This window comes from Agelaius phoeniceus, chromosome 3, assembly GCF_051311805.1.
Source record: "Agelaius phoeniceus isolate bAgePho1 chromosome 3, bAgePho1.hap1, whole genome shotgun sequence".
Classification (NCBI taxonomy): Eukaryota; Metazoa; Chordata; class Aves; order Passeriformes; family Icteridae; genus Agelaius; species Agelaius phoeniceus.
The window spans coordinates 6725355-6967580 of NC_135267.1; the positions used below are offsets into that span (position 1 = coordinate 6725355).

The 242226-nt window shown below is 42.8% G+C and overlaps 14 protein-coding genes and 2 long non-coding RNA genes across 36 annotated transcripts; 6 read left to right on the top strand and 10 right to left on the bottom strand.

The window, feature by feature from the left end:
* Nucleotides 1-6556: 6556 nt before the first annotated feature.
* Nucleotides 6557-9786, bottom strand: LOC129117812 (uncharacterized). The gene is made up of 3 exons (XR_008533914.2): nucleotides 9702-9786; nucleotides 9412-9505; nucleotides 6557-7376 (listed from the first exon to the last, which is right to left on the bottom strand). It is a non-coding gene; the product is annotated as an uncharacterized LOC129117812 (long non-coding RNA).
* Nucleotides 9787-13562: 3776 nt separating this feature from the next.
* ENPP4 (ectonucleotide pyrophosphatase/phosphodiesterase 4) lies at nucleotides 13563-21499 on the top strand. Of its 4 annotated transcripts, none has more exons than XM_054628671.2 (4): nucleotides 13563-13913; nucleotides 15434-16298; nucleotides 17235-17405; nucleotides 19656-21499. In XM_054628671.2, exons 2-4 carry the CDS (start codon nucleotides 15476-15478, stop codon nucleotides 20018-20020), a joined length of 1359 nt encoding a protein of 452 aa, XP_054484646.1. In that variant the 5' UTR covers nucleotides 13563-13913; nucleotides 15434-15475; the 3' UTR covers nucleotides 20021-21499. The 4 variants fall into 4 exon arrangements, with proteins under 4 accessions (XP_054484646.1, XP_054484647.1, XP_054484648.1 ...); XM_054628672.2 differs by having other exon boundaries at nucleotides 13563-13901; XM_054628673.2 differs by having other exon boundaries at nucleotides 13563-13772.
* A 2645-nt stretch (nucleotides 21500-24144) lies between these two features.
* ENPP5 (ectonucleotide pyrophosphatase/phosphodiesterase family member 5) lies at nucleotides 24145-38768 on the bottom strand. 2 transcript variants are annotated; one of them, XM_054628668.2, is made up of 5 exons: nucleotides 38618-38710; nucleotides 37998-38035; nucleotides 35885-36754; nucleotides 29012-29188; nucleotides 24145-27701 (listed from the first exon to the last, which is right to left on the bottom strand). In XM_054628668.2, exons 3-5 carry the CDS (start codon nucleotides 36747-36749, stop codon nucleotides 27331-27333), a joined length of 1413 nt encoding a protein of 470 aa, XP_054484643.1. In that variant the 5' UTR covers nucleotides 36750-36754; nucleotides 37998-38035; nucleotides 38618-38710; the 3' UTR covers nucleotides 24145-27330. The 2 variants fall into 2 exon arrangements, with proteins under 2 accessions (XP_054484643.1, XP_054484642.1); XM_054628667.2 differs by lacking the exon at nucleotides 37998-38035 and having other exon boundaries at nucleotides 38618-38768.
* Nucleotides 38769-40646: 1878 nt separating this feature from the next.
* RCAN2 (regulator of calcineurin 2) lies at nucleotides 40647-125661 on the bottom strand. Of its 2 annotated transcripts, XM_077176507.1 has the most exons (5): nucleotides 125538-125661; nucleotides 117656-117882; nucleotides 56746-56919; nucleotides 53977-54148; nucleotides 40647-47054 (listed from the first exon to the last, which is right to left on the bottom strand). In XM_077176507.1, exons 2-5 carry the CDS (start codon nucleotides 117878-117880, stop codon nucleotides 46894-46896), a joined length of 732 nt encoding a protein of 243 aa, XP_077032622.1. In that variant the 5' UTR covers nucleotides 117881-117882; nucleotides 125538-125661; the 3' UTR covers nucleotides 40647-46893. The 2 variants fall into 2 exon arrangements, with proteins under 2 accessions (XP_077032622.1, XP_054486326.1); XM_054630351.2 differs by lacking the exons at nucleotides 117656-117882; nucleotides 125538-125661 and adding an exon at nucleotides 82970-83398.
* Nucleotides 125662-125829: 168 nt separating this feature from the next.
* LOC143693676 (uncharacterized) lies at nucleotides 125830-132512 on the top strand. The gene is made up of 4 exons (XR_013181610.1): nucleotides 125830-125921; nucleotides 126463-126568; nucleotides 131620-131686; nucleotides 132422-132512. It is a non-coding gene; the product is annotated as an uncharacterized LOC143693676 (long non-coding RNA).
* Nucleotides 132513-139262: 6750 nt separating this feature from the next.
* CYP39A1 (cytochrome P450 family 39 subfamily A member 1) lies at nucleotides 139263-165904 on the bottom strand. Of its 8 annotated transcripts, none has more exons than XM_077176515.1 (14): nucleotides 165535-165904; nucleotides 163755-163807; nucleotides 162889-162979; nucleotides 154546-154681; nucleotides 153607-153781; nucleotides 151876-152025; nucleotides 150963-151056; nucleotides 149397-149495; nucleotides 147442-147532; nucleotides 146418-146551; nucleotides 145485-145580; nucleotides 143555-143643; nucleotides 140830-140917; nucleotides 139263-140118 (listed from the first exon to the last, which is right to left on the bottom strand). In XM_077176515.1, exons 5-14 carry the CDS (start codon nucleotides 153729-153731, stop codon nucleotides 140047-140049), a joined length of 1038 nt encoding a protein of 345 aa, XP_077032630.1. In that variant the 5' UTR covers nucleotides 153732-153781; nucleotides 154546-154681; nucleotides 162889-162979; nucleotides 163755-163807; nucleotides 165535-165904; the 3' UTR covers nucleotides 139263-140046. The 8 variants fall into 8 exon arrangements, with proteins under 8 accessions (XP_077032630.1, XP_077032629.1, XP_077032627.1 ...); XM_077176514.1 differs by having other exon boundaries at nucleotides 162889-162983; XM_077176512.1 differs by lacking the exon at nucleotides 165535-165904 and adding an exon at nucleotides 165104-165241.
* SLC25A27 (solute carrier family 25 member 27) lies at nucleotides 165344-171870 on the top strand. The gene is made up of 9 exons (XM_054629407.2): nucleotides 165344-165483; nucleotides 165900-166070; nucleotides 166884-166968; nucleotides 167599-167721; nucleotides 168360-168472; nucleotides 169082-169166; nucleotides 169755-169847; nucleotides 170182-170284; nucleotides 170745-171870. The coding sequence occupies exons 1-9, from the start codon at nucleotides 165381-165383 to the stop codon at nucleotides 170814-170816; spliced, it is 948 nt and encodes a 315-aa protein (XP_054485382.2). The 5' UTR covers nucleotides 165344-165380; the 3' UTR covers nucleotides 170817-171870.
* A 2206-nt stretch (nucleotides 171871-174076) lies between these two features.
* TDRD6 (tudor domain containing 6) lies at nucleotides 174077-183372 on the top strand. Its single transcript, XM_054629282.2, has 4 exons — nucleotides 174077-180903; nucleotides 181320-181438; nucleotides 182521-182610; nucleotides 183026-183372. Exons 1-4 carry the CDS (start codon nucleotides 174291-174293, stop codon nucleotides 183128-183130), a joined length of 6927 nt encoding a protein of 2308 aa, XP_054485257.2. The 5' UTR covers nucleotides 174077-174290; the 3' UTR covers nucleotides 183131-183372.
* A 2276-nt stretch (nucleotides 183373-185648) lies between these two features.
* PLA2G7 (phospholipase A2 group VII) lies at nucleotides 185649-202252 on the bottom strand. 3 transcript variants are annotated; one of them, XM_054629280.2, is made up of 11 exons: nucleotides 201892-202252; nucleotides 195214-195341; nucleotides 193004-193154; nucleotides 192309-192402; nucleotides 191606-191674; nucleotides 190985-191132; nucleotides 189465-189578; nucleotides 189099-189190; nucleotides 188503-188676; nucleotides 187361-187509; nucleotides 185649-187021 (listed from the first exon to the last, which is right to left on the bottom strand). In XM_054629280.2, the coding sequence occupies exons 1-11, from the start codon at nucleotides 202235-202237 to the stop codon at nucleotides 186918-186920; spliced, it is 1569 nt and encodes a 522-aa protein (XP_054485255.1). In that variant the 5' UTR covers nucleotides 202238-202252; the 3' UTR covers nucleotides 185649-186917. The 3 variants fall into 3 exon arrangements, with proteins under 3 accessions (XP_054485255.1, XP_077032631.1, XP_054485254.2); XM_077176516.1 differs by lacking the exon at nucleotides 201892-202252 and adding an exon at nucleotides 195840-195975; XM_054629279.2 differs by lacking the exon at nucleotides 201892-202252 and adding an exon at nucleotides 195513-195906.
* IMP3 (IMP U3 small nucleolar ribonucleoprotein 3) lies at nucleotides 196102-198853 on the top strand. Its single transcript, XM_054629281.2, has one exon. It carries the CDS (start codon nucleotides 196102-196104, stop codon nucleotides 196657-196659), a length of 558 nt encoding a protein of 185 aa, XP_054485256.1. The 3' UTR covers nucleotides 196660-198853.
* ANKRD66 (ankyrin repeat domain 66) lies at nucleotides 202235-210487 on the top strand. Of its 7 annotated transcripts, none has more exons than XM_077176517.1 (4): nucleotides 202235-202366; nucleotides 203771-203924; nucleotides 205254-205482; nucleotides 209869-210487. In XM_077176517.1, the coding sequence occupies exons 1-4, from the start codon at nucleotides 202322-202324 to the stop codon at nucleotides 210047-210049; spliced, it is 609 nt and encodes a 202-aa protein (XP_077032632.1). In that variant the 5' UTR covers nucleotides 202235-202321; the 3' UTR covers nucleotides 210050-210487. The 7 variants fall into 7 exon arrangements, with proteins under 7 accessions (XP_077032632.1, XP_077032637.1, XP_077032636.1 ...); XM_077176522.1 differs by having other exon boundaries at nucleotides 209874-210487; XM_077176521.1 differs by lacking the exon at nucleotides 209869-210487 and adding an exon at nucleotides 206124-209859.
* A 2056-nt stretch (nucleotides 210488-212543) lies between these two features.
* LOC129118762 (taste receptor type 2 member 2-like) lies at nucleotides 212544-213503 on the bottom strand. The gene has a single exon (XM_054630328.2). It carries the CDS (start codon nucleotides 213501-213503, stop codon nucleotides 212544-212546), a length of 960 nt encoding a protein of 319 aa, XP_054486303.2.
* A 2097-nt stretch (nucleotides 213504-215600) lies between these two features.
* Nucleotides 215601-216551, bottom strand: LOC129118353 (taste receptor type 2 member 9-like). The gene has a single exon (XM_054629683.2). It carries the CDS (start codon nucleotides 216549-216551, stop codon nucleotides 215601-215603), a length of 951 nt encoding a protein of 316 aa, XP_054485658.2.
* An 8733-nt stretch (nucleotides 216552-225284) lies between these two features.
* LOC129118794 (taste receptor type 2 member 2-like) lies at nucleotides 225285-226238 on the bottom strand. The gene has a single exon (XM_054630376.2). The coding sequence runs from the start codon at nucleotides 226236-226238 to the stop codon at nucleotides 225285-225287; it is 954 nt and encodes a 317-aa protein (XP_054486351.2).
* A 3668-nt stretch (nucleotides 226239-229906) lies between these two features.
* On the bottom strand, nucleotides 229907-230898 carry LOC129118861 (taste receptor type 2 member 9-like). The gene has a single exon (XM_054630456.2). It carries the CDS (start codon nucleotides 230861-230863, stop codon nucleotides 229907-229909), a length of 957 nt encoding a protein of 318 aa, XP_054486431.2. The 5' UTR covers nucleotides 230864-230898.
* A 3675-nt stretch (nucleotides 230899-234573) lies between these two features.
* MTRES1 (mitochondrial transcription rescue factor 1) lies at nucleotides 234574-239003 on the bottom strand. The gene is made up of 4 exons (XM_054629524.2): nucleotides 238848-239003; nucleotides 236889-237321; nucleotides 236010-236082; nucleotides 234574-235026 (listed from the first exon to the last, which is right to left on the bottom strand). The coding sequence occupies exons 2-4, from the start codon at nucleotides 237311-237313 to the stop codon at nucleotides 234850-234852; spliced, it is 675 nt and encodes a 224-aa protein (XP_054485499.2). The 5' UTR covers nucleotides 237314-237321; nucleotides 238848-239003; the 3' UTR covers nucleotides 234574-234849.
* Between the last annotated feature and the right edge of the window lie 3223 nt (nucleotides 239004-242226).

The following is a 242226-nucleotide window of genomic DNA, read 5'->3' on the forward strand; positions in this document are numbered from 1 at the left end:
ACAATGAGTCTCACTGTCCCCATGAGGAACATGGTCTGTCATTCTCAACAGTTCAGCTCAACCTGGGGAGTCAGTAGGGAAAAGCACAGAGTTAGTTGAGCCACCAAGTTGGAGTCCTCAGGTAATCCTGGCTTAGAAATCAAAGAACCACAGAATCATAGAATTGGTAAGGTTTGAAATAACATCAAGTCCAACTGTCAACCAGCACCACCACCATGTTCAGCATTAAACCAAGTCCTCAAGTACCACATCCACATGTTTTTGAATGCCCAGGGATGGTGACTCCACTTCCCTGAGTGGCCTGTTCCAGTGCCTGACAACCCTCTCCATGAAAAAAAAAAAAAAAATCCAAATATCCAACCTAAACCTCCGCTGGCACAACTTGAGGAATTTTCTCTCATCTTGTCACTTGTTATGTGGGAGCAGAACCTGACCCCCACTGGCTCTGCGCTCCTTTCAGAGAGTTTGGAAAGCAAGAGCTCCCAGCTCCCTCAGCTGCTCCTCATCAGACCTGTGCTCCAGCCCCTTCCTCAGCTCCATTCCCTTCTCTGGACATGCTCCAGGCCCTCAATTTCTTTTTTGCCTTGAGGGGCCCAGAACTGAACCCAGGATTTGAGGTGTGGCCTCAGCAGTGCCCAGCACAGGGGACAGTCACTGCCCTGGTCCTGTTCCCACACCATGGCTGGTACAGCCCAGGGGCCTTTGGCCTCCTTGCCCACCTGGGCACACCTGGCTCATGCTCAGCTGCTGTCACCAGCACCCCCAGGTCCTTTTCCAGCTTTCCAGCCACTCTTCTCACAGCCTGCAGCACTGCAGGTGTTGTTGTGACCCAAGTGCAGGACTCAGCACTTCAAATGAGGGAGTGGGAAACAACTTGTTGGAAAAACAAAAATGTCCTTTATTTTCCAGCTCCTGACTTAATTAAATTTTACAGAAGGATACCATAATTCCAAAGAGCTAAATATGTAGGTTCTGATTCTTAAATATAAGCATTGGTATCTACTAAAAGGACAGGAGGCAACAAGCACAAATTTAGATACACAAAATTCCATTTAAAACAGTTTTCCCATGATGGTAGGACATTAGAATGGTTTCACAGAGAAGTTGTGGTTTCTTCATCTTTGGAAACATTGAAAACCAAACATGACCCTCAGCAAGCTGTTGTAGGTGATCCTGCTCTGAGCAAGGATTGGACAAGGTGATCTCCAGAGATGCTCTCCAGCATCCATAACTCTGTTACTCCAGTGCAGTGATCCAACAGCTGCAGGCTGATGATGCTAAACCACAGTACAGCATTGGTATTTTTGCCTAACACAAGGTGTTTCTAGCTTAGGGTAAAGAATTGCCTCTCTTCTTTTGGGAACTGTATTCCTATGGCACAAATGAGTACAGAGAGGCTATAATCTGCAGTCAGTCTCAGGTCATCAAAAAAACAGAAAGGCAATAATTTTCTTCTGAAAGAAAATTGGAGGACTGCTTTTTAAATAACAACTTAAGCTTCAGGAAAACAAAAAAGTTAAAATTTTCAAAGAAACCCAAATCTTCAGAACAAACATCATGCTCAATAGGAAACTACAGTGTACAGGGGAGAAGGCTGGACCTTGGAGCTATGATTGGGTCAGGCTCTCCTGTGCACTCACTAACACAGCCTGTGTGCCAGTCATATTTCTGTTCAAATTGCAAAGGCTTTTGTTTGAATAAATTACAGAGTTATTGAAAAGGCATTAAGGTGGCTGTGACAAGCCTGGACGTGCTGGAGTCACACAAACAGATTCATGTTGTTACATGCTGCATTCTGCTGTTAAAGGCACAGGGAATTCCTTTTTTACCTTGTGGCACATTCTGAAATAGCCCACTGACATGACACAGTTACCAAGCACTGATAATCAGTGAAAAATGAGTTAAAGTGATGTAAACATTTTCTTGGTGTCTAATGAATGCACTACTGTAAACATTATCCATCCAGCTGCACTGTGAGTTAGATACCATTTAATCTTCCCACTGTTTCTGGTTTTCAGTCCTCTGACACTCACGTTTCCAGTCATTCACAGAGATTTATTAGGTCTACAAGCAAAGGGAGGAATAAATAAGGGCAGAATTGTCATGATCACTGCTGTCCTACAGCACCAGGTCCTGCTGTCACTGTTAGTGTCTGCAGAAAAGTGCAAACCCAGATGAACCCAATTTCAGAGCAACACTGGCCTCAGGTGGACTAGAGACCATGTGAGAAGGGAACCATCTATGAGTAATATTTATTGACACAACTGAGATATTAGCCCCATGTGCAAGATGCCACAGGCCTCAGGGATTTCACTACTCTTGTTATAAATTATTCTGTGACCTTCCATTTTACAGGCTGACTTTTGCTATCTAGATAATTAAAGAGAGCAAAGCTGGATGTATACTCCATGGAGTTACTGCTTTATTACCTTGACACCAGAAAGATAAAAAACCAAAAAGCCAAAAACTAAACATCAGCAGGTTCTCAAGGAGTAAAACACTGTAACAGGAGCTCAGTTCAGTCACCTACCCAGCAGTACCCAGTGCCCTGCCCGCTGGGCACAGCATGGAGAGCCTCATGTCTCAGCCTTTCAGCCAGGTAGGGATCTCTTGGGGTTCAAGGACATCTCAAAGACACCAGGCCGTCACGTTTCCAAAGTGAAGAGAGCACAGTTTGCCTTTCTCTCTGGAGTAGCTGATAAGGACCTTTATGGGATAATCAACTACTCTGCACAACAAAAGCAAGGAAAAGGACTTCCTCAGACCTTGTCCCTGACAGTTTTATTCAAAATGCCTCTCTTCTCACTTTTTCAAATTAACCCAAACTACTCTGCTTGAATGGGAACATCTGCACACATTTCTTATTTCATCCATAGAAAAATAAGACATTGTTATTTTGAAATAAGAGCAATGTAAAAGAATAAGAAAAATAAAGAGATGATTTTAAAGCCCAAATACAAGTTGCTAACACCATGTAGTTGCTAACCAACAAAATGTACTCAATTGCTGCAACTTTAAACACATACACAGGACTACATGCAGAAATATAAAATAGAACTAATGTCAAAGCTCTTACTTTGACCATATAACCAATATATTTTAGTAATGACCATGATCCAGTAACAGAAATAGGACAGGTGCTGTTTCAAGGAGTCATTTAACCAAATAATGACTGCTGAAAATACTTCTCATTATGTGTTGTGAAAAAATCTCTTCTCCAGCTTCCAAAACACCCATGGAACTGAGAAACAGATTTTGATAATATTATTTATGTTGAAAAGTGACAAACTTCATGAGGCTTCTCTTGAAATAACAGAATATTATAATCATGGTGTATTGTTCTATTCAAGGTACACAAGATCTTGAATGTTTTTATATAGTTAAAAAGAAGGAATTGTCAGGCCTGTGTTTCAGCCCAATAAACGTTGAGAAAGATTAAATACAAGTGTGTTTCTGAAGGGAATCATAGTGTTTATTCAAGAACACAGGTGTTTACAGTTTTGAGACCTAAGTAATCCTTTATAAGGTGAGAGAAGGTGTGAAAGCCCTCTCAGTAATTTATACCTCACTGGAAATTAATGAAAATACATGTTGAAATTGTTACAGAAATACCTACATCTAAATATTGAAAGAAAGGAAAGAAAAACTTCTTTCAGGGATGAGCATTATTAAAACTATATATTCAGTTTTCTTCATAGCATTCACAGTTATTAATTTTGAGCTCTCAGTTACTAGATACTGAAGTGCAGGGATAGCTGAACTAACTCAACTAAGTAGTAGCAGCCTAGCTGTAACAGCAGAGAGATTTCCCAGAATAAATGAATTGCAGCAACAATCAGAATACCTGCACCATACTGCCATTTGAATGAAGAAATCCCAGGCATTTCCACACAACACAAATCACCTCTTTCTCTGCTTACAGATGCAAGAGGTAAGTGAAGAGATTGGCTCCCTGCAGCAGAGTTGAGAACAAAGCAGTGGGTAGCTGTATTTCACTGATTTGGAGGACACACATATTGATTTGGGGTTTAAAAGTAGAGTATGCTTAGGAGCACCCGGGTTCTTACCTTTACAAAAACAGAAATCTCAAAATCTTCCTGAAAGTTATTCGTTTCTCCAGAGTTATTGTTAAGGGGAAACTTGAGGGAAGTTGAAGAGTTGGTAAAAGTGCTCTGTCTCTGACGAAACTGGAAATCCGGAGGAAAATGCAGGTTGCTCTCAAACGCTGAGCCCTCTTCATCTTTATCTTCCAGAATTGGGCTCATCAGATCCATCTGCTGCTGTGGGTAGTCTTCTTCAGCACCATGGTGAGATGAAGAATCATCTTCTCCATCACTTCCATGCTGAGAGGCCACAGAATTATTACAGCTATCTTCTGAGTTCTCCTTACTACCATCCATGTTTTCTGGGGTATTAGTGATGGAAAAAGGGGATGCTGAATCTTCATGGACATGATCAAAAAGATCAGCCCCTTTATTTTCCTCAGAATCTGAAACCTCAGAGACACTGCTGTTGTTAGCATTTTCATTGATTTCAGTGAAGACTGGATCTTCCATGGCTGCTGGCTGGTGAGCTTTGCCTGCCTGCTGGTACCTTACAGACTACAATTAAAGTGAGATGTTGACAGACAAGGCTCCTCAGGAGGAAACAGAGTCTGTGGTGTACTTTCTGAATGCTCAGCTACACATGGCAGATCTCCAACAATCATTTACTGAGAGCCTTGAATCAACAACTGCACTTCCACCAAGTAAAAGGCTGTCTCACTTTTAACCCCTTTGTCGATCTGACTCCTGGAAACTGTATCTCAAGAGCTGTAATCAGCTGTTCCTCCAGATGTTGCCTGGATAAGTATAGCAAAAACCAGCTAAAGAACCTATCAATACTAGAAAGCTACAGTTAAAAAAATAAGTATTCTTACATAGGAAGTTGAAAATAGTTCTACTGGAAATCTTATTTATGTAAAGAGGTATAAATGCAGACTTCACCCACTCACTCATATTTTCACAAAATAGGAGTGAGTTTTTTCACAAAAACTTCAAGGAAAAGCAAGGCAAAACTGCCTCAATAATACAAGCAATCATCTACGACATTTTAGTGGTTACTTACAAAATCATCAACAACTGAAGAATATTTATGAAAAAACTACCCAAAAAAATTGTAAAGAGATAAATTTTATCTCTTTCCAACATTGCCACTCATTCACTTTGGGGGCCACACATTTCACATTTGGCATTGTCTTCCTCTGAACTATAAACTAGGGCCAAAAACTGTAAAAGCTCTCATGAGCTACCCTGGGAATATAGGAAAAGAAAGCAATGAAGTATTAATCATGATTACATATACATAATGCATCAATTATAATCACGTTTTGGTTATGTATCTCATGTTGTAAAACATACACTGTAGAAATCTTGTTTGCCACCTTGTGTATACAGTACCTTCTCTCTAATGAATGGAGAGACACACCAAACTGCACAGAACCTAAAGTGGTGAATACTGCCAGCTTTAGCAAAGAATTAACTGCCCTTATAGAGACAGATACACATTCCAGAGCAACTGAATTCAACAGACCTGAAACTTCTGGAATATCCAAACCTGCAGTTATCAGATTATTATAAAGTTACCAATCTATTAAAGTCATGAGAACTTCAAGCCTTATTGACTAAAGCCTTTTGATCTCCATGTTTACTGCATCTGGATTAGATAGATTATTACATGAATTCTTATAAACGAATATTTAATCTTTTGGAGTTGAGTCAAAAGGAAAATGAAGGTGTACTCCTGGCCCAGCCTTGTAACTTCCTGAGTGGTAACTGCCACAGCCAGGTTAGATTTCTTAAAGAAATAAAGAAAAGAAGTGAAAGAGAAAGATGGTAATTCAAGCCATTCCAGGCAGAACAAGAAGGGAACACAAGATGTTTCACAGTGTAGGACAGCAGGTGCAGCCTGCCTGGGATTTATGACTGTAGTTAACTGCCATTACCCTTATATTAAGAAGTTTAGAGTAATAATAATAGTTAAATATCAAAAGCAAAGCAATATTTCATCATATTTAAACATAGGGCTCCTAGATAAGCAGAAAAGTGCCAAGATCATGGTCACAAACAAGTTTAATCACTGTGATTGTGCAGTACAAATATGCAGGTAAGTATCAGAGATCAATGAGATCTCTCAGTTCTCGAGGGCCTTTCTGGCCCGCTGCAACTCAAGGACTGCAAGGATACATTACTCATTACCAAGGCCAAATTTCAACTCTTACTACCCCCTCATTCCTGCCTGGCACAAGTGGTCCATCACCAAACAGGACAAAGCACATCTCTTTAAATTAGCTGTATGTAACTCAGCCACAATTCCTCACTAAATCCTGGAAATCCTAACTCAGAGATTCTGAAATGGGTGCTGTGTAATCTGTCTTGCAAACTTCTAACACTCAAGACCAAGGCTAATGATAAGACCGATTTAAAATCATGAACTTAAATTACTGAAGTTCCAGAAACTTCACAAAAGCAATAAAACAGCAGGTAAGTTTTATAAATTCAACTTCTTTTAGGACTACTTTTCACTTCTAAGAAAACACTTGGATTTCTTCATATTTTGTAGAAAGACAAATGTATTTCTGCCTGGGTCTGTTCAGCTTGCTCTCAGCATGACTTTGATCAGCAACTCCCACTGATCTTCAACCCCTTCTTACAGAGTGCTTGCAGGATTAAACTCCTGGGATCATAAAAACTCTCTCCTTAATAACTCACCTTTGAGTTATTAAGGAGAGTTTAAGGGGAAAAAAAGAACACAGAAATATGCACGACACAAAACAAAGAACAAAGTCCAGTTGTAGTCCAGTCCGTGACATTTTTTTTTTCCCTCCACGAAGACATTTGCAGGATGCAGCAGCACCTGCTGGAGGGTTTAAAATATCAGAAGTAAAACAAGGAGTAAGAGCATAAGGTGAGTATTATTTAAAAATAAATACAGTTCATGTGGGTTTCTTTATTGTGAGTTATCCAAGTTCTTCTTTCCTCTGCCACCCTCCAAGAGCAACGAAAGTGATCATTAAGTGTCCAGTGAAATGGGAATTCTCTCCTGCACAGAAGTGAGAGGGAAGAGGTTGTATGAGGCAGGAGAGCAAAAAAAAAGTCTCAGCACAACTAAAGCCCTCTGAGTAACAGTCCCACCCTAAAGCCATGAGAATGCAAGATTACAAAACAGAGATCACCAATCTGATCCATTCCCTAAATTCCTCTGCTCCCAAATCTAGAAGGTGTTGAGTTAATGTGGAAGTTAGTAACACAATACTTTCTGCTGCTAATTCTGTAATCCAGGTTGTGTCACTGATCATCTTGACCCACGTGAGCCACTGGTAATCCTGGTCACCAGCTCTGCAGAAACACAAAAACCACAAGCAGTAAAGTTCATAAAAGGACAAAGAACATGAGCAATAGAACTCCTCACTTTCAAGAGAAGCTTGGTTTTTACTTTATGACTGAATTTCTGATTTCACTTCAACTTTATTCTTTTTAAAGGAAGACATACCAGAATCAACAAGTCCAGTTAGCATACTTAGACACAAGTTAAAATTTTGTTAGTGTTCAGCACCTGGAATAAGCAAATCACTGATTCTTTCTACAGTCCAGTGGACACCAATGAGCACCTCAAAGTACATCATAGAAAATGATGGAAATAATTACATCAAAAGGAGATGAAGATGGTCTTTAATACAGTCCAGTTATCAGAGCTCCCCAAAATAGATTTGTCTGTTTAGACAGCAAGGCTGATATTTAACTATATTTAGAAGCCCACAAATGGACATCAAAACTGAGCCTAGGAACCCAGATCACTGCCTGGTTCACTCTGCAGAGACACATTGAGCTCAGTTCAGCAGCCCAAACACACAGAGACATTTACTGGTATTTAAGTTGTTTGCTTAGAGCAACTTGATTTATCTGAAGGATAAGGGCAATGACACACTCTGACTGCTGAAGCTACTACTGAAACTTCAGCAGTTTACCCTGAAACCCCAACAGAAATCAGCTCCTCCACCTTGCACTTATTTTAAAAATGACAAGCAGAAGACTGACTGACTTGTAAAGAAATTCCTGCATTGCTAGAGTCAGTTATCCCTCTCCTCCAGAGTAGAAGAGAAGGGTGGAAAGAACAAAGAGTGACAAGAATATCAGATCCCTAAAGAGAGCACCTCACATATTCTCAGAGATTAAGAATCAGAGGCAAAACCTCACATTACACTATTTAGTACAGATTCTGAAGACTTCTACCTGGGTACACCTTTATTGAAGCAATAAATTGCACATATTCTAGACATTCCATAATATTGTAAACTTCAACTCATCCATCAGTGCCACAAGTAGCTTCAGTGGTTCCCTGTCTAGAAATAGCAACCTGCTTTTACAGGAATTTCTCTGGTCATTTCCAGTTGGATATTCCTCTAGTTTTAATGGTTTAATAAAAGAGTCCTTCAGTTTCATTTTTCTCAATGAAGATACTTGCACAATTTAAGCAAAGAGCCTGTAAATCATTCCTCATAACCTGAAGAAATTAAGGCCCTTCAGTTGCTTGCTCTAAAGTATCTTTTTCCAGACAAAGACATGCAAAAAAAATCTTGAACGGTTAAAACACTCAGAGTTCTTGGAAACAGCTGAACTTGAAACTGAATGATGGTAAACAAAGTTTACTGTCCCTCAGTTTCTGAGGGATCTTAGCATCCCAGAGGATCAGACCCTTCATTTGCACTTAAGCGCACTCAATGCAAAATCATGAAGGTTCCTGGCCATTCAGGATGTTGGTTTTACAAAAAACAAAAAACAAAAAAATCCAAACCCTCACAAAAAAAAAAAAAAAAAAACCAACCAAAAAAAACCAACCAACAACAACGAAAATAAAACCAAAAAACCAAGTTTTTTCCTTCATAAATATTCAAAATTTTCAAAGCTTTGCGACATGTAGTTCAAGGACATCATCAACACTACACTGTGGGCTCTAGGAGACAGACTGGTCATGGCTTACAGACATACTACAAGGGACTTGCAATAAATTCATACACTTTGTTTTTGTTTTCACTCCTGGCTGCACTCAATACCTGGAGGAAATCAACCACAAACTCCTGCACCATTTCCAGCCTCAGCTTTTGGCAGCACCTCATCTCTACACAGTTCATCAACAGTAATCCTCTATCCACTGCCAATCTTGCACTAAACAGCACGAGGACAAGATTTTATCCCACTATTTGTTCCTTTATCTGTACTCTATTTGTACTGCAGTAAGAAAAACAAACACACCAAAGAATTATTTCAGAAGACAGTGGTTTGGAAAATGTTCAGGATGACACATTTTACACAGGAGTCAGCACATCCTTGAAGCAGGCATCCAGAAATCCATCTGTTGTTCTGCTGAACTGACCTGGATTCTGCAGTCTTGAGGGGCTGGTTCAGGAATCCAGGACCCCACTGTAGTAATGGTCATTCACATTCACCCAGATTTCCTTGCCTGCTGGCTGCATAAAAGGCATATTTAAAGCCAACACACCCATAAATTTCACTCTGCATATGACAGACATTTCTCCACTTGGAACCAGACAAACAATAGAAAATCACTTTGCACAGGACACTTAATTCTCATGTTATCAACAGCTTTTAGTTGTTAAAAATACCAGGAGTCATTGTCAACATACATTTGAAAAACTGCTTTACCTGCTGCAGCACCTAATTGTTCCCAATTTTGATGTTTCAAAGCCCTTTATTTTTGGTATTCTACAGTTCATTTTGTAAAACTTTACTTGATTTGGTCTTTAAGTCCATGTTTAGAAATTGCATTGGAATACCTAAGAGCCTAAGAAATACCAACATTTTATCTGCCTAACTGCTCCAAGAAAAACATTTTTGTTTGCCTTTAAAATCTGGCATAATTTCAACAGCCTTGTTTATCTCTGAAACTAAGCACCCTTGAAAAGCTCAGCAACCCAGCTTCACGCCTGTTTGCAGGGGAGGCTCTGGTAACTGAAATAAAGAAGGCAGAGACACTACAGTCCTCTGTATCACCCTGTCATACAGCCTTAGGGATCTCCTTCCACAAATTTTGAGAAACAGAAAGGTTAAGAGCCCTTTTTCTTTATAGCCTCCATACACAAGCAATACTTTGGATTAAATGGGCACTAAAAGCTTAAGGTCTAATAAAGTTTAACAGCTGTTACTTACCCAGCTCTTTTTATGGTTTCATGAAACGTCTGGTTTTTTTTCATCTCAATTTTATAAAGATGCATCAAAACACAGTAAATTACAAGTTAAATGACAGATTAAAAAAACTACTGAGCAAAAATGGAAAAATGGTGACAGAGGTCTCCATCACATGGATAAAATTGAGAATAAAACTGGAAATACAGGAAATAGTTCTTGTTCAGGAAAATATGCAATACAGGGCAGGGACATTTTCCACTATGCCCATGTTGCTCCAAGCCCCTTCTAACCTGACCTTGAACACTTCCAGGGATGGGGCACCCCCAGCTTCTCTGGACAACCTGTGCCAGGGCCTCACCACCATCACAGGGAAGACTTTTTTTCCTGATATCCAATCTAAACTTGCTCTCTTTCAGTTTGAAGCCATTTCCCCTTGTCTTGTCACTCCACGGTCTTGTAAAAAGTCCCTCTCCATCTTTCTTGTAGGCACCCTTCAGGTGATAGAAGCCAGAGTTAGGTCACCCCTAAGCCTTCTCTTCTCCAGGTTAAACAATCCAAATTAAATTAGTCCAAGTTTAACCCCAAATTTAATTAATCCATATAAATTCAGTTGCCTCACCTCTACAATACTGCCAACTAGAGGGCATGGTTTCTCATCTAAGCGTTGTACTAAACCTAGCAAACCCTGAGAATATTTTGAGGTTGCCTGCTCTTTTCTTCTGGCATTGACCAGAAGAAAAGACCATTTTTTGAGCTGCAAATGCTCAATTGTACTCCAGCACTAAATCTGGACAGCTCTGGCAGCATCCAGTGCTTAGAACTGCAGCCTCTAAAGGCAAACATGGGCTAAAATACAACAGAGAAATCAAGGCGAAGAAAGGCAAACATCTCAGTAGTGCTCAGTTTTACTCCTCTTAATGTCAGTATACATGTAACTCAGCCATTTCTTGTAGGCAAACACTGTAAATGGAACCAAGAGCTGAATTAAACACATTAGACAGATATTGGCCAGACCAGCTCAGAGTTCAGAGCTGCTGTGGTGTGCTGCCTGTATGATGTGTCAAACTGGGCACAACACATTAGGCTGGGCTTCTGAATAAGTGAACACTGCAAATGGTTTTCAAAGCATGTGGGCAAGGGTAAACAAGAGATTACTCACACCTTTCAGGGCTGAATAGCTGAGTGAGTATGCTACAAAAGTAGTCTGGCAAAAGAGCCTCGGTGCTTAAAAGTTGCCTGCATCTGCACATAAAGTTTTTAACAAGAACTCAATTGTAACTTAATGAAATTGGTCAAAATATTGTACCTTGTCTGTTATACATTCCCTGGAGCTCTAGTTCACTCTGTGTAAAAAATATTTTTAAGGCAATACAACAAAGTCATTTATAAAGGACGTATCCCTCCTCCACATGATCAGCTGCCATGTGCATATTCACAAAGCTGAATTTGTGTAATCAAAAAGAGACTCAGAGGAAAAAAACCCCAGAAGGACCTTGACTTGAACTTGACACATAACCCCTGAGTAGCTGGAGATGTTTTTTTCCCCTCTTTTACAGGCCTGTGTTTTGCCATGCCTGCTACATTCCATAAATCAAGGTGAATCAGGGGTGTGTCACTTTATTCAGCCTATTGTACCACATTTTAGAGCCACTCCACAGCTGGCACACACAGGTAGCAAAACCTGCTTAACTCATACATATGTGAAAGCCATTAGGAAGAAACAAGCTGAAATCTACACTGCAGAATAAACATCTAGCAGGGTATACAGAATGAAATTCAGATCCACTTCAATCAGTTATGAAGCTATAAGCATGTCTTTTTATCAGTTTTTAGGATGAAATTTTAAATAGTGATGATTTGTGCTCTGTGCTAGCAAAGGATGCTTCATTCCTCTACCTAGAGCTGGTCTCATTGTTTGTCAGCCCCAGTAACTTAACAGGTTTTGCAGAATTACTAATCCCTTCTCATAATAAAAAGGAAAACCATGGGAATGTAAACTATTTGCCTTAATTTATGTAGCAAACTTACACCAGGACCCAAAACAAATCTCAACTCATTGTAGTACACTCTGCTGCAGTAGCACTCAGAGTACATTCAGCAACATCTGACTATTTCCTGCCTGTATTCTGAGTTTTAGGGTAAACAATTTTTTTTTTCCCCCACAAGAGACCACAAAAGGCAATGTGCGTGAAAGAATATGAACATCCAATTTACAGAGCTGTGTGACCAAAAGGGAGACGGAGTCATGGAGGAGTCATGGTGACAAGCAGCACGGCCTCGAAAAGGTGACAGCCTGGGGCTGCCGGGCACCTGCAAAGGAGGCAGGAGGCAAATTATGGGCGTGCTGGGAAAACACCGGGACACTCCCAAGGACGTGTCCCATCGCAGCCTCACCTCACGGTGCCCTTCTACAGCAATGGGAAGCGCAGCAAACAGCCCCAAAGTGAGCTGCATCCCGCGCCAGGGGTACAACACATCCCTGACAAACCCCTGAGCTCCCTGGAAACACCACGTTGCTCTGCTTGGGAGGGTTCACGCCACAGCCCCCATGGCTCCCCTCAGCTCTGCCCCTTCATCCCGGTGGGTGGCAGCAGGAGCAGGGCAGTGACTGTCCCCTGTGCTGGGCACTGCCGAGGTCACCTCCAGGGCTGTGCCCAGCTCTGGGCCCCTCAATTCAGGACATTGAGGGGCTGGAGCGTGTGCAGGGAAGGGAACGGAGCTGGGGAAGGCTCTGGAACACAGGCCTGAGGAGGAGCAGCTGAGGGAGCTGGGAAAGGGGCTCAGCCTGGAGAAAAGGAGGCTCAGGGGGGATATTCTGGCTCTGCAAAACTCCCTGACAGGAGGGGGCAGCCAGGTGGGGGTCAGGCTCTGCTCCAAGGGAACAGGGACAGGACGGTCATAGTCTCAAGCTGCACCACGGGAGGTTTTTAGTTGGACCTTAAGAATAATTTAGAATAATTTCTTCACAAAAAGGGTACTCCAACAGTTAGACATTAGAATGGGCTGCCGGGGCAAGCGGTGGAGTCACTGTCCCTGGAGGTGTTCAAGGAAAGACTGGACGCGGCACTGAGAGACATGGTCTAGTTGACAAAGTGGTCGTCGGCCATAGTTTGAGGTCGACAATCTCAGAGCTCTTTTCCATCTAATTGACTCTGTGACACTTCAGTCACAGAAATTCCCCACTGCTCCCCTAGCGCGCGTGCTTCCCCCCCACAGCCCTCACAACCCCTCTCACTTCCCGCTCCCCCCCCCCGCCGTTCATCCCAGCGCCACGCCCCCCACGCCGCAGCCAATCGGATCTCCCGCCAGCGGGCCCTCAGCCAATCACAGCGGGCGGAGGCCGCGCTCACCGACGGGCTCCCGCGCCCCCCCTCAAGGCCCGTCAGTTGCCGGTTGGGGCTGCGCGGGCGGCGGGTGCGCAGGCGCTGAACCCCCGTCCCCGCTGCCCCCGGTCACCTCCGGTGCCGCCCGCGCGTCCCGGCCCGAGCAGAGCCGGAGCTCTGCGGGACCTCACGGCGGGGCCCCGGCGGGGACCGGGGTGTCCCGCGGCGGGAGGCTCTGGGGACGGTGAGCCCGGTCCGAGTGCGGGTGAGGGACAGGCGCGGGGGAAACCGACCCGGAGCGCCCGGTTGGTCGGCGGTGCCGCGTGTGCGCGCTTTGCAGGCGGAATAACCTCCGTTCTGACCCAGCCGAGCTACTCCAAAACCTGGTCGGGAGGTCTGGGAGCAGGTGGACTGGTGTTGGTGGTATTTCACAGCTAGCTTGCTTTGCTGGGTTTGCCTGGGGCAGAGTTAATTTTTGGTTAGAACGTGCCACTCGTGTATAAAAACAGCAGTGCTGAGCAACTGCGGAGCATTTCCAAGGGAACGCCGCGGGTTTGCCTCTTACTGCGCTGTGGAAAACTCTGGTTCTGCTTTCTAAAGCACCTGACAACATCGAAGGGGTGATCTCGCCGCTGCGTTGCGCTTCCCATTTCTTTTCTCCTTTTTCTTCTTTAAAAGGCGTGTGTCCTCCAAGTCCTCGGTGCTAAGAGCTGCCTTAGTGCTGTTTTTTGACAATCCTTGTAACTTTTGTATCTTCTGCAGACAATTTAACTGTTGGAGACCGGGGCAGGGGGTGGCTTCCCGTGCTTGGAATTCCCGTCACTGCTAAAGCTACAGCTAACATTAAAGCTCCTTACGCCTTTAAAATAACCCTGCTGTTTTAAGGAGCTTGCGGGAAGGATTGATGTTAAAAAGGTTGGGAAAGCAGCTGCTGTGCCTCCTAGAATCACAGTTTGTCTGCACATAAAGGAAGATAAAGGATAAAAGAAATAGAAAGGGGAAAATTGCTGGAATGGGGCTCTTCTTGAGAAGCAAATAAGCTGCCTAACAACATTGCAGAAGGTTTTGTGAAACCTGGAGCTTCGTTTCCTCTTTTAAAGACAGAGCATCGTTCTGTAGCTTCCTAAACAAAGTGCTTAAGTCACACACAATACATTAAGAGAGGGTCAAAGCTTACAGATTGTACCTGGCACTCATAACCATTAATTCCTTGCTGAGAAATACTTACCTCATAGATAAAGCTATTAATTTGGGGTTTTTTTATAGAGAGAAAAGTGTGGTGTAAGAAGGACAGGTTTAAATGCTGTTATGGTAGATGTAGAGCAGCTTAGAAGGAAAGGAGAAGTTACTCCTGACAGTTCTGTGTATGGAATGAGCAACGAGTAAATGTGACTGTTGAAAGGCTGAAAAGTCTTCCAGCAACTCTAGAGGGTGGAAACTGTAAGGAAAAGTGAGATGAAAAAGGAAAACTACAATTATAGTAGAAAAAGGCTTCTGACATTAAAAGTGATGTGTAATAAGAATTTAGGGCTGCAGAGGACTCTTAAATGTGGGTCTGGAGCTGTTCAAGTCCTTGTGCCTGTGCTTGAACATGAGGAAAAATACTGATTTTCTGTCTTGGAATGTAGAATTGGAATAGGACACACACAACAATGGAGTAACTGATCAAAAGAAAACAATTCTTCCTTTCATTTAGTCTTCAGTGGAAAAAAATCTCGCTGCACATTTATTTTAATATATGAAAAACTGATAATTTGTGAGAAACCTCCGAAGTCAGTAGGGAAATCCACTGTTGACTCGAGTGGTTGTTTAGACTGAGTGTTTTGAAATTACCCTCTGGAAGGAAGATGTCTATAATGTATAGCTAGCTAAACTGGTCACAGTAGAATTGTTTTGGTTACATCCTTGTCTGTTTAAATTTTTCAGGTGCATCTGATTACCTGCTGGAAGCACTTCAAAGTCTCCACAATGAGCTCGATGTTGATGTTGTTTTTTGCTGGAATCCTCCTCTGTTGTGCTCGCTCAGCTGGTGACTCGGTACCCAAGTTGCTCCTCGTGTCCTTTGATGGCTTCAGGGCTGACTACTTGGAAACCTACAAACTTCCTCACCTCCAGGAATTCATTGAGGATGGTGTGCTTGTAAAAGAAGTCAAGAATACTTTCATCACCAAGACCTTCCCAAACCATTACACCATAGTGACAGGTTTATATGAGGAAAGCCACGGCATTGTGGCTAATGACATGTACGATGCTGATGCCAAGAAATATTTTTCACAGTTCAACGATTCAGATCCCTTCTGGTGGAATGATGCAGTTCCAATTTGGGTAACAAACCAACAGCAGGGAAAGGGAGCAAGTGCTGCTGCAATGTGGCCCGGTAGCGATGTAAAAATCAACAACACAACCCCTCATTTCTTTATGAAGTACAACTTCTCTGTGAAGTTTGAGGAGCGAGTGGAGAGAATTGTGGAGTGGCTGAACAGCTCTGACCCAGTGGTCAATTTTGCTGTGCTCTACTGGGAAGAACCAGATGCGAGCGGGCACAAGTACGGCCCAAGCGACACCCAGAACATGCACAGAGTGTTGGAAGAAGTGGATAAACACGTTGGTTTCCTTATGAGCAAGCTGAAGGCATCGGGCCTGTGGGACACTGTAAATGTCATAATAACAAGTGACCATGGAATGGCCTCCTGCTCTGCAGAGAGGCTGATTGTCCTGGACAAATGCCTCGGGCGCAATAACTACACCCTGATAGACAGGACTCCTGTTGCTGCAGTGCTGCCAAGGCAGAGTATGTTTGGGTTTGGTTGTTTTTTAAGGCATATACTGAGAATTAAGTCTTGTTGATCTTGCCTCTAAAAAGTACACAGTATGCTAGGCTGTTCTCATCTTTTGCAAAACCTATGGAGTTCATGTTGCAAAACTTTTGCATAAGGAGTAAGCTAAAGAATGATGGCTTATTTTTATTTGGAAGTTTGTTTTGACAATCAGTGGGACAAGGAGAGTTTTTTGTCAAATTGCTGTGGCTGATAAGGATAACCCTGGTACAGGTGGTTGAGAAAGTAGGTAGGTACTTAGTTTGCCTGCTCTGTTGATGCTCACTTAAGTCTGTGCAGCTGTGATTCACAGTGAGCATGAAATAAACCCATGTGTTTATTCAGAATAAAAAACATCATTGTGTAAGTTTCCAAGTAAAAATCTAGTCCCCCAACTTTGATCATTTTACCACTTCTGTTTTTGGGAGTGAAACCTAAGATTTTGTACCATGAATTCCATTTTTGTGTCTTGGAGTTGTCCCCAGCAGGCATGTCTGAAATCATGACATTGCTGGCCTCTCTGTGGCCAGACTAATGAACAAAGTGATTCCTACAGTAAAAACAAAACAAAAAAAAATTACTGCATTGGGTAAAATATTGTCTACTTGAGGGGGTGGTTGCTTTCTCTTGATTTCTCTGCTTGAATTTTGCCCTTCAAGCCCAGATTGTAAGTTGAGTTGTAGGTCCAAACCCACATCTGGGAGGAGTCTGATTTAAAATGAAAGCAAATTTTGAAATTCACCTCAACCGTTGCAGCATTTCGTAAGGGACACCAAAAAATTGCTTTTCTATGTGTTTTTTAAAAATTATTAATTATTTTGAAGTAATGGACCTTAGGTTTAATGACAGATTAATTGTACTAAACAGGAGTTAATTTCCCTCTGTTTCACACGCAATATTTTCCTTGGCAGACAAAGAAGATGTGTATAACTTACTCAAAAATTGCAACAGTCACATGAAGGTTTACCTGAAAGAAGAAATTCCAGACAGATTCCATTATCGCCATCACAAGAGAATCCAGCCCATAATCCTGGTCGCAGATGAAGGCTGGACAATCGTACAGAACGAGTCCCTTTCCAAGTGTAAGTGTGTGTTCCTCTGTGGTTTGTGTGGGTAAACTGCCTTGTTTTACTCCAGCCAGCTGCAGGGTGGTTCTCATTTAGTGAGGGGAGTCCTGACACTGTGCAAGTTTAGGAATAATGCAGCATTTTCTAGAATGTTCTCAGCCTGAGCCTGGAGTGTTTAACAGATGAGGAGGAGATGGGGCAATATTCTGTTGGCTGAAACACTTTGACATGTTCAACTTAATAGTCTGAGTTATCTTAGGCAGGTTAGCAGTCTGACTCAAGCTTTCCCTGGAGTGTGGTTTGACTTTTTATTGTAATAAAATACATATGTAGGGGTGCACAAATCAAAGCATGCAACACACAACATTTAATATTACAGTACATGTTCTAGGGAATGAAAATAAATGGCAGGAAATACTAAAAATAGTAGGAACCCAGCAGCATGTTTGAAAGACAAAACTCAACAGGTGTCAGTTCTCAGTGTCTTGCTATGCTGTGCACTTTCTTCCTGCTAGAATGTCAAATTACACACACATATATATATTTTTTTATGTGTGTGTATATGTAGGTGTATATATTTCCAGGTGTTCCATATGCAGGGGTTTTTTTGGCAGACAACAGGCATGGATAATTTATAGAAAAAAATGCAACAGTCACATGAAAGTGTATCTCAAAGAAGAAATTCCAGATAGATTTCCTTCTTTTAATAGTATGAAAATTCAACCTGTAATTCTGGTTGCAGATGAAGGCTCAGAGTGTGTGTGTGTGTATATGTGTGTTCAGAAAGTGATTAGACAGATTCTTGGTAGGAAAATCCATTAATAGAAATTAAATACAAAAGTACCAACTTCTGGGAAGTTTCTGAGCAGCCAACAGCTCAGCCTGGTTCGTAGGGTCAGGGATATCCCTCCTGGATACTTCCCTGTATGACTGCTGTTAGGCACAGGATGTGGAGTGGTGTGAAATCCTGGTTGCACCCAGTTTAGCTGATTTTACTGTCTGCCCATTGCAGAATTAAGTTCAGGTTTTTTCAGTATTTGTACAGTACTACTGTTTAATACAGGATGCGTTTATATTTTAATTTCCCCACGGATTTGCTACAATTATCTTCAATTTGGCAACATGTAGCACAGGTGTTCTCTGATCAGAGTTCTCTTTTTCTTGTTTCTGCTTAGATTCAATTTCATGTACTTAAAAATAGTTACTAAGTGAATATTTATAAGGAGCAGCATTGTATCAGTTGAAGTAAATCTCTTTTCAAATCAGTTTTATTTGTGAAGGCTTCCCAGAATCAGGCAGGGGAGGTTTTAGCCTAAAAGCCTATTTAAGGTTGTCTTCATGGACAAAGTGGCAGCCATGAGTCAAAACAAACAAGATGTGGTAACAAACAGAATGGTAGAAAAGATTAAAAAAGGCTAGAGAGGAAGCTCACTGAAGCGGTGAGTGTGACATAATCAGTTGGAATCTGGATGTTTTGCATCAGAAGCTTCAGGGATGCACCCAAGGAAACAGTTCTCAGGGATATCCCTCCACTGTTACTAAGAAATGGACTCAAATGCAGTCACTCAAATACTGTGCTGTGAGAGACTTCTGGCACCTTGGACAGGTTTTTCAGGAATGCTGTTAGGAAATTTGACAATGGCTGCTCTTCAGCTGTTTATAATCTTCAAAACCTACCAGATGTCCAAGTTCTCCTGACCTTATAGCCACAAAGGTTTTGCTGTGTGCCTGCCAGAGGCACAGTGATCCTTTGTCTTTTGATTTTGACTCTCTGGGTGTCCCTTGAGCTGAAGTACTTTATCTGATAAGCATGAATTGAGGGTATTTCATATGCTCAAACTGAGCACTATCAAGGGAAAGGTGCCTGATTTTTAATAAGTAATTAAAATGTCCACTCTGCAAGGAGAGATGACTTTCCAAAATCTGAGGAGTAAAAACTTTGCATTCTATCTACTGACTCATTGTGGAATGGCAACCTCCTTTTCAACTTTGGCATGAAGAATGGCAAGGGGAACACTGGAAGTGTTAAGCACTGAAAGGAAAAGAGATTAATAGGAGTGAGAACCACGGGGAAAGGCCAGTGTGGGAAAAGACTTGTGGGGTTTGGGAGAAGAGGGAAGAAACTCTGTCTTCCTTCTGCAGTTGATCCAACAGCTGCTTTTCTGTTGAGCATTAACCTTTGGTGAGCACGCGTGCTGTGGGGGTGGGGGAGATGGAGAGGGGAGCAGTGGCTGTGACAGTGACTGTGTGCTCTGCCCCCTGCAGTGGGGGACCACGGCTATGACAACGCCCTGCCCAGCATGCACCCGTTCCTGGCCGCGCGCGGTCCTGCCTTCCGGCGCGGCTCCAGCCACGGCAGCCTGGCCAACGTGGACATCTACCCCATGATGTGCCACGTGCTGGGGCTGGCCCCGCGGCCCCACAACGGCACCTTCGCCAACACCAAGTGCCTGCTGGCTGACCAGTGGTGCATCAGCGTGCCCGAGGCCATTGGGATCGTCATCGGGGTTTTCATGGTACTGAGCACTTTCACCTGCATCATCATCATCTCCAAGAACAGAGTGGCTCCCTCCCGGCCCTTTGCCCGGCTCCAGTTACAGAGCGATGACGACGATCCTTTGATTGGATAGCGCGGAGGGAGCCGAGCCTCGCTTCCTACCTTGGGATTTCAGGAGAACAGTTTCAATTTGCACTGGATGGCATTCTTTGTTTATGCACTTTATCTGTGTAAAATACTGTACAGCCAGACCCTGCTGATTTGTGTGACTAGTGTAATATAAAAATATTTTCACAACCAGATGGTGAACAGGTGGCTTTTTACTGGAAGAGATGCTTAACAAAATAAGGATGCTTAGTTTTTCATTCAAGTCTCCGAACACTTTCAGAAGGAGACTCCAGAGTGTGACTAGCCAGAATAGACAAAGTGAATTTTAATATTTGTAAATGATAATTGCTTTTTTGTATTAAATTAATATTTACTACTTTCAGTGTTCTTGCAGCTGTGTTAGAAAGAAAAACTTTATTGAGAGTTAGGAGTTAGTTTTGTTTAGAGAGTATATGCTGATGTGTCCTTAAATTTGGGGAAAGAGAAGATCTGAGACTTCTGTTTCTACCCTAAGTCAGCAGTGTAGTAAGAAATTTCTGAGAAAGAAAATAGAAGTAAGTGATTAAAGAACTGGTGCATATCTCTTGTATTTGAGCAATAAACTATGTGGTTCAGCACTTACAAGCCTGGACACATGGCTCTGGCATTCCTGGATATGTGTCTCTGGATGACTTAGATCCACAGGTCCAGCTGGGATGGCACCACTGCCTTATCTCAAGAAAAGTCAGTTTAACCTGGGAGTCAGATACATCAGCTGTAGTGTAAAATCACTGCTCCTGAACCCTATCAAAAATTTCTCAGGAGTAAATTCTGCTGAAGGTCGTCTTGAGATAAAGGTGGTTCTGCCCTGGGTACCAGCTCATAGTTGTCTCTTGAAGGCTGTTGTGCCAAAAAGCAACAACTGAAAGTTTGATGTGCATGTCATCAAGCAAGGATTTCAAACTTGTATTTTAAACCCAGGAAATTAAGAGGAGGAAGTTAGCAGATCTTAATTTAAAAATAAATTCTCTATAATGCTTGAGGTACATAGATGCAAATTCCTGCTGAAGACCAGAGCTAACTGTTCTCTTAATTGAAACTCTTGATTCTTTGCTAATGGTCATCTAGTAACTTGCTATTAAAAATAGTTTGATTGAGAAAGCCTTAAATGATACCTTATCTTTCATTGAGATAAAATTGTTATTGCTAACCCAAAAAGAGAACTGCAGTTATCAGGTCCTTGTCCTACAAGTCTGATGGCTTTAAAAAACAAAGTGACAGAGATACCTGGTAGCAATGGGGTTTCTCTTTCACAACTTCAGATTCATTGCAGTTTGGTGTTGGCCACAGCCTTTTAGTGATCCAACAGGGAGGGAGCAAGAACTTTGGAGGGAAGGAGTTACTTTGAACTGCCCACTGGAAAAAATAAACTTGAGTTTTACAAATGTGTGGAAGTTGTAGTAATGTGTGTCTTCCTCTCTAGGGATTCCATTGTACTTGATTAAAAACACAATCTAAAATCTAACCACTTCTGCCTTTTTTTTTTTTATATAACTACTAATTATTACTTATTAATGCTTTACTCTGAATTGATCTGAATTTGAAAGAGTTCGGCTGAATTGGAAAAGGCTCAGGCCCCTTGAAATATCTGTTACTGACAGGGTACTGGATTTTAGCCTGTTGGTATTCTAGAGCAGTAGCTGGACTGAACACAGAGTCACTTCCTCATCCTGCCATATTTAAATTAATTAATTACATGCACCAAGAGGTCAGGTTAATGAATAACTACAAAGGGAATGTGCTGCAGGGAATGTGTCTAAGCCTAGAACCTAGGCTTAGATATGCTGTAAAAGGGAGGATGCTTGAATTCCTGTGTTGGAGAGAGTTCTGTTATGTTCTGGTAATTCTGCTAATCCTAAGTGGGATCCTCAGAGGGTCAGTCAGAGAATTACTGGAGATGCTTTGCATTACCTGTGTTCGGAAAGGTTTGACTGACTTTACCTTTCTGGCAAACATCCTCTCCTCTACCTGTGAGTTTGGGGTTCTTTTCTAGAAGCTAAAACTGATTAGGACAGTATTTTCTCCACTGTGTTCCTTCCCCCCAGCAGCTGTCACACAGAGAGTGGCTGATGTGCTCTCAGTTCCTCTGTGCATCCCCTCCCAGGCAGGTGGCAAAGCTTTGGTGACCAGAGCTGTAAATGCTGACTGAAGGAGGATGGCAGAACTCTGACCTGAAATAGGAATGTTGCTGCAGCTGGGGAAATCAAGGTCTAAATGCATTTCTACTCCTGGCACTAAGGCAGCCCCTTCTGATGAGAACTGCTACAGGCACTGAGCTGCTGTGAAACCAGCGAGTGGCTGTGTCTAGTAGAAATCCTGATCACCCTCTGGTCCTCCTCCCTTTAGCAGGAAGATGAGACAGTGCTCCTGTGGAAAGGGTTTAAAGAGGAAGTTTCAGTGTTAAGTAAGATAAACTATATTCCAGTTGCACTGTTGATTATTTTCATTTTCAAAGATGTGGTGTGGTCTGTAAAGGTGCTGAGTGTTCTTCCTGGCACAAAGGGTTTCACAGTAGCTCTTGTACATCCAGTTTCATACAGATCATGAACAAATCTAGAAAAAGCATCTTTCTGTCTTTAAGACATGCAATTGATTTATTTAAGGATGATTATTTTTAACAACAGAGCCTTAAACATGACAAAACATTTCCACTGCCTCATTCTGGTTTGTGTGAAGTATTTCTCATGAAAGCCAGTGGCTGATTTCCTTCTGGGCAGCCATTCAGAGCAAGTACAGCAGAGCTGTGGCTTGTGCTTCCTCAAGGCTGTGATAAAGGGACAGTAGTGTGTGACAGCATTTCATGACTTGCTAAATGGACACAACTCAGCAATGGTCACATAGGGCAGGTTAATTCAAGGGAAGTTCCTAACCCTTAACTGGCTTTGCAGTTTAGAGGGGAATAGGGGATCTTTAGTGACACTTCCAGCACTGAAAGCAGATGTTTCATTACACTGCCTCCACACAGGGACACTCCACACTGGGTACAGCAGCCCTAAAACAAACCCCTCTGGGCTTCTGTGCTTTTTGGGCATTGGCATCACAGAAACAGTTCCAGAATTGAGCTGATTTCACCTGACTACAGCTCTGAAACACTGCTTTCAGTAACTTGCTGCCTACACACTGCCTGTGAAAAGAAACCAACTTTGTGTACCTCCAAGGACCAGACCACAGGGACAGATATTTGCTGTAACATGCATGGTAGCATCTTTTATTGCAAAAAAACAGTAATAGAGATTAGTTAATAGGATTCAGATTAGGATTTCATTATGGAAAGGCTGGTACCACTATTGTATTTATAATTTTCATGTGCTTGCAACAATTTTTGTAGTTTACTATCTAATAATGCTCTATCACCTTTACTGTAGAGCAAACATGCCATGAAAGGTTTAAACAGCAGCACAGATATGGCCAACACAGCATCCATGGCATTATTTAAGCAGGGAAGGAGACTGGGAAGTAAGTCTGTTGGATTTCCATTTTACAAAACAACAGGACCCAAGCACTGCACATTTGTCCTTCTCCCACATGCAGGTCAAGATTGTGCTGTTTACACTTCTGACAGAGGTCAGGGGAGCAGGGAGGTTGAAATGAGCTGATCTTTAAGGTCCCCTCCAACCAAACTATTCTATGATTGTGTGAAAAGTCAGTTTGTACAACATTTCTTACAGCAGACTTAGCAGTTCTGGGTTACTGGTTGGACTTTTCCAACCTAAGTGATTTAATGAATCTGATTCTTCTGTTTTTAATTTTTTTTTTTTATTTTGAGACTGCATTTCTTGTAGCAGTATTACTGCAGCTCTTGACCAAGAAAGTCTGGAAGTTTTGGGTTTTTTTTTGTAAAAGAAACTGGATTCCCACTATTTGTAAGCAATAGCTGTCTTTTCCATATATGGCAGCAAGGTGGGAAATAAGAAGTCTGTTACATAAGAACTGTGACCTAAAATTCCAAACTTCTATCACACTTCCAGTTATTTTTAACAAAGCCCTACACTCTGCAGAATCCAAGGAATATTTGGGATGCATACAAGTTGAAACCATTCTTCCCCAGTCATCTCTCCCCAGTTCAGTTTGTTTTCCAGAAGTGTTTTCAATGAAGCCAGCACTCCATGCTTGACAGCATTATAGCAAAGATGTATTTTAACTTCAGCATTTCCAAACAAGAAGAAACAAAGAAAACATTTGACATCTGTATGCTCCACAGGTCAGTAATGAAACACATCATGCATCATTCTTGGTTTCCAAGTTTTAAGTTACAAGCAGTACACAGTGTACTCAAATTCTCTTACCAATAAACTTGTTTATACATCATAGAAAGTATCATATACACAGAAACCAAATCCCACATCCCCCCCACCCAAAAAGGTGTCTGAAAAATGTCACATCAGAGAAAAAGACACAACTTTTCTCCAGTGGCATCATCTGTGCTTTCAATTTCATTGAGCTCACACCCAGTAACTTAAAACAGTTGGGCAAATGTCCTAACAAGGAACTACCCAAGAGGTACCTGCAAATACACATAAGACAAAAGGTATTGTTTGACCCTAATCTGAAATACCCAAATGCTACAAGATTCCCTTCATTTTTTACAAAGTTTTATTTTGCCCTCCTCAAAGAAGGGCCTCACAGTGCAATACAGAACAATGACATCAACAATTCTCACATTTGTGTCCCCAGCCTATTCTGGTATTCTTGTTACCAAACCCTTTGTTGGGGGAAACCTACTGCTCTGTCCTTGCTGCATATTTGGGCAGGTAAATCTAAGTCCCAAATGACTGATCAACACTGACAAACTTTGCCCCCTCCTTAAAATCAAGGCTTACTTTGGCTGATGATAGAACTACACTTGCCACAATTAAAAGTGGGGTTTAAGGAAAAGCTCTGAGATTACAACCCAGTTATTGTTACATCTGCCATGGTCACTGCTATGAAATTATTGCAATAAGAAGAATTTCTACTAAAGCAACATGTTCCACAGTGCAGAAGCAAGAGGTGAGGATTATGGCATTGTTATGACAATTGTCACTGTTATTGCCTTATCAAAGTCTGCAGATCTTCCTTTAAACACACAATACCATTGTGCTATTCATTTTTAAGCTGCAAATAAGCAAGAAAAGGTGGACTCAGTGCATCAGTTTGCTGTGTGCCATCCACTTTTTGGAAGGTGGGTAGGGAAGGGATTAGTAACAACTCAGAGGTTTGGGTTTTGTGCTCAGACTTCTCTGGTCTCTGAAAAACTGCTGTGATCATGTTACAGATAGTGTGGTTCAGCTGGAGCCCCTGCAGCACTCGTTTTACCTGTGCCAGCAAATTCAACTTCAGGCACAGCTAAGGGCCAGCTTCACTAAGAATCAGCCTTACAGACCTTTTCCTTCAGTGTTTTCTTAAGAAAATGGCAATGCAGGAAAACAAGGCAGTTCACAGCACACTAACAGCACTGAGTCAGCTGGAGTTCACAGGATTTCATGTACATCCCCCAAATCAAGGGCTGTCTTCTAACAGACCTGCATTTTTCCTGCCCTCCTAAAGTTACTATTACAGCTGAACTTTCAGCATAACCCTTAAGTTGGGCTATTTCATTGCCTTCCCTCTGAAGCATTCCCTGTACCAAATGTGGCCTCTGGAAATGTCCACATCTGTCTGCAGGACAGCTTGGTGCTAAGCAAGTGTCCCTGCCATCACAGAGGAACACAGCAGATCTTCAGTAAGTCTGGAATTTAGCCCAGCAAAAGGAGTTTTGTACCCCAGCCCTCCCCTTGCAGTACTGACTGTCAAGCCCTTGGTTTGGCAGAGCACACCCAAAGCTGAGGTGTTCCCATCCTTGCCCTCTGCTGGGGGCTGTGGATACAGACATGAACTGCATTTCAAAATACCCAGTCTGCTACTTCTGCACTAATTTTGAAAGTTTCTTTCTCCTTCAGGCATTGTACTCGGCAACAAAGTGCAGAGAAACACTCTCTCATCTCACAGGGAGAAGGAGTCTGACAAAAAGACAACTTTTCTCACTTCAGAATGTTTTTCATACAAAATTTAGTCAGCAGATTCTCACCATTTAACTGAGCTCACAAAAAACCTCACAGCTACACTAGCAAGAAGATTTATTGCCACACACAATGAGAATATGTACCTTTGATGACTCAGAATTAATATTTTTCCCTGACAGAGGTTTTCCTCTGGAAAATTAAACTCCAGTCTTACACCTTTTTTTTGATTATTATTAAAATGTGCTTTTTCAGATTTAAGAACATTTATGGCTTAAGATTTATACAGCTGCCCCTTAAACTGCATGTGTAATCCTGTTCATCCCATTCCAAGGCCTACCCAGACAGAGCAGATAAAACACAAGTCACAGGTCAAACTCAGAATCTCCAGTAGCAGACCAGGGACAAGCCTGACAACACTCTGAAACCAGCCTGAGCAACCTTGTTCCTTAACTTATTCACCTCCCTTAGTACCACAGAAATACAAAAGACTCCATTTGGATATACAGGTGTGGTGCTTGTACATGTCTTTATCCTGCCAGCTGCATGGAACTCCTAGAAAATTTAGTGCAGTGTACAGGAAATTAAAAAAAGTAAAGACCTACATTTATCTGAAATCATATCTAAAGTGGTAAAAACCTTTATTTACTTAAACAAATCTTTAAAACATTAAGCATCAAGCAGTTTAATGCTGATTGCTAAAGGCAATACCACTTAAGATTGTATTTTGGGGCTACAGTTAACACAGTAATTTGAAGAAATATATGTAACTCTAAACTTAGACATCTAGCACTGCATGACCTAGCTGAATAATAATGTTCTTTCCTGCAGGATTTAACCCACCAAGTTATCTGTAATGGTGATCCATGCAAAAGCTTCCTTGGGCAGGGAAGGAAAATACTAACAAAGACGTTTAGTACCATTCAGTGACTTGTTAAAATCAAAGAGACTCAAAAAAAGCCTCAAAGAATAAAACAAAAAAGAGGGTGAGAAATGAAATCACCTTTAATAGTCTGTGAGGTGCACCCCAGTTGATGTTATCTCCCTAAAAATAGCCATATAAGGTATTTGAGGTCTATTGTCACTACAGGTCTACATACACACAGAGCTCCCCAGGTTTACCTAGGATATCTTCAAACCCTGGAAGTTGAAGTGGCTGCAGTGTGAAACAGGAACATGCTCTCTCTCCATCCCTGGTTGCAAGGGATCAGCATCCATCTCCTTTCACTCCACGTATTCATGCTAATCCACCTCCACTGTTTATTTTCTTTGTATAGGCTTATTTTAAGCCCCAAACAGGAAATAATCCCGGCTGTTATTAATCTTGCAGCAGCGGCTGGGCAGCTTCAGTGTGTCGGATTTGCATGGAATTTGCTTGGGCAAGGACAAAATGCTTAACAAAAACTGCAGTAAAAACAAAAACAAGCAAGCTGCCTAGGAAGACTCCTACCACAGTGGAGTAGGAATCTGCACTACGAGCTCCAGGAACTTTCTCAGCAAGTATATCCTTCACAGCATTGAAGGAACCATTGTTGGGCAGTGGGCTGATGCCAAGCAGATGGCACAGTAAGGGGTACAAGTCCGTAGCATTCATGAATTGTTTGGTGGCATTCTTTCTGAAAGCAGGCCCAACTGCCAAAAAAATGGGATGCATTTCTGGTACAGTGTTGTCATATCCATGATTACCAACTAGAAATAAAAGATAGATAAAGGTCAATATTCCAGAGTTGCAAAACAAGCATTGAACATTTTCCTAAAATTAGTAGAATGCAGAAAAGGCACAGCATCCTTAGAGATGGTTGATTTGACAGCACAAATGTCTCCTAGCAAATACCAAGGCTCAGAACTACAAAAAGAAAATATCTAAAAACCCACAACAGAGAGCACTATTTAACAAAGAAGGGGGGGAAAAAGTGAGCTCATTGTCAATGGCACACTGTGTACACCCACACTTCCTTGATTTTCCTCAAGGAAAAATACCAACTTTGCAACTGGCCCAGATCTCTTAGAGAAAATTAAAAAAAACCAAACATGTAGAGTCAGACTGTCCATGTGACTCCAAGGAGACACTTTGAAATTTTGTCCAGTTTTGTGCACCATCAACTCCTCAACAAGGAAGAAGAACTCACTGGTGGATGTCCAGTGCCCACTCCTGACAGGGGCATTAGAAACTGGGAATGTGTCAAACACACAGGCACTAGAAGGTGCTTTCAGCAGCTACTGAAAATCTTGTTAAGTCTTGCTGATAACACACTTCAGGTTCACAACCAGCAGCAAAGTTCAAAAGATTCTCAATTAGAAATGCAAGAACTGACCATGTAACACCTGTATTTTAGGTTACCAAGAAGTTAGAGTTCACTGCCTCCATGCTACCTATAATAAATCTCAAAACTGGAAGGTGAGGAACTTCAAAGTGTTGGGGGTTTTATTCCTCCAATCACCTAGAATGCATTTTTTCCTCCAAGGCAAATGAAAATCACCGGTGTGCAGTAACACAATATCCAAAGACTCTTTGTAGCAATAGAATGAGGTTACTCCAAGTGTAGCATCCAGACAAGCTGAGAACTTTCAGAAAATGTTTTTGTATCTTCCAACCCAACCCTTCTCCAGTAAATAAGAAAAACATGATAAAACAATCCTATTCACTCTCTACTCAACGCATTCAGTTGCAACTTTCTTTTTTCATTTCTCAGGAAGTGCTTGTTGGTTTGCTACATCCTGAAAGACCTCAAGTATGGGGCCACTAAAACATGTGATTGATCTTATCTCAGCAAGTTTAATGTTTAAAGAAACAGTAAGTGCAGATCCTCCTCCCCTAACAGCAGGGTGCTTCCCATCCCATCAGGGGGAAAAATTATAAATTTTGCACACTTTAGTTTTCCTTCCCAGCCTTAAAAAAAAAAAAATGAACTTTGGTTGCTGATACTAGGAGATAAAGTACCACATAAGGTCCCTGCCTTGGAAGATACAGCAAAACACTATAAAGACAGAATACTTACGTAGAAAACCATCAGTCTTGTTCTGTACAATTTCCCATCCTTTATCAGCCACTGCTAAGATGGGCTGGATTTTACGGTTGTGTTTGTAGTGAAATCTATCTGGAATCTGCTCCTTTTTATACACAGTCATGTTGGGATGAGCGTTGGCCAGAGCTTCATATACTTCATCCAGTTTGCCTTCAAACAAACAAAAGAGACAAAAGACAAAAATTAAACATATCAGTGTGTTTGCTGAACTCATCAGTAGTTGAAATACAGCTGAAAGAAGAGGGCAAAATGTACTTTCCCACAAGTGAATTATAACTGTAAGAGACAACAGTGTGTGCACAGAAGTTCCTGTGAGAAACCCAGAGCCTCAGTCACAGTAAGATCCCCCTCAGCACCAGAATTCACAGCCTGTTCCCAAGCAATAACCGCCTTGCTAATTTTAGAAAAATCCCTAATTTCACAGTTATCAGAATGTAAACTTCTCACAGGAATGAGTTAGGAAGCATTCAGCTGACTCCTGGAAAAGGAACCAAAGCCTTCCAGCTTTGTGCAATGCCTGAAAGCAAGACGACACCTCCGAAACCTGTTTGTGAGGTAATGTGTAGAGAGCTTTTTGGAGAATTGGTTAGCTGAGAAAGGACATTCCGATGTGATACCAATGGATAAGGGTAAGAGAAACAGGCTGGGAACTGAGCAACCGATGCCCAATTACTGATGAAGGTCACAGTAACCTTCTCTAAAACGGGAAGACGGGGGAGAAAATTGCTTGCCAGAAAATGTAGTTATCCCAAGGTAGAGAAATTAGAAGAATGTACACATAGAAGCAAAATAATTGTTAAGAGATAGAAGTAGGTGTGTTTGATTATAGTGTGCTTTAACCAATAATGAGCTCAGATTTTGCAATATGCATAAGCTTCATTAACACTAATATAAATATGTGTAAGCTTTCAATAAACTTCGAGATTTGCTATTCATCGCATATGGTGTGTCGCATCTCTCCCGCCATTACGACAAATGGTGACCCCGACGTGTACCTTCGGGACTAGCCACGGTCGGAGGCGTAAAAGTCAAGTGCAGGTCCTTTCGCGGCTGGGGACGGCAAAAAACACCGCTGAAAAAGGAAGGTGTTCGGCCCCGGGCGACCTGATAGCAGGGCCCGGCTGCTACGTGCTGCCGGACCTGAATAGAGCCGCAAGAAGCGCGCAATCGTCGTTGAAATGGATAAAGACAGGCAAGCAGCATATGATTTATTTACTGACTTTTTAAGAGGGCGTCAGATTAGAGGGATAGATTTACAGAAAGAACTTCCTGGGTTGTTAGCTTATGGGTGTGCACAGGAGTTTTTTCGTAATCCGCATACAGTGCATGAGTTGTCGGAATGGCCTATGTTCGGAGATAAGCTGTGGCGTGCAATCATAGATGAGGATAAGACCGCGAAAGAGTTGGGAAATTTATGGCGAGTCGTGCATGCTGAATTCTTGGAATACCAGGCAGAGGAAAGAGCTGCCCAGCAGACTAGTGCAGCCCGTGAAAGCAACAGGAGTTGCAGAGACTGGTTTGGGTCCCCGCCGATACAGGCTCCTGCTCTAAACAGCAGCTCCCTGCAGCTATCGGCTTCTGCCGCGGGCAGTAGCCCCCCCGCGCGTATTCCAGCCGTGCCGTCCGCGCCGCCTGCCCCGGTGTTAAACCCTGCGCCGCCTCCGCCTCCTCCCGCTCCAGACCCGCACCCTCAGCCTCCCTGCCGCAGCGCACAGCCCGCAGCCGCCCCGCCGGAGAGGCTCGTGCCGGCCCCGGCCCTGGGCGACCCAGCAGCTGCAGCGCGGCCGCCTCCCGCTCCGCAGCCGCCAGCACCGCTCCGCAGCCGCCCCGTCCCCGAGCCGAAGGGGGGGCGGCAGGACGGGCCTTCCACCCCCCGTGGAGCAGCGGGCTCCGGTGAGTCCGCCCGCCCTGCGGCTGCCCGCAGCTATCACCACTTCGGCTAAACCTGCCTTCAGCCCGCAACCGCCGGGAGCCTCGGAGTAGACCTAGCAACAGCAGCAGACAGTGAATTTGGTAAATATTCACCCACAAAAGTCCCAACAGGAGTAAAGAGACCACTCATTATTGATGGATTATCTGTGAGAGTTTTGCTTTTAAGACATTTCTTGGCTACAGTGTTGGGATTGTTTGTTTTATCTAGAATAAGGGACGCTAGCTATGTAGGAGAGAGTTCGAGTATGCTGTATATTCTTTTTCCACCTATGCGAATCGAACACTGAACTGTTAGATGCACTTTGACCTTTGTTAAAGGGAACTGATCCAGCACAGCCTGTTCGTATAACCCCTGAACGGGCTGAAACACTGCAGCAGATATTAGACCGTGTTACACAAGGCAGTGTTCAGAGACGTGATTTTGATCTCCCTGTACAGCTGACAGTTTGGTGTGGACAAAAATTTTTACTGGGTGCACTTGCTTAGCATAACAGAAAAACGGGGGAGATACGGGCCTTGGAATGGATATCTCCTCCACTTCAACAACATAAAACTCTTTTTCAGAAAATTGACATTTTAACTGATTTGCTTAAAAAGGGTCGTGATAGGACAGTGGAGTTAGATTTAATGCCCAAAAAGATCACTAAAGTCCTTATCAGATGCTATAACTGCTTACACAGATGCAAAAAGAAAATCCAAACAACTGTTACTCATTGTATACATTTATATGTTTAGAAAACTGGACTGGATGTCATGTAACATTTAGAATTATAATTTAACCTGAATGTTAGTTTGCACAAAACCAACAAAACTTCCACTTAAAACAGATACTAAAATATATAATAGACTTCCAACCATAATATTAATATTATTATTATTATTATTGTGGACAATTTTGATAAATAATTACCAAAAAGAATATATTCATCCTTACTGTTTAAGCATCAATTGACTTTTAAAACATAAAGCATAAACACTGATGTTTGAAGCCTAGAGAACATTCATTCTATTGTTTGAATAATGATTTCAGTCTACAAGAAAACTGTTGCTTAGCTTTTCCTGTAACATCGAACAAAGAGTATTTTGTACTTAGTTGTTATCCTTTTTCTTTGTCCAAGTGAGAACACAATATGTCATTTAAAATATTCTCTCATTTAATTTACATTTTAATCTGAAAGAGAATATGAGTTTAAAAAATCATACCACAGCATTAACATCCCTTTGCACTCAGAAACATATTTCTTGTATCTGTTCAATTTAAAGCAAACCTGCAATACTCTAAGCACCTGACTCAACTTGTAACTTCTCCATCACTTCTTATATACTTTTTTCCCTCTGAAAATAACCAGTGTGAGCTGTAGCTTGTCTCACATGTGTTAAGTTCTTCACTGGCTTTGCATAAGGAGATTCACAAGCACATGAGTTATTCTACACTACTTATTTGTCTTAAATATCCGATCTAAAACACATCATCTGATTTGTATTTCTTAATATTTTATAGGTGAGTTAGTTCTGAGTTATTTTTCTCTGTTTCCTGTGTTTAACCAAAGATGCTGAAAAACTTTGTTGATACGTTAGACTTCACTGAAACAAAGGCTTCACACAGATCAGGCCTTGGTATTGATGGATGGCTCAAATCTTTAAACTTAGGATCATGGTTATGTTCGATTATTAAGGTTAGCATTGTAGTAGCTATTGTAGTTTTGTTGTTAGTATTAGTCTTGCCTTGTTTTTGTATATGCTTACAGAATATGGTGAGAAAGATGATAACTACTGCATTTAATCAAACCATGCTTGTTCAACAGAAAAACAGGGGAGATGTAGAGAGCTTTTTGGAGAATTGGTTAGCTGAGAAAGGACATTCCGATGTGATACCAATGGATAAGGGTAAGAGAAACAGGCTGGGAACTGAGCAACCGATGCCCAATTACTGATGAAGGTCACAGTAACCTTCTCTAAAACGGGAAGACGGGGGAGAAAATTGCTTGCCAGAAAATGTAGTTATCCCAAGGTAGAGAAATTAGAAGAATGTACACATAGAAGCAAAATAATTGTTAAGAGATAGAAGTAGGTGTGTTTGATTATAGTGTGCTTTAACCAATAATGAGCTCAGATTTTGCAATATGCATAAGCTTCATTAACACTAATATAAATATGTGTAAGCTTTCAATAAACTTCGAGATTTGCTATTCATCGCATATGGTGTGTCGCATCTCTCCCGCCGTTACGACAGTAATGGCTGCATTCAGGCCAAATTCTGTCACCTAGTGACAGCAAGTGACACTTTTCATCTATTTTAAAGCACTTTGTTGCTTTCCTTTATTATTCAGTAACAGCCAACAGCATGAGCTACTCCTCTGCATTCCTAGTGCCTGCTCCTTTCCCTTCCTAGTCACAGTGAGCACAAACCCTCAGGAGCTCTACTGACACTGAATAAATAGGCATTTTCCACCCCCAGTTCTTTATTTGCTTATTTCCAGTTTCTGAGCTTGCCTTTCCAGTAAAAGCCACTGAAGAGCCACAACCAGTTGTTCAAGCTGGCTGGAACACCAGTGCACAGAATGGAGGAACCAGAACAAACAGCCAGGAACACCAAAGCAAGTGCAGGAATTGACATCTGACCAAATTTCTTCATTCCCCACCTCCACTTAAGGCCAGATTCTTATTGAGAGCCGTGGAGTGCACACAGGAGACTCCTGTGACACAACAAATCCTCAGCTCTCTTGACTTAGGTAAGTATTTGTGTGACACATGCAGCTGAATGCACTGTGTGTCTGCAGGCCCCTTTGAGACTGCCATTTCCAGTATCCATGGAGTTTTGAATGGGTATCAGTGAAAAAAATCTGGGAGAAAGTAGCCAATGAAGCTAAAGAAACCATTTTCCTTTTCCCCCTCAGTTCCTAGAATCCAATATAGAAAATCTGAAGGAATAGACATTAATTTATACATTCTGAAGGAAACACATTATTGTTTCTTATGTCAAACTGGCACAAAAAAAATCACTAAATTAAGAAACAAAACAAAGGTCAAGATGAGACAGCAAAAGTGAAGGTATCAGAGATAGTTACAGCAACAAGAAGAGGGGCTCTAATGTAGCATTTCTAGGACTATATTAGTAATAAAGTGAATTTTGCTATGCCAGCTTTCTATATGGGCTAGCAGGGAGGAGAAGTCCCAGATATAGCAAATTTGGTTTTACCCTAATGATTTGAATGAATATATTTATATTAAATGCAAGAAAAAGGCCAGCATCACCAGCTGTGGTACAGGTACAGCTTCTTTGTGAACATCTAGTTCTCCACACACAGTAAAGCACCAGCATGGGTAAGTAATGGCTTTAATCATCTCTTGGGGAAGCAATAGATAGTCAAACAGTTAAAAGAAATTGCAGCGTTTTTAAGCATTCAAACTTTTCCTCAATCTCACAAAGTTTTACCATCCCTTTGGTTTAAGAAAGACAAATTGAATAGCAGGTGAAGAATCAGTGTTATGTACTTAATTAGCTTACTTATTAGCTCATACCTGAACTGACAGTGACACTCATTGTTTTATAATAAAAATCACATCTGGTACCACTGAAGGAAAGAATTTTAGCTGTGCTCAAAACTGATTCTTGTTTATTGGTAGTGTAATAAATACCTGAATCTCTGGGCAAAATCAAATCCAAGCTGTTCCTGAAATCCACTGAAATGGCTTTTTTATTGTTCTGTCATCTAATTGCAGCAGAGACACTGTTTCTTTTCAGCATTTAGCAGACAGGAGAATCAAGTTACACATCTTAAAGTTCTCCTTTACTGCATTAGGAAGGTGTCAGCACTGAAGTTTACTTTTACAGCTTCTTTATTTGTTAATGAGAACATCTTGGACAACCTCTGTGGGGGTGAAGCTTCCAAACTTGGCTCTTTTATCACCACAGAGAGAAACAGCACCCAGCTACAGGGCCTGACTGCTCAGGCAGCAGAGACCTCAGTTTGGACATACTCACATTTGAATCTGGAGTATTCTTCAAATTAAAAATGACAAGACACATTTGTTCAGGCTTTAATTAAGTGACTTACAGGTCACTTAATTCTGCAAGATACTCTCCTCGCTTAGGCATTAAATACAGAGTATATCTATCCACTACTCATCCAAATGTTACAGAATTCTTAAAAAACGCCTTTCCAGAAGGTCACCTTGAAATTCAACTTCCATATTAGCACTTTTTTTGTGGGCAGGGGTGTTATTTTCCAGGTTTACATTTTTGCACCAAGTAGTTTACAGTACTTGATCATCAAAATAAAAAGCAGATGCATTAGTGACACTAAACATACACCTGACACCTCAGCAACTCTCAGGTGACCGCAACCAGATTTCAGATTTTGATTCCAACATTGTTCTTGCCCACCTTTATCTAAATAAAAATGGTATAAATGTAACTGCCTGGCTGTTCAGCGGGACGGGGGAAAAAAACTCAGTGAACTACAATAGCTGGCAGCCAATCAAATAGCCAACACAGGCTTTCTTTTTATCAAAGATCCCCATCTGTTCTCAGTTTACTGTTTTGAGTTAGAAATATAATTCTTCCACTATGGCTTCAGCATCTTGATGAAAGGCAAGATATGTAACGTTCAGGTGTTATCTATCTAGAGCACCATTCAGCCTTGATAATGCCATTAGATTATCTTACTTCTCACAAGGACTAAAGGATCCTTGGCAATATTAGCACACAGCAAACAGATTTGCTCCCTTTTACTTTCTGAGAAAGCTCATCCAGGCTTTTGGCAGAGCCCACAAAAAGAACAAAGGGATCCTGCAAGTACTCCTTGTTCAAGGCTGATGTCCTACTGCCATCAGTGCTGCTACCATCAACTCAGTCTATGAAGTTTGGATACTCAAGTACCTCCTCAGGAACGTTACTGCTGCAGCTCCTACCTTCTTTTGGCAAAATGGCTACTGTAGGGGAGTGGTCGATGACTGTATAGAGCTCTCTGCTCACGTACTGATCAAGCTCAATGAGCCTTTCTGAGGACGACTGTGACATTCCGTGATCACTCGTGACTATGACATTTATCACATCCCACAGCTTCGCTTTCTTCAGTTCAGAAATGAGATACCCCAGTTTTCTGTCAATGTCACTGATTATCGCTCCCATAAGTGGGTTTTCTGGGCCCAGAAAGTGTCCAGACTCATCAGGCTGTTCCCAGTACAAGAGGCCAAAGTTGATGGGTTCTTCTGATGTAAACCACTCAATGAGCTTTGCTACCCTGTCTTCAAAGGGAACAGATTCATTGTAGGGCATGTAATGTGTAGGCAAGACTCCATGTATCTTCACATCTGTTCCAGGCCACATAGCAGCACCAGATTTATGTCCTTCCCTCTGGTTCGTCACCCATATTGGACTGGCCTCTTCCCAGAACTTGGAATTGTGGGTGTTCATTTTGTTCAGGGAGAAGGTTTCGTTCAGGACAGGGTCATACATCTCGTTAGCCACGATGCCATGGCTCTCAGCATAGAGCCCTGTCACCAGGGTGTAGTGGTTGGGGTAGGTCTTGGTGATGAACACGTTTGTCACCTGCCTGACGTGCACCCCGCTCTCCATGGCATAGTGGAAGTTGGGAGTGGACACCCTGTAGATGTAATCCCAGCGAAACCCATCAAATGACACCAGCAGCACCCCGGGCTGGGCTGCCTGGAGACACGGCGCACTTGGAAGAGAGAGTAAGAAAATTCCCAGGACTTTCCAGTAACTGCTCATGGCTATTCTGGAAGACATCTGTCCCCTCTTCTGAGGCAACATGGCATCTGTTGAGCAGAGGCAGAAGTTGTCAAAGTCATAACTTAAGTTTTAAGAATGAGTGGCTAAAATATTCCTTATGTATTTATATACTCTAAGATATATTTTACAAAAGCATGCAGTGACAGGACAAGGGGGAATGGCTTCAAACTGCCATCTAATCAAACCCAAGGCAGGGTTAGATTAGATATTAGGAAGAGATTATTTACTGTGAGGGGGGTGAGGCCCTGGAACAGGTCCAGAGAAGCTGTGGCTGCCCCATCCATGGAAGTGCTCAAGGCCAGGCTGGACAGAGCTCTGAGCAACCTGGTCTGGTGGAAGGTATCCCTGTCCATGCCAGGGGCTTGGGACAAGACGACATTTAAGGTCCCTTCCAACACAAACCATTCTGTGATTCAAATTCTGATCATAAGACTCAAGGATTTTGACTCCTCCTAGCTATGACAGGCATTCCTCATCTAACAGTCTTTATTATGTCCTTATCTGACAAAATATGACACATAATTTCCCTTTGCACTGGCTTGTGCTCCCCTGCCCCAGTTTCCTCCTGTTCTTCCCAAACAATTTCTTGTTTAAAACTCAGATAACTACTCAAAGCAAGATCCCTGTAAGAACCCTCACACAGAACTTCTCTGTCTGTAACTGACCTAAAATTTCATGCTAATATTCCTCACTTTTTGTTCAACAGGCATCATTTAACCACAGGACCAGATATTGCTCAATCCAATCCTGCATATGGGTGATACCAATATTCCTTACAGTTCCCTTTAGGTTCCCATTTTTCAGCAATCCTCTGGAACTAAATCACCACTGAAATTCAGCTGGAAAACAGTGAATTTGCAACCAATAAACCCATCTTAATACTCAGAGTACATAAATAACCTAGTGAATAAAAGAAGTTACAGTATGACAAGCATCTGAATACCACTGCAACAATGGAATCTGTGGCTGCCCCATCCCTGGAAGTGTCCAAGGCCAGGCTGGACAGCGCTTGGAACAAGCTGGGCTGGTGAAAGGTGTCCCTGTCTATGGCAGGGGGGTTGGAATGAGATGAGCTTTAAGGTCCCTTCCAACCCAAACCACTCTGTGATTATAGGATTCTGCGACTTGCAGGCAGTCAAACATTACACCAAACTTGTGTGTCTCCCAAAATTAAAATTCAGGCCTTGAATTCTGCTAAGAACAAACTGACATTCCAGAGATTTAATTCCCCTTTCAGCAAACAACACAGACCCAAAGGCTGTGGATTACCTCAGATCCACCTGATGGGGGATTTCTTCCAGCTGAACCTGAAGGACGAAGGGACAACACAATGTTGTGTTCATTGGAATCCCAGCTGCCAAATTAGACATAGCCCATAAATCCCCTTTCTGGGGAGGGACGAGTATGGATTGAATCCCTCTCAAGTGAAATCAAGTCTCTGCTTCTGAATTTTACACTACTAATGATCTCATAATGATCTATAATTCTTTTATTCTAATTCCTTAACTGCATGCTCTCAATAAATAATAAATGACGGCTGGTTTGGTTTTTTTCCAAGGCCTTCTCACACTGCTCTTCTGCGGATACAGCCTAAGCACATCTACTGACTCGGGTCTCTGCAGAACTCGGCCCCACAAAACTCTGGGGACCCGAGGGGCTCTGGGGGGACGAACCCACCGCACTGCCAAGGGCAGGAGCTGCCACACGGACACACAGACGGACAAGACAGACAGAGAAGCGCCCCGGGCCCCGCTCGGCGGCCGCCGGAGCCCAGCACACGCGGATGCCGAGCCCAGGCCGCCATTCCCCACACGCAGCGCCCACACCCCCACCAGCCCCGGGCCGGAGGAGGCCGAGCACCCCCCGAGCTCCGGAGCCGCCGCCGTTACCTGAGGGGCCGCAGAGCAGCGGGTCCGGCCCGGCCCCGCCCGGGAGCGGCCCCGGCGCCGTCACTCAGAGCGTGCGGGGCGGGACGGCGCGGGGCGGGCCCGGCGGGAGGGGGACACGGAATTAATTACGGAATTACGGAGGCACGGCGTCTTTTGGGTCGGGAGAGAGCCCTGAGAGCACAGATCCAGCCTGTGGCCGAGCACCACTGCGCCAGCTGAACCGCAGCCCTCAGTGCCATGTCCAGTCTTTCCTTGAACACCTCCAGGGACGGTGTCTCCACGGCCTTCCTCGGCAGCCTATTCCAGTGCCTCATCATCATTTCTGTGAAGACATTGTTCCCAATGTCCAGCCGAAACCTCCCCTGGCTCAGCTTGAGGCCATTTCCTCTTGTCCTGTCCCTGTTCCCTTGGAGCAGAGCCCGACCCCCACCTGGCTGCCCCTTCCTGTCAGGGAGTTGTGCAGAGCCAGAATATCCCCCTGACCCTCCTTTTCTCCAGGCTGAGCCCCTTTCCCAGCTCCCTCAGCTGCTCCTCCTCAGACCTGTGCTCCAGAGCCTTCCCCAGCTCCGTTCCCTTCCCTGCACACGCTCCAGCCCCTCAATGTCCTGAACTGAGGGGCCCAGAACTGGGCACAGCCCTGGAGGTGACCCCGGCAGTGCCCAGCACAGGGGACAGTCACTGCCCTGGCCCTGTGCCACACCATGGCTGCTACAGCCCAGGTGCCTTTGGTCTTCTTGCCCACCTGGGCACAGCTGGCTCATGTTCAGCTGCTGTCCCCAGCACCCCAGGTCACAGGTGAGGTGACCTTGGGTGGTGTTCCCCAGTACAGCCCTGGCACGGATGTCACAAGGGTTGTAAGGGCGTTGCTGCATGTCATAGAGCTTGGGCAGGGCTGGCTCAGCTGACTGTAAAACAAGGAGTAAAATTCATTCTCTGGATATCTGGAAGTGCTTCTTCGGTTAGAAATAATAATAATTTTAAAATTGCTGTTTTTCTATCAGCCTTTTTTCCTCTTCTTGTGTTCTGAGGCTCTAAATTTTCCATTTGTTTCCCAGAAGATGCTTTCCCCCCCTTTTCAGACCCACATCTGTGTCCTGGAATGAAAATAAATTTATCCTTCCCCATCTCACTAGAATCTAAACTGCTGAACTGGACAAAAATCCAAGCTAGGTTTCCCACCTTTCCTAGCTGAGGATCTGTGTTATGTATGAGTCCAAAGTCCGTGTCCTGTGTATGTACACAAACCCCACCCCAATTCATGGCAGTACAAAACTCTCTTCTTACTGGTGCATGGGAACACAGAATCATAGAGTTGTCAAGGCTGCACACAAGCACTGCCTGTTGACTGAATAAATAAATAATTATGTATATATTTATATTTCTAATTTTCTATTTTTATATGTATATCAATATACATATATGTGATACCTTTTTCCCTTTCACCATACCACCAGGGATTGTACAAGGGAACAAGGCTCTTCTAATTGTTTTCTTCATGTCTTTTTTCCCCCTCCTTCATTGCTGCTGTCCTGTTACAGGTGTGAGGCTGAGCTAGTCCAAGCCTGGAGAATCACATTGCTGCTGTGCCTGGTAGAACCTGTGTGGATGTCGCTGTTCTGCTCCTGTAGGACAAAGTCCATCATCTGATTCCTGGCTGAAAACCCCACTAGAAACTTTGGAGAAAGGGAAAAAGGGAAAAAGTTGTTATAAAACTGCACCTGTGTGTATTGAAATCTCTTACTGGGTGTCCCTCAACAGCAATGTGCTGTCCCACATTGTTACTCATTAGCTAGAAAAAACTGTGCTGACATTTACTGTTGGTTCAGGTTTGATTTCGGGCTCTCACTGGGATCCAGAAGTGTTGGGAGCGGCCTCTGCAGTGGCTGGGATCAGTCACTAGAGGGTACAGGTGCACCTGGATTTAAGGAACAACATGAGTAGCTGGAAATTATAATATTTGCCCTGGATGCCAGAAATGGCTCAGCTGCTTAACACTGATACAAAATGAAAGCAAAGCACGGACAAGGAGTTTGCTAATTCCACCAAAATGTTTAATACCATAATAGATTTTCATTGAAGTACAGCGCTAATGTGAATATTTGTACAAAATATGTGGTTAAAAATAGTATTGATTTATAATATATACAGATATGTCACATCCGTGTCAGAAATGCAGACACTCGAATGAAACCATGAGCAATGCTTTTAAATCTACAACAACATACACGAAATATTTCTGCAGCTACCCACAGTAGGACAACTTGCCAAACTGACACTTAAGGATCCACCAGTCCTTACAGATGGCATTTCTGTCAGAAGTTTCTGTACAAGAACTCTGCTCTAAAATGGATTCAAAACATTCACCTTCATTAACCCAACAGTGAAGAGAACACATCTGTGTGACACTAATGTAGACACAACTTTCTCGCACTAGATATATGATCAGTTACAATAATTTGTTAAAAGAAGGCTGATTTTCTGGTGAGAACAATAGAGAGCTTTAATCTTTCTTGCTGGGTACTCTTAATGTTGTGAGTGAGCCCCTGATTCAAATGGGCTCTTAATACAGCTCTCAGGTACATGACTGCATCCTGAAGTCCGTTTTAAGGTTCTGAATATCTTTATTTTTCATTAACTTCAAGGCTGCTCACACTTCACAGCTTTCCCAGCCTTACTCCAGCAAGAACCTCCCTAAAAATGTCCCTATTTAAGCTTTGTAGCTGCTGCATCAGGACACAATCCTATATTAAGATGATCTTGCTGCAGCCCCAGAATCTGTGTAGTTCTGAACAAACTGACAGAAGGGGAGAGAGAATTCAGCCTGTTTTTTTTAAGCTTTCTGAGCATCTCTGCAGTAGGGACTTTCAGGGTTCCTGCCATGCTATCCAGAGTGCTGCTGCTGTTCTGCCTCTAACAGTGCTGGCTTCTCTCCCCTCCAAGCCAAAGCAAATACACTCCACACTTCAAATAGACCTGTGGGAAAGAGCTTTTACAACACTTCCTCCCTTGTCCTTTTCCCCCTGAATGCTGCAGTCTACATGGATTCAAAAAAAGAGCACAGCTACTGTTATAAAAACATCTCTTTTTAAGAGGAGCCTAGAATATTGAAATCTGCTGTACTCCCCCAGAAGATGGGTTAAACCAGGAAAAGCAGTGTTTGGGGTTTTTGCTAGTGTAACTCACTAGTCAAGAGCATTGCATGATGCTGAGCATAAATGAGGGTCTGGCTAGGACTTTAATCCATAGCTGGTTTTGTTTTTTGATAAACCAGAATTAAAAGTGATCTCTTCAGCAAAAGGGAATCAAGGACATGCAAAAGTATTTCTTTCACACTAGTATGTGAGAGAAAGCCTGAAACTGCAAAAAGTTGAGTGCTGAGGTGTTTGCCACTAAAGAAGGACCAAAAATAAATTCAGTGAATATTTTTCAGAGGATCTGGAAGCGCTGTGACTGTGATCAGTCGGGTCCTCTGGGACACAGCTCTCTGCCATCCCCAGCTGAAGCCCTGAAGCTCATTTCCCAGTGCTGTGTCCAGTGCCAGGCACGGTGGAGGAGCCACAGCCAGCATGTCACAAACACAGCATTTCAGTCGGGTGGATGAAGAAACTCACAGTGGTGGGGGAAGCTCTTCTGGTGTTCAATAAAGAATAAATTAGGCTTCCTGCCTTTCACCTCTAAAAGAGGTGATAAGAACCCCAGAAGAAGTTCACTATTACTAGTTTTTCTGATTAAAACACAGAGGTTAAGGCCTGTCCTTTTCAAAGGAATTAAAGAGCTCAGAGTTTACTTCTCCAGTGAGGCTTCTTAAGTAGATCTAGTTTTCAGAATGATGAACAATCATCCTTTGAGAAATGAATATTTTGTGCCCGGAACACAGAAAAACGAATCATTTTTTTAAATCCAGATTTGAGCAATTCAATATCAGAATTTCACAGGACAGTTATCAGCAAACTCATCTCCCAGTTTCCAGTCTTTTGCAAGACCCAGCACAAACTGATGCAAGAGACAACAATTGGTTTCAATTTTTATAATAATGAATGCTAACAGACTCTTACCCCAGCCTGGCTGGCAGCTGGATGCCATGCTCCTTGTCCAAGCACTCATGGCCACAGCATCACCCATGATTATAAAAGCACAGTGAGAACCACATCAGGGGTCTGGGACATGCTGAGCTTTTGCTCATCAGGGACTGCACTGCAGCTTTTTTTTGTGCACACCAAGCCAAATCCACAGCAAGCCAGAGCAAGTTCACATGACTGTGAAACTGCAGCAGCTTAAAATGGAACATGGCATAGCCTGCCAACAAGAAGGCTCCTTTCCCCTTAATTTCTACTGAAACAGAGTTTGGCCTATGTCACACGTTTAAGCATTTTCAGTTCTAGCAGGGGTACTACTCAGTTTATTGATATAGTTTAACTCTTTAAATGTTGCTTTTCCAAACACCAGTGCAAGCAGAACACAAAAATACTGTTTGCCATATTTATTATTTTAAACTAAGCTCTGAATTATACAAGTGTAAAAGTGATTAATTAGCCAGTAGCTTTTTAATACTCCTATAAAATATGACTAAATGTAATATTTCAAAAGTTATGTACAATACAATGGAAAAGCTCATGGCATCTGTGACAGTGCTTAGACAAACCACTGGAATCAAATCCTTCCAGGAGTTCAGTCCATTCCTCAATACAAACAACAATCTGTATTTTTGCTGAAAGCTTTTACAGTGTTGCTGAATGGGAAAGAGCAGGGGAAAGACCAAAATAAAACCAACCCACCCTTCTCACCCAATTTAGGATCAAATTAGTGCTACAAAATTTATGCATGGGGAGAATTTTAATAACCTAAAACACTTTACAGTGGCTATGGCTGTGGTCTTGCTATATGGTTGAGGAAGGGATGCTCTTGCCATATTTTCTTGGCTGAAAACAAAGTTTACTGGAGTGTGTTTGTGTATGTTAGGAAGGGGGGAGTTTGCACACCTTGTCTTAATTACAAAAATCAAGGCCACAAAAATTACTTGTTTTGTTCCAAAAGAGCAGATTCTAAAACACTCTTTCTCCATGCACTGGAAATGTTTTCATGCTTTAAACTGTAGTGAGGAAGTCATTAAAATGTCAGTTTCATTTCTGAAGAGGTCAGAAAGGACAAGTAGGCAGCAGGCAACAGAAGCAGCAGCTGTACTCCCCTGACTTCCTTCTTTTAATTTCCAAAGAGCAGCAGGAGCCATGTCCACCCTTCAGAGGCCCCAGGGCATCACCTCCAGCCACTCCCTCCAGCTCCTGCGTTGGGGAGGAAATTAAAAGGATGTAGGCTGTGCCACTGTGCCTCAGGAGCCACAGTGTAAAATTGAGGCTCCATTCTTCCAGGGCTCCAGCAGGAGAGAACCCCTGACACCCTGTGAGAAGTGCAAATCAGAGTGGCTGACCTCAGAAAAGCAAATTCCCACTCAAATAAGGAGGAGGGCTCTGCCTGTAATTTACTGAATAAGACAATTCCCCTTCCAGATAGTCAGCATTTTTTGGAAGAAGCATTCTTTCCATGTCAGGCAAGAATCAGCCTTTAGTAAAACACTAGCTTTTCTCAAGAGTCACAAATGCTTATAGTTTGATGATAGGGACATTATTCCATAATACATGAAACATCTTTTTTTTTTTTTTTAATGATGATCATTATTTTATCACATACAGGTGATATATAGGCTTTGACCATAGAGGCTGCTTTGAATTTTCAGGTTTGTAATTGTGTTTCTATTTCAATGCTTCAAGCAATGAGCCATGTCCTGCTGCCTCCTGGGTAGTACCACACAGCTTTCCAAAGCACGGAGTAGTCACTGAATGGGGCCTTGTTTTAATACTGTTTGAAAATGCACTTGGAGGAAAGAACATTTAAGGTCCAGTGCTTTAATTTGCAGTGTAGTTTTACATCATTTGAGGCCAAAGTACTTAGTTCAGAACCACGTCTCTCCAAAGTTTGAGGACATGGATACAAGGACAAGATTTGGCCTCCTACAGCTTTGCCTGTAAAAAAATCCATTAGCAATGATATCTGATCATTCACGTGTTTAAATCTTACTGGGCTAAACTAAACCCTATGGACATCAGTGCTGGGTGTGTTCTCAAAAAAGCCAGTGGTGTTACTCCTGGAATATCCTTTGTGGCCTAAGATGGTGTTTTCAACAGGATACATTCCTAGGCCTGTGAGTGACAATTTGTTTCCTCAAATCAATTTTAAATGTATCACTGGGAAAATAATTGATGTGGCACCTCCAAGGAGTCACTTTAAGGAAACTTCACACCTGTATCATGAAGATACTAAAGCCCCATTTTCTCTTCAGTCTCTGCTGTATTTAATGAGCAGTATTCCATCAGTGTAACAGCACACAACAATGCCCATAATGCAGTAATAACAATTATCACATTATGGAAATATGCTGAGTGCTAAGCAAAGAACTGCATCTCATCAGGAATACCAGGGGGGGCTGTGGTGGTCAGAGGCTGAACTATGTGAGAATGACAAGTCCTCATTCCCAGATGTCCTCACCTTGCAAGCTGGGAGTGCCATCTCCTGTCCTCACTGACAGAGCAACACACCTGTTGTCCTGGAAGTGCTGCCAAGCCAACACCCCTGCAAGGGAGACTTGATTCTGCTGAAGCTTTGTAGCATTGCTGCTAATTAAGGGTGTGATGGAACCCTCCCTCAGAAACCAGATCATTAGGTTTTATAACAAAAATCTTGATTACAGAACCTAAGCTGACTTTTCAGATCCTAGAATAAGCTTCCAAGATGTATTTACTTATTTTAAGCTGTAAAGGATTTTAAACCATGGAGGCTCGCTGTGCCATTTTATAGTCACTTTGGGGAGTACAGCTGCAGCTAATTAGCTTTAAAATCCCACCATACCTTGCACATACGCTCAGTTTCTGCAGTATTAATTTCAGTGGAACTACTCATGTGCATAAATTAAGCGCATGCTTAAATATATGCAAAATCTGAGCTCAAATGTCTAGAAAATATGTTCTCCAAATGACAAGTATGCCTTAAAAAAATAAATCATCATGGAAGGTCTGCCAGACAGGGAATCCGGGACCTGTCTGCTGTCAGCCATGATGCAAACACAGAACAGTTTTTGTAACCCAGTATATATTGCAAGTGAAAGAAACATGCAGGATGGGGTGAAAAAAGGGGATTCAGTTGCATGCAGTCTAATTTCAAGTGTGTAATTATGGTCCTGTTTTCTTTGGCCTAAAAAAGAAAAAAAAAAAAATCAACTAACCTCTGCTCACCTCCACAAACCCAAACTGCATACAGCTCAAAAAGGGTTTTGAAGCACAGGACACGGGAAGGGAAAAGGGCTAAATATTAGAGATGTGCAAGTAATTACTGACAATTTCAGGGCTATTCACCACACCACTAGGAAAGCATTCAGCCTGTAATGTTACTGGAACGTTCAGCTATGACAGAGAGTAAGGAATCCCATCTTAAATGAGCAGTCAGTCAGCTCCTCTTCCTCAGACCCGAAGAGAAGCACCACTCATCCCTTGATAGAAGATGAATTGACAATCCCTATTGATATTCTGGCTCCCTTCTCTCCAGAGAGAAGAACTGACCAGACCCCCCAGCAGCTGCTGCCTCTCCCCTCAGCCCAGGGAGCTCCATCTCAGATCCCTGCCACCATTTCAGACCACCGTTCTCTACAGCTATTGCTGGAAGAGGGTTGTTTTCTGTTGTTTCTGAAAATGTTGCAAAGATAGTATTCCTTACAGAAAATTCCAGGGGGGTGCAGAGGCCACCAAGCTGTTAGTAAAGCAAAAACAACTCACCTACCCCCCTTAAAAAAATGGGAAAAGGGAAAAAGACTGTTGGGAGGTGAGGAGGGCAGAGGAGCAGGCTGCTTGATGAAGGGCAGTAGCAATCCTGGGAGTTTGAATATCAAGACTGATATTGGCCTAATTCCCACCCAAACGATCTCTGGTAGTAGTGTTTCAGTATGCAAATTACGGCTCTGAAAAGATCCTCAGACTGAAACCAACCCTTGTTTCCTCAGCCTTGTTTTGTCCTTTCCAGCTAGATCTATCAGTTGGTGTGTGATATGGTTACAGGTACAAAGATCTTTTTCCTAGCCCTTTTGTTACAGAGGCTTGATTACTGTGAAGGGGTTTCAATGACCTTAATGTCCCGGTGCTCAGAAGGCAAAGGCTGCCTTTCAACAGAACAAAGCAAACAAAAACCAAGAGCTGTGCTGGAGGAGAGAGAAGTGCTGCTTCTGCCGGAGAGGCTCAGTTAGATACAGGCGGCGGCACACCGGGGCGTCGAGTTTGAATGATTTTTGGCTTTGGAGAATTCTTTGGGTCCTCGTCTTCCTCCATGTCGCTGTCACAAACGTGCACTACCACACTGGGAGTGGACTCTGTTCCTGCGTGCAGCTCGTATTTCTCTCCTGGAAGCAGAGAAAAGCAATCACATCAAACGATGGCAATCTGAGTAGCAACACAGCCCGTGGCACTCCTGGACTGCAGAATACACCACACCTGGGTAGGGAGCTGAGTGTGTGCTGCTCCTAAATACAGGTGAGCACCAGCACGGCTGGACTCTGTCAGCTGCCACAACACATCCTGGGAATCCTGCCCCTGGAGGCAGCTTGATCCCAGGTCTGTAAGGCATCATAAAATACACACATCCTCATGTCTGTAATGGGTTTTGGTACTAATATTGGTGGCCAATGGCACTGAAACAAACCCCCAAAGTAGGCAGAGGAAGGAGAAAGAACACGGAAATTCATGGTTAAAAAGATGAGCTGGAACCCAGCCTATTCAACCTGTGGTCTGAAGTTATTTCACACCTCTTGGGTTGGGGTGATTCTTTATTTTTGCTGTGGCTTTCCTTCAGTTCCATTTAAAGCCCAGTTGTTGCTCTTAGACAGATTTCAACACTTAATCTAATTTCTCCAGAAATAAATTCCCCCATATCTCTGCTGCAGACAGATTTTGAGTTTCAAAGCTCTTTAGCTGGGGCTGTAACAAATTTTGTCTCTACAGATGAGATTACAGAGCAGTCTATAAATGCTCACTAGAGCAAGCTGAATGCCTAAACAGTACATATATTTTCTAACTATCTACGTTCCTTATTTAAGTCTCAACACAGTACTCCTCTGAGGAAGATGAACATGGCATTTTTTTTTTTTCACAGAAAATATTCTGAATTGGAAGGAACCCACAAGGATCATGGAGTCCAGCTATTAAGAGACTGGCCCAATGGGCTTGGGTGGTTACCTACAAAAGTCCATAGGCAAACAAAGGATCAGACATAGGGCTTTGAGTCCTGAATTCAGCCTGCTGGCACTACATGTATTCTGGATTTTACATGGGATACAAGTAGGTATTGGTAATTAAATTGCAAGAAATGAATTTAAGACTTAAAAAAAAAAACAACTTTGCCAGCAAAATCTCCTGAGATGAGGAAGGTGAGGCCCCAGCAAACCCAGCTGGCCTCTGTTTGTGGTACAGTGGCTCCTAAATGCTGCACCACTGGCAGAACCCAGCAGTGCCACATGTTGTACCATGGAAGCAAACAGCAGTCCCTGCCTCAAAGAACTTGTGGCTTGCTTGTGGTACTAATCTGGAGTTTTATTTATTTGCCACTTTGTGGCTGAGTAATTCATGTGAAGAAGGGGTTTTAGGTTTGGCCCTGCATTAGCACATGCAGTTCTGGGACTGTGCTCACATGCTGTTTGTGCTGACAAATTCCTGGTCCAAATAAGCCTGGGTGGTTTGAGACTAGAGGACACACTGTATTTTTGCCTAAAAACAAGAAGGCAACTAGTGAATAATAGATATAAGCCAGGCATCTTGCTGTGAGAAATATTTTACTGCTGTGATACCATTAATGTTGACATTTAACTGCTCTATTTTTGGCAACCTTTCCTCTGAATCCAAATCGAGCAAAGCATTACAGGTCTTGCTGATAGGCTAAAATATAAAAAGAGAAATAGCTTGGTTGTGCTGCATTGAGGAATTATATGGTTTTTCTTTGCCCATTTTCCCTGCGGGCCTCAGCTAATTTCTCAGCTCTGGGCTGACGTCAATGCCGGCAGGCAGCACCGAGGGCTGCATTGGTCACTGTCACCGCGGGCAGCTCCCTCCGCAGTGCTGTCCTCCTACAGCAGCACCGCCCAGGAAATCACACTCACTGCCCTCTTAAAAGGTAATAATGCCACTTCAAATGCCACATTCTTTTACTGCTCAAATCCCTCCCAGAAGGACTCTTTCTGCTGAAAAAGAACAGTGAAAAAAGTACAGATGCAAGGAAAAATATTCAGATGCCTCTGGCACAAGTAACTGCAGCAGCAATTAATGTCACTTTGCAAACCAAAATGTGATGCACTCATAAATTAGGTTTTTAAGGCATAGAGTTATTTCTGAGCATAAATGAGCTGCAGACTCTGTTCTTTACACAAACAGCACAAAACCTTTTAATGCCTGAGTTAGGAACAGGACAACAATAACTCTGGGACTTTTGTACAGCCATATCTTGTTCCAAAGTTCCACTGTTTGCAGAAAAACACTAAGGTGATAAGAACAAAATAATCCAATAGATACAGCCAGATTAGCCCTTCCCTTCTGCTGCTTCCCTGTTTCTATGTTTTTTTTCTTTTCTCTTAAACACAATTTCCAGCATAAGAAAAAAAATAATGAGCTAAGCCTGCAGCAGTTCAGCTACTGAAGCAATGGTTGAGGTCACTGGAGTGACAAGACCTAGGTTGTCCCAAGCTATGAGTAGCAAGTTGAATTAATATAGGTAAGATTCACCAATTTCTGTAATCCCACCCAAGCATTTGTCCAGTGACCTCATTCAGCTGTCTCTGACATGGCCTTCTCTGTGTTCCCAGGCCCTACACTGATCCATGCTCCTGCTTCTCCTGCTTGTCTGGAGAATTCCTACAGGCTAGCTAAGCCAAAGGATTCTTGGGGACGGGGGTTTTCTCCTCCAGCTGTCCTTGGCCTATCTCTATCCTGTAATAATAAATTTAAACCTTTACATAAGCTAACAGTGGCAACTCACATAAATTTACTCAGAAAATTATCATAAAATTTATCAAATATACTCTGCCCTTCAGGAAGAATTCAGCTGTGGCACGTCCACTATATCGATTTGTCAATAAAACTTTCTGATAAGCCCCTGAAAACAGCAGTGATGTTCCTCTCTATTTGCTTTGCATAAGAAAACCAGTAAGAATTTGAAGTCTTCTCCATTATCAATGAGCACATCTGCTTTTCTGTCACTGGGCCCAACTTTTTGTGACCACAAGAGCCAGGAGTAAACCCATAGCCTTGGGTGACGCGAGAAAGATGAGCACAGAAGCAACTTAGGATATTTCAGAATTAAAAATAATGGTATAGGCTTTTCTAGCCCTTTGTGAGTCAATACTGTGACCTTTCCTTGATGGTGCAGTTCCTGTCTAACAGGGCCTTTTTGTCCAGTAAAGATCAAGCTCGTATACATAAAGAATAATGTAAAAATGCTAATGATAATGTGTAGCTACTTCATCCCCAATTCAGACTTATGAGCAAAGGTTAATGAGTTCACAGCTGCCCATTTCATGTAAATGTGGCATTAGCATCATGAAAATACCTTCCACTTACAGTCCCTTCATCCAAGTGCTTTACAAATAACAGGATGCAAATAACAGGAGGTCCTTTGTATGGGTGCATGTTTGTGACAGAAGAGCTACAGCCCATGACACAAAACACCTCCATAAAACCCCTCTACAGCACGAATCTGCCATAGCAAAATGGAGGAGCTGCTCCCTGGAAGCCCATTACTGATGTTGCAGGAGCTGGGCACCCTCCTCTTCCAACCAGAGGTAAAGTTTTCTCCATGCAGCAGCTCTCCTGTACCCTGCCCCTGGTAAGAGAAGGGAAGGGCAAAAGCACCCACAGAACAGCAGGGAGAGGAAGGACAGAGATGAAAAGTTTTATCTACCACCATTTGTTTGCCCCTCCATCCCCTTTTAATCCTCCCTGGGAGTCATATGAAGTATTTAGTATTTCCTTTGACTCAGTGATGACAAACATGAGAGTTTGAAAACACTTGGGCACAGAAAATCTGCCTTGTGAGATGGTTTGAAATCCCTATGTATGGCATTTCCTGGGCAGGGTCCTGCTCTCACCTGTTTTCCCCTTCCCTAGGAAAGGGTGAGCCAAACCCAGGGCAGAGCAGGAGCTGAGGCTGGCAAGGGGAAGTGAGGGTGGCACCTGGGATCCTGGGGAAAGGCACTCTGGAGTGCAGAGTTAGAAATGAGGGGATACAGGGCAATCTGTTGTGAAGAATGAGGCAGTGGGGGAAGAAGAGCAGATATAGTCAGGTTGGGGAGTGGACAGGGAGAGGGAGGGACTGCTTTCCAGAAAAGAAAGAGCATATTCTAGTGCCAAGAGGACAGTTTGCAAATCACTGCACTAATAAATGGCAAACAGCTGCCTGTCCTTTGAGAGGAGCAGCTCTGCTGTAGACACAGGCTGGACCTGGAGACTCCCTCTCCCTCCACTTTGCAAAGGTTTCTTACATAAAATATGCTTGCAACGTGGGGTGCTTGTTTGATTGTCTGCCTGTCAGGTGCAGGTTGTATCCTCACCTGGCTTAACTTGGAGCTAGCTTTTTCCTACAGGAATGCTTGCAACCTGCCAGGCTGTTCTGTAGTCCAGGCCCTGATGTCTGCACATCTTCATCAGCATATCAAACTACTCAAAGTTGTCTTGACAGTAGGAGTGTTTTCCATCAAACTGGTTAACAATTGCACTCCTTTATTTGCAATATATTGAAAAGATTGTAGGCTGGTGGTCAGCACCAGGCACAGTCACGGTTCCTGGCTCTGACTGATCTACAGCACTCTGTTCATGCCTCATTTAAAGCCTAATTTCTGCATCTGTAGAAAGTGAAAATATACATCAATCATCCAGGAACTTAATTAAATATGCCACGATCTTCCCTAAGGAGTAAATGCACCCTCACCGATCTCAATTCCATGTGAGGGGACCAAAACCAGCTTCCTTTTGAGCACAGAAAGAAATCTGTTCCATTAGATCTCCAAGATGCCAGCCTGTCACTGCTCCAGCTAAAACACCTGTCCAAAACTGCTGGCACACAGCAAATCTGTTAACTCACTTCCAGCATATCCTTACACCCTGGAGGAAATTTCCCAACATTTTTCAACCAGGGGCAGTTTTGGTGTCTAATTTTATGGCTATGATGATTATGGCACCATACTGGATTCAGGGAATGGGAAAGGAGCATGGGTCTGTGTCCAGGTGGTACATCCTGCATTTCCAGTGAAGTAGGACAATAAAACTCATCTTATGCTGAGGGCATACAAAGACACTGTTCACTATTTAGAAGCACTAATGAGTTTTCCTAGTGCTCAGATGTTTATTATACCACATCATTGCATTTAATACAGCAAAGATTCCTCACAAGTTAAAGACATGGAAGTCAGATTCTAACATTCTCAGCTCTGTAAACAACTGTGCCAAGTGAGTATTTTTCGACAGCTGATAAGCCGTAGTTACATTTTTAAATTGTGTTTTTGAACAAAAAAAAATCTCTTCTCTGAGGCTACCAATGCTGTTTGATGTCCAGCAGTGTTTTACTGCTGCAATACTGAGAAACAAGTGTTAGTGGGATTTGTTTTTCAATGAAATTCTAAACATAGTAAATGCACAACTGAGAACAGCAACACTATTTTAAACCCGCCGCTGCAGTTAACTAAAATTGATCCCTCTAACAAGTGCTAAAAATAGAAAGAAGAGAGCACACAATGGCTTTTCATAGTGCTCCCTGCAGGCTCCTTAAATCCGGGTGAATTTGACCTTCACGCAAAGCTGTCCCAGAGTGTGGGACAATGAGTGATATTTCACATTCCACTGCTCCAGAACAGGAATTGATTTATTACCCAGCTAGCTCGGGAATTCGTTTACATGTTTCCATTTATAACACTGCTGCATCAAAGGGGGAAAAAAAAAAAGGAGGTTTTTGGTTTTTCTTTTATTCAGCATTTTAGAAGCAAAGTATCACTCCTGGAAATAATAATATGCAATACTGTATGAAGTCTTCCCCCGACTGCCTTTTTACTACTGCCTTTTTCCTGCTGAAGGGGAACAAACCATAGGAATCTCCTGATGTATATTTTCCTCTTGTGAGAGATCCCATCTGAAAAAGACAGGAGATAATCCTGCAAACCTTGTGAATTGTGAAACATCCCTCTGCACCCTCTGCACTCCAGCTCTGAGTTCCTTTGGTGCAGTTGCACAAAAGCCCCAATGATTAGATGTCTGCAATTGGAAGCTGCTCTCCGAGCGAGCAAGCAGCATTCCCAGTACAGCTGGGGAGAAAACAATTCTCTCATCCCACAAGAATTTCAAAAATAAACTGCTAAATTTTCATGAGCTCACCCCCACAATTGTTATTAGATTGGATCTGAAATGTTTTATTTCGGTATGAAGATAATTTAATAGGTTATTTTTTCCTTGTGGCTTATGAATGTAAATTAGATTAATTTGTAAATGATACTGCTTCGACCTGAAACTGGAACCTTTCTCATTTTGAAAATTCTAAAACAGGATGCTTTAACAGCTTTGAAAGGAAACTATTTGTAAAGATGACTTAATTAAATCAAAAGTTACCCTCTCCTATGTAAAGTTTTGGTTTTATCAGATGTGCATTTTCCAAGGGAAAGCATTGCTTAAAAATCACGGCTAGCTTCAACTCCTGGCATTAGCTGAAGATGGGAAGACAGAAGAAAGCCTGGATGCATTCTCCATTGACATTTATCTTGTGCTAAGGGAGGCTACAACTTATCCTATTCCTCCTGCATAGTTTTCAGCAGGAAATGAGCATTCCTAACAGAGCAATCCCACTGGGACTGGGGAACAGTAGTTCTCTCTCAATGAACAATGTGAGAGATTCTCCACTCCAGTGAATGTGCACTTTTTCAAGTGAGAAATCTGCACCTTGGAATGCAGAACTGAGCAGATGTCATGTACAGCAAAAACTCCTCACATCCACAGCCAAACATTTGTCCAGTCCCCACCTAAACTATCAGCTGTGTCACCTAGGCACAAACCTCAGCAGAATAAATGGTGTAAGCAAAGCTTTGATCAGCTCTCACAAGCTGCAGATAACACACAATTCTGTGCCTACACATGGCAAAACTCATTCTGAAGGAAAGAACCAGGTGACATCCATCAACTGAAATCCAAATTTTAATGCAACTTCCAGCTCTATGCCAACTCCCTCTACAGTTATTATCTACACTGGTATTTCTTGTCTGCTTTTCTTGCCACGTTTTCACCCAAGGACCACAAGCTTACCTGGTCCAAGCTTAGAAACTGCATAAAGGAGGTCGTAGTTGATGACAGGTGTTGCATCATCTATTGGTTGCCACCCTACAGGTGGGGAGGCTGGAGGCGAGATGAGAAACTGTTTTGCAGGCTGTGGTGGTGCCAAATGAAGCTTGTCTCCATCTGTCTCAGAGGTCTGAATCTTTAAAGCATAACAAAGACACTGTTTAGTACAGGAAAGAATCACACAACGGTTTGGGTTGGAAAGGACCTTTAAAGGTCATCTCCTCCAACCCTGCTGCCTTGCTCAGAGCCCCATCCAGCCTTGAATATTTCCATGGATGGGTCATCTGCAACCCCTCAGGGCAACCTGTGCCAGTGTTTCACACTCCTACTGTAAAAGATTTGTTCCTTATACCCAGCCTAAAACAACCTTCTTTTAGTTTAAACTATTTCCCCCTTGTCCTATTGCAACAGGGCCTGCTAAAAGGTCCATTCCCACCTTTCTTGTAAGCCCCCTTTGAGTACTGAAAAGCCACAGTGAGGTTCCCTGGAGCCTTCTCTTTTCCAGGCTGAACACCCCCAGTTCTCAGCCTGTCTCCACAGCAGAGGGGCTCCAGCCCTCTGAGCATCTTTGTGGCTTCCTCTGGCCTCACTCCAACAGGTCCATGCCTTTCCTGCATCTGGGACCCCAGTGCTGGACACAGGACTCCAGGTGGGATCTCACCAGATCAGAGGCACATCCCTCAGCCTGCTGGTCACACTGTGGGTGATGCAGCCTAGGATATTTGGGGTGCCAGGGCACATTGTCCAGCTTCTCATCCCCACAGGATGGCTAAATGGAATGACTGCTCAAATCATACCCTTCTCATCCCAAATGCCACCCAGGCAGGATTTCAGCATCAGTCTCAGAAGAGAAGGCCTGGGGCTGAATTTCACCTCAGCCTTACAGATGGTGCCTCTGCAGTAAATGCACAGTGTGGGGCTGTGACATCAGCAAAGCTACAATGTCTGTGCCTCTTGTGTACATTCCTTCAGGATAAATGCAGAGCTTTGGTAGCTCCAGCTGCTAGCTCAGAGATTTTTGAGGCTGTAAAGGTACTGTTGTGATCTAGTCTAAAGGCCTAAATAAAAAGTGAGATCACACAAGTAATTCCTGCACCAAGGCCTTGTAAGTAACTTCAGAAAGGTTTCTACAGATTTTATTTCTTTAGTTGAAGTGAAAAAGGAATCTACAATCTTCCTTAGTCATTTGCAAATGAGTGCCCTTATTTTATACCCATCTTGAATTATCTGCTTTAATTCCTGCTCTTTTCTAGTATGTTAAAGAAGCCTTGATATAAATTAATGGTAGTGCAGCCATACCTAAGCAAGGTTACAACCACCTCGAGCACAATAAACTCTATTTCCATTACAGAAAACATAGGGTTTGCAAAGAACCAGTCTGAATCTCCATGTTCCCCAGAACTTGTAGGTCTGGAAGTGGTTATTCAGCCTGGCTGAGGCCAGACACTGCTCCAGACACTGCTGCTTCCACATCTTCACTCCCTGAACATGGCTAATAAGCTCTTGTAAGACTCAGTGTACTGGAGAGCATAGTGCAAGTATCAAAATGGCTCTGCAGGAAATCAGCTTAGATAGGGAGACTAATCACTGTTGTGCACATTTTTCTTTTTGTTGTTATCCCAAGTTTTCAATTAGCCTCCTGAATGTACAGTTAGAATGAAACCATTCTCAGTTCTGCCTAACTGCAGGTTTTAAAACCTTTCAGAAAATTCAGAGCTAGATTTAGGAGATCAGGGCATAGAAAATAGGATTGAGGCAGATTCTTCATACCTAAATCCAGCTGTAAGATCTTCTGAGCTCATCTAACTCGTTAAGCACATTTTTTTTTTTCACAGCTGTAGCTTCCCATCTTCCTGTGGTTCTGCTCCTGCGTAGGCTCAAAACAGCTCCTATTCTGACCAGGATGAAGAAGCTCATAATTTAACACTGTGTGTTTGCTTGATACCTTGAAGTGAGCCAGCCCTTATCCTCAGACCTCTGAAGGGCCAAGCTGGCAGCTGAAAGCACGCCTACCTTGCTTATAAACACTACTGGTTATCTCACAAGCCACAGTGACAACATCAATTTATTAAACTGCATTCAGAAGAGGTGGTGGTTGGGTTCTCAACCTCCTTCAACTTTCTCTATCCTGGCTGGGGCCCAGCGTGCTGTGGGAGATCTATGCTCTTTCTCCCTTGGCCAAGGAGAACTAAACATCCACCTGACAGTTCCAATAGATGGATATAATCACCTACAGCCCCAGGCTGGGATTGTTTTTCTTCCCCTACCTTCTTCCTTTGACTTGGACTAAATAAATTCCTTTTAGAGAATTCAGTATTTGTAATTCATGTATTCAGTAAGGAAAAGCCAAAAAGGCAGGAGGAAGCCTGACTGTGGCTCAGGGTGACAGCCAAACATGTAATCCAGCCCCACCTTTTTTATTCACTTGGATTCTTTACATTAGCACTTTCTCGTGGTTAGTTAAGAGAGTTACCCACAGACAACACCCAGTGTCGTAAATCACCTCTGAGATACATAATTCTGTGTGTTGAATGAGCAACTTTAGTCCTAAGTGGTCCTTTAAATTTACTGCAGACCCTCAGGGCAGAAACAGCTCAGTCAACACAAGGTTGAAGTAATCTTCTATCAGAGAGATTGGGCAAGGGAGAAACCTTTATTACTTTTATTCAGTGTTAGTGCATAGCTTTTAAAGAAATATTGTGCAGTAACACAAAAGATTCCAGATTTCATTACCTGTGCAAAATACAACTTTAACTTCTTCCCTCTGAACTGTGTTTCATGCAGCTCTATTCTGGCACGAGCAGCTGATTTGGGACTGCTGAAATTTATCCGCACACGCCTGAAGCTTTTGAACAGCTGGAATGTCACGCAGTCATCATAGGCACGGAACAAACCTTCAAATTTCTCCTGCAAAGCAAAAAGAAATAATGCTGAAGATTCACTTTGTGCTCTGTCACATCAGTCTGAGTCAAACAACAATCTGAAATTTGACAGTTGTTTAAGCAGGAGGTTTCAACCTGTGGCCTCTGGGGACAGGTGTCCATAGACAAATAAAGGCTCTGTGAAAAGAAATTAAGGAAAGCAGTGGTTCTGGTAGTGCTGAACTCTGCAAAGGGTTTAGAGGAAGAGGTCTTCAAATTGAGAACCCAGCAGCTATTGAACTTCTCTTAAAAGTTGAGCAAACCTATGACAGTGACATGAAATGAAGCTGAAAGGGCACATGACTGAAAACACCAGACAACAGTGGGCTCATCTGCACAGAAGCAACCATTGTGCTGAATTACAGTGAAGTCAGCAGACAAAGGCTGCAGCTGAGGCTTACATCCACATCAGCACTACAGGGTCATTTTGTATTGCATGATAGGTTTTTCTGGATGTTTTGTCATTTAAAAACTTAAGAGAATACACACTTGTTTTCTGAGAGGTCCTACAGCATCTAGAAACAAATTGGACAACCGAAAACAGTGATCTGTCCAAAACAGAAACTTCAGGCTTCAAAATGTTTAGCTGTAGAAATGTGCTCAAAAGCTCATGACAAAAATAGGGATATTTTAGCATTGTAAAACCAAGGTCTGAAGTTTACCACACCCATGGACTTGGAAATGAACAGAAACTCAAGGCACTTTGGCAGCCCTGGAGGCTCAGACTCCATGATTTCTCTGCAAGCTGTGAGCACACAGAGGACTAAGTTCCACACCACCAAATAAACCCAAAGTCCTTAAATCAATTCTGACACTTGCACAGGTCTTTTCACTCACACAAGCACAGATTCATAAAATGCCAAAGCTGAAAGGGGAGAGTTATTATTTAGTCCAGCCTTCATATTTACTTAGATTTTAGACTGCTATCCAGTGAGTCACACATCAAATCTGAGCATTTCAGCTACTGCAATCAAGACTTGAAGTTTTGTAAGATAGAGAATCAGCCAGACAAAGCCCCTGCTTTTAGGAGTGCTTTATTCTGAAAAAAAAACCCCAAACCACTGGTAAGATGATTTGCCACACCATTTCATATACACTGAGGGCTGTTATGTCAGGGTTTATATAATTATAATAACCTAATGTATATTGACAATAACCTGATGTAGATGCCACATCCCTGGAATTGTTCAAGGCAAGGTTGGATGGGGCTTTGAGCAAACTGGTCTAGTGGAAGGTGTCCCTCCCCATGGAGGGGAATTGGAATGAGATTATCTTTAAGGTTCTTTCCCATTCAAACCATTTCAGGATTCTGTTTTCTTGCTATCTCTGCAAGTCTGCACATTCTTACATGTTTTAAAACACTTTTTTGCTTCTCATCCAGAAAAACCATTTCTTTTCCCTTACAGTAGATAACTGGTACAGACTACAGAAGACAAAGAAAATGCAATTTATGTAATCTCATCAATACTTCAGTTCTCATCTATTGAGCTTACCTGCAAAACAAAGAATTCAAAACTTCTCAGAAAAATTCATCCAGAAGCACAGTGCAGCTGCATCAGGGAGCACTAACAGCACTGTGGGAGTAACTCCTGTCAGAGTGGGACATTTATTAAGGAGTTAACAGGGAAGCAGCCCAGCTCCACAGCCAGGGCTGTGACACCACGGCGCATGCGCCCGATCTCCTTTCATTCACTGCCAGCTCTGTGGTCTTCCTCCCCATAACTGATATTCCATTGCTGGCACCCTTTCAAAGGAACCTCCCTATGGTCTATTAAGCTTTCATGATTTTCATTTCATTCTGCCTGACCTCACTCACCTCTTCCTCTCACTGCAGGAGATACTTTGGAGGAATGAAAAAAGAAAAAAGAAAAAAGGGAGGTGAGAGCTCTGTGTTTTGGCAGCGGCTGACTAAAGGCATGCAGCAATCCCCAAAACAGTTGAAGTGCATAGGTTTGTACAAGCAGGTCTAGTCTTACCACCCAATGTCCAAATTGTTACACCTCAGTTATGCTTTTTATCTGCTTTGCTTATATTTTTGAAAATTCCATTTTCCTGAGAAGAAGCCTACATCCAGTGGCATTTGTATAAAGGTCAGCCAAAAGCAGCAGTCATCTCAGTCCTATCCTGATTGGAATTTTGATGTTACAACCTTCACAATGACCAGGGAAAAAGGGCTGGGGGAAGGGAGAGAAAGGGACAGGGGCCCAGTGTCTGTGTAAAGTAGGACTCACACATCACTCAGAAACATAGCTAATTAAAGCTTATGTCTTCATGTTGTCTTTATTACCTACTTCAGACCTCTTCAGTACATTTTTAAAATGAAATAAATTTAAATACATATGAGTGAGGGACTTGGCAGTGCTGGGTTAACAGTTAATCCAAAAGGTCTTCAACCTAAACTATTCTATGATTCTGTGAGAGATAGAAAGGTATTTATATATATATATATATATATGTGTGTGTGTGTGTATGTATGTAGATATGTATAGAAAGATCAAGACATTATAACAGAAGTCTCATAAGCCAAAAATTAGAAGCAAGGTGAACATTTCCCAGTAGTAGCTCTTAGTTTCTCTACAAGTCAACAACAACATTCATCATATAAAAAAAAAGTTTCACCAAGAGTGGAACGAACCATGCACGGACTTGTGTGGACACTGGGAAGTATCTATTCCTCCTACCTGTTTATTAACAAAAAGATGCTCCCTGTCTGGATGCAGCAATCAGGGCTGTGTGCCTGCCCCCTCTGTAACACAAGCCAGAGCCCAGATCTTGGTGAGGGACCTAACACAACATTAGGGAAGACACAATTTCAAACGTGGGTCCAAGAACAGTGAGCACAAGGAATGTGCTGGGCACATTCCTGGGCTACACTGAGACTCACTCTGATTAGGCACTGAAAGGGATAGATGGAGAACTGCAAAAAAGCTGATTAAGTCCTGGATGCTGTTGCCACACTGGGATAACTTTAAAGCACTGTGGACTTTATTCTGCTTGCTTTTCAATTTTCTACTGGCACAGCTTTAGAGACCCAGCCTTGATTAACGCTCCTGAAAACGCTGTGGGGAGGAGGGAAATCAAGCTCTGTATTTGATATTATTAAAGGGCAGTCTATCCACAGTGGGGGCACTTCCATTGCACTGACTGAAACTGCAACTCCCATTAAAAAGATTCATACATCTGGATTTTTTTATGTTTTCAGCTGATAATAATAATGACCTCAGCAGAGGTCATTAATCATCAAGTGAAGTTAATGGCCCTCAGCTGCATTTTGAGCCATCCTCACTCCTCCGAGCTTGATATCAATTCCCAGGAAAAGCCTTATGCCTTAATTGCTATTGCCTGTGACTTCTAATATCTGCTGAATGCACTTATCTGGATAAAAGTCTTTCAGGGTCATTCCAATCTATAGGAAAATTTATCATATACATTATAAAGACCTAAGCAAATTCTTTCCCTTTCAAGTTTTGTGGATAAATTATTCAAGACTCATAATCCTCTCAATTCAAAACTTTTAAAGTGCTTTTAGGATTCAGTACTTTTAAATGCTTTTAGAAAGTAAGTCTTTGAACTTTCAGAGCACTTTGAAACTTGTGGGGAAAAATAGGAAACATCCAAAGTTAAGCAGCAGTGTTGCTATTCTTAAAAAGTCAAAATGTAGAAAGTCATGAGTTACGCATTTATTTCTGGGATTTTGGAGTGTCTTCATCCATCCCAAGTATGTCTCAATGAGGCCCAATTAATGCTCTGGAAGATGTGAGCAACCTTCACTTCCCAAGTTCCCACTTCTCCCTCCCGGGCCCTGTGCCCTCTCTTCATCTCATTATTCCTTTGCCCAACACTGGGCACCTTTCCCCAGTTCTTTCCTGTCACCTTCTGTCAGCTCCCATCACTCAGTGCCTCTAGCAGTTTCCAAAGTTCTTTTCTGTTTGTTTTCTAAATTAACGAAATTAGCACAAAGTAGGACCATACTAATTAAAGCTGCTGATTACTCCAGCTTGATGGTTATCATTTAGGACAGCCAATGCTGAGAACAAACAGAGCAGCATGCAAGGAAGAAATGAGCACTGGAGTGACAGACAGGAGCTAAAAGCCTCTGAGGACAAGGGCAAACCTATGCCCTCCTTGAATCAAAACTATTTCTAGCTCTAAATGGGAGCTCATCTGGGACCAAGACCCTGCAAGTCCCATGGTAACAGAGATCAGTGAAATGCAGCCATAGGGAGGGAAACAAGATGCTGGGTATATTTGGAAAAGTATTTCCAGTAAAGCAAGGAGAGTATTAACAGCATTGTATGGAGCACTATAGCAGCTCATTAAAAATGCAGCGTTTGTTGCCTGTATCCTAAGCAGATTAATGGGAATAGATCCAGATAAAGGTTACAGGGAGGTGCTGGAATGAGTCCAGAGAAGGACAACAGAGCTGGGAAAGGGTCTGGAGCACAGGTCTGAGGAGGAGCAGCTGAGGGAGCTGGGAAAGGGGCTCAGCCTGGAGAAAAGGAGGCTCAGGGGGATATTCTGGCTCTGCACAGCTCCTGACAGGAAGGGACAGCCAGGTGGGGGTCGGGCTCTGCTCCCAGGGAACAGGGACAGGACAAGAGGACATGGCTCAAGCTGAGCCAGGGGAGGTTTAGGCTGGACATTAGGAACAATTTCCTGACTGAAAGGGTTGACAGGCATTGGAACAGACTGCCCAGGCAATTGGTGGAATCACCATCCCCGGGAGTGCTCAAAAGGCAGGTGGATGTGGCACCTGGGGACATGGATTGGTGGTCATCACAGCAGTGCTGAGTAAATGGTTGAATTTGATGATCTTACAGGTCTTTTACATCTTTAACCATTCCATAATTCTATGAATTAACAACTTACTAAATAAGAAATTTAAATGCTTGGCTTATTTAGCAAAACAAAACAAAGCCTGAGAGGAGATAGGACAGTCATCAGTAATTTACCAGTACTGTTCAGAGCAAGGACAAATCACAATGTATGGTGTAAATCTAGAAGACCACATTGGCATAAAACAAGTGGAAATAATTGGCATAAATAGGTTTAGTCTAGAAGTTAAAGAAGGTTTCAAACATCAGAGTAATGATCCAGAAACAACGTTCCAATTACAGCAGTGGCAGCAAATTATTTTTTTAAGATTGAATTTGGTTAGTTCATGTGAGGGACTATGACAAAGTATCGACACAATGAGCATTGTAAAACATGACAGCCATAATTAGCAAGTGAATTGGGTTCTGACACAGCAAGTTCCTGTGATTTATTTCCAAACATTTCCTTCATGAATAGCTCCACTGGTATTGTGTTCATTCAGGACAAAAGCCAAGGCCTAATTCAAATCAATGGAAGCCTTTCCACAGACATCAGCAAGCTTTGGATTAGAGCCCTAGAACTCAGAACCCAAATTACATTTTATTATTCAGTGTGTTTACTCTCATTATCACCCTTGCTACCATTTGATTTAGGATATGGTTGTGATTTAGAACTTTAGCCAAATGCTTTTCCTAGAGTTTTGCAAGCAAATAAAGAAAGTATTTTTCCTATTTTAATTTTTCACATTCATTCATGTAAAAGATACTCCAAGGAACTAACCACAATAGGGAAAGGGATATAATTCACAATTATGAAATTAGTTTTTCCTGAAATTAATTCTGTAGTGGATATAAATATCCCTGTAAGACATAAACTCCTATCTCAGAGTTGAATGTATTCTGTTTCCAGACAAGCCATGCTGGTTGCAACCCTACACAGCTCTCATGAGGCACAAGAAAAAAGACAGAATCTGGTAAAACTGTGGAAGTTGTGCACTGAAGAGTCTTGCAGTAAAAAACAATCTAAGAACAGATTAATTCTCTGTTTATACCAAAGAGGATGGGCACACCAGTTACTTCTAGAGGGATAAAGGAGTCACTAAGGTGACACACATTTAACAAAAATAGTAAAACAGAAGCCTAGAAAATATGAGCTGAAGTGATTTCAGCATTGAGATATGTCAATGCCTCGTGAAGGGTATTGTAATGACCTAGCCTGGATATTGTGTGTGGCTCTCCTCATCCTCGATTAAGGAAGATGGAGGCAAGATGGAAGAGCAACAAAAGACTGCAAGGATGATCAGAGAAGTTGTGAACCTGTCACAGGAGGTGAAGGTGGATGATATCCATCCCTGGAAGTGTTCAAGGCCAGGCTGGACAGGGACCTGAGCAACCTGGTGTAGTGGAAGGAGTCCCTGCCCATGGCAGGGGCTGGAATGAGATGGTCCCTTCCAGGTCAAGCTGTCCTGGAATTCTGGGATCTTGCCTTGGGAAACAGAACCTGAAGTATGAGGGATTTCCTGCTGCATCTCTCTGTAAGGAAATCAATAAATAATGTAAAGGGAAAGAGATTAGCAGAATTAAAATAACCAACAGTGTTGGTATTAAACAAAGACTGCCTGTTAAAAGATTTAGACTTAAATTGAGGCAGTTATTTAGCACTAGACCTGTAACATATCAAAATGCCACTGGCCCAGAAATAGAAAAAAGCCTAATTGCTTTGATGAAAAGGGTAAGAAGGAAAGATTAGAGAAGAGCACTATGCATTTCTGTGGTTCTCAAAGAGCAAAGGAGAGGAAAGACTAGAGGAAAACAAAAAGGGATCTTGATTTGTCTAATGAAAACTTAAAATAACTGGGTTGATCTGAAGTACTTTTAACAATTATTTAATGATCCACACAAAAGAAGCAAGCAGCTTGATACAACTCACACGTGAAAATTCCTTAAAAGCAAGAACTCCCACAAGTAGCCAGTGTAAGCAACAGCCTCTTCAAATTCTCTGCTTCTAAAAAGATGAAACTCATTGGGAAATCCTGGTAGTGTATATGAAAAACCACTATTGATTCTCAGCTAAAATTCCAGGAGTGCTATAAATAGAGGAAATATTTTAAAGCAGTGATGATAAATAGAGAATTCCTATGGGCTTGTCCTGCTGCCTTTAAGTAATGGCAGGAGAATAAAGCACAAATTTACCATTTAGAGATCCCCTTAAGGCAAAGGTCTCCAGGTTGTAGCTTTTTATTTCACCTTTCACTGTAGGTAGCTGTAGCTGAGAGTGTGGGATCTTCCTATTCCCTCCTTACCAGTGGGGGAGGGTATTATTTGAATATTCACCTTGAGTATTACTATCTGAATGTTGGTTTGCAGAAAGTTTCTTCTGTTACCTAAGGAAATCTCTCAGCTGGCAACAGGAATGGAAAAATGTGTCTTTCCACCTGTCATTCACCAGGGTACATTTTAAAAGGACATTTCTTCATGTGAGACATTTTGAAAGGGGGGAAAACCAGGGAACAGTGGCTATTTTGTCAGATAATCAGAATCACAAAGTACTCTGCAATGACCTTCTGGTTACTGTATTGTGTAAAATGTGTTCCTTACCTTGGAACTCAGTGCACAGCCCTGTTCATTTCTTCAAAAAGTTGGATTAGAGCATTAAGATAGGGCTAGAAAGAGCTTGGGTTTATTTACATTAAACATGGTAGTAATTAGCATATCCCAAAATTGAACAATTCTCTCAGTACCTGAACAAACCAATCCAGTTTGCTACCCCAGTCCATTCAGTTTGTTGTTCTATGCTTGGCTTTCTCCTCTTTTCAAGAGGTGAAGGTCAGGTAAATTGTGAATCAGAGATGAAATAAAACAGTAAAGCCAAAAAAATTTTAAGGCTGGGCTTCAAGATGGAGGGCATTAAAAAAAGCATTAAATCTTGCTCTCTCCAGTAAAATGAAGGTTGATATGCCTGCATTACTGCAAACCTTTTAAAGGGGAGCCTAATACCTTTAAGCTTTACTATGTAAAGAATGCAGTTTGTATTTCAGAAGTGATGCTCTGTGACCTCCTTGCCCCACAATTTGCAGTGAACCAACCCTAAACAGGAGCACACTGGCAACAAAACACAGCCCTGGCCCATGGCTCACACATCCTGCTGCGTTATCCTTACACACTGGGGCTCTTCACAGGCATCTGCATAGAACCTTTAGATCCTAAAGGATGGTTCTGCCCTCCACATTGTGCCAAAATCATTCTGACAGCAGAAATATTTGATGTAATGTTTACTGTTTACAGATCCAGTGTCTTGGTCCAGAGAGGGACTCTGAGAAAGTCTAACAGACGTCACACAATGTTGTAGAGACATTTGTAACTCATCATCTCTCAAAGAGCCCTGATGGCAAAAGTAGGTCAGGAGCTGGAAGAAGTTTGCTGGTCCCACCTCATGCTGGCAGGAGGAGGCATCCATCCCTCACCAGCCCTCCTGCATCACATGCCCACCACGGCATGAGAGCACTGCAAACATCCTAGTGAACAGAACAACAGAGATGTTCCTCTTGAAAAATCAGCTGAACCAAATAAATTTTCCTTCCTCTTCCAGCTCATCAGCACAACAAAAGGTACAGAGATAATATCTGCCCCAAAGCTTAATGGGAATGCATTCACATTTCGGAAGAGGCTGACAAATGTCAGGGGCACAGAATTCTGCTGCGTTGCCTTTTCTGTTTTTAACCAGCTCACATCCCTGTTTACCTCAATGTGACGCACATTCCTCCTGCTTAGCTCCACTGATCTGGAAACCAAAGGCTCCTTCAAGATGAAATAAATTGTTCCTGTGGCAATGCCAAGGGGCTGATTTAATATAGTTTGGAGAGTTCTCAATTCAATTTCACACCCAACGATTGAGCTAAAAGAAAAATCCACACTTTACATTTCTTCTTTATAGGAACACTGTCATTTTACTGTATCATCAGCCACAGCTTTTCTGAGCACACCATATTTGAAGTACTCCAGTTCCAGATGCTGTATGAGCTCCCTGAAATGCTGGAAGTGCTCTTTCAAAGCAGCTGGCAAAGTGCACATTCTATGACCAGATCCATTAGTTTCAACCCCAGTGCTGGGCAGTGTTCTGTAGAGACATCATTCTTTGTTCCCTGAAAAGCTACATTTGACTCCAGTACTGGCTACCATCATTGTGCAACATCACATAATAGTTGCCTTTTATTTTTCTCTTTTGCATTGTGTTTGTCAGTGGGAAAAAAAAATTAAAGCCTGAACAGATTTGTGGAAGATTTATTGCATTTGTTTTCCAAATAGCAGCCTAACATTTTGGCTTGAGAATGGTAAAAATAATGCTAAGAACAAAGATGTGAAAAAAAATTCAGACTGTCCTGAAAAAACTGCCTATTTTTGTTTGCTTTAAGATTTCAAACAATAACTGAGTAGATAATGTATGTAGTGAACTCCAAGGGGCTCATCTGCATTGGATTTAAGAATGTTCATAGTACAATACCAGCTATTGCTTTTGTCTTGTTCCTGTTGTTAAGCCCAACAATTAATTGGTAGCAAAAGGAACAAATTACTGTGTATATGTTTCTAAAGTTCTTATTATCTTAATTTAGCACACAAAATAAGGAAGAAAAACAAGCTTAATTAGTTTTTACCAAAAGCTGCTACATTTATGTTAATAAGGAATGTTCCAGGAGCAGATCTCTGCAGCAAAACAGTTGGTGCTGACTTTCTGATCAGGTGCCACAGACTACATGCCCATTAGCAGTTGGAGCATATCAGGCACACTCCTAGAGTGCATCTTCTATATGAATTTCATCTGAAAGGCATCCAGTTCATGAACTGCTCTGTGATGTGAACAAAAAGCACAGTTAATGAAGAGCAACAGGAAAGTTGCCTCATGAGAATGCCCAGCTCAGACTCAAAATGCTAATGTAGACACAAGCCTGTATCTCTCATAAAAATAGTTAGCTGGCACTCTAGGAGAAGAATAAAATAACTCCCCAACCAAACTGAAGTGCTAGAGACAATAATAAATAAGGGACTGGTGGTCAAACCTGTGCACAAAACTAGGACTGAAATTATTTACTATGAGAAGCTGCGTGAAAATTATTCATATTCATAGAACTATAGAATGGTTTGGGTTGGAAAGGACCTTAAAGCTCACCTTAAAGTTCCAGACCCCTGCCATGGGCAGGGACACCTTCCACTTAACCAGGTTGCTCCAAGCCCTGTCCCACCTGGCATTTGACACTTCCAGGGATGGGGCAGCCACAGCTTATGAGGACAACCTCTGCCAGGGCCTCACAACCCTCACATCAAAGAATTTCTTCCTTTAAACTGTATAAACTTTGATACTGTAAGAAAAGCTACATAAATATCCATCTTATTATGACACTATTTTTCATTGATCTTTGGCAACTGCAATCTCATGTCCTCAGGCCTCCTGAGGCCACCCCACTGTCCTGTTCGTGTGGTGACACTGAGGAAAGGACAGACCCACAGCCACAGTGGGAAACCATGGGAGTAGAACCAGAGTTTTCCTAACTCATTCTACATCACTTTATTTTTACACAATCCCCAACTGGAGTATAGAAACCTCAGCCTCTTGAAAAACTGTTACTGAGGCTGTGGAAGTGTCAGGGGACACCTCTGTTGCTGTGATGCAGAATCAGGACGTCAGTGTGCAAAATGCTAAATGCAAGGATGAACTACAATAAAGGCAACACCAAGAGCTGAGAAACTGTGTCTTATTTATAGTCTTGGAGATGCAACGTTGTAAAACAACCATAAAATGCACACTACTTATTCCCTGACATTGTCAACCCAGTTAAACTAGAAAAATAAACAAGAACAAGCCATGGGACAGTTTAAACTAATAAAATGCTTGCATTGCCCATTCCTGATTTACTGTTTTGCCTACAGTGATCAACATTTATAGCATTTCAGCTGTTCTCATCAGTCATGGGGAATGCTTTCTCCCTCTCCTCTCCTCTAACACTGCAAACTGCATGAATAGGACTAAAAATACAGTTTCAACTTGTCTGGATTTGGAAAGGACACTGACAATTTTGAAAGTAACTATGAAGCAAAAAAAAAAAAACAACAAGTAGGGGAGCAGAATAGAATCTAATATCATGCAGCTCCATAAATGTTACTTAACTGATGAAAAAAGGTTCAAGGGGAACTCCTGACCCACCAATGCACATCCTCTCATCATCATCCTCTGCAGCCCACAGTCAGTGACCCCCCAGTCACAACCAGCAGCACTGTGCCCACTATCTAATGCTCTGCTTGTGCTGTTTGACTGTTCCTTGCTCTTCCCAGTCTGTCCCAACCATCTGTCATTCCCTGTCTTACACTTCATTTGCAAATTACTCGAGCAGGTCTGTTGTCTGTACTCTGAGCAGCTCCTAGGAGCTGCAGCCTCTGAGACTGGAGGCCTTTGTACAGTGAAGATAAACCAAGGATGGGAATACTTTGCCTCCAGTCAAGTGGCTGAGTGGAGTCTTTAGCAAACCTACATCAACTACAAGTAAATGGTGTTTCAGAATTAATGGCATAAACAGAAGCATCAGAGATAAACATGTAAGGAAGTGGTAAAAAGAAAACTAAAGAAAATACCATCAGTGGGCTGGAAGAGCAGGAAATGTCCTGTTTACAAATGTGCCAAACTGATAATATTGACATCACATTCATATATATCATCTATATATATCTATATCTTTGGCTGGACCAAAGACAAGGAGTGCAGGAGGTGAGGAAGGGGATTCTGCCCCTCTTCTGCATCCAGCATTGAGGACCCCACTGCAAAAAGGACATGGACCTGATGGAGCAGGTCCAGAGGAGGCCACGTGCTCAGAGGAATGGAGCACATCTCCTTCTGGAACTTGCCAGTGAAAATCCACGTTCATCAGCAATTCTTTATGCATATTTTCTTTTTAACCTAATTTGCTCCTTGTAGTCCTTCCTTCACTAACTGTTTATAAGAGAACAATTGTACTTGATGCATTTATTTGAACAGATTTTTTTTAAGCTATTACATATGATATAGACTTTTCCAAACAACAGGAATTGTGCTAAAATATAAAGACAGCAGTGTAAATAAATAAATATATATATATATATAAAATACATATATATATATGTATAAAATTTCAGTTCAGAAAAAGGAATAACTACAGAAAACAGTCTGTTCCTCTTAACTTCAAACAGCAGAACTTCCACAGACTAAAATGTTAATGTTCACACATTGCATTGAAAGAGTTATAAAAGACTGCGAGTTTCTCATTCTCCCACATCCACTGATTTGGTGCCCTCAGAGGAGGCTCAAATGAGCTGTAATCTGCTGGGTCTAATTCCTCTTAATGCTGTTACGAGTCTGAAAAGTTTAACTGTGAATTTGATTTTGCACATCATGGCAGAAAATGAATGGAAAGCATCTGCATAAACAGAGATGATACACTCTTCCCTCCATGCTGCTTCTAGATTGTCACTGGAACCCCCAGTTCAGCACTGACCCACAAAAAAACCGAACATGCCTTCCAGTTTGAATAAACTTCAGTGAGGGAAAAAAAAAAAAAGAAAAAGTGCTTGAAACATTTTTACACTTGTAGAGGCTGTTTTCTTCCCCATCAGAGGTCCCAGTTTTTAGAGGATCTCAGGATCTCAAGCTGCACAGATGCTGAAATACCAAAGGAATACCACACAATGGTTTACCTGCCTATTAAAAATATTTCAACAGCATATTTTAATTTCCAGTATGCACCACAATACTTAATTAGCCGCCAGAACTTTATAGTGTTACAGTACCTCATGACATCAAGAATTTAGCACACATCAGAAAACTGGGCTTGTGCAGGCCAGGAAAGAGGATTTGTGTGGACTTAGTAAGCAGATTCCAGCAGGCAAAAAGGCTGAGATGACAGATACAAGTTCTGTACTGGGTACAGAAGGGTAGAAAAATAAGCAGAGGTTTCCATCTGACTCAACAGCCACTAGTACCATCCACTTCCAGACAGCACAGGGAATTTCAGTCTTACAGTGATATAATTGTTTTATTAGGCAGACAGAAGGAACCCCAGGGTGAAAAAGCAAATATTCCTGACCAAACTGCTCCCATGTCATTTTTCAACCAACTGGAAAATTTCCAGTTGGCACGAATTCTGTTTAGAAACAAGAATTGGAAAGTAGACTAATCCTATCTTAGAGCTAAAACTGGCACTGCTCTTCATCAAAATCATTTTCATTTCCTGATGTGAAAAATATATCAGTAACAGCATGATATTAAAAAGATACTGGAGTGGGATTATGAAACTGAAGCTGCTGTCCACAGATCCAGAGCAATTGGTGAGAAGGAACGAGCCCTGTGACTGGCAAGCAGAGTGGTAACAAATGGAGTTTTTTTCTTTTTATGAACAAGTTTTTTACAAATAAGTAGGACACAAAAATAATCAGTGTCCCATAGTTTCTTGCCCTGTGGCACTGTTTCACACTGGCTCTGTGTTGCACTTGCCCTGCAAATGCCCTTGTGCCAGTCTGGAATGCTGGAGATAAACATGGAGAACCCAAGAACATCCAAAGCTGGAAGGGACCCACAAGGATGACCAAAGTCCAGCTCCTGGCCCTGCACAGGACACCTCAACAATCCCACCCTGTGCCTGAGAGTGTTTTTCAAACACTCCTTGAGCTCATTCCCTGGGGAGCCCACTCAGTGCCCAATCACCCTCTGGGGAATCCCACCTAAGCCTCCCATGACGCTGTGCAGACTCAAGGAGTCTGGATTTGAGGTCAAGGAGATTTTTTGGTGCAAATAGATCCTAAATGATAGGAGAAATGGGATGCCAAATCTGGTGGAAGCAGTTGTCCAAAATAAAGGGAAGCCACCTGTTCCCTATGGAGGTTACATCTTCAGAGTTCAGAGGGTGTCCCAGACCACTCAGCTCGATGCATGGACTGTGCCTGCATCCAGCTGCAATCACTGCACTGCAGAAGCAGCATCAGTTGTAGCCCCAAGAACAGAATTTACACTTTTGAATTGAAATTGGCATTGTGTATTTAATCAGTATGGGATATTAGTATTAAATTAAGAAGGGCAAATTATCAACTTATAAAAGTGAATACATTCATGCTCAGCATAGTCCAGACTTTCTCCAAGGGATACTCAAACCAGAAACACAATATAACTGGATTTGCTACATATAAACTTCAAATTTAATGGAAAACATTAGTGGGGAATAAACCAATGAGGGTACCTTCATATAAGTAAGTGGCCTCAACTGAAAGAGGTCAGGTTTAGATTGGGTATCAGGAAGAAATTCTTCCCTGTGAGGGTGGCAAGGCCCTGGCACAGGCTGCCCAGAGATGCTGTGGCTGCCCCTTCCCTGGAGCATTCAAGACCAGGTGGGACAGGGCTTGGAGGAACCAGGTCTCTGGAAGTGTCCCTGCCATGGCAGGAGGTGGGACTGGATAATCTTTAAGGTCTGTTGCAACCCAAACCAGGCTGTGATTTGGTAATTTTATGATTCTAAAATAGAGGAATTAAATAGGTACCAACCTGCAGCATTATCATCCACATCTCATTTTACACACAAGCGTACATTCCTATTATACCATCATTTTACCATTCTTATACCAACTACTTATTCCCAAAGTAAATTCCCCTTATCCAAGACCTTTTCTTTATAGAATTGTTACTCCTTTGCTCTGCTTCTATTTCACTATACAACACATCAATTATGAAACTGTATAAGGAGGAATTTTATACTGAGACAATGACATGAAAAAATATTCTTTACTGTATTGTAGGATACAACATGCATTGGGTAAACTCTTGTTTTGTGATTACTACTGTATGCCATCCAGTAGAATACTGTATGCACACTCCTTGCCAAAAAATATCACCACTTTGGGAGTTAGGATTGCAGGCAGCCTGCTTACATCACTACAGTTTTTCAACAGTGTCAGTCTAATAATTTGCTACAAAAGCATGAAGCAGATAGCTAAACATCTTTCCCCTTTATTCAGTTATTAAAAAAAAAAATCAGGCAAAACCACATCAGCTTCCAAGCCTCTAAAATTTTAAGTACACTAATAATTTACTTTTGTCTAACATAAGCAGCATGTTCATTTCTGCTATGGCCCAGCATTTGGCTTTGCTCCCAGCTGTCTTGATTAATAAGAATTTTTTTTTAGCTCAACAACTCTCCAATTGTGGTTCAAGGACTGGCAGCCGCCTGCAGAAAGCTGGCTGGTCACACAGCCTGCAGTTCCTCTCATGGAATCAGCTGTTTCTAAAGATAAAGGTACTACTTTTCACAGCTCAGTGGTTTTCTTCTTAGGCTCTGTAAACAAGGTAGCAACACAAAATCTCCTTTCTACACAAGAAAATGTGCATCTGAAAATTCTAACCAGTCTCACCAGAGACAAACAGCACAGCTGCAACAAACTTGGGCTGGAGCACCTCTCCTGTAAGGAAAGGCTGAGAGAGTTTGGGCTGGAGAAGAAAAGGCTTTAGGAGTTCTGGGGTTTATGGCAGCCTTGGGATACTTAAAATAAGATGGAGAAAGACTTATAAGAAAGACAGAGACAGACTTTTACCAGGGCCTGTAGTGACAGACAAGGAGCAATGGGTTTAAACTAAAGAGGGCAGGTTAAGATTGGACTTAGGGTAGAAATTCTTCCCCGGAAGTGTCCAAAGCCAGGCTGGATGGGGCTTGGAGAAACCTAGGATAGTTGAAAATGTCCCTGCCCACAGCAGGGGTGGAACAAGATGATATTTGAAGGTCTCTTCTAACCCAAACCATTCAGTAAATCCACATTTGTTTTGCTGACAGAAGTGTGATACTGCTGCTAATTATCCACTGCTGTTCACTAGAACTCAAGAGATTTGCATCACACAACTGTTTAGTCATGAGAATGTCTTTATACAGCTGTGACTGATTTATTTCTTCTTGCACTAAATTTCATCCTGTTGTTTAAGCAAGGGTTGTTCAGAATTTTGACCCTGCCCTACTAACACAGTGTCATTCACACTTTTTTTGAGGCTTTTCCCTTTTGACTACTGCCATTATTCTCAACCTGCTTTCAGGAAGGAACATGTGAGCTCATCCACTTAAATGGCTTCACCATTTGAGATGAACCAGTTCTGGTTTTGACATTCTGTAAACAACTATGCACCCAACCTTATGGAAATTATATTTTGAATGTAGATTACTTATGGAAATGACTTGAACAGTGTGAAAGCTTTAGTCAAAATATCTACACTCCACATCTCCTTTATCCCACTTATCCCATTGCCCTGTCAAACAAGGAAGGCACATTGATTTGACATGACTTGGTCTACACAATCCAGGCCTAGTTACTTCCAAAGTACTTCCAAACTTATTTCCAAAATCTGAGTCAGATAAAATCTGAGTCAGATAAAAATATCTGTAATTGTTCAGGTCTTTCTCCTCTCCCCCTTTTAAACACAAATGTCATTTTTTTAACCTCTCATCCTCAGCAGTCTCTTTGCAACCTATGAATTCTTAAAAGATCATTTCAAATAGTAAAGAATTATTTCAGCTGCATCCTTAAGCATACCCAGGTAGATTTTAACAGCTCCTGTACACTTAAATATTTGTCTTACCCCTGCATTTTTAGCAGTTTTTTCTCTGCTGTGGCCACTACTAGGGTTGCTTTCTCTATTAATTTCGGTAATTATCTATGTTATTATATAACATAAATGAAATCAGTTACACCATAACCCTCCCCACATTATGTATCTTGCTATTAATGGATTTACACATTGTTTTCCTCCTAATTTTTATATATCACAAGACTTCCCTTGCTCTTATTTAAAACCTGTGATAATGGAAACCTATTTGGTGATTTTGCACACTTGATTTTCATGTTATATTTAAATCCTTAAAGTGCTCTAAAGCAAAAGGAGTATCTGATGTAGCCCTAACAATCTCTCATTGTATGTCCCATCTGTCCTTTGCATCAGGATAGATAATCTCCATTATGCATTCAAAAGTGCCTCCTTAGCTGCTAATTCTCATGGTCTTCTTGGTCTCTCAGATAATCTTCTTAGGAGACACTATTTACCAGCTCCATAAGGTCACTGAAAATGACTTTTCAGAAAAATTATTTTCCTCTGACTTCAGACTTTATTTCAAAAGCTAACTTCATAATAATTTTCACCAACAGTACTTGCCATTATTAATTTCTTCAATTGCTAAAATCAAACCTGAAAACCAAATAAAATTACCTACCTCCATTTGCTAAAAAAACTGCACCCAGAACAGTCTCATAATCTGATATCTGTCTTACTGTTTCACCTACTGGTTGGTTATTTCCAACAGTTTAAAAATTACTGTTATTTGTTTCTAATATCATCTACCACACTGAACAAAAACAAGGGAAAACACAAAATTCCTTCTTGCATTCCAGAAGGATGAAGCAGAAAGACAGAGGAAATGGGAATAGAATATATAAAAAGAGAATTTTTTTTTAATAAGGTTTACAAATTATTTTCTGTCCCATACGTGCATATGTAGCTTAGTCATGTTCAATCATTTAATTCCTTGTGAGATATTTAACAGCAAAAAGTTTTGAGGAAGGAACTGAAAGCAGAGTGGCAGCAGCCCAGAGTACCCATTTACAAAGGGATTTTGTTACCTGGAGGTGGGATGGAAGCCTGTGGAAGATGCTTTCAGTAAAGCAGAAAGCTGTCAAAATTAATTTAACTAAGGTTTCAATGATGCTTAACACCTGCTTGATGAAAGCTTTGTCACAAAATCCTCATTTTTTAGATTATCAATGGGTCTTTCCAGCATCTTGTATCATCTTCTGCCCTTAAATCACTCCACTTACAGCACAAGAAGTCAAAGTCATCTGTTCTCATCTTGGTCTTCCATTATTGCTCTTGTTTGCATGGGCTCTCCTTCCATCCCAACTCCCCTGCTGCTGTTACCCCCAACAGACACCAGTCCTGCCACCACCTGCCACAACCTGCCCCAGCCTCCACAGGAGCTTTCCCCACTCTTGGTCCTTCCCAACAGAGGAACTTCATCAGAGTGATTTCCCTCCTCTCAATCCCCATGCTCCTCTTCCTCATTTTGGCCACATTTTGAATAACTACTGATTTCCTCCTCCTTCATCTCAGAACAGTTCCACCTATGATCTGCCCCTTAGAGATACTTGCTTCTCTTAAAAAAATGTTCTCTGGGGCAGAAAGACCATTTCTGCTGGTGGGTTGCTTTCGGTTTTGTTTTTCTATCAGTAGTAGGAAATAAAACAATAATCCCCCAAACAAAACAAAATATACTCCACCACGTCCCCACCACAACCAACATTTGTTTTGAGGTTAATGTGCACCTGTTCATGTGCTGACACTGAGGCCAGGACCAAATTTGTCAGTATAGACATAATTATTCAGACAATTCAAAAGATTTCTTTTTAGTGGTTTAGTTGTAGGTTTTCTCTAACAAATGTGGACAAGTAGCCAAAACTGAATGAACCTTGTCACCAGGCACAAAGATACACAGCAAAGGATGATGAAACTTGAGGATGGCAATGTTTGAGTAAAATTTGTACAGCAAATAAAACAATCATCTTCTTATCTTCTCCATATATGGAATTTCTTTTATTGAGAGGATTAGCAGGTTTTTTACCATTCTCTGTTCATCTGCCTCACACCAGCACATCTGGCCTACATGAATAAAAAAGTGGCTTCTCTCTGCCTGTGCAGCAGAAGTCCTGCTGCATGATTCAGCCCTCTGGATGCCTCCACCTTTTAACAGCAAACATATCCCTCAGTGCAACAGATGAAGCAGAGAGATTCTTCTGCAAGTGGCAAATTGAGCTGCAGAAATTCCTCTCCTGTTGCTACTGCTCAGAGCTCAATGGGTTCATTGGGTTTCTCAGCTCAGGGACTATTATTTCAACAGGTGGAACTACCTGGTGCTGCAAAACTGGAGGCTCTTCCATGCTCCTGATAAATATGAAGCCATCCTGTAAGATAAAGTCAGTCTTTCTGTCTGCCAGAATCAAATGCAGATTCTGAAAAGAAGCAAGTTTGGGCAAATTAAAAACAAGACAACAAACAAACACACACACCCCAACAAAAACAAACAACAAAAACCCCCACCAAAAACCAACCAAAATCAGCTACTAACTCAGCAAAGCTCCTTGGTCTCTGGAAAATGCCTAGAGCTCAACAACATTTGAGACTGAACATCTACAGAACATGATTAATAAAAGCAAGAATTATTAATTACACCAGCTTTGCATGCCAAATCCAGTTTCCTGATCAGAGAACTTACTTCCTGGTTCCTTAGTTTTCCATGTGCAAATGAGAACACTTGGAACTTTTTACCTATAACATCACTGAGGCTTTCCAGCAACTCAAGGTGTACAGAAGAGAAGGTGCCATGGAGATGCTGCTGCAGCATCCAGCTCTACAAGCACCCATCCAGCTGTTTTCCCACCCTGCAAGGACAGCAGAGCTCTTTGCTCCATCACAACTGCTACAACCAAAGGCTTCTCCTTGATTCAGCACCAAGAGACATTCCATGTGGGGACAGTTAAAGGCATCACAAGGACACTGATGTTTTGAGAAGGCAGTCTGTGCTTCCAGGAATGGACATGGACAAAGCAGAAATCAAACAGAATCCTCGATGGAAAACAGGCTGGAGCCAAACTCCATGGCTGCACTTGCTTTTTAGAGACGTTGCCAATAAGGAAAAGAAAGGGAAGAAGTCTCCCCTGGGGAAAATTTCGATTCTGTTGGCCTTTAGAAGGAAAATTTCAATTCTGTTGGCCTTGCTTATTGAAAATCATATTAGAGGGGGAGATCTTCAGGACAGGCTCATGCACACAATGCTGGTGCCACTGTAAAATGTGCATGGAAAACACAGTCTTCCAGCAAGTGGCCACTGACTGGAGCTTGGCTTGGCTGGTTTCTGGTCCTTGGCAGGCTGTGTGTTAGCCAAGTGTTTGACAAACTGTGGTACAATTTCCTCAGTGTCTTTTTGCCAAGGAAGAATTCTCTGCTCAAGACCACGCTGTCACGGTTGCTTGCACTCTAGCATATGATTAGGCAGCATCTTCCAAAGCAAACAGGCTGTTTAGCACTTGAATGATCAAAACTGAGTAGATTATTTAAGGCCTCTGGTAGAATCACCTGTAGAAAATATTAAAGGAAGACCTCTCCAACCACTAAGCATGTACATTAGTCTACGAGCAAAAACAAAAAATTGCTATAAATTACTAAAAAATTACTAAAGATACATAAAAGGTTGGTGCAGACCTCTGCCTCAGAACCTGCAACACTGCTCAGTATCAAATCTTAGTCATACTAAGCAGCAGCAAACAGCATCAGTAAAATTTGAGACAAAAGAGTGCACATCTACAGCACCTTCAGAGGAAAATGAGACTGGATCACTGCAGACCTGAAAATAATGTGTCCTTGATAATTATTTTTTTTTTTGAGGAGAAAGAACTTGGGTACTTTATCTCTCTTGGTTCTTCTGAGAATTTTAATTTTAATTTCCATTTTATGTTTGCTGTTAAAATTTAATATGTTTGCTGTAATAATTTAAGTAATTAATGAAAAATCAGTATCACACATGTATCCATATTACAAGTACATCAATCTACAGCTGCACTGATTAATTCTTCAAATCTGCTTAAGAAAATCACCATCTCTTCAGTGCTCCTCACACAGGCTGGGCCATTTGTCAGTAGAATTACAAGCTCCATCTTACCTTATTACCTGCCTTGGATTAATCCTGCACCTTCTACCAACACATTCTAGTTGTTATTTATTTTCATTTGACAAATTACTCATTGTCTAGCTATCCTTATGAAAGGGAAATATCTTCATGTGACTTCCAATAGAAAGGAGGATCAGAGAAAATACAAAGCCCCCCTGACTTGCTTTGCTGCTCCCTATTAGCATTAAAAGGGTGAAGAAGGAGATGCAGAAGCTCTGCCATATTCAGAGGTGTGTAAACACCTGCAGCTGCCACCAAAATCTGGTGAAATAGCAGCACCCCCCTTCTTCTGAGGTAGGGGAGAAGCGAGAACAAATAAGTGAAGATCAGAAATCATTTCTTTGGGAACTTCCCTAAAGAGCCCAGCTGCCTTCCCATAAGGGTGTTAGAAGGACAGAGACAAAGCCCAGCCTGTGACTGGAACTGGGAGCACCTCAGTGTGCAGCAGCAGTGGCTGCACAAGCCCCAGCTTTGCTGTCAGAGTCTCTCTGTGCTGACCCTGAAGCCAAGAGCAGGGTCAGTGTCCTGGAAACAGCACTACAGCATTTGGAAAGCTCCTCTCCATTACTTGCTCCAGATCAACACAAGACAGTAAGGAGAGATCAAAACACACACAAGTCTATTTCTCCAGAACTCTTGGATCATGCAGATTTCCCAGACTCAACCTTATTTGCAATTAGAAAGAACTACCAACTATGGAAAATACCAAGAGAAGGTACAGAGCAGGCCTTTCGAGCCATCAGGGTATTTTTGGCAGTCATGCTGTTGTTTGGTTCCCTCCTTAGAGCCCGTCTGTGAAGTCTTATGACTGTGCAACAGACTCTTCCCACGGATCAAGCTCACATGGCTAAGGAGAAGGATGCAAAGGCAGAAACCCAGAAACTCTCCCAGCAAGTCATGCTTCCTGCCACTGGACAGCTGGCACCATCCAGAGGGGCAGCAACATTTCTCCCCCTTTCTCCAGTTTTCTTCACTTGACTCCTGCCTTAGAGCACTTAAACTTTAAACCTCAGAACATCTTTGTGAATGAGCCACTTAGACAAGTGGAGAATTGAAGTGGAGAGCAAAAACCACAAGCATCTAGTGTGCTTTTGCCCTTTAGACCTCAGAAGTTTAGACTGCTAAACCTCTGATAGGCAACTGCAGGGCAGTGACTGAACCTCCCACCCATCCATCCCAAACAATTCCCATTAGCAGGGTGCTCACTGGAGCATCTGAACTGAGAAATGAGTTTACAGGTTGACAGAGATTCTGCTCCAATAGGGATCAATCCTCCAAAGCAGCAGTCCAAACAGTGAAACTATTCCTATTATTGCCCTTTGCTGCCTGGCTCATGTACACATTGGGTTTTATCCCTGTGTTAAGATAATGGTCCCATCCACATTACATTACTGTCTTCAGGATGTGATCCATCTGGATCATTAGTGTTTCTTCTCTCTTATAGGAATGCCAAGTCACCCCAGTCCTACCTTGCTTCTGAATGGAATGGTCTGTGAGAACAAAAATGAGAAGAGAATATGTAGAATTAATCATATAAAAAACACATTGCTTAGAGTAAGAAATACAAGTTTAAATTCTCTTCCACTGTTTCAGTGATGTCTGGGATTCCTCTATTAGAAATAAACAAGATATTCATTAACTAATTGCTTATGTAACAAAGATCATTACATGAAATTATCATCTAGAGGCACCGAAAGAATCTTAATTATCCAGGTGAACTTCAAAGCAGAACTGCACTTTGTGATTCCTCTGGTTGCCTTCTCTTCTCAACTCTTCTAGTTCCTGATCTACAGTCAGTGGCATGTTGATTAGCCTGACCCAATTTCTGGATTAGAAAAGCCAACTCAAAGCAGCAGCTGATCAGAAGTGAAGGGTTTGTTGGATGGGTTTGTGGTGTCAGTGCTGGGGCAAGTTGCCACTGCCAAGGTACCCACACAAGCCTCTGTTCAGAGAGGATGAGCAGCTCCAAATGCAGCAACCAAAAAGCCTTCAGTACTAAATAACTGCTCCCCTGCTCCAGAGGCCAAATGGAAACAGAGTGGTTCCAAGCCTGACTGCCAGATGCTAAGAGCATAATGGCTACAGAATAAGGTCTCCAGAGGTGGAAAAGCAGCATAAGCTGGAGAGCTCCCTCTGTTCCAAGTCCTGTGCCCAAAGCCAGCTTTGTATGAGAATTCTGCAGCTCTGAGGGACCGATGCTCTTGAGAAGTGGCAACTTCCAGGAGTCCCCATGGCCACCTGCTGTGGGAACTGCTGCTCCAAAGCCCCAACACTCCAAGCTCTGCTACTGCAGTCCTGGCAAGCTCCTCACACCCCTAGCCTGCAGCTGTGGCCAACACACGCTGCAAAGTGCAGAGCAACAGCTCCGTGTTGCCAGCATCCTCTTCCTAAACCTCCTGGGAGAACAATGGCTCAGTAACACCAGCATCCTTCTCCCAAACCTCCTGGGAGAACAATGGCTCAGTAACACCAGCATCCTCTTCCTAAACCTCCTGGGATAACAATGGCTCAGTAACACCAACATCCTTCTCCCTAAACCTCCTGGGAGAACAATGGCTCAGTAACACCAGCATCCTCTTCCTAAACCTCCTGGGAGAACAATGGCTCAGTAACACCAGCATCCTTCTCCCAAACCTCCTGGGAGAACAATGGCTCAGTAACACCAGCATCCTTCTCCCAAACCTCCTGGGAGAACAATGGCTCAGTAACACCAGCATCCTCTTCCTAAACCTCCTGGGAGAACAATGGCTCAGTAACACCAGCATCCTTCTCCCAAACCTCCTGGGAGAACAATGGCTCAGCAACACCAGCATCCTTCTCCCAAGCCTCATGTCAGTTCTAAACCTAAACTGAAAAATAAAAGTGAGATATGCTGTAAGCATATCCTAAATCCTGAACACAACCCTTACTGACATCAGAGAACTATTCTACAGGACTCAATTGCTCATTTTAGCAAATCTCACCGAGCACCACACATATTCTAAGATCTTCAGTATCTGTTCTACCACTGAGGGAACATCCCCTTCACACAGGGAGAAGATTCCCTGCAATAAAGAGGGTGACAATAGCCTGGACTTCAGTTGTCAATGCTACCTGTGCCTTCAGGCTGACCCACAAAAGGGCTGGGCAGAGGGGTACTCACAGGGTAGGTGGAGAAGACAGGAATTCTGCACTTGCTTTTGCTCTTCAACTTCCACACCCATCTCTTCTCAGCAACAGCCTCCTTCCTTTTTAACCCTAAATCTGTTCCTCATCCTATCAAAGTCAACATAAACTTTTCTATGCTGTGACCACACTGTCACCAAAAAAACCTCACTTTGAAGTGAACCCTTTTGCATTTAAAAAAAAACCCAAACAACAAAACAAACAAACAAAAAAAAAAAAAAAAAAAAAAAAAAAAAAAAAAAAAAACCAACCAAAACCACCCCCATACTGTTCTTTTCCCCGCAATTCTCCTGGATGTGAGCAAAGAGCAGTAGGTATCTCCAGCTTTAAATTATCAGCAGCAGTGAAACTTTCCCAAAGAGGATGCCCACACTGCAGGGTGCTGCATGGGGAGTCTGGGGATGAGCACAGAGCTGCCCACAGCCTCCAGAACAGAGTCTGGGGACAAACCCATTGGAAAGGAGCTGCAGTGAGCTGTGGGTCACGGAGCACACGCTGCTCACAGCCTCTAAGCCAGGCAACTTCCAAGTAGACTTTGCGTTTCTAAGCTGCAGTGCAGTCTGCAGTGCAGTCCCCACTGTAAATATACCCAAAGTCTTTGCAATCAACATTTTAATTCTAACATATGGTGGGGAAAAAGGCAAAACAGGGCAATTTCAGCCAAAGCAAACAAGGTACAGAAAGTCCAAGAAACACAAAAGGGTTACAATTCCTGTAATGTCTCTGTAACCCTTTTGTTCTCTTATCTTGTACTCCTGGCCCACACTTTATAGATGCTGCTATAAATCAGGCTAATCTAAATCTTACCCAAGTCACTGGAATGCTTTCTGCTGATTTATGTTAGTCAGAATTTTGATTTTGCACTGCTACTGGCATATGAGCAACATGAGGATATAAGAAGCTCACTACTACTTTAATTTCTTGCATGGTCTTACATCTAACATGGACCAGACACAAAAAGACCCAGAAACAAGATCATATCAATGCAGATGTAAATCCTACATGTTAAAAGAAAATGCTCTAAAATGAAAAAAAGAGAAAAAAAGAAAAGAAAAATGAATAAGCAGATAAACATTTAACTACTTCAAAATAATACAAGAAACATGTCCCAACGCAGGCAAGACTCCTCACCTGAATCATTCCTCTGAATTACTCACTTTTTCATCTCTAAATTCACTACTAAACTGTTAAGAAAAAGATTCTTAAATTAAGAAGAATCTCTTGATGCCAACACAAAAGCACCTGTATAAAGTATAAATGATCTCATACATTAACAGACTAACAGGGAAATAAAAATCATCAGAGCCTCTTGCAAATCAAAGTAGTTTTATTTCCAGTGGCTTTAATGTTTGACTCAGAACCAAACAGAGCAGAGGTTCAAAATTTGACCTCCAATTTGTAAATCCTTTTTACCCTGTTCCAGTCTTTCAATACTAAGTACCATCAGATTAGAAACTAATTTTGTCTGTACCTTTGTCCTTTATAAACTGCTGAATATCACTGTGAATATCACTGTATTACATCTATGAGCTCTTTCAGATGATCTGTGAAAAGCATACTTAGAATTCCTCTTTCAAACTTAATTTGCAGTGATTTTCTTGCAATAATATGAGAATAAATGAAAAAGATAATTGATTTCAACAGTAAGCAATTACACACAATGACTTTTCTACAGCAGTTGTTTAATTAAGAGACTATGAGCCCTGAATATCAAGCCTTAGATTTAAGCATTGTTTTTCAGGTATGCATATGATATGCAAGATGCATAACTTTTTGTGTTCTGTTACACTGCAGATGCACAAAGATACTTACTACAAACTTTTAGCCCTTCACAAAAAATTAATGTTTGCATATTTGATTTGAATGTGAAGGAAAGAAACAGCTACTGTTCGACTGAGTAAAGATATCTGAAGGTTATCAACATCAATAAATAACATTTATGGCAAGGCTGATCTAAAAAGTGACACTAGACTAAAAATAACTTGACAAAATTAACAATGAAAGATTTTTTTATGAATATGAAACATGCATATGCACAGATGTCAGTTATATAACCCATTTCTTACATCATTAAAGAGTAAACACCAGGCTATTCTTTCAGCTTATCAAAACACAGTAAAAAGCAGACACATTTCCTTTCCCATATTTCTCTCCCTTAATTAACGGATTTTTTAAACTGCGTTTCTTTTACCACCGCAGCAGAATCTCATCTGCCCCCTTATTGTCAATTGCTACATACAAATGCCTATTGCTCCCAAAGGCTTTTCTAAGAAGCAACAAAAGGATTGCAGGCGCATACCTTAACCTCTTGGCTGGCAAAAACCTCCACATCAACCCCACAGGCAACCAGAGTGGAAACATCACAGTCCATGCTACGGGCTGGCATCCCCCGCCTTTGTACACTGAGTTAGGCAAGCTCAGAGTCACAAACGATGCAAGAAAACAACAAAAGAATAAAAAAAAAAATCTTCAGTACTGCAATTGAACAGTCCAAGATTCAGTTTCAGCGCTGGCAATGCCTGCAAGCCTCCAACACGAGCTCTGTGCACTTAAAGTGAGTTGCTGGTTGCCTGTCCCCCGTACACCCACCAACTGAGCAGGCACAGCATAGTAACAGCGCTATTCCATCTCTCATGGCAATGACATCACCACAAAGACTGACATAAGCTAAATCTATTTTTTCAACCCTTTTATCTCTAGGCAGCACAGTGGATCAAATTGAACATGATTATGTGCTAAATCTGAACTCGGACTAAATCAATTCAAGCAGCGTTCACTGTCAACTGAGTCATAGCTGTTGTTTCAGCTGAGTGCTTATGGTGGCAAAAAAAAAAAAAAAAAAAGAAAAAAGAGAAAGAGATCGCCTGACACTGAAAGCTCCACTCTGTGTGTAAATTAACCCAGCATTTAAAGCCACTAATCTCAAGGTAACATTTGTGACTTTACTATACTTGAAAATCTACAGCAGAGCACTAATAAAAAACCCCTCAAATCACCAAAATCTCAGCCCTCTGGTTTTAATAGCTCTAAGTCCTCTTTTTTAATAAAGCACATTCTACAACCCCACACACAGGATTAGAGAACATCTTGTCCTGTCACCAGCAGTGATCAACACACTGCAAATTTGATGCCAGTGCTTCGCATCCACGTTGCACTGTGACTCATCCCCAGGAAGATCAGAGGCATGTCTGTGTGTGATTTGGAAGTCAATACCCCTTCAAAGAACAGAACATGAAAATTTCCTTGAAATTAGGACTTCACACTGGGCAAACTTTACACCATCCATCCTAAGGGTTAACCCTTCACAAATAAAACAGCATTCAACAAAAGAAACAAGTAGAAGTGAAGGTGCTTTACACCTGCTGACTCAGTGATCTGTTTATTCTTTGCAAGTTTTATAATTTTTTTAATGATAGAAATAAAATATCTACATATTTGCGACTTCTGAAGTGACCATTTCATTCTCTACCATTTCGTTCTCGTGATCCATAAATTACAATTAATTGTTGTAGGCCTAGAATTGGCATTTATGGATACATCAGATTAATAAGGAGAATTAAATATTTAACTACTGGTTATGAACACAGGAGCTGCTTATGGCTCAATGTAAGAGACTGCTCTGCTTACCTCCACTTCTCTCACAGATAAACTCCTAATTATACTAATATTAGGTGTTAGGAGCAAATTCTTTACTGTGAGAGGGCAGTGGCATTAGATGCTGAGACAGATGAGCCAATATCTCTTATCAGAGTATTCTTTTTCAAGTTCTATTAAACAATTTTCTCACTTTTCAACTTGCATTTATAGCAACCTCCCCAGCAGTAATCACAATCTAAGATCCACAGCCAGGACAAAATCCTATCCCAGCACTAAATATTTTACAAACCCAGACTATACAGACCAACAGAAATGGACAGGGAAGCAGAAAGCAGAAAATGAATCAATATTGTTTGTCACAATTATCAATTCCTTTGTGCACTGGCCACTTAATCATTGTCAAGATTTTTCATAAACCACAGGAAACCACTTTTTAGAAATATTTTGAAGTTAACATTTTTTGAGAGCGTTTATAGGACCTTTTATTCGTATATTTGAATATAATATGTATGTGCTAAAAGAGAAAAAAAGCCATAAAGGCCTGATTGAAGTTGTAGGCAGACAGCAAGGGAAAAATCATGGCATCAGAAAAGTGGGAAGCCAGAAGTGCTACCAAAGAGCTGGAAGGAAACACTGAAAGCAAAGGTGAGTCACGTGTCTGAGTCTTATGAAAGTTATAACAGTGATGGACCAACAGGATGAAAACAAAACAAGCATTGGGGATAGGAAAAGATCAAGAAGCAGATGATGATGGTCTCTAAGGTCCATAAAGGCATCCAGAGTGAGGGTGATGCCTGGCCTGAATGTGGTTCCACAGCAGTGATGGAAAAATGATCTTACATTACAGAGCTACACTGGATAGTTCTGGAATTATTTTCTTCCTTTCTTCTTCTTATGAAAACTGTCACCTATCAAATTCAATAGCCTTAATGTTCTTATGAAAACTGGCACCTGATGTGCAAACTGACCTGCTCCACTTCATGATTATTCCTGCACATCCACTGTTAATCTCCTTTCAAAAGAGAATCACTGCAATTTTTCCACTTCATCTGAATAAGGAAACCTTACTGAGATCACAATTACTTTCATTTCTTGCTTTTTCTTGCCTATTCCAAAGTATAACCTAATTTTTCCCCTTGAAAATCACTCTAGCTAACTAGGGTATTTTAGTGAGCTCTTTACAAAGATAACCTAGTTGGTTTTGCCTCTTGAAAACAAAGATTACCTAACAGAAGAACTCTATAAAGCTTTTGAGTACCCCAGCTAATATCTTTGAATATATGTCATATTCTATTTGCTACTGCTCACTTCTCATTTGAAATCAAGACATATTCCTGTGTGAATGGTTTTTGTTCAGGGCACTCCACAATTCCTTGTAGTCTCACCTAATGTTAATGAAAAATTTATTATTGAACACTTTAAAATTGGTTAATATTGACTTATTTCTCCAGTTCTGGAGACTTGCTTTTCATCCAAATTTAAAGAAAAGTATTTCAATTTCTTTCAAAAAATTTCTTAACTCTGTCTCTAGATGGTCTTCTTAATTGCAGTTCACCAAACTCACAAGAAAAAGGAAGCCATGTTTCATGAATATTTTAAAATATTATATTTAGTAAACAGAAATTGCTATAGATAGACCTGCACTTCAGCATTGTACTGATACTCACTCAGTAGGTTCTCCAGATCACAAACTGGTACCAGTATGTAACTCTACTGCCATCCCTCACCAATTTTATATGGGGTTTAAGACCATGACCATACATTCTGAGAGCTGAAAGTGGAGAGTTTTGAACAGTTATTCAAAAGCTTCTTAATTTGTTTTAATGTGTGTCCATAGCAGCAGTTTTGCATGAAATTCAAGGGGCACTACTCACCACTGTGAATATCTCAGGGGGGCTGAATTTGGAGCACCTGAGGCTCATTTGTACAATCAGGCTGAGCATGGAAATACCAAGTATTCACAGTTACATGCATAGACATCAGACATATTCTACAACTCAGAGCAATATTCCAGGTTATTGTTCCTTCACAAGCACCACAGTAACCCTATAGCATCACTAGATTCTGGTGATTAACACTTGATAATCAGATCTTGTATTTTCATCAGCTTTTATATTTTCATTTCCTCAACTAGAAGGAAAATTAAAGTCATGTCATTCCAGCCAGGAATCTACCATTCTGGATCTGTACAGTTCCTGGAACAGCACAGCCTTTACTCCTGTGTGTGGAGTTGTTTCCCTCCTGTAGTTCCAGCTGTGCCTCAGTTTAACACATATAAGCAGCACTACAGATTTAAGATTTTCCAGCTCAACTCTCAAGTCATTAAAACAACTGCTGCAAAATCTTGACCCTCCTTTTGCAAGCAAACTACCACTGATTTAGCCTTAGGGCAACTTCACTGGCTCTGGACCTCACAGTAACACCAGCCATGTGGTAACCAAACCCAGCAGCTAAATTCAGATCCTGACTTTTCTGCTCTATGGATGAAGCTTGTGCTTGTTATCACTGGTACTAGAGGGGTTAGTTCTGCAGCAGCTCTGCTTGCAGGTGCAAACCTTACTCGGTCAATGTACAAATCCAGAAAAATAAAAAGGAGGCCTCCATCAATGACCCATTGAGGGCTGAATGGAACACTGGGAATGGATTCACATTATGGCTGATTGAAGTGCTTTTAATGATGTGCATCTCTATTGATCTTGTGCAGCCTACTACACAAGTAAACAGCATTTAAACCATGCTCCTACATGTCAGTAGGAGCATACTTTTACAAATATAATCTCATTTTTAATGGTATTATAAAGCATAAATACTTTCAAAACCACATAAAATTTTAGAAATGTAAGAGACAGTCCTGAAAAAAATCCAGAAAAAGATAACTTAGTTGGTTTTGGCAACTAGGCAAAGAAGAAAAAGAAGACAGTTCTTCCAATTTCTTTGTCTACAGCAGAAGATAAAAAAGGCCAACCACAAACATTCTTCAGGAGCAAAGTTAGCTTCTTCAAAGAGGTGTTTCACAAGGACATAAGGAAAATAGAACACTGAAGACAGGGCAGGGTTCAGCTCACCCAGTGAAAGAATTTTTTTTTTTTTAAACACAGTGAGCATTGGTTTGTGCTAAGGTCAATTACCCCCAAAACAATGGAAGCACCAGACAAATCCAGCCAGAGGAACACACCAGCAAACTGAATAGTCATCAAACTGCTTGGAAGTGTATATTTTAAAGAGAATATTTAGCTATCATTTGCAGTGAATAAGGAACACTGAACGATCCAACAGCTACAAACCCACTGATTTTCCCACAATGAGTCTGACCCCCAAGCTATAGTTTCTACAAATCTTAAATTGGCATCAATTGTGGCAAAAAAAAGGACTCCAATTCACCACTTCTCATAATAAATAATCATTCCTATGAAGATTTTTAAAGACACGGAATCTTGACCAGACAATAAAAGTTCAATTAAATTTAGAATAATCCTAAATCAGTAAGTTCCTCTTACATGCAGACACTTTTGATTTTAGAAAATGCCTTGGCTGGCTTTGCTTTCATGATAGGCAGCTTTTCTGTATTTTAAGTGATATTTTGCTTTTCTGTAGGCAATAATTTTCTGTCAGTCATGCTTCTAGGTCTCGGAATCTGAGGGCATCCAAGAAAATAAAACAAATCATCAGCATTATGAAGGATTTCTCCCTCTTTAATAAAGATAATACCAAACAACTCAAAGGCCTGCACATGGTGGGAGAATACTTCAGTGACTGCATAAACAACTGTGTCAGTCAGGCAGCATCACTCTGCTGTCTCATTTAGCTACACACAAGCTGCAACTGTGAGTCAGAGCTGCTCAATTATTTTAACGTGGCTGTACCATTCATAGTTCTTCGCTTCCAAGTAAATTCAGGGAGGTGTGAGGGGGTGGAAATCTGTGCGTGTGTCTTCTGTCAACTCAGAATGGTTACAAATCCTTTTCTGTGCCAGATCCACACAGGAAAACAACTGTTATGGTCCCAAATTGCAATCCTCTCTCTCTCTCTGGTAAAATAAACTGCTGCAGTTCAGGAGTCAAGACATCCTTGATTCATCTGGTGAACCCACGACCACCTACAGAATACATAACACACACATGAATCCCTGGCAACAGAAGAATATCATAACCTTGCAGTGTTAGCTGAATTTATTTGCAGCCTAGCTACACAGGATCATTGATAAATTGCATAGGTTTCAAATTAAGAAAACTAAATAGAGATCCCCACATGCTGGTATACACATTGCCAGTATAAGCAACAGATTTGGGAATCAATTTCATGGCTCCAGCATGGATAGCTAATGCAATGGGAGATACCTAAGGGTATCCAAGACACACATACAGACTTGACAGACATGATCCAGGACCTCTGGAAATCACCCTCCTCTGAACCATCAGCCAGAGGCCCCAAGAGGTTCTTTAATATATTTAAATTAGCACTTATTATTTGGGCAGCTGTTCAACACAGTCCCTGTTCAATGTACTCCGTGGACTATTAGAGTGGGATTTTGCTGATCAATCACTTGCTGTGTAGTTTAGGACAGACTGAATTTCTCTCCAGCCTCTGACTGCTAATGAGATTTCCAGCAACTACAACAGAAAGATAAGCATCTAGCACATATGTACATATGTATAAACTGATGCTGTAATTTAAGTGCTAATCTATAACTGAATCCTACCCATAAAGTTATCACTGTTCCTCGATTTCTCCAACAGCAAGATAGGAATGGTGATACCTGCTCTGTCAATGCATCCAATATTAATGAGCACATGTAAAACAGATTTTTATGCTGTCTCTAATTTTATAAAAGTTATAATGACGAAGACTACAAAACAGGTGAAGTCCTCACATATGTTTATTCTTGCAGTACTTGAAAACCGAATTAAACCCAGGTCCCAGAAGGATTCTGTACAAGATTCACACACACAGAGGATGCCAGGCCAGTGCTCTGACAGCTGCAGGAAACTGAAATCCCAAGTATCTCCTTCGGTTCCCAGTGGGAAGATGGAAGTGCTCAGGGGCTGTCACAGGAATAAGACACTGAAGAAATGGATTCAATTCTTCACAAGAACTACCTTTGTAACCTTGGATGAAGAGCATGCAGGAACACACATTCAGAATAGCTCAGAGCTTTGTGTTTTATTTAGATTTTAAGTGTAATCTGGGCAGGACAAGGACTCTCCATTACTATTTGTTATTTAATGGATGATGCCAGTTGGAATTGGTCCGTAATGCTCCTGCCTAAAACTGTGATTTGCAGTTATCCACAAGCTCTGTTAACAGCTTCAAAATGTATTTTAAAATCATTTCCATTTACCTTTACTTGTCTCAGACTAGCAAGGGTATTTAACATGCCTGTATGTTTTCCTTGTCATTTCAGATGCTTCATCACAGCAAAATGCCCTTGAAAGAAGAGCCTGGAATACCAATGCTCACTGCTGTGAGAGAGACCAACCTTATCTCTCAACTGCAGCTCTGCACAGGACACGCAGGTGAGAGATTTAATGGCTGTGCTGAGAGAAAACAGCCTTTACTGCCAAGCCAGCAAAAGCAGCCCAGTTCAAAGGGGGAAAAAAAGGAGAGTGAGAAAAAAGCCCACTGTCAAACAGCATGCAGTCAGACAGCAAATAATGAAGGAATGAATAATAGATTTCTTACGTAATTGCTATTTTATCCTGATAGTATAGGGTTGGATTTATTTTACTGCAACACTTTAAAACAAATAGTCTCTTCTATTAGTCCACTGATTAAACTGCAGACAAAAAAAGGTGTTGATACTTAAGATTTGCCATATCCAAATATTACTTTTTGTTTTATTTACAGGTGACATTATTGTCTATTTTGATCAATTCTCTGCTATTATTGTTTTATTTATGTTCAAAAGACAGATGGAGATTAGATACAATAAGACCTAAAAGTCAGGTATGAAGATTCCAATGGCTCTAAAGTGAAATAAGAAAAGAAGAAAGAAACCTAAGTAATTCTAAGTTATTAGTGCACTTGTAATGTATTTATAAAATAGATTTATCCTAGTTTCTCCTTACAAGACTGATTTCATTGATTTCACAAACAGAAGAAAGAGACCATGATGGGCCATTTCACAGCCTGTATCTTATTTGAAGACAGATCAGATTTAGTTTCCCCCTTTTCCTCTCCCTAAAACCCAAACTTATTTTTCTAACCTGAACTCAAGAAACAGTCTTGCATTGACCCAGCCCAGGAAAGGACCAGAACCAGTTCTGTTTCTATGTTTTGAACTCTGTTTATTCAGCATCTCCATATTTTTATGAAGTGTGATACAGCTCTAAAGAGACATCCACAAAAATAAAACAATTTAAAAATTGAAGCAGAGCTAGTTTCTATATAGGCATTTCAAATATGAGATATCAGTGTGGTTTCAGAATGTATTTAAAACAGTTCCAAACCATTTAGTTATTCTATAATGTTACTCCACTCTCTAATATAAAAGAGCTTGACACGGCATCGTCAATATTAAACTGACAATAATTAAATAGCAAATACATTAAAGTACAAGTGAGTGACAGAAAATTGATCTTATTTCAAAGCAACTGATCTATATTTAAACAGACAGCTTCCTTCTGAAACATGGAGCTTCAAACAATGAACCCAGATGCCTGATATTCCCCAAACCAAAGCATCTTCCTGCAGCAGAACATTTCCATACAAAAATTCCAACTCACTCTACTTTTGATAGGAAAGTAGAAAAGGAAAAAAAGTTTAGGAAAGCCAAAGGCAGAAGGGGGAGAACCCAAATATTGGGTCCAACTAACCTACAGCAAGTTCAGCTGTTACCTTAGAATAGGGTTTATTTGTAAGTTGTTTGTTTGGTTGTTTTTTGGGGTTTTTTTGTTCATTTTACTTTAAGTACTTCAGTTTTAATCAGAAGCCCGTATCAAAACTGGAGAAATCAGGAATAACTCTTTCTGTGAAGTTTCTTGTTTTCTTGGAAAAAAGACTTTCTCATCCTCTACTTTTTTATTCTTTCATAGCTTCTTATAATCTTCTGGTCACTTCACACCTATGCAAACCCAGCTTATGAACTTGTTGAACTTTGGGAATATGTTGGTTAATTATCTGTAGATTTCACTTTAAGTGGCTACACACATTTGGGACCTAGCACTGATTCCTAAACCACACTTTCAGTTACTCCAGGTAAGTAAGTCTTCCAGGAATACTCTAAGCTTGGTTTTGACACCCAGTAGCATGCAACAGTCCCACATTTGTGCTGGTATTGTTGACCATGTTTATGATCTTTTAGTTCACTCCCAGCCACACTTTATCAATCAATACTTTCTAGAGCCTAATGGACCTGTCCAATCTTTTTTTTTTTCAACTGTATTAAAACATTCCAATTGCAAAGGTCAAAAACCCATATAATCACTGGATCTCAGAAACTGTAAAGTAAAACTTCTATCAAGTCATAACTTCAGTCCCACAGCAACTTGTGCATGTCCAGATACACAGATGCAGACCCAATAATCTGATGGGAGTTGTACTCTGTAGCCCAGTCCATCTATCACTTTGTTCAACATAGATTTAAACATCCAAATGAGGGAAGTCTTCAACAGAAATGGTAGTTAAAATTATCTGTTAGTACACAGTGACTTTACCTCCTACTCAGTTCTGCATTCCTATTCATGACCACTTGTGTCCTAGTTAATTCTGCTCTGACTTTTGCTCACAACCTTATCACAGCTGCCTTCACCTCAGCACCAAGCAATGCATATTTAGTTGTTTGTACTTCTTCACAAGTAAGCTCATTAAATTATCTGGGAATATTTATTGGTGATTTAACTTATATTTGTAAATTATTTTTGCATTCTGTTAACACAATTTCATAGTAATATTCTATTCTGGTCACACGAATCAATTCATGGAATTATGGATACAATTCCAATTAAAAGCTTATGACCTAGCTATAGACCACTTAATTTTCTCTTAATTCAATTAAATTAGAACAATGCAAATAAGCTATGAATGGAGAGTGAAGCACTGAGGCACTCAAAAATGTCAACCATGAAAGAGTTAATCCAATAGCCTCATTTTTATACAGTGCAGAGTATCTCAGTTAAAGGGGAAAAAGTGTCTGACTAAAAAACTCCAGTCCTCTCCACACCTTGTGCTCTTTGATGTGAGGTGTTCCATACTAATGTTTACCATAAAATATGAATTTGTTTCAACACTTTTTCCTTGCAGCAAGCAGAGCTTACTATAGAAAGCTGATTGCTTCCTCATTGTTGAAAAGACAAAAAAGATTCAAGTATTAATTTGCAATTTATTACGAATTTTTAAAGTAGTATCTGTGCATTTTAGTCACAAACTGAGATTTTATAGTCAGAACTTCATATTCATCCTTCAACTTGAGATAAACAGGCAAAATCCTACTTCAGTTCACTGGAGATCCCACCAACTATATTACAATTTTCTCAGGCCACAGAGATAAATTTAGGCTCAGATTTTACAACACACAGCAAGAGGCACCTTGGTTGTACCACCTGCTCTCTCAAAGGATCACTTGGAACTGCTTTGTTTCATTCCATGGCCCTGGTTTCATCAAGTCAAACAACAAGAAATTCATGCTCCAAAATGTGTGTAACACAGGAAGGTCACAACTCTTTATATTAGCACTAAAAGAGCGCTAAAGAGAGTTCTAACATTGGATGATATCCAGTGATAGCAACCCCTCCTCATGGCAAGGATAAGCCCTGCAGCTGATGCAGGAATTTAGACTAGGAAGGAATCCCAGTGTGTCTCAAGCATGTTTGTGTTTCTGGGACACATGGAGGCAACTGGAGACAGTCACAGACCAAGAAACATTCCTTGAAGGTAACTGAATCACAACTTGAACAAAGAAAATAGTGTCTTATCTTTTGGACAGAGCAACTGAAAGAGCTACTGATTTCTGTTATGTCAATGTCCTTGTAAATCTTAAAATGTGATGGCCATGTCTGGCTGCCATTTACATATTTTACAGTATTTTACATACAGTATTTTACATTTAGAGTATTTTACATACATCAACAATGCAGCCAAATTTCTGAAGGGACACGGACCAGGCCATATACAGTGATCAGATTTTAAAAATAACCGGTTTCCCAATAAAACAATTCCTTTAACCAAGCTGCAGATTGTCTCAGGACAGTCTGTTATGTTAGACTGTACTAAAAGAAGCCCACTGAAGCCTTCAAGGCATCACATTCACTGCAGTGATGGACATAATATATAAAATTTGCACACAAAAAGCCCCTTGCTAAGCACCAGAAGACTCCCATCAGTCTGTCAAGGCTACAGGCCAAGGGAGTGCAGTGGTCACAGACCAGGGGCACTGTGCAGCCACAGGGGCTTGCACAGAGCCCACCCTGGCAGCCACACAAACCCACAGGGACTGAAACCACACTCACTGATAAAGACACAAATCCTGGCATCCCTGAAGACAGTCCCAACTTGCTGCCTTGTTTCTGTAGAGGAAAGGTGGATAACAGACAGACAGGTTTCTATATTAACATCCACTTTCATGCAGAGTTAGTTACAAAGCTGTAAAATAAATGTTCAAAAGCTACTAAATATCACAGGATCATAGAAGGGACCTTTAAAGGTCATCTAGTCCAACCCCCCTGCAATGAGCAATCTGTCGAATCTGACCTTGGCTATTTCCAGGGATGGGGCATTTTGAAAGTACAGATTACAAAAGCTTTTCTGGAAGACAGAGTAGTTACCAATACAAAATCATGCCACAGAGAATCTTCAATGCACTGCTAGGATTTTTTAAACATCAATTTAAGTCTAGAAAAAAATTAGTTAAATTTTAATGGCCCGCATCTTTGACTTTTCCTCTAATGCCTTTGAGCCATTCCCCAGTTACAACTGCTGTATTTCAATTTGCTAATTAAATTCTTCCGTTTATCAGGATAAACGGAAAATAATTATTTTTGCTGGATTATTTACTACTATACAAATTTCTGAAGTAAAACATTTATGCAGGCTTAATGCTCAAAACCAACAGCAGTTCCTAAAATGTAGGCAGAATTACAGGTTAAGAACTATTTTAGCAGTACTTCTAGAGGAAAAGGTGATGAAAGGAATATTTTTTCAAAGCAAAATTTTAAAAGGCAGAAAAAGAACACAGAGGTATTTTTTCTATTGTTTAGAAGTCATTATTCTCAAACAGGGATTGTATAATCAATCAGGACAGCTGCGTGCTGCAACCAATAGAGTATTTTTTAATATGCAATAATTTTCTGTCCATAATTCTTTACGTGTAATAATGATGGAGAATTCAGTTGTACAGAATTTGCTTTGTCTGGAATTGAAGTATTACTTCCCTTGGTGAATGGGAAGCCAGAGTCACTGGTATTTACAACAAGAATTTGTTAAGTAACAGAAAACTGCAGAACTTACATAAATAAAAGTGGCCTGAAGTCCATGCAGTTTTAAATTCAAAGGAAAAGAACAAACAGATCCCAGACAGAGATTTCAGTCTTCAAAATGGCAGATAACAGACAAGCAAACCCAAGCTTCTTTCTTTCCAGTATCTCAGACCTCCATTTATCAATGTACAGAATCTGCTGCAATCTGGAAAACCAAAGTGGCTGAACTAGAAAAAGAGATTCCTGTGTTCCCTCTACATCCTGTTTTTGCAGAATAAAGTTTTAACCTTGTCTCCTAAATAATTTTGAGATCTCATTATTTGAGTGCTTTCTTGCTTTAGTGCATTGTTTACCAATTCTAATAAAAAACATCTGAAACTTGCACTTCAAATCAAAAGCAGGGCGTTAGGACAACCTTAAATTTCATCAACCTGGAATTGTGTCACCAACTCATAAAACCCCATGACTGGACAAACATAAACACAGCTTTCTTAAATACAGGCAGAAATGTGGTAGGTAAGCACAAGCCTGCACAAATTCAACAGACGTTTGGAAGGTGTTTGAAAGAGATCACTGCAATCCATACACCTGAATGCTAAAATAAAGCAGCAGAAGTTTAAAGTTCGACTCTTTTTGAAGAGAATTTTTAATAGATTTTTGTCTCGTATGGTTTATCTCAGATAAATGAATGGGGGATCACATATAATAAATAATTTCAAACAGAAAATTGCTAATGCAGAGAAGGCAGGACTGGTGCAGAACAAAGTGCAGAAGAGGAGAACACTCCCTTCAGTGCCAGCAGCAGAAGTACCAATCCATGGGAAGGTTGTGAATATCTCCTATTGAATTGTATTTTTAGCAGCAATTTTATCTGTCATATTCATGACAACCCACGTGTGACCCATGAGAACTCATGAACAGGTCAGCACTCACAAATCCGCCGATGGCTCTAAGTCTTCAAAGCATGAAAGATCAGGACTGGGACCAAAAGCTGACCAGGACCAACAACCCACATAAGATAACATAATTAGCATTTGGAAAAAGCCACTGCATTCCCAGGTTTCAGGAGCAGAATACTTCCAGGTAAAGAAAGAGAAGTGATTATGTCACTTCACAACACCTCAGCACAATTTAAAGAGAGAGAGAGAGAGAAAAGATGTTTGTGGCATAGGAAGTGAATAACTCCTGTGATTGAAGAACAAACTCCAAGATGTCTGTGGGAATGTTAACAGGACAGGATGATTGGCACTGCTGTGGGAAAGAAAAAGAGAGGAGTGATTTGAAGGATTTTTAAGTGTGGGAGGGAATAAATGCAGAGCAAAGAAGGCGATAAATTTGAAACGGAAATGTAAAACAGCAGCATGAATACGTAAGAGCAATTGCGTTGGAGAGGGGAAAAAAGAATCCTGAGCACATTCCTATCTCACACCATTTTACATCTTCCAATACATCAGAATCATGGGCACAATGATTCACAGGGAAGATGTTTAACAGCAATGCTGAATAATGAAATAGCTTGGGAGAAAGCGTGGGAGTCGTGATACCCAAGTGCATGGTCAGCTCAGCTCAGAGGCTCCGCTGGTCAAACACATTCCTGCAGCCACAGAATCAGGGAAAGAACAGTTCTTGAAGTTTGCTGAGCACAGATAAACTTAGATTGATTGTCTGGGCCTGCCACCTGGAACCACAGCAGAGGTGTTTGCAACACACTCAGCATAAAAGAACAAAAAAGGCATCAGAAAAGGAACAAGTGTTTGGTTGAAGTCACTCAAGTCCTTACACTGCCAGCAAAGCACACATAAATGAACACTAAACCAGGCCAACTGGATGTAAGCAGCCAGGTAAGAATTGGGAAGCTGAATCAACTCCAGCTTTTGTAGTGATGACTCAAATCAGGAGGAAAAAAGCAATGATCCAGGACAACTTAAAAAAGATTCCTACCAAAAGAGCCAATGAAGCACCAACAGTGGGTTGTGTCTATCATTAAACTGGGAATGCAGTCTCAAACCCAGATCTAACAGGAGCTTGTTATAACCTAAAGAACATGCTAGAAGCTATTTTACTTCCAGAGTGATTTTCATTTGGGTAAAAACTTCAACAAGCGCCAGTCAAAAAAGTGCCCAAATTTATGTAATAAAGTCTGTGATAAAATGATTCTAAGGGGTGCTAAATCAGTATGAGCAATTGATCATTTTAAGTTGTCTGCAATGTGAGGGCAAACAGGAACCAGGAGCAGTCTGATACCAATACATCAACACTCCTGAATGTACCAAGAAAACTCTGCTTTATAAAGAGCTTTTATAGGAATGTGTTGCATGAAGTTGTGACTTTTTTATTAGGGAAGAAAGATGAGTAAGAATCAGGGAATAGCTGCAGCTGAAGGGCAAGTCTGGAGATTATTTAGTCCAACACCCTGCTCTGTGCAGAGTCAAACCAGAGCAGGTTGCTCGGGGTCATGCCCAGTCAGGATTCAAATATTTCCAAAGACTGAGTTCACAGTCTGTCAAGGCAAACTGTGCTAACACTTGATCACCTTACCATATAAAGAAGGCTTTATTGTAATTTTTTTTTAATGTTTTAATTAATTTTCCATTTTTTCAGTTTGTGTCCACTGTATTTCTTTTCACTGAACACCACTGAGAAGAGTGTGGATTCAGCTTATTCACTCTTCTACAGGAGATGCTTACACTCAGCACTGGCCCTAGCAGCAGCCCTAGGGGTGCACCACCAATATCTGACCTCCAGCAGGACTTTGTGCTGCTGATCTCAACCCTTTTATCTCAGCAGCTGAGCCACTTTTCAATCGTCCTGTTGTGGTTTAACATAGTTTAGTTTTTAGTTAAGGAAAAAAATCCATGAGCTACAGAAGTGATTCCCTGTAAGGACCTTGGCAGCTTCCTTTGGACCTGACAGAACCAATCAGCTGGCAAGTTTTGAATCTTGACACCCTGTTAAACCACTTAAGAGAGCTGAATATGCCTTTGTAAGATCACATTTAAAGACAAACAAAGCCAGGAAAAACTCTCTTGCTTCCTGCATTTCTCTCGAGTGGGAGAAATGGAAAGGGTGAAGGCACATAGAGAAAACAACATGGAGACACCAAGGTCAGTGAAAAAGGAGTCAAATCCCAGATGGGAGAAGAATGAGGAGATGCCTTAGTCTTGGGCTGAGATTCTCTTGCAAGGCTATGGTGAAGACAGAATTGATCCATCAGACATTTTTTTCCCCTGTAACTCATGGAATGCACTGGGGGGATGTAGTGTTCCAACTACAGCCATGAGCAGAGGCACCAGTGTTGAAACAAGCAGATGCTGAAGTAGCTGAGATCCAATGAGAAGCTTGAACAGAGAGAGATGAGAAACCTTGCCCCAGGGATAGAAGAAGAAAACCTCTGTTCCCAGAGATAAAAGAAGGGAACTTTTGTTTCTATACTAGAGCAGTTCATCCTTAAAACTGCACCCCAATAAGCTGAAATGACCCATAGTGGTAGTTGTGGGAAGACACCAAAGCATGGGAGAGACTTCACGATTGCAGATTTGTGGGCAGCTGCTATTTGTGAAAATTAAAACCATGAGAGAACTGGTTCTTGTGGAAAAGACTCCATGGCATGGCAAGGGAGACTCCTCTCCCTAAGCGTACTTCAGAAAAATTATTTTAGAAGTGGTAAACTGACTGAAAATACCAAATTTTGTCTCTTTATGTTATCAGAGAGGGGGGAGGAGAAGTCTTCTGATGGTTTATTCTGATTTCTTATTATTTTTCTTTTAGTTCTGTTAATAAAGTTTTCTTTATACCTTTTAAAGTTTTGAGCCTGCTTTGCTCTCCTCCTAATCCTTATCTTGCAGCAGAAAATGAGTAAATAATTCTAGTGGGTGCACTGGCATTTGGCCAGCACTAGACCCACTACAGCTCATCACTGTGTACTCATCTAGTACCTCCTTCAGTAGCTTGTGCCTGGGGATGGTACAGGGGCAGTGCCAAGAGACCTAAAATCAGGATAAAGGGTATCTACTGCTCTGCCCTCATCCATTGAGGTCATCACTTCAGCACAGACTATCATCAGGTTCATCAGGCATGACTTTCCACATATTTAACATTTCACACTATAATTTAAGGAATGAACCAAACACTACATTTAACATTTTTTCCATTATTTGCCCCTCTGTTCTTCATTGTCTCTCTCCACATCTGAAATTCAGCTAAGCACACCCTAGTACAACCACAGATGGCTGTTCAGTAGCTTCACAACACAGACTTGTAAAGATCAGAGCACAATCCATGGTAATGTGGTCGTCACTCGTTATCAAAAATGTATTTTTCTTTTAAAATGTTTGAGAGAGTTTACATGACTAAGGCTCATGCTATATATACCCCAGGAATAAATTTTAAGTCTCCATAAGCAGGTAAGAAAAATCTCAACTACCATACATTTCACACACACAACAGTATTTTATGGGTGCAACTGTATTTGCATTTAGTTCAGACCAGGATTGTGCTTTTGAAGCAAACCTCCTGACAACCCTCACCTATCACACTTTGTTCCACACCACTGCTCAGGCTGAGTGTGCAAATTGGATTTCTTGGAAAAAAACTGAAGTGGAAGAGGCATTCCAGGCATGCTCACTCCAGAGAACACAAATTAGGTTAAAAAGTATTCTGAAATACCACATCCACACAGAAATACAACAGACTCACTCTGGCAAGATCTCAGCCCAGAGACAGCTTCCTTTAGCAGAGGTTGTCAGAAAGTAAGAACTTCAGCAGAGGGTATTTGGCCACTATGTGGAAAAAAATTAAATTTAAGCAATGCAAGAAAGATAATGTCGGTGTCAGAATGCTGATCTAATTTCCACTTCTTCCCAGTCATGCAGGAAGGAACACTAAGTATGAAAACTCCTGATTTGTAGTAACAACAATGCAGAGAAGGGCCAGGAATATGTCCAAATAAAAGTAGGATTTTAAGATGCTTGCAACCACCCACACTCCCATCTATGGCAGGTTACACACAAGGAAACTCTACATTTGCCAATCAGACATGAAAAAGGCTGACACCAGACTCAGTGAAATCAGTTTTCTTCAGTAGGTGTCAGTCCTCACATGGAAAGATTAAATGCTTTACAAAACCCTAAGAGAAACACAGCACAAAGAAATGACTGACTGCTGAATGACCTTCAAAAGTCAAAGAACAAAAAAACAGACATGTACCTAAACCCCCATTAATTTCCAGGATACTCCAATAAACTGCCACGTAAACATATGTGTTACAGGCCAGCAGAATAATCTACCTTGGAAGAGACCTCTGGAGGTCATCTGGTACCAGCTCTTACTCAAGGCACAGAGAGCTTCAAGATCAAATCAGATTGCTCAGGGCCCTGTTCAGTCAACTTCCAAGAAAATCTTCCAAGGATGGAGGTTCCTCAGCCTCCCTTAGCACCTTGATTCACTGCTTACCCATTGTGAAAACTGGTTTTTCCTTGTAAGTTTTGAGGTGGGAAATTCTGACAGGGTTTATTTGCTGCCTTCTCTCCTCTCATGGTGCACATGCAAGAAGAGTCTGGCTGTCTCTTCTCCACACTCACTTGGTGGCAGAGGACAATTAGGTCCCTCCAGAGTCTTTTTCTTCTCCTTTAGGCTGAACAAACCCAGCCCCACACACAGGCTGTCCTCATTATATGCTCCCCTTCAGAAGCCCTCTCCATCTTGTCTACACCTTTTATTTGTGGACAGAAGCCCAACACAGGACATGCTGTCCCAGATGTTGCTTCACCAGTAACTAAAATAAATCATCCCCTTCAGCTGCTGGCTCTGCTCCTGCTGAAGCAGCACACAAGGCAGTTACCTGGGACTGAAAACTGGAATCTTAACGTGTTAAAATACAAAAACCTCACGGTGAGAAAATAGAAATGAAACACAGCTGGAAGCAAATCTACCCCTGTCTGCTGCATCCTCAGAGATAGAAGGGCTTCCCTGTGGGGGGCTTTCCATCCAGCAATAAAGTGGCTTCCTGCACTGCAGGAAACTCAACATGTTCTCTGATACCCTGGGAAGTCCCTCTGCAGTTTGTGCTTCTGTCTTACCAAAACTGTTACACTGCAGGTCTCTTCCTCTTCACCTTTCTTCTCCCCAGCTACTTCCTGCTCTGAAAGCTTTTCCCAGGGCTCAGCTGCCTCCAAGGAAAAACTACATCTCTTTGTCCATTCAGCAGGTTTCAGGGTCCAGTAGCTCATAGAAGGCAAACTGAGCTCTGTAAATCACTCTCAGACATTTAAAAAAAAAAACCACCCAAAAATAAACCCCCAAAAAAAACCCCAAAACCAAACCACGGACAGAAGAAATAATACACTAATACTAAGCATTTAAATATTATGCAAATATCACCTGTTTCTTAAGCAATTTAAAGAGCTTTGACTAAGACCAACATCTAAATGCTGACCCAATGATCTCGTTTGCAAGCTGAGGAAGTATGGGCTGCATGAGCAGACTGTTAAAATTAGTTGAGAACTTGCTGAACTGACAGGCTGGAACACTAATTATCAAGTGCTCAACATCCATTTGACAAAAAATAACGGGTGAATATCACAAGGGTCAGTATCAGGGCACAGACTGCTCAGTATCTTCCTAAGCACTTTGGGCAACAAGACAAATTGCAAATGTGCTGAAAAAAAAATTCACTTGAAGGATAATACAGACGTCATCTCCCCAAAGAGGCTGTGGAGTTGCACAGAGTTTTCAAGAGCTGATGAAAAAACGTCAGAGTTGACCTCAACTAGTGTTGGCAACAGTCTTAAACTTGGAGGTAGAGGCTGGACCAGATGGCCTCCAGAGATCCCTTCTAACCCATGCCTCTGTGATCCTGTGAAGATGCAATGCAGGAACTTAATTGCTCAGGACAACAATAGTAATTTGGGGAACAAACACTCCCAGTGAGGAAAAAGCATATCTTAGTCTGACACATAGATGCACCAAATAAAACACTTCCCATTCTACTCAAAGACATGTTACCACTCTCAGATTCAAAAAGGAGTGTGTTGGTTTCAGACCTCCTCATTACAGGTTCTTAATTATAATGTACATAAGGAAAAGCAAGGAGATCTGCTACTTGCAGACTCAAAAAACCTCAAGTAGAGAGAGAAGTTAAATTCCAAGTCAAATAATACAATATACTTCGTATTGCCAAGAGCTTAGAGAAGAGTCTCTCTTCTGTCTGACAAATCTCTGTCAACTCCTTCTTGACTGCCACTTAAATATCACTTCAAGCACATTTTAAATACCTCACTACATTTACCCAAACTTTCAATTACAATATAATTCATCACAATGACTTCTGAGCATATAAAGCCATCCTTTACCTAGCTGGCCTATAGGATCTTCCACCATTGACAAGAGAAATAAGATGTATACAGGGTTGAATTGCAGTTTGAGAAAACTGTTTTGCAAATAAAACAGCAACTCTTACAGTGATGAGTTGTCTCTCTACCTAAAAAATTTCTTGTGCCCAGTCTGAGTTGCTTAAACTGCTCCAGAACACCTTTGTTTGAAATCTGGCAAGCAGACTTCCTACTGCTGTTCTTAAAATTACCTGGCTGTTCTACTAGTCCAAGAAAATCACAGTGAGCTTCCATATCAGAATTATTTTCCTGAAGGTTGTACACACACTATGTGCATATGCACATGCAACACAGAAAAACAAACAGCAAAATAAATTCATCTGGTAGGTAGGTTTAATATCTGCTCTTACATATTCAAAACACAGAAAAAAAGTAATAATCACACTCAGTTCATGCAAACATATTATGCTAATTTTTTTCCACACACAGCAGAAGCATTTTTTGTTATTACCTTAGAGCAGGAAGTTCTTAATTAAATGTTCTGGCTTAGGATTAATTGAAAAGTCCAAGTTGCATAAACGACATGATATCACCAAGATTACTTAGGGTATTAGAGGGACATGAGTCATATCTACCTAAAAAAAAACTGTTCCTGGCATCTCTAGTGTTACATTATTCATTTTGGTTGTGTTTATTCCTCTAGAGTCTAGGACATTATATTAGGTGCTGAACTAACAAGCATCACAGTCCTAACTCACTTAAGATAACCAATAACCACATCAAAGAGACCAGTCCTCATCGCAAGACTTGAATTTTTTTTTCTTTTTTTCCTTATGTTTTATGCATTTAAAACTACTGATGTATTCAAATATTTCAGGAAGCATTCTCTTCAGTCCATTCATTAACTACCTTTTCATATTAGACAGGGACTGTACCCATTAGGCACCAATTAGCTCTGCTAAGTATTTCTCTGCATATCTGGAGGACATTCTACCTCCCCCACAAAGATAAGAATACCAAAGACTTCTCCCCACCCCTTAGCAGTCAAGTGGAGAAGGCACAAGCGATATATTCTTAAATTAGAAGATTCAAAGTTAAAAGTAGAGCTTTTTATCAAGTTATTTTTGCCAAAAACAGTCTCCTTAGCAAGGCTGTGCTATGAAAAGCACAAGTACTCAATCTTCTCATTTAGCTCAAAAAACACTGTAAATGTATTTAAATAATTCACTACTACATATTTCAGCTGATCCCATTCATCTAAACTGGGATGAAACTTTATCCATCTTATGCATTACCTTGCTTTCAAATAATCCTATATACTTCAGTAGGGTTTTGCCAAATAAGACAATAAATATGCATAAACATGGATCAGATTTTAATCTTCTTAATGCAACAGTACTTCTCCTCCTTTACTTTCCCAAAAACTACAAAAAAATATGAGGGGCTTCCTGTAACAGCCAGGCTTAAGTGCCTTAAATCATTCCTGGGATACATTTGCTCTGTACAAGTGCCTGACAGGAGGCTGTATTCAGGTGGTCTCTTCTCCTGGGTAAGAAGCAAAAGGATGAATGAAAATGGCCTCAAGTTGCTCCAGAAAAGGTTTGGATTGGATATTAGGAAACATTTCTTCACTGGAAGGGTTGCCAGGCATTGGAACAGGCTGCCCAGGGAATTGGTGAAATCACCTTCTCTAGAAGTGCTCAAAAGGAAGGTGGATGTGGCATTTGGGGACATGGATTAGTGGTGCCCATGGTTGGACTCCATGATCCCAGAGATCTTTCCCAACATAAGGACTCTGTGACTGCATTTACCCCAACAACATCCAGCTACAGTGGGTGGAATTGTGATGGTGTCCTTGTCAGGAGAGAAAGATAAACCTGTACACAATTTGGGTCCCAAGCCCTAAACAGACCAATAATCATTTGGTTATGCCTCCTCTCCACAGCACAGAGAGCAAAGCTGCTCCATGACTGAGGATTAGCTGGAATCTCACATTATCATTATGCAGCCCTTGCCAGAACAGGATTTGATTTACAGCAGCCCATGACAACAGCATTACATATGCCATATTTATTAGGATTGAATTCCTTCTCAGTAGATGCTCACCAACATTCAGTTGAGTGACTCAAAGCAATAAATCTATTTTAGGTTTTAAAGAAAACCTATGACAAGCAAGACAAAAGAGAAGTTGCCTTTAAAACCAATTTAATCAGTGGGCTGTAAACTACTCTAGGATCTAGCTAAACTGTTCTCCTCCAGTTTGCCCCTTCTCTCAGCTTTGTTACTAAATCAGGTGTAATCACCTATTTACACCACTTTACCTGGTAGTGCTGCTGGTATAGTCACAAAGGACAACAGAACCTATTTTACCAGGTTTCCAAGCAAGCACAACACAGAAATTATTTCAGTCTGACTTCCTACCTATATACAGGATACCACAGATGGGAATAAATGCATAGAATAAGAAAAGACTTCAAAAATGTTGAAGATAAAATGCTAGAGGCTGAGTTCAGGTGCTGAGCCACAATACAATCAGGCAATTAAGATCTAGGTCCACCACAGGAAAAAACACTGCAAAAGAAATCTGATGGTAATAATAATTCCTCTGTAAAACTATTTTGCAGGGCTGAAATGAAACTGAAACACATTTAGGGGGGAACACTGTTGTCCTAACTCCACAAAACTAGCACAGATTAAAAAGTGCATTTTGTATTTAATATTCCATTGGTGGGGTATTTAAATCTACATTCCTTAGCATCTATTATCTTTCCCTCTTCCAACAGCAAGTGCTGTGTGGTGCAGGGACGAGTCAGCAGATGGCACCCACGAACCAGAGCACAAACACCCTGCTGGCCCTTAGCTCACACACATGGGCTGGGTTATTCACAAAAAACTGGGATTTCTTCCTGTACCAGCCAGGATTTTCCCTCATACCCTATAAATGGTCCAAGTGTGTATAAATCAAGTTCACCTTCACTACCTAGGTGACTTGCTGCATGATATTCAGATGCAAGGAGACATCAGAAAGAAGTGGAATGGTGCTTTTCACTTTCATAATTTTAATCTCAAACTCCACAGGACCAGTGTTTTTACCCCAGTTTACATCAGTTTCTGTGCAAGAATGCCAGTTGCAAATACTCCCTTTCACCTTGCCAAACACACACCTAAGATACAACCTCAAAAAATAAAAAAGAAAAAAAATCAACATATTGATGTTGATGCAATCGAATTAGGCAACTTAGGTCAAAAGCCAGAAGGCATTCAAAAGAACCTAAATTTCTCTCAAAAACCAGTATCACAATACTGACACAACTCATGTTTTTTAGGTCTGGGGTTAACAGCAGTCCTTATGCTACAAGAATGTGGATACAGGGTAGCTGAAGGTCCTCAATAACAAAATAAGGTAGGGAGGGCATTAACTGTCAATGTGGAAGAAAAAGCAAGACAGGTACTAAATATTTCAAGGAGACTGGACTACCCAGAAACTCTATACTGCATATTTGCAGTACATAAACCACATAAAATTCTAAAAATGTCACTGTATTCACATGATTTTCACCTTATAAAAAATTTTCTGAAATTCCAGTGCCTGTTATTGTTCTCATTCAAACTCCATCATCCCTTCTGCCTTTTAGTTATACCACAAGAAAGTAGCTGGTTTTTACACAAAACTAATTCTCATACCAAATGCAGATCTCTGCAACACTTTTTTTTCTTCTTCCTCCTGTTAGTTAGAGAAAGAACAGGCTGGAAAAATACAGGGTTGTGCTGAGAATGGAAGACATGGAAAAATCTCATCTTCACTCAAGCTACTGATAAGGTGTACATCCATCTTTTTCTGTTTCAAGACTGACAAATATCAGATAAGGATTTAATTCTTAGGCCTGAAGTAAACACATGGAATTCAGACACGTAGCTTGGACCAGCTATTTTAAGCAGCTGCTTGTGCTGTCGCCACACGGCATCAATCACATCATACATTTTAGATCAACAGAAAGACTGGGATGCAGCAGGGTTCTGAATAGATAATCAGAACTGTGCTTCACTACATGACAGCTCCACCAAAAAAAAATCTCAAAATCTAAATACATGCACAGGACAAACTGCATCTGCTATATATAGGTCAAAAACCAGCAGGGAGTCAGAAAAACTTCCATTCAGAACTGTAAGAGTGATTGATTAAGACAACAAAACAATTTCTTTGGGACATACTTATTAAAAGATACAAGCTTTTTCATTTAAATCATTTGAAATTGGAATATAAAAACAAGAAGGCAGATTATATTCCTAAGAAACACTTCTATACCATTTGGGCTGTGTGTCTCTTCTTCTTAACTGTGAGGGAAACAGGAGCAAATCACAGGAGCAGCTGCATCACAGAGCACACAGCAGGTAGAATGGACACCAGGTAAAGAAATACCTGAAAAGAAGATTTGTAGTTAAAGATGCAGAAGATAAAGGGATTTCCAGAAGGACACAAAAAGGAAGGACAACATAACATCATTCTGTGATATATTTCCACAGCTCCTGTTGGCAGCAGCAGACTTTAAAGGAATTTGGAAGTGTCTGTGACCAAATCCCTCAATCCGACAGTTTGAAGCAGCCCTACATGTTTATTCAGAGGAACAGGATCACCAGTATGTAAGAACTGAATGGGTCCATAAGTTGCTCATTTAAGCATCTAATATTATATATCCCAAACTGGGTCTCTGCTTGTTGAGGAAACATTCCTGGGAGTATCCACACAGAAGCTTTGCAAAGACAAAAAAGTGAAAGCAAGCAGTGCCAACTTGTTGACGTACATTAAAAATGTTTGATATCACACAGGAGGCAGCCTCTGGGCTATGTCAGTGCTCTCAGTCTGTACATGGCCCTGTCCCAGGAACTCAAAGAAAACCATGTAAAAAATAACTTCAGTCCCCAAACTGGCAGAAGGCTGATTCAGATGGCCCTGTGGCTCAATGCAACACAACCTCAGCCATGTGAAATACCCATTCCCTTCTCTTCAAGACTGCTGGTATTTCAGCCTGAATGAATTGACTTTGCTTTCAGTCAGGGACACCAGAAAATCCAGCTGCTCAACAATAAACAAAACAAAACCAAAAAAAGGAAAAAGAAAAAAAAAAAAAACTATCACCAAAAGCTTAGAAGAAGAAATAGAAAAACAATGAGTTTTTTCCAAAAGAGTAACAAAGAATAAAAATGAAAGAAACATGGGTTACATGGGTTTCTTGACTTTATCACGGCTTTTGGTACATGTCAGTCTGATATGGAGGCCTTCACACAGGGGACATCTCTCCACCCCCCCCAGCCAATTGAGGGCTGGTACCTCATTTACTCAGCATCTCCTGAAGTTCCCAGCTTGTTCTTCCCTTGTAAGGCAGCCACACACTGGAAACACAGGGATGAAACCATCCGATTTCTCCCCAGTGCTGGATCCAGTAAAATGAAATGGAACATTTCTGTATTCTGCATGCTGCAGTCTTACAATGTCTTTATGCTTTTTTAACTCACCACAAGGCCAGGTAAAGCCAACACACGGAGATGTGAGTCCACCCTGCTGCAGCACAAAAGTTGCTTTCATTACTCTCTTGCCAGAGATATTGTAATTTTTTTCCCCATTTTACTGTCATCTTAACTTCCAGCTCATCAGTCCCTATCACATGGAAGGTTTCTCTTATCCCTCTGAGACAAACACTTTACATCTATCATATCTGCAATGCCTCTGCTTCTGGATTAAGTTACAAAGCCCAGTACAAAAGTTATGTAACTTAAGCAGGGTAGAGCATCCAGAAAATGCAATCAAATTAGAAGAAAACAACCTAAAAGTAATCACATTAAACCAAGACAATTTTTAAAAGTACATACACAGTACACAGGAGACTGAGAATTCCAGCAAAATCCTCACTGGTGGAATGGTAACAGCAGATCTTGTTGAGCTGTTCTCAGGGATTGGACCTGAGAACAAAACCATGGAGAAATTTTTGCACTACTGCAGCAAATGCTAAAATTCCCATCAGCTGGAAAAGAATCAAGAATTCATCTGGCACAGAAGAAAACATGTTTTCAAATGCACAGAAGTAACTGATAATTTGTATCACCTTGATCAACTATGATCAGATTTGACCTTTGTGCTCAAATCTGTTGTGGATTCTTAATTAATGCCACAATCTTAAAGCCACCATCTCTCCCTTCCCCACCCTGTATTTTCTCACATCACCTCCCCATATCCCTCATTTTCTAAGATAATATTCCTCTCCAAGCAGTATTTTTTTATCCACCTCTATTAACCATTAGTTTATTAATTGCATTTAACTCTTGCACAGTGTTAACACATATTTTGTATTAAATATTTGAGAAATTCCCTTAAATAAGTAGAAATTACAGTTGTAAATTTACTGGTTTGAATGTGATTAAACTATAAGGTTGCTTCTGTAAATGCAGTGTCTTTGTGCACTGCTAATGAAGGCTGACCTTCATTTAGCAGCCTTTTCCTTGGGCCAGAAAACTGATATCAGAACTTGTGGTTGGATTAGGACCTCTGATGCTATTAAAATAAAGAACAGCTGCTGTCCTAACCACATTAGAATGGCTTTACTGCACTTTTTGATTACTATCAGCTAGAAAAACAGGATTTTTGTTGACTTCAGAGCGACAGTTTGCTGGAGGGAGAAGGGCAAAACTGTGTTTGATTATTAGCAGATATTTGCTGATAAGAACTTCTTAGTGGGACAAACCAAAGACTCTTCTATAAGTTACATAAAGGCAGCTTTTCCCTTTGGGAGCTGTAGCTCCTGCTCGTGTCAGCAGATACCAGAAGGGTTGACTTCTTCCTTTAATATGCAATGTGCCAGTTTCAATGAGGCCCAAGGAAGTTCCTGCAGAGTTCATGGCTGTGCTTTATTCCAAGTCTGACCTGCTATCTTATCATCTTGGCTTTTATTGCTTTATAAAAACATGCCATGACTTAGATTGCCAGACAAGAAAAAAAAAGGGAAAAAAAAACCCAAACAGGAGTAACACTGCTCAAGAATAGCAAGTATCACCAGTTACAATAAATCTTATCATCCCAGAAAACAGTATATCCTGCTATCATCCTGGAGAAGAAAGGCTCAATATTCTGTGCCCATGCAGTCAAACTCCAGTATTTTCAAGAAGGATAATCAGAAGGAAAACTCTACCAACACCAAAACTCAGGCAGCAGAAGTCCCTGGCTGAAGGCCTGTTCCAGCTAACCCTGGTAGAGTTCAGAGGAAAGCCACACCAGCCTCAGTGTTCCAGGCCAGATTCAACTTCCTCAAAGATCAAAAGGCATTTGAGTCCAGGAATTTAGTTCAACCTATTACAGGAGACAGACAACTGCCAAGTGGAATCTTAACCTAAATTTGTACAGTGTTTAGGAATATCTAAATCAGACCTACCCACAGTTAATCCTACAGTGACCATTGTGCTGCAGAAAGGAGTAATTAAGAGGATGATTTTTTACTGACTTACACACAAGACTTTGCAATTCCCTATGGCTCCCAGAGCCTGTTTACTCATGTCATAACTGAAGGCCCTCATAAACCTTAGCAGGGATTTACTAACACCTTTGGTAAAATGTCTAATTATTCAAAAGTCTGTATTTTAGTAGAACTGGTAAGAAAATCATATTCCTGAAAAAAAAAAAAAAAAAAAAAAAAAAAAAAAAAAAAGAAGGAAATACCCTGAATGGTCCTTTCCCAGGAAAGATTTCCCACCCATCCTGGTTTGAGATAACACATTCCCTCTAGACTGCAAAGTAGAACACAGCCACAGAAAGCCAACACTGGAAGAATTTTTCCATAGTTGCTCTTAAGGAAAAAAGTATGTTTCCAAATTTAAAAAGCAGACAGTAACTGCTGTCTTGTGTGTTCTGGAAAGAACATTAATCAGGTTATTTTTGTAATTTACAAACAACTAGTATAGTTAAATGCTTTGAAGCACTACTTCAGATTTCAGCTGCAAGGAATACAGGCCTACCTTTAACCCAGTTGGTTTTTTGCCAGGCACGTTCTCCCATCGAAACAGGGGCATTTGTGCTACCAAGAACACTGTGCATGGATGGGAAAATAACCTCAAGTACTGTAACAATTATTAGACAGCATCCACATGACAGACAGTGGCCTTTCAGACCCAGAAATACTTGTTACTAACTTGTTGGTTGGTTGAGGAGTTTTTTTTGTTTAAAAGGAAACAACACCAGCAGCACCACAAAAACACCAAACCACATTTTCAGAGCAGAATATTGATGCAATTGAGGAATATTCAGAGCTGGGTAATTCCTGCATGCTAACTGCATCATCTCCAGAACAACCCAAGAGAAGATGGAAGGAATGCCTAAACTACACTGACAAGTCCTTACAGCTTCTTTGGAAATTCTGCAGATCACCTCAGAGGAAATTACCATTAGACCCTATATACATACATAAATGCAAGTTGTCTTGTTAAGAGCTACAAGAACAGCCTTAAATCATCTCCTTATAAATATGCATTGACATTCTGAATATGCAAAACACACCAATCAAAATTAACTCATTTTCTGCCTCTGAACCACAATGAATACTCAACAGATCCCAAATGTCAGTGAAGGTGAACTTCCCTACTTCCCCTTCTCCAGTAAAACCTCAGCTCCTTATGGTTACTGTGGCTTGAGACCTAAGGAGTTCCAGATGCTGAGATGCTTTGTGGATCTTACTGCCAGTCATGGTTAGAGAGTTCACATGCTACAGGACATCCAACTTCATGAAGTTACTGCTTTTCTTATTGGAACTCCTCAACAGAACTCACACCTGACCTGTGAGCAAAGCACAGGAACAACAGCTACAGGGAGGAGCTGTGACACCACATCCCATTCCATGTGCCAACACAGAGCTGGATAACAAGGTCCAGCAGCTACACCATGGGGTAAAAGGGAGGTTTATGAATGACAAATGCAGAATAGTAGAATAGTTTGATTTGGAAGGGATCTAAAAAGATTATCTATTCCCAGTCCCTGCCATGGGCAGGGACACCTTCCACCAGACCAGGATGCTGCAAGCTCCAACCAAGCTGGCCTTGAACACTTCCAGGGATGGGGCATTCACATCTCTTGGAAACCTGTGCCAGGGCCTCATCACTCTTACAGTAAAGAATTTCTTCTTAATATCTAATGTCAACCTACCCCCCTTTGGTTTAAGGCCATTTTAAGGCTAAATATCAACAGCTTGTTTAAGTTGGAGAGAGAATGTGCATAATGAGGCTGAAAAAATCAGGCTTACCACTCCAGCAGTCAGATGGAATATCAGATTCAGAGCATGGAAGATCACAGGTGTTTTCAGACAAAACACTGTATTTCTCAGAGATGGTTCATAGGAAAAGTTTTTGAAATTAGTTACAGAAAAAAAGTGCAGTAGAAAATGAACTTCAGGGTGCATATTTCTTAACACAAGAACAGCCTCCTAAAGCTTTATTTTAGTGCTTCCAAAAGTGCATACAAAAAAAGCTGTGCCTGGCTGTCTGCAAACAAGCACCCAGGGAAAAGTGCAAAATAGGATTCCCAGGGGGCAGCTGTGATTCATGAAGGACACTGCTCCTGCAAGCCACTCTTTGCAAGCTCTCTGTATTTTCATTTTATTAGATGCACAGACAGAGCATAGTAAAGAAACACTTCCATTTTCACAGAATGATAGGGAATAACACTCATCCCATTTATAAAGCAGGACAAAGAAAAGTAGGTAGATACCACAGCATGAGGCACAGTCTGCTTCAAGCAGCTGCTTCTGATAATGTTATCATATCAACCAGCACCAACCTTAAAAGGTAGAAAAACTGAAAGTAAAACAAAGCAACAGCAAGTGTACCAGGAAGGCAAAGTGAAGCCTGCATTCCTTTCCAGCCTTGGAGCCTGACTTCATCTTTGCTAGGGTGACCTTCCACTGGGTCCAGGCTTGAATACTAATATTAGACTAAAAAGAAGTGTGCCACCCTCTAAATATAATGATGACTCAATACCTAGAGGCTTTGGTGACGTAATATGAACAAAGAGATTCTGACTTCACAATCTAGATGCTTAAAACTCAAGTCAAAAGGAACAGATTTTCCTTCCCCTGCAGACACACATCCTGCCTAGAGCCTCCCAGAGCATCATCTTGAATTAGCCTGTATGAAAAGGGAACTGAAGAAACATTTCACACATGGCAGCAGACACACTGGCTCCACTTTGTTTAAAAGGAGCACTGAACAGACACATTTCAATTATCTGCTTCAGCCAAAGCAGAAAGTTTCAGTTCCAGAATTAACATATAAAAGTTAAAGACAACACAGCACACCAGTGAGCAGTCCAGTATCTTTCACTGAACCTTAAAAATAAAAATAGCAGCATGAAAATGGACTTTGTTGAGAAATCTGAATGCAAGTACAAAGGGAAAAAAGCCTTTACAAGTAAGGCTACAAAGAGCTCTTAAAGCATCACCCTTGGACAAATATTTCAGCACTTACCTGAGGGAGCCTGAAATATTTTTCAGGATCCAAGTTCAATACATCTTAAAAAATAAAGTCAGAGGAAGTTTAACAGAGGCTTCTCCAGTAAGAGCAAGCAATCATCCAATATATGTAAATAAAGCTGTAATGTGAAAGAATCCCTCATGAAAATAGTAATTGTTTTCATAATAAAGTCCTTCTATTAAAATAGGATTATCTTTTCCATTGGCTTGTTAGTTTGACTTTTCTCCTTCCTGCCCCACCCCACCTCCATTAAGCTCACAATTCAGAAAATGCATTTTTAATCACCTTCACTCCCCAATCTTGCATTTCCCACACCGGCCCTCAGCATCAGAAGAATTAGAATACACTTCAAGAAGTGTTCACAGAATCACAGATTGGAGGAGGTTGGAAAGGACCTCTGAGGGTCAACCTTTCCAACACACCCCTGGCTCAAGCAGGGTCAGCTTGAGCTCAGTTACCCAGGACCATGTCCAGAGAGCTTCGAGTATCTCCATGGGGAGAGAGAGACTGCACCACCTCCCTTGGCACCCTGTGGTAGCACTGCCACAGTAAAAAATGTTTCCTGATGCTCAGAGGGAACCTCCTGCATTTCAGTTAATGCCTGTGGCCTCTGCTCCTGGCACCACTGAAAAGAGTCTGGTTCAGCCCTGTTTGCATCCTGCCTTCAGGGGTTCACACACACGGCTCAGATCCACCTGAGCCTTCTCCAGCTCAACAGGCATAGCTCCCTAGGCCTTTCTTCAGAGCAGACAGGCTCCCATCCTTTCATCTCTGTGACCTCCCTCCAGTATGTCTACATCTTCCTCATGCTGGAAATTCCAGAACTGAAAACATTTGATCAGTATTTTCTCATGCAGAAATAACAATATATCTCCTAAGTGCTTAGATTACATTGGCAAGAAAAAGCACTTGGTGGACTTTGGCTATCACTGCCTAGGCAGCTTCACCATAACTAAAATGCTCAGAAACTCATGAATCATTCTTTATCTGAAATAAAACCATCAGGTTTAACTGGTACTCCTTCCAATTTGAGCCAAAAGAATGGTAAAAAAAGGAGCATGCAGCTTCTAAAATGCTCGAGGAAACACATCCTTCCCTCATGAAAACATATTCTAATAATGAATATTATTAGAAGAAGAAGCTAATAATATTAGCTTTGTGTAAGTGTCTCCTGAGGCACTACAGCATCTGAAGAAACCATCCCAAGAGACAAAGATGCTTCACTTTGACAGTGTGTTTACCAGCCCCAGCCTGAAGGAAGTTGGAGTCACAGAACAGAAAGGTTGGTTTTACAAACAGTGATACATGCATAGCAAAAGCACAACAAAAGAGTTACCAGCCAGAGTTTAAAGGCTATGGGGAGCAATTAATTGCTGAAACACTCGAATGCCCACCCTCAGGAGTTATCAGAGTCATGGCCTTTGGCTCACCAACACACTTGCTTTATCAGGAAAGCTAAAAGGAGCAGCACCTCCCATTCAGTCACAGTACCAGCCAAAAATAAGTCTCAATTTTGCCATATCTTGCTCACACATAAATAGTCCCAGCAATGTGACAAAACCCAGGGTTAAGGCGTAATTTTTTTTTAATTTTTTTTTGCTTCTTTACAGTAAGACTTCCATGACCCAACCAAGTCAGTGCTGTAGACTCCAAAACACCAAATTAACCTGCCCCTACCATTAACAGCTGTATGCCAAAACAAATGATCAGAACACAGGACAGTGACAGGGGCACAACCGAATGTGCTCCCAGCTTAGCAACAGATTATTATCCTGTTGGATAATCTTCTCCACACCTTTGCTGCACTTTAGGAACTAAAAAGCTCTGTATTTTGAGCACACTGTAAAGAAGATACAATTTCATTTTCCATAGGAGGAAGGCTGTCCATGATGGGAGTGGAGATAAGCAAAGCCACCTCCCCTCAGCTACAGCAAGCTGCTATCCTTCTGAAGCTGCTAAAACATCCTGCACAAATCCTTAAATGCCCATAGTATGGACCCACTTATCTGGGGCATTCTCCTGATCCAAGCACACATTTCTTTCCAGGAACACAGCCTGGAAGGTAGGGAACTATCTTTTGACCAGATGCTCTGTTACTGAAGCAAGATCAGCTGTAGGGAGCGTTAATCTATATTCCCCTTTTCTTTCAGGAAAGTCAGTTCCAAGCAGCTTCCTTGAAGTCTGATGGGAAACTCATCTTCAGATCCCAGAGTCCACAACTCTTCAGGCTCAGCATAGTGAGACCTCAGGGTGCCAGCCAGGAGAAAACACAAGCTGTGTCTTTCCCTGCAAAGGACATGGCCTTCAGCTGCCAGAATTCCTCACCTTGAGAGAATGAACATCCCAACTCAGGCTCCCTGCAGGTGCCATCATTGCTTTTGACAGGAGACTGAATCCTTTCTAAGAGGGATTGTAGACACACAGCACTGGTGAAAGGGTATTTCTGACACAGGACTCAGAACAAACCAAATCAGCTTATCCCCAGCACAGGTGTATGTGCTGCCAGGAGCTGCTGCAAGTCCACATTCCAGCACAATCTGGAATTTATCCTGTATCTGATGCAAAAGAGTTAAATGCCTTCCAATTAAAACCTGTCTTTAGTGAGTGTATTGCTTAGATATTAGTGTGTTAGAAGTCTGAACTTGACATTTCAGCCCCTTGGACACCTCAGATAATGCAACTTCAGAACTGACAGGGTAACTTCTTTACTTTAATGCTGTTCCATGCTAAAGCCACTCAGAACTTTCCACACCAAGTCAAACCAGCCATTTACAATGAGGCCTTCTCTGGCTTCCTTTACTAGCTAACTTGTAACTTCCAATCATGCCTTCACTTTACTCCTAAAAGTGCAGGTCAAGAGTAAAAGTCAAAAATACATTACAAAAAGCTTTACTTTCTGCAGAATGAACACCACAACTAAACAATTTTAGATATAACCAGTACTATAGTATATATTTTTAGAAGCTTAGTGTACCATTACATATACTTTGGGTCAATATATAATTGAAGATATGATTGTTAGCACCATTTATGAACAGTGATCATGTGAGATTTTAAAATTTAGCTTAGCAACTTGACAATATTTTTATTTTGAATTCATGTGTGCTCTTATCTTGCAGCAACAGTTATTAATAGAAAGGATTATGGATATTAATCAACTGGAAACACAAGAACATGTTCTACAGGAATAATAAAAACCATCATCAACTCCCCAGGTTCTTGGACTTAATGAGAAATCTGAAGGTAATCCCATCTTGTTAAATAGAGACTTAGAGGAGTAAGCACTTACCTGCAAACAGAGCTTCAACCCACAGCAGGCACAGGGCGTTCACAGACCCACGTGGCACAGAACATCCACCTCCACAACCCAGCTGCTATTCTTAAGACACATCCTTAAGTCCTGCAAGTCTTTGGGGATTGCTATCCCACATACTTACATAATCACCCATTCCATTTTCTAACTAAGCCATCAGCTAAATACCAGAATGCAGCTCTCAAAAGGGAAAGCTCAGGAGCAAGTGGGGATAGAATCTCTGCAGGGTAAACAGAGAGATTCTCTACTTCCAGGTGGGCTTCTGCTTTCTCCCTTTAAAATTGGATTTCAGACCCCTTCAATTTTAGTCAAGCTCATTACCAGATGGTGATAAAATTCTGGAAAATGGCAGAATGTAAATGCAAGATGCTTATTAGCAAAAGGCCTGTTCAATAAAATAGGGAACTGGTTTTCAAAATTGCAATTTAGAGTGCAGAATTTGTAATACATAATTGCCCATTTTAAAGCTCATATTGCAGCACTAATCTATATTACTCAAACATACACGAGACATTATTACAGAAGACAAAAATGCCTAAAAAACTAAACCCAAATAATTCCACTTGTACAGCCTCACCAGACATCACTTTCAGTACCTTTAACAGGGAGCCTGTATCCTTAGAAATCTTGCTTTATTCCTCTTATATCTGGAAATCCCCCCACTAAAAAGTCTTTGTCCATTCTGGCCAGCTCTGGTCCCAGTGATTTTGTAGTTTTATCTGGGTACCTCAGACAGTTTCTGGCAAAACCCACTGTACCACTGCCAGCTTGTTTCTGAATCGAAAATTCTGAACAGGACACTCAAGTAGCTTGAGATGTGCCTATAACAATTAGCTCAGACTCATTTCATCAGACAATAAAGCCCCAAGCTAGCAGTTTTATATTCTTGAAGTCTCAGTCAGAAATAGTACTAGACTAAGAAACAGGAACTGAATGCTTCCTACAAGAGTTGATTTTTTGTTATTATTATTATCTTAAGACCATGTTGTTCTCAACATTGTTTTAGATTAATTGCAGAGTTCAAAATATTATCATGAAGTTTCTCATGTGTTTTTATCTAGAAAATCTGAAGTGAATGACAGTGAGAACACAGTATTACTGAAAATTTAAAACATGCCAGACCTTATCTCTCTTCTCTACAAGTACATGAAAGGAGGTTGGAGTGAGGCAGGTGGTGGTCTCTTATCCAAATCAGCAATCAGTAAGACATAAGGAAAAGGTCTCAAGGCATGCCAGGGGAGGTTTAGCTTGGATATTAGGAAAAAAATTATCCACCAAAAGGGTTGTCAAGCATTGGAACAGGCTGCCCAGAGAAGGGGTTGAGTCACCAGCCCTGGAGGGGTTTAAAAGATGTGTATGTGTGGCACTTGGGGACACAGTTTAGTGGTGGGCTTGGCAGTGCTGGGCTAATGGTTGGACTCAATCTTAAAGGTCTTTGCCAACCTAAGGATTCTCTAATTCTGTGAGAAAATACAGAAAGGCAGCCTCTCATCTCAGTGATCTGTGATCAGCAAGCAGGAGCAGCCATCAAATGCTTGACTTTGCTATTCCCACCATCCCTGCAGCCAAGGTTGCCATGAAGACACAAACATCCATTTCAGTATTCTGCAAGTCTCAACAAAAGAAAAACATTTTTGTTGACCTCAGCTGACAAAGAGGCTTTTAAGCTCTTGAAATAAATGTCAAAGCAGAATGCTGCTGTTACCTTAGAAAGAAGTCATACTTGTGATCAAGTTTCTTTGCATGAAACTGATGAAACTGTTTCACTGACAGCAATAAACAGATATAAAGCACAGGTTTCTCTTACAAGGAAAATCTGGAAACAGACACTGTACCTTACTGTCCTCATCCTCAAACACGGACTGGTGAACATTACAGGCGAAGAGAGAATTTGGGAGATCATTGAAATCAATTATTTCATGAAAATCTTCCTCTGCAAAACATCTCTTCAGGCCATTGTCTCCATTGATAGAGTAGAGCAGGAACTGTCCTCCATCCTCTGGGATGCAGCCATACTGGCCAAGGCCCCGCATTCCAAAGAAGTAAGAATCTCCCCTCATCCCTGGCAGCAGAGAAGATAACATCACACAGTTACACAATGTATTTAAATGTTCCACATCCACAAGGTAATCCTGAGATTCTTAAGTCTGGTGGCTCTGTTTGTACAAAGTAAATTTCACACAATTCCAAGGCAACAATTGGCCTCTGACACAGGGCACTGAGACCAGTCTGACCAAGGTTCAAACAGGGGCTTTAACTTCATTTATTAGCACAGAAAATGCTTAAACATACCAATGCAAGTTTCTGAACACAAACAGAAGAGACATTACTTAAGGGCCCCTTGCCCTATGAGAAAACACTGTGCTGTATTTGGGTTTAAAAGAACCATGTTTGTTACTGGGCAGGCTGCTGGTGCTTCTGAGTCTGCAGCCAACTCAGGAAGCATAATGCTCAGGGTAAGAAGAACTTTGAAAATAACCTTGAAATTTAAACCAGGCTTCAAGAAAAAAAAAAAAAAAAGACCCTTATGGAAAGGAGCATGAACACAGCATGATCAAAAACCAGTACAACCAAGACACATCTCTGCTACACAGAACACGGCCAATTTTTTCTACAGTTTAAGTACAGAACTTGGGCTGGTTTTCGAAGCCCATTAGCAATTTCTTTGCATCTTAATCACACTAGGTAGCAAATAAAGTTAAGGGAAGAGTGGATTCAAGATGACTTTCAGCACTTTCAGGAAAGTCCTGCTGATTTTGGAGCCTTTATCCCAAATGCATCAGTAGAGAAAGGTAATTTTAAGGCACACAAAATGATGGGCACACATAATGAGCCCATACATTAAAAGGTATCACTACTGCTGTTATGAGAGAAAGCTTCATGCCAGCCAAGGGGAGTAAGTAAAGGTCCAATTAATGATCAGTGTGTTAATTAGTATTTAATCAGGTATTTAGCAGTCCTTAGTAGACATCAACTTATTGCATCTAGAGAGCCCCAGTGAGTTAACTAGAAGTTTACTGGATAATAATCTGTTCCCTTTTATTTGTTTCTTTCAATAACAATATACAATCATTAGCTGCTTTTCCTCCTAGCACAAGCATTTAGAGAGTTACATAAACTCAGTGTGCTCATCTGTTCTGCTCTGTCCTTGCTCTCTTGCATACTTGCTATTCTCTATAAATAGCTGTAAATATTAGCTCAAACACACTATATAGAACTGCTGTCCAAAATTAAACCATATGGGTTTATTACACTTAATCTCAGTAAAGCTATATTATGGAGCTAATTTGCCATGGCTGTGCCTTTCATATAACCTCTGCTCTGAAATGAGATTTGGATGATGACAGAGCACATCATTCCATAACATAAGGTTATGGAAATATCAGTAATTGTTATTGCTGGAGTCTCAAGGCTAATGACAGAAGTTCTCAAGTACACAAGCTGAAGCCATGCTCAAAAGTACTGTGTTAACCTGAGGATGGGGTTTCAGGCTATCAAATACACACTTTGCTTTCAGCAGCTCAGCCCAGTAGTAGCACAACTACCTCCAACTAATTTCAGTTTAGAAATTAAATTCTGATTGGAAAGAGGAAGCCTGAACAAATGGCAGAAGAGATGGCTACAATTCAGGAGTACATGTTAGTGTAGGAGAGCTCACCCTCACAGCAACATTGCCTCTGGTATTTGAACCAACTCACTTAAGCTTTATGTTACTGCACATTTCAAGGTAAACACATCCAGGGAAATACTGGAAAGAAATCCTCATAGCAGCCAGAAACTTCACATCAGAATGCAGAATTTTCTCTAGAAAAAGCTTTAATAAATCATCTCCTCCAAAAACAATCATCCCTAAGCATGTTTGTCATCATGTCTAGCTTGTGTCATTAGGTTTATGGAAATGAACCTCAAGCCCAGTGTTACAAAACACAATTTACATGGCAGAGCAGACTTGTGCCAGGCTATGGGAAGAATTTCATTCACAACAGGAAAAAAATTTGCAGCCAGGGAAGACGCTGACCATCTGAGAGGTACACTGGACATGCTAAAGTTGTAGAAATCTGGATTATAATGTTAAAGTTAACAAGTTTCATACCTCCTTTCCCAAGGCATAGCAAGGCTAATTGTGCAGAGAAGCAAAGAATCTCAATTAAGAAAGAAGTCAGAAGTCTACAGGCTTCCTCACTAAGCAGTTGTTTATTTTTCTCTCCTGGGAGAGCCATATTATAAGTACTACATAGGAAAGCTTTTAAGTTAGGAATTCAGCAAAACCACTATGACAACAAAACAGAACAGGATTTTAAGTTATAACCATGAAGCTCAGGTTTTTAACCAATAACAAAATGAACATATGCTGCAGCAGCCAGTATTAGAAATTAATAAATATTTACATCCTGTGGCAGTAGTCTTGCTCTGCTAGAGCTCTTGGATAGAAAAAACTTGATTCTTTTTTTTTTTCCAGCCAATTATTGAGACATTTTTGCCCAGTGGGACTTGGGTATTGGCCAAGTCTTTTGAAGAAAGTCACTGTCTCACAGGCTTGTGGCCAGCTCTTATCCCAGACTTGCAGGTGTCTGTGCCTGACAGGCATCTTCTACTCTTAAGATACACCCAGAGCTCTGATTAGTGTTCCCTCCACTAGCAAATTAACTTAGACCTGATTCCTAAATCCTCTGCCCAATTTATGATGGCGTGGTTAAGAACACCTGCATGGAGTAACTGTTGTTTCACAGATTTTCCTTTGCCATGCATTGCACCATAGAAAGAACAGCACCACAGTTAAAACAGAAATCTCATTAAGAAAATGTTCCCCTCCATGTTCACATACATGTTCCCCAAGAGAAACAAACTGCCCATGAGCCTGAGCTGAACAATAATCAGAGGGGACAAACATACTTGAATCAACATTTGTTAGCAGGCTTCAATCAGAAGTTATCCTCAGGCATAAGATGGAAATCTCACATTTTTCCATATTATGAATAGTGTTACACATACAAACATTTACATATATATATATATATATGTAAAAAATCATAACTACATATCCTTTATTATGTCTGTCAAACCTGAAGGCTCAGTTATCATGTTGTTGGTAGTGTTTTCTGGCTTCTTTGAAATTATTTAGCCACTTCAGGCAGTCCTCTGACAAAAAAAAAATATTCTCTTTCCAATTATTCAACTAATTTAGAATAAAAGAATTTATATTCAAATCTCTTAAAACAATTAACTCAAGTCATGTATCATCCATGAACTGGATTTCCATATCAAATAAACCCAATTAAAAGTAATCTTTTATGTTACAATAATACAATCACTGGATCACATTCCCATTTATGTTAAAGCTCCTTTCCACAGCTTCTGACAAAATTAGTTAATTTCATCCCCTTAGGATCCTTTTTATATTAAAAAAAAACAACCAAAAATCCTCACATAACAGTAAACTGGACTTACGTTCCTCTTAAAATGCATTAATTCAAATCAAGTTATGCCTTTGCTTCTCCCCTCCCAAATCAGATTTTACAAATACTTGAGATACCAGAAATTGCCATACAGAATTTCAAAAAAAAGGGGCAATGCCATTAAAAAAACCAAATTATACACTAATATAGGCACTATCCAGAACCAATACTGATGCTAAATTATCCAAAATCTTACCTGGGATCATGACAGCAAACTCTGTCAGGATTGTTCCCCTGAAAAGTCTGTGGCACTGAGGCAGATTCAAACCTGAGCCAAACAACTTCATGGAACCTCCAGCTAAAGCTGAGCACTTGCCACATCCATTTATTCCCTTTATTTAAAGCCTACCTGAATGATATCTGTGGTATTTCTGAATTTGGTGTAAGGTTTGGACCCTCAACTTTAATACATCCCACAGAATGAGAACCTCAAGAGTGCTGCACTTTTAACCCTTGGAGAACCACAGCAGCCACTTCCCTCCCAGACCCTACACATCACTTCACTCTGACGTGGGTTACTTTAAACTTCCATGGTCCAGGTGTGCAAAGGTTTCTAATTTGGGAACTCTCCAAACACAAGGCAAACACCTTCCCACTGGCACAGGTCATGTCAGTGTTCAGCACCAGAGATGCTGTGACCAAAATCTCTGTAGAGATTCCAAGTGAGAGCTCTGTGTTCATTCTGTTACCTCACTATTTTTAGACACAGTACACCTCTAATTAAAATTAACAGAGGCCAGCAGAAAATTATATTCGCTGGAAAACAGCAGTAGCTCACTGAAGTTTCTCTTTGAAAAATTACACTTATTTAATATAAAACTGAAAGGGTAAAGATGCACATCTTATGAAGTCAGATCCCTGCAGAGCCAAAACCTTCAGCTGAAATTGCATTGAATTAAGACAGTTTGAGGACATGAAGTGTCTGAATGGACCAATGCCTTCTCTATCACTGAGCATTTATGGATGTATCCACTGTTTTTATGGAAACTAATAAGGCATTTCCTTGGTGAACATTTCCCTGTCTTTAGAGTTTTTAAAAAGAATCCCTGAGGGACATCAAGAAACAGGCACATATCTCTTGAAATCACTAGGAAACTTAACTTTTTTTATTAAACACTGCTTGCCATGACAAACAACATGACTAAAAATAGAATAAAGCAAACAAAACATTACAAATAGAGGCTTTAAATATAATCACTATAAACTAGAAGTATTATTAAGCTCTGAGTGCAAACCTGGAAACTGTAATCTGCAGGAATTTAAGAAAATTTGGAGGAAAAAACAAAGCAAGAAAAGTTGCAGTTGCTTTTGTAGAAGGGGTCCAGGAGAACTGTAGGGATTCCATCTTGGCTTCTACTGAAAAAAAAAAGCCCCAAAAAAGCAATTTTTACCATAATTCAAAGGCAGGGGAGAGGCAGGAGGGAGGAAATCAAACCCAGTGAATAAGATCTTACTGCAAGAATAATTTTTTACTTAAAATATTCACTGACTTTACAGTAGCAGAGCCACCAATTTCAGTGGTGCCAGCCTAGGGCTGCACCTCCTGCTGAATCCAACTGGCCCCACACGGAAGGCTCTGTCAGAAAGCACAAATGTATCAGGGAAGGTCACAGAGTAACTTACTGGAATTTCATTCCACTCTGCACAATGAACACTGGAGATGAGCATTACTTTTAATGGCGCTAATTCTTCACTGTGGAAAGCTCCTATGGACTTAAATAGAGGCTTTTTAGTTAATTAGAAAGAGCAGAACTGGACCTCACATGACAGGATTAATGAACCTTTGCAGCCTCAAAAGCAACAAGGACTACAGTGACCCCCTCCCACAGCCTTCACCCTGATCTCCCACCTGGGCAAATTCCCTTACAGGAATCAAAATTATCAGTACAGGGAAGTCCACTCACATTTGAGCTCCAGTTTGGTTAGCACCACACAAAAATAGTGCCAATCTCCACTTTTCCTCTTACAAAAGTGGCAGATATGAGGAAGAGGATTTTAATTTTTTTTTTCCTAAATGCTAACTGGTGCAAATCCCAAATGTTCTAATCCTTTCCATTGACATTCTAGCCGCATTAAATTTAGCTGAGACTTGGGAACTATTTCTGGAAGCTTTTAACATCCAAAGGGACTATTCAGTTTTATTCCTCTAAAGCAGGAGTGGTCAGCTCAAGCAGTCCAAGACATGCACATCACACTGCAGGTTCAGCTGTGCCTCCCACACCAGGGATGTATCCTGAGACCACAAAGGGACTCTGGCATTGCCTTGCTGATAATCTGCACCTCCAGCACTGGAGAAAACAACCCAGGAGGCACTGGTGAACCCAGCCAAGCCAAAATTCCAGTGCCACTGCACAAAAGGAAGGTAATACCTTGGAGCAGCCAGTGCCAGGTGTGAAGGAAGATTCCCTGTGCTGTTCTTAAAGTCAAGAAGCTGAGCTTCAATCAGTTGGGCACTACAGTAACCATGGCAACATTAAGGTATTCAAAGAACCAAAAAAAAAAAAAAAAAAACCAACAAAAAAAAACCCACAAAAAAAAAGACCCTCCCCAAACACAAAGAAAGCAGAACAAGCCTCCTGATCACCTTCACTTGGCCTCTATGCTAATCTATTTAAAGCAAGCCCGTTTCATAAGGGGCACACAGCATTAGAGCGTCACCGGCCTTCAGCCAGAGCTGTCACCTCACACAGGGGTCACTGGAACACTCGCTCAGCAGCCCTCCAGAAACTCAGAACTGTGCCCCAAATCCCACCCAGAACTACCTGCAGCGGGAGCCATTCACAGGGCTTCACTCCTCGAAAACACTCAGGGACACAATGATGACTTGGAATAACATTTCAAAGTTTCCTCCTCTAAAAGGATTTCCTGCTAGCAAAATCTAGTAATTTATAAATTATTTAATTAATTACTCCAATGCAAAGACAAATGTTTTCAACACAAACAATGACAAACCAAGCTACTGAATCTGAACACAAGCTACAATAGTTGGAAGGGGACAGACAAACTGAATCACACACCTGACAACTTCTCAGAAGTTTAAGGAGTATAGGACAGATCCTGCTGTGAAAGACAGTTAACAGAGATGATCATCTACAGAAAATCTTCTTCTGTCCTTGTTCACTGAGATGTGTTAGCAGTTTTCTGTAATGTTTGACATTCTCACAGTATTCAGACTTCCATCTGTATAAGCATGATGGGCAACCATATAATTTAGCTTTACTGCAAGATAAATGCAGCAGTTTCTCAACACCAGTCATGTATTTTCATAGAATAGGAGTTTTCCTTATCATCAGGGCAGCCACTCTAACTAGCTAAAAGACCAAACGATTTCCAAGAGCAAAATATGAAAGCTAAAGACAGAGGCTGGTGGTGTAAAGTATAACCCCTGATTAAACTACAATTCTCATTTATATGATTTCTTTCAGCTGTATAAACTTATCATACATTTGTTTTTAGGAACATTCATTAAAGTCCAAACTCAAGAAATAAATGAGCAGAATATTTTAAAGAGGTACAAAAGAATATAGGAGAGGTGAGGGGGAAAAAAACCTAAACCAGCAAGTTTGGAGAGCTATCTATTACATAAGCATTAAATGATATTGGCTTGGGATCACGGAATCACAGAATGGTTTGGGTTGGAAGGGATATTGAAAACCATCTCGTTCCAACCCCCTGCCATTGGCAGGAACACCTTCCACTATCCCAGGTTGCTCCAAGCCCCATGCAAGCTGGCCTTGGACTCTTCCAGGGATGGGGTACTCACATCTTCTCTGGGCAACCTCTGCCAGTGCCTCACCGGTCCCACAGTAAAGAACTTATTCCTAATATCTAATCTAAACCAATCTTCCTTCACTTCAAAGCCCCTTCATTCCCCCTCGGCGACAGCAGCCAAGTTTAAAGCATCCCGAGAAAAGCCTCTCTCTGAGGGCTCCCGGCGCAGCCTGCCCGAGCACCCGGTCCGGGTCTTCATCGACCCCGACCTGCTCCCAGCACGGCCGCAAACCCCCTTCCCACTTCCCCATCCCTCCTCGCAAGCTCCTCCGCATCCCACCGGGGGAGACACCGATCCCGGCCCCAATCCCTCCCGAGGGGCGGCCGCCGTCTCGCCGCGCATCCCCCGAGAGCGGCGGGTGGAAGGAGCCCCGAGGGCAGCGCGGCGCCACGGGGGGCAGGTCCGCGGGGCGGTTGCGTAACCCAGGTCTGCCGGACAGCTGCGGCCACGGCGGGGAAGGAGCCCCTGGGGAGGCGGCCGTGCCCTTACCTGCGGCTCGCTCGCCCTTCCCTTCCCTGCCCGCCCGGAGTCCGCCTCACTCCGCGCCCAACGCTCCCTCAGAGCACCCCGCGCCCGCCCGCGCCGCGCCCGCCAAGGTGGAGGACGGGGCGGCCCAATCAGCAACGCCCCCGCCTAAACAGGCAAGAGGCGCCGCCAATGAGAATGCGAGAAGCGCGCTGGTCCCGCCTCCCATACTCCAGGCCACGCCCCCAGCTCCCACGGCGACCCTACGGGAATCGGTGACCGGCGGGGCCCGTGAGGGGACAGGGGACAGAGGAGAGGGCACGGGGCATGCACGGGGACAGATGAGTGGTACCAGGCGAGCCGGGCAGGGATGTGTGGGGACAAGGGATGACCGACGACGAGTGGCAGGTGTGTAGGGACAGGCGGGAGGGACACAGGGCAGTGAGGGGACACAGATGAGCCAGGGCGGGAGCTCCTGACACCCGAGCACACAGGGAGCGGTAGGAACCAGGCCGTGTTTGTGTTCCCGTGGCAAAGCTGCTCTCCCTCAAAGTGTCCGTGCCCCTACCCTGAGGGTGAGGTGGGATTGGGTGAAGTCAGGTGGGGTGGGGTGGCTTAGGGTAGGAGAGAGGTGGGGTAAGAGGGGATTCGCTCGGGACATACAGGATGGGTTGGAATGGGAGTGAAGAGGGGTGCGATGGGTGGAGTAAGGTAAGGTAGGGAAGAGGTGCTGTGGGATGGAATGGGAAGGAGTGGAAAGGAATGAAATGGAATGGAAGTGAGGAAAGATGGGGTAGGAGAGAGGTGGGATGGGATAGAACAGGAGTGAGAAAGGGTGATGGAATAAGGTAGGGGACAGGTGGGGTGGGATGGACATCTTCACAGTGCCAGGGCACCTCGCCATGGTTTTAGTGACAGCTCCTCAGGCCCTCCTGTGGTGATGTTGCAGGGGTCTTAATTACTCTGAAGGATGAAGCTCCCAAGACTATGTTCCCCTCAAATTGTCCTTTGGAGTGAGCTCCCTCTGGGATGGAGGCAGATCTTCAGGCTAACAGGTGAATCAGGGGTATCTCCCCACTAGAGACCAGAAGAAGCATTTGTAGGGCTCTAAAGGAAAGTCACGTTTACAATAGAAAAAGGCTGATGCTGGTCATGATTTTAAAAAGAAGAGAAAGGCCTCAGATGCCCCCAAGGCATGTTTTATTAAAAGAAGGGCTATTTTCTCTCTTCCAGCTGCACATCTGAGACTAACACTGATTTTCTGTGGTCTCTTTTCTTTGGAATGTAATACAAAGGGATTTAATCAATAGGGTGCTACAGAAACGTAAATAGGTTTTTGTAAAGATGGCTTTGAAAATCTATAGAATGTAATGAAGAACTAGAAGACTCCCTTGTAATTATTAAATACCCTACAAAAATCTATGTAAGGAATAATTCTCCATTAGTTAAAAGATATATAAAAAGATGTGTGCCATTTATAGCAGCACTTTCCAATAATAGCAGAAAATAAATAGTGTGAAGAATGAAATCAATAGTGTATCCCACCTCATCTCTGCAGACAGCAAAGAGCAATGCACTGGAGATTGCTGTATTTGCAACAGAGGAGTTTCTTCCTGGTCCCTTAACTAAGGATTGACTTATGCCTTGATACCTTTCAGGGTTTCTGCTTCAGTTCTACTTTTATTTTTAAATGTGTAATAGGTAACTTATAATAGTAATTATTAATTTCATTGATTTGTCCTTGTGTCTAAAATATTGATTCCTGACCATGATCTTACTGCTTTAGGCATTATGCAGAACAGTAAGCAAGCTATGGAACCACAGATGTCACTATATAAACTAATCAGGTTTTAAATCAAATTATCTGCTTGTTGGTTTTTGTTTTGGGAATTAAACCTGGTAGGATATTTTCCTTTGTCTCCATTTATGTGTGTTCCCTTTGCATGATGTGTTATTTTAATATTCTGAGTAGGAAGAGCATCCACTGGGCTTTTTCTGTCCTGCGTTTTATGTTATACAATTTCCTTGTGTCTTCTTATCTCCATCCTCTTAACTGTATCTTGTGTCTCAATTTTTATTAATTTTCATATTGGGAAGGATGTTTCCATTGTGATGAAGCTGCCCTGGCATATGTTTTCCTTGTAAAATAGGAATCTCTGCAGTTTTGAAAGCAAGTTAACCAACCTATGCTCAGGAAAAATCAGGAAAGCCAAGGTCAGCACTTTGGGTTTATATGCATCCAGGCACTATTGCTAAGATGAAGGGGAAAAATCCCTAAATTCCACTGATTGCAGTGAAATGTTCTTCAAAGCAGATAATTGTCAGAATGGCAGCAATTGTAGGATTTTAATATCCCCCGTTATAAGCATTAACGATTTCTATTAGGAAAGGTCACACAACAATATATTATTTAGACATGTAAAAATGGTGTTGCAAAAATAATAGGATAAGAGCAACTGAGAGAAGGTTCTTTGTGGAGTCCCACCCTTCACCCCAGAGCTGTTCAGGCCATGCACCCTGTGCCTCTTAAAGGCTGTGGCCATCTTCCCACAGCCCAAGCAGTTGCAGAGTGCCAAAACCTGGAGGAAGCTGTAATTCTGGAAAGGATACCAAAGGAGGTGATAAAACAGCTGCTACTTGCAGGATCCACAAGCAGTGCTGTGAGCTCATCCCACAGAACTGAGTGGGAGTTTGTTACTGATATCCCAGAGCACAGGCTTAGCCCGTCTCCTCCAAATCCTGAGCTGCTCATTATCTTCAGTCTGCACCTGCTTCCCATCTCCAGATTTAATCTGTAAGCAAAAGTGGCCTCTCAAGTGTGCTGAAGCAGACACTGAGAGTTTTAACACAACTGAAGCACTGTAACCAAAAGATTTTGCCCCCTGACAATGTTACCTTGATTTCTGATCATCAAAATACAAACCCTGGCTAAGTCCTGCAGCCTTTGCAGATGTTCTGGTGACAAATTCCCCTTTTTTAGAAGAAACAAGTAAGTAATGCCTGAAAATCTGTAGATGCTCAAGAAGTCAATGCTTCATCTTTTACATTTCTGCTTACTGGGATAATCCCAAATTCTTTGGCCAGATATGGATTATGATTTCTTGCAAATGGCTGAGTCTGGAGATTAGAATGGATAAAGCAAGTAAAATTAATGTTGACTCTGTCAGCATTATAATCTTGATTGTTTCTGTTTCTTTTTTAGAACATAAAAAACACAGTTAGATCCATCTAGCTTTGTCTTTTGTCTCCAGCAGCCAAGACTGGCTGCTTAGTAAATCAGTGTAAAAATAGGTTCTATGTTCTCCTATTTACCTTATAATATTCCAGCAACTAGGGAGGTAGGGATTTCTGGAATTCAAGGTTGAATCTAAGTTACTCCACTTAGTAGCTACCAGTGGTCCTGTTCTCCAGGAGTTTTTGACTCTTTTTGAACCCATTTGTGGTTTTGCTTTCCACAATGTGCTGTGACAGGATAGTTCCTCACTGTGTAAAAACAATTTCAAGTCTTACCCCTGTTCAAGAGTTCCTTTGTTATAGAGGCAGTAAATTTATTGTTTATACCTTCTCACCATCATCTGAGGACAAGGTGGATTGACTTGAGATGAAGGAAGAGGGCAGGTTTAGATTAGATATTAGGAAGAAATTCTTCCCTGTGAAGCTGTAGAAGCCTTGGCACAGGTTGCTCAGAGAAGCTGTAGATTCTCCATCCCTGGAAGTGTTCAAAGCCAGACTGGAGCAACCTGATCTAGTGGAAGGTGTCCCTGCCCATGGCAGGGGTTGGAACAAGATGATCTTATAGGCTCCTTCCAAAGTATTCTGTGATTACTTTCTAGACTTTAACTGGATTTTTCTTCAGCTCTCCTTTTTAAATTTTATGTAGTTTTCTCTGTTTTCACTGGGAGACTTTATCACCATCCTCTCTAGCCTATCTAATTTTACAAAAAAACACTACTTTGAAACTTTGATTCTGCTAAAATGACTGTTGAATTTTGCTGGGTCTGGAATAGACAAGAGCTGTCTGGCCAAGGGACTTTGAATAACTCTGAGCATCTGGGCTAAAGAGTCCTATGACTCTGGAGATCTCCTCATCATCTAAGGGGGAAACTACTGATTTTTAACATTCAGTTTCCCTTTTTGACCAAGGGAAAAGCCCCACACTGACATTTTCAGAGGGCTCTCCACTTCAGTCTCCAGATGTCCTGCAGTGCTGGAACCAGTGTCTGTGTGTGTGTGGTTGGGGTTATTTTTCCCTTGTGCATTGCTTTGCACTTATCACTGCTGAACTTCATCTGCTGGTTTATCACCCAGTCACTCAGGGCAGTGAGACAACATTGCCTCGACACCTCTCCAGTGTCTGTGTGTGCTCAGCAACTGGAGAGCAGCTTAGCTGCAACATATTACAGAGAAAAGCAAAAATGTGCAAAGCAAACACTGTCTCTTCTTGCTTTTTATCTACAGAGAATTTTACACCATTCTGGGTACAGGAATAATAATTGCACAAATGAAAAATTCCTGCTGGAAAGCAGGCTATCCTCTACCTGCTGTAAAGTTTCAGTGCCTGTAGTGCCCTTGTGCACATTACTCCAGGAGCAGGTTGATCATGGAGCAGAGCTGTTGCCTTTGGGGGCTTGGATATTCAGGGAAGCACGTGCTCCAGCTGGGATGTCTGTTCTCTCCAAATCTGGTACGTGGGGGTCAGGCAAGTGTGGAGCCCTAGAGAGGGCTCCCAGCAGCTAAAGGGGCTACAAAAGAGCTGGAGAGGGGCTTTTATTAGGGGCATGGAGTGGTAGAACACGGAAAAGGACCTTAAGCCTAAGGAAGGCAGGGTTAAATTAAGTATTGGGAAGAAATTCTTCCCTATGAGGGTGGTGAGGCCCTGGCACAGGTTGCCCAGAGAAGCTGTGGATGCCCCATCCCTGGAAGTGCTCAGGTTTGGGTTGGATGGGGTTTGGAACAATGTTGTCTAGTGCAAGGTGTCCCTGCCCATGGCAGGAGATGGAATGGGATGATCCTTAAAGTCCCTTCCAACCCAAACCAGCCTGTGATTCCATAAGAACCTGTGGACTGCTCTGGAACCCCTCAGCTCCCACATTTGCAGTGGGACACCCCCTGCATTTTGGCTCTGTTGCTCCCTAAATCTCCTCTCAGGCATATCCCTGTTGTTTCTGAGCATCTTCAGGAGCAGACAGAGGTCAGACAAGGAGCTTGTGTCTTTTAAGGCAACCAGAACAGGAATAAAGAATCCTTCCATTTAACATCTACTTCAGAGAGTGAGAGCTGTTAGAAAAAAAATGAAGGGCTTTTTGATTTCACATTGCAAAAATTCCCTATCTAACATAAAGTCCCACAAAACAGAACTTTACTATCTTATAGCTAACCCTCTGCTTTAAAGACAACAAAAATGGCACGTCCCCATTTCTGTTGAAGGAATATTTTTAACCAAGAGATGTTTTTTCAGCCTAGATGCGTGATAGATCAAGGGGAAAAACAGGTTTCATTGACTTTTAAAACAACCTCCATTTCAAGAAAGAAAAACAAACCTTTTGTACTGTAATAAACAACATCCTTACAGTACAAGTGCAGCTCTCACATCTGAAATATTATGGCCAGATGCAAATTGTCACATTTGAATGAGGATGCTGAAATAGAAGGTTTTCATTTTGTTCCTTGTTTCTTTAAAATTTCTTTTAAAACTTCTTATGTCCTTTTCCAAGTGCTCTCAGCAGAGTCCTGGACCAATTATTGCATAATTGGTTCATAAGGTCAAGGCCTGTACAAGCTACTGTGCACATTCAAAAGCAATCTTGGAGGTGTAGCCACAATTCAAGAGCATGACTGATGATGTCAGCCCAAATTCCTCAAGAATAAACTGTGGTTTGCTGCCATGTGTTAACAAGCAGAAACACTTGGTTTCTAGGATTTACCCAGTCAAACTACAGGAAGCTGAAACATCTGGCTTGTCAAAATGGTCACAAGGTTACAGAGGCAATGACAAAGATGTCAGAAAATTCAGTCCAGGAAATGAGCACAGTTTAACCACAAGATAAGTTTAGTCTCTAAACACACTGTCTTACCTTGCTGATGCACTGATTTCTATCTTTTTTAGATTTTAATTCTCCATGAATGAAACTCCATGTATTTTCAGGAAGTGCTAAACATCATGATGGTTTTTAGTAAGTAATTCTTACTACCTCTCCTGCTATTTCTTACATCTGTGATAAGAATTATTAGAAGAGACTTGCCCATTGTGACCCAAATGGAAATAAAAAAATGCAATGAGCCATAGCTATGTGACCTCAAGCCAAACGCTTCCAACTCATGTACCTAAATATAGACACCTAAATAAATGGCCTGGTTTTCAGGAGCACTGTGTGACTCTCAGAGTTGTAGGTGCTCTTAAAAATCAAGATGCTCATTTAGGTATCTAAGTACAGACTGAGTTTATGAATGTATTATTTAATTTGTTTCAGAATGTAAACAACTAAGAAAAAAAACAAAAAAGCTACTAGAAGTTTTATTTTTATATGTGCTAATTAGAAGGCCACAGAGTGTAATTCACTGCAAGACACAATTTACTCCTCTAAAGCAAATATTGTGGTAATTAATGTTTATTAATTGTTGAGAAGTAGAATTTAGGAGCCCTATTTCTGAAGCAGTGCTAGACAGATTTGATGGAGAAGTCCACTGTATGAGATTTATTTCCCTTTTATTAATCTTTATCCTTAATTATGGAGATTGACACAGGAAAGCTTTCCAAAATGTCATTTTAAGGAGCTTTGTTTATATTGAGAGATCATTAAAAAAGCTCTGAATGTTTCAGTTTCCTTAAGTGTGATCCATAATCTTCAGGCTTCTCGTGTTTTTCTTTCTTCTCTGAAATTTTCATTCATTATTCTGGCACTTTTAAGTGACTACTGAAGGCATAATTGGAGTATCATGGGAAGCAGAAGGCTGTGTTATTAGTCAGCATGACACCACATACACATCCATTTAATGGAAAATAAGCAGGTAAGTAACAATTGAGACTCTATTTTTGAGCCTGAATTGTGCCTAGAAGTGAAAACTTAATTTTTCAACACTTCTACTAAGACATAATTTGGTTACAAACCTTTTCTTTGTGTGTGCTTGTATTTGTATCATTGTATTATATATTTTAGCACTGATTTTCTAGAGATCACATCAGTGACTGACAGTGATGATGCCAGTGCCCCTGTCCTGCCAGCCCTTGTGCAAGGGGAGCACTGGGGATGGCAAAATGGAAACAGTCTTGGTGACACAGATATTTTTGGGCAGTCACAGCTTCCACAGCACTGAGTCACTGTGGCAGAGCAACCTCTAAGGAGTGTCCTCCTTCCACATCAGCCAGAGGGAAGACTCTGCCCCCTGCTCCTGCTCTCCCAGCAGTGTGACACAGCTCCAGAAGGGATAGCCAGTCCATTCAGGAGTTATCTCCTACTAAGGCACTGATCTGCCAGGCTTACCCTTGCAGTGTTGCACTGCAACTTGAAGCTTTTCAGGCACTTGGCAGCCTGGATGTCTTAAAAAACCTGAAGGAAAATGTAAGCTGAGTTTACAGCTGAGCTGGGAAGGGAGGAAAAGAGCACCATTGAAGTTCCTAGGGAGGATGGAAACAGTAAATGGAAGATAAAAAGGAAAGATGAAACAGGGCCTCTAGTCTGATTGTGCCCTTTGCCTGCTCCAGGGCCACCTTGGGGAGCAGCCTGCTGTGCCATGAATGTCCTGTTCAGCCAGCCCACCAAGACATCCAGTGGCATGGCTCCTTCCCAAGCTGTGACATCCAGTGGCATGGCACCTTCCCAGGCTGTGACATCCAGTGGCATGGCACCTTCCCAAGGTGTGACACCCAGTGGCATGGCACCTTCCCTGGCTGTGACATCCAGTGGCATGGCACCTTCCCAAGGTGTGACACCCAGTGGCATGGCACCTTCCCAAGGTGTGACACCCAGTGGCATGGCACCTTCCCAAGCTGTGACACCCAGTGGCATGGCTCCTTCCCAAGGTGTCACATCCAGTGGCATGGCACCTTCCCAGGCTGTCACATCCAGTGGCATGGCACCTTCCCAAGCTGTGACATCCAGTGGCATGGCACTTTCCCAAGCTGTGACATCCAGTGGCATGGCACCTTCCCAAGCTGTGACATCCAGTGGCATGGCACCTTCCCAAGGTGTGACATCCAGTGGCATGGCAACTTCCCAAGCTGTGACATCCAGTGGCATGGCACCTTCCCAGGCTGTCACATCCAGTGGCATGGCACCTTCCCAAGGTGTCACATCCAGTGGCATGGCACCTTCCCAAGGTGTGACATCCAGTGGCATGGCACCTTCCCAGGCTGTGAGAGCTGAGAGCCCAGCAGGCAGGACAGCCCCAGCTTCCAGCTCCTTTGCCCAGCTTCCCCCTTTGACCCCTGTACAAAGATGCCAATGCTGAAAAGTCTCTGCGTGGAGGGATAAATGTTCCTTCCCATGGTGTCGCAGCTCAGGGCAGATGTGATGGCAACAAATCACCTGGATTTGTCCTGACTTCTGGATGTGTAGAGAACTCATTTCCTACAGACCCATATGACTGAATGTACAAACTGTGCATGTGCCCAAAATCTCTGAACCAGGCTGCAAGGCCAGAGTCTGCTGGAAAAATTTAGCTGGATATATTGATTTATACCCAAAGGACAGAATAAAACCATCTCCTGCTGATTCAGGCCTCTTTATTATTTTAAGGAACAACTAGATCATTGTGCTGAAACTGGCTTTTAACAAAGTGGTGCTTGATTTTACTTCATGGTAAGCAAAGACCAGTTGCCAGGATTTCAGATAGTAAAACATTCCTTGGTTTATTTTCTCAGAAAAAGGAACTCCAAACCTCAGCTTTAATGCCTGAAAACGCCCTAGTAATTATCCCCTTTTTATCTGCATATTATTTCAGCTCTATAAACAAGCTTAAAATAGTAAATTGTAATATTAAGATTTGGGCAAAAGAGCATCAAAGGCAGTATCTTCAGCTCTCGTGAATTTCTTAAAGAGCAGAACTCTTTGAGTATCTCAAGCTGCTTATCCATTTTAATCTGGGAATCACATTCAGGGGCCCATGGCCTGATACTGGAAATCACTTGATTTTCTTCTGGTGTCAAGCAAACAGGAAATGCTTTTCTGAGCATTGATGGTCTTCAGAATAGAGGTCAGATAAAAGGCCAGTGCCTTGAAACTACCTGTGCCTCTGTGTCAGCAGTTACAAAGACCAACACTATGAACCCAGTGTGTTTAATTCAAATGAGTCAAGTCTGGCTACAATTGAGACCTTTGAGGGGAAGGTGTGACAGAGCCCCATCTTTAGCTTGGATCCTGCTTTACCAGTGCAAGACCCCACAGCAAGAATAGTTTGGACATGCAGTGCTGAGGGATCACATCCACAGAGCCTCTCTTGGATCTTCTTTGGGTCAGATCTTCACAGAACTCATTGGTAATTGCCTCTGAGCAAGGACAGAGGCAAAAGGGAATGCCAAGTCTTTCCATTCCATAATTATGCTTTGTAAATAACATGATCCTTCTTAGGTTTAGATTTCTCTGCCCAGCTGTGATTACATGATCTGAGAAATGCACTCAAAAAAAGATGTTTTCTGCCTTTGTGGACTACCTAGAAGTTGCTTTATGGAAACAGAATGCCCATATAGATAATTTAGATCTTCAGACTCTCCTGGTTTATGTTTTGCAGATTCCTGAAAAATAATGAGGTTGCCTTTTCCTCTTCCCTTCACCCCAGGAATGCACATGCTCCAGAGCAACAGCTTCTGTTTTGGAAAAATGGGCAATCTTGTTGTCAGGACTATTCATATAGAAATGTCATTTCAGTGCTTGGTAAAACAATTCCATTTCCTCATCTGCAGTTCTACCTCATTCCAGGTAGGAAGCTGCTCATTTTCCTTTCAGTCCACTGCAAAAAGGCACAGCAAGCTCCAAAGGCCCATCCACTATTGGAGAGCTCTGATCTCTCTCAAATTTATCAGGAGCTGTTTGCAATCCCAGCCAGGGCTGTTACAGTGCTATTGATGGGAGATGTAGAATCTCCTCTCCAGCACTGCTTGTTTTTGTAACCAAAATCCATGTTAGGGCCTTCAAGCAAAATATCCCATGTGACAATCATTTGCCCATTTGCCATCACTCTTTCCTCACTTGCCTTTTTCAAAGTTGGAAAGATGATGTATGGTGTGTTTAGAGCAGGAAGAGTGCAGCTAGGAATGTTAGAGTACAGATGTAGTTCCTACTCACAGGCAGCTGCTACTCAGCCTTCTGGACAATGCTCCTCCATAGGGGTTGGTTTTATGAAAGGAAGTTGTCTTTTCACTCAACAAGGAACTTGTCCATAATCTTTAAATGCCAAGCTTTGCATTAAAAACAAAGTATTTCTGAAGACTGTGGGTTAAGCTGTTTTATCATCCTCTTAAAAACTGTGAATTAAGAGATTTAAAATATTTCTCCTGAGTGTTTTGATTGTAACTCTACAAGTAGTGTAATTTACCAGTAGCACACATCAGGAAGACATGTAGCTCATCCAAAGCCTTCCAGACAGCCATTGCTATCAATAACCAGGCAGGAGTGCTCTGATGAGTGGGAGCAACAGCTTTTAAGCCATACAGACTTTGCAGCAGTAGGTAATTGTCATTATTACCCCAGAGTGAGGAAAACAGGGATGAAGTGATTCACCCAAAGAGCACTGTGAGTCAATTGGGGAGCTGGGAATAGAGTGCAGAATTCCCTGCATTATCCATTGGAGGCCTCAGATAATATCATTTCATAAATGCTCTATCTTTGTAAAGACTTCAGTGCTATAATTATCTTCCCAGGACTCTCATGGAAACAAGATATTTATAACTCCATTAAGCCTTTCCTGGTAATTTTATGATCAAAGTGAAAAACCCAAATAATGCTGTGCCAATCAGTTGCATGTCCAATGTCATCCAGAATGGCCACATGATGAAAGCCTCTCCTTGGCTGTTGCAATTAAGTGCTTGCTATCTTCTGACTGCCTTTCCTGTGTCCAATTCCCCTTCTACCACATGGTGGACAGGGAGTATTTTTTGCAGTGTGATGAGCCACACATTTAGAATGTACCAAATAACTGGGAAAGATGCTTGTTGGCAACAGAGCCTACTGGTTTGGGCTATAAATGCTTCCTAAAATCCTTTCAGGTGTGCCAGGTTCACCTAAAATGAGCAAAGCCATCTCAGTATTTCCACTAACCTTTGTATGTCCTTAAAATTGCAATCCTGATGCCAAGACTAACTCTAAACAACAGGTTAGGGACTGAGGCTTTTGGACCCTGGTTCAGCAAAGCACTTAAGCCTGTGCTTAAATCAAAATCCATTCTTATTCCCCAGATCCATTTTAAGTGTTTGTTTAAGGCAAAACACATGCTTAAGTTGAGTTTTGCTTGGCAAAGTGCCTAAGCCCAGCACAGAGCAAGGGCCTTAAACTTAATTTCTTTTAGAGGGAAAGTCATTATTTTTAGCCCACCTCTCAATGGCCACAGCACTATCTTTTAGTCCCCAGACAGCTATTTTGAGGAGGTGTATGTGCTAAGCTGAAAGTTCTGGGTTCTGTGACAATCAGTGGCACAGAAAAAAGAAAGACCACTTGACATACTTGGCTTGAGAGGGGCCTTTGGGGAGGCTTATTAGAGGGAAGACATGAAAGAAGTTGTGATTATTCTGGGAGGTGGCTGCTGATACTGTGGGTGATCTTTTCACTGTGCTGACTGGACAAGATTCACTTACAGGAGGTCAACAATTTTAACGCAAAATGTTTTCAGAAGTTTTATATTTCCACAGGAAATTCATTATTTCAGGGAAAATGTTTATACTCTCTTCAAAAGTATATAAAAAATTGTCTGGAATGTGTTAGTTTCCTTATTTTTTTTTTCTGTGAAACGCTTCCCTGAAATACAATTATTAAAGGAATATTCATGTAACAGAGTTTTATTTCTCATTCCTTGTAACACTAGATTTCCTGTCTCATTAAGACAACTCTTACCATTGTTTCAACAACTTTGACACTGGAATTTATCAGCTAGATCTGGCCTTTGCCACATCTGGAGGAGGAACAGTTACATTTTCTAAGATTTTTATTGAGGGATGCTCTACTACTTTCCCTTTAACACCCAGACTTCATATAGAAGGTAGAAATAAAAAAAGTAGCTTGAAATGCATTTTATTTCTCTGTAGGCTTAAAAATCTTTGGCTTCTTACAGGCTGGTGGTAATGGCATGGATAAAACCTTACTCTGATTCCTGCTATGCCCTGATATGTAGGACAGCTTTCTAACAGCAGGGAGAGTCAGGTAAGAGGACAGATCCCCCATGGAAATTTGGCACTGCTGTATTTAAAAGCTGATTGGACAAGCACTTGAAGAGGAATAATTTAGATACTCTTAATCCACTCCTGCGCAGGGTATCTCAATGACCTTTTAATGCCCGTTTAACCCTGTCCCATGGGAGTCTTTCCCTCCCCCAGAAGCTTCTGGATTATTTCCAGGCAGAAGACCCCTTTTAGCTCTATCACTTGACCATCACATTGCTTTACTAATCCACCTCCCTTGTTTTTTTCCACCTTGGAAAGTACAGCGAGTGCCTGGAGCTGTCATCCACAACAGGGCAGTGATGGGACCCCACAGTCAGGCCCACTTTTATTCACTTCTGCCATGAACAGGTATTTCTTTCCTGCCAAAAGCCTGCACTTCCAATAAAAACATGTCCTGCCTTTCAGGACTAATATTTTCATGGCTGATTCACGACTGATGGGGAGTTGCTAAATCCTGTAGCCCCACAGAGATGAAGCTGCTGCAGCTCCACACCCCTGGATCCAGCAGACACATCCATAGATGTGTAAAATGTGTGTATCCACTAATGGTTCCAGCGGCCAGCTCAGACAGAAACACTCAGCATTCAGATAAACAGCACCAGTGGCCTCATCCTGCCCCCTGCTCTGGCAGATCAGGGTGGAGGTCTGTGAGTGCAAAATATTTATAAAAATGATCACAGAATCATAGAATGGTTTGGGTTGGAAGGGACCTTAAAGATCACCCAGTTCCAATCCCTTGCCATGGGCAGGAACACCTTCCTCTAGATCAGGTTGCTCAGAGGCCCATCCAGCCTGGCCTTACAAATATTATGGTAATTTCCAAATTTTAGAAATAAAATATACACTTCCAGGTAATACCATGCATGAAATCCAAGGGAATGGCTTTCAGTTATGGAAGAGACAGTGGAACAGCAATTAAGATTGCAACTCATACACAGTTAACCATTATGGGCTAAAATAAAAGTTGGATGAATCATTTTCCAGCCATATAAATCACTGAAGTTGTTCTATCCATCATGAAGGTAAGCCAACCATGTAATGAATTATACAATGTATTATTTTCCTATGCATGTTATTCCCATAGTTTGTTCTGCTGTTCAAAGTCTATTTGTATGAGGGGATTTTTTTGCAAATACTTTTAAAATGATGAATAATTACTTACAAGGCTAAAAATGCATGCCAGCTATTATTGTATATTGAATCTGACAGCAGTTAAAGTGTTGGTATCTGAACTTATTTGACAGCATCTTCAAACAACTTTTACTAGGTATTCTTTACAAGATTAAAAATTCTTAGATTTGTGCAATTTGTTCTATAACTCATGGAAGGGAAAGTAAAAGTGTTCTAGATAATAGACAATCAGTCTCATGAGCAGGAACAGCTTTCCTTGCAATCACTTTTTATTGGGAGCTAAACACGGTCAAACCTTCATTGCAAATTCATGCAAGGACCGATTCTGAATCCTGTGGAGCAAAATAAAGCTCAGCAGAAATTTCAGGTGCTCCAGTGGAACAGATCCCAGATGCAGTTTTTTCATTACAAATGTATTTTATTCGCAAGATGTCAGCACTGGTTGTAGGCAGAGCAGGCCAGACCTTCACCTGCCCACACAGGCAGTGACACACAAGTCCCCACAATTTATCAGGATGTGGAGCTGATCCAGAGTGTCTGCTCAGACTGTCCTGGATTTTGTGCTCACCAGCACCAGGGAGCTGTTTGTTGTTACCATTGTGATTTCTTAGCATGAGGCACCAATTTGGCCTTGGTTTGAAGCGCCCTGCAGGAAGCAGTGACCTAGCCCAAGGGAGCTGCTTCTCTGCTGGTTCTGGCACAGCTTCCACACAGGATTTCCAGACACTGCAGCTTTTTGCCCTGAATGTTTGGTTGGTGAGTTTAGTATATCAGATTTGCAACGTCAGTGAGTAACTGGCCCACAAATTATGAATGCAGCAGGAGAGCTTGGACTGAAGCACTGGGAGGTGGGCAGCCAGGGGAGAGCACAAGTATGACTGCAATGGTTTGGCACAGCACAATGTACAGCACTGAAAGCCGAAATCAAGAACTCTGCAGGCAGAGAAGCTGTCTGAAGATGTGGGATTAGGAAGCAGCTCAGTGGTCCATCCATCCAGCATAGGCTGGCAAAGAAAGGTCAGTGCTGCACAACTTTCATTCCCGGCATTTATACCGGACCTGTAATGGTGCCATGGGTTGCTGTGTCCCCACCAAGTGTAAAGGGCTCTGAAGAAAGAAGAAATTCAGAAAAAACACATCAGTTAGTTTAGTTAATGGAATTACCATTGTGCTTTAATGTTAAGATATAAGCATTCTTGCATCTTCAGTCTTAGAGAGCCAAGACCAAATAACAGTAATTATTTCTTGGCTTCACCAAAGCCATCGAGTAGGGCCTACATGGTTAATTATCATTCCAGTCACTCTGTGAGGGTGATACATGAGCTCTTAAGAAACTCACAGTTTTGAATACTTCTTTCAAAATATTCAAATAATGAAGTGGTGACTATGCCATTCTACCTTAAGTGTAAAACCTTTCTGTGTCTCAATCGCTCATTCAGTCTTACTCTAATCATTTACCTTCCAACCCTGAATATGGAGTGGAAGAGCACTACAAGTGTTACATCTGATTCCATATCTTTAAAGTATTAGTGATCTCGTTCCATATTTACTGGTTTTGTGAGCAACAAGTATCAAATCTCTGCTAATGTTTAGGCAACGATAAGACAAAACATTCTTGTAAGCACTTTGTTGTATCGGCAGTGCTGTATTGGAATTGCGGGAATTACTCTGGATTTTCTGAGTTAAAACAAAGATACATGTTTTATAATACTCCTCTCAAAATTTATCTAAGCACAGTTGAGCATGGTTGTTCAGCTGAGCTTGATGAATGAAGGGTATAAAGATGGAGAATGCCTCACAAATGCATGGATCTCTTACCTCCTTTGGCACTGCATCCAACAGCACAAATTCATACTTGTACAGGAACAGCACAACCAACAGCTGGATTTCCATAATTGCAAACCACCTGCACGAAAAGGGAGGAAAGCATTGGCCCTCCAGACTGACCATCACATGTGTGTTATTATCAGGTAACAAACAGGGTGTCTTTGACACATTTTACACTCTGTGCTTTAGTTCTGCCTGAAAGTTTATCTTCCATAGGAAAACTGCTGTAGTTTGGGTTTGTTGCTCATCAAAGAACATGAATGTGGCAGCTGCCTCTTCTTTCTCTGGTGAAACACTGGACTGACAGTATCCTTCTGACACCTATTTTAAACCAGTTCCTTATCATTATGGATTTTTCCACTGTATAAACATTTATGTTCTCCTAACACTTGCTGACTTGAAATAACTTCCTAGGAGTGAGAAGGCAGTCAAACAGAAAAGGCCATATGACTAATTGTGCTATATAAAGTTATATAATACAGCTGGGAGCCTGGTGACATCAGAGAGCAGTGACAGTGGGAGTTATTATTTAATGCGTCAGCATTAGGATGCAGTAGGAGACCCAAGGGCATGGTTTCTTTTTTCTGTAACACTCTCCCAAAGGTATTTCTTAGGCCAGAGATGATTTTGCATAACTGCAGGTGAAATCCTCCAGGCTACTGGTTTTTAAAGCTTGTGTGTACAACAGCTTTCTGCATTCACCAGTGTGCACCTATGCCAGGTCATGGGATTACTCACTTGCAGAGTTTCGACACAAGTCTTCAATACCCAGTTAAAATAGTAATACCACCTTGCTCTTGTACAGAGAAATGCTGGGAAACCTGCATAAAAGAGCTATGGGGGAATTCACAGGGGAAGAGGCTACATGACCGCACATGGAGTTGGCCAGGCAGGTGTGAGGGGAAGCTAAAAAGCTTCACAGATCCAAGGTAACTCCTGCAGAGCCACCAGGCTCTGCACATGGAGCCACCCTGAGCTCTGGAGTGGCTCTGGATCCCAGTGCTTGAGGGGACAACACACCCATGCAAGACAAGCACAGTCACACAAGCAGTAATCATCTGCATTTTGGTTTGACCAAAGTAGTCAAACTGACATCAAATTTTTCTCTTAGGTAAAAAATATGGCACAGAAATGGCTTTTTGGAGCTCTTCCCACATCAGTTTGGTAGAATATTGGACAGCTAAGTTATTTACTAGCTTTCAGTTTGATTAAAGTAGCTTTTAATTTTATGCTGAACTTTTGCAATGGAGAAATTAAATGTTACATACATTTAATTTATAAACCTCATTATGGAAATAAATAAAAATGCACCTTAAACTTGAAATAGCATTGTTTCATTCAGTTGTATGAAGGTAATTTTCAACCTGAAACTTTGATACAACCCTTGATTTAATTTTCTTTTTTTTCAAGACCATCACATTATTCTTTTACAATTATTGCTGAAAAACCTGAAGGTATGTGTTACCATGTGGACTGCCAAAGGGTCTGAAAGGGCTTTTTTGTTTCTCAGCAAGAAAAAGATTCTCCATCTGTTGTCTGTGTAGAAATGTTATACTTTCCTCTCTAAACAAAAACTTATTTGAAAGATGTTATCAGAGTCCAGAGAACAGCCTGAACAAAGATATAGGTCAGGATACAAAACAAGCAGCTTTCAGAAACATTATTTTGCAGCTTTCCCTGTACCTGCAGATGCCTCTTGTGAATTTTGCTGTTGCCCTTGCTGGGAATGAGGCTGTGCTCAGATTTAGCTCAGGAATGTGGTACAAGCCACCGAGGTACAGCAGTGAGTGAGCACTTCCCTCTGACAAGCCTAAATGGTGAAAGCAGTTTTATTCATTTTGTTCATGTCTTTAGTGCCTTCACAAAACTTATCTGGCACTTATCTCTAGCCTGCCATAGGGTGCAGATTCCAGAATGCAGATCCTCTGCAACACCCTCCAGATTCCTTGCTCCACATGGAACTCAAGGGAAAATGACTGGTCTTAAGGGTTCCAAGGAGACTTTTGTCTCGGAGGAGCTCAGGTTTTGAAGGCAGAGGATTGAGCACAGAGATGTTTGAACACAGGAACAAGGAGCAGCTGGCTCCCTGGGACTTTTTCCAGGAAGAGGGACAGCAGAGAAAACAGCAGAAGGAATGCAGGAAGTACCAAGACTGGCATTGCTGGAGGAGTGAAGTGAGACAGGATCTGCAATTTAAGCCATTCTACAATTCTGTGTGCCCTAATGCAAAGACCAGATTCAAACAGAGAGGAGCCAGTTAAGATACCTGAAGATCAGCAGAGATGTTAATGGCATTACAGAGAATGGAAAGAGTCTCAGACCTGACAAATGTTCTGTAGGTTTGTTTAGAACTGGTTTAAGGCAACCTAAATAACTGTGTCTGTAAAATGGTGTGTATGGAAGTGGAGCAACTCTCCTTTGATGAAAAGAAACCTCAGCAGGGGCAGAGCCAGGCTGAATTTCCTCCCTGGGTGGGGGGCAATATCCCTTGATACACTGGTCTCAGATTCTGCCTGTTCATTGTGACTTCACCTGTCTTTTCCAGGAATGAAACCACTTTCAGATCAGTTTAAACAAGGTGCAGATGGTTCCGAACATTAGGAGACTGACAAAGAGCAAAGCAAACATGTTATCTCCAAGAGTAAGAGAAGCCCAGTTCAAGAGAGTTGTTCTCTGCAGGGTTTGGGAATAAATAAACTCCAGCTGTTTCACTGACCTTCCTGGACACTGATGCTTCCCTCCTCCGAATGCCACAAAGCTGTCCAAGAAAGCATTCTTCTCTAAATTTGCCTCTTTCCAACGATCCTGTGGGAAGAAACTTTTTTTTTTCCAAATCAGCCTTATATAAATAAAGCTTAACTTTATTTCTTCAGGCTAAAAATGACCTTGGACAGCTAATCCTCAATACAAAGTTGCACTAATACAATTTTTTTGCACTCAACCTGTTAGTATTAGAGTCTGGATCCAAAAGTCAACACTGGATCAGGGAAAGAAATGAGGGTCTCATTTGAAACATATTTAGGTGCCTCAAAATGCTGGAGAAGTTTTCAAAATTACCCCTAAAGCAGTTTTCCTATACCTCCCCATTTCCTAAATCCTGCATCTTGAGCTATTAAAATGCAACCTTCTCTTTTTAAATGTATCTACAAATGCAAATGTTCAACCAGTACTGAGGGAAGCCTCAGCCACAAAATTGTGTCACAACACACAAATAGTTCACACACATCTTGCACAGAAAAAACATTTCTAAGACAGGCAAATGCAAGGTCTATGAGCTTTAACTGGTGTAAGCCAGTGTGTGAGAAGATGAAAGACTCTCCACAAAAAACAGCTTGTCTGTACCCAAAGGGATCCCTGCTCCATCCTAAATTGCTTTGAGAGGAAAGGGACTACACAAGGAAAAAGGCAATACTGACTGAAGTTCTGGTGGGTGACACTGAGAGAAGCACATCTCATGACTGCTGGGTGACAAACTGTACCAGCCTCCACAGACTCAGTGCTACTCTGCCAAGTAACACCCTGTCAAGCTTCTGGTGAACTCCTCTGATGAAGCTGTCCCAGAGAAGACATCATCTTGCATTTATTTATTTTAGGGGGATTTTTTCAGCTAAGGCTGATTAGAGATTTCTGAGGAAGAAACCTGTCAGCATCAAAATCCAATAAAGAAGAAAAACAATCTCCGTGGTGATGAAGCAAGGTCATATATTTGGAATGACAATGTCCAAGGGGCACTCATCTATTCCTCTTGAAAAAAAGGGAGAGTTTCTAAAAAACAAGCTAACTTGCTCTTTAGAAATAAAGTTACTAAAAAAAATAAGCTGCTGCATCAGAGTTTCAGCTTCAGATTTCAAAGAAGCAGGAATTGTTAAAAGGGATTTCAAATCAGGAAGAGTTTGCTAGAAGGGAAGTTTTGTTTAAATTACTTCTTGATGTATTTCTATAAAAAAGACAAACTGTTCTATATTGGATGGTGCTAAAAAGAGCAGTTACAAGCCTGCCCACACAGCCACCTGCAGTGGAATAATAATCAAGAAACTAGATTAACTACTGAATTAGCAGAGATAATACCTACGAGAAATCATCTGGCAGGGAGAGGAGAATACTTGGAATCACAGAATTGGTTAGGTTGGAAAAGACGTCTCAGATCATCGAGTCCAACATTAACCCAGCACTGCCAATCCACCACTAAACCACATCCCCAGCTGCCACACCTACACATGCCCTCCAGGGATGGTGACCATTTTCCTGGGCAGCCTGTTCCAATGCCTGACAGTGCTTTCAGTCAAGAAATTTTTCCTAATATCCAATCTAAATCTCCCCTGGCACAATCTGAGGCTGCTTCCTCTCATCCTATCAGCTCTTACTTGAGAGAAAACACTGATCCCCACCTGGCTGCCATCTCCTTTCAGGGAGTTACAGAGAGTGGTAACATCAGGATCAAAGTGATACTAAAGTACTACCATATTACCTGCAACATGTCACTGAATTTAAAAGAATTTTTTCTTCCTACAGGCTCCTCCTTTATGTCCCTGTATTCGAGGCCATTCTCCAGCCAGATTTAAGCACATTTGTCCATATGCTTTATTGTAAAATAAGTGAAGGGAAGAAGAGGCAGCAAAATATCCACACTAAGAGTGACAACTTACAGGTTTGAACATTTCTGGGTCAGGAAAATATTTCGGATTCCGGTGCAACCAATATGGTGACAACATCAGCATGTCACCTGCAGGGATGGTGAAATTCTGAAAAGAGAAAAATCTCTAAGAAAAGAACTGAAAATCTCACAAACAGTCCCTCCTTGGTAGTTCTCGACCATCAGTAGAAGATCCTAAGAAAAGACAAGTGAGAGTGATAAAGCCATGGTGGCCATATTACATGTCTGAAGTTTCTTCTTGCTGCTGGTATTTTTTCCATAAAACCTAAACAATGGGGAAGTTAGAAAGATTATTTGTGTTGTAATTTGGGTTTTTTTAGATATCAAAAGATCAGAAGCATTATTTCTGTCTTTCCTGCTTCTTGATTTATGTGAGCTGTTTTCTTTTTTTCGAAATATTTTGTTAAATACTTTCTTCAATGCAAAGAAACTCAAAGGAAGCCTTCTATGACAGTAGATAGATTATACTGATAATTTGATCAGTAATCTTAAATAGTCATGAGCACTGATTCCTTAAGAGTGTGGGTTTTTTCCCAAACATTTCTTTGCCAGATTCCTGAATGCTGACACCTTCCTTCTGAATGGTAGTGAAGAGGACAAAAAAAGGAGTCTCATCAGTAACTAAAATGTAGATCCTTCTACTATTCTTGTGGTGTCTGATTCCTCTTTTATATGCCATTGTATCTGTAGTTCAATTCAATTCAATCTTAAATCAATTCAAAATTGAAGGCAAGACTGTGAGCCAGACAATCCAAACCACTCATAAATTAATGATGATAAATAAATCTATTTAAAAGAATATATATGTGAGGCTGGGGAATATCTCTATCACTGTAATTTTACCAGATCTATTGGGAAGACCCTTTCCAAACAAATCACATTTTTTTTCCTTTGGGGAAAAAAAAAACCCACAACCAAACCTCACCTTAATTCTAATTGGGTTTATGACTTTCTTGGTGATTGCACCTGGAGACCTCAGCCTTATGGCTTCCAAAGTGCACCATTTAATAAAAGGGATCTTCTTCAGGTCCTCCTCAGACACTTCCAGTTTATCTTTACCTGTTGTGGCATGAGAAAGAATACTTCACATAAACATTACATTCCATACTTGCTTTGATACAGGCTGGCATGTCTTGCTTTAGGACTGTGGGTGAAATACTTCAAGACTTCAAGAAGGGGCCAAACAAAGCCATGTTGGAAGTTAAAAGTCTTCAGAGTTTTTCTGTACTTTCATAGGATACTGCATGGAAATCTCAGGGACTGTAGGCACCAAGACAAGAAGCCATGGCTGAGCTCTTGGGCTCTGTTAACATTAGAAAATGAAACCAGGCCAGGGGAAAGGCTTCAGGAATTTTCTTTATTGGTTAATTACTGACATGTTTCTTGATAATGTTTTGACCCATGTCAACAAAGACATGGGACTGCTTTTTGAGGGAAAGAGGTTACTGCTTTTTGAGGGAAAGAAATTACTCATGGGGGGTGAGCCATGCTGGAAAAATTTGCCTCAGATGACAGAAAAGAGAACAGTTCCTGGTCTATTTTTTATCCATGAATAGCTGTAACTCTGGTGAACAGCACACCATGAAAAGCACCTGAACTGAAAGATCTCAACTATTAGGTACCTGGAAAAAGCACAAGACTGGGAAATATAAATCTAAGTTTAAGTGATAGGAATGAAGAAACAAGCACAGTGTTCTTTTCTGATAGGAACGAAGAGACAAACACATACTGTTCTTTTCCTACTTCTTTCTGCTAACATCAGAGATGTTTTTGCTTAGAAATACATCTTGAACATATATGAGCAAAGACCTGAGAGCTGTCTATGCTATCAGTAGCACCCTTAATTGGAACACTCATTATTCCCAGCCACTGACCAAGTGTGCCCTGTGCTGGGCCAACACAGGATAAATCACTTCCAGCTTCCAGAAGGACAAAATCACATTTATTACCTGCTTTGCCAAAAACAGAAGCCAGGTCTTCCATGACTTTCTTGTAAATGGCAGGATTAGAGAGTATGAAAGCAAGGGTCCAAAATGCAACCTAAAGAGAGATGGAAATCCTTGAATTGAGGGACATGGAACAGAATAACAGCAAATCACAGAGGCAGGTGAAAACATTTGGACTTTTTTTGTGTGTGCCTGCTGTGGTTGAGATGCATGGGGAGCTGTGCTTCCTGGGTAAATCCATATCTAAGGGCTCAGCTCCTGGGAGATTATGTCTAGTCATCTGCTGTGTACTCATCTTTAGGGAACATTATATAGCTTTGGCCTTGAGCTTTGAAACACAGAATCCTTTATTTTCAAATAACTAGGTGTTAAATGAACTACTAAATCATCATGCATGATTAGTTTTAGCTGCAGGAATGAAAGAAAAATAAATTCATACTAGCATTTGCAGAAACGAGGTTAAATAATTTGCAGGGCATTGTCATAGTGAGTCACACTAAAATGGGCAGGAAAAGTTTTAATTAACAGCAAAACAAGGAGTAGTATATCCCCTTTAGAAATAATTTGCTAACTGATTATGCAATGAAGTTGAAAATCAAGAAACTTAGGAAAGGAGAAAATCCTCTTAAGCAGGATGAAACCAGAAGGACTGGCAGCAGTGGCAGGAGTCTCTCTCCTCTTGCTGAGCTAGCGGGAGGTGCAGCCTGCACACAGATCTGGTCGTGGGCCATCTGTGCTGGTGAGGGATGAAACTCTGACTGTTATTTCCCAAACAGACTGACATGGATGCAGCCCTCCTTCTGAAAAGCAAATCTTGTAGCTTAGCCTTCCTGTACAGCATTTGGACACTGTGGCTTCTCTCCATGGGCTAAGAAGGGATAACTGAATTGTTTTAGATAAAAGGGTTTAAAGTGCTTGTAAAAAATGCCCTTGGAAGGTGAAAGGCCTTTTCTTTCGTCATTTCATTCCCCAGAACAGTGGTTGTTACTATTCTGAGGAACAGAAAAATATCTGTATGTCTATTTACAGCTGAATATTACAGAAGTAAGTGTTGTGGAAGGAATGTCAGTTATCCTGATAACAGACAGCAGGCTATGCCTCCCACTTATGCCAACACGTGAATCCACAGAAACCTCACTGAAATGGATGAAATTCCCTTAGGCTAAACTGCAGTAATATCCAATCTCCAAAAAACATAGATATATCCGTTAGGGGAACATATAAAAATAACTCACTATCATGTTTTTCTAAATCACATCTGTAATGGACATAACTGTGCTGGAAAGAGCTTAGTAGTCATGGTAAATAAAGGATGTTTTTGCTGCTATGGATTTTTCATCTGAGAAATTCCTGTAAATGTCTTTGGTCAGCCTAAGCTGTCTTAGATATATTGGGCTTGTTAGCATACTTATATCAGTATCATTAATCCAGCAAATCCTTTTCTAACACAGACAAAACTTAACAGCTCTAGAATCAAACTATTGCTTTTCTTCCACTGGCATTTGTACAGCAGATTTCCCAAAAATGAAAGAGAAAAAATCACTTGAGGGTTTACACACAGATGAAGTTACTCTATATTATGCTTTTGATATTCTTTACAATTGGTAACACCAGGGTATCTGAAATAGTCTTTTCTATAATACAGCCACAGTGCTTCAAAACAGAGTTAAATGCTCTTCACAGCTTAGGACTGTGATCTTAATAGCTGTGAGGCTTATGTTCCTGAAATGTTATGACAGGGGACAACATAATTTCGGAAAAATACAAGAAGAGCTTTTCTTGTCATTGCTCCTGTGACATTGCAGCCTGGGTATATTTGTAGTGATGCATGTGGGCGTGATAATCCCTTCTTTGGAATCCATGGAGTGTGTGTGACCTCTGCTTCAAAGCCTTTCCTCCCCAAATCCAGGCTTTGGAGCAGGAGAGAGAGAAGGTGTTTCTGCAGCTGATGTACTTACAGGCACAGCATTTGCTTGGGCAGCCCAGAGCATCAGGAGACCATACTTGGGAGCAAGATGTTTTCCCTGCAAGTTATCCAGGAGATGTTGTAGAAGTGTCTGTTAAAAATAAAAGAAAATAATCTGTATTTCCAAGAATATATTAAAATGTAGTTTGGGGCAGGGCCTACTAGAGCTCAAGGACTAGCTTCTCAAAGAGAAGTAATGTTAGTTATGGCTTTTTTGGAAGGCACAATGTAGAGATGACAGCTATTAAAAGAAAGTGAAACTCACAGAGGCAGAGGGCAAGGAGAACTCAGTGCACCACATGAATTCCTCCTGAATACTTTCACTGCTTTCCATTTCCTTAAAGTTTTAGAGGAGTGGGTTCCCTCAGTCCCCATTGTTGCTTGTATGTGAAAGACAGGAAAAAAAATCTCTAATCCCTTCTCTACACCTCTGCTTTAAAGAAGCTCAAAATGGGAATGAGCCAGCTGAACAAATGGAAATGAAGAAAATGTTCTCTCTGATCATGCCCAGAAGGTGCTTCTTATGAAGAGATGGTCTGACACATCAGCAAACTCCTTAGTTTCAGGCACCTCGTTGGTGACCTAAGCAGTGACTTCAATGGGCTGATATTTGGAACTATAGCAACTGTGTAATGTTCTAGGATCAGCTTTTGTTTACAGTATTTCCTTAAATGCAGGGCAACCATGCACTTGAGGCAAACCTTCCTGCCTACTTTTCAGAGGGGAAAAGGCCAATCTTGAATAAAAAAATTGCTGATTTTTTCCAAATTCCCATCCAACCTAAGACATCAAGTTTGTGCTGCCACTTCCTGCACCTTCTTTACCTACCACCAGCTCCTCTCCAGCCTTCTCTTTCCTTCTGCTGATCTGGTTTATTTTATTAAATAAATTGCAGTATGTAAAGCTTTTGAAGTCTAAATAAAACCTGTTTTGTTTAATGATCTGTCCTACAACCATTTGGTAGATCAAAATTCCCAGGCCAGTCTGCCGTCACATTTGTCAGCCCTATCGACAGAATTCCTGCCAGAGCTCAGGAGAATAACCAGGGGAACAACTTATCTCAGCTTTGACACAATCAATATTTAGGGTACTTGGCTCCCAAGCCAGTAATCTGCTATTTTCTACCAGTCTGGCTGTTGAAGGATCTGCTCACTCTACACCAGGGTTTATAAATAGCACATGTAAGGTTCTGAAGTTTCACAGCACAGTGCCCTCAATGGAACAACTGAAGGGTCTTTCTCTCACCTCTTTCAACTGCTCACTACAGCGTGGTACTGCAGGCTGGGGATGGGCCATAGCTCTGACCCCTTGCCTTAAAATTCCCCAGGGAAAGATGTTAATTCTCAGAATTGCTTGAAAGGAACTAAATGGAGGAACAGGAGTCAAAGTTATGGGTCTGTCCTACTGCAGGTGACAGCAATACTGGAACATTTGGGTATAGCTGTAAAAGCTGACATATTTGACTTATTTCTTCCAGTACTGAAGTAATTCCTGCCCTCCATTGCTTCAGTCAGAATATACAACAAAGTCATCTCATTTCCTAGCCTCGGATGTTTACCTTGGATGCGGTCTCTGAAGGGTTGGTCCTCTCAGCATCCAACACTACTTTCTCAAATAATTTTAGAAGCCATTTTTTGGATTTAGACCAGTTCCTGTAAAGAAAAGCAACAAACAATAAGCACTGAACTGAGGCAGCACAAACCAACATTTCCTTTTCCATGAGAAGCCCTCCTTGGGTTGTTTTCCAAAAGCCCCTGGGCAGCAGTCAGCTGATGAACAGCCAAGTGATGACTGGCATGAGGAACAGCACGTCCAGGGCCTTCACCTTGGCCAGACCTCCTCTTGCAGCCAGGACCTGGGACTGCAACATTCCTACATTTTCATACCTTTTTATTACAGGTTTTTATTGGTGATTTGGACAGACTGCTTAGGGCAATCTTTTAAAGAATGATACTCTTGAAGAAAATCAAGGCCATTTTTTTAGAGCATCCTCAATTCTTTCTGAAGGTATTCTGAGGTGCTAAAGGTGCAATGATGGCCCTGAGAGCATTGACAGTGTCTGGAAGCCCCTCCTCAGGGTTTAGGTGTTTCCACCCAAGGTCAGTTCTGTGACAGTGCAGACATATAACCTGGGACTGGTATTGGGAAAAGAGCAGAGAGACACCTCATTGGAGGCCCCCTGAGCTTGGGACTCACATTTAGGCTCAGGCCTTTTCTCTTTACCCCATTCTGCCGCTCCCTGTCAGGTCCAAGCTCACCTAAGCCGGGTTATTTCTGCTTTATACCAGAAAATGCACAAGACAAGGTCAGAACTTTTTTGAAGCACTTAGCTAAAAACGTGCTTCACTTGAGGGCACACCATCAGTATAAACTGGGCATCATCTTCCAGGGGAAATATCTCCCATGGCTGACACTGCAGCAAATAAATGTCTGTAGTGGGTACACCACAATCATCATCTCTGCCCCTTTACCTCAGGAAGCACTCAGGCATCTGAGAAGCATATTCAAAGTCCTCATCATACTTCTGAAAATGCTCTTCAAACTCCTTGATTTCATGCGGACTGGTTGGGCAGATGCCCTTCCCAAAGAGGGTGTTCACCACTGCAGGATACATGACATGCCTGCAAGGACAAGGTGTCCAAGACTTAGGGGCCACAGGAAGCTGTTGCAGCAGTTTTAGCATGCTGGATTGCCCACCCTGGAAGCTGTGGGACTCAAGGGTCACACCAATATGGAAGGGCTGGCACAAGGCTCACACCTCAGCCCCCCACTTATTTCAGATTTTAAACAGAGGCAGGAGACTCACAGACCTCAGGCTGGTCTTCTACACATGGCTGAACTTCACCTGCTAGGGTTTGGTCACTCGAGTACGAGCAGAAAGGCTCTGGCCACCGAGGTCCCCTTCTCCCCATTAACCACCCCTCTCATTTCAGTTTGGCCCACATGAACCTTCTGGGCATTGCACAAACCCCTCTGGACCAAACATCCTGAAACATCCTTCCTCTGGCTGCAGCTTTCCTGGGCAGATAATGCTTTTCTGGTTTCTTTTCATCTCACTCTTTCTTGCTTTCTCCTCTGTTATCCTGCAAACTCTGTGCTCCTTCCTCCGACCCTTCTCCTGTACTCCAGGAAACTCTTCTTCTTTAGCAGCCTTTCCTGTGTCCCACATGCTGCTAAATGAGTATTTCAGGGAACAGTGCTCACTTTTCTGATTTTCTGATAATAAGGAAGAGGGGGCCATCTGGTGGCTCTATGGATTTCATTTTGAGACAGCTAAATAACAATTATTCAGTGTTGTATTCCAATACTTTTACTTTGCCTTGTTTAGCAAAACAGAACCAATCACCCCCTACAAGATTTCAAAGCCCCTCTCCCCCACATTTTTCCCAGTTAATCCAAATTGCAGTAACTGGAGTGAGAGGTGCCAAGTGATTTAACTTTACTAACAGCAGCATCTTACTGTATAATGCAGGAAAAGGCAGCAAAAGACAATGTGAATGTGAGTGTTAGAAAGAGGTCCAAACCAAAGGCAGTATCTGTCCCCATCCCTGGGAGTCTTCAAGGCCAGGTTGGATGGGGCTCTGAGTGACCTGCTCCAGGGGAAGGTGCCCATGGCAGGGGATGGAATAAGAGGATCTTTAAGGATCCTTCCAACCCAAACTATTCCATGTTTCCATGAATATTCAACTTGCATTACAGATGGACAGACAAGATACAGGTGTTCTCCCAGATAATCAGGAAGAAGAAAGAGTTAAAAGCTTTGTTGCTGTCACATGAAACAATTTTTTTTTTAACGTGAAGTTCTGGCAGCCAAGTCAGTTGCAGAAGGTCATAGTTAAGCTTCAAGCTAAGCTTGGCTCAAACATGGAAATTTCTCATCCTGCAGAAGATTAAGCATTTTTTCTAAGTTCTTTACAAATAATGTGAAGCTTTTATCCCATCTTTTGGGAAACAGGGATTGTTGGAACATGCTGTGTTTTCTTTTTTCTTCCAAACAGGCAATTCAGGCACTTCTCCTAACTGGGAGAAACACCTTTACATGAAACCCTGTCCACTCTGTGAGCCACTTTGAAACCATGAAGCTCTGATGAGCATCCTGACAGAACTTTTGTAAGACTTTTGAGCTCCAGCTGCTTTACAGAAATATTTCCCTTCCATGTAGGACACCCCTGAGTTAGAGATGTGCTGCAAAACTCCCTTACCTTACCAGGTCATTGAGGTCGCCCGTGCCCTCCGTGCCCAGGTGAGCCATGTGCTCATGGAGCTCCTTACACAAAGTGCCTGAGAACATGTGCAGGTTACTGGGACTCATCTTCCCCTTCATCATGCTGTAGAGGTTACCATGGTTGTCATAAAATGCTTCTGCAGGAACAGAGACTAAATACAAAATGAAACAGAAACGTTTTTGGAAGTAGATTTTTCACTGAAAGATAGAGTGAACATTTTTACACTTAACTTCTAATTTATATGCCTTAACCCTAATTTTCCCAAAGTAAAATTCCCTGGAAGCTTCCTTGTAACCATGCAAAGCTTTTGGTAATGGCTCTGCTTCTCCCAGTCTGTGTAACATCTTCCTGCCTCGTGAAGCTTCAGTGCCAGAACCAACAATCCAGAGATTTCCCCCCAGTGGGATGTACAGAGATGTGCAGGCACGCCACAAAACTGAACAAAGTGAAAAACCCCCAGTTTGTGTCTCCATGCTATGGAAGTACATCCTCCTAAACACCTCATCCTATTCTAATGACTGCTGTACTACTGTGTAGCAACTAATTATTGCTGCGAGCTGATTTTCCAGTGAAGTGATAGGATTACCTACAATTGCTCTTAACAAGGTACATGCATGTGGGGCATCCAGCCACAGCAAAGGACCTGATCTCAAACTGGGGTTGCTGGATGGTGAAAACAATAATATTTCCTGGATCAGAAACTTCTGATTCCTTGAGACTGAATCCAAATCCCTCAGCTGGTTTACAGTACTGGGTCGTCATGGAGAAACTGAATTTCACCATTTCACATCATGGTCATGGATTAAAATAAGCATTTAAGGCATGATCAAAAAGCCAACAGGCTTTTGGTTGGGATTTAATGTTCCTGGGTAACTAGATTTGGTTTCCTTTTAAAAAGAGACAGGTCTCAGTTACCTGCATTCTTGACAGCTTGCTGTACTGCCTGTTCAAAATTTAAGTCTTCAGATTTAAAAAATATTTCAGTTCCTTCTTCCTCAGTCACAAAAGTGAACCGTTTTCCCAGAGCAAATATTGTGAACACAGGTCCATGCTGGAACAAACAAAGATTTCCTGTCAGTACACTGTTAGGACATTTTGCAGGAGCCCCAGCACGACTTCAGTGCTGCTGAGAGGTCAGGAGGGAGGACCTGGTCATTCCTGCCCTCTGCACACCTTGGCTCAGACCTGCACAGGATGAACATGAATCAGACCAAAACTTGCAGACTTATGACCAGAAGGGAATGTGTAAGTGCCTGACCTCTTGCAGAGTAAAGACATTTCTTCTCTTAAACTAACACTTTATATTTGAATTACATTGTAGCTCAAGCAATACAACCTACGTGGATTTAGAGAACTCAAGGTATGGGTTATCTTCTGCATACTTTGGCTGCTACAGCAAAGTACCAATACTGTAAAAATCCATAATCCTACAATTTCAGTCTACATTGTTTTAGCAAAAAGTCCACCCTCCTGCATATTTTTAATATTTCAGGTTCCTTTCCTTTTTCCTTTCCTTTCCTTTCCTGTCCTCTCCTCTCCTTTTCTCCTTTCCTTTCTCCTTTCCTTTCCTTCCCCCTGTCCTTTCTCCTAATACCAATGATTTCTTTCTTGTAGAGATTAATATCAAAATAGCTAACAACCTTTGAGCAGAACAGATTGATGTTCATGAAAGGTTTTTGATGCCATAAATCATAACTTCATGTTCCCTTAATCTAATATCCTAGACCCTTCTTGAAACTTCCAGCAATAGGAATTCAATTCTGAGTTCCTACATTGTCAAAATGATCACTGATGTTTGCAAATACTCTAAACTAGAAAACAAATGTGTAATACCTTCTGTCTGTCAGATGTAGGCATATAAAGATCATTCTACCTTGCTCACATTGTTTATGCCATTGACTTTAACCATTTCTTTTGCTGTTGGTGTCCCTAGTGTAAATCCTGCTTCATCAAAAGCTCTTTGAAGCCAAGGAGAAGATTCCTCCTGGCCTCAGCTGAATTTTGATTGTGTCCTTCAACTGCAAATTATTAAAGAAATAATGACAGTTCAAACTCTCTGGGTGATAATAAATAAAATATTTTTTTAATAACAAGTGTTCAAGGCTAGGTTGGACGAGGCTTTGAGCACCTGTCCACTGGCATTTGTCCCTGCCCATGGCAGGAGGTAGAACAAGATGAGCTTTAAGGTCCCTTCCAACACAGACCAATCTGTGATTCTGTGACTCTATAATAGCTGAACTTCTAAGATTGCTTTTTGATGTCCATGTCCTCATCATCAGTCTGGATAAAAATCAGTGAATTTGTACCATGCTTAAAAATTAGATGTTTAAAATTTTAAATTAATATTAAAATGTACTTTAATTAATTTTAAAATAAAATTAAATTTGAACTAATAGCAGCCTGCAATAACACTTAATTATTCAATTAAGGTCACACTCAATTAAAGATTGGAACACTTTATTTTAGGTGATTACATGTGAACAAGATGTCTGAGTTCCCATAATAGACAACAGAAATCAAGTCTGTGCAGTCAGGGGATCCCAAACACCAATTCACCAGACCAGCTCCTGCACTCCTGTTTTTGGAGGGAGCTGAGCTGCCCTTGGACTCCACTGACAGCACTGTCCAGAGACCATCCTGGTAACCTGCAAACACCCACACAACAATCTAGGTTTGAATCTCATCCAACTTCCTGCAATCTATCTAGAATCATTAAAATTAGACCAATATTTAACAAAACTGAAAAAAGAAAACTCCATAGATGACCTTCTCCAGAATAAGTCAGCCCCACAGAGCAACACTGTCATGGCAGATATTCAAAAAAATCTTTCAGAAAGCAGAATTTTGTGTCCAAATAAATATGACATTTGATGAATGCAAAGCAAAATTAAACTACTAAGAGAGGTTTGAGAATCAAACTAATAAAGGCAATCTGCCTCCCCAACAACAGAGACTTTTCCAAGCATGCCAGATGCAGGAAGTCTCCCAGGGTGCTGCTGAGCCTGATAAACACTCAAGGTGTAGGGAAACCAAGTGGGGAAGGAACCTGAGTTAGGGATTGCACCAGTGTAGGACAAGTCCCACCTTGGAGCCTTTCACTGAGTGATGGAGTGAGACCTTGTTTTGAAGGAAGTATTGAGCAGAATAGACTTAAACAAGTTCTAGGTAAAACAGTGATAAGTATTTCAATTCAGAACTCCTGAGGAATTAAAATAAGAAGTTGCAGAACTCCCTACTGTGATCTGTTAAATCATCCTCAGCAACAGGAGGATGGACAGGCAAACATAGTGCCAGAAGGACCTGGGAAGCCTCAGAGTCATTTTGGTACTCAAAAAATTACAGTAAGCATTATTAAAGATTGGGATTAGTAGTGGATAAATAGGATGTGCTGCAAAAGAGCCCAGTACAGCTTTTAGGGAGACATAAGGTTGTGTGGTGTTAGAAGTATTTTCTAATTCATTCTTTGGAAGAAGAACTAAAATTTTACTCATGATCCGGAGTCATTTGAGAGACTAAAAAATGAGAAGACCTAGAAATGTCACAGAAGAAGGCTTAGAATAATGACACTCTGAAATGACTCCAAAATCTATTATGCAAGTGCTAATAAATGGCTTCAAACTATAAGCAAGTAGGTTTGCACTGGATATTTGGGAGAAATTCTCTACTGTGAGGATGGTGAGGCCCTGGCAGAGGTTGCCCAGAGAAACTGTGGATATCCATCCCTGGAATTGTTCAAGAGCAGGTTGGATGGGGCTCTGAGCAACCTCGGATAGTGGAAGGTGTCCCTGTTGTGGCAGAGGGGTTGGAATGAGATGATCTTTAATGTTCCTTCCAACCCAAACAATTCAATGATAATAAATCTGGAGCTCTTATCTTGCTAGGAAAGGAGAGGAAAAAGGACAAGAAACATCTAAACCCATCCTGTGCCTGCATCTTTAATTTGTGTTTCTGCCCATTCCATCTCAGCAGGATATTCTGAGCTAGTCAAAGTCAAAGGGATGCACAACATGCATGAATATTTGAATAAAAGGAGATTAAGTGAACTTAGATCCCAGGAAAAGAGGAAAAGATAATCATTATTCTCAGTTCCTCATAACGTAAAAACTAATGGGCTTGAGATTAGGAGTTAGATGATTTAAAAACAGACAGAATATTTATATAGGTCATGATTAAATTAAGGATTCACTGCTGTGCATTGCTGTGAAGCCAAATTTATACACAGGGTAACAAAAGAGATTAGGTCAAATCATATAGATGCAAATTCCAGCCCAGCAAATCCCTAAACCAGGAGCTGGGAAGAAAAAGCAGGAGGCTACATACTCTCACCTGGGCGTGCTCCTTACACCCTGTTACAGAGCATCACCTAATGGCTGCTGTCCCAGACAGACACCTGAATAACCAAACTGTTCATCTGTCAAAATGTGTAATTACATTGATGTTACACTGCAATAAAATCAGCTCCTGGAATGCACTTGTGTTATGGGAAGGTACCAATGGAGTGCAGGCTCTGCTGCCAGCACTGCACCCAGGTTACTGCTCTGAAACAGCTTTTAAGGACACTCCACAACATAGAGAGATATAGAAAGAAAAAAAATCCTTTTAGGATTTATTGCTTTCACTCATGAAAGCAAATTTTTTTCCAAAGATTGGGAAACACTTCAGTGCCACAGTAAGAGACAGATTCAAGCCTAAAGAAAGTAACACACCAGAGAAATAAAAACTTCAGAATTATGTTCTCCAAAATCCCAAAGGAAATCAAGGAAAGAGTCAATCTCCCCAGGGGCACTGACAGGGAGCAACCACTCTCAGCTGAGACAGCTGCATTGCACCAAGAGCTCTGCTGGGAGCACTGGGTGTGCACACACACAGGGTCAATGCCATGTCCCCTCTCTAGCTCAGGGACTGCAGCATTTTGGTCTTTTACACCTGGGACCAGTCACAGACCTTCAGTGACTCAGCTGTGGACACTGAGTATGCAAATGCTCCACCAGAAGCCTTCTCCAGCCTGCTCCCCTCCAGGTGTCCCTTGCAGAGTAACCCAGTGAGGCATCCCTCACCCAGCCACACACAGAAAGGCCAACAGTTCTGGGACACAGCACCTTGTCCCAATTCAACACTGTCTCTGAGAGGGATGTGTGGATCCCACAGGTCCCTACAACACTGCACAGCAATCTCCTGGGTTTAACTGAACTTTTCCTGTTAGCTTAATTAGCAAACTGAGGAGAAGAATTTGAAATGTCTTACTAACTCTTACCACATTTGCCAGGAGAACTGGGGAGCCACCCCCTTTGAACCCCTCATTAAGCAGATCACCCTGTATTTTATGGGGCATGGTGGTTCTGGTTATTTCCTGTCCTTTCCAGACTGCTACAAAACTTATCTCACCAGGCAGCTTTAGGAGGAAGAGGTGGTATCTTTTATTAGATGAGAGATTAAATATTTTATTAGAGCAGGGGAACTTTCTTTTCTTAGTCCTAGTGATGACACAAGGGGGAAAGGAGACAATTCTTCCAGCCCACGTGTTCTTCCGTGGGAGGAAAATAGAAGCAGCAAACTCCAAGCAAAGGGCAGGCTGGAAGCAGTGGAACTTTACTGTGTTACCCAGAACTTGAGAGAAAAAACAGTGAAGGATAGACACAAAAGGAATTAAGGAAGAAAGGAGTTAAGAAAGACATGAGTGTCACTTTGACAGTCTGAAGGATTAATCCAGAGGAGGAATTGCAAGAGTCTCCCCTGAAGATAATGACCTTGCAGAGATGAGGAGGTTTCACACTGCCTAAAGCCTGAGTCTGTAACATCTTTTACGAGGGCAGCTCATGCTAAGGACACTTAACCTTGTTCTGGCAGTATCAAGGAGCCTGGAATTATTGCAGATGTATTTTGCAAGCCCTGTAGTGCCTGTTAATGACACCTTTGGCAGCAGCACGTGTTTGGTTTGGCTGTGCTCTCCAACAGTGCCTACTCTTTTAAAAGGGAGCAGGCAGGAAAAGACTTATTTTTCCTGGCCTCAGCACAGTGTGCCAGTGTGGGAGGTGGGAAGGGAGGGAGACCTTCAGTGCCTGAGGAGGGTTTAAGGAGAGGAAGGGGACAACAAACAAGTGGCCTTCCTCAGAGGCAGGGAGACTGTCAGGTGATGGTGCTGCAGGCAGGTGGCCAACCTGGGAGGGATGGATGGAGACATCCCCCTTGGCCCAGGGGGAGCACAGGGAGAGGTCAGAAGGAGCTGCTGGATTAAAAGTCAAAGGAAAAGCCCTACCAGCAAACACACAGTAAAGGAAGACATGTAAGAAAGCCTTCTCTTCCTTCTTTGCTTTGAGTTTTCAGCCATTGAAAATATTTCTTGTTCTAGTTCCTGTCCCAACAAAACCAGACGTTTATAAAGTCCTTCAGGTGTTCCTGGAGTGTGCAGATGTGTCAGCAGCTGCCACAGCATCATCCTGGAGCCTAGAGGGTCTCCAGGCAAACACCAAAATTAATTAACCCAGAGCCAATGAGTGTGCATTTGCACAGATGAAAGCTACAGCAAAGACACAGTAATATAAAATTTAAACTGGCCTGTGAAGCACAGAGAAGCCAAGAAACTCCAGATCTTACCTCTAAGCTTACCCCATGATGCACCTAATGTGCTTTAATACAAGATTGACAGCTCTTGTTGTTCTCAAAGATCAGATTTAATCCTCTGCTTTAATACCATGAGTTTATAACAATACAAAAGAAATACAAATATGAAATCTAGCAGTTCAAAATGAAAAAGTAATGGGATCCACTATTTATTGATGTGGGGTTGTTTTTTGTTGTTTTTTTTTTCAAATTTCAGGATGTAACAGTGGTTTCATTTTTAGCTAGTTTTTGCAAGTAGTGAGGCTGTGTGATCCTTCAGCATGGAACACTCAAGGCTTATGACACTGTAGTAGCAGGTGATATAATCCCTGAATGAAAGTGGGAAACTGGGGTTTATGTCAGTTATTATTAAATATCTAGAAATTAAGAATTTGATCTCTTTCTATCCGACAGACACAGAAAAAGAAATTCAAGTCCAAGGGGTAAATCCTGACGCCTATGTTTAGTTAAGATTTTTAGGACAGAAAATTTTATCTGCCAAGCACATCTGTGTGTTGCTTGAATGCTGAGGGACACCAGCAGGTGCTCAAAAATCTCACCTAACTTTAGGCACGTAAATAAGTAGTTTCCCGGTCCCAGCACTTGGCATAGAGCTTTCCACATTATCTGAAACCAAGATTTAACACACAGCCAGACTGCAAAAGCAAAACGGCAGAGGTCCAAACAGGATGATCACAGCACAGAGATCGTGCCTGGATCAGATCCACAACTCACCAATGCTGGTGGCACTAAGCCGATTCTTCACCATTTAAATGCTCCTGACGTTATAAAACGTGACAGGAAAAGGCAAAACTGAACGCAGGAGTTTCTGCTTGCCTTTCCCCTTGCAGGCAGCCACCCTGAGCACGCACCCACGAGCAGGCAGGCCAGCACACGCATTACCTTGTTCCTGGCTCGCTCTATAAACTCCAGAGGAGCTTTCCCGAACTGAAACGCAGCTCCAAACCAAGGGATCCAGCTCCTGATGCAAGGAGGGGAGCTCGGGTTTCTCAGCTGAAACAAAAGAGCCTTGACAATGAGGAGTCCCAGGAGCGCTGCCAAGAGCACAGCGAGATCCATTTTGCCTCTGGGCCGCCCGTCCCGGCCCCGGCCGCTGCTCCGCCTGCCGCAGCCCCGGCATGGCCGCGCTGGCCGCGCTCCGAGTTCATCGTCTCTGAGCGGCCCTGCCAGCCGAGCGCTGCCACGGGGACAGCGGGAAAACCCTGAGCAGCACAGGGCACCAGCCCTTGTTCTGTTAAAGGCAGAGCCAGTTCCGATCTGTTCTGGGATGAGGACCAACTGTGCTGCTTGCAAAACCTAGATATTGCTGTTGGCAAAGCCTTGGACTCTGCACCGGTTGCTGGAAGGCCACCCGGGCAGCCAGGGACACGGCCAGGGACACTGGCAAAGCAGTGCAGAGCCTTCTTCCATTTAAAAAATATGCAGTATTGAGATTACGAAGCAGAGAGCCTGTGATTTGCAGACATTTAGCTTTCAGCAGGTCAGAGATGGCAAGAAACTTCTGCAGGCATCACCTGAAGCAGAAACCTTAAGAAAGGGATCTCTCACCTGTCTGAGATACGTCATTAAAGGCTGGATGTGTGTCCAGTGTCTGAGAAGCAGAGAAACGCTTCTGAGGTAGAACTGACAGATCAAAACCTGCTGGCCACCTCTGTTATATCTGTGCCATGTCAGAAGACAAGGTTTCAGAGAGGTCAGATTAGTTTCTTTGCATGTGTGAAAGTGGCACGTCAAAATTACTTACAGAATACATTAAGTATAAAAAGCCCCTAGGAAGTGCTGTCAGCATCTACCCCCACACACCCTCAGCAGGTTTGAAGAGAAGAGAAAACCAGGAGGACGGGCTGACAGACCAGATGAGTGTGCTGTCACTCAGGAGGACCTCAGCAGGCTGGAAAATGGGCAGAGAGGGACTTATCTCAAAATCAGAGAATAACGGCTCAGAAGGCACACCAAGGATCCCCTGGTCCAGCTTTTCCTGGCAAAAATAAATAAATAAATAAATAAATTAATTAATTAATTAATTAATTAATGAAGTTCAGCAAAGGGAAATGGCAAGCTCTGCCACTGGGTAGGAACAACACCGTGCACCAGTACAGGCTGAGGGGGCACCTGGGTGGACAGGAACTTTGCAGATCTGGGGTCCTGGTGGACACCAGGTTGAACACGAGTCAGAGATGGACCTTGAGCACCCTGGGCTGCATCAGGGAAAGTGCTGCCAGCAGATTGAGGGAGGTGATCCTCTGCCAAGAGTGAAGTGGCAAAAAGGGGTTGGAGCATCTGTCATTTGAGGAGAGGCTGAGGCAGCTGGGACAGCTCAGTCTGGAGAAGAGAAGGCTCGGGGGGATCTTCTCACTGTGTATGAACACCTGAAGGGAGGGTGCAAAGAGGATGGAGCCAGGCTCTTCTCAGGGTGCCCAGTGAAAGGGCATGAGGCAGTGGGCATAAACAAATACAGATACAAATACAGTTTAACTCCCTTCCTGTACAGGAAGAGGTGCACAAACAGGAACCTTTATATCTGTGCAGACAGGCAGTACAGTAAAAGTAGCACAGCAGAAATATACCTGATAGTAGGAGGTTAAGAGCTGTGAAAATTAGGTGTATGTTCTTCATTAAACAGTCATTTTGAAATACCTTGGGATGTTACATGTTGGTTGTAGGTGCAGAAGAACAAGCTCACACATGTCAGCTGTAAAAATTAAGGTGTTGATCTCCATTTTGCAAACTGTCTGGAACAAACAGATAAATCACTGTTAACTGTGATATTTCTACACCTCTGTGTTTAGCTATCACAGCTCTTTATATGTTTATTTCCTGGTTTTATTTATCCATTAAATTCTCTTCCTATAAAGGGGTAAAGTGATAAGAGAACTAAAGGCCTTGTAATATTGGAGAAAATGCATCTTTTCATTATATGCATGTTATATTTTCATTAACTGACTAAGTAGTGAGTTTAAAGAGATCTATGTATACAGGTCAGAGAGTTCCTCAAGCGTCTGTGAAGACATTCATTAAAGGCTTTTGTGTTTGTTTTGGCCCTTTTTGTTTAGGTTGTACTTGTAGAGCATGATTTGGTGAAGGACATGAGATGCAAGGCACTGCTGTGAGGAGGACACAGCCAGTAGGAATGTGTAGCAGTCACTGCCAAGCTTTCCTCAGGCTGGGCAGAGGTTAATGTTTAATGGTTTTTCCAAGTGAACTAACACAGAGGCAGGGGTGAGGGCACTGGGCAGTCTGGCTGCCTTTCTCCAGCAGCACACAGCTGGCCCAGACCCTGCTGCTGGGCTTCCACCCCATCTGAAGTCCACACTCTCTCCCTCCAAATGCAGCCTTTGGTCAAACTGGTTTGGGACAGAAACCAAAAAACTCCATCTCACTCAGAATGGAAATAAATTAATAGGAAGGGTCCTCTCTGCTGGTGCTGTCTTCTCAGGATTTGGGGATGTAGGAACTCCAGGTGTTAGATGGATCTCCATGAGTACTGGCCCTTTTCCACATACCACAGAGCTGTCCATGCAAGCCTCCGCCTCTAGTCAGGCTCATTTCAAAGGTCCTGTGGGAAGAGAATATTTCTCTTCACAGCCATCCCCCAATCATCTGGTTTAAAAAAGAACCTATTTCTTCAGGCTAGAAATGACAATGGAGACTTGCTCCTTCCATAGGATGCTGCAGTGCTATGAGGTTTACTTTAAGGAGGGATTTTTGTTGTTTTCCACTCCCTAAAGCATGGTCATAGAGAAAACAGAATGACCCAGAGGTGTAGAGCTAAAGGATGGTTGTGAAACCCTCATCCTGGGAGGTTTTCAGGGGACCAAACAATACCTTGGGCAACCTGCTGTAACTCCAAAGCTCTCCCTGCTGTGACAGAGGACTGTAGGATGAGTGCAGGTGAACTCTAGAGGAGTTCCTCTCTACCCCACATCACAGTCGATGGTACACAGGCTGATAGAGTGTGGCACAAACTGACCCAAGCCCACAGAACAGCTGTGGAGGGAGGCACCAAGTGCCACAGCAGATGGCATGAACTGTCCAGAAACAGGCTCTGAACACTCATACCTTCCATGCAGCCAGGCACATTTTCATCAGATTGCAATATCCCCGTCCCCATTTTTAACCACGGCTTTGTCAGGAGTTTGTTTTATCCCTGCATGAATTCTAATGAATTTTAACCCCAAGAAGGATCCAATTTAATACCAATTACTGGTAACCAATGAGATAGATTCATCCAACTTCAACTGAATATTTCACCTGCAATGCTCCCTTAATTTGTCTGAATTATTTTGGCAGGGACCACACACCAAAGCTTTAGGCAGTCAGAGGTGTGGGGAGGTGTTCTGGGATAAGTTTCTGTGACCAAAAAAATCCTTAAATCAGCATGAGGATTACTGACTAATGGCTAATGATTAACTTAGGGCCTTAATGATAAATGAAAAGCTCTACAATAATTTAAGAGAAATTAGGACTGGCACATAACAGGACTTCAGCACTCAGCCAGGAAAAGCTTTAAACTTTTCACTTAAGAGCTCTGAGAAATGATCAATTTCTGCCATCCCAGGCTTGCTGGGATCCTTGTTCAAAGTGCAGTGCTGCGTGCCTAATCCGCAGCCCCAGCTCGGCACGTAGCTCTTACTAATGCAGCTCTTACTAAAGCAGATCAGCATCAATTAACCCCTCCCGGATGCAGCTGCTTGACACGGGAACAGAGTTTGGGGCTCCCCAGGCAGTGCTGCCAATGACAGCACCCCGCAAAGCAAACAGACCCTACGCGTAATCTTCAGCTCTCATTAATGAGAACTTTAATTACTCTTTTTAATGTAGATACTGGGCAAATCCGTGCGTGTGTCTGTACCTGCAGCACCGGTTTCCAGGCACAGAGCAGCCTTGGTGACAGACTACATTTCCCAGGAGCCTGTTGCGCCGGAGTCTCTTGTGTCACTGCAGGAGGACCTTGCAGCTCTGCAGAGCCACTCGGGCTGCTGCAGTTCCCGGTGCTGGCGCTGGAGAAGCATGACCTTCCGCAGCGTGTCTCCTAAACCACCCCGAGCTGACCTGCGCTAGGGCCCGCTCCTGCTGCGGACACAGCCGGGCAGGGTGGCTGGTTACCCTCGGTTCATGTGAGATGCTAGATGTCACCTGCAGAAGAAGAGAGGAGCTTACCTCTTCCAGAGAGATGGCCCCGAGCCAGCAAATTCGCTCTGTCAGCCTGTGCAGCGGCTGTGGCAGAACTAGGTACAACTCACCGTGGTTTTCCGAGAGGGAAGGGGGGTCAGATTTACTTACGGGGGGCAGGGGTACATCAGTCCCCGGATGCCTCATTCCTCAAGTGTTCTGCTCCAGCAAATCTGCATTTTACTGTGCTAGTCGTGGCTTTTCCATAATCTAAGTGTTTTATGCCACCTGACCGCGGCTGGAGGGAGGGTTTTTCAGGATGAAATCTTTGCCTCGGAGACCGAAGGGCTGCAGCCGTTAACTCAGTGCAGTTGTGACTAATTTAAGCTTTGCACTGGCTGGGTTTCCAGAGAAAGCCTGAAGAGGCAGGCAGATCTGTTGCCTAAGTTACTAGCAAGGCCTTATTCCTTCAGGAATTTCCTTTTCATGGTCAATGAAGGTTAATCAAAGAAAAATCAACTCTTTCAACCCCTCAGTGACATTTCCCCTGGATCTCACGAAAACCCGGCTGCAGATCCAAGGTGAGGCTGCGGCCGGGACGGCAGTCCCGTACCGCGGGATGCTGCGCACGGCGGCTGGAATCGCGCAGGAGGAGGGGGTATGGAAGCTCTGGCAAGGAGCCACGCCGGCCGTCTACCGCCACATAGGTGAATATCCGCTCGCGATGGGACACGATGGGTCCTGCCTTCTGTGGCCAAGCCTTTTGGAGTGAGCTTACCATGTTTTCTTGTACTTTAAATAAACCTGTGAGGACTTTTCAGTCTAGCCCTGCAATCCCACTTTGAAATATACAAGATTTCAGATCAATAGCATCTCTTCCTTCCCTTTTCCAGTCCTTCATGGCCTTATCCTGGTTTCTGAGAAAACAAAATATAAGTTCTCTGTCATCTTTGCATGAAGGTCTTGTTCAGGAAGTCCAGACACTCAGAGTTCTCAGAAAAAATGTCTCATATGTGAGGGAAGTGGGGACAGATTAGGAAAAAAGATGGGAAAATGATGAGGTTGCAAGCACAAGGGAAAAAAACAATTGCTTAAAAGAAATGCATTAGCACAATTTGAAATTTTTGCAAACACAAGTAACAGCTTGACACAAGTAACAGCTTTCTGTGCTTTAGTTGGAAATATGATGACAACAACAAACCTCAAGAGCACTTGTGGAGGTTTTTTTGCTTGGCATCAGCCCAGAAGGAGGCGATGCAGTCCCATCTCCTTAGGGTGCAGGCAAAGCTGTGCTGCCTCCTGGCAGACCGCTGGCTCAGCCAGAGACTTTTTGATGCTAAAACGCCCTGGCTCTCCCCCTGACACCAGGCAAACCCCTCTTTCCCCATTGGGATCACAAACATGAGAGCAGTGACCAGCTGAGCTCTGGAGTGCCATAAACCAAGGTCTTGGTCTCTCTCTCACTGTGACCTGCAGAAGTGGCAGACCCAAGAACTGTCTCCTGCTTTTGTTTTCCGCAGTATACAGCGGTGTTCGGATGGTTACTTACGAACATCTCCGTGACTCCGTGCTTGGCAGGGCAGAGGGTGAAAGCTTTCCTCTCTGGTAATGTTGCATATTCGTGCATGTTTATTGCTTGCTTGGGGATTGTCCTTACTGTAGGAGACCTACAGCCATATCTTAGGTCTAAAATGTATCTGGTTTTAGAATGGGATTGAAAAAATCTACTGCAAAATAACTTGTCATGCCCAGTGCTGCAGGAAGGGGGACCTATGGATAATACTGAAATTTCTGATTTTACTAAAATAAATAGACCTATAAAATTAACACAGTTCATCTAGTAGCAGTGGGAGAGAAAGAAAAGTTCTATATAACAGCAAGCAGTTTGGAATTTCAGGTGGGCATTCAGTTATAATACATGGAGCATCATCCTTTACTTGTGTATTTTGCCATCCTGCCTTTAAACCTTAAGCAAAGAGCAAAATGTAACCTTGTTTTGGTTTTTTCCCCACCCAGGTAGGTTTAAACCCTTTTTGAAAATTGACAGAAATATTACTGACTACTTTAGCAACCTGTAGCCACCACAATTATTACCTTTGCTTTGGCTGTTAATATATGGAAGAACCATTAACACTTGTTCCACCTGGGTTGTGCTGCTGAACTCTTCAGCTTGAGCACTGTGACCTGTGAGGATTTTCAGTGTATTCTGGAGCACACTTTCTCTCCATTTGGCAGGAAAGCTGTGGTTGGAGGCGTATCTGCGGGTGCCATTGGACAGTTTTTTGCCAGCCCAACTGACCTGGTGAAGGTGCAGATGCAGATGGAGGGAAAAAGGAAGTTGGAAGGAAAGCCGTTACGGTTGGTTCCTCTCAGAGCTGGTGTTTCTTCCCCTGTTACTGATCACTCTTTGGCCCAGGGTGTGTTGCTCTGTGTTTTCTGCCACTCCTTCTCCCCAGCTGCTCTGTGCCCTTTCACAGCGAGAGCACCCGATGTCTCTGGGCAGTTAAAGGGGAAGGGATTCAAGACCTCCTCCATATTCCATTTATACTCAACTTCTTTATTCTGATTTATTGGTCCCAGGGACCACAAACCCATCCTCCGTGCTGCAGCACGTCCCTGCCAGCACTGCACCATGGGGAGGGAAGGACACTTTCTGAAGATGGAAGAAAGCACAAGTGAAATGGCTTGTGCAGGATGCACAGGCACAAGGAAGGCTGGCACACAGCAGGGCTTGAGATTCTTCTGCAAATAGCAGGATGTGCTGCTCTTTGCATTCCAGTTGGTGTCACATAAATTTAGTATTGTAATCCAGTGTGGGATCTAAGGCTTGTCTGCTGTAAGGGACCAGATCACTGCTTTGCAAGGCAACTGGTATCTCTGGTAAAATATTGTGGCATGAAAGTCAAAGACAGATCCAAAAATGGATCCTTGCAGGTATAAATTCCATGCAAAGATTTCACTGGGCTGCCTACCCACAGGTTTCATCTTGATTTCAGGTTTCGGGGCGTGCACCACGCATTTCTGAAGATCCTGTCTGAAGGAGGAGTAAGGGGACTTTGGGCTGGATGGGTACCAAATGTCCAGAGAGCTGCTCTGGTGAATATGGGAGGTAAATGGAATAACTTGGCCTGCAGCACTTAAGGCCCCACCAAATCTTTAAGAAAAAGGAGCTCAGCTGCTCCCTTTGTCCTAGGGCCCTATTTGGAGCACCCTGCAGGTGACCTCTGCCTTGTGCGCCTGTGTTTTGGCCCTGTGGAAATCAAATGGCTTAAAAGTAACAGTTTTTACCTGAATTTAAGGAAAAGTGAGCCAGAAGCTGAAGGGGTCCCACGGCCAGCAAAGCAGGGACTTCACCAGCCACAACCCAGTGCCCAAAGGCAGCCAGGCTTCACCAAGATCCAGATTCGTAGGGAAGTGTGTAGTGATGAGGCAGGTGTGAGACCAAGCCAGGAAGCTGAGCCAGCAAGGCTGGTGAGGGTCACCCAGATACAGCTCAGCATCATCTGTAAGGTAAATCAGAGCAGATGAGAGCAGAAAGGAGAATGTACTCACATGTCTAAAGACGGGACTCAGGTGCCACAGCCCTCATTAAAAAGTGGGGCAGAGTGCCAGCTGTGCCAAAGGCAGGAGCCTCAATGGAAATGAACATCCTGTGTTGTGAACAGCACACACCATTCACTCCTGACAGTGCTGTTTTTTCTCATTACCCTCTTTACAGATCTGACCACTTATGACACAGTGAAACACTTCTTGCTTCTGAACACGACACTTGTGGACAATAGTGTGACTCACAGTGTCAGCAGGTGATGTATTCTCCAATTGCCCCTTTTCCACTGTGGAGCATTTCCAGCCTTGCTGTCTTCATCTGCCTCTCTGTGCCAGCAGAAGACCCCATTCTTTGATTTTGATACTGCTGATGAAATGCAACTTTAGAATTATTATTTTTTCCTTAGAGAACATCACTTTATAGAAGACACAAGAGAAAGGATGCCACCATTGCTACAAAACTGCCCTCACTAGAAGTGCCTTGTTGGTGCATTTAAATACCTTTGCTCTAATCTGTGGGAGCACAGTGACACAACTTCTGCAGAACATCCTCTTTGACTTTCCTTAGTGATGAAAAAATCTGCTTTATATAAACAATATTATGAATTTCCTATCATGGGTCCTTCATCCCTCACTCAGAACTGCACACAGAGGTGAGGGCAGCTGGCACTGGGAGGACATCTGAGCAAGAGCAGTCTCCCAAATCAAGTTTATGTTATGAGTTATTACTCATGATTCGATGATAGCTGTTTTAATATATCTTTATTATAAGAACTGGAATCACAATGCTGAAATTTTTATGATACATCTTGGTTTCTTCCTTAAGTATCTGTTGCTGTTGGCAGTGCCTGCTCTGGGCTGGTAGCAGCTGTTCTGGGAACTCCTGCTGACGTGGTCAAAACCCGGATAATGAACCAGCCAAGAGATAAGCAGGGAAGGTATGGACACTTCACAGACCGACTTTTCAGCAGCACCTTGAAACCATGGGTCTGACTGATTTCACTGGGAGTGAAGGGCTAAGTTGATACTTGGCTCTTCATCTTTCTAATCAGATGATTTTACTGATTTAGTAAATGTCTGGGGGGTGTTGTGATGGCCACCTAAGCATAACCAGTGCATTTCAGTTCTGGATTAGGCTCCAAGGAGCTCACAAAAGCACTCTGGCTTGTAGAAAAATCTTAGCACAAATTATTTTTATGAGGGGGATGTTTTATTTTTTATAATTGTGTATGTGTAATCCTAACACTGTTTGTTCTCCTTGCACATTGCTAGAGGTCTGCTTTATAAATCTTCCATGGACTGCTTGATTCAGACTGTCCAGGGTGAAGGGTTCATGTCTCTGTACAAAGGCTTTACACCAACCTGGATGCGAATGGTACGTGCTTTTTAACTCTCTTTACAAGAACAATTAGCATTAAAGTGTGAGGAGTGTGGATGCAGCCCTAACCCTTGTGAGGAGTGTGGATGCAGCCCTAACCCTATGTAAAATTACAATTTTTGTATGAAAGACTTAATCATAGAATTGTAGAATGGTTTGGGTTCAAGAGACTTTAAAGATCATCTCATTCCAAACCCTCTGCCATGGGCAGGGACATGTTCCACTTGCTCAGAGCCCCGTCCAACCTGGCCTTGAACACTTCCAGGGATGGGGAGTTCATGGATGGGGAGCTCTGCCTCTCTGAGCAGACAGAGGCTTGGGAACCTCTCTGGGAACCAGAGCAACTTGAGACTGAACTTAAGAATATGATTTTTCAGAGGAGACAGTTTAATCTAATGGGCTTATTTATTGGGTTACTTTTGTTTTAAGCCTCTAACTTGAGTGTTTGCTTTCACAGGCACCCTGGTCACTGGTATTCTGGCTTACATATGAACAAATCAGAAGGCTGTGTGGAGTTACTTCTTTTTAAAACCTTCAATATTCACAGAGGAGAGCAGTCAAAAAGCTGAATTCTCATTCCACAGGGTAGTAGGATCACATGTGTAGCTTGTTGCTCCAAACCCAGTCCTTACTGGTTGGGAATAGCCATGACTTAAGGATACTATTTGATTATCAGACTTCTACATGAATTTTATATTATCCACAGGATAAAACTGTCACAACAATACTTCAGCTACCAGCCAGCATCACCTTTCTGAACCAGGAAACAGGAATAAAAAACATTCTACCAAACAATAGAACATAATACTGTCTGTTTGATAATGGAGATGGTTTCTATTGCTAAAAAACAAGAGCAGGTTGATCAATGCACTGAACAAGTTCTGTGGCTAAGCATCTATAAAAATATTTGGGAATTTTTGTTGTTAATTTGCACACAGATAAAGAACTACCTCTTGTTAGTTTGATGTGTCAGCAAACCAAGCCTGTAGTGCTAGGTATTAAAAAAGATAAAAGCAGTTTACCTGATTCCAAATCTGCTTTGCACAAAAAGTGGAGGGGTTTGTGTTCCTCTTACTTCCCAGAGACGGCCTGACCTCTCCACTCAACTCTTTGAGTAAGATCATGATTGAAATGTGGTCCTGTTCCCAGAAAATCAAAAGCCTAATTTGCTCTGCAATGCTCAAAGGTCTCAGGATATTCCATAGGAGCAAGCTGAACTACTTGTCCTGTGACAATCTCAGTGCTGATTTGGCAGACTGGGTCATTTTCCATGGAAATGTGCACTCTGTCCACTTTAAATCTCGATGGAAATACAATGTTCTCTTCAATAATGTAAAAGGTTTGAACAGGCGTGATTTATTTATTTTTAAACCTAAAGCCTTCCAGATTTCATGGAGAAGGAGACTAGTGCTGTTTGTCACTAGGTTCACCTTTGGCAATCAAGAGTCAAAAATGCAGTATTAAAAGCAGCCATGAGTAGATAAAACAAAGCTGGCTTTGATTTAGTAACATCTAGTAATTGAGTTAATGTAGAAAATGTGGCTCTTTGAATAAATACCCAGGACTTCTTCTAGTCTTTGAAACCAGTGTCTCCAATGTGCCATTTTCTCACTGAACATGGTTTGGGTATTTTCTTGGCTTGCACTTGTTTGTTCTGATTGTGCTGTAGTTCAGTTGTGGCTGTATGCATTTGGGAGTGTGCTTCCAGCTTGGAAAACATTCATCTCACCATTATTAGGGAGTCACAGAACCATAGAATGGGGCAGGTTGGAAGGGACCACAGTGGCTCATCTGGTTCCACCTTCCTGCTCAAGCAGAGTCATCCCAGAGCACAGGGCACAGGATTGCACAGTCAGTTCTGGAATATCTCCAGTGAGGGAGACTCCACAGCCTCTCTGGACAATCCACTCCAGGTCTCAGTCATTGTACAGTAAAGTTCTTCCTCATATTCAGGCAGAATCTCCTGTGCATCACTCCAAAGGTTTTGTTCAGAAATCCTGGTATTTTTCTGTCATCCTGAGAATCAAATCCAAGTTCTTTCTGTCTTGTACTCTAGCACCAGCAATGACAAAGCAGCAAAGCTGCTGCTCCTGCTGCCATCCTGTTAGCCTGATAAGCCAGTGATGGATACACAGCTTTACCTTTCTCACGAGACAGAATAAGTACTTTTATCATACAGTCATAGAACAGTTGGGGTTAGAAGGGACCTCTAAGATCAGTTCCAACCCCCTGCCATGGGCAGGGACACCTTCCACTATCCCAGGTTGCTCCAAGCTCCCTCCAGCCTGGCCTTGGACATTTCCAGGGATTGGGAATCCACAGCTTCTCTGGGCAACCTGTTCCTATGTCTCACCACCCTCACAGTGAAGAATTTCTTCCTAACAGCCAATCTAAACCTGCTCTCCTTCAGTTTGAAGTCATTCCCCCTTGTCCTGTCACTCCAGGCTCTTGTAAAAAGTCCCTCTCCATCTTTCTTGCTGGCTCTCTTCAGGTACTGGAAGGCCACAATCAGGTCCCCTTGAAGCTTCTCCAGGCTGAACAATCCCAACCCTCTCAGCCTTTCCACGAAGGACAGTTGCTCAGCCTCTCTGATCATCATAACCAGTATATTAATTATAAGCAGTGTGTAAAACCACTTTTAGCCTGCATTTATCAAAGTTGCCATAAGCTACTTTTATGGGCACACAGCTTGGGAAAATCACTGAAACTCTAAGTTTTGTTAGAATAACCTTGAATACGCTTCAATTAACAAAGCCTGGAAGAAGAGAGGTCTATTGATGAAACTGGATACAAGGAGTGCACAATTTATGGACCACAAAGACATTCTGCAGAAAATAGCAGACAAAAAAGAGACTAACAAAGACTTCGTATGTGTGCTGGAAAGTCCCTACCTGGGAAAAAAGATAATAAAGGGACTGAAGAATATAGACTAATTTGCAGAAGTGAGAAATCAATATCCAACAGAAGACAGAATACTAATTAATGAACAAGAATTCTGTCATTTAGAACCAGTGAATATTAATTTGCTTGCTAAAAATACATATATAAATAAACATAAAGGTTCTGTATCTGCATCTCTGTAGAGACCAGGATTTTGTCAGCCACACCCACACAACCCCCTCTTGGCCAAGAATAAAATAATGCCTGACTCGCTAACACTAAAAAGACAGCGTTAGAGGGTCTTATTTATCCCAATGATTTCAGAGGATTTGGTGTCACTCAACTTGGTGTCACTTGTAAACTTGCCGAGGGTGCGCTCCAACCCTTCACCTATGCAATTAATGAACATACTAAATAACCCAGGTCCCAATACGGACCCTTGAGGCACAGCTCAAAATAAAAATGAAAAAAATGCCCAAAAATGCCTCGTAAAAATCTCGTAGAGAAAGACTTCTTTAACTGTTAATAAATCTCTCTCTTCGGCTGTGAATTGTTAGCAATTCCTGACGGGTGTCTAGCGCCAGCTCCCCGTCCTCACGCCACGGCTGCCGCCCTCACACCACGCCCCGCCCACAGGCCGCCACTGGCCAATAGCCGCCAAGCTCCGCACGCCTGTCCCGCCTCCGGCGCCGCTCTGACCAATGGGAACTAAGCGGGCTCGGCGCGCTCTCCCCTTCACCCCGCCCCCGCCGTCCCGCCGCCACCCGTCCCTCGTGGAGCGCTCCACCGTGGGAGAGGGCAGCTCCGCCCGGCTCTGCCCTGAGCCCCGCGGCGCCCCGGACATAATTCCGTAACCCTCCTCTTCGTGGCGACTCCGCGCACTCTTAGCGTAGCAGGAGCGGCGCCACGTCTCAGCTGGCTTCACCCCTCCATTTCTCCTTTCGCTTTGCGCCGCTCTCCACCCCACCGAGAGGATCGAAATGGACTCGGCCGCTGGGGCAGCCGCTAACGGCTCCCCGTGGGTCACGTGGGCGGCGCGTGCTCTATATGAGGCCGAGGGGCGGGGGACGAGGCGTTCATTCGCCTCGTGCGGGGAGCGGAGGTGGGGCGAGGTGGCTTCGCGATGAGCTCCGGGCCGGGGCCCGTCGGCCGCGGTGATACCGTCACCCTGCGGGTCCGTGCTGTGGGGCTGCATCCCGAGGTGCCCATCCTGCGGCTGTGGGGGCTTCTGGGGGAAAGCAAGGCTGACTATGCCCTCCTATACCGCGAGATCCAGGCGGCGGCAGGGCCGCGCCTGGCGGCCCGCCCCGAGTCCGGCGGGCCGGGGGCAAGCGGGACCAGGCTGTGCCCGGGAGAGATGGCACTGGTGGAAGTGTTGGGTGTGTGGTACCGCTGCTGTGTGGTGAGTTGTAGTGCCCAGGGCTACCGTGTTTTCCTGCTGGACGAGGGGTACGTGGTGACCACATCCGCCTATTACCTGGCACGGGGCTGCTCAGAGCTGTTCCAGCTGCCCCCGGAGGTGCTGGGCTGTGTCGTGGCCGAAGTCATGCCCTCCCACAGTAACGAGGGGACAGCGAGTGGGGATTCACCCGTGTCCAAGTGGACCGTGGAGGCGATGGAGTTCCTCAGCTTCCTGCAAGGCAAGGAGGTGTCTGGTGTGGTGCAGGAGGTGATAATGCCGCAGGTCATCGTGCTCGAGCTGCCCCAGCTCGTGGCTCAGATGCAGCAGCTGGGCCTGGCCAAACGTGTCTCTCCCAGCTGGTTCTGCCAGGTGCTCAGGCGCTGCCTGCCTTCTGGCCAGTTAAAGAAGCAACTCTGTCAGCAGCCTCCAGTGTGTTCCCTTGGAGCTTTTGCAGTTCCACAGCTTGTCCATGTGTTGTTCTCGTACCAGCCTCTGTCACCTGCCTTGGATTACTACTACCCTCAGCTTCAGTTGGGTGTGACAGAGCCTGTCCTAGTGACCCATGTCTCGGACCCACACCACATTTACTGCCAGTTGCAGTGCCTGTCCCAGGAGATCTGTTGCCTTTCTGAGACCATGTGCCATGCTTATGACCGGTGGGAGCAGGACTTACTGCCCAAAGTGGGCTCGCCCTGTGCTGCCCGTGGGATGGATGGCCAGTGGTACCGTGCCATTCTGCTGGAGCTCATTGCTGGGGAGCAGGACCAGCATGCAGCTCTCGTGATCTTTGTGGACTATGGCAAGAAGGAGACTGTGACCAGAGCGAACCTGCGCCATTTGCCTGCCGAGTGTTTCCGCATGCCTGTGGTCACTTACGCGTGTGCTCTTCAGGGTGTTTCGGATGGGGGCTGTGGCTGGTCCTCGTTGCAGGTTGACTTGCTGAAAGCGTTGGTGCTTGGCAGAGGAGTGAGTGCTCACATCAAAGCCTTTAACTCCTTTGAGCATCTCTATTATGTGACTCTCTATGGGGAAAATGGTGTTGATTTGAACCATCTTTTTGGGTCTCAGGCTTGCTGCCTGGCCAGCAGTCATGTGAGCCAAACTGAGGATCATGAGCAGCTGGAAGTAGAGGAATCCTTAGTTGAAGAGTTGGGATTGCCACCAGAAGTACCTCCTATTTTAGCACATGGGGATTTGGCTGCTGCTGCTGTAGCTGGTGTGTATCTGAAGACCTGGACATTGTACGGTGCACAGGTCTCCCACGTCCAAGACCCATCTGAGTTCTGGCTGCAGCTCCATGAGTATTACCAGCTATTCAGACAGCTGAAGCAGAGCATGTGGAATTTTTATTCCCATTCCACAAAGCTGGATGGTGCTGGGTGGGACCCACAGCCTGGATCCCTTTGTTGTGCTAGCGGGAACGAGGGTGTCTTTTATCGAGCAGTGGTTACCAGGGTGCTGGACACTGGGGTGGAAATACACCTGGTGGACAGAGGCAGTACAGAAACTGTGGATCTGTCTGCTGTGAAGGAGCTGCTCCCTCGGTTCAGGGAACTGCCTGCTTTAGCTCTGAAATGCTGTTTGGCAGGTGTCTCCCCTCCAAGAGGGAGTTGGAGTGAAGCTGCTGTGTCTGCATTCAGGGAGATGGTACTGAATAAGGAACTAAAGGTTTGGTTTTTGAATGTGCAGGGTGACAAATACATGGTTGAAATTTTTGACCAGTCCCAGTTAGGAGAGGGAAGAGTAAGTAAACTCATGGCCCAGGGGGGTTATGCTAAGTACCAGAGGTATGAAATACCCAAGACTTGCAAGAAATCAGATGAGTCTGTGACACAGGCCTCTTCCCTAGTGTGTGCTGCAGAGGAAAGCCAAGTAAATGCAGAGAAGAGGCTCAGAGAAGAATGTGATCTAAAGAGCAGTGATAGAATATTTGATTCTCATGTGGGTGTGATGGTCAGAGAGAGCCCTATTGCAACCATTCATAATTCTAAAAATAGTGAATCTCTTCTTTCTCAAGACTATGAGGGTAAGGAAAATCTGCACACCTCTTTGAGGCAGAACTATGTGGAAATTAAGCCAGGCTCCTCTTGTGGAGGCCACTTAGAAGTGGGAAGTACAGTTAATGTTATTTTGTCATATGTTGAGAGTCCTAGTTGTTTTTGGTGTCAGTTAAGTAGAAATTGCCAGGACCTTGAGATACTAATGGATGAAATTCAGGAGCATTGCAAAAATTCATCCAAGCCACACGTTTGGCCAAATCTTGTCTGTTTAGCCCAGTATTCAGAGGACAAAAAATGGTACAGGGCTTTAATAGTTAGTGAAGGAGTTTGTGCAGAAAAAGTAGAAGTCATATATGTTGACTATGGCAACAGAGAGCAGGTGTGTCTAACAAAGCTCCGTGCAATTAATGAACGCTTCCTTAGGTTAGAGGCTCAGGCATTCAGGTGCAGCCTTTACAACTTAATCCAACCCAATGGTCAGAATCCTTTTGCTTGGGATGAAGAAGCAATTCGGGCTTTTCGTCAGTTTGTTGTTGATTCATCATCTGACCTTGACCTAAAGTGTACAATCTTTGCCTTGGCTTCAATAAATAGGGACCTGTTTAACATTGTAGATTTAATCACACCTTTTCAGAGTGCTTGCCAGTTTCTCACTGAGAGAGGTGTAGCCAGGCCTTTATTTCCTCAAAAGCATCTGGAATCTTTGGTCCATCTTCACTCATTCTATTATTCTAGTCACGGTATCAAAATTGGGAGTGAGGAAGATGTTTATATTACACATGTTGAGAATCCATGGACATTTTACTGCCAGCTTGAAAGGTGTGGAGATACCTTGGCACAGCTGGCTGATAACATTACTTCCCTGAGTGAGAGAGTGAGCAGCTCAGGATCCTTGGGGAAGTCTGGGACCTTGTGTCTGGCAAGGTACTCTGACAGTCAGTGGTACAGGGGAGTAATTATGGAAAGACAACCTAAGGCTAAAGTCTTCTTTGTGGATTTTGGGAACACAGAGACAATAGAGACAGATGATCTGCTTATTTTACCCAATGATGCTTCTGATATCTTGCTTGTGCCAATGCAGGCCATAAAGTGTTCTGTGTCTGATGTATCATCTGTTTCTAAGGAAGCTGAAACATGGTTTAAAGAAGCTGTCCTGGAAAAGAGATTAAAAGCAATAGTGGTAGCAAAGGACTCTGATAATACACTGCTGGTTGAGTTGTTTGATAGAAATACTCAAATTAATACAAAACTGAAAGAGCTAAGCCTAAACAGTACAGGAGTGCGTGGTCGTGTCCACAGTGAGACTTTGTGCGCTGGAAATACGAATGTGCATGAGAGGAATGAGACTGCAGGGTCCCCTTTCAGTGCAGGCAGGCCTCTTGAAAGAAAAAAATGTCGACCTGAAGCCCAGCAAGAGCAAGGGAGCAAAAGACACTTCAAAGAAGTTGTAAACCTTTTCCAGCACTCTGTGAAGGGACAGAGTGCTGGATTGCTAGAACCTAATGAGGTGCTTAACAGTAAGAACAACACTGTTTTGTTGAATAAAGTAGGGGAAGAGTCTCTGCTCTTTTCCCAGATGGATACACTGTCAGATACTAAGTCTGATGCTGAAGGCAGCTGTATAATGCTTAAAAATGCATCTGATCTGCCACCACAGAAGATAGTGCCAGCTCTTAAAACCTTAGTGTATGTGTCTTATGTCAGTGACCCACAGGATTTTTATGTTCAACTAGGGAGTGACGAGGTTCAGCTTAACAACATTTTGGAAAGTTTGAACAATGGGAAGTCAGTGAAGGACCCTTGTGGACAGCTTTTCCAAGCAGGAGATTTAATCAGTGCTGTTTATTCAGAAGACAGCCTGTGGTATCGAGCTGTAGTAAAAGAGAAGACTTCTGACAATTCAATAAGGGTGCATTATATTGATTATGGCGACACTTCTGTGATTAGTGTTGATCAAGCACGCAGGCTCCCTAAGAACTTGTCATCTATTCCAGCAATGAGCATTCACTGCTTTCTAGGTGGACTCAAATGCAAAAAAAATGCTGGCTGGACAGAGAAAGCAGTGTTTTACTTCACCAAGAGAACAAGTGAAATCCTGCTGTCATGTGAATTTGTAAAGAAGGTTGAGGATAAATGGGAAGTTATTCTCAGTGACCATCAAGGTGTAATAACAGTGGATTTAACTGATAAAGATCTTGCAAGTAGAGAAAGACTTTTCTCAAGAAGAAAAATTGATAAAAGAGAGAACCATGACATGATCACTGGCTGTGAGCCTTTGCCTCCTCAGGTACAAAATGAGATTTCCTGTGTAAATGATTGTAAATCGTTTATCTGGAAATTTCCAGAGGCAGGTCAGACTTTAAAAATTTACGTCACAGTAGTAAATAGTCCAGGATACTTCTGGTGTCACCGTGCTGATACCAAAGACGTGAGCTACATAGAGAAAAAAATAGAGGAAGCTGAAAAGCTTGGACTAAACTCTCTGAATGATGACAAGTCTTGTATTAAAAGTGGAGATATTTGTCTAGCAAAATACAGTCAGGATGGGTGGTTCTACAGAGCTCAGATCAGCAGTGTGAATGATGACAGTGTCGTTGTTAGACACGTGGATTACGGAAGCGAGGAGAACGTCAGGCTGGAGATGATCCGACAGCTGCCATGTGAACTGCTCGGAGTGCCTGGGCAAGCTTTTGCTTGCTGTCTCTCAGGTTTCAGTCCCCCAGATGGCTCATGGCTTAGTGAAGCAAATAAGAAGTTTTATGATATGACTGAAAACCTTGTATTAGAAGCTGAAGTTGTAGAAATTTTGGAAAATGAAGATTCTGAAATCCCTCTGTGTGTTGTCAAGCTGGAAGCTTCTGGCAATAGTATTAATGAAGAGATGAAGCCTTTTTGGAAGGCTAATAAAGAAACTGGTGACAGTGCTTCCTCAAACCTTTGCAACCCCCTAAAGGAAAACAGAAGTTCAGACAGCAATTTGGGTCTTTGTCTCAACGAAGAAACTACTGCTGCCTGTGGATTAGCTCAGGAAGAAAGTGAAAGTGCTTTATTTTGTTCTGATCCTTTCCTGGGTGTCACTTCTGAGTGCTTAGAAACTGCAGAAGCAAATGTGTCAGTGGGAGCTGCCAGTGGGAAGGCTGATGGTGGATGTGAAATAGGAGAGCGTGAGAACAGTTTTAATAAAGAGATGCCTCTGTCTGAAGGTGACAGTGCTAACAGTATGCTGCTAGAACCAATGAGAAACTGCAGCTCTCATATTGTGGGCAATGGAATGAAAGCTGAAGAACAAGACCTGTCTGAAATACTGTTTGGAGAGGAGGCTGAGCTGAAAGCAGAAGTGACAGGCAGTGCTCCAGCAGCCAGCCTTTTCCTAGGAGAAGAACAGGGACTGCAGAGATTGCCAGTGCTCCAGGCACAGCCATCTGCAAGCAGTGGAGCAGAGACGTTAGGACAACTGCATCCATTAGAAATGCACTTACCATGTGATGATCTAAATGAGCTCCTACAGGGGCTAGAGGGAGTTATGGAAAAGTCCTCCTGTGGTGAAGGAACAAAGGAAGCACTGGAAGCAAAGTCTCTTGAAATGCAGGCAGCATCAGGCAGTGAAACAAGAGAGACAGTGTTGAAGCAGGAATTGCTGGTGCTGCCAGATGTGAGGGAGGAGACAGGGCAATTGACAGCTCTGAACTGTCTTGAAATTTTGCCATTACTTAATGGGAAAGAAAATCTGGTGCCTCCAGTTAGTGACAGAGAGAAGTCAGTAGAGCTGATTCCATCTGATGTTCAGCCTTCTTTGGGAGAGGAGACCAAGAAACTGCAAGCGAATTTGTCTGGAATTCATGAAGCAGAAGCTATACTAGGTGATTGGATGGAAGCAGACGCTCCTTCCCTAAGGCTGTCATCATCTGGTAGTAGACCTGAGAAAGAGCTGCACCAGAAGATGCATGACAAGCAGTTGATGCTAGGAGCCAAATTTGAGCCCTTTCTGGAACTGGTGCTGCCTAATGTTCAGCCTCCTGAGGAAGACAGGGAGGAAGATTTGTTAGGGCTGGAACATGCTGTGCTACAGAGTTCTGCAAATAGTGGAAGTCAGTTTTCATTTCTTTCAAAAGACTCAGCAAATCAAAGGCCTGTTTTCTCTGTGAAATCATGTGACTGTAAAGTTGAGAAACATAAGGGGTGGCAGAAGAGGAAAGGTGACTCTGTGGAAGAATGGATGGAACAAGACTTGACTGACTCATTTAAAGAGAGTGAAAATATGTGTGTTCAGTCTTTAGGCTGTAAGCCTGGGGAAGACAAAAAGCAAAATGAGAACTTGGCTGACTGCAATGCAGGTAAAGTATCTGATTTTAAAGAGTTAAATAATCAAAATGTTGTGCCATTCAAAAATGAGAATAGCTTTCTTGTAAAAAATCCAACTTTTATTCCCTAAAGATATTTTATTAGTGTTAATGCTTTCATGAGTTAAGGACAGCAGACTGAGTTTAGTTTCTCATGGGTAGTGTGACAGTCTCAGCAACTAGTCTTACTTGGGAATATTAATGATTTTGAGTGGAAATCCATTTCTGAACATGAAGTGCATTTGCCAGACTGTTTGGGATGACAAATTTTTATCTTTCAAATATCAAGTAGTTTGGAGGGGGTGGGGCAGCAGTGTTTGAGATATCTGATTTTTGAGGGTTGATTTTTGTGGGGTTTTGTGAGGTTTTTTTTCCTTCCTCCTTCACTGCAAAATTACCATTTCTTGTAGCACACCATGACTATCCTTGTAATCTGAAGGGCTTTGCTGTTGGTTCCAAATGTGTGGTGTGGACTTCTCTCAAATGGTGTGATGCTCGCATTTTGGAGGTATCTGAGAAGGGTACCAAGGTAAGTGTGGTTTGAATACTCTTTCTGCAGTCTTAAGATCTAGTCCTTCTCTAAACTCTAAATAAATATTTTTTTTACATTTTGTTACAGAATTTAAGTATTTCAAAGGCTGATTCTGAATTTATAGACTAGAGAGAAACAGCGGTGTCTGAAATAGAGTTGATGATAAATGCCAACACTTGATGTTCCTTTCACATCTTATGCTCTTTTATTGACTGGGAATACTGAAGGATCTGACTCCAGTTTGAGGCACACGTGTGTGTGGTTTTGTCTGGCCTGAAGTTAGTGTTCTGCAGTGGAGCTGTGTTACCATTACATGCTCATGAAACTTGCCATTATTTTACTGGTGCTTTGAGGAGTTAGTGCTAGAGCACTAGAAACTTGGGAAGAAACTCAAACTATACCACAAGTAATAATGAATCCACAACTATTCCTGCTTCAGTGAAATGTATATTGCATTAGTGGTTGGTGGGAATTAACTTTAACAGCAGAGAATAATGCAGTGAGCTGCTTTGTTCTACTGCTGTTTGAGCTGGGGGGTGAATGAAACGTCTTTCTTCAGTCCAGGGGGAGTGTGTATTGATGTACAACATGCACAGACATTATACTTACATAAAATGACCTCTAGGTTATAATTTAGGATTGCAAATCCAAAAGGTTGTTTCATAAAAGCATCCTTTTGGAAGATGGAATGTCTGAGATGGTACAAGTCAGCTCTAGTGCTGGTAGATCCCTTGGGTATCTAAAACTAAGCTCAGGTGCATTCAGATGAGAGGCAGTGTCAGGGGTTATCATGTAATGATATCCCCATTCATTCATCACCTCCCTTCTGGTTCTGATCTAGTAGTTGTTTTGCAGCCCTTTTCTCACTATGCTTGGGTTAGGAGCCCAGAAGAGCCTTGAGCAATCTCAGTCCCTACATTCAGTTTTATTCGAGATCAGCTTGTTCTTCTTTACAAGATCCAGACTTCTCAACACCTTCCCAGAGGCACAGAGTCCTCAACTGTGTTTTCCTACTGCTGTGTCTTCCTTGTTGGGTGTATTGCTGCTGTGCTAGATCCCCTTTGGCTCTGTCTGTACAGGTGTTGAACCTCTGCAGTGGCAATGAGGAGATTGTGCATCCTGAGAACGTCTGGAACGGAATTCCTGACGGGGCTCGCAGATCATCGGAGGTATGGCAGTGTGGGGCTGGGCAGGACAGTACAGGTTTTAAGAGAGGCTGCTAGCTAACTGCTAAGTCATGAAAAATACTTCTATTGTGGAGTAATTGGGAAGGAATAGTAAGGTTTTCACCAGTGTTCTTCATGAAGGACCTACAGTGGATGAAAAACTCATCCACTCATTCAAAGTTCAGGTCATGAGCCATGGTGCTGGTGATGATAACAGCATGAATTTCCAGTTTGTTCTTCACATGCAGTCTTTGTATCCAAGTGAAAAGTGGGCAGAAGACTAATGAAGTGAGTTATAAGGGAGAAAAACAATGGTAAATAGGAGTCCAGTAAGAAGTTAGTCTAGTATTAAAGGAAGCACCTCAGTGGAAGTCTTGGCAATAGTGCCAGCTTCCTAACAGGATCCCTTTTTGTGTAGGCATTAACCCCTGCAACAGAAAACTTGCAGTCCTTACCAGAGGAGTCCTTACTTCAAGGTAAGTCTGCCTTAAGCCCCCACATGGTTTGTGTACTCTGTGTTTGAATGGTTTCTAATTTTCTAGGAAATGCTTTATTTTGGAAAATACAGTTGAAACACTAATTTGAGCTTATGTAGTTGATACTGCTGGGGTTTTCTTGATAGCATTACCTTATGTATGTCAGTTTAAGGGTGACTACATGGAATGAAAGCTGCTACTGTGTCTGGATTACAAACCAATTTAGTATTTATTTATTCATCTAATGAGTTGAGCCTCTTGGAACAGCTGGGGTGGTTGACCCAAGTTATAGATTTTGGCAGGATTTTGAGCATTGCTATCAGCATGCTGTTCTTGGTCATGTTTCTGAGGCAAGGTGAGCAACTGCTAGGCAGACTCAATTAAGGATTTAGTTTAGCATTTGAGTGCCCCAGTCCCATAATCTATAAATCTAAATCCACAATAATACCATTTTAGTTGTTGTAAGGATAGTTTGTAAATAGTACATCTTTATTGTTACTTAAAATTTTTGAAGTGTTACTGGTAAACACTTCTTAAATGTACCAAATAAATAGTACAGGTTCTTTTTGTTTGTATGCTATTATGGAATTGTAGAGCAGTTCTGGTTGAAAGGGGCCTTTCCTGGTGGTGAAAGCAGGGCCAACTAGATCAGGTTGTTAAAGAAAGACCTTACTGCCAGTTCTGGAATCTGTCCAAGATCGGAGACTCCAAAACCTGTCTGGGCAATTTATTTCTGTGGTTGCCTGATGAAGACTAAACTGAGTTGAAGTGGGCATAGCATTTGTGCTTTCAGGTATTAATTGGTGATTGTATTTCAGTATAACTACTGGTTTATGGGTAACAAATTAGGAAGCCTGCAACAGAGATTGGGTTGCCTGTTGAGCAAGCAAAATGGTAGTTAAAGAATTTGATAAAATGTTAAAATGGTCAGTCTGCAAACTCTCTCCCAAAATTGCATCCCTCAAATGCAGGATTATTTTTGATTTTAGAGTTGGTTTTTTTTTACTGGAGTTAGTGTGTGCACTCTCAGCACCAGCACAGGAAAGGTGAGTCAGGGTCATGCACCCACATGTCACAGAGCTGGAACCTGCTGCACACACTGCCACTGCCTGGAAAGGCAGTTTGAGTAGGAAGTACTCAGGGTGCAAAAACTCCTGCAGTGGTTTATGTCAAGCCCACTGAGGGATGGAATAACTTGAACTCATAACTGAAAACTGAGAGCACTACTGCTTCATCTTCTGCTGTTTCAGCTGTTTTATCTTTGTATAATAAGTGTAGTCTTTTAACATGGTCCAGTATGGCAGTAGTATTTAGTCTGAAGCCCTTTTGATCTTTATGCCCTTATACACATTTATAGAAACATCTTGATGGGTCTAATCTGTGTTTATTCCTTATAGAAAAGCAAACTGGCTGCAGTAGCAATTTAGCTGAAGATCCTCATGTCCTCCAGCAGTGCTGAAACCAAGTGGCACGTTGACCACATGAAACTGAACAAGTGCCTGTGTATGAAATGTTCCCATGCAAATATGTTTGTGGGAACAAAAATACCAGCAGAGCATTGAGTGGCTTATTTTTCTACCTAACTGACCAAATACCTGTCACTGCTGAGCTTCCCTATAAAGGAATAGTGTTGGCAGACTGTTATTTTCAGCTTGTTTTCTTAGAGCTGTTGTTGCTAAACTGTTATTGTTAGCTTGTTTCTTATAGCTGTAATTTCCTAAATAAGAATTTGCCTCGACTGGTTTGTTTTTTTTTTGAGTGGGGGTGCACTGACTTGTATGGAATGTTTGGTGGGTGGTTCTTCAACAGAAGTTTCTTGTGAGTTTCTGTATATGCTATTGTGTTGTACAGCACTGCTTTCTGATGTTTGCTTTTGGAAAAGTTGCATTGTTACGTGTTTTTTTCTCAAAAAAAAAAAAAAAAAAGTTGAGGGTATTTTTGAGGGGTAGGGGTGGGGAGGTTTTTTTTTTTCTCTCCATAGGGGAACATAGTTGTTTTGGGTTGAAGTCTTGCATTTGCTGCTGTTCCAAAGCAGTGGAAGAAGCTGGAATAAAGCTTTGCTGGCATATATTGGTTTGTTTCTGTGTTTTAATGACTTGTGTCTGTTCCTGTGCAGAAGTTCAAATGCTGTGTGAGGGCTGTTCTGCAGTCACTGATTGTGTTTTGACCCTTACCAGCTCTCTAGAGCACTGTGAGCTATGGTGAATGTTTTGAAACATTAATTGTACTTAATTAATTGAACTTGCTGCAGCTGTACTAATGAAAGATGAAGCTTTTCCTATAAATATGAAGAAGACCCAATGGAATGGTTTTGCTGCCACATGTGTGCAGCATGCTGAGCTGTTTTAAGGACCTGCTGCTGTTTTAAGGAGATGTCACCTTTTACTCCCCTCCTCAGGTGTTGAAAAGGGGGTGCTATTTTATAGTGGTGTTCCATGCTGCTGTGTAGCATAGCTGCTTCCCTCCTCTTCAGCAGCTGTGGATTTTTCATGCTGAAACAAGGACTTAGAAACCCAAGGTGGCTGATAGTGAATCTCACAGTAGATCTCAAGTGTTAGTGCTGACTCAGTAAGACAAACATGTTTATTTGCTTAATAGAAACAATACACAGCACTAGGCTGGGGAGAATTTAATTAAATTCTGAAAGACACGTCTTAGGTGTTATTACAATCTCATTTTAAGATTACAGATTATGTAAAATACTTAATTACACTGTTAATTTCTTAATTTGTTTGCTTCAATGGTTTTGTTTGTAACCTGATTTTGAAATTAACAGAATTTAGAAGACACCCCTCCATGGGGCAGCTTCAGGCAGTTCTGATCCAAAAAGGAGAGCCTAAAAGAAGGCTACCCAGGTGGCTGCTGACAATCTTTGTCCAGGTACTACCACTGCTGTCTGTATCTGTCAGTGGGAGCCAACTGAGTCCCCTAGAGACCACTGTGAGTACCTGGAGAAAGCAGAGTGTCTGGGCAGTGTTTACTGCCTGGCCAGACCTCGGGAGCTGCAGCAGTGCTAACAAGGAGCACATAAAGGGAGCTGTAGAGGGGCCACATCTGTATTTCCCCTGCAGTCCGACTGAGTGATAGTGGAAACACAGACAAGGGAGGAGCTGCTGGAGCTTTGCCCACAGGCAATTACAGTTGCTACTAGTGTGCCCCAGGGAAAAGCTTTTGAGATATAAACATCATCCTCTACGTATGGCACTAAACACATACTTAGGTTTAAGTGGATTAAGCTCCTGTGAGGAGTCCTGTGTCTGGACTTCCTCTGCTGTCAGCTGAAATCCTTCCTGTATCTTTTACTGTGACTTATTTTAACAAGACACAGTCTTGAAGACCACCCTCCACAGGCATCTCTAACTCCCAACTGTTGTCAGAGCACAGCTGAAATACTTAGAATCTAAACAGGAAAGTGGTGGTTTGGGGTTTTTTTTGTTTTGTTTCTTTCCCCCTACCCTGCAGGAAAGGCTTGCTGGATGCAAACTGATATAAAGCTTGGTAAACGAACCTGTAGCTGAATTCCTTGGAGCTCAATCTGTCTTTCTGCAAACTTGATTCTAGTCAAAACCAGAAAGAGCATTTAAATTATACCAAGTGATTTCCCCAAGCTGCTTACAAAGCAGAAGTTACCCTATTACAGTATTTCAGAGCATCCCACTAACTCATTTGAACAGAAACCTCTGTTTTTATGATTATGTAACTTAGTGCCTTGCTTTTTTTTTTCCCCCACACCCCAAAAGCTTTGTTGGTGTTTAATACCACCACATGTCTCAGCAATGTCTGACCAATATTAGTGTCCTGATGTCCATGGCATACAATACTCCTTTGTATTCCTTACTCAGGTTCAGCTGGAGATGTGTCAATATTGGTTCCAGGAATAACATTGGGTCCTATGCCATCCACAAGTGAATCCCACTGATCAAAATCCTTCTTAAGACCTGTAGGAGGGGGAAAGAAAACCAAGTGGCCATGAGTTAAGTAACCAGCTTTTTGTAAAACTACACTAAAAAATTAAATCAATTCAGCAAAGTAGGGAAGGAATAATGTTTTAAGGAGGAAAAAATGATACTCCAGATTTTTTGTACCAGAACAAAATGTCAGTGATTTTCCTCTGAGTTGCCAAGATCACAAAAGTAACTGACAAACCTCTAGAAGAACTCTGACTTATTTTTTCCACTGACACGCTTATTTTGATCTTGTTTTAAACAGAATAGTTAAAAGCTTCACAGGAATGAAATATTAGTCAACTTCCTACTTTGCTTTAAAAAAATACTTACTCAGATGTTTCTGTAGGAAGGCTAATGAAGCATGATTGCTGATATCAATCGCTTCATTTGGATCTATTTCTCCTTTTAATTTGAAAAATCTTGCAATGATTCCTCCACTCACAAAGGTGAAATCAGGAAAGCTCTGATGTACTGACCCCCTGCAAAGAGAAAAATGATCAACAGGCCTGTAAGACTACATTAAATTGCCTGATTAAAAGATGCAAGACTTCAGTTAAATGTCTTGTGCTGTCTTTAAGAGAAGATAAAACAGGTTAATCTCACAAACAAGATTAGCAGGAAATTCTGCACTAACCACAGAAGGGAGGAAGGTTTGTACATGCTCGCTCTAAGTCACTGTAACAACAGCAATAAAGAGTTGGTTTGGCAAAGTATCAAAATCAAGTTGTCTCCCTGCTCAGTGGTGCAGGATAGAGCCATCCCTCCCCTGGCTGCAGAACTGCTCCCAGAAGACTTTCAAGTGTTCAATGCAGGCTCAAGGCTCAGCACAAAGCTTGTGCCCCAGGGCAGGAATGCACACCTTGGAGTGTCTTAAATTTGGGGTTCCTGGCTGCTTTGAGAGGTTTCTCTCCCTGCTGTAGGGGATGTATGGCTCATTTAAACATATAGTGAAAACCTGGGCCATGAGGACAGACAGTCATAGTATCATTTAGGCTGGAAAAGACCCTTAAGATTATTAAATCCAACCATTAACCCAGCACTGCCATTCCAGCTCTAAACCATGTCCCTCAATGCCACATCTACATGTCTTTTTAACACATTCAGGGATGGTGACTCCCCAACTTCCCTGAAGAGCCTTGTCCAATGCCTAACAACAGTTTAAATGAAGAAATATTTCCTAATATCCAATCTGAACTGCCCCTGGTATGACTTGAGGACATTTCTTCTTGTTCCCTGTGAGAAGAGCCTGACCCCCCACCTGGTTCCACCCCCTGTTACGGAGTTGTAGAGTGAGGAGGTCCCCATGAGCCTCCTTTGCTCCAGGCTAAACATCCCCAGCTCCCACAGCTCCTCTTCCTCCTCAGGCTTGTGCTCTAGGGACTGTCTGTCTGTCTGTCTGCAGCTACCTGTAACTGCACAGCTCCAACACAAGCTTCAGCCACTGATGGAAATGATGGCTCCTGAGCACTTACTTGATAGTGATCATCTTCTTGTTTGTGTCATTGGAGATGAGCTTCTTAATCTTTAAAATGTTCTCAGCCCACTGGAATTTTTCAGAGTTGATAAAAAGCAGCGGCTGCTGGACGCTGTTTTGGTAAATGTCATCACCTACAGGAAGCATCCATACATCGAGGGCAATGCCACACCTGCCAAAAACATCTGGATATTGGCACAGAAGCAGAAAGCTTGGAAGTTCTGAACATATTTTGAGTTGCAAAAGACATAGGAAAGAGAAAGTCTTTCTGATACTGAACAGGTAAATTAATCACTTTGTTTTATAATTATCTCTACTCTGGGGGAAGAGAATTAGTCCATTCTTTCCATATGTTGGTCTCCACTGCCAGGTGCAGCTGGACTGCAGGGTCCCACAGTATCATGATTTAATAAGATGCAGCTGTTATGTTCCACCATAGCCCCACACTTGGAAAAAGCATGGCTGGAGAAAGCAAGACATGCCAAACAACACTGTTCTTCAGAAGTCAATCAGTAGTTGGGGGATCCTAGGTAAAGTGCCCTGCTCCAGACTTCTCAAGTGCCAAATGTCTCTGGCCTCATTTTGCATACTTACCTAAATCTTATTTCTTTGCTGAGACTTTCAATAACTGTAGCACCACCAAAAGAGTGTCCCATCACAGCTATTCTGCTAGTATCAACAGAATCCTGTCAAAAAAATCCAGGTGCTGTAAGAGACTTTCTTTCCCAAACATATGTTTTTAAAGGGAATAATTTTTTTAGGCATTAGACCCAACTGAAGTAGGAAGAGCATAATTTCAGCTCTGTTACTCTCTATCCAGCTTTGGATGACCTGAGAATATTTTCAGAGATTACACAGTGATCTTCAGAATACTTTACATGAACCAGTTTAGAAATGGAAGGGGGAAATCAGAAGCATTATTAGGTGTTTAACAAAATGCAGGTGGCACTTTCCACTCACCTTTAGGCTGTTCCAGTCAAAGTCTGAATGTAATACATTCGTTACTTCCTCTCCTGAATTGATTTTAAGAATGAGATTGAGAGCTTTGATACACTCCTGTGCTCTTTGCTGCACCTAGGGAGAAAGAGAGGGTGGGGTAGAGCAGTGAAAGAAATCATCAGATAACTGCCAGGCTCGACTTGAGCACAAGACTTACTCTGATAGTTTTCCCCCACTATTCTGAACTGCAGAATGGAGCCATCTGACAAACAACAAAATTGGTTTCTGGTGGTGTAAAGAGCTGAAGCTCTTGTGTAGATCCTCTACACACAGAGGCATTCATCCCTGTAACATGCACCAAAGGCCATCAACTCTGTCCTGTCACTGCCTAAGAAAAGGAGTTGTTGGGATGTACAAAGGCTTAAGTTGCAAAACTCCAAGGAAGGCTGACTCATTGATGCTTCTCAGGCTGGATAAGCAAATATCATTCTATCACTGCCCCATCACACAATAGCCTTGAAACTGTCTTTACATTGGATAAACCATACTAAGAAAAAGTGAAGCCCATCCCATGTTTTATATATACTCATCCTTGAAAACTGTAGTGAAGCTGTTGCAAAAAAAGATTTTCATTGTTCCATGAGAACAGTTTTTAACTGGTATGTCAGTAAAAGAAAAGCTTCAAGAAGAACCAAGGAATAGTTGTGATCTTAGGAACCACAGTGTGTAGGCAGCCAACAAGATGTCTGTGCATCACTGAATTTCAAATCAATCCCAATCTCCTGACTTCTCTATTTGTGAAATTTGCAGACAACAGCTTCTGAAGGCTATTTCCAAGCTCAGACATTACACATTCACACCCATGGGTAGGACATTGCACTCATCCAGGAAATGACTCTTGTACTATTGTCTGTATGGCCCAGGGAGATAAAGAGAAGCACCTCCCTGGCTAAGTTTTCATTAGCTGGAAAAACCACTCCCATATTTAAAGGTCAAGTGTATGCTTGGAAGAGCTTGTCAGAATGGCCACATTACATCCAGCCTGGATACTGCTTATAATAAATTGGAAGTCTGCGCTGTTTACATTGCTGAAAACACCTTCAAGTGTGGTAAGGACTATAAAACAAACATCCCACTCAGAGCAGCCATGATTCATCATTCCATGGAACAGTAAACGAAAGCTAATGCAAGCCTAAGGCCACACAAACACTTGAGCTCAACTCTGTGTCACTCTTAGGCTGGGCTGGGCAGCAAAAGTGTAAGAGACAGAGAAGAAACAGAAAGTTGAGTGGAACCAGAAGAGAAACAGATGACTCAGCTCAAGGGTGCAACTTCAGGAAAAAGCTTTGTTGAGGGAGCAGCTTGTGCTCTGAAGAAAGCTATTGTTGGCTGTTCCACCTTCAGGGGCACAGGACTCAATCAATTTTTGTATCTCCCCAAGCCATGGCAGAAGACTGCTCCCCTGGCCAAAGGGAGACTCTGCTAGCCCCAAACACAGCCCTCCTGCCACACTTCCCAGAGCACAGAGCCAGCCCAGGCACCTGCTTATGCCGCAAGCAACGCTCCTCCTCGCCAGTTTTCAGTTTCCTGTAGTAGATCCACTCCTTCTCCATGTTAGGCGGAGACTCTTCCTGAGACTCAGAAACAGATCTTCTTTTACAGTAATATGTGGCTGAAGCAGATTCATCTCTGTAATACCAAGAGGTTATTTCTGGGTGTGCATTCCATTTGGTTTGAGATGAAGTCAACAAAAGTTTCCAGTTTCACTCATCTGAAGAGATTCAGCTATCAACCAGTGCTGTTGCAATTGCAACCCAAGTGTACACAGACTTTCTAAATAATACAATAACCCCACCAAAACTCCCACCTCCTCTATATTATTCACCTACTTTATATTCTAACAAAAAGAGTGAAACAAATAGCATGTCTGAAAAATGACAAATGATATCTACCCCAAGACTTTCATTCTCGGGCTCATCTAAACAAAAGTCCCTTTGTTTGGAGAAGAGTTGAGCTATGGGCAGTGTGGGCAGGGCTGAAAAAGACATGTTAGTTTTTATTTTTTAAAAAAATCCAGAAATTCTTCTTTAGAATAAATAACATTCTGTTCAATGTGAGAAAGTTGCTTTCCATCAGAACTCCAAAATGCACAGCACACTCACCTGTGCTCCACAGCAGCCACTATAAAGCCCTGAGAAGCCATCTCTATGCAAATAGCAGAATAGATTGTCCTGCAATAAAAACCACACTCTGGTGAGATGCCATTCTTTCAGTTCCATTGCTCCTTAAATGCTGACCACACTAGGTATACACTAGTCTCCACTCAATATTTCTTCTCTTTGAATTTGCTACCCAGCAAAGCAAGATTTCGTATGCCAGGCACCACAGCCTGTTCACAAAACCTTGGGACTGCTTTACTGTCTGTTCAGAAAGGAAGATGACACTGATTTTTAATAAGTAGCACACACAGCACTTTGCATCTTCAAAGAGCTGTCCAAAAATTAACCAGCTAATTTTCACAACATCCTTATGGGCTGGTAAATATCTTCCCCTCCCTCATAACAAAGGTAAAACACAAATGGAGCTCTGAGCAACCTGGTCTAGGGGAAGCTGTCCCTGCCCACAGCAGTGATGATCTTTAAAGGCCCCTTCCAACCCAGGCTGTTCTATTATTCTGTGACCAACCATACACCAGCCCTGCTGTTGTTTCAGTGGGGGCATAATGACATATGGCAGCCTGTTCTTCAAATCTGTTTCAGCTCCACAAGGATCTCACCTCCCTACTGAAATCTGTTCAGAACCACCCTTGGAGACTGCTGTCTCCACAGACAACAAAACCAGTTTATCAACAAACTGCAAAATTACCGAAAAGCTCCAAGTCCATGGGAAAAAACAAGAAGTGGGTATTTTTCTCCTGGCTTAAAAGCAGCATTTGACTTTGCAGGACAGGTCACTGAACCTAAATAAAAATGGAAGTGTACATCATTATAAATAAAAATGGAAGTGTACATCATTATTACTGGAATGAGAGAAAGCATTTGTTCCTGTGGAAAAGATCCCAAGAATGTAGTGATCACTAATATCAGAGCAATCACCTAAAGATAAGGTGCCAAGACTCATCTTTAAAATAGAAAGCAAAAATGGATCTGATTCTGAAAAATCTTGGCAGAAGATACTTGTCTTCTCCCATCCACAGCCTGGCACAAGGTCTACATATCTCTGAAATCTTCATAGTCAGGCATCTAGGTCTTGCTGATATTCAGACCTTTGGATCTCTCTGACTTTTGTATATTTGCACATTTCCTTGTGGGATTTAAATCGCAACACACAAGTGCAGCTGACCTAGAGCAAACTGCCCAGACACTTCACACTTCTATCTACAGCAGTCAGGGACTGCTGAGAGCTGGGGTCACATTTAGCACTCTCACTACACAAACCCATCCCACAAAACCACACTTTTTAACTAAAAACTCTTTTTCAGCCCTGCAGCAGTAACACCCTACTCATGAAGCATGGAGGCAGTGACAAGAATAAAGGAATAAAACCAGAAGGAGTCTTACCAACATAGTAATGGAAGAGCCTTTCTCCTACAACCCGGTACATATTAAGGAAGTCAGAGAGTCCCTGATAGTATTCTTTGTCCGGAATCCATCGTGCCTCTTCGATATCTGTGGCATCATATGCTGGATAATACAGGCGCAAAAAGCTTCCCTGGGATTAGGAAAAATTAAAAAAAAAAAAGGAATATTGGTATTTATTTCTATATGGAAGAGGAAATGGAAGACTAAAACATTTATAGGAAAGGTTTTGGTTGCAAGAATGCAGTTCAAGAGAATGATGAGAATGTCATGAGAAAATTATTATCATATACAGGCTTTGATGCCAATCCTATGTCACAATTTTCCCGTGCCTACAATGAATTTAAAGTAACATAAGATAGACATCGTCACAGGTGGAGATACACATCACCTTCTCTAGGTTAGCTTAAGGCTTATTAGAAATGCTTCATTTAATTAAGTTAATTATTACAAACACTCACTACCTATTTGCTCAATCCAGCATCTTGCTGGATCTTTTCTTCCATCTTCTTCACTGGGAATGGTTTGATGATGTGCTTTGGTAAGTTTCATAGGGCTGACTGAAGTTTAAGGGGTGACTGAAGATGACCTGAGAGCTGGAGCACCTCTCCAAGCATGACAGGCTGAGAGAGCTGAGGCCATTCAGTCTGGAGAAAATAAAGCTCTCTAACGTGGCTGTACTGTTCCTGCCTAAACTGAGCAGAGGTTGTCAGCAAAGCCCTTGGGCAGCTGCACAGCAAGGGAGAACAATAAATTGCTCTTCTTCCTCATCAAGATGTTCACAAGTGTCTTGTAGTCCATCCTTTTAAACACAACTTTGTTGGCCTGTGTTTCATCTGCCTCTGTTTCTCACCACCAGTTCAAATCTCCTACTGTCTGCACTCCAGGTATCCCAGGAAAGCACCCAAGCTTTCCACACTCACGAGGACCTTCCATATCCCCTTGTCAGTCTTTTTCCTTCACAGACAGCAGCAATGTACCAATGCTACAAAGCAGACTTCCCAGCAGATGAACTGTGTGCAGTTTGCATTCTTAATTCCTGGTTTGCAAGGAAATTTGCAATACCCCATTAAAATTCACTGTCTTGCTCCAGCTGTACTTTTGGTTTTGCAAGTTACAATCATGGCCAAAATAAACATGAGCTTTGAAATAAAGCCTGATTTCTTGAATTTATCCGTTTACCAAAAGTTTGTTTAATGAAGTTTGTTTCTATTCACTTATCAAACTTAAATCAACCTTTGACACAGAGACCATTGTGGAAGAACTTTCCTCCACATTGGTAGTGATATCAACTTGATCTCAGAACAGTCCCAGTGAACCTCCCCAATGACTAACTGATTACCAGAAAGGGGAAGAGGTTCATTATTTATGCCTGGGAGAACTGCAGTTGTTCATAATACTTATGTAAAAAACCTCACATGCGCTGACTGCAAAGAGAAACTCATAACTTCTCTGTGTTGATATGGAGTAAGTTCAGTAAAGGAAAACATACGAACCATTACAAACTGATCTCAAGTTTCACTCCATCTGGCTACTCAGTGGAGTAAAACCACAGTGTAAATGCAGGTGTATTCTCTCAAAGGCAAGAGGATTTGAAATGAAACTCACAATGAAGAAAACTCACAATGAAGCTCATTACTTGTCTGGTTAATGCCCCTGTCTTACTATTGTGGCTTCTCACTGTGCTTACCTCTTGCAAAATTGACATCTTGTTCATCTTCAGAGAGATAAAATCTCAATAGACATCTCGTCTCTTACCCTGCAGCTGAAACACTACATAGGCTCATCTCCAAACCCTGCCAAATCCTGTTGAGATCTTTGTGATGAGAACAGCCACAGCCACAGAGACTGTGCGTGGAGTCTCCTCAGGAGCCCAGCACAGGAGGCAGCAGTGGGGGGGGGTGGGAAGAACCCCGTGGGTCTCATAATGACACAGTTTCTTTGCAGTATCTTTTGTAGGAGAGTCAGAAAGGCAAGGACATTAGAAGAGGGAGGAATTGGCCATGGGAAAGGCTTGCAGGTTACATCCATCTGGTAAATGCCCAGCACACATCCTACACCAGGATGGAGAGGATAGAAAGCTCAGCTGTGAGTGTCAGCATGGAGCACACAGGCAAGACCTTCTGCTTTAAAACTGCAGCCGGTTATTTCACTAACATTGCGGCTTAAATCCAAACAGTCGAGAGCTTTACCTCAACTGCATTTTCTGTCATCAGGTCTGTACATCCAACTGAGTGTGGTCCCTTTCCTTCAGGGATCCTGTAAAACTTCTCAGTGCTGTTAGTGCTCCACATTTCTACTGGTGACTTCACCAACGAATCTGGGGGAAAAAACAAAAGCAAATCAAGAGACCATCATGGCCTCTGTGACAAGACCACCCACACTGAAACAAATCCAGCACGCTGAAAATCCAGAATTAGGAAAACCAAGATTGAGCCAATACAGAAATCTGCTTGTGAGAAACAAAGAAATCCCGAATTGTCAACCTGACCTGTTCTACTGGGGATTTTCCTTGTTGTATCCTGAATCCCAAGGAGCAGACAGCGCCGTGCACTTACAGAAAAGTGGGATGAAACCTTTGGTCGGCGATCCCGCGGCGGCACTCGGGAGATGTGCGGTGCTACGAACCGCACAGAGGAAGGATTCTGCCGCTCCTCGAGAAAAACCGGCCTGTGCATCAGGGGGAGTGGGATGTCACAGAGAAACACAACGCCGCTGCCATTTTTCCAGAAGGAATGACGAATCCCAAACTCGGCCCCTGGCGAGACAAGGTCGGGCTGTCCGTGCCGGAGCGGGTGACAGGGCGGTGTGGCCGTACCTGGGCTGACCCCTCCGCGCCGGGCTGGCCTCGGCGATGCGCAGAGCGCGGGGGAAAGCAGCCGCATCCCGGGCTGGGCTCTATCTGCCGCCTTCTCCTTGGGGAAGGAGACACGGAGCCATCCTTCTCCCGGTACCCCGCCGCCCGGGGCGGGGCTCGCAGTGCGATGTCACGGCTGCTCCTCCCCGGAAAAGCTGCGGGGCCGGCGGCCGCTCCGCCCCGGAAAAGTCCCTGAGGCGCGGCGGATCCCGGTCCCGCAAAGATGGTGCGGAAACTGAAGTACCACGAGCAGAAGCTGCTGCGGCGGCTGGACCTGGTGAACTGGGAGGTGTCGGGCGGGAACTTGGCGGAGGTGCGGGCGCTGCGGCGGTACCGGGTGGGCCGGCGGGAGGACTACGTGCAGTACAAGGCGCTGGCCCGCGCCGTGCGCGCCCTGGCGCGGCGCCTCCGCGACCTGGGCCCGGCCAGCGCCGCCTTCCGCGCCCGCTGCGCAGCCGCGCTGCTGGAGAAGCTGTACGGGCTGGGGCTGGTGAACAGCCGGCAGTCGCTGGCCGTCTGCGAGAGCCTCTCGGCCGCCGCCTTCTGCCGCCGGCGCCTGCCGTGCCTGCTGGTGAAGCTGCGCATGGCGCAGAACCTGCGCCACGCCGTCACCTTCGTGGAGCAGGGGCACGTCCGCGTGGGGCCCGAGGTGGTGACAGACCCCGCGCTCCTCGTGCCCCGCGCCGTCGAGGACTTCATCACCTGGGTGGACGCGTCGCGCCTGCGGCAGAAGGTGCTCGACTACAATCAGGAGCGTGACGACTTCGACCTGGCCGCCTAGGGCTGCCCTGCCTCACAGGACACGCTCACCGATAACACCACCACGGGATATTCACACGCCTGCAAAGGGAGCCAGAAGGAAACTGTGCGCTTCCAGTGTCGTACTGACCTGCTCCTGGCTCCCTTTCACAGCTGATGGTTCCATTCATCCATGCAGAGGAACAACCTTTACACATCCACTGCTTCAAGAATACATCCAGTGGTCCAGCTCCATCATCATCCCTGGCATGCTGTCCTGGTTTAGAGCAGATTTTTCTTCTCCCCCGCTTCACTCTCAGATCTAAAGGTGCAGAACTTATTTCTGGGCTCAAGAGACAGACGGGGATACCAGCATCACCCCAGGACACATCTCAGCTCCATCATCGTGCCCAGCTCCCTCATCCTTAAAAGTGCATCTCCATCGTCCTTACATCCCATAAAGCAAAAGTGCTTGGAAAAGTCTCTGCCCAGTCGCAGGAGAGGATTTAGGTCAGACTTAAGTGCTTGGCAGCTTAATAGCAGCTGCTGGAAGGGGTTTTAAGCCAAGCTGAGCAGCTGTTTTAAGACTGAGTTTAGCTGTTTCGCTGCTCTTTTTCCAAGAGGTTGTCTTGGTTCCTCCTTCAGCTGGTGAATGCACAGGAATCAGAGTTACTTCTGGAAGGGTTTTCTTTTGATATCAAGGAACAAGGAGGGGATTTCTGGGGCTCAGCAGTAAACAAGAAGGCCAAATACCACGTTTCTGGAACTGTTAAAAGTTTTAGCCAAAAACAGAATTAAAAACAAAACAAACCAAAAACTTTTATTGTCATGTGAAGTTGTGAAGGGATGTTTGATGCTATGAGTTGTGTCTTTGCTGTGTGGGTTCCAGATTACCATTATGCATCATTTATGGACCAGGATCTAACTGGGGAGGTGTTGGAGCAAAAGCTGGTGTAACCATAACTGCAGATTTGGGGGAACTTCTGCATTTAGTACATTAGCCAGGGGCTGTTGGGAACTTTTTTCCTTTTTGATAAAAAAAGCAGAAAAACAAAAATAAAACTGCTGGATTTTTTTTAGTTGGTGAAGAAGTGTGTGGACTGCTTTATGATATAGTTTCTCTGAGTTTATTCTGATTTGTAAATGGTCCAGTAGCCCTGTTTTCCACCTTTCTAAACTTTTTTTTTTTTAATTTTTATGTAACTTATGTAAGTCTGGTTTTATTTTAATAGCTAGAAGGCTATTACTGAGTTGTAACATGTTTATCCGAGGAATGCTCTCTTTCCCTTACCTGGGGCTATGAAAGGATTTGGCAGTAGGTTTAGGAGCAGAGCTGTGACTGCCCATCCTAAATTCAAAGAGCTGGAGGAGTGCAGCTACTGTCAAAGCTCTGGATGTGGATGCCTTAGTGTGGCTTTTTTGAACAGAAAAAGTATTCAGCTGAGGTATATTTTGTATTGCATGACTACAATATGCCACCAAATATTATGTCAAGTTTTTATAAGGCAAACAGAATGTTTACATTTTTTTCCAATCTCATAAGCCAGCTGTATTAAGCATAACAATTATTAAAGCAATAATAGATACTAAGAAAAGGACACTAAACAGGTGGATAAACCATTTGCCTACTACTGCTGCTTGTACTTTAATTTATTTCAGTAACCATAACCTCAACAACATCTTAATCTTTTTCTTGGAGTGTGCATCTTGCTTATGGTAAGAAATAGAACCTGAAAAAAAGTTTCACACCTGATGCCTGACTTCTAAACACCTTCACAGCTTCCCTTTCCTCTAGAACAGTGCCATCATTTCTTGGGAAATTTAGAAGGTGCCTTATTCAGGTGCAGGTTAAAGCAGTGTTTCTGCTGTGCTTTACTCTTTTGGGGGAATTTAAGTAATAGCACAGTTACTATGCAGGGGATTTTACTACTGAGATGCTGAACTCCTGCTCTGCCCCATGTGTCCAGCCCTTGGAGGAACTGTAGAAAAGGAGATATCAAACCTCCAGCCTGTCAGCCTCTGCAGTTTATATCATCACCCATTCCTTTTGTATGAAACCTACTTTTTATCATTCAGCATCTGTAACAGAAGAGAAATAACCCTGTAGACTGTTAAGCAGTGGGAATTGATTTCCTTAGAAATATGTGGGATAACAGCATCCATCACCCCTGCTCTCCTCCTATGGTACTGGAAATCAAATTCTTATGTTCTCTAAGAAACCAGGCTGTGTGTTTATATGTCTGTGTGCTTTAAGTCTGGAATTTCTTAACTGTGCTGGTTGTACAGTAGCTGAGACCTGAGATGAGTGTCCTGCTCCTCAGTTTTTAGCAGCTGGCATCCTCACGCATCCCTGACCAGAGCTGGGTCCGCTTCAAGTACAATAAAATAGATAAAACAGATAAAATGGAAGTTCCAGCAGCACAGCCACATTCCTGCTGATGATGACAACCAGGGAAATAATGGCTTCCTTGTGTTCCACAGTGGTTTTGCCTTTAGTTCCTGGGTTTGGGTTTGTTTTCCAGAGCTGACATGCTGTGGCCACTGCTGGGTGGTTCCCGCAGCAGTTCTGGAGCCGGGGATTGAAAGGGCAGAGGAAGCAGCTCCTACAGCCTTTCCCAACACTTGGATAAACATGGAGGCTTTTGTTAAATTCCAAGGCTGATCCAATGTCAGTAAAATTGGCACAGCTTCCATGGTCTTGTATAAACTGGCATGAGGATATCATCCAATATTGTCCTTTTTTGGGCCAGGTCCTTCAAACTCTCCCCTCCAGTGCTCCAGGGACTTGCAGCAGGAGAACTTTGCATGTGAGAGTAACAGGATGGGGTCCTGGGTGTCACTGTGCTTCTTCCCTGTACCTTCTGAAGTGGGCTTGATGTTCCTCAGGTACCCCAACATCTCCATGTGTCTTGTGGGAAGTTGTTGCTGCAGGACAGAGGATGGGGCAAACTCACTCCATGCCTGACAAAACTTGGCCACTGCCACGTCCATATGTGCCTGTCCCAGGACCTGGGGGGTGCAGGGGTACCAGCTTCTCCAGAAAGGGAGAACGGGGCTGCAGGGGGGTCTGGGAAGTGCAAAAGCCATTGGCAAACAGCGAGTGGTTTCCAGGCAGGAGCTCTCACTTGGATAGTGGGCAGCAGAAAAGGAGGTTTTACCAGGGCCTTTGGTTTTAGGTTTGAGGGAGTTATTTTTTCCTCTGTTTTTTTTTTCTCTTTAATGTTTTCTCTTTTATTTTTTTCCTTTTATATTTTCTCTTTTTTTTTTTCTCCTGACCTTGGCTTTCACTTTATTTGAAGGCTGCCAAAGCAGAGAAGCTGAGGCTGAGGAATGTGGGGGAGCTGAAGGAAGGAGTCCTTCACACTGACGCCTTTTGTGCTGCAGTGTGTAAAAAGCTGAGGCTGTCACTGAAATGCAAATGTGTGGCTTTTCACTGATTTAAGCTCCATTATTTTCCCAGTAAACAAGAATGCTGCATGTTTTAAAGGCTGCTTCCATCGGACATTTTGGTGTGGCTTAGTGCTGACCTCAGTCAATCACTGACAGCACATCACCATGAGCCTTGGGGCTGAGGAAGGATGGTACATCCCCCTTCTCAAGATGGGAAATAGAGACTGAGAAACAAAGGTGGAACTGGGCAATTCCCAAGTTTTTGGGTGATGGTCCTATATCCTGGGCTAGGCCAGGGCCTCCCAGCCTTGCTGAAGGGCACTTCCCCATGCTCATGTCTGCAGCACTCCCCAGTAAGAAACCCCATAGCAGATGGAAGCATCACTGTCCCCTTTTTGAGCTCTGAATAAGGTTTTAAATACATCCCCTGGCAGATCTGACCCTGGAAATTGCCATTTCTCATCACCAGGGCATGGGATCACCTTAGTCCCTATCCCAGAAGCCAAAACATTTCAATATTCACTGAATCTGGGGGATTATTATCTTAAGAGTTATGTCAACATTTACATGAGAGCTCCAGCTCTTGTCCCTGCTTTTAAATACACCATTTTGGGCAGTGAAGCATCTTTTCTGACCCACTGTTTGCTGTTTTAGGCCTGCTGCAGGACTTTGTAATGGGAAATGTGCTTGCTGGGAACTCCCCCCTCTCACTTCTCTGCAAGCACAGCAGTCTCTTCCTCCCTCATATCAGCTGATTTTGAAGACAGAAGAGTATTTTGCTCCCAGCAGGCAGAGAAAGGGGAGGCCACCCATTAATGAGAGATGGAGATCTGAGCATGTCCCATTCCTCCTGGAGCTGCTGTTAGGGGATCCCATGTGTCCCCAGCAGGGTGTCACCACAGTTTGATCCCACATGTCCCCAGCAGTAAATCACCACAGTTTCTGGGCTGCTGTGACCACGTCAGCGGGGTTGGGGAGTGCAAGCCCAGGCAGCACCACCACCCCCAGTCCCTACCCAGAGGAGCCACCAGGCTGGGATGGCTATGTCACAGGGTAAAGTGCAGGCAGGCTGTCCCGGCGGGTCCGTGTGGCTGACATGGCAGTCCTCGACTTGTCCCTTGTACCTGAGCTTGGACTTGAAACACACCAGGGAAACCACGTCCTAAAACCACCTTCTCTCCACACCAGCTCCAAGAGCAGCTGAGGCACAGGGTCCCGTGCACGTATGGGGACGCTGGGTTTGGAGACGGTGAATGCCGTGCTGGAAGAGCACTCAAACCTCCTACACCTTGGCCCCCTCAGCTTCCCCGAAGAATTTAGTGGGGAAGGAATGCTTGAAGTCACCAAATCCAAACCCCTGCTCAAAGCAGGGCACACACGGGGCTGCCTCAGATCTGCATGTCTCAGTGCTGGACACCCGAAGCACACTTTAATCACTCTCGCTGTGAATTATATTTTCCTCTTCCATCTAGTTGGAGTTTCCCCTGCTGCAGCCTGGGACTGCTGCGTCCTCCCATCCCCATGCTGGGCACAGCAGTGTTTGAGGTGGGTTATATTTCCCTGAATGCTGTCCATACACGGATAGGCGAAGCGACACGTCCCCTGTCACCCCTGTCACCCCTGTCACCCCTGTCACCCCGTTACCCGGAGTGACTCCCACCCTTCCGCAGGGACGCACAGGGATTTGGGGCCGGATAAGGGGCTGGAAGGAAGAAAGGAAGCAGAGGAGCGCGATCCCTCGAGGGCTGGGGACAGGGAGTGCGAGCATTGAAGCTGCGTGAGGCGCTGCGCAGAAATTAACTCCTTAAAATTCCCCTCACGTCACCATTGCTCCTCCCGTGCTGCCCGCAGATCCTTTTTTTGCTCTTTGCAGGGCTTCACGTACCTGTTGTGCGGTGTCCCGGCCGCCCCCTGCTCCCGTCCCGCCGTCCCGAGGAGCAGGATGTCCCCTCTGGCCACCCACGGCCCTCCGGAGCCGGGCGAGCAGCGGCTGCTCCCTCAGGACGCCGCCTCTGTCGCAGGCACAGCGACTGCCGGGCTCTCCCCGAAGGGGAGGGACCAAACTTTGCCTTAGTTTCCAGCTGAGACAATCTTTCTGAGAGAAATCCTCCCTGGGCCTGGAAAACAAAGTTCTGGCATGGAGCCATGCTAAGCACAGCCTGTGCGTCCCGGCGGAGCCCGCGGCTGCCGAGGTGCTGGGCCGTGCCCCGGTACGGCAGGGACAGGGTCATGTGTGGGCTCCTTGTGTGTGAGCTCTGGATCTCCCGGCTGGGGCTGGGTCAAGCAGCAGGAACCCCAAGAGAAAATTCCCCCGGATGGGTTGCAACACCCCGTGGAGGAGCTGCAATGCCTGTGGCCGGGTGAGCAGTGGGGGACGGCGCTTCGGCTCAAGGTTGTGCTGTAAAAATACAAATCTTTTCCTCTGTCCTTATAAAGGGGATAACCACAGTCTAGGGAGGCAGATCCCACTTTTGGGTGTGACATCTGGGGTGGCTGCAGGGGAATTTAGCACAGGTTCCGACCTGTGGGGCAGATCTGTACTCACCCCGCTTTGCATAGTCCCGGCATTTGCCCCCTCAGTAATGCTGAATTCAGGGAATTCACCTGAAGTAATAAAAGATTAATTTAGCACCAGTAATAAAAGATTAATTTTGTGAGAGATCAACAGCTGTGAAATGCCCTTATGAGCTGCAAGGCAGGCAAAGGGAGGCAGCAGGGGAGGAGGGGAGGTAGAATTTGGCTTGGCTTAAATTGCTTATTAAATTGCCCCTCTGGACTGTCTCCTTGGAGAGCTGCTGAGCTCCTGCCTTGGGATCAGCAGCTTCCCTTCCCTATGTGTATGGGTATGAGCAAAAGCTGGAAAAGAATAAGAAAGTTGTATGAAAAGGTCCAAGATTTTTTTTTCCTGTACTCTTGTCCAGACTTCACTTCAGTGATGGGCTGGATGCATTAAAGTTTGACATTTTCAGGACAGATTTGATGCTGTTGAAAGGTGTTGGAGAACAAGTCAGAAGATTTTTTTTTAATCTAAAGGAACAGGTTGTTCAATGTTAGTGAGAGACAATGAGGAGGAGGAAGCAGTACACAGGTGGTTAGAGTAACAGAGATCCCATGATACTTCTTTGGCCCACTAGGGGCTCCAAAATTTAATTTTCTTTTTAATATATTCAGATTTCCCAGATGTGGAGGAGTCAAACTCAGTAGAAGACAAATATGGGTCTTTCTTTTGGATCTTATCTACACAGTCCAACCACCTAGGTGTAAAACAGGCTATGAATCTTAGTTTAAGACCATTCATCCTTGCCCTATCATCTCTTTTTATATGCTTAATTATTATTATCCCTTTTTATAATTTTCACCATCAGAGGATGCTTGCATAGATGTTGCTGATTTTCTCTGCAATAAAATGCTACCAGTAAGAGATCTGCAGCACTGGCAAGGGAGGAGCCAGTTCCCATGGTTAGTGAGCACAACAAACCTGTGGCAAATGTTCAATGTGGCTTTAGCTACAAGTCCTTTATATAAAGGACTGCACTTTGCTGTAGATTTCTGTGTCTACAGACCAAAAGTCACCATCAGTCTGTGATCACTGGTTTGAAGATTTTTTTTTCCCCCTGTCATTCCTTTTACCCTTTTTTGGACAAATCTTGGTTTCTCACGGTGCCTGTCTCATTTTTAATCCAGGTGCTGCTCGACCTATTGAAGCTGCTGAGAGGAGCTGCTCATCAGTGAACACCATTGAATGACCATTCCTCTGTTACCAGGTGCCTTCTTGCAGCATGACAGAGCTCCATGAAGCCGTGGCTGTGGGTGACTATGACCTGGTGAAAAAGATTTTGAAGGCAGGGCGCTGTGACCCAAACCAGAAGGATGTCGACTGGCATGACAGGACCCCCCTGCACTGGGCTGCTGCCAAAGGTAAGGGCACCCCCAGCTCTCCACTACCTCTGTAAATGGACATCATAAAAGGTGATGCTGACCACCTGTGATTGTATCTAGGCTGGCAAAATCTCAGCTTGTGTTTGGTAATTTTGTCCCTAATGTGCAAAAAAAAGTTAAATATGCATTTAAATGGGAACTTTGCCTACAAAATAGTTTATGAGACTGCTGTTGAAGTGATTTTTAGCTTTTTTTCTTCCATCACACAACAATTTGCAATTTACATGATGTACACATTGGGAATGGCTGCTTTTCCCCCCTTACTTTTCTAAGACATGACTCCCTGAGTTTTTTTCTCATGTACACCCGTGGGAAAGAGCAGGAGGTCAAACCCACTGTATTTACACCAGGTATTTATCAAACCAAACAGAACAAAATAATAACTGTGTTTTTACATTGCTCTTTATATCCCACATGATTGAATGAACAATGCAGGACCAGAGCTGCTTGCAGCTCCCATTTGTCCTTCACCTTCAGAAGTGTCTGATAAACTCAAATATCCCTTTGCAGCCCAAAAATAGATGATGCAACAATAAATAATGTATAATTGCACACAGTGTAAAATGGGAAACTGGACCTCTACTCCTCTGTGCTACAGTATTTCTTGGGATCTCATGTCATCATATCTGTCTTTGCTCAGAAATCAAGTGTGTGATTTCCGTTTTACACTTAAGACCATGTTTTTGTTTTGTCCTGATGGATTATCAGGCATTTGAACATTAGCAAAGGGGACTGATCTTCTTAACAAAAATGATGGTGAGAAGCTGACAGAGCCTAGATGTAATTTGGAATAGTCAAGCTCAGTCAAGGCAGTGTGAAATGGTGTAGAAATAACTTTTTTTTTGCTTCTTTAAGCAATTCCATTGGTTAGAAAAATGTGAAAGTGAATGAAAAAGTAGTTTCTCAACTTGCTATCCAAAAAAACTCTGTTTTAGTAAAGCTGTTCACAGGTTTTCCCATTCTTAATGTTTAAATTTTATTTTGCAATTGAACTAAAAACCAAAATGAAACAATGAAATAGCTAATTGGTCAATGACTACTTGAGATGTGCTGTTCAGAAATTAAAAAGCTTTTTGATTTGGTTGGTGTTTTTGTTGTAAATTTCTTCTGGAAACAGTCGAGTTTGGGAGAAAATAGAAAATAATAGCATTTTCTATTCAGTATCCCTGATATATAAATATGATATGAGTCAGGTGGGTGAAATCTGTGTCTGAGGGAATTATGACCAGCTGTGTGTGACCGCCTTGTGCATCCTGAAGCTATAAATTGTAAAGCATCTGCTCTCCTGGTTTTGCTGCGCGTCGCCAGGGCGGTCAGACCTGGTCAGGCTCCTGGTGGATCACGGTGCCCGGCACTGCCTGCGGAGCGATGTGGGCTGGACCGCGGCTCACTTCGCTGCCGAGGCGGGGAAGCTGCGGGTGCTCCGCGCCCTTCACTCCCTGCACGCTGCTATGGATGCCGCCGACCTCTTCGGAGACACTCCCCGGAGGCTCGCGGAGATCTACGGACACCGGGAGTGCTCCAAATTCTTGGAAAAGTGAGTAGTGGTGGCAGGCCTCGCTGCGGCTGCACTGAAAATTAACTTCGGTGCTCCACAGAGGACCACAGAATACGCAAAGTGTGTTACTTATCTTCCCACCCAAAGCCTGCTAAAGCCCTGACACACAAGCTGTAGTGGATGAGCAAACACGGGCCTGTCACGGGGAAGCCGTGAGAAGACATTCTTTTATTCCCCTGCCTTCTGCGGTTTCCCTTGGTATGTTTTCAAAATCGTTACCACTTCATGACATCACTGTTTTTGTAAGGATGTTGCAGAGCCATTATTAAGCAACAGAAATGAAAGCAACAACTGACAAGTGTTAACCCCTTACAGTGGTGAATAGCAAATACACGGGTTGAGTTGTTTAGGAACAGCCCTCGGCAGCTCTGTGTGTGTGTCTGCGTGTGTATATATATTTATGTGTATATAATTTGGCTTTCTTATAGTAAAGAAAAAAAGCCACCCTATTTTTTTACATAATCACTGTAAATTAGACCAGTTAATAGGATGGTCATATAGTACTTCCAAATTTTGGGAAAATCTTTGTTGTCTTAATTACTTACAGTTAGCACTGTGGCAGCACATGCCATAATAAATATGTTTTTTAATGGTTCCCAATTACCATTCCTGTTTTTCAGCTGTTGGCTTGGCTCACAAGTATTTTCATCCTTGCAAAGGTGTTTCCCTGGATCAGGATGCTTTACTGCAGAGGTTTGAGCTGTGTCCCATCCTTCATCTCTCTAAAGGAGTGGGACAGATCACCAGAGGCCAACCAACTTGTTCAGTGCAAGACACAGTCCCAACACTACTTTACTTGAACACATTGCCCATGAAAGATACACGTGCCAGACCCTGGAGTGCTGAGAGCTCCCAAAAGTGTTTTCTCCCTGGGTTTTTCTGTGACATTACAGTCCCATCATCATCCTTCACTGGCACCACTTCCACATTCTCAAGACTCCTTTGGAACCATATATATCCTGTTTGTTTTTTTTTAAATAGGCATTTATCCAACTCAAAGTCTTCAGCTTGTCAGTGCAGCACACAAGCTGCCAAGTTTGAAATCAGGCATGGTGACAGGCAAATATCTGAGGAGGCCAGTGCTTGACAAATGCCACTTTTCATTAATCCATATAAACTTTTCTGTAGGTACTGCTGTCCTTCTGTTGTACTTCTTCAGCTTGGTTCCTGCTGAAATGCCCCGTGCCCACCTTTTATCTTGACACATCAGAGTCCTTCCATAATAAAAGACAACCAAACTGTGCAAAATTCCCCTGTACAGAGCCCAGAAAACTTTGTCGTGGAGACACAAGCTCTGGTTTCCAAGCTCTGGCTGTTGGAAGCTGCTAATAGCTTTGCATTTTACCTGCCCACCCAACACAGAATCATAGAATAGTTGGAAGGGACCTTACAGCTCATCTCATTCCAACTCCTTACCATGGACAGGGACCCCTTCCACTAGACCAGATTGCTCAAAGGCCTTTCCAGTGTGATGGAGCTGAACACTGCCAGAATGGGGCATCCAGACCATCTTAGAGCTAAAGTCTTTTTGGTTTTGGAACTGACATGCTGTAATCTCCCACTATTCACCACTTTCCTTCCACACAGATGCATCAGCTCTTCTTACTCTCAGACCTTCAGTTTAAAGGCATTTAGGCAGCCAGCAGCTGATAATGAAGCTTGGCAAATTAGATTTTTTTACTACTTAGCCAGTGTCTAGGTAGTAAAGCTCAGGTCTGCCAGACCTTTGAGAATGGGGCATTGTCTTCCAGTGGAGATTCTCTTTATACTCTTCTCAGCTCTTGGCATACTTAGTTTCTATACCAGAACAGGTAAATATTATCTAACCCAGAGGGTGAAAGTCTGCAGACTTCTGCCCCTTGCATGAAAAATTTATACCAATTACTTGCCTATTCAATGCTGTCTGTTTTGCACTAATCTCACCAGTAATTCCTGCCAAGTCTGTAGCATTTGCTGTGCCCTGAATGTGCTCCAGAGCCATGGGAGCAAGGGGTAGGGGAATTGCCTGGATGATGCCAAAGGGCAATGCCTGTGGCAGGCAGAGGTGCCTGGGAGAATGATTGACATCGTGGTCTGAGACACCTTAGCAACAGCCCATGGTGACTCAGGTCAGCTGCTGAAGGGCTTTCTGAGGTGAATGACTCAGATTTAAGGTGGAAAACTCATGATTTAAGGTGGAAAACTTGTCTTTCAGAACCACATGCTGGCCTGACTCACCCCACATCTGCATGGCTCAGCGTGGCTGGCAGATCTAATGACTAGGAAGATGCTTCAAATGCCCAGTCTAGAACACACACAGAGCCTGTACAATCACCTCATGGCCATAACCCAGCCTGTGGGCAGCCAAGAGTTTATCACTGAGGCTCAGGAATACTTTTTAAAACCAGCCACTATCATTTATGACCACAGTGGATGCTTTCACCCTCACACACTGGTGTCACATCAGCCAACTTGGAGTAAACTAGGAGGAACAGTTGTCACTTGTAGTGTAATTTCAATTACCATCTGCTCCTTCAGATGTGCGGAAGCTCCCAGAGGTGATGTCCAGGGTCAGGCAGTGCCAAAGGGTACAGGGCAGCACTGTGTACGCCTGAGACAGAGAATTAAGAGTGTGCTTGCACAAAATGCTGTGCAGCACAGAGCATCTCTGCTCTCCACACAGTGGTGTGTGTGGGATATACATAGTAGGAACATTTTGTTACATACCATCCCCGTCAGATTTGGATATTTGCCTGTCATGCAAAAAGAGAGAAAAAGCAATTTTTAAAACCATCTGAGGGTCTGCACCAACTGTAGGGCTGATGTGCATATCTACATAGGCCTATGAGCATCCAAATCCTTCATTAATCCAAATTCAGCCCCCTCTAGCACCACGTGACCCTTGCATGCTGTTTGTTGGTCCCCAGGTGGTGCCAGCTGCATGAACTACCTGGGCTGGGCCACTGAATTATGCTGAGGACTGCACCCACATGGAAATATTACATGTATCAACATGGAAATATTATTAACATGCAAATATTAGGAATATTCCGCTGCTGAGTATCAGTACCACTCACTGAGGTTTGCATGAACATGCAAAAGTTAGGAAACAGCTGCTTTCAAAACAGCTGCTTCTGAATAGCAAATGTGTATTTTGCATTAGATTTGGTTTGTGTGAAAAGGGCTTTACTCTTGATGCTATGAGACCTGCCAAGAAGGGGAGAGAGACCCCTCAGCCTGTGTCTGCTGCCAGCCTCTCTGCAAAGTGCCAGCTGTTGAAATTGCACCAAAGGGTCCTGCTGTCTAAGAGCAGGGCATACATATACTCATGTATAAATAAATAAATAAATAAATAAATAAATAAATAAATAAATAAATAAATGTATGTTAATATTTAAAAGTTTATAGAAAAATATTTCTTGCCCTTGGGAGCAGATACTTAATAGAAGACAATAGGGTAGTTCAGTTGGAAGGGACCTACTGCTAATCCCATGGCCTGACCACTTCAGGACTGACCAGAATTCAAAGCATCTTATGAAGGGCATTTTCCAAATGCCTCTTAAACACCAGCAGTCATGGGACATCAACCACCACTGCCAAACATAAGCTCTGTGGAGACCTTAGAGCACCTTTCAGTACCTGAAGAGAGCCTACAAGAGAGGTGGAGAGGGATTTTGGACAAGGGCATGGACAAGGGGGAATGGCCTGGGTAGGTAGGATTAGATATATTAGGAATAAATTCTTGACTGTGAGGGTGGTGAGGCCCTGGCACAGGTTGCCCAGAGAAGCTGTAGCTGCCCCATCCCTGGAAGTGTTCAAGGCCAAGCTGGGTGGGGCTTTGAGCAGCCTGGTCTAGGGGAAGGTGTCCCTGTCCATGGCAGAAGGTATAGAATGAGATAATGTCCCTTCCAACTGAAACCATTCTGTGATTCTATGACATAGAAAGCCCACGTGATGAGATGCATCAATATGGAGCTGCTGACTTTGCTCTGTGCTGGCAGCTAGAACAGCATTGCACTCATGTGACAGAAATGTTCTATTACAGAAAAAAAGGATTTTTCCTGATATTGGATGGTGTTTCTGACAGAGATTCCTGAATTCTGAGTGCCTACAAAATCAGAGCCCTGCAGAAGGAGGAAAGGGTTTGTCTCCTCTTGGGCAAGACTTACAGTTGGAATGTCCATGTCTGGATGCAGGCAGTGCTGGGGCCCAGGGGCTCCCTGTGAGTGGAGGTTGGGGCTGCACCATGCTGGACACACTGTGGTGTTTCTCAAGTGTTGATGGCATCAGGGTTTTGACCAGACCAAGAAACAACCCCTGACCCTGCAGATGGGCACCTGTGAACAGAGATGTGTGTGCTGTGCTCACTCTTGCTTTCTCTCCCAGAGCAGAGGTGGAGAGCAGGAACTACCGCAGGAAAGCTGCACTGAGAAAAATACCCTTAGACCAGAGAGATGAAGACTGGGAACTCAAGAAAGAAGAGCTTAAGAAAAATCCACCATGTTTTTGGGAGAAGTGTACGGCCTCTATTCTAAAGAAACATGGGGGAAAAAAGGGGAAGCAGTAGTGTGCCCTGCCTGTTTGGTGCCTCTGATCCTTGCAATGCAGAGCAAAGGCACTGGCAGACCTCAGGTGGATCTTTAGTGTGATATTTGGGTGAATGGAAGAAGCAGAAGGCTACAAGAGTGCATCCTTAGAGATACACTATAAACAATCTCCTTAAGAGCTAGGAGTGCTTCAGCCTCTCTGTGTGTTTCTATGTACCTGATCTCAAAAATAAAAACAACTGAAGGATATGTTTAAATGTACCAATATTGTAAATCACTGCAATGTTTAGTTACTGCAATGGAATTTACACATATTGCCAGGGAAAAAAATAGTCTTGATTCTACCTGATTCACAAAAGCATCTCGGACTGTGGTTCTGCTTGCTCTGCTGATGTCTGTGGCCTTCGCATCTTTGCTTCTGTCATTGAGTCAACCAGGAGGTTCTACATGGGCTTGCAGCCTCTGGTGATGCCTGTCTCATTTCTTGGAAGTGGGATGTACTTGCCTCTTCTGGATGAAGCTGAGATGTTAATGCTGAACTTTCACTTGACACATGGGTCCAACAGCCTGAATCTTCCATTCCTAGCCCAGCAAAAGGGAAAATGTGCTCCTCCCTTGCTGCTTTCAGACAGCTGTGACTACCAAGGGTACTGGAGCACTGCCTTTTTTTTTAGCATTGTCTCCAGCCATTTTCATGTTTCTAGAAATAGGAATGGTGTGCAAGTGGTACTGAGTTCTGCTTCTGCTCATCAAAGCTTTCCATGGCAAAAGCATTTTTAACACTTTCTCTTCTCAGTCATAAAGACTTGGAATGTGACCCAGAGCAGTTTTCCATCATGGGCCAGCACTGGGCAGCCATTCCCATTGACTTCTGGCACCTCTCATGTGTCAGCTTCTCCAGGCTGGGCACATCCTGCATCTGTCCCCATGGGCTGTGCAGGGTGGCTGTGCTGATGGACACCCTGTCCCCTGCAGTGCCAGCTGAGTGGGGCTGGTGCACAGGACAGGGATCCTGTGCTGGCTGTCACATTCTCAGAGGTTTCATGGGGATGGAAGAATGGATCTGCAGTGTGGTTCACTGGGGCTGTGGTGTTTTGTGTGGTAACATGTGCAAGGTGCTGGGTTTTGCCTGCTGAGTTTTGTGGCATGTGAGGTTGTGAGGGATGGATGTTGCAATGGATGTAGGGTATGAGATGGATCTTCCAGGGCTTTCCTGTGAAAGTGGTCAGGTTTGTCATGTTAAAGGTTGAAGTGCATGAGCAGCAGCAGGGGAAGGAGGGATGTGTGGCTTTTTTTGTCCTTTCAAGGTCTTTCACAGGGGAGATGTGTCTTGTAGAGCTGCTTACAATCTGCCTCTGGACCTGAGCTGCTGGTAGAAGTGACCAGTTCAGGTTCCTCTCCATTCTGCATGTTTCACCTGCTGTGATGGGTTGCCCTCAGGGAGCAGCCAGATGCCCACTCAGCTGTTCCTTCACTGTCACCCATAAATGGGGTGGAAAATAGGATGGAAAGCTGATGGATGAGAAAAATAGAGTGAAATCACTAACCAGTTACTGTCACAGATGAAACAGACTTGATGTGCAGAAAATGAATTTATTTACCCACTAAAAGTACAGTAGGATGATGAGAAATAAACACAAACTAGAACCCACTGCCTGCACCACTCTTTCATCTGAAGCTCAACTTCCCTCCTTCATCCCCAGCTCTTCCACCTCCTCCTCCACAGCAGCACAGGGAGAAGGAAAATGAAAGTGCAGTCAGTTCCAGTAAGTTGTCTCCTCCACTCCCTTTTTGTGCTGTTTCCCCAATCCAGAACAAAACTTGGGTGTTCCACTGAGCCGGAGTGCACTGGGAAAAGCCAATCTCATCTCCAGGTCAGAGCAGGCCAGGAGAGCAGTCCCACAGAGCAGGCAATCCTGTCCTTGCAGGCAGTGGGGCACAGAGGACGTGCAGGGCTGGAGTGGGAAGGGGGCTCTGCACCCCCTGAGCTCCCCAGGGCTGTTCCTGCCTCGCTCTTTGTGGCTCAGTGACCACCTCTGGTGAGTGACAGGGCTCAGCGTGTTCACACTGAGCTATCAGCCACTGCCAGGCACTGATACAGCCCATAATATATCACACAGAAGGGCCACAGCAGAAGGAAAGGTGTTCCAAAATAGAGAGAAACCCTGCAGTTGATTTCAGTTGTTTCATTCAGAAAATGCCAGAGCATTTGGTGGTCAGTTTGCAGTATTTTTACTACCCTTTTACAGCCAGCCCCTGTACCAGGTCTAAATAAACTTTGTTACTGACAATAATTAAACTCAAATAATTATCTACATGAAATTATAATTGAAAATATATTGTGTAAGTCACATTAATTTAGTTCATAGTATTTGAATTATATATTCTTAATATCAGTGATGAGAACATTTGTATCACATACAATGCTTGGAAAGTTGCACTAGAGATTAAACTACTTGTTTTCTATAATGTAATATTACCATTTTGCATGGGCTCCAGATTTTATTACAGCTCCTAACTCATGCAAACCTTGCGTTTTACACTTCTTTCTAAGGGAAGAATCTTTAGCAGTGCCTTTTCTAATTTGGGATTGCTGAAAACCAGAATAAGGGAGTGAAGACCCGGAAAAATGTACTGAAATATTAAAATGAGAAATGTCAGTTGATTTGCCTTCTTTGTGACATAAACCATATTTAAGACCAAACATACAAAGTTGATGCTGTAAACCACTAAGAAGGAGAAAATAGATTTCATGGCTCTGATGTGGGCATCCATGCTGAGGTCCTTCATGGAGTTGGTCTGCATTGTGCGCTTGTGTCTCCAGAGAGAAAAGAGAAGGAAAACAGCAGAAAAGATGACTACCAGGAATGAAGCAGCATATTCAAAGCCAGCGAGAAAAAAAGAAGGGAAAAAATGTTTGTCCATTTTGATATTTGCTGTCCCCAAATTTCCTTGTCTTGTGGAATTTCTGTTGCAGTGCGGTTTATTAGCGATGTCATAGGCAACGATGCCGACAGCCAAAGCTAAAATTCCTGACCCCAACAAGAGCCCAGGCACCATCCTGTCAATTTTTACTTTCAGGTAGCTGAAGAAACTGTTCCTGAAATTGGCGATTTTTATACAATAAAAACCACAAAGAGAGGCTGAAAACCACAAGTTGCAATGATTAAAAAAGGATTGAAAAAATACAGCTAGTTGAAGTATACTTTGAACATAAAGGTAATTGGGATAAATAAAGGAAAGAAATTTATATATCCAGGCGATGCACAAATACCAAAACCTGGAGCATCCCAGCAGCAGCAAGATCTTCTCATTAGAGTTCAAGGTTTTCTTTTTGACCCAGGCAATGCAAAGCACACAAACGATGAAAGCATTAATCCACATGCCAGGAAACACCTCCACGGTGATGATGGCCACAGTTAAGACCCCATATGAAGTGACATTGAATTGCTGTGGAGGGTGACAAGCTCCCATGGTGCCAGCTGGGGAGCAGAGCTGTGCTGGCCAAGGGGGCTGTGGCAGCAGAGGCCTGAGGCAGGTCAGTGGCTGCTGTTGGTGGAGTGTCAGGGGTGGCAAGAGGAGCTTTATAGAGCTGCTGCTGCTGCTGGGGGGGATTTTGGTGCCGCTGCTGTGGGCAGCAGGGCAGGTGCAGGGATGTAAATGTGCTGGGTATCCCCTTACCCGGGGCCACTCTTGACTATTTGAATGTTGGTTTGGGGGGGATGTGCTGGGTGTCACAAACAGCAGAGATGTTTTTCTGCGGTGTTGTGATTTTGATACTGATTCCTGCTTGATCAGTGTCTGGCTTGAGGATCTGGGTTCTTCTGATCCTTTGTCACCTACTATGTCCAATTTTATTTTTGATTGCATTAATTTTTAAATGTTATTTCTTTTGGTTTTTTTTTTTTTTTTTTTACATTTATGATGGGCAGACTATATGCCTTGAGGGAATTTTTGATTTCCTGATAGTGCCTGTTCTCCGCTTAAGGCTTTGATGTGAGTTTCCTCCTCTTTTCCTGAATGAATAGAAAACCTCTGTGGGGTTGTTGGGGTTTTTTTCCTTGTTTGTTTGTTTGCTTGATTGCTTGCTTCTTTCTTCTTCTCTCCATATCTTTGTGAATAGAACTTATTTCTATTACAACTGGTGTGTAGTTGAACTATCTGGGCTGGGACTGTGCAGGACCACACCATGGCTGAATTTTGGGCTCAGCTCTGCATGGGGAATCTGGCCTCTTGAAAACAAAATAATTTAAAATCAGAGTCTCAAATACCAGGTTTTCAATGCATGGAATGTGTGGATTTGGTCTTTAACACACAGGGTCTGCTTTTAGTTCAAAGCCATCCCCTCCAGTGTCATTGGAGAAGGGGGGAGATTCACCAAGACTTTGTACCTACCACACCCTGTGGAGACTGTGTGGTCTTGGGAAAAGGAAATATTGTAGTGATTAAGATGTTACTCTGGTTTAAAAGGTTGCTTCTTTCATTTCATGAACAGGAGCAAATCTTTTTGAAGGTGATAATATGAAAAATACACACCTGGCACTGAGTATGCACTAAATTGTCCCTCTGAATTAGAGCTGGTGAAAGAAATGAGCAGTTAGATTCTGTTCTGTTGATGCTGGAATTATTTAATATTTACATGACCTTTTGTGGATTGTTAAACTTAGACACCTGCCAGACCCTCCACCCGGCCTCTTCTTCACTCTTGCTCTGCAACAGGTCAAGAGGGAAAATAGAAGATGGAAAAGCTCATGGGTTGAGATAAGGACAGGGAGATCACCCACCAGTTACTGTCACGGAGAAAACAGACTCAAAATTAATTTAATTTATTCCTGCTTGAATATAGAATAGGATGGGGAGCAACAAGCACAAAACTAGAGAACTGTCCTTCCACCCTTCTTCATCACAGCTCAAAATTCACTCTTTCATTCCCAGCTTCTCCACCTCCTCCCCGACATGGTGTAGGGTGACATTGAATAGCGGTTGCAGTGAGTCCGTAAAAAGTTTTCTCATCCACTACTTCCTCTTCATGCTCTCTTCCCTGCTAGAGTGTGGATCCCATCTGTGGGCTGCAGTCCTTGAGGATCAGATGTCTCCAATACGGGCGCTCCTCAGACTGCAAATTTTTCAAGTTGCACCCACCCTACCCAGTGTTACAAGTGATAATATTGCAAAAAACAGAGACACAGCAGAAAGAAATATAAACCCAAACACAAATAAACTTGATGCTAATTAAGTCATTTTTCAATCAGCAATTGCCAAAGCTCTTGAGGAAGGTTTGCAGTACTCTTATTGCCCCTTTGCATCCAGCCCATGTACCAGATCTAAATGAATTTGTTACTGACAAGAATTGAACTCAAAGAATTACCAAAATGAAGTACTAGCAATAATCTAATTCATACTCATTTGGCTCAAAGAATTTGAAAGATTTATTCTTAACTTCATGCTAAAGAAAGAACATCTGTATCATCTACACTGCCCAGAGAGTTGCCTTAGAGATAAATTGACTTGTGTCTTATAATGAAATACCAAGATTTTGTGTGGGCTCCAGCTTTTATTACACTTCCTACCTCATGCAATCCTTATGCACTTGACACAGGATAGAATCCTTATCAGTGTCTTTTCCAGTTTGGGATTGCTGAAAATCAGAATAAGGGAATGAACACCTGGAAAAGCATACAGAAATACTAAACTAACAAGTGCCACATACTTTTCTTTCTTTGTTGAAGGAATTAGTGACAGAATCAAAAATATAAAGTTAATACTATACATTATAAAAAAGGAGAGAATAGATTTCATGGCTTTGATGTGGGCATCAATGCTGAGGCTGTTCATGGAGTTTTTCTGCATCTTGCATTTGTGTCTCCAGAGAGAAAAGAGAAGGAGAAAGGCAGAAGAGATAACTGCTGTGAAAGGTGTGACAAATCCAAAGCCATAGATAAAATAAATCTGGAAAAAATTTTCATCCATTTTGCCTCTAACTTTTGAAAAATTTCCTTGCCCAGTGGAATTGTGGTTGATACTGAGCTCTGTAACAGCGATGTCATAGGCAATAATGCCGATAGCCAAGGCTGAAAGCAATGATGCCAACAAAAGCCAGGGCACAATCCTGTCTGTTTTTACTTTCAGGTAGATGAAGAAGCTGTTCCTGAAATTGGCAATTTTTACACAATAAAAAACACAAAGGCAGGCAGAAACCCACAAGTTGGAACAATTAAAAGAGCTTTGAAAAAATACAATTAGTTGAAATGTGGGTTGAACAAAAAGGTAATTGGGAGAAGTTATTGAAAGGGAGCAATATACCCATGAGAAGCACAAATACCAAAACCTGGAGCATCCCAGCAGCAGCAAGATCTTCTCATTAGAGTTCAGGGTTTTCTTTTTGACCCAGGCAATGCAAAGCAAACAAACGAGGAAGGCATTTATCCACATGCCAGGAAACACCTCCACGGTGGTGATGGCCAAAGCCATGGCCCCATATGCAGTGACATTGAATTGCTGTGGAGGGTGACAAGCTTCCATGGTGCGAGCTGGGGAGCAGAGCTGTGCTGGCCAAGGGGGCTGTGGCAGCAGAGCCTGAGGCAGGTCAGTGGTTGCTGTTGGTGGAGTGTCAGGGATGGCAAGAGGAGCTTTATAGAGCTGCTGCTGCTGCTGGGGGGGATTTTGGTGCCGCTGCTGTGGGCAGCAGGGCAGGTGCAGGGATGTAAATGTGCTGGGTATCCCCTTACCCAGGGCCAGTGTCACTCTTGACTATTTGAATGTTGGTTTGGGGGGGCTGTGCTGGGTGTCACAAACAGCAGAGATGTTTTTCTGCAGTGGAGAGTGTTTTGATGTTGATACTGATCCCTGTTTGATCAGTGTCAGGCTTCAGGATCTGGGTTTTTCTGTCTCTTGGTAACTTCCAATAAAGAAGTCTGTTTTGGATGTGTTCATTCAAAACTATTCTTTATTTTGGTTTCTTTTTATATTGATGGTGAGTAGAGCATTGTCTTGAGGGAATTTTAATTTCCTGATATTCCTGTTGTCTGCCTTATGCTTTGATGTGTGTTTCCTCTATGGTTTTGCTGATAGAAGAAAAACGTAGTATAGGATAGGGAATTTCCTTCCTTCCTTCCTTCCTTCCTTCCTTCCTTCCTTCCTTCCTTCCTTCCTTCCTTCCTTCCTTCCTTCCTTCCTTCCTTCCTTCCTTCCTTCCTTCCTTCCTTCCTTCCTTCCTTCCTTCCTTCCTTCCTTCCTTCCTTCCTTCCTTCCTTCCTTCCTTCCTTCCTTCCTTCCTTCCTTCCTCCCATATGTTTGTGAGATGTATGAAAGTTATCTCTATTGCAACAGGAAGGTGAATATGAACTGCCTGTGCTGGGACTGATCTTGTACAGGGATATTAAATAAAAATTTTAATTAATTTAATTAAATTGCAACACAGTACCATGGTTGGGACCTGGCCTCAACTCTTTGTGGGGAATATTTCACTTTAGAAAAATAATGCTATAGAATCAGAGTCTCCAATGCTGGATTTTCAAGCATGAAGATACGGATCAGGTGCTTGACACGCAGGTGTTTTCTGCTGGTTCAAATCCACCCCCTCCAGAATATTTTGAGAAAAGGAAGGGTTATCCAACACTTTGTATCTCCAACCCATGAGTATATTTTGGATGCCCTTATGCATCTCAAATGGCACAAGACTCCTGTTTTTGTTCCTCTGGATGGACACTCAGCTGTATTGGCATCTGAATCACGTCATACAAATAATAAATTGGTACCATCTGTGCTTGTTCAGGCAGAGCTGCTTTCCTCTCCAGAATCTGTTTCTTTCTCCTTTATGACATGGGGAATCCCAGATGATTAGCCTTAGTTAGCTAGCTAGTTAGGTGAATGGTTGCCTAAATTCTGGCCCATTCCATTACAGCTGTGTATCAACTCTAATGCACAATGTTATGTTTATGTCCTTAACAACTGGAAAGAATGCTCTGAGAAACAGTTCCCACAGAGGAAAATTTCCCATTGCCCCTATCCCAGGTGACACCCTGGCAAATAAGATTTTTTTGTTGTGGAATCCCTGTATGACTTGCCTTAGATAAAGCCTGCTTTTTCCAGATCTCCAGTCTGCTTATCCTGTACCATTTTCAATTGAGTAATGGCTGTGTCACTGCTGTGTTACTGCTGGCCAGCCCGAGCAGTGCAGCTCTGCCCCAGCAGATGTTCCCAATGTGCCCTGGTGATAACCCAGATGCTGAGGAGTGGCAGATTGAACTGGTATCTGTGAATCTGGCTGAGATCTCCATCCAGATAATGAGGTCAGGAAATCCTAATCTCAAGAACCTGCATGCTGATCTCCTGCACCCTTCCTGCCTTATCTCTTCTTAACAGTCCCAGCTCACTACAAGCAGGGAGGAAATGCAGATATTTTGCAAGTAAAATAATTCAGAACATCCTCCCTTCTTGTTTTCACCTAATTTTGGCACTGTTTTAAATTCACCAAAAAAAGAAGTATATAAACCTGACATGGTGCAGCAGTGCATCTGTGTCAAACCTCTGACTTTGCTCCATGCTCTCAGCCAGGACAGCATTGCACTGATGTGACAGAGCTGCAGTATTAAAGAAAAAAAGGATTTTTCCTGATATTGGATGGTGTTTCTGACAGAGATTCCTGAATCCTGAGTGCCTACAAAATCAGAGCCCTGCAGGAGGAGGAAAGGGTTTGTCTTCTCTTGGGCAAGACTTACACTTGGAATATCCATGTCTGGATGCAGGCAGTGCTGGGGCCCAGGGGCTCCTTGTGAGGGGAGGTTGGGGCTGCACCATGCTGGACACACTGTGGTGTTTCTCAAGTGTTGATGACATCAGGGTTTTGACCAGACCAAGCCACAACCCCTGACCCTGCAGATGGGCCCCTGTGAGTGCAGCTGTGTCTGTGCTGTACAGGTGGAGAGCAGGAACTGCCACAGAGGAATCCCCCTTAGACCAGAGAGATGACGACTGGGAATTCCAAAAAGAAGAGCTTGAGAGCTGCCATGTTTTCTGGAGAACTGCACAACCTCTGCTCAAAAATGGAACTAAAAGGGAGAAGCAGTAGTGTGTTGTGTCTCTTTTGTAGCCTCTGGTGGTGCCTCTCTTTTTTTGGTAGTGGGGTTGAGGTGGTGCTTCCCCCTCCCCTTTTCAGGCTGTGATTTGAGAAATGCTCGTTAGGCCTCAGCCTTGGTGAGCAGCACCTGGGCCCAGCTCCTCTTGAGCTTATCAGAGCTACTGTCTGCTCCCAGGAACTGCTGCTGCCTAATGAGATCCTGGGCTTTTTTTATGAACAGCCTAAGAAATCACTTTTTTTTGCCTGAATGGCAGAACATCCTGGTTCTCACACTTTCAAAGAAGGAGTGTCGAACTGAAGTGCAGCCAGGATGAAACATTGTTATGACTAAAACCCATTTTCTTGCAGCCCTTTAGACAAACATGAGAGTCCAAAATGAGACCCTTTGAGCTCTCCTAGTGTGCCATGACCAGTGAGGCCTCACATAGGTGGGAACTCTCAAGTTTGCTGCACTCAGAGATCCCTGACCAACACCCTGATCCTGGGCCTATCCCCCACTCCTTGAGGCTCAATTCTCGGCCTGGTGATGAGATGTAAAGACATCCAAAGCAAATATTTCACTCCTTTTGAGGGGAATTTTTCACAGGTACCTTGCAATGACTCTGTCTGCGTGCATACATGTGTGAATGTGCTTTGACAAATATGGGAGAAATGCTGCTCTCTTAGATGTTTAAGTATCTTAGATATTTATGTAAATTAGGCCTGTAAATAAGTTTAATATAAGCTAAAAGCTAAGTTAAATGCTGTTAAGTGTTATTCCTCTGCTAAATTGTTAAATTTAAGAAGAAAGTTAAGTACTTTTGAGTGCTGTTAAGCTTTGAGGCTCTATTCCTTTTTATCCTTGCCCTTTCTACCATTTTGTTGTATACACCTAAACACTCACTAACACACACACATAAACACACAGAGATAGTCCTTGGTTCATTTCTATTTTGATTGATGGGATTTTTTTTTTCCTGTTTTTTCCCTTGGTGTGCCTTAACTATCTAGGAAGTAGTAGAGTGAATCTTGTCAACAAACTTCATCATGCTCTTGCTTATTATTAAATCTGTTTTTTACTGATACCTCTGCCAGTGATTTTTGAAGCAATCTCAAGCACTCATTTTGTAACATGAAGTTGTTACATGCCTTCCTTAGCAGATACCTGTAGTTCCCCCTTCTGGCTAAAGGGGAGACATTGGTGTTGGGCTTTCTTTGGACACGTGGGTTGAACAGGCTGTAACTCACATTCCTGGCCCAGCAAAAGGGAACAGATGCTCATCACTTCTTTCATTTCTCTGTGACTTCCAAGAGCATTGGAGCACTGCCTTGTTTTTAGCAGTGCCCCCAGCCCCTTTTATGACTCTGCTCAGGGGAATGGTGTGTCCAAAAGATCTTGGGCTTCAGTTCCTCCCTTGTCTGAGGGAGGCCTCAGATATTTGGTCTCCACCTCTGGCAGATACTTTCCTCCTGGGAGAACAGGAGGCCAAACAAACCCTGCCAAGAATGGGTGGAAAATGCACCACTAGCACCAGGCACAGGAAAAAATGTCCCTCTGTGCCCAAGCTAGTGACAGAAATGAACAAAGCAGATTCTGCTCTGCTCATGCTGGAATTCTTTCATGTTCAGAGAATATGCTGGGGTTTGTTGAGCTTGGGTGGGTGCCATGCCCCCACCTAGCTGCTCCTTTATTCTTGTTCTGCAATAGGCCAAGAGGAGAAGAGAAGGTGCTACTGTCATGGAGAAAACAGACTTGAGTTGAGAAAAATGAATTTATTTTATTGGCTATTGATAATAGAGTAGCATAATGAGCAACAAACATAAAACTAGAACCCTTTGCCTTCTCCTCTTCATCTTCACAAATTAAAATTCACTCTTTCATTCCTGGCTTCTCCAGTTCCTCTGCCACAGTAGTGTGGGGGGATGGGGAATGAAGGTTGCAGTCAGTCCATAAAAAGTTTTCCATTCCTTCCTCCTCACTTTCTCCCATGCTCAAGTGTGAATCCCATGGGCTGCAGTCCTTCAGGATCATGGCAGCTTTGAAAGACTGCCATAGCCTGCAGTCTTTCAAGTTGCACCCACCCTACCCAGTGTTACAAGTGATAATATTGCAAAAAACAGAGACACAGCAGAAAGAAATATAAACCCAAACACAAATAAACCTGATGCTGAGTTAAGTCATTTTTCAATCAGCCAATGCCAAAGCGCTTGAGGAAGGTTTGCAGTACTCTTATTGCCCCTTTGCATCCAGGCCATGTACCAGATCTAAATGAATTTGTTATTGAGAAGAATTGAACTCAGAGATGCTCCACCCAGGGGGCTGAGCCAAGAATTCCTACCTGGATGTAATCTGACATTTGGAACACCAGAGGCAGCCTTTTCTCACTGAATTCCCAGAGGAAGACTATGCCCATCTACATCACCACTGCACCTGCAGAAGAAAATTACACTCTTCTACAGGATCATTGCTTACACAGAAGTACACCTGGCACTGCAGGAGGGCTGTAGCCACCATTCAATCAGGCTGCTACCAACACCCTGCCCCACAAGGTGTCAGGTCGTGTTCTGACTCTGTAAGTAGTTTTTTTTTGTACCTTCCATTTGTATTTTTAATTTTCCTAGTAAAGAACTGCTATTCCTATTCCCCTGTCTTTTCCTGAGAGCCCCTTAATTTCAAAATTATAGTAAGCTGGAGAGAGAAGGTTTACATTTTCCATTTCAAGGGGGACTCCTGCCTTCCTTAGCAGATACCTGTCTTTTCAAACCAAGATAGTCATTAGGGCCACAGTTGTGGCCCTGTATGTAGTGACACTGGATTGCTGTGGAGGGTGACAAGCTTCCATGGTGCGAGCTGGGGAGCAGAGCTGTGCTGGCCAAGGGGGCTGTGGCAGCAGAGCCTGAGGCAGGTCAGTGGCTGCTGTTGGTGGAGTGTCAGGGATGGCAAGAGGAGCTTTATAGAGCTGCTGCTGCTGCTGGGGGGGATTTTGGTGCCGCTGCTGTGGGCAGCAGGGCAGGTGCAGGGATGTAAATGTGCTGGGTATCCTCTTACTCGGGGCCAGTGTCACTCTTGACTATTTGAATGTTGGTTTGGGGGAGCTGTGCTGGGTGTCACAAACAGCAGAGATGTTTTTCTGCAGTGGAGAGTGTTGTGATTTTGAGACTGTTCTCTGTTTGATCTGACAGACAGAGCCTTTCTCTTGCCCCCTGTCCTTGAGGTGGCATAGAATAACCCCTGAGTGCTGGCCCTGCCCTTTCCTGCTGTATCATCTGAACTGAACCCTCTCCTGAACAACTATCCTCTACCTGGAGATGATAAAAAAATTAACAAAAAATTTACCCTGGCAAAAATTAACCCTGTCCTGGTCAGAACCAGGATAAAATATTACAATAGCAGGATCACACTGTGACTGTGGCTTGGAATCAGCTCAGTGTGAGGAATATGGTACCTTAAAAAAAGTAAAGGTGTCTATAAATCAGAATCTCCAGTGCTGAGTTTTGAGATCAAGAAAATATGGATCAGGTGCTTGAAAGACAGGGGTCTGCTTTTTGTTCAAATCCCTCTGGCACCACTGAAGAACAGGAAGGATTCTCCAGGACATTGTATCTACCAGCTTATGTGCATTTTTTTCAATGTCCTTGTGCATCTCAAAATGCATCAGACTGCTGATTTTATGCATATGGAGGGACACACAGCTGTATTAAGATCTGAGAGACATCACACACAGACTGCATTGCTTCCATCTGAGCTTGGTTTAGGCTGAACATCTTCCCTCTCCAGAATACTTCATTATTATAGGAAATCCAAGAGGATTAGCCTTGATTAGCTAACTGGTTAGGCTATTAGTGGCCCAGTTTCTTCTGAGAAAATCTATTCAATCCATAACTGGCCTTCAATATGCAGAAGACCACAATTGTTTCAGAACCCTAGAAAACAAAATGAAATCTCCTCAGGGCAGGTGTCACAAACTTGTCATGGAAATATAAATTCAACTCCAAATGCTTCCTAGCTCCAGAAGGTGGATTGGCATGTTATCAAGTGGCATTAATTATTTGTTTGCTTGTTTCTGGGGAGTTGCTATTTAAGGAGAGTTGGGTAGTTTCGTGAGGCAGCCTGCTAGTCTGTGTGGTCTTTGGAAAAAGTGATACTGCAGTGGTTGAGAGGTTGCTCTGGCCTAAATGGTTGTATCGCTTGGTTCAGAAGCAGGAAGGAGGCTTTTGGCAGGTGAGATGAGAAATGCACACCTGGCACTGGGTGTGAGGTAAAACAACCCTCTGAGCGTGAGCTGGTAAAATAAGTGACCAGTTCAGGTTCTGCTCTGTTCATGCTGGTGTGAAGGAAACTTTCCTGTCTCACCACCCAGGCAGCCTCTGACAGTCACGGCCCAGCACCAGAGACTGTCACTGCAGGGACCAAAGCCCCTTCACCATGGGCAGCTGCCCCACTCCACTCCCTGCACACACCACGCTCACAGCCAGACCAGGTTTCCTCACCAGCTTGGCACTGGCTTTCCCATAGTGGAGTATCAGGCCTCTGGATCTTTCAAGCACTTTAATCATGGCACAGTAGCACAGAAGCAGCTCAAGCTGGGTGCCTCTGAGGAGGTAGCCCAAACAATTGAACCCCTGGGATTTTGTGTCCTTCCTGTCAGTGCACATGATGACTGGGGTGTCTTAAGTGTCCAGTCAGCTGGCTGGTGCCACAAGTCCCTGTGCCCTTTGCTGTGCAAGGCTTGGCACCATGCTTGGGACTCCCAGCACTTCCCCACAACCTGCAGCTCCCTCCCATTGCAGCTGCTCCCTGAGCTGTCTGCACTGAATGTGTTCCTCCACACTGGAACTATTTCACATTTCACTCTCATGGTGTGTTGTCCTTGGGCAGCTCTTAGAGCCCCCCTAGTCACTCCTTGACTCTCACTCTGGAATAGGACAAGGGGGCAAAATAAGATGGAACTGCTCATGAGATGAGACCAAGACAGGGGAATCACTCCCCAGTTATTCTCACAGACAAAACAGACTTGACACAGGGAAAATCAGTTTAATTTATTGCCAATTGAAAACAGAGTAGGATGATGTAGAACATGCACACAACTAGAATATTTGATCTTCACCCCTGCAATAATCTCTGGCTCAGTTTAACTCATTCAGATTCTCTAGCACCTCTTCTCCTCAGGAGCACAGGAGCACAGGAGCACAGGGAATGTTGTTGGCAGTTCATAAAAAGTTGTCTCCTTCATTTTTCTCCTGCTCCAGCATGGCTCCCTCCCATGGCCTGCAGTCCTTCAGGACTTCTCTTTTCCCAGAGGAGCCACAAGGGTCGCTGATGAGATGAGCAACGTCTGGTGTTGGGACCATTAGAGTGCCTGGAATTGGCTTTTCCCAGCATGGGACAGCCTTGACCTCACCTGGTTGAGACCCCACAGGCCCCCAGCTGCAGCTCCTGGCCCAGGCACCCTGTACATCTGCCTGTGGGTCACTGTGAGATGAAGCTGTGGCTTCATTCCACGCTGCACCTTGCACAAAACCCACCTTCCTGGGGCTGTAACTGAGCCAGAGTGCACTGGGAAAAGCCAATCTCATCTCCAGGTCAGAGCAGTCCCACAGAGCAGGCAATCCTGTCCTTGCAGGCAGTGAGGCACAGAGGACACGCAGGGCTGGAGTGGGAAGGGGGCTCTGCACCCCCTGAGCTCCCCAGGGCCGTTCCTGCCTCGCTCTTTGTGGCTCAGTGACCACCTCTGGTGAGTGACAGGGCTCAGCGTGTTCACACTGAGCTATTAGCCACTGCCAGGCACTGATACAGCCCATAATATATGCCACAGCACAGGGCCACAGCAGAAGGAAGGATATACCAAAATTGAGATAAAGCTGTTGTTTCATTCAGTCAATTCAATCAGTGAAAACTAAAATGTTTGAGCCAGGTTTGCAGCATGATTATTGTCCTTTTGCATCCAGCACCTGTACAAGGTCTAAATGACTTTGCTACGTACAATAATTTAATTCTAAGAGCTGTTTTAATTAAATGCAAATAAAAATTCATTTGCCTCCTACTAACATTAGTTTAAAGAGTTTGAAATGTATATTCCTAACATCTAGGCTGAACTTCTCTCCAATCTACTCTGCCTGGAGAGTTGCAATGAACATTAATTGAAATTGTTTTCTCTAAAGATATTTTGCATGAGCTCCAGCATTTGTAACAGTTTCTACCTCATGCAAAGCTTGCACTTCACACAAGAGAGAATCCTAAGCAGTGTCTTTTCCAGCTTGGGATTGCTGAGAATGAGAATAAGGGAATGAACACCTGGATAAGCATGTTGAATTGAGAAACTTAGAAATAGCACATGACTTTGGTAATCCATTGAATAAACTAGAGTCAAGATCAGAAACATAAAGTTGATGCTGTACATTATGAAGAAGGAGAGAATAGATTTCATGGCTCTGATGTGGGCATCCATGCTGAGGCTGTTCATGGAGTTTGTCTGCATCTTGCACTTGTGTCTCCAGAGAGAAAAGAGAAGGAAAACAGCAGCAAAGATGACCACCAGGAATGAAGCAGCAAGTACAAAACCAGTGAGAAAATAAAGATGGAAAAAACGTTCCTCTATATCAATTGTTGCTTTCCAAAGTTCTTCTGGGCAGGTGAAATTGAGGTTTTTACAGATAGCTTTATCAATAGTGTTGTAGACAAGAATTCCAATAATCAGGGAGAACATCAATGACCCCAACAAGAGCCAGGGCACCATCCTGTCAATTTTTACTTTCAGGTAGATGAAGAAGCTGTTCCTGAAATTGGCAATTTTTATACAATAAAAACCACAAAGACAGGCAGAAACCCACAAGTTAGAACAATTACAAAAGCTGTAAGAACCTTGAAGTAGTGGAAATATGGGATGAACTTGAAGGTAATAGGGAAAAATTTCTGAGACAAAGACATGTAACCATGAGAAACACAAATACCAAAACCTGGAGCATCCCAGCAGCAGCAAGATCTTCTCATTAGAGTTCAAGGTTTTCTTTTTGACCAAGGCAATGCAAAGCAAACAAATGATGAAAGCATTTATCCACATGCCAGGAAATGCCTCCACGGTGATGATGGCCAAAGCCATGGGCCCATACACAGTGATATTGAATTGCTGTGGAGGGTAACAAGCTCCCATGGTGCGAGCTGGGGAGCAGAGCTGTGCTGGCCAAGGGGGCTGTGGCAGCAGAGCCTGAGGCAGGTCAGTGGCTGCTGTTGGTGGAGTGTCAGGGGTGGCAAGAGGAGCTTTATAGAGCTGCTGCTGCTGCTGGGGGGGATTTTGGTGCCGCTGCTGTGGGCAGCAGGGCAGGTGCAGGGATGTAAATGTGCTGGGTATCCTCTTACCCGGGGCCACTCTTGACTATTTGAATGTTGGTTTGGGGGAGCTGTGATGGGTGTCACAAACAGCGGAGATGTTTTTCTGCGGTGGAGAGTGTTGTGATATTGATACTGATCCCTGTTTGATCAGTGTCAGGCTTCAGGATCTGGGTTCTTCTGTCCCTTTTTTGCTTATGATAATCATGCAGAGCCCTGGATGTGCTCAGCAGGTCAGGGGACTCAGTGTCCTTTTTAGTTTGAGAGTCTGTGTGCTGCAACATTCAGCCAGATGCTGGAGAAGTGGGGTTTATTTTGATGCTTCACAGGCATCGAAATCCATGTTTGTTTTTCCAATGGCATTGCCTTAAGCATAAAGTGATGAGCCCCAGAGTGGGCCAGGTGATGGGAGCAAGAAATCAAAGCTGGATTTTTTTACAAGTTAAATTTGGGACATATGACATAAATTGGTAAAAATCAGACAAGTCCCTGTGCCAGGGTTCCCATCTCATCTGCTTGGGAAAGTGAAGGCTTTCAAAGATGGCACCATGCTGAGTTTCCTCCACACTGCAATGCCCTAAAGCTTCCAAATGACTTTAGACCCTGAAAGCTGTGAGGTTTTTCCCAGGCAAGTTGTGTTAAGCTCTGTGGGGCATGGACTGCCCGTGCCCTTTGGGGTGGTACAGGACCTGTCCCATTTGGCCTTGCACAGCAGGACCACAGTAACCAAGGAGATCTCATCTGATGCTGTGGTGGAGGCAGGAAAAATGAAACCCCAAGCAAGAGCTCTCTGGCTACAGGAAATGAACCCCCAGCATTTTCTCTCTTCCAAATGATGGTAGCCATGTTTTCTGTGGGATATAAGAGCCAGGAATATGTTACATGAATATTCATATCACATGCTCCTAATTGCATTGATTGGCCACCATAAAGACTTGGAATGTGACCCAGAGCAGTTTTCCATCCTGGGCCAGCACTGAGCAGCCATTCCCATTGATTTCTGGCACCTCTCATGTGTCAGCTTCTCCAGGCTGGGCACATCCTGCATCTGTCCCCATGGGCTGTGCAGGGTGGCTGTGCTGATGGACACCCTGTTCTCTGCAGTGCCAGCTGAGTGGGGCTGGTGCACAGGACAGGGATTCTGTGCTGGCTGTCACATTCTCAGGGGTTTCAGGGGGATGGAAGAATGGATCTGCAGTGTGGTTCACTGGGGCTGTGGTGTTTTGTGTGGTAACATGTGCAAGGTGCTGGGTTTTGCCTGCTGAGTTTTGTGGCATGTGAGGTTGTGAGGGATGGATGTTGCAATGGATGTAGGGTATGAGATGGATCTTCCAGGGCTTTCCTGTGGAAGTGGTCAGGTTTGTCATGTTAAAGGTTGAAGTGCATGAGCAGCAGCAGGGGAAGGAGGGATGTGTGGCTGTTCCTGTCCTTGCAAGGTCTTTCACAGGGGAGATGTGTCTTGCAGAGCTGCTTACAATCTGCCTCTGGACCTGAGCTGCTGGTAGAAATGACCAATTCAGGTTCTGTTTTGTATTTACTGACACTATTTCGTGTTTCACCTGCTGTGATGGGTTGCCCTCAGGGAGAAGGCAGAACTCCACTGAGGTGTTCCTTCTCTCTCGCCCACAGGAAGAAAAGGGGTGAAAAACACGATGGAAATACTCAGGGTTCGAAAGAATGGCAGGGAGATCACTCACCAGTTACTGTCATGTACACAATGCATTTGACACCAGGAAAATGAATGTAATTTATTTAAATATAGAAAATTGAGCAGGATAATGAGGAAGAAATGGAAAACTTGATCACACTCCCTCCACACCCCTTTCATCTGAGGCTCAACTTCCCTTCTTCATCTCCAGCTCCTCCATCTCCTCCCCCACAGCAGCACAGGGGCAAGCTGAATAGGGGCTGCAGTCAGATCTTAATGAGTTGTCTCCTCCACTCCTGACTCCTCAAGCTGTTTCCCTGACTGAGAGCAAAGCCTGTTAGCTGGGTTTTTCACTGAGCCAGAGTGCACTGGGAAAAGCCAATCTCATCTCCAGGTCAGAGCAGGCCAGGAGAGCAGTCCCACAGAGCAGGCAATCCTGTCCTTGCAGGCAGTGAGGCACAGAGGACACGCAGGGCTGGAGTGGGAAGGGGGCTCTGCACCCCCTGAGCTCCCCAGGGCCGTTCCTGCCTCGCTCTTTGTGGCTCAGTGACCACCTCTGGTGAGTGACAGGGCTCAGCTTGTTCACACTGAGCTATCAGCCACTGCCAGGCACTGATACAGCCCATAATATATCACACAGAAGGGCCACAGCAGAAGGAAATGTGTTCCAAAATAGAGAGAAACCTATTCATTGCAGCCATTTCATTCTGTGAATACCAAAACATTTGTGGCAGGTTGGCAGGATTGTTATTCCATTTATTTTGATGCTATTATTCCATTCCATTATTATTTTTTGCAGCCAGTTTGTGTTCCAGTCTTGCACATTTTTCTGTTCCATTAAGAGTATAGAAATTTGGCAGAAAATAAAGCCCTTGCTGGTCCTCAGAGATGAAAGGGCCTGGGTGCAGCTCAGTTTAATTTCTGATTATGGCAAATTCAACATGTAAGTCTTGTCATGTTCAATAAGAACTTTCAGATTCACAGAATCACAACTCATGCATTTTATTGTAGAAATACAAATTTGGAATTGCCACTAATAAATACACTCACTGGACTAGCTCTAAATATATTTAGGAAAAAAGAAGAAAAACAGAAGAGCAGTGGGTATTTCATTAAGCTCAACTTCACCACCAGGTAGGCCTATGAGCAGAATTTCACCAGGGTACAATCTGACAAAATCAAAAGAGCAAATCTTAACCAAGAGGTGTTCCCTGTTTGGGGAGGAGAGCAAAGCAATCCTGCTGTCCTGTCTGCACAGTGGGGTCATGGTCTCATCCTCTGCCAGGGAGGGTTTGAAATGCCAAATGGATACTTTTGGGAGAAATGCAGGTGAGGCTGCAGTCAAAATACCTCCTTGCTGCCATGGTGAATGCTGGTGGGCAGCCAGCTGCTGTGGAGATGAGGGATACCCAGGGTTGTGATTGCAAAGGCTGTGACTCTTGGGAAGGGGCTGAACACTTAATTAGCATCACTCCCTCTTCCACTGGGCCCAGGCAGAGGTAAAGGGGCTCTGCCTGATGATCCATCACCCCACCAGCAGACTCATGTCCCCATTAATCCCTTCACCACACAGGGGCTTAAGCATCGTTCCTACCATCAGGGCCAAATGACTTTGTTAATAAAAAATTTATGTCTCAAACATTTAGCTAAATCTAAATATGATAAAAAGGTATTTAGTTCACAATAATTTAGCTCAAAAGATACAAATGAAGTTTTCATAACTTGGATGTTGAAGAGTGAACATCAATATCATCTACACTGCCTGGAGAGCTGCATCAGAAATTAAATTACTTGTTTTCTACAGTTTTCAAGATTTTGCATGAACTCCAGCTGTTATCACATTCCTACTTGATGAAAAACTCACACATTCTCTCACAGGAGAGAATCTTCAGCAGTGCCTTTTCCAGCTTGGGATTACTGAAAATCAGAATAAGAGAATGAACAGCTGGAAAAGCACACAGATATATATATAAAAGGAGTTTCATGATATTTTCTTTCTTCGTGGCATAAATTATTGTCAAGACCAAACATACAAAGTTGATGCTGTACATCACTAAGAAGGAGAGAACAGATTTCATGGCTCTGATGTGGGCATCCATGCTGAGGTCCTTCATGGAGCTTGTCTGCATCGTGCGCTTGTGCCTCCAGAGAGAAAAGAGAAGGAAAACAGCAGCAAAGATGACTACCAGGAATGAAGCAGCAAATACAAAACCAGAGAGTAAAAAAGTAGAGAAAAGATGTATATCCTTTCTGATAGTTACTTCCCAAAAATTTCCTTGGCAGGTGGAAGTGATGTTGTTCCTCTGGAGAGTTTCAGAGAGGTCAGCGATAAAGATGCTGATAGCCAAGGCTACAGTCTCTGACCCCAACAAGAGCCAGGGCACCATCCTGTCAATTTTTACTTTCAGGTAGATGAAGAAGCTGTTCCTGAAATTGGCAATTTTTATGCAGTAGAAACCACAAAGACAGGCTGAGACCCACAAGTTGGAATAATTAAAAAAGGTTGCCAAGGATCTAATTAGTTGACGTATGGTTTGAACTTGAAGGAAATTGGGATAAATCATAGAGAGGAAGCGGTATATCCATGTGAGGCACAAATACCAAAACCTGGAGCATCCCAGCAGCAGCAAGATCTTCTCATTAGAGTTCAGGGTTTTCTTTTTGACCCAGGCAATGCAAAGCACACAAACAATGAAAGCATTTATTGACATGCCCACAAACACCTCCAGGGTGATGATGGCCACAGTTGTGGCCCCATATGAAGTGACATTGAATTCCTGTGGAGGGTAACAAGCTCCCATGGTGCGAGCTGGGGAGCAGAGCTGTGCTGGCCAAGGGGGCTGTGGCAGCAGAGCCTGAGGCAGGTCAGTGGCTGCTGTTGGTGGAGTGTCAGGGATGGCAAGAGGAGCTTTATAGAGCTGCTGCTGCTGCTGGGGGGGATTTTGGTGCCGCTGCTGTGGGCAGCAGGGCAGGTGCAGGGATGTAAATGTGCTGGGTATCCCCTTACCCGGGGCCACTCTTGACTATTTGAATGTTGGTTTGGGGGAGCTGTGATGGGTGTCACAAAGAGCAGAGATGTTTTTCTGCAGTGGAGAGTGTTGTGATATTGATACTGATCCCTGTTTGATCAGTGTCAGGCTTGAGGATCTGGGTTCTTCTGTCCCTTTTTTGCCTATGATGATCATGCAGAGCCCTGGATGTGCTCAGCAGGTCAGGGGATTCAGTGTCCTTTTTAGTTTGAGAGTCTGGCTGCTGCAACATTCAGCCTACATGCTGGAAAACTGGAGTTTATTTTGATGCTTCACAGGCATCGAAATCCATGTTTGTTTTTCCAATGGCATTGCTTTAAGAATAGGTGATGAGACACATAGTGGAACATGCAATGGGGAGACACAGAAATTAAAGTTGGATCTTTTGCATGTTTAATTTGTGGCATATGGTGGGAAAGAGTAAAAATCAGGACAAGTCCCTGTGCCAGGGTTCCATCTCATCTGCTTGGGAAAGTAATGGCTTTTAAAGATGGCACCATGCTGAGTTTCCCCCACACTGCAGTGCCATGAAGCTTCCAAATGAATTTAGACCCAGGCAAGTTGTGTTAAGCTCTGTGGGGCATGGACTGCCCGTGCCCTTTGGGTTAGTACAGGACCTGTCCCATTTGGCCTTGCACAGCAGGACCACAGCAACCAAGGAGATATCATCTGATGCTGTGGTGGAGGCAGGAAAAATGAAACCCCAAGCAAGAGCTCTCTGGCTACAGGAAATGAACCCCCAGCATTTTCTCTCTTCTCTAAACAAGAAAAGATCTCTGTACTTTTCCTCTGTGATGTTATCTCTTATGAACAGATTCCTACTTTGGTTTGTTTAGAGAAAAAAATGATGCTTAGCTTGAAGGGCTGACTTCTTTCTAGGACAGGCCCATTTCCTACTCAAAGCCTACTTACTCAAGCTCTCTGCCTTGTGCTGTGGGTAGGGGTGTCATGGCCAAAGCCCTTTTCTACCTAATTGCTGAACATAGAGGTGAACATCCTCACAGCCATGACTTGTAATTTCAGATGTGAAATAGAGGAGCAGGATTCCATGCCTAAGCTAAAGGCACTCTAGGGATTTTGGTGCCTCTGCTGTGGGCAGCAGGGCAGGTGCAGGGATGTAAATGTGCTGGGTATCCCCTTACCCGGGGCCAGTGTCACTCTTGACTATTTGAATGTTGGTTTGGGGGGACTGTGCTGGGTGACACAAACAGCAGAGATGTTTTTCTGCGGTGGAGAGTGTTGTGATATTGATACTGATCCCTGTTTGAGCAGTGTCAGGCTTCAGGATCTGGGTTCTTCTGTCCCTTTTTTGCTTATGATAATCATGCAGAGCCCTGGATGTGCTCAGCAGGTCAGGGGACTCAGTGTCCTTTTTAGTTTGAGAGTCTGTGTGCTGCAACATTCAGCCAGATGCTGGAGAAGTGGGGTTTATTTTGATGCATCACAGGCATTGAAATCCATGTTTGTTTTTCCAATGGCATTGCCTTAAGCATAAAGTGATGAGCCCCAGAGTGGGCCCGGTGATGGGAGCAAGAAATCAAAGCTGGATTTTTTTACAAGTTAAATTTGGGACATATGACATAAATTGGTAAAAATCAGACAAGTCCCTGTGCCAGGGTTCCCATCTCATCTGCTTGGGAAAGTGAAGGCTTTCAAAGATGGCACCATGCTGAGTTTCCTCCACACTGCAGTGCCCTAAAGCTTCCAAATGACTTTAGACCCTGAAAGCTGTGAGGTTTTTCCCAGGCAAGTTGTGTTAAGCTCTCTAGGGCATGGAGTGCCCACGGACTTTCAGTTAGCACAGCACCTGTCCCATTTGGCCTTGCACATTTCCTTAGGAAATAACATTCCCTTTTGGGAAGGGAAACGAAATCTTGAGAACCTGAAAAGAAAGACTTAAAAACACTCTGGAAAGGAGATATGATCAAATGAAATGCAATTGAAAAAAAATCCCAAAAAACCCAGAAAATCGGGAGATTTAGTGTCTTCAAAAAATGGTCTGTGAGGAAATGAGCTGCAGTGCAAAGGACCAAAAGATGCCAAAACTAAGCTCACAGATGTTGCAAAAGCAGGGGGAAAACATCAAGGAGAAAGACACAACTTGGAGGGGAAGATATGAGGGACATGGCATGGATACTTAAAAAATAAAAAAAAAAATCTGTCCCAAAGTCAAAGCCATCAAAAGGCATGGCATGCCATCAAGTGCAGGGACATGCAGCAAAGCTTGCCAAAATTGATCCCTGCTGAAGGCCAAAACAGAAAGGAAGGACTTAGAAACACTCTGGAATAGAGATACCATCAAAGGAATTGCAATTGGAGGAGAAAAAAAAAAATTGGGAAATTTGGTGACTACAATAAAATGGACCGGGATTATATCAGGTGCAGTGCAAAGGACCAAAACAGGCCAAAACTAAGCTCACAGATGTTGCAAAAGCAGGGGAAAAAAGTCAAAGAGGAAGACACAACTTGGAGGAGAAGATATGAGGGACATGGCATAGATACTAAAAAAAAATAAAAAATCTTGGCCAAAGTGAAAGCCATCAAAAGGCATGGTATGCCATCAAGAGTAGGGACATAGACCAAAGCTTGCCCAATCGATCCCCATTGAAATTGCAAGATTTCGTTTCCTTTTGGGAAGGGAAACGAAATCTTGCAAAACTGAAAAGAAAGCCTTAGAAACTCTCTGGAAAGGAGATATAAGGAAGGTCCAGCTTGACCAGCCTGATCTCCATCTGTGATAAACCAACCTCCTTAATGAATGAAGGAAAGGCTGTGGATGTTGTCTACTTGGACTTTAGTAAAGCTTCTGGTATTTTCCACAGCATCCTTCTTGAGAAACTGGCTGCTTATGGCTTGGACAGGTGCATCATTCACTGGGTAAAAACTTTTCCAGATGGCTGGACCCAGAGAGTGATGGGGAATGGGGATAGTCTCTTCTCCCAGACAACAAATGATTTGACAAGAGGAAAGAGCATCAAATTGCACCAGGTGAGTTTTAGATTGGATATCAGGAAAGATTTCTTCACTGGCAGGGGTTGTCAAGCATTGGAACAGGCTGCCCAGGTAAGTGGTGGAGTCACCACCCCTGGAGGTATTTGAATGGTGTGTAGATGTGGCACTTACAGACACAATTTAGCGATGGGCTTGGCAGTGCTGGGTTAATAGTTGGACTTGATGATCCTGTCTCTTCAACATAAACTATTCTGATTCTATGATTCTCTGTCACCATGAAGTTTTCCTGCTTAGAAATATGTCACTGCAATCAGTAACCTGCTGTATTCTTGGTATAGCAGCAGCATATGTAAGCATGGAGTTGGTATTGTTAACCTTTAATTAAGATTAAATAATGAAAAAGGAACTTTACATAATTGAAGGCTTTCGTCATACTTCATGAATACAGAGATAAAACAAAGCCATTTTGCTTGATGTGATGTCAGCTTTAATGGAACCTTTCTGATTAACAAAATTAGACAGCAATTAAATAGTGATCAAATCAGTCTTTATTGATTCATTATTTATAAGAAACTTCCTGGAAATGTAAGTGTTGGATCTTTTAACTTACAGTACCACAAGACAAAGCTACCAGCAAAAAGTGACAGGCTTTATTGCATGATTATTGATGTACGCAGCAGAGTGAGATAACATTCTGACACAAGCCCTTAAAAAAGGGTACTGTAATTTTGTTCAACCAAAATTCATATTTAACAAAAAAATATGTTTTTCTGCAAAAATCTTATGCTGCCACATGCAACCCCTTGTTACTTAAGTACATCCTGTTTGGGCACTTTTAAGTTTTTCCAACGCCTCAAAATAACTTTGTATTTTTCATTTTCAGTTTTGTCAGATAATTTTTTCAAGACTACCCGCATAACTACTGCAGTTCCTGTTTCTTTATCTTCACCTATTATGAGATCCAGTGTGTCACCAAGTTTCACCTGGAAACAGAAAGAGATGAGTGATTATAAACATTCCTTGGGGAAATCCCCGCCATGTTCCTTTCTTTCCACTTAATATTCCTATCTCAGAGGAGAGGAGGAAGGCAGCCACTACCAGACCTATTATAGATCCTCCAGTGATGAACTTCCAGGAAAGCCATGGCAATACACAATTACATGTGTCAGGACCTCCCCTGCCAAGAGCTTCAGGCTCCATGTAATACAACCAACACCTAACTCTGTGAAAAAGGTTTCATGTATGTCTTTATTTCCTGTCAACACAGACACAAACCAGCAAAGTTCTTCTTCCTGCCTTTAAAACAGTTAAAGTGTTTCAAAGAACAGAGTGCTCAGCAAGTGCCTGTGCTCCTCTCACAAGTCACAGAAGCAGTACACCTCTCATAAACCAGCCTTAACTCTACAGGATCAGGAATCAAAACTTCTCACCATATTGCCCTTTGATGACAGTAGCCACCACTGAGGATCACCCTCACATAAAGAAAGGGTTGGTAGAAGTACATGTCTGGTGATCCTTCTGGCTCTCTCCTAACTGTGGTCCTGTGTGCTCTATTACAGGTACAACAACCTTCCCTCAGCTACTCCAGTTTCAATCCCTTTCTATCATCAAACTTCCTCTTATTCTTTAATCATGTGCCTGCTCCACCAATATCTCAGATTTAATAATTGCTACTCCACCAACCTCGCATAGTGGTATCATCACTTCTTTCAGCAGCTTAAAATGTTCCGTCCTTGCTGCCTTCTCCTGACTTTCAGACTTAGATTTGACTCTCCAACCACACAAGTTTCCTGTCTGCCTTAGGGAATAAAGTTTTACCCAGGGAACCATGGTCACACCATCCCCCCCAGGTGGAAGTGCTGTTAGCAATGCTGTGCATTCACCTTTGCAGAGTGATCTAGAGGGAGATCATGCCTTAGATATTTTCTTGTACTATATTAAAAAAAAAAAAATTAAAAAGTCTTACAGTTCTACTTTTCTTCCATAGTTTTTCTCCATTCAGCCTGAGTTCATTATTGTAGAATGCATCTTCTACTTTACTGAAGAAAAACAAGGTTTTATTGCAGTTACAGTGTGCAGCAAACAAAATGCAATTGTTTCTTTGCAGAAACACAACACCACCATTCATAGGCAAGGCACATTTCTACACCTCTAATTTGTGTGTAAAGGACACCTTCAGATTTGAACTGGAAGTAAAGAAAAGGGCTTTCACGAATACTAAATGAAATAATAGCCTATAGTTGCTCTGTGCCAGAAAAGCTGTTTCTAGAGATCTGTCTCTTGAATATCCAATAAATAATATCCCCTTTCCTGCACCAGCCAGTTTAATAATTTGTTAGTTATCAAGTTATACTAATATTTTGTTCCAACAACACAGTGATATCAGACTTCTGCAGGTGGCATTAGATCAAACACTGTGATACATTTATAGACTGCACATTTACCTGGTGGCCTGTGAAGCTTATACTTACCAGCCCCTATTTCTCCATTCATTTAAATAGTGCATTATTTTATTCCCTCAATCTCAAATTAGACCTTTTCATATTACACAGTACAGTATTTTGCATTTCCTTAATTTTAAATAAATAGGAAGTGATTACCAAATGCCTCCTCAGCAATCTTAGAAATACTGGAGATAGAAAAAAGCAAAATCAGGCTATTTCAAGGGAGGTTAATAAACAGGAACACCTATACATCCAAAACATCTATTTAGAGAGTCAAAAAAGCTACCCCAAAAAACTCCCCCACAAATACTGGAGTTATTCCAGCAGTAAAAGCTTATCAAAAGTCAAATTTTAGACGCATGACATCTTTCTCAGTAGCAAGTTGTTTCTTCTGTACTTACTTTCTTGCCATGTCTAGACCAGCTTTCAAGATCACGTCATATCGAAGAGACTGCACTACTTTTTCAAGATCCTTGTAATCTTTTACTACATTGGGGTCATTTTCAAATTCATCTTCCAAATTACTTTCATCTTCATCCTCTTCTTCCTCCTCTTCTTGTAAGCTTTGTCTGCTCTTTTTAGAGCTTTTGCTGCTTTTGTTCCTCAGAGAAAGTACTGAGATATACTCTGGAGAGAGTCTTAGTGCACTGAGTCTGACTGGGGAAAAACTGAAACATCTTCTGTAGTTTACTGTGCTTGCTTGACAGCTACAGAATAAGCTTCTCCTCCAAGTGGGATACAGTTTATTTGAGGGAAATTTCTCCCACAGTCCAAACCAGACATTCAGTTTTCTTAAAGTGCTGATGGGAAGTCTGAAGCCAGTCATAGCATAACCTAAAATAAAACAAACATTCTTATGTAAAAATGAGCAACTGCTTTGACGGATTGGAAGGATTTCCCTACATATGTCATAACACTTACTACAAAAAGATGAGTATCCAGTTCCCCATATAGTGATGCATCACCTGAAAGCACAAGGCTTTAGGTGGCTTTAGATCAGACTTTCTCATACACTGGCCAACACTACAAAGAGCTAAGACACCAGATGAGAAACAAACGCAGAAAAGCCCAGCAGAATACTTCATTTGTAATTACTTTTCTGGTGTTCAACATTAACTGTGCAAACACATTTGTGGCACTTTGCTCCCTACATCTGAAATACAATCACAAAATACACAGTAACGCCGCTATCTGTGTCATAAAAAGCAGGGGAGATCTCTAATTATCATGAGTCATTGTCAATACAAGCAAGTAGCTGAACACTGCAAGCAAGCAAATCCAGAAAAGCTGAAAGCTGCTTAACCTCCGTTTCTGCTTGGACCACAACACCCCTGCGTGGCAAAACACTGCACAACGTCCCCCCCTGTTTCTCCAGATGGGAACTGGCGCCGCGGTAGTGCTCGGCAGAAATAACACGGCTCTCTCTATGTACCGCAACAGGCGTAACACCATGAATGGCACTGGCAACAGCAGGCTCATATGAAAGCTCCCCGGTGCTGCTGTGTCAGACTGATCAATACAACGCTGCTGCTCCTCTCTCTGACCTGGAATAAGGAGGTGCAAACACCCCAAAACCACCCCAGATGTCTTTCAACGCTCTCAGAAACTGATTTACAGCCCCTACGAGCTGGGCGCTGCGCTGGCTTTTACTGTGATCTCATATCCACGGAAACACGTGTTTCCTTACGAGATTAGAGTCTGGTTTCCCCGCACCCAAGTGACCTCTGCCGAAACATTAAATGAGCCGGTATTTGTGGCTGAGAAAAAAGCCCTGATCAATGAGAGCAATTACTGGCCAAATAAAAATAACCACACCTCCCCTGGCTTTTTTCTTATATCTAAATATGTGACCTTAAAATATAGGACAAATAGTTTGAATTGTAGGACGGTACAGCGACTGCAGAAGACACAGGCCTCTCCTCAGTTCGGGGGCAAATTCCAACAGCTATTTGGAAATGCAAGAACGCGCAAAGAAATATTATTGCAAATATTGTTTGCAGAACGTGCAAACAAATATTATTCTTTCTTTTTAGCGCTCGACCTTAGCTTGTTCCGCGCAGGCCAGCGGGTACAAGCGGCCCGGGAGTGCGGTGAGCCCGCCCGGCGCCGCAGGCGCGCCCTCTCCGCCCCGCTGGAATCCCCGGGCGGGCAGAGCCGGGCCCGGCGCCCCCCGACCCGCCGGCGGGGAGCTCGGTGGCGGCGGCACCGGGCGGCCCCGCCTTCCCTGGCGGCTGCCCCGGGAGGCCGCAGGGGCCCGGCCGCGGCCCAGCCGCCGCCAGCCGCCTCCGCGACTCGGCCCCGCCGCCTCGGATCCTTGGCGCGCCCGCCCCGGCGGAGGGCGGCCCGCGGGCCGGCGTTACCTGGGTGCCGGGGCGCCTCGGCCCGGGCCGCGCTGCCGTCCCCGCGCCGCCGCTCGCCCGCCCGCCGGAGGCGGAGCCGGAGCCACCGCAGCCCCGGCTCGGCGCCCTCTGCCGGGGCCGGAGCTCGGCGGACCCGCTCGGCGCCCCGGGGCGGGACGGGCAGCGAGGGCGGTGCGGAGGCCGCTCCTTCTCCGCCCCGTGCCCGCCGGTCTGCGAGCCGAGGCGCCTCTCACGGTATCACGGAATGGGCAAGGTTGGAAGGAAGGCACCACAGTGTTATCTGGTCCCAACTCCCTGTTCAAGCAGGCTGTTTCAAGGCAGGTAGGGTGAAATAAACAGGAATGTCCATACATCCAAAACATATATTTAGAGACTCAAAAAAGCTACACGGGAAAAAAAAAAAAAAACAAACAAACAAACAAAAAAAAAAAAACCAAACCAAAAACCCCACAACAAAAAAACAACAAACCAAAACTCACAAATACTGAGTTATTCCAGCAATAAAAGGTTCAAAAGTCAAGACCAGCTTTCAAGATCACGTCATGTCGAAGAGACTGCACTACTTTTTCATCCCAGAGCACGGGGCACAGGATTGTGTCCGGGCAGTTGTTGAGTATCTCCAATGAAGAGACTCCACAAGCCCTCTGGGCAGCCTATTCCAGTGCTTGGTTGTCCCAGCAGTAAAGAAGTTCTTCCTCATGTGCTGGTGAAATTTCCTGTGAATCATTTTCTGCCTGTTGCCTCGTGTCCTATAATAGTTGGCACCACCAAGAAAACTCGGCTCCATCCTCTTGGCATCCTCCCGCTAGATATTTGGGGCTGCCTCTCCCCTTCTGCTCTCTGTGCCCTCTGGTTTGGGAGCAGAGGCTGGAGGGAGTTGGGAGAGAGGCAAGAGGGCAGCAGGCTGAATCGGCTATTCAGCAGGCTGAATCGGATCCTGCCGATCCCTCCTCAGCAAACCGGGAGGCTCCACGGGAGGAGCCCTCTGTGCTTGGGCCACCTCTGCCTGTTCTCTGCTGGACAGCTAGGCCAGCCACTGATGGTCTCCTGCTCCACTGAGATGTGCTGGAGCTGTTTCCCATTATAATTTCCCCAGCTTTCTAGGGAAGCTTTTTTTTCCTGTGTTTTCAGGGAAAAAATGCTCTCATGCTCTGACCAAACGCCCAAACCAGGAAAACATTTAAAATCTCTCACTGGGGAAATCACTCCAGCAGATGCACAAATTTTCCAACCATGGATTGATTTGAAGGGCTTGGCCATCGTGACAATTTAATGCAAACCCCTCTGTGGCTCATGTTTTCCTTTATCCTTACTTTCCTTCACATAACATCTCCCTCTTTTACTCTGCATGTCCATTATTGGGGATAATTCATAATTCCTTTTCTGTGGAGCTCAGAAACTAGGAGAGGTCCATCCCCTCTTCTGCCTTCTCCCAGATTTCTCTAGGCTGTGCACCAGTCTCTTGGTGCTTCTGAATGCTCTGATTTCTCAGCATTTGGGGAATTCTTTGTATCCATACAGAATGCAACCAGATTGGTAGTATCTTGCCTTAATGTAAGTGGCTGCACAAGGTTAAGGGTAAATTTGGCAAATGGAAAAGCTCCTCAAATTTACAGTTTTGCTTTAAAATGCTGGCCACCTCACCTGACAGACCAGTCATCCCTTGGAAAAAAAACTGGCAAATCTGAAAAGTGATATAACTGCAGAACTACTGCTGAACAGCAGCTATGCAATTAGCACAGGCATTATAAGTGTTTGCTTAATTTTTCACCTGTACAAACTTTGTCATAAAATGTTTGAATGGGAGGTTTTTATGTCAGGGACATTTGGTAATGGAAAAATTAATGGGCAAAGCTATTTCCCCTCCTTAGAAACTTCACTGGGAAGAAATCTCTGAACATCTTTGTGTCTTTATGTATTTTGAATGTTCCAGTGCTATGTTCTGTGAGATTCTGACCAATTTCAGTTGAGAATATAGCCTCTAACTTTTTTAGCACTTTCCCCCTATATATCATAAAATATACATACATATTTACTGGGGTGTGGGGGGGGAAAGAACTGTAAGAGTAACTTTCTTGCATTCATAGTGGCACATAGTGAGTCAAAACAAAAACATGCCAAGAGCAGCATGGATTCCCTAATCAGAAATGCTACCTTCTCCAAGGAGTAAAAAACCCCTTAAAAAAAACTCAACAAAAACCACCCCAAGCTTGTCTTTCCATACATCTCATTCTCTTCAAATCTTTTAGAATTTGATTTGTCTCATATAGGATTAAAGTAATTATCTAACATTGCTAAGAGTGAAGTTAACTTACTCTTATAAACCAAAATATAAGTATTAGTGCCTTTCTATGTTGTTCAGGTATTACACATCCTTATTACCCCTTCATATTGAATGGCAAGGCAAAGAGTGTGTCTGAAGTCACCCTGTCTTTTATATTTTAAAATATGATGACACTGTTGCATCTCACAGAAGCAGAAATTAATCAGATGCAGAGGAAATGTGACTTGGTTGTCATGAGCAGGCATCACAAGTCTGATTTATCTCATCATTTCGCAACCCCAAACAGAGACATCACCTCTGTCACACTTGCTTAATTTCCTAGTCCAGCTATGAGGGCAACTGTTCCAGTTGTACTGGTTGGAAAATACATCATGTTATTATTACATCTCAGTCATGAAAGCAGATGATTACCAAAGTTTTTTGGGATTTCCCCCCACCACCACCACCCCAGGATTCATTCAGCCCTGGACTGTATTGGAACTTCAGTGTCTCTCAGGTCTTCTTGTCAGACTCCCTGTGTGCTACAGAGTTGAAGGGTCATGAAAGGGAACTCCCAGCCTGGGTCAGTATGTGCACTTTTTAATAAAAATGATGTGAAAATTAAGTTAAGAATGATTAATCCTGCTTTATATATATGGGACTGTATTTACAACCAAAATGTTCCGAGGGGGTGAAGACTTCAGTGTAATTTTTCTGTCTACCATTAGATGGCACTGAAAAGCTCCTCTCAAAGTCACGGGCTCAGGCTTCCAGCACAAGAGGCTTTGCTCAAGCTCACATCAGTCATAGCTATCTCTCAGCAGGATGTTCTTTAAGCTTCAGATTACTTTTTTTTTCCTTTTTTTTTTTTTTTCTTTAAATATAACACCTCAGCAACATGCAGTCAAAAGTTTCAGCTTCGGTAAGAAACAGTGATCGTTTATCTCTGGCAGATTCATGGTGGTCTATTTTTTTTTAATTAGTCTGACCAAATGTGTTCTTGCCATGGCTATTCTCATAGAATTGATTAATTTCTTTTATTTCCGCTGGAGTCATCTCCTCTCTAGGAAGGGTAATTCCTCTCTTGTTTGATTTTCATTTTGTATATTTCACTAT

Excerpts from the sequence above, each read along its gene's own strand:
- LOC129118762 (XM_054630328.2), bottom strand. The coding sequence starts at position 213,503 with ATGGGAGCTTGTCACCCTCCACAGCAATTCAATGTCACTTCATATGGG.
- ENPP5 (XM_054628667.2), bottom strand. The coding sequence starts at position 36,749 with ATGTTGCCTCAGAAGAGGGGACAGATGTCTTCCAGAATAGCCATGAGC. Across the intron at positions 29,189-35,884 it reads AGCCATTTTGCCAAAAGAAG|GCAAACTGGATGAAGTATAT; the intron begins GTAGGAGCTGCA and ends GTTTGTTTGAAG. Across the intron at positions 27,702-29,011 it reads CAAGACTGATGGTTTTCTAC|TTGGTAATCATGGATATGAC; the intron begins GTAAGTATTCTG and ends TTTTATTTCTAG.
- ANKRD66 (XM_077176517.1), top strand. The coding sequence starts at position 202,322 with ATGGGTTGCAACACCCCGTGGAGGAGCTGCAATGCCTGTGGCCGG. Across the intron at positions 202,367-203,770 it reads GCTGCAATGCCTGTGGCCGG|GTGCCTTCTTGCAGCATGAC; the intron begins GTGAGCAGTGGG and ends CTCTGTTACCAG. Across the intron at positions 205,483-209,868 it reads TGCTCCAAATTCTTGGAAAA|AGCAGAGGTGGAGAGCAGGA; the intron begins GTGAGTAGTGGT and ends TTTCTCTCCCAG.
- LOC129118794 (XM_054630376.2), bottom strand. The coding sequence starts at position 226,238 with ATGGGAGCTTGTTACCCTCCACAGCAATTCAATATCACTGTGTATGGG.
- IMP3 (XM_054629281.2), top strand. The coding sequence starts at position 196,102 with ATGGTGCGGAAACTGAAGTACCACGAGCAGAAGCTGCTGCGGCGGCTG.
- CYP39A1 (XM_077176508.1), bottom strand. The coding sequence starts at position 161,310 with ATGGATCTCGCTGTGCTCTTGGCAGCGCTCCTGGGACTCCTCATTGTC. Across the intron at positions 152,026-153,606 it reads GACCTCAATGACCTGGTAAG|GCATGTCATGTATCCTGCAG; the intron begins GTAAGGGAGTTT and ends TTGTCCTTGCAG. Across the intron at positions 151,057-151,875 it reads ATGCCTGAGTGCTTCCTGAG|GAACTGGTCTAAATCCAAAA; the intron begins GTAAAGGGGCAG and ends TTTTCTTTACAG.
- PLA2G7 (XM_054629279.2), bottom strand. The coding sequence starts at position 195,906 with ATGCGGCTGCTTTCCCCCGCGCTCTGCGCATCGCCGAGGCCAGCCCGG. Across the intron at positions 189,579-190,984 it reads GTTGCTTGCGGCATAAGCAG|GTGCAGCAAAGAGCACAGGA; the intron begins GTGCCTGGGCTG and ends CTTTCTCCCTAG. Across the intron at positions 188,677-189,098 it reads AGCAAAGAAATAAGATTTAG|GTGTGGCATTGCCCTCGATG; the intron begins GTAAGTATGCAA and ends TGTTTTTGGCAG.
- LOC129118353 (XM_054629683.2), bottom strand. The coding sequence starts at position 216,551 with ATGGAAGCTTGTCACCCTCCACAGCAATTCAATGTCACTGCATATGGG.
- TDRD6 (XM_054629282.2), top strand. The coding sequence starts at position 174,291 with ATGAGCTCCGGGCCGGGGCCCGTCGGCCGCGGTGATACCGTCACCCTG. Across the intron at positions 181,439-182,520 it reads TATCTGAGAAGGGTACCAAG|GTGTTGAACCTCTGCAGTGG; the intron begins GTAAGTGTGGTT and ends CTGTCTGTACAG. Across the intron at positions 182,611-183,025 it reads GGGCTCGCAGATCATCGGAG|GCATTAACCCCTGCAACAGA; the intron begins GTATGGCAGTGT and ends CTTTTTGTGTAG.
- RCAN2 (XM_077176507.1), bottom strand. The coding sequence starts at position 117,880 with ATGAGGGGAGATTCTTACTTCTTTGGAATGCGGGGCCTTGGCCAGTAT. Across the intron at positions 56,920-117,655 it reads TTGAGGATGAGGACAGTAAG|GAGAAATTTGAAGGTTTGTT; the intron begins GTACAGTGTCTG and ends TTTGCTTTGCAG. Across the intron at positions 54,149-56,745 it reads TAAAGTTGTATTTTGCACAG|ATTCAGACCTCTGAGACAGA; the intron begins GTAATGAAATCT and ends TATGCTTTAAAG.
- LOC129118861 (XM_054630456.2), bottom strand. The coding sequence starts at position 230,863 with ATGGGAGCTTGTTACCCTCCACAGGAATTCAATGTCACTTCATATGGG.
- SLC25A27 (XM_054629407.2), top strand. The coding sequence starts at position 165,381 with ATGTCACCTGCAGAAGAAGAGAGGAGCTTACCTCTTCCAGAGAGATGG. Across the intron at positions 166,071-166,883 it reads GGCCGTCTACCGCCACATAG|TATACAGCGGTGTTCGGATG; the intron begins GTGAATATCCGC and ends TGTTTTCCGCAG. Across the intron at positions 169,167-169,754 it reads GTGACTCACAGTGTCAGCAG|TGCCTGCTCTGGGCTGGTAG; the intron begins GTGATGTATTCT and ends TGCTGTTGGCAG.
- ENPP4 (XM_054628671.2), top strand. The coding sequence starts at position 15,476 with ATGAGCTCGATGTTGATGTTGTTTTTTGCTGGAATCCTCCTCTGTTGT. Across the intron at positions 16,299-17,234 it reads TGCAGTGCTGCCAAGGCAGA|ACAAAGAAGATGTGTATAAC; the intron begins GTATGTTTGGGT and ends TTTCCTTGGCAG. Across the intron at positions 17,406-19,655 it reads GAACGAGTCCCTTTCCAAGT|TGGGGGACCACGGCTATGAC; the intron begins GTAAGTGTGTGT and ends TGCCCCCTGCAG.
- MTRES1 (XM_054629524.2), bottom strand. The coding sequence starts at position 237,313 with ATGACTGGCTTCAGACTTCCCATCAGCACTTTAAGAAAACTGAATGTC. Across the intron at positions 236,083-236,888 it reads GGTCTAGACATGGCAAGAAA|TAAAGTAGAAGATGCATTCT; the intron begins GTAAGTACAGAA and ends GTTTTTCTTCAG. Across the intron at positions 235,027-236,009 it reads TATGGAAGAAAAGTAGAACT|GTGAAACTTGGTGACACACT; the intron begins GTAAGACTTTTT and ends TTCTGTTTCCAG.